Source organism: Gallinula chloropus, assembly GCF_964237585.1.
Source record: "Gallinula chloropus genome assembly, chromosome: 4".
Classification (NCBI taxonomy): Eukaryota; Metazoa; Chordata; class Aves; order Gruiformes; family Rallidae; genus Gallinula; species Gallinula chloropus.
Genome location: NC_140088.1, coordinates 7,557,250 through 7,813,525, shown reverse-complemented (window position 1 = coordinate 7,813,525; position 256,276 = coordinate 7,557,250). Strand labels below are relative to the sequence as shown.

Sequence of the window (256,276 nt, the reverse complement as noted above, 5' to 3'; positions counted from 1 at the left end):
TTCCCCACATGCATTTTCACTGCCGTGCGTCTGAAGCAGACCATGCAGTTCCACAGTGCTAGAAATCAAGCGGGTTATAATTTGCCTTTGATTCACAGGCAGTTCTGTGACAAAGATTGAGGGCTGCCTTTCCTTAAGACTAAGAAATGGAGCCATTAAATGATCCTTTGTCTAATGATGGTGGAAAATATCAACATCCGCAGACCAAGCCAAGTACAAGCATGGAGGGTAAGGAGTCCATGCCTGGATCTGCTTTTTTTCTGTGAATCAGAGCTGGAACAGACAAGAAATAGCCTGAGGGTGGGGTTTTATAATCAGCATACACCAGCGTGTGTGCCATCCCTGAGAGGTGGCGGCGGGTGTGGACATGAGCAATCCCATGGGCGTACAGTTAAATCAGGGCATTGATCCAGCTGAAAATTAATCTTGCAACAAATTATCTGAGTCAGCTTCGTAATCCAGCCAAGCCAAGTACTAGTGGCACAGGACCACCACTTGCCACAGTAGGATGTAGGTGGGACTAAGCCGATCAGGAAACTACACCTTGAGAAATGCTACTGGTGCAGCCTGTAGATAAGAGAAAGCTTTCTGAGCTCTCTGCTGCTTAGGAGTGTGCTTTGGAATTCAGAAATGGAAATTACCTCTTGGAAATTGTTCTTAATACAGCTGCAGAAAGAGGCCTTTGGATATGCATTTTGTAAATAATTAAAAAGATGTTCTTTAAACAATTTTCATGTACATGGTCTGTTTCTGTCTTGATACTTACTTCTGGAGTCAAGAGAAGTACAAATATTTTTCAAGATACTCAGCAGGTGTACATGACCTCTATCTAAACACCAACCTTGTCATGCCAAAGGGGTACAGAAAGAGTCACCCAGGAAACGGATTTCGAGGGCGGGGGGGTCACCTGCATGCATTGGCACCCTCTTCTGTGCAAAGTCTGGGTTCAGTACCACGCTACAACTCCACCTAGAAAACACTATGTCTTTCTGGAATTAGCTTTTGAAAGAAATTATGTATTATTTAGTGGTAATACATTTTTTAAGACCAAAGAATCCAAGTCAAAGAGGTGAGAAAAGGCTTCACAAGTAATAAAGAGGTAATTTGCTCTTCAGGAGACACAAAGTAGTCCAGCTGGCTGCCATGAACCCAGCAGAATGACCGTCTCAGGAGAAAAATAAGGTTATATGGCTTTCCAGTGGGACTCGGAGCAGTTTGGTGGTATTGGGGATACCATGGAGGTACATATGCCAAAACAGCAGTGGTGCTGTGGCTCTAAAGGTGCTCTCTACCAAATGATACCAACACTGCTGCACAGCAACGCTATCCATGGTAATAATATTTCATCCTGCCCTGCTCCATCAACCTATCCCAGCTCCATGCCTTGCCCTACTTTCATCCCCATGCTCCTCCCCGCTGGCAGAGCAATGCTTGCCACACGCTCTTTCTGCTTTAGCAGCTGAGAGACAGATCATACATGCCATAGGGACATCCTAGCTAGTAGGTGGGAAAAGAGCACTCCCTCTGCTCTTTTGTCAAGACTCACATTCATAAGGCTGCTGTGAGGCTGTAGGATCATCTTCAGGTTCCTTGTCTTGCCTCACTTAGACAGTTTCCATCTTGTACACTCTCCTCTATGTCTACATAACAATAACAAACCAGGTCAATGAACTCAATGCAACCCAGCCAGAGTGAAATTACACGTAAATTAGGCAATCTGGCATCACTTTGGTACTGGCACGTTCCTTCTCTCCTTCTCCACACACCTCACTGTCTACATCAACGCTGGTCCTCAGCAGGCTCTTGACTCCAGTCAACCCGTCTCCCCAGCAGAAAAATGACACAGGATAAAGGCGGCTTTTGTTTTGACGGCTGAGTTGCAGTGACTCTGATAAGGAGTGGGCCTGGCTCAAAGGAGCACAAAGGAAAGTCATGGGGCTCTCAACATCATCAGAAATTATTCTCTCTACCAACAGTATCTCTCACTTTTGCCCCAGGACATGCACTGACTCAGCTATTCATTTCTTTTTGTGTCATTTTTCCTCCCTTTTCCCCCCTCATTTTTTTTACTTTCTTTTCAGCTACTGTTGTTTTTGTCTCATTTTTAGCTACTAAGCTCTGGAGGCAAGAGCTTTATTCTCTTTATTCTGAGTCTACAGAGCCGAGAGTAGAAAGAGGGACCGATTCTGAGCCCAATAGGGTTGAAAAGCTCGGCGCAATTGTAACACACACGTCTTCGGGTTTTTTTAATCCTGCAAAGGCTCACAATGTCAGTAGATGGTGCTATGTGCACATTTTTAAGAACACTGCTTGCTCGAGGTTTACCCAACCAAAAACGTTTCCTTTGTGTTTTGAGTGTGATAACCCTCGAAACCTAGAAGGCACGCACTTTAAGAAACATTTGCCTTTTACCAGAGAATCATTGCAGAGGCCTAAAGACTTTCCACTCCTTGGCATCATGTCATATAGTACTACCTGTACCATGGGACAGATCTGCATGCTTGAGTGGGTGCAAGGCTTTGATATATGCAGGTGCTGTACTTCTGACATTTCATTATGTATATTTAAAAGTGTGAGGAACCATTCTTTGTGCCCTTTTCTCTTTTGAGAAGTCTCTCGAATTCCCTCACTAAACCTAATTACTCTTAGCTTCCTTCAAACAACCTCATGCACTGTTCATATGGAGCTCACATACAACATCTTGCAGACAAACTGTGGTCATCCAGACCAGCTTTCCTGTATCTCAGCACCAGATTGGTTCTTCCTGTCGTTTCATCTTTGAGATGAAAATATTTTATTCCTTTGCATACTTAAATTTTCCCTACTGCTGCTAAATGAAACTGTATTAAGGAACCATATGATTAAAGCTATATTGCAAGCCTCTTTTTTTTTTTGTGGGAGAGCAGAAAATTACATTTTAAAAAGAGGAATCAATATTTACCCTTTTATTTCTGTGGAAAGCTAGAGCTTTTAAGTGTAATGTTTTCAGAAGACTAAGGCTGAAGGAGAAAAAGGCTTCAAAATCTTATTATAAAGCCAATCTCAAAAGCTCAGTTAGCAACAGAGGCTTTTTACCTGTTACAGAGATAGATCTTTTTATGGCAAAAAAAAATGGCTATCAAGTTGATCATATTCCTTGAGGAACACAAAGAGGATGTGAGCTACAGGATCAGAAGAACAGAGAAGGAAAAAAAAAGTATAATATTCTAGAGAGGAAAGCAAGATACAGCTTAATACACTATGTGCCTTGTAACTTCTACCAGCCCTGAAGAACAATAATTTCCATTAAAAAAAGAAGATAATCAGTTTCTCAGTGTGGAATAGACTTCTGTGAATTCCAAAGCATAATGGGGCCATATGCAAATAATAAGGATGTGTGGGTTTCTGTTCAGACTGCAGGGATCCTGAAAAGGCTCACTCTGCAGTTTTAAAAATCCTGGCCTCCTTGTGCCAGATGCTGACTATACGTATGCATATACATTGTAATGCAATTCAGCACACTTCTTCCCTAGGAAAGAATCACACCTTTTTCTTTTTGCCTTTTAAAAATTAATTTACATGGCATTATAGACACATTTTGTCTTTGTCTGCCATGAATGATTTCATGCCCCTATATAGCTACACCGATGCCGGCAGTTGAACTATCTAAAGCCTCATTTTTCAACAATGCCTTGAACTAATTCCAACAGGCTGTAAGGGGAGGAATACATTATCCAGTAAACAGGGTTAAAAATCACTTATGCTCAGCTCTGAACCTCGTGAAGGTTTTTTTCTTCTTTGGGTCGCATGCTGTTGTCAACCTAATTGTCATATTTCTATAACAGATTGTAGACGGTGATTGCTCGACACAAATTCTTTATCACAAATGGGTGCACAAAGAGACTACATCTCCTGTAGTTCCTATAGGATTGTCTAAGAAAGAGCCTATAAAAAAGCTCTCTCCTTCCATGGCACACAGGGATGGAGAGAAATGTTTCGGCTGCCTACTCTGGATGTAAAGCCATTGAACTCATCTTTTTTCCTAAACTCTAGTCCCTTCTCTCCTTTTTAAAACCAGATGAAACATGGAGCACATCAGAAAATATTGCAAGGGAATCCTTTTTTCTTACTTTTCTCAATTCTTAATATGTCTTTCTTTAAGAGAAAGAATGTTTGGCCTTACCTTTGCTCCAGACCAAGGGTTTTTCTTGCACCGAGTACTGGTACAAGGTTTTGGGGTTTTAATTATTGTGACAGAATTTATTACTATAACAGAAACAGAAAAACTTTGTTGACATCATAGCTGAAACCAGGGAGATTCTTTCCCCACGTCACTTCTCAGGTTTTTACATTTAGAGCTGCCTGGTTTAATCCCTGGGTTGTGGAGGGCAACAGGAATGCTTTGGGTTATCAGCCTCACAGTAAAGTCTTAACTCTATGAATCAATAACTGCAATGGTTAAAACATTATGGGAGGCTTCTCCAAAGCAGTTTTGTTACTCTTTTCACGTCACATGTTGGTATCTCTGAGGTGAAAATACCAGAGAGCCATTTACAGTAGTGCTTTCATCAGGGCTAGCACTGATGTTTCTTGTCAGGTCTAGGGAATAGTAAAATAGATTCAGAAAAAAAAAAAAAAACCCAAACCAGGATAAATAAGGCCTTGTTGATGAAAGTGTGACCAAGGAGGATAAAAAGCAGATTTGCTAACACTGACCTCATACACGTCATTCCTCAAAGGCCAGCTCTGCCCCAGCAGGACAGCACCAGGCGGGACAGACAAAGCAGCTCTTGTCATGTCTTGTCACTGGTACAATAATGGGTATCAGGAAGGACTGCACAATGCTGCTTATTTTGTCAGAACAGACTGAATGACACTTTCTGCCTAACTCAGTAGACACCTATTGTTGGCGACTGTTAGTCATTATTCTTTGTCTCTTGCTCCCTGTTATCTTACTTCCTTTTCTCCTAATACTTTTTTGTTTGCTTTGCAATTACTGTTCCCTCTTTTTTTAATATTTAGCGTTTTCCCTTCCTAACCTGTCATTCATTCCCCTTTCTACCTGTCTCTTCCTTCCTCTTTGTTAGACCATGCCATTCTGTGCCCCGTTTTCCTTTGGTCTTGCCTGAGGGCAACTATCTGTTGTTTCCAGCTCATCACAAAATGACATCTCTCCCCTCTCTCCCAAGCCTTCACATGCCCTCTGCAACCAGTCCCCACTTAATCCATTTTTGTCTCTCTCCTTACTCTCAGTCTTAATTTCAGTCTTCTGTTCTCCTACTGACCTTCTCACTGGCTTCTTGCTCACTTGAATTTTATTGTTGGCCTCTTTCACAGCTGGCAGGTAGACACACTCAGATTCTGAGTTCTTCCCTGAAAACCTGAGCTGTCTCCTAGCACATCCTATGAAAGCCAGTAATATTATCTCATCACTTGTAGTATGAGACAATGTGATGACCACTAATCTGGTCTGCTTGAGGCAACATTCACAAGCTTGCCAAACAGTAAGTCCTTGGTCTTCCTCCATGAATCGGGTGATCCTTACCAGACTAGCATCCTAAAACGTTTCTGACCAGAGGTGGGGGATCTTATTCAAAATGATCAAAGACAAGCCAAGAAAAAAACCCTCCATATTATTTCTGATATATGTTTGCCAGAGAAAAAGCTGAGTTTGACAGATGCCATCAGCCAGCATTAAAACAACAATCAATGAAAGCATTATTTAATAGCCAAGGGCAGCTCTTCAAACATGATAATGTCTGACTCAAAACCAAAGCTGCTTCCACCTCCAGGTGAACCTGTTGTGACACTCGTATTTCAGCGCAGCTGCATGGGAGCAGCCACCCTAGGACACATCCTATATTTCACTCAGTCCCAAATGACTGCTTTCCCAGTGGTCCAACCAAAAAAAAAAACCCCAAACCAATGTACACACCATGCTTCCAGACAGGCCATCTCCATGTAGTTCATCACACCATCTCTCTGGATCTGCAGATGCTGAATGTGCAACACCAGGACAGCTGCCGGAGGGGAAGCCATGACTCCCCCTGAGCCCCTACTCTCTCAGCTGTCCCAACACTCCCTCAGTGCAGCTCCAGGGCAGCCAGATGAGGGAGCAGATCCAACAGACCTGCATTTTGTGAAGGAGCAGTTTCCAGCCAGCTCACTTGAACCAGCCGGATAGGAACATAGGGAGACTAGTGCCTCGCTTTTCAGCAGCAGTGCAGTTTTAGATCGACTTAAACCACTCAGGAAGCCTTTTGGGGCATTACTAATGGATATTTCAACCTGAATTTTGGCAAAGATGAGCCCACAGGTGCATTACAGTAAAGGATCCTGCTGTGAAAACCCAGTGGGCACACCAGGAAAAATTGATGTGCTTCCTGCGGTGGCTTTCTTAGAGTAGCGTGGTGTTTCTCACTGAGGCACGGGACATCCATCGGGCAAGTGCAGCTGGGATAGTTTGCATCGCCCCAGAGGTCTGCACAAAGCATGCCTGACTACAGATAACAAAAGCACTTGTCCATCACCTTCTAGCCAGCACAATGTTATGATGTTGACCAGGCCAGGCTGTAATCTAAAATGAAGGCTAATGGAATAGCATTTGGATCCCCATTAGCGCTTTATTGAGTTGCAATAGTCCCACAGTCAAGGCAAAGATAATATGATACTGTGAGAGCTTATATCTCTGTAAGCAGAAATTAGAACTGCACTTTTGTATTTGAGAGCAAACAAGCCTTCTGTTGCAATGCAGGGAACTGAAGAGAGCTACTTGTAACGTTTGTGAGCAGGTCCAGTATCAGCTCTTCAGAGAAGACCTGAATACTGTTATGGGGTCAGGTCCTCAGAGAGGAACTGAGCAGTGTTATAGATGCTTCTTGTCCCAGCTGGTCAATGCATCGTGGAGGGAAGAAGGGACAGCAACTGTGGCATGTAGAGCCAGATCCTGCTGATACACAGAATAATGTGAGCACCAAAGATTTTTCTATCAGGGCAGTGTTTGGCTCCATGCAAAAAGCAGGAGCTTCAGCATCTTTTCCATTGCTGCTGAGTTCCCAGGCCTCCCTGTTAGCTCCCTGTCCCTCTGGCAGACACTGTACAAGTTCACAGAGAAATACATACCAGGAGCGGAGCAGGGAGCTGTGCCTCAGGACTGGTAAGGCATCCTCATCTAGGCCAGGGGAATAAAAGGAATTAATCAGACCCTCCTCTGGAGCAGGTTCCTTGCACTTTTGTGCACTTGGGCTGTTAAAGAGAGCCTTGGCACTGTGAGTATAAGGAGCTGCAAAATGAAACTACAGAAGTGGTGCAGATCCTTAATAATCTTCATTTCTGAGAATTATTTCAGGGAGATTACCCACACGAGCAAGCCAGACAGGAACGCACCTGCAGCCGCTCGGCTCTTCTGCTAGTGCAAATCAATGGGTTTGCATTAAAGTCAATGGAGCCTTGCTGCTTACAGGGAGGCAGGATCATTATGTACAATTTATTGGCCCTAGTCATTTGATAATGCTCTACAACAGGAAATCTTTTACCTCTGCTTCTTTTGTAAAACACAAAGGACCCACACAGTTTCGGATCATTATATTTTCTTCTAGTCCCACCCTCTCAAAAAAAATATATATATTCCTTTTGGTATTTCTGACTTGAGGGGGTCAGCTATGACTAAGTGGCTGAACAAAACCTTCAGATTTACCAGACCTGCAGTGCAGCTCATTTCCCACCATTTAAGGCAATGCTATTCTTGGAATTTGCACTTTGAAATCTCCCCACCCCGAGAATCAGTGCTTTAAGGACAAAGGTAGTCACCAGTGTGAATCCCAACAGTAAGTGCACTACATGAAAGTTTTAGGTGAAGCTTTGCCTTTCATATCTCATAGAAACAAAGAGTTATTTTCTGTGTTTCTTATCGTGCATCTCCATATAATCACTCAAGTACAGCACTGAGGACCAGGGAATTCCAGAAACTTGTCCTGTCAATGGACTCCCCCTCTAGTCTGGGCTGACTTTTCTTAGTTCTGGCCTTCATGTAATCCTGTCACCCAGCCACACAGTCACAAAATCAGCTCTGAGCTACCAACAGCTAAGACTTTTGCTTAATTGTGACTACTTTCTGTTAGTATGCCCATTAATTTCTGCTCCACAACACACCTGAGCGTGTTCTAGGGGTGCAATACTGCACCGAATCCTGCAAGCACCACAGAATGGAGACAGGCCAAGTCAGTGCCTGTGGGACAAGCTGATGGGAAAGAAGAGCTGGTGATTCTGTAGGTGATGCTCTTCCCTCCACAGCAAATCTAACTCAGTCTCCTAAAGGTACACGTGGCTATCGCTTCCACATGAATCATAAAAATGTTTGGGCTGCTTAAGATGTGATTGTGTGCGACGTAATCTGAGCTAAAGCAAATAAGAGCAAGTAAGGTTCCATCCAGCTCAGCATGGCTCTTGGTTAAATCTACCCATGTTCAGCCCAAGTCCCCTGCTAGCATTCTAGCAATTACTCTACACGGCCCCTCTGAGCCACGTGCGTTTCACGTTTGGTTCTGAATCACATCAACACGTATTTTAAGGCTGTGCCACCTCACATCTTAGTGCTGAAGCACCACCAGCTCTTGATTCATATTGGGCAACAAGGCAACCATATAGGGCTCTACAGTCAGAGAACAGCATGCCCCATAGGGGAAAGTTTGTCTAAACGATGCTTACAGAATTTGTGAATGCCACCCACAATAAAGCTGCTTCATTGTTTTCTTATTTCCCCTCTTTTCTACATTTATAATTATTAAAGGAATACCAGACTTTCTTCTGATTCTTACTGGTTTTATTTTGAATGAAGAAGCAAATACTTGGGGCTAATTTAGTAACAACAGAAGTGAGATACTAATCTCTTCCTAGTAGTTTTAAGATATATTCCAGAAAGGGAATAAGTCAACAAGGCAGCTGCCAATGCATGAACATCTGAGCTGAATAACAATCAGGATTTTGTGACGCATTTGGGAAGGAAATGTAATAAAAGATAAAGAGGGATATAGAAGTGGGATAAAAATATCCACTGATCATTGATAAATTATGCTAGACTTGTTTGATATATTTATTTGACAAAATGATTGCCTCTTCTTTACAGAGACAGACACTAGACCTAATCTTGCTGGACTTCCTGAATATATTTTGTATAACATTAATTAAAATTAAAATCGGGACTAACATCTGAACTGTAAAGTATATATGAAACTGACTGAAAGAGTTTTCTGTCAGGAGAAAGGGAAATTAATAATGGTGTTTCCTAGATTCGCTCTGGGATCAGTCTTATTTAATCTTCTCATTCATGACCTTGGCACAAAAAACAGGAAGAAAATGAGCTAATGAAATCTGCTGACAGCCCAAAACTGGAAGGTACTGCTGATACAGAGGAGGAATGGAGTGTCATGCAGGAAGACCCTCATGACCTTGAGGACTGCAGTAACAGAAATAGGATGGAATTTCATAGCGAATAATACAAAGTGATGATCTTAGTGGCCAAAACAAATTTCTACAAGCATGAGAAGAGAGCACTGGAGGAGAAAGAAGTAGATGTATCAATTACATGATATACATCAGACTTTAGTGGAAGAAGGCATAGGATCCTGCAGAGGAAGGAATGTATTAGTATCTTCATGACATGTAGTGATGTCTGACCTGGTCAAACATGTTCAGGAAAGATAGATTCAAACTGCACCAGGTACCAAGAGGTCCTTCTAGGACAATTAAAGGGATGAAGAAGGCTATCTTACTGGGAAGGTCTTTCTGTGAACAGATAATAGAAGAGAATATAACACCAGGGGATAAAAAAGGGAAAGGGAAGGCCATTCAAAGTAAGAACAATATAGGTAAGAAATAAAATGCCCAAGAATATATGTAGGCTGGAATTAAAATAAGGCCTCAAAACATCAAAGCAGGATTCTGGAACATCATCTCCATCGTAGCAGTGGAAAGAAAAAAAAGGAACTAATTTTAATGTGAGCTTGCTAAACTTGAGGGAAAATATGGGGACAGGGGGAGCTGTGTGGCACGATAGTTGGCAATAGGAGGTGGTTGGAATGAAAGCCCCATTGGGTGGCATCAGGTTCTCCATTCCCTGCCAGCCAGATTTTTACAGAAAAATGATGTGCAAACTTCCCCATGCGCGGCATGGGATTCCTGACCTGCACCACATCTGCTTACTGCAGGTTTGGTGATCAGACTCGCAACATTTCAGGCGGGCTGGGACATCATATGGGCCACAATATGGGTCAGGGAAGTTTGTGTTCCTTCAGCAATGGCAGCCCTGTGCTTCAGCAATGTACGAGACCAAATAATCCCCACGTGGGACAGAGTGAACAAAATAGATTTGACCTGTTCAGAGAGTCTGCTCTGAAAGCCCTGGGCTACGTGGGTACTACTGTGGGTTACTACTACATGGGTAGCCGTGTACTTGCAGCAGGAGTTGATTTTTGTAAAAGTAGCTTAGAGGAATGCCTCTCACCTTCCAGACTGCGAGCATGTGGAAATATTTCTTGGCATCTCATCATTGGAGCTTAGGCAAAAAAAAACCCACGTTCACCTCTCATCAAAGATGGCAATCTAGAGATGATTTCTGGAGTAAGTAAATTAAACACACAGTGATGTTATGGCATAAAAATAAATTAGGAATTCTTCTGACAACTGAATGTGATACTTAAAAAACCTACTGGGCTTATTAAGGAGAAGTACTAAACAGACAAATAACGTAAGGTTTGTGTTCAATGTGGAGATGTTCTGGTTTAATCTCTAAGAGTCAAACCTATGGACTGCAAAGTGATGATACATCATCTCCACGATGATACAGACATCACCGTGTCTGATTTCTAGATGTCTGCTCCTTCATCAGTAACTAGTGAGTGGAGTCCACAGACCTGGTCAGGGCACTAACCTGGGAATTAGAACTACATCTAGTCAAGAGAGAGGTGAATTCAGGCCTTTTGTGTTAAAAAAAAAGAAGGGGACTCACCCATTTTCTCAGTGCTGAACCCAGCATCGCTACTCACGTTTGAAGTACCCTCACCGCATTGGGAGGCTGGGACAGGAGAGCCCAGCTTCTGCCTTACAGATGCACCTTGATGTCCCTGTTGTTTTCTGAACTAAAGCTCACAAAAAAGGAGGTGGGCTTTGTGCACGTACAGAACACAAGTAGGCAGCACATGGATGCTGATCCGAAAAGGTTTTAATAAATGTCAACGGCCACACGGTAAGCCAACAGGATTTATAATTGCCTGTCATGCATTTAAAAGTGAGTGCTGTTAGATTGAATTAACAACACACGTTTAAAACAACCTTTTGGTTAAAAGGATTGTGGCTGCATTTCTTGTATATATTGAGACCCATCACGTTTCAGTCTGGACTAGAGTATCTTTGTGCTCTAGAGCTACAACTCTGCTCTGAAACACATGTAATGCTGGTAAAACACCTGCCTTCATCTATTGAACACCTGGAGCATTTCCCTGCTGCCATTTTATCACTCCATACCATTCCAATGATTGCAGACCACTAACGAACTTGTAATAAGCATTTCTAACTTTCCCTAATTTTAGTGGAGCTATCCCTGGTTATGCCTGGGTTACATCAATCCCAACAACAAAAAAAACAACCCAACTTCATGTAACTTAGCACATGTCTGCCCCGGTTCAATTCCAAATACTCTGAGGTGAGCTATTTTGCCTATTATTCTTGTTTCCTAACCAGCCTGTCATAAACTCATTATTTACTTCTCTGCTCAAAACACTACTAGGTACAATTCACCTGAATGTTAACAGCTGGAGCTAGACAAGGAGTCTGTCTCATGAGAAACTAAGGGAACAAAGCAAACCCCACAGTCTCCAGAAGTGCTGGCCCATGGCTACTGAAAGCTCTGGGATGTGCTGTAAGTGGAGCATGCTTGCCTACACCCTCAGGAATACTACAGCGTGGCAGGACTCCCAGTCTCGGAAGTGCTTGTAGTCAGCACTTCAGAATCTGAGGAATTTAGTTAATTCATAATCACTGATCTTCATGGGGGAAGGGTGGCCAAAATGCTGCTAAAAGGAGCAAAGAGAGGAAGCAAGGGCTGGAGGCAGGCGTTGCACGTGCCTGGTGAGTGCAACTCCAGGTTTCACCGCAAGTTAAACTTTCAAATGCCTTTATGAGCCTTGTGCAGAGCTGTCAGCGGCTGAGGTTTGATGGAGTGAATGTCACCGCTGCTGTATATACACAGAGGAGCCAGACCACTAAAGAACATGCAGTTTAAAGTACATACGTGACAAGAAGTTGAGGTGCAAGCACTCACAGGGCCTTGCACAGTTTGGCCTGAGATTTGCCAGAATTCCTCGCTGCCAACCACAGACCCAAACGTCTGATGCTGCTGATCTGTGTTAAATGTACTGTGGACGTACGTACCTGCTGTGCAGAGAACATCCAGTTCTCCCTGGAAGGGCAGGATTTACTGTACAAGATGTATGAAGTACAGTAGCCTGGCGTCGCCTGGGAAGGCCCGGAGCAGCGCGCAGGAGCGCAGTGCCAGGCCGCCAACACAACGTAAGCTCAGCTTCTCCATAGAAAACCTGCATAGCAGAACTACCAAGACTGAGGCGATTCTCAGAAACATCTGAAACATTTCAGCCACCATGCCTTCCTAAATGAGAAAACAAACAAAAAACCAAACCAACACTTCCCCTGCCCCCCCAAAAAAACCCACCCCAAAAAACCCAAGCCTTATCAAAACAAGCAAGAAGTGTAGATTCCTAAATTCCTTGCATGGTGAGGCAGGGTTAAGCAGCAGTAGAGAAGAGGGGGAGCATTCAGCCCAGCTTCTGCAGGAATCTCCTCCTCATCCCACACGTGTCTACATTGTCTTCGATATGTTGTCAAACAGCACCCTCAGATGGCCCTACTTCATATATCTCTTCATCACAGACTTTTCTGTTTGAGACCAGGAAAAGGAAATAAATCCTCACTGCACTGCTGATCAGCACTTGAGACTGCAGAGAAAAGCTTGAGATGATGAATTGAGAGCTTAATACAAGGCTTTAGAAAAGGAAGCAGATTAAAACTCTTAAATGACATGTTATTAATACAACTTCTGATCATACAAAGGGCTACTTCTTGCCTTATTTAAAAAAAAAAAAAAAACCAACTTTATTTTCTGAACATGTAAAGTTGGTCATGTGGCCTGTAATCCTTGTGGCAGTTTTCTATACTTTTTGTAATACAGAGATTTTCTTGATTTGCCTGTGAAGTCTTGACCAATGAGCCATGCAATTAACTTTCAGGTTTCTGTGTTGATACACAGTTTATTTCATGCTATTTCTACAGCTTTGGTTTTCAACATACCATAAATTTATGAATCGCTAGCAATCTCCCCACGCTGTAAGTACTTAACCACTTTTGTGGAAGTCAACAGCTGAATCCAGATGCTTTAATGATGGGGGAAAAAAAAAGGACAGTTCAGGCTTCTAGCACTGAGGAAAACATAAAATAACCAAATACAGCGATTTCCCATCTAAACGGTGGAGTCTGGACTTCAGAGTTAGGTCCTGTGGACTCAAACATCTCAAGAGATTATTTCAAACTCTTTGCCACTTCAGTAAACTGCAGCCAAGTTTACTCTTTGAACATGTTCAGTTTCTTCATGAGATTGCGTATTTTTAACAAGAGAAATGGGCAAATGAATCAAAAGTGGGTTGTTGGGGGTTTTTGTTTGTTTGCTGTATGTTTATGATAAAGGTTAAAGCACACTGCTAATATGAGGGAACAGGACCACCAGAGAATGGGAGCTAGTAGGGAGGGATGAGATGACGATGAGAGGAGGTGAAACTGAGGTAACGGAGATAAATGGGTTAGAGGGTGAGCCATTTCGGCATGTAAGCCAGAGCAGGGGAATGCTTTGGAGGAGAAGGGACAGAGAAAGCAAGTCAAACAGAATGGAAAGGCTCAATTTTGTCTTTTTCCTCTCTAGGGAAACAAAGAGACATCAGGACGCTTACACCTGTTCAAAGGGAACAAGCTGTTACTGTCTATGAAAGTGACAAATTCTGACCTGGTAGTATTTTTTCATCCCTTTTGCATACAGGGTGACTTGTAACTTCACTACCATTCAATGCATTTAACAGCAGCGATAACAGCTACTATGCCAGCACAACACCCTTTCCATGCACTCTTTTGCACTGTGCCCAACAGATGGGAAAGCAAGCCTGATAATCTATTGGGGAATTGCTATAACGTTTGAGTGAACTGGTTGCTTCTATAACCTTCACCTGAATTTTCAGCCCCATAAAAGACGTTGGAGAACTACATTTCCACTAGTTACAAATCATTGTTTTAAAAACATGTGAAAACATTGAAACGTTCGTAACAGGTATAAATATCCTATTCTATATTTATCTGGAGAGCTCCAAGTTTGTAACAATGGAAGATTATCTTAGACTAATAACATAAAGTAGCCAGAATGTTCATCTCTCTCAAACGCTGGTGCAAGGTTGATGAGATGGTCTATGATTATTTCAGGATTAAGCACAACAATAATAATCTCATTCCCACTGAGTGCTCCTAAAATACTCCCAGCAAACCCATTCATCCCTTTTCTTGTCATCTCACCCCTGTAAAAAGAAATAACTCCATAAAACTAGGTCAAGCAAACAGTTTCTTCTTTCCTGTAGTAACTGTATATTTTATATACATAAAACCTCCTTCCTCTGGTAGCAGTTGAATCCAGTCCATTTTAGACTGAAACATGAAGCAGTGTGGGAAAAGAACACCAAAACCAGGTAACTGACAAAACAGAAAGAACAGCCCTTCATGGACAACTTACAGCATAAAAAACCCAAACCTTTTAGCAGACAAAAATAGTTACTAATTTTATTCCCTAAAATTTACCTTTTTGTAATTAAAAGCATAAATATAAATATAGCTCAAAAGCATAAATAAACAAAAAAAGCTTTTATCTATAGCTCAGAAGCTTGTGCATGTTCATATTAATAAAGTTAAATGTGACTTAAAAAAATCCTATGTTCTTCTGCATTAACCACTGAATGCAATCCAGACACTATTTTAAGAAGAAACTGAGAGGATCTGTATTTGCACACAACGCAAGATGCTGATGCAAAGAGAAATAACTCTTCTCATCTTCCCACAGTTTGCTGTTACAGCGGAAGGACTGGTTAACACCATTTCTGGGAAGAAAAAAAAAATAAGAGGAGAAAAAAGAAGATGTAAAAGCAGGAAATCCCAGGTTCCTTAACTACCTAGACAAAATTTAAAGCACAAACACAAAAGTATATTTTTACATTTCCTGGATATTAATTAGTAAATCTTTGGGGAAAACCTTATCCTCACAGTTTTCCAAAGAAAACAGCTGTTAAAGTAAAGACCCTGAATTAGTATTGGTGTTAAATATATTTTTATGTGTCATTATTACTTCGTGGACAGGGTAAGTGCAGACAGACAGAGCCACGTGCTTCTTGCGTCTGGTGCGTACAAAGCTGTTACTGGAAACGCCTCAAGTTTGTATTTTGCTATTAGCAGCAGCAGCAGGAGCACCAGAAGTCCTGGTGTTCTTGGAGAGGCCTTGAGCTGACTTTGGAAGCAGGGTGGAGCAGCAACTCAAGATTCCTGAAAAACAAAAGACTCGGAGTAGACACAGCCTGGTGATGTCCCCACGCTTTGCGTCTGCTGCGACAGCCACAACAGCTGAAAATGGTTATGATGCAGCACGTCATTGTGGTGCTGTGCTTTGGCCATAGGCTGCTGGGTGCTATGAGCAGGATTCCTTCTTCCTTTGGGTAATCACCACAAAAATAAAATCCATGGCTGGGACAGCTGAGTCTACCCTGTAAGAAAAGCTGCAGTTGCTGTCTGCCTGCTCAGAATGAAAAAGGAAGTGAAATGCTTTAGACATTGATGCTGTAGTAGCCTCTCTGCATCCCAGGGTTGGAAACATATCCAGCAGTGCAAGAAAAGGAAAGCAAACCGCTCTGATCCAAATGCTCTGATGCTTCTTCAACCCTGTGGTGAAGATGTTTGGTCAGGTGTTCGGGCAGGAGCTCCACTTGACTTTTAAGAGCGTCAATATCCTCCTTGCAGAACCGAGACCCAGCTATAGAATTCAAACTGATTTCAATTATTACTAGTTTTGTTGGAGAGGACTTTTAAATGTTGTTTATGCTGTGTTGTGAGTGTGATAACCAGCAATGCCGGACTGCAGGCAGTTAAAACTGCAACGGAGTTCAATAGTAACGAGACCAAAGCAACTACCAGAATTATCGAAAGGTTAGATAGCTAAATATAGCTGGTCCAGAAGACACTTCCAACAATCACACCTGTCAAAGTAAATCTGTAAAACTGGCTAGAACCAAAGCCAGGTGTTTTTGTCAGAATAGGTTAAAAATAAATAAATATATAAACCCCTGATTGTCCCTGTGACACTGCTAGCTATTTCACTCGGCCTTACCAGCCAACGAGGCGCTCAGCCAGCTTGTCAAACCTTTATCTGAGAAAAATTAAGACATTCTTTTCTGTTTCCATGAATTTCCTGGGTTGGGCTGTCGCACACAAACTGGAAGGGGCTGACGCTCTCATCAGCACAAACCCCGCAGTCAGAGGCAACGTGCTCGGTGGCCAGGCAGGCTAATGCCGTGCATTTGTTTCCTCCGGGCATTCTACAAGATGCCTTTCTACCTTAGTCACGCAGAATAAATATTGTTTAGGAACTCTGGTTACTTGGAAGGAGAGTTCTGGGAACTGATTTTTCGGAGTGCGGATGCGGAGAACTAACGCAGCGCGACAAAGGGAAACTCACCAACGCAGAGGAATAAAAACCTCCAGGTGACAGATTCTGCGTCACTGGAGTCTACGAAGGGCTAAAATTATGCTGTTGCTTCTTAAAAGAATTTATGCAGGCAAAGAGTTCTGTGGACCGGGAAGCGTTTGTCACGCTAAAATAACAGGGCTAGGGCTCTAAAATATGACCATAAATTATATTTTGCACTTGCAGCTGCCTAGTTAAGAACTACACCAGTTCATCCTCACTCCCGGTGTAACAGCTTAATTATAGTATCTGGTGCAGTCAAAAAAAAAATCCACGTTTTTAAGGGATTGTTCAAACGCAGCGTGGGTGCATCACCTATGTGACAACGCTAACCAAGAGCCCCGTTGTAGCGTGGCTTCATCTAGGCAGGAGCAAAACCAATTCCACCAGTGTAGAGCTGCACCTTCCCACTTCACTGCTTAAAAGCCTTGAGACAGTGGAGTCTGGAATCCCCATGTCCTGGCAGAGCAGAGGGGGAATGTAAGCTCTGTCTTCACAGCTGCAAGCTCACGCTGAAATCACAAGGAAACAAATCTTCTGCTATCAGGACCCTTTTCCCCCCCGCCCCGTGCACACCCCCACCCCTTTCTAAACCTTCCTCTGCTTCTCCACGCCTTGTTTGCTACACGCACATTCAATTTTCTGTTGAAACAGCTAAAATGGAAGAAAAGCTTAGCTCTCACATCAGCCTCAGGAGAAGGTCAGGGATGAAAGCGGTGCTGCCACTAAGAGGAAGCAGATACAAATAAGGCTCTCTAAACCCCTTCTCAAAATCGCATCTCTTCTCCATCCCCTCACACACACACCCCCCCTCCAGACAATGTATACCCTGCAGCTGTGCTCACCAGAGAGTAACTGATGCTTTTAACTTTCTGCATAATAGAAAAGCTTTTGAGGAGCATAATATTACAGCGCCTAGTTTTTCTAAACCAAATCCCTGCAATCACAAACAAGAGAGGGGGGGGAAATAGATACTAAAAGGTACAAGTGGAGATTGTCTGCAAAGCTTTACAGAAGATGGTGGGCAGATGGTGGGGATTTGCAGTGACACAGCTGTTTTTAAAAATAAAGAGGTGGAAGAGGAGAAGGCATGATTACAGCTACACACACATTCCTAAGCCTGTTCACACAGGAATAAAAAATTAAGCTAACGGTGGGAAATTGAAGCTGGTGTGGTTTTTTATTGTCTGAATTGACATTTAGAAACTTTTTTTAAAAAAACAAACAAAACAATTAGTGGCACCTTCAAGTTTCTCTTCCAATCAGTAGCCACGATGTAACGCTGGTAACAGAAATGTTAACCCATGAGATACTGACAAGACCACCTCAGAATTAGTCGGTGCCTCCAAACAGCACGTTTTCGCTGTAAGCCTTCCAATGTAAGAAGACAATTCTACCATATCACCAAATTAAAAACTTACGTTACCTGTTTGAATTCCCTGTGAAAGGCTTCTAATTTTTCACTGTTGTATTTTTTCAGGTATTATCAGTAGGCAGCAGAGACAAGCAGTGGGAGGAATGGCAAGATGTAACAGGGTGGGGGGGGTTACATAGATTTAACAGCATGGGGATGAGGGAGGGAAATGCCCACACTCAATAGGGTATCAAGCACTGGCTATGAATACAGTAGGCACAGAACATTTTTTTTAACTAAGTAGTACTTTGTATAAGAAAACTCAATTGCATAAGAGCCCTTTGACACATTTTGAACGTATATTCTCACATACGTGCCCTGCAGCTTGTGAGGCAAACACTAAAAAAAGATTGTTAATCCACAGCGTAAAAGCCTGTCTTCTCCAGAGAGCCCACTGAAGCTGCTCCTTGACAGCTTTGTTTACAAAATCAGCTCCAATTAATAGCAAAGCTATTCCTACATCCAAAAAAATTCTCCATTAACGAGGAACACCGCTGATACCACAGGGATAACCTTTTGATCGTTCTTCACAGAGTCACCTTTTCCACACCTCACTTTCTTTCTAGGCACACTTTTCTCTACCTTTTTAAAAAATGCCCAAGTTTTTAAACAAAAAAAAAAAAAGAGAAAAATTCATTTTCTGAACTGTGACCCAACACAAGGAGAAAAATAAAAGGTTATCCAGCACCAACCCAATAAAAACTTCTTTATACCTGTCTCCAGAGTCACAGCCAGGCATTGAACTGAAGGGGCTGCAGGTGAAACCTGTTGCAAAAACACAGGTATCTATCCATGCACTTACTCTGCTTTCCAACCTTCCAGAGCATCTGGGCTGCTCCCAACACAAAGGCAACTGCAAAGCCATTGGCATAGGTGCCGCCTAGCACACAAACATACTCCACAGCTGAAGAGGTTTAAATTAATTTTATTTATACCAGGTTTTCAAAATCAGAAATATTTTCAAAGAAATTCAATACTTATATAGACAGGTGCTACATTGATGATCTTTCATCCGCCATTTAGTGCCGTGTTCTCACTCTACAATCGTTAACTCACCACCACAAACTAAAGGGAACTCACAGAAGTTTGTAAGAAATAGGCAGACACGAAAATTTGGTTTATACTGGAATTGGCATAAGAGTAAAGCTCATTAGGAGATGGTGGCAATTGCTGTTTTCCATCACTTGTTTGGAGGGAACGGTACAGCAGGAACACTCTTCCACTTAGGGGTAACACTTCAGGTTTTAACTGAAAATACTCAAAATTCATTTCATGATAGGACTGGGAGGGATTCTTGCACCACAGTCCATATACAATTTTATCCCTGCGTTTCTAAAAACCACCACAAGCATAAAGCTCACCTACTCTCGCTTGTCTTGGGCTGATTTCCCTTCTTGGAGAAATCAACCCCATACACCTATACCCCTTCCAGGATTTACCAAATCAAAGAACTGCTGGTTTTGAAGTCTTTTTTTTTTTTTTTTAGAAGAAAAATGCCATTTCTGCACAAGCTCCTCTCATGAAAATTTTATTTAACACTTCTTTAATCAATAAAATAACTGAAGCCAAGATACCCAAAAGTCACATCTACATGGATACACAGAAGATATTCAACTTGAGAGGATTTTCCTCCACTCCTCCATCACAATGAGGCCCTCACCATTTTGCATAATGACAGAAAACAACAGCTGACAAACCATTTTGGAACAGATGCCAGCTGTCTCTCATTTGTTTTATAATTCAAACAGTAACAGTTCTGTAGCACTTTATTGTGGGGTTGGGGTTGGTTTTTTTTCTTTCTTAAAGCAAGCCATCTGAATTGGACCTCACATCAGTTCCTCAGCCGTTTCAAGAACGAGCTGAAGGCAAGCTGATCCTTTTAGATCCAAAACTAGTTTTGGTAGGAATCTTACATAAATACAGTTTGTGCTTCAATTTTACATCTACTTGGACTGAGTGAATACACACCTAAGCTAGCTTAAAATAAAAAGGAAAAAAAAAAAAGGTAACCTTTAATACTCAACTTAGAAGCCACAGACATCTTTCCAGACTGTTTGCAGCAGAGACAAAACAATAAATTTAAACACAGTACTGCTTTAAAAAAGTTCACTGTCTAAAACGAAATTCCAATGTTTTATTAAGATTTAACATTTTCAGTTTTGGCTTTTTCTAAAGAAACCATTTATACCTTGTGAAAATCAGTTAAAAGATCGTTGCGTTATACTTGTACTGAACTCAAGTCAAACATAAAGCACAAAGCAGATCTTTACATTAAACTGGGCTTCGCACACAATGTGAATAATCAGAAATCAGGAGACTATTTTGAGGAATAAAAAGGGTTTTGTTGTTTGTTTTTTTTTTTAAAATCTAGACAACATGCATACCATCAAGTTACTTCTCAACCTTAAAAGGTACCTGAAAGGAGAGTTTTGCAGAACAAAACCAAGACTCATCAATACACTTAGTAAGTCAGTGGTCATCATGCCTTTTTAGTTCAATTTCTAGTAAAGCTTAGTCTACGTAGAACAGCTAACACGATGAGGTGTGCAAGTCGTAGGGATAGCCAGAAGCCTGAAACAAAAGTCTTAAAGTTCTACAGGACGAGAGAGCCTAAACACAGTACCACGAGGTGACTTCAGAACTATTTCAAAATAGTAAAAATTTAAAAAAGAAAAAGGAAAAAGGAAAAAAGAAATATGATTTGCTTCCTCGTTGAAAAAAAGAAAAAGGCTATGGACTGCACGGGAAGGGCCCGTATTTCAACGCTCCACAGTTCTACTCTACCCACTTTTTTTAAAACAAGGTAATGATAAAGAGCATTCCTTCTAGCAGCATGTACAGCTCAGCCGCGAGCGGCTGCCCAACAGCGCTCGCTCCTTTACGCATACCAGGAGAATCATGTCCAGTTTTGCCATTTGTGGATAACGATGACAAGATACAAAAGCATGTGTTTGCCATAAATAGCTCTGGCTAACGGAGGATTGCTCAGAGAGAGCAGATCAAATTCTCTATAAGGAGAGCATTATTTGGCTCCCGGCCAAAACATGTCCCCGACCAAGCCTGGGTAGTGGCAAAACACTTTCCAGTTCTATTTACATAGAAGCTAACAAAGTAGAACAGTTCATTTAGGCTACTTCTTGTACCGAGTCTGTCTTAACTGCAACACTCAAGAAACAAAAAAAAAAAGAAAGAATCGTATCCATAACTGCATTATCATGTAACTTTGTCATTACACACCATCTTACCCAAAAAGGCGGCGAGCCGTTAGGATTCCGTGCCAGGTTTTACTCTCACATGTAGAACTTTAAGAACATTCAGGTACGAAACACGCTGCGTGGTTAATCACTTCATCATTCTACATCTCTGACATGAGTGTTTCGTGGAACTAATGGTCTCTAGCAGTGGTAGCTTCTTTACTTGAACAGTAAACTCAGATCGGGTCCTTTATCAAATGATCAGAACAGAGCCACAGAGTATTGTAAAGCAGAGCCTAAATCATGATTAGGAATGAAAGACTTGCATTATTTAAGATGAGATTAATGATTGTTTATCTTTACAATACTTTCCACAGAAGTTAAGTTATTTGAAATATGCTTAAATTAAACATACTTAAAAACTGTATTTTCCAATGAAAACAAGGCAACGTTCTGTAATAAGCCACAAGTTTTATTGCAGCGTGGCCAGTTTTTTGATCTCAAAAAAAAAAAACCAAAAAAAAAAAAACAATGTTCCATTTAAGGCTCTTTTTAATACAGAAACTGCCACCACGACTGATGTTTTACAAAACTTTAGTGTTTCAAGACTCACATGGTAAACAGATAACTTCTACTCCTGTTCAGTAGTGTACATTCAATGGAAAACAAAAGGCATCGTAACAGCTACTTCATTTATAAAGATATGCATGTAACAGGAATGAAACTGAGGTACTACAATAATTTGATGACACAGTTACAGCAACTTAATTGGCATTCCTTTAGGGGGAGGGGGGCGGGTCAAACATATTACAAAAAAGTGCTTTAAATGCATAGTGTTGTGTGCTGCCATGTCACAAAAATAGGCTTGTCAAGGCAGGTGAGGTGTATGAATGCACAAGAGCCTCATGGAACTGCAATCAAGTGCAACTGCAAGTAATACTGTATAGAGTCTACCATCCGACCAGTGGACAATACTTTCAAGGCATTCAATTAGCTTACCCTTCGCTGTCTGCTAGACTATTCACATTGACTATCACATTCATTGTACGTGTCGCAAGGAATGCCTGCAACGTCAGTTTTGGCTAAGAGGGTGACGTGAAAGCATTCCTTGGACCCTACATAAAACTACCGGCATTAAACAGTCTAATGGCAATCGCTGGTAGACTGCTTAACAACGACATCTCCTTCAGGGGCATGAGGGAAGGGACTTATTTTGTTTTTTGAGGAGGGAAGGGGATGGGGAGACTAATACTATTCCAATTGAACGAGCTGCAGAAATGGAAGCTCCTTAGATCCAGATGGCACTTGTCTGTCTTTTTATAAGGGTTTTCCTTCAAGTGAAACTACCACGTTGCCTCCCAATTTCTCTCCAAGTGTTGAACGGTCCTTAATATCATCCAAACCATTTACTTGCCACTCATGTTTAATACCTGAAAGACAGACGGACAACAACGTACTTGTGAGAACCTCAACATCTAAAGGGCATTGCAGTTAATGAGCGAAGCGTATTTTTAGGTCTGTACCTGTAAATTTCTTTTTAATGGCATCTTTAGAGCTTGCGTAGATCATCTTGCTTTTTAAAGGTGCGCTTTCAGGAGCCCTTTAAAGGAAAGGAGAAAACCACAACAGAACAGTTACTCAGCCATCCAAGCCTCAACTCCAGAATACCCAATTTTAACAGGGAGCTTTGCTTTTACACACCAGAATATAAATACCAGGTCTTCTTTCTTAGATTCCTTTGTCTCATACGTGGCATCGTACAAAGCGTATCGGCAATCATTCAAAGGTAGCAACTTCACAAAGGCTGTGTAGGGGTCCTCCACAGTGTCTCCAATGTCACCGACCAGTATCTGCTTTGCCTCCTCTACAATTATTTGTTTTTTGTCATCACTTAAGCAGAAGAGAACAGCTTTCTTTCTTTTCTTAATCTCTTCTGGGGTCGAAGATTTCCTTACTTTCATGTCATTAAAAACCTTTATGACTTCATCGTTCACTGTTACTCCAGAAGCCTGTAAAATGAGATCGAAGGAATAATTGAAACAGCAAAAATTAACGCTCGCTAAAAAAGATGACAGACCACGGTGCTAGGTAAAGAAGCCTGCCTGCCCTCCTAAGAATAAAGATACTATGCTCAGCCTGAACATGCTAGAATTTAGTAATCTTTGCAGGATTGGAGCAGAAGATATAAAGGAGGTATAAAATCTGTACTCTTTTCTTGCAGATCTCAGCATCTTCAGCCACGATTCTGGGTAACAGTTCTATACAACCATGCAAGTCAAGCAGTTTTATACAACTAGGCAACAACTCAGGCTGTTTTCCATTACCTTATCATGCATTTGGCTTATTGGGGGGGGGGGGGAAGGAGGAGAGTGGGGGGTGGGAACTGAACACAGGAGAGGAGTTTGTAGTTTTGGGGTGGGTTACTTTTTTAGTGGAACAAACGCTCCAGCAGCAGTTCACATCCAGCACTGTCATGACTCTGGTTTTGTGGGGTGATGTAAGGCTCTACAAGCAGCAGAAATGCTTTCTGCATTGTGTCAGCTTCAACGCCGCGCTTTAAAAACTCCTGAATTTTACTTGGTGCTGCTGCACGAGTATTGTCTGACTGCCCTTCCTCCGTACAAAAATACCAGCCACAATCAATGCCTGCAGCTCCCCGTCAGGCTCGCACGCAGTTCAAAACCCCAGCTTAGGACAGCGAGAAAACAAAACGGCCGTCAAGACAAACCGGGAGCTCACGGCAGGGGGAAAATAATTAAGCAAAGCCCGCTGCGAGGGAGCTAAGCCCATCCGCAGAGCCCTCGCCCCCGGTCCAACAATTACCTCCGGCGCGGCGGGCGCTGCCAGCGCAGGCTGCCTGGGGAAGGCAGGTGCACGGCTCGCTGAGAGCCGCCGGCTTTGTCCCCGAGGGAGCCCGCCTGCCCCCTTTCCCGGCTTTGTTCGCGGGGACGGCGTTCGCCTCCAGGGAACGGGCGTCCCGCAGCCCCGCGTCCTCCAGCCCCGCTCTCGGCCACCCTCGCTCCGGCCCCAGCGGCACCGGCGCTTCCAGCCGATCGCTCCCCCCCGCGCCGGCCGAGGACACTCCTCGGGCCCGCACCCCGCGCGGCAAGAGCGGCTACACCCCCGGGGGGGGAACCCGCCCGGAGCCCCTCTCCCGGGCCCGACCGGCGGCGCTCGACCCCCGCCCCTCACGCACCCGCACGCCCGGCCGATGCCGCAGGGAGCGCTGCGCTGCGCCGCGCCGCCCGGCCGGTCCCAACCGCCGGCCCCCGGCCTCGCCGCAGCCGCCGCGGCCCGCCCCGCCACCCGCTCCTGCCCCGCGGCCGCTCCCACCACCCCTTCCCCCCGCACCCGGCTAAAATTAGACTAAAATGGCCGCCAGAGGCCGCGGGGCCGAGCCGTGCCGCGTCGGGCCTGCTCGGCTCGGCCCAGCGCCCCGCCGCCGCTACCCCTGCCGCCGCGGGCCGCCCTCCGCCGCCGCCCTCCCCCGTCCGGCAATGCCGTGCCGCCCTTACCATGGCACCGGGTCCCGGGGCGGCGGTGGCTGCCTGCGGTGCGAGGCTGCTGCACGCAGGAGAGCGCTGCGCTGCGCTGGGGGCGAGGCGGGCGGGGACTCGGGCCGGGCGGGGGATGAGCCGCGGCGGCCGGGGAGGGCCGGTCACATGGGCCGCGCCGCCACCACGTGCCGCCGGGCCGGGCCGCGCCGGGCCGCCCCCCGCAGGGCAGGGCCGAGCCGGGCCGGGCCTGCGGGGCCCGGCGGCCTTCTAGCGGCTTTCCCGCCGCTGGGGCGCTGCTGCCCCTGAGGCGCGGCCGCTGCCCCGTGGGTGCGGCTGGCAGCGCCTGGGCGGCCGCCTCGGCCTCGTTGCCCCCGGCGTCCACCCTTGGCCGTTGAGGGGTGATGCGGCCCCTCGTCCTGGCGTGGAGCGCAAGCAGCCAGCAGTCGCGTCGGGGCTGCACGGCTCCTGGAGCCAGTTGCAGCCGCTCCCTGCCCTGCCCAGCATATCCTGCCCGGGGCCGCCGCTTTGCCCAGGCGCTGCCTGCTGCTCCAGAGTAACAATTCTGGCATCGCCCCCCAACTTACACTGCGCGGCCAGCCTGCCTGCTTCCCTCTGCACACACCCCACAAGCCGGTGTCGAGCGCGTTTTACAGTTGCTGTGTGCCATTGCTCCTCGGTACTCCCTTGAACAGGAGCCGTGCCGCTGCCACGGTCGCGTTGGTCTTTGTAGGGAGCGGCTGGGGGCAGCCTGGCTCGGAGGCGGCACCTTCTGTGGTTTTGAAAAAGCTGCTCAGATGATGGGGCAGGACACAAAAGGCGCAGCACTAAAAGGTGACTTCCAGGAAAACCAGAAAGGATCACTCTCCCGAGTGTTCTGCTTGACCCAATGTGAACCTGACAGGCCCCATCCAAGTGGACAAGAGGATTGTCAGAGCTCTCTGCTCTCCGAACTGGCCTGTCCAAAAGCCGAGAGCTCCTAAACAAGCCAGATCTCAAACAGCAGTACATGTGAGCACCCAGCCTGCATTGTGGTCAGTCAGATGTCCCTCTCCAAAACACCTGAATTGCTAATGGTACTTCGGTGGAACCCAGAAAACTAGTGTTTCTCAGCATGCATGTATGGCTATACATACATACACACACACACATATATATATATACACACACCACCATGCTGACCAGATGAGTCACTATGTTTCCAAGTCTCCTTTTCAAGTTATATCCCGCCCTCTCTGTATGCAGAATCTGAGACCAAATTCCATTCTGCAGTATTCAAAATTGGCCTTGAAATCACTGGACTGTGTTACCCCTCCAGCTCCTTACATCCACGCATTCAGGAATCCCCACCACACTCAGCTAAAAACAGCAGCAAGTGTATTAGCCTCAACTTTTTTTTTCCCAGCTGATGCTTGTTCACTTACTGCCTGTTCAGTGCCAGGAGTGTGGGGCCTGGGCTTCATTCCTTCTGTGCGAATTTGCCCTTAGGGTCAGCCATTGCCCAACTCAGTTTTCAAATATGATACATGCTGCTTTTTGATCAAACAAGGTGAAAAAATGTTATGGGATATAATAGCACAAATCCTAAACTGGGTAACTCTCTGGATGTGGTCTTGTGGTTGGCTTAAACATAAGTCTGTGGGACAGCCCCGTTTCTGGGCATGTGCTGCTCTTGCACAGCTTCATGGACTAAGGTGGACTTAGGAGGTTTTAGATTGTCATAGGATGGTTTAATGTATCCCAAAACAGTCTTCATGACACTGCAGCCTGTCATGGCACACTGTGGGTGACATGTGCCCTTCTCGGTGTCCTCAGCAGAGCTCTGTGTCCTTGGAGCCATACACAACATTGAGAGGCCACTGTGGCAAACATCAACGTGGGGGCTCCTCTGCCTTTGGAAGCAGTGTGTGCAGTGCATCCTCCAGTGACCACACGCTTGTTCAGTACCGTGAAACTGCTGGGTGTGAGTGCCCGGATCTCATACCCTTCACAGTTGCTCTCTCCCATGTGGAGTCCATGTGGAGCCTCCGCAACTCCAGATCCCAAGCCCCTAAGACAAAATAGTGGAGAGTTACCATCTCCAGAGCTGCAGGGCCAGCCAGATGCTCCAGGGATGAGAACTCCAGAGCTGCGTGACTCACGCTCCATCTTTACTACCATGGAAACTGAATCATGAAGCGGAAGTGCTTGTTGTTCTCTGCCTCACAAGGTGCATACCTGAGGCATCCAGGCACACAGGGCTGCTGCTGCACACAGGGCTGCTGCTGTACATCACTGGTACCTGGCAGTTGTCAGAATATGGAAGAAGCATGGGCTGAAGGAGGGTGATGACTTTTGATGACTTTGTAGAACTCTCTGACAAAGAATGAGTTCACCAGTAGAAGTCTCTTGAGTTCACCAGATCCAGAGAGCTTTGTCGCAGGTCACAGGCAAACAGAAAGGGGCTTCTTGTTTTCAATAAAAATGAATAATGGACTCCCAGTGAGTGCAAGCCATTGGAGAAAGAACTTTTGATAGAGCCCTGTGGTGGCCTTGGAAACCACAGAAATGGCCAGTATCCAGCCACAAGCTGTAATGACCAAGCAAATCTTATTGCTAGAGCACACTCGGACAAAGCTGGTCCCCCAGCTTGGCATCTCTCTGCACTCAGGGAAGAGAGTTTCTTTACCCTTGTGCCACAAAAGACCTGCATCCCACCCAGCACCACCGAAATAGCCCTGTGATTCAGAGAACCCAGCAGCAGCAGCAGCACTAAAAGCTTTGCGAATGACACCCTATGCGGAGCACATGCCTCTGAGGGAGCCCTCCAAGCCTCCCCTCACCCTCCGCAGATGGAAGAAATGACTCACTGTGAGGCAGAAGGCACTGTTTGTTTTGATTCAACTCCTGGATGCTCATTAGTGTGAAGTGATTATAATGGGCTAAGTTACCTTATACACTGGAGCTCCCTGAAATCTTTGTGCGTCCCATGCATCCTCTCTGCTTCTCTCTCAGCGTCACTAAACTCAATGTTGCCATTTCATTTTCTGCCTGGCCTCCTCGGGCATCCTCTCTCTCCCTTGGGCTAGTCCTTGTCCCAGCGACTTTTCAGCTTGCTAGTTTATTTGAGTTAAATCTGGCAGAAGCATAGAGGTCAGAAAAGTAATTAAGGTCCTTAATTAAGTAATTAAGCTTCATAAAATAATTCGAGGGAGAAGAAAGCGGGGCTGCATGTCTGCCAGTTTAACTCAGGAACTTGTTGGTTTCTGCTGGGAGATACCCGATCTCTTACAGCGCAGCATCGGTGCCTCAGGAAGGGGACTGCGGAGGGAAAGCGGAGGTGTACTCTGGAACACCAGAACCTCCTAATACCATTCAGTTAAAAAAATCAACCAGTCGAGAGGAAGAAAGCCACAGGGAACTGCATTTGAGGAGGTCTGATGCTCAGCGCGCTCTCCCCCCCGGCTCTGCTGCGCACCTCTGGGAAACAAACCTCCGCTTCCCCTCTAAGGATTCTGCGTTCCCGGCGGGACCGCACAGAGTGCTGGATACAGCCCAGCCTCTTCTACCGTGAGGGAGCACTGGAGAACGCCCCAGCGAGAGGCAAGCACCGAGTGTGTCTTCCCTTCCACCGCGGATACGTCGCTTTAAAACAAAAAACCCCGCGTGGTGCAAGGGGTTTGACTGCGGGCGGTGGCTCCTGGCGTGACTCCGCCAGCCCCGCCGTGCCTGCCAAGGCTGCCGGAGCCCGCAGCGAGGGGCAGGGGTGCCCAGCGAGCCCCGCTGTCTGTCCGACCCGGAGGCGGATTTCCCACGAAGGGAAGCTCCGGCTCCCCCGTCCTTGGCCGGGTCGCTTCTTGCCGTCCTGAGCCGCCTCCTCCGCCGCCGTGGTCCCCGGGGCTCGGAGCTACCGGCCAGCGCCTTGGCCGGGGCCGAGGAGGAGCGGGGTGCCGGCCGCCGGGCCCCGAGGCGCCGGGCCGCGCCCGCTGGCCCCGGCCCACTGCGGCCACGGGAGGGAGCGGGGCCCGTTGCGTCACCCCGCCCGTCACCCCGTCCTCCCGTGCCAGGGCATTCCTCCGGCTGAGTCATGGCCCGGCCTGGCCCGGGGCTGCTGCCCGCCCGCCAGCTGCCACCCCGGCGTGGGAGGGCCACCCGCCTGCCCCGCGCCTTCCCCAGCCGGCACCCGGGGCGCCGGGAGTCCTCCCCTCGGCCCCCTTGCTGCCGCGGGGAGATGGGGCTGTCAGAGGAGGCCGAGTCTTGCTCAGGCTGCTCCGGCAGCTCGAGTGCTGAGGCGCTCGGCTCGGGCGAGACGGCCCCTCGCCCTGCCAAGCGGAGCCGCTTTGCTGACCCTGCACCGATGCGGCTGGGGGGGCTGTGGTGGTGGTGGGAGGGAGCAACCCAAACAACCCAAACTCTTTTCCTTTGGCTTTGTTTCTTCTTTTTTTATTCTACCTTGGAAAGCTCTTCAGCAGCCCGCATTCCTTGGCCGGCTTCACCCTACGGCCGCCCGCCAGGAGAGCAGGCAGGGAGGGAGGGAGGCAGCAGCAGCTCAAGCCCGGCACGGCCAGCACAGATGCTGGAGGAGCAGCATCCCCGTGCTTCTCGGGGCAGGCTGGAAGTCCCATGTACCCCGTCGTCCCCCGCATCCCCCCCCACCCCGCCGTGACTCTCAGCACCGCGGTGGTAAGTCACACGTGCCGGTGAATCAGGGCCGCGGGCCTGTCATTGCTCAGTGGACAACAAAGGGGAGGTTTAATTAAAACGCTCTGCCTTGTAATGACATCATTTTAGAGGCGGCACTTAAAGCACAACAAAAAAGGAAATAAAAGTTCCCCCCTCGGAGAGAAACGTGGACACTAATGGCAGAAGAATGGCTGAATGGAGCCAAAAAAATCCCCCTGAAGTCTTAAAATGCCAGGAAACTTTGCTCAGCCTTACTAATAAAACCAGAGGACATAAATGACTTAAGTCATCGGCACACATTCGACATCCACAAAGGTTTGTTTGCACAGTTATAGCACTAGAAAAAGTAACTGCTCTTTACCCTGCTGGCCTTCATAAACTCCCGTGGGCCCTGCAAAATGCATTTTCCCCATGAGCAGTTTCTTCCCAAGTCTCTCTTCTTGCTTCCCAGCTCAGGTAAACTTACAGCGTAACCTTAGGTAAGGAAGGATTTGGAAGACCAGCTGCTGACTATACCACTTACTCAATTTATTCACTTTTTTCTTCTTTAAAGACAACTTTCCTTTCCATGGTAAAGACAGTATTCCCCCCCCCCCCCCTTTTCTACCTGTAGCATTTTAATTCCAAGGTCTCAAAGCTCTTCATTAAAATAACTAACAAAGTATCTCTGCCTGACGAGTGTTATTTCTCCTGTTGGATGGGTTGCCTGGGGTCATCCAGGAAGGCTGTGGTAAACCAAGGGGCAGGGCAGGGAGCCTTGGATTCCCATCCCTGCTTTAAACCTCAGACCATCCCTCCTCCTAAGGAAGGAAGTGTAGGTCAGGCAGAACAATTATTTTCTTGAAACCTCTGTTGTTTCAAGCAAACAGCAAAGTCTGACTTCCCTTCTCAATAAGCATCCTCTGACAAGACCAGGGCTGAAGAGTTTGATGTCCATAGAGTTTACCTCCAGCTACCAATGTGTCAGAGGGACGCGTAGATCTGTACATACAGTGAAGCAGAACCCTGCTTGTATAGAAGGCAGGGGTGCAGTATGCTAAATCCAGTCTAAAGAGTGGAAATGTAAGAAGCAGCATCATTTTCTGGGCAGCGCAGTAGCCGCTGTGCATCTCAGAATAACACTTACTGTGGTGAAATGGCAAGAAGGAGCCAAAGTGACCTTTAGAAAGCCAGGAGTATATAGCTGACCTATATGATGGGTCAGGGGATTAGGGGGAAAGCTGCCAGAGTTCTTTGGAAGGATAGGCTGTGACACTCAACAGAATTTGAATTAGAATAATTAAATAAAAGTCCAGGAATGTTCTTCAAGCAGACAAAAAGCCATGGCACAATTTGCTAGATGTATCAGTCACCTGGAAAAAGCCTCTTCTGCATAATCCATTCCCTTTGTGTTCTTGTTTCACATACGTAACTTCTTCCTGTAAAATGAGCTAATGGCAGCATCCCCTAAAAGGGAAAATCTCTCACCCTAAAAGCATGCCAGCTGTGAGACCAGTAGGAGGAAAAAACCAAAACATTTTCTGGTACTGCCAGCTTGTTTTCAGCTGAAGAGCATCACTTCTAGTTTGAAATGATGTTATTCTGCCTATCTGTGCCTCCAGCAGAGGAGCTGCTGCTGAGAGGAGGGTAACGCATGGGAAATCACACCCAGGAGCTCCTATTTAAGCACTAAGTGCCTTTCCCCCAGCCCAGGGCAAACACTCACAGCCTCTGCAGCATTCGGTGATGGCTCCTTTTTCTCCTGTGTCTTATAAATGCAGTGACAGGCCTCGTGCTGGCAGTGACCCAGCACTGCTTCTCTCTCTCTCCAGGGTCAGGAAGACAAATTCTCTTGCACCAGGAGGTCTGTAGACTCACCGCAGCAGGGAAGCAGAATTACTTTGTTTCTTTTAAAAATCAGATGGGAGGTGAAAACAATTGTCAAGCAGTTGGTTCTTCACTTGCTCGGGGTGTGTAAAATGTAGTACATAAATACTCACATAAAGGAGGAGTAAGGGCAACAGCAGTGTCACATCTACAGCCTTCCTACCGGTGGCTTCATCTTGTGCAGGTTTCTGAAAACCCACTCAGAGAGCCGCGACTCCTCTCGGCGCGGGACAGTTGGAAGGGGTGATCCCTTCAACGGCTCCAGCCTGGGTCACAGAGGGACGATTGCCAAAAGCCGGGATGCGGCCGGACGTCTCAGCAGATGACACGGTTTAAGCTGGTGCACCTCCAGGAAAAGGTGCCAATGATTTCAGAAAGCTCTTCCCCTTCTAGATAGATGCGTGCAGACCCGCCTGACGCCAGGGGCTGGCTGGCACATAAGGAATGTAACTATCCGACTTTGTTATGCTTTCTTCTTTACAGAAAAGCCTGAAAAATCTGAGCCCCAGAGACAGCCATGGGTCCTGGTGGAACATGAATCCTTGTTTTGCTGTGGCTGGGCAAGTGCAGAGCAGCACCGTACACAGATTGCACACAGATTTTGGGAACTCATCCCAAGTCTTGCAGCCTTGGCCTGGTTCTGCTACTGACCTTCATCGCTCACTGCTTCCCTTCCTACTGGGGTTATGTCATCGTGTTGGAATAAGGTCCTTGGAAAACGGGCTGTTTCTAATCAGGATCAACACTTCTAAGACATTGTAGGTCTGATTTAAGGAGACCTCTTTGCACTATAAAAAAGAATCACTGGGAAAGGATCAAGTGATTCCTCCAGGAGATGGAGGAAGCCATCACAAAAGTATCAAGATGGGGGGAGATTAATTCACACAGCATGTTTAGGTTGGAAGCTGCAGAAGCCAGACAAAAAGGAGGACAGCTTCAAGACTGCTACATTTGCTCCAGACAGACCCAGGACTCGGTTTGCAGCATTGCATCCAAATGGAAGGAAATTCCACTGTTTGATGAAGGCAGAACCCAAGGACTCATCCTTAGAACCCTCCTAGAAGCAAAGCTAGAGAGCCTCGGAAGCAAAAGATGCACAGACTGAACCTATTCGGTCACTGCAAAGCCCCCTCACTTAAAGAGTTGGCCTTGCATTTTGAAACGTTCTTTTTCAGACAGCAACCTAAAAATAAAACCTTAGCTAAGCCCAACATGCTAAATACATGAGTTGAGATCACCTGCTGCTGGTTCAGGGTGGGCTTTAGGATGACTGGGGCAGAGGAGTATTTATAACTGCTGCTGGATCGTGGGACCTGTCGGTCAGCACGAAAGTGTCCTCTGGTGACAACAGCGCTCACGTAGCGCTGCCAGGGCTGCAGAGGCCGGCATGTGACTCCCGGCGGTGGGATCTGGGCAGGAATTCTCCGAAAGGCAGCTCTGAAAGCCCTGACCCTCACAGGCAAATCCCCAGCCCGGCCCAGCGTCACATGCAGAATTGCCACCCAAAAACCACAAATGTTTTCAGCATCCTGGCTCTCATTTCTGCCATTTCAAGCGCATGACACAGCAGCCAAGCCACAGCGCGGCCGGTCTCTCTTTGTGAAGTAATGTCCTCTGGGAGGTGCTTGGGGAAGAAATATGTGAAAGCACCTAGACTATTATATATGATCTTATAGGAAGTGTTAATCTAGGAAATAGCTGCATAAAGCCTCAATAAATTGGGAAGCTAAGAATAGCAAATTGGCAAAACTCAAGCTGGAGTGTATATTACCCCGGCGGAGCGGGAATAGCCTCTGCGAGGCAGCTTTGTTGCGGGGGAGATGGTAGAGCAAGCGTCTTCAGTTCTTCCCGCGGCACTATTAAATCAGGCTGGACATGGCACCAGGATCACACTGCGCTGCGGGATGATGCGAGCCCAGCGTGACGCGGTGCGAGCCCAGCGCGACGCGGTGCGAGCCCAGTGTGACACAGTGCAAGCCCAGCCTTGCTCCCTGGCTCAGATAAAACCCCTTTTGCTGTTCTCTGAAACCAATGTAGGAAAGGAAAAGCGAATGACTGTAGAAAAGAATAAGTGAAAGCTGATCTCCCGTGGGCAGCGGCCAGTGCTTCGGGGAGCATGCTGGCACGTAACATCCTCGTAGGAAACTTGGCCCAATCAAACATTTCTATCGTCAAAAGCGAGTGACCTGAACAGCTGGATATGCTCTGCGAGCAGCGGGCAGGCCTGGGTGCTTGCTGCCTTCCCCCCCTCCCCTCCTTGCTTTCTGGCAAAGGATGAGGGACTCTCACCTGGGGCCAAACCCCTCCAGCCCCAGCCAGCTGCCTCCCACCATACCCACGGCCTCTCGCAAGGCTACAGCTGATAACACTCCTGTGTCTGAAAGCCCAGAAAGCTGCTGGTTTTTTTTCCTTCTTTCATAGCTAAAAAATTTTAAAGATGGATTTGCACCTTAAAAAAAAAAAAAAAAATTAAAGTTAGTTTTAGTGATTTTCCAGAAAAGCCATGGAACAAACCCAGGAGACTGATACATTACGGTAAGGAAACAAACCCCAGGTCAGCCTCGGGGCACTTTCTTAAGAAAATATGTGCCCCAAAATGGGGAAACTTCCTTATTCTGGGAGCTGGAGATTCTCCAAGAGGGTTGGTGTACAGGCCTGATACTGGACATAGATACAACACAGCACAAAAATGTTTTAACAGAGCAGCGCTTAAGGAAGCACCAAATTGAGGGAAATAGGCTGCTGCGGAAGGGTGGGAGGAAGAATACACCACCAGTTGGTCCAGTGGGAGCAGGATGAGAAACCCAGCTGCCTTACAGCAAGCTGGGTAATAAATAAAGCCCACGGAGCACCTCTTCAGAACTGCACCAAGTCTCTGGTGTGAAGGTGGCTCAAGGTGGCACCTGAGCAGCGCAGGGGAGGGATCTCCTGGAGTTAACAGCAGTCGAGCTGAATGCTGCACAGAAAGCTGCCTGCAGTCATCTGGGTGCTGGCGACTCTTTTTGGAGTGAGAAGGCTCTTGCAGAGTAGAACTAGTGCTTGGTAACCTCAAGAAGTGTCAGCTGAAATTGTTGCAGCCAGTTATGAGAACGATCCATGTCAGTGGCAATGCCGTCAGTTAGATATTACGTGTTTGAATACAGATAGAAGACAGAGGCTCGTGGCGGGACAAGGGTTAATTCAGTGGTTACACTGGTAATTTGAAAACCATAAAACACACACGTAATCTCTTCAATCCTAAAGTAGGAGATTACCACCAGTCTGGTAACAATGTGATGTTGGTCAGGCCTCTGGTGTGGGCTGGTATCCCCAAGGAGCTGCTCCCTGCACCCGTCCCCGCAGAATCCCTGCTTCTGGATGGTGAAAGCTGAAGAAGGCTGGTTGGGGGGCAGATGGCAGCTGCTGACTGCATCAAGTTGGGCTGCTCAGGGTCTGTCAGCCTCTGCCTCTCCAGAGTTAGACATGCAAGTTCAGGTTAGGGTTTGGCTACTTCTTGCTAAACACCCGTATTTGCTAAGATAATGCAGATCTCTTCCTTGACTATTACTACTAGCATTTGTCTTCTTGCTCCTCTGATGCTTAAAACGTCACCGTCCATACAAGAGCCACCCAACACTGAGTGCAGGGAGTGGTGGCTCTGGCCCAAACCCATCACAACAAGGAGTGCTGGCTCACATGTCACAGGGTCTGCCTGCCCAAAGCAGTTTGAGCTTTCCAGCATCCGTAAAGGTTCCCAGGAGTTAAAACTTCCATCAGGTGAATCTGACACTAGATAGACCAGTTGAGGCCATCTTAATGCAGGTGAAGGGACCTGGCACAACAACTTAGCTGATACCTCAGTATGAACAGCCAGAATCAGCCTGACTGCATCTACCACCCAAGGCAACATCCTGCATTTGAACAGGCCTTCTCCTCCTGACCTGGTCCTGGCTTGGGTAGGAAGGGCAACTTTCAGTAACAGCAGCCACTGTAGGGATTTGTCTCTGGTGGCCAGGAGCTGAGCAAGTTGCCTTTGAGCTTTCCTAGAAGAAAGAGTCCTTTGGGTTGGAGCCCAGTTCCTCCAAAGGAACTGGCCCCACAGTTATGGAAGAGTTGTATACAAAAAGCATTGGAAGAAATTGCCTGGGGGGGTTTGCAGTGATTACTCAGTAATTCCTGACATGAATTGAAGGGGCACAATTTGCACAGATGGAAAAGCAGCTGGTACAGCGGTCTCTGGCTACCAGCCAGGGCTAACATATATCAGAGCTACCAAGAAGGGAGAGGATCTGCTATTGGATCACTGTCATCAGAACGCTGCTCGGAGGACAGACACTGGACTTGGAGCTGAAAAAAGGCTACAGCCCATTTTACTAAAGAGCCTGCTATGGCCTCCGAATCGGAGATGAAGCCCTTGGCCCTGCTGCTTTCTGCCCCTTTGTGACACTGTGGCTTGGAGCCCCCTGCAGATGGTGCACTGGCCACAGTAAGACATGGGTTTGCTCTGAGGGGAGCACCGCCAAGGATAGGTCAGTCCCTAAGACAAGGTGGGAGACACAACGCAGTTCCCCTCTTTCCCAAGGGGTGTGCATGTGGGAATTAAGCAGCCATGAAAACACACCTGGACACAACTCAGCAGAAAGCAGCTGGAGTTTGGAAGCTGCAGTGGAGGCAGCCCCACGGGCAGCCTGCAGCCAGGCACAGGGGGCTCAGTTCTCGCCCTGTGAGGACCTCCAAGGCCAAGCGCAGTCAGATCCGCATTGCACACGCAGCGTGTACAAACACTTGGAGCAGAGCTGCTCGAAGGAGGAGTGGTCACTCACCCAAATTCCACCCTCAGCCCATTTAAGGAAGGCCTTTGACTTGCAGACTTGGTGACGAATTGACAGGTGAGCTCACCCCAGGAAGACCAGCACCACCCTCACAGGCGGAGGTTTGGGTCAAGCTGCTGCTGCCTACTCTACCCAAACTCAGAATTCCAGTTGTGTTGCTGAGGGGAAGCTATTGAGGGAAACAGCCTTGGAGAAAGGGTGATGGGAATGAACAGCTGGGAGGAGGTTGGGGACAGTAACGATTTAAATTGCATCTGCCACAGATGGACTTGGTCAGCTCTCTGTGCCTCCCTCCCCCCCCCAAAAGCATATTCACATGGGAGCTATTCATGTGAACAAGAACTTGCACAACTGTTTGTGCAACCTGCTAGTCAGGATGTTCACATCCTCTGGGGACCAGACAGGTGCAGGGAGATCAAGTCCAACCTACACCCCGCAAACAAGTCTCCTGCTGCTCCTGTTCCTTACAGAGTTCAGTGTTTGGTGGGGCGGGAACAAGAAATAGTCTGTGATCTGGGCTGGACAGACATGTCAGCTCTGAACAAAGAAAAGCTCACACAGAAATGCTGAAGCATTAACAAGCACATCAAAACTATACCTCCCACTCACCTCACTCCTAGACTTTAAAAAAGCAATTAAAAATTTACACACTTCAAACTGATTTGTCTCCTCTCTATGGCCACCAGTTCCCCACCCTCTTCCCAGGCTCAACTTCACTCCCAAATTCTCCACCTCCTCCCCAGCCGTGGCACAGGGGGATGGGCAATGGGGGTTGTGGTCAGTTCATCACACTATGTCTCTCCTTCCTCCTCAGGGGTGGGACTCTTCACACACTACCCCTGCTCCTCCTACAGGAGACAGTCATCCACCAACTTCCCCAACACCAGTCCTTCCAACAGGCTGCAGTTCCTCACGACCTGCTCCCATGTGGGTCCCCCACAGGGCCACAAGTCCCCAAGCAAACCTGCTCGTGTGGAGCCCTCTCTCCACAGGCTGCAGGTCCTGTCAGGAGCCTGCTCCAGTGCAACTTTCCCAGGGGGGCACAGCCTCCTTCCAGTGCATCCACCTGCCCCAGCATGGGGTCCTCCATGGGCTGCAGGGAAATCTCTGCTTCCCATCATCCTCCATGGGCTGCAGGGGGAAATCCTGCCTCACCCTGGGCTTCTCCAGGGGCTGCAGGGGAATCTCTGCTCTAGTACCTGGAGCACCTCCTGCCCTGCTTTCTGCACTGACCTGTGTGGCTGCAGCGTTGCTCCTCTCACTCCTCTCTCCAGCTGCAATTGCTGTTGGTCTTGCACAGGTTTTTCCCCCTTCTTAACTCTGTTATCTTCTTGGAGCTGGCTGGCATTGGCTGTATCAGGCACGGAGGGAAGCTTCTAGAGCTTCCCACAGAATCCATCCCCGCAGACCCCCCCCTACCAAAACCTTGCCTCGCAAACCCAATACAACCACTGGGAGCCCAGGTGTCACACAGGCTGAAGCTGCTGGTGACACTGGTTGGGGTCCTCACAGTGAAACCGAATTCTGTGGTGCTCTCTGCAGGAACCTGGCCTGGTGAGCCAATGGGGACAGGGGTGTAGTGGGTGTAACTCGAAAAGGAAATGCCAGAAGCTGGGAATACTTTGAAAAATGTGTCTCTTTATTTGTACACTTCCGAAGTTGTACGTAGAAACTTATAGCACAGTCCTGTAAATTTACTCATTGCTAGAAGAACTGCCAGGGACAGGGGAAGAGATTTATTGATTGATCATCAAGTTAGAGGGGAATAAAACAAACAAACAAAAAAAACCCCACCGGAAAAAATGTTAAAAGTTATGGAACTTTTCTTTTTTTGTTGTTTTTTTTTTTTTAATCCCCGGTACAAATTTTATAAATACAAAACAAATTCACAAATTACTTTGAATGCTAAATAAATATCTACTTAATAAACTCAGACTGAATACCTCCAGCCAGCACTGGTACAGTACTTAAAAAGATATGCAGTTGTACTCATTCATGTGTAGTGTTGAGAAGATATGCTCAAACAAGTTTTAAACACACGCACAGTTTCTTCAAACTGTGCTACAGCAGAAGATTTTATCTGAGTTGCTAAAGCCCTCAATACCACAGCTCCTACAAAATCTTGAGGATGAAACAAGGTCATTTGGTGCAGGAAAAAAAAAAATACCCAACAATGTACTTCTGGAAGATATTTGGACACATGAATGTATTAAAAATGTACAAAACCTCTGTAAACCAGTACTGTACCCAGTACATCTATCAAAATTATTAGACACTGAATAAAACTGTAGCAAAGGTAATCTTTCCTACGTTCTCCTGAGTGCTTAATATTACATTGAGAATATAGTGCAGGCCACACTTCAAGGTGGTTAAACAGTTGTTATTGCTTTATACAGGTATGACGACTGCGTGATTTAACATTTTCATTTGACTGAACATTAGATATTCCCTCAAAAGAATCCTTTGGAAGGCAGAGGTTAGATTCGTGACTTCTTCGCCGGAGGAGCGGCGTGGTCCACATTACCAGATGGGATGGGAAGTCCAAGCTTTTGAGCCTGAATGTGGAAGAAAGCCTGAAGTCTCGTTCCGGCTTTTGCTTCGCTCGTGTTACGAGGGTTGTATTCAAAGCAGTTCGAAAACATCAGCTCGATGTCTTCAATGAATTCAGCTGGTAGATAAAAAGGAAATCAGTTAATTGAGCGCGTCTCGAGTCATCAGAGCGCCGTAGGATAAAGCAGGAGGACACCACTGAAGCCGTAGTGATTCCGCACCACGCTGCAACTCGAGAGAGTGTCTTTACACACGTGTCAAGGTCTACCAAAGTGCCACATAAACATCCTTACATTTCCCTGATGATCAATAAAGGAAATATGAACCAAGCAGGAACCACAGCACCTTTTCTACATGTTTCATCAGCGTCACTCCCTGACATCAAAGGCTTGAGGTATTACCAGCTGTTTCTCAGCTGCTCATCTCTAATCTAGATGTACATGGTGTGTTTTGGGAGTAAGAGAGCTACATTCAACAAATCTTATTTAAAAAGAAAAGCTACTAAATGCTCTTAAAAACAAAACAAAACCAAACCCCCCAACACAATTTCAGCTTTCTAATCCTCTGAGGCAGCTCTATTTTATGACAAGAATTTATTTTAAAGACAGAGAACAGGGTTCATTACCTCTTTTCAGTAAGCAATACTTACATGCTAACTTATATTCACATTTATTCACTTTTTCACGGATAATATTTAAGGCAATAGGTTTTTTGATGATGTCATAGTAGTCTGGTACCTTGAAAGAAAAAAAAAAAAAAAGATTCCTAAATAAACAAGTGGAATTTTACAATTCTACCTATGTAAAATATGAAGCAAATCTTGCATTAGCAGAGTGCATTTTGGTTTTGTTTTTAAATAAACAGAGAAGACCCGGGCAACCACCTCCATGTCCTGAACTGAGTTATTAGTTTTCAGGTATTGCTTTTCCATTTTTTGTACCATTACAGGGGCAGACCACAACAAATGTCAGCCAGCAATTTAATGAATAAATCTAATCCTAAATACCCTGTGAACAACTGCAAGAAAATTGCCTGAGCAGATCAGCGTTGCGGTGTTCCGGGCGTTCCCATCTGTCAAGCGCAAAAATTACTTTCAAATCTGTAAAACTTCATTTTCCTGCCAAGTATTGCAACATTAAAAGCTCCTTAATCATGAGTGATGGCCAGTTTTACTTCACTAACACTCACCGTCCTGCAAGAGAAAAAGTCCTGAGGTTCTGTTTAGTTGGGCAGAAGAGAAGGCAGTGGGCCTTTCTGTAGCAAGACAAACGGCTGCTGGGAACAGTGTTTGTGTGATGAAAGGGAGTTGAGGAAGATCGCCTCGCCCTTGGGGGTACTGATCATTTGGGATCACAGGTTTGAACTCCAGGTAAGCACAGGGCTCAGTGTGACTGTCTCAGAGTGGGGAGTGGGGCATGGAGTGGTGGTGGTGTGACAGGAAAAGACATCTGAGCCAAATTTGACCTCCCCACCCCCAAACAGATACCCACATGCTCCATTGTGTATGTTATAAACCCAAGTTCTCAGTTATGACCTGTAATTTTACTATATCAAGTGCAACCTGCAAAGAACCTAGAGAAAGAATTAGAGAAACAGAATCAGATGGGCACATTTTTCATTCCTTTCCCTTTAGGAGTGCTGTTTACCTAAGAATGGAGAAGGAAGGGGATGTTCTCCTTGTGGCTTGCTGCACATGGCTCATTCAGGGTGTTCTTTACATTGGTTTAAAGGCAACAAGATGTTCAAAGCAAAACTTACATCACGACAAAGAAAACTTGTGTCACTCCCTTACTGACATTCCCTTACTGACTGATTCCAGCAAACCAGAACACACTGAGTTCTAGCAGTTTCAGGATCTCAGTTAAGTCGATTTCTCCATCCCTCCCTTAAGAAACTTCCTTGCGTTCACCAGACTCTTGCTCTTTCCAGTGTAGTGCCTGTACTGTAGGAGGCAGACACTGACTGGCCCGGCGCTCTGACTCTGGATTCAGAGTTTCAAGCTTTCACTGAACTGCCATCTCAGTGTTAATTTTAGCACAGTGCTTAAGCACCGAGCTGCAGACCCTGCAAGGGTGTCGGTGCAGAGCTGCTCCCGGAAGCCTGGCGAGCCCCAGCCCGTTGCTAGGGCAGGACAGCTCCGGCTCCGCTGGACCGGTGACAGGCCAGTGCGGCCTGCAGAGCAGCAGAGGTGCTTTGGGAGCTTTCACTGTCACACACACCTCTACAGCAGCACTTCTTCTGGGTACCTACTTTACCATCAAGTGCCTTAAAACCTAAACAAGAGAGAAACTAAGAACTAAGCTGAAAAAAGAATAAATTGCCTTTTTACCACACTGTAGTTAACATGAGGATGAAGCTGCTCCTACACTATTCCTTTTTTGCAGGTCTGTTCTCAAAAATACCTTTGCATGAACTGAAGATTAATTACCTCACTAATTAATAACCACGAGCTTACCTTTAGCAGTCCTGTCCTCTATTTGTAGGGGTTTTGGTATATTTTTTTAATCTCCAAATCAAGTCATTTCCCAATTTTAAATGGCTGATTTAAAATTTAAAACATTTAAAATTTTCCCAATAATGCCTCAGTTGGAAAACTTATTTCCAGCACCAAATATCTGAAATGTGAGAGTGCTCCTGAACCCCATCGCTCTGCTGTATCCTCCAGTTTGGGCAATGCTATAAAACCCCAAGTTTTACCAGCAGCAAACAGGATTCTCAACAGTTACCCTCAGCTGGAGCAGTTACCTGGATTTTGGAAACCAGTTTCATGAAAGGCCAGCTGTCATCATGTCGTACCAGTTCCACTACGAGCTGTTCAAAAGCTGAGAGTTCATGGACTCCCCCTTGACGTCCTGAACTTCTCCTGTTCAGTGAGGTTTGAGGAGATGATTCTGGAAAAAAGAAAGAAAATCAAACCAAAACAATAACCCAACAGATAAAAAATAAAAACCTGATAAGAAAATTTAAAAACATTAAAGAAAATTAAGAGAGTGAAGCACCATTATTCTTGGTTACTAGAACTGTAGTTTCAGGGCACAAGTCCTGTAGCTTGGCTTCAGGTATTAGCTATACTACAGCCTTATGATTAGCCACTAAATGTCTCTCTTGCCGTACAAAATGCTAACTACCAGGACTTAGCTGGGTTCCTCCTCCATCCTCCTTCATCCCATTAATTTTGGAAAGGCTTTTTTTTCCACCCATTTCAATTTTAAAACAATTTGTTAAACACTTAAAGAAAAGCCCCATTAGGGAAAAACAGAATAAGCCGCCTGCTCATAACTTTTTACTTCCACAAAACCTCTATTCAGAGTGGTTTTATCTGCTTTCAAGAGTAGTCAGCAGGGTGGTCAGAGGATAAGCCCCAAAACTCCCAATGGTGAAGGGCAGAACTGGTGCAGAATACAAGGCTGCCACACTGGAGAGCAAGCTCTTTTGCACTCTCCAGCCTCACACTGGGCCCTTTTTGTTTTTAAAAGGTTATTGTAGCTTTCCAAGTATTTCCCTAGCATCAAATACTTGGTTATTAGCTTAACAATCAAGGACACTGTTAGCCCTACACTAGACAGACGACGTTTTTCTGCCGATAGCAGTTTCTTGTTCTCCAAGCATATTCCCAATTTCACTACCTTGCCTACATCTGTGTTCCTCACCGTTTAACTCTTTAATAAAACAAAACCACAAAAGCTATAAGCAAACATTTGCATGGGTTAAGGCATAACCATCACTTTCTCATTTTCTATCCACTTAATAGCAACTGCTCCACATTGTGACAAACACGACATTTCAAGTACGAATATGGTAAGTCTCCTTGGCAAATGAAGTATTTGTTCTTTAGATGCCTGAAATATTTTGCAAGCTTCACTTCTGTCACTGCAAAAGGAGGGAACTGTCTCAATGGAAGTGGTAAAAATGCCTTCAACCACCACTTCTTGCCCTACCACACAAATATTTCAGCAAGGAACAGAAGTGTGGGTTTTGTTCTGGAGAAACACATTTCTCTAACCTGTGGATTGTCGTTTCCTGCCTCTTCTCTTGGGTTCAGCAACAGGAAGAGAAAGCTTTGAGGCAGAAACTGGATACTTCCGAAGCCGTTCGCTCGAGTCTGGGGTCTCAACAATTCTAAATCCCAGAGAATTGGAGGGGCTGTTTTCCAGCGTGCTGTCAGCACCCTTCCTTCCCCTTCGTCTTCTTCGAGGACTGAGCAATTCCACAAATACATCTGCTTCTAATGAATTTTGGCTCTGACGAGTGGTCCGGCTGTTAAGTCTTAAAGAAGGCTTTGTCTCTGGTGGAGGGACTGGTTTGAGCTTTCTTAGACCCCTCCTGGTAACTTTAGATGAAGCTTCAGCTTGCTTAGGTGTGCTCTGCTGGCTCCGAGAAGCGTATCTTGCCTGACGGCTGTTCCGACTTGAGAATGGATTGTTGAGTTTGGCTGCTCTCATTTTTAATGGGAACTTGACCTGGGGTCTTCCTTGCCTTGATGGGCTACAAAAAGTGAAAAATTCTATTTATTCATCCCAAAAATCCATTCCTTTTTTCCCCCCTCAGTTTTCTAATTCAGCCTTTAAAAACTCCAGCCAGTCAAGGTTGGACTGGTAACCAGCTGGCTTTCAAGCTGATGCAGCCATCTGATTACCATTATCATAAATACTGCACTGAAGTCTCTTAATTAAACATTACATGGAGCACTTACTTTAAAGAAACACTCAGAATTCTGATCATCCTTGCAGCTTGTGCAATAGGGATGTGTTAACTGGAGCACCAGCTATCCGTTTCTGTAAATCACTCGCTTATTTCTCGCAGCAACTGTAACTACTTGGATTTCTGGACAATATTATCACCTACATAAATACACTGCACTTCTAAAACACCCAGTATAAAAGTTGTGATCTAGTCAGGGTTTACAACTAATTCTCAAGACTGTCCTTCCATTACAGGAGAGAAGGAAGAGCCCAGAGATAAATTTACTGATGTGAGTTCTCTCCAACTATTGAATCCTACATTTCAGAGCCACAAATAGTTATGCTTCAGTCAGTTCAAAAGACTATACTGAAAAGAAGAAAAATACTCCAAGATCTGGAAAGTTCCCATCAACTTTTGGCACTCCTGGCACGTGCAATGAATCCATCTCTTTATTAAAATAACCATGTTGGAGTTAGCTGTTTTGGGGTTTCTTTGGTGGTTTAGTTCTGATTTGGGAAGGGGGCGGGGGGAGGCGGGTGTGTTCTACATGGGGTGGTTTTGTTTGGGTGGTTCTTGGGGTTTTGTGTTTTAAACAGCTACTGCAGAAGTCATCACACCCTCCTTATGTCACATGGCCTCTAACAGACGACCTTGTCTTCCCTACTGTTCCAATACTGTATGCAACTAGTCCCCCAAAATTCAGATCTGGACAAAAACCAACTTCAGGTTTCCTCCAGAAAATCTTTACTATTTAAAACAGTCTCCATTTTATATTCAAATTGTAGCTGTACAGAACTGCAACTTTGATGGCCATCTTTCACCCATACATCCAAGGCTGGGATTTTCAACTTGAAAAGTAAGCATATGGTCCAAGAGACCTAACTCTTCTTAATATTAAACCCATCAGTAAGAGCTACAGTCATGACTAGCTGCAAATTTTAAAATAAAGGTATTTTTCAGACTGGATTTTCAAGAAATGTGCTTATGTGAACGATGATTCCACCTAATAATCACGATGGTATTTCAGTAGGAGACCACAATAACAGATGTCTGTTTACCTTATCTCTTCTTCCTCTTGAGACTCATCCTCCTCATCTTGCTCTTCTTCATAATGCTCTTCCTCACTTTGTCCCATTTCATCATAGTTTGCTTCTTCTTCCCCTTCTCCTAGTTGCTCAGCAGTCTCTTCATCGCTTTCCACAGAAGGTCTCTGTCTGGAGGAGAGGCGTCTAGAGCGCTGCTTTGGTCGGCACTCAGGACAAAACCAGTCTCCTTCAGGAATGACCTAGAAACAAGAGGAAAAGACAACCCCAAAAGCAAGCATTGGTAATATGCAATAAAGTTGTAAGAACCAGTCAAGTTTTGTGTGAAAAGGAAGCACTTATTTTTCCTCAGATACCTTCAGCTTGGGCCTGATACAGTAAGTATGGTAGCCTCGATCACAGCCATCACACAGCACCATGCTTTCCGCATCGCCTTTCTTCCGACACACTTTGCAGCGAGCATTGAGGATGGACTTTGACCAGATGACACTTCGATCCAAGGTAGACAGGTGAAGGAAGACTTGGGACAAGCTGGTAGAAGAAAGAAGTGACTCTCTCCAGCGATCCAATACTGTTTTGTAGGATCTTCCACCATCACTGGCATCTTCCATTAAGGAAGCAGATTGAATAATTAAAAAAAAAAAAAAAGAAAAAAAGAAAAAGCAGAATGACCAAACTGAAGTTTTCAAACATCCAGGTTAGTCTAGACTATGAGGTAAGGCTCTGACTTTCAAACACATAGCAGTAGCAAACTGGCTAATATAACCTTTGTCTTATCCCTTCAATACCTGGATATATACTCTTCTGTTTACGAGCTGCTGAAGCCCTAAGAATTGGCTCTCAATACCAATCAACTTTGAACTTGCACACACATAGGACACGAGTGAGACATAAAAGTCTCACCTGGAAACCTAACAACCTGGTTCAATTTATAAATTAAAAAATAAGATTACTTAAGATAAAAGAAACTCATAATTCACCTTTTTTTGTATGCACATTTTAAAATCCTCAAGTATTTACATTTAAAGAAAGTACCTAGCCTGAAGCTCTTCTCACTGGCACTTCCCCATGCCCCAGTAGAGTCTAGGAGACAACATTTTTAGTCCCCTGCCCACCCCACTTTATTCCTTCTCAGCATTTCGCTTTCACACCTATGCAGTTAACTAGACTGGGAGACTGGTCCAGTCAAAATGTAACTGTTTTCTTGGTAATTTTATAAGCAATGTAACCCACGTGAATCTGTGGTGCACTCCTAGTGGTAAACCAAGCAAGACCCGGTATCCTAATTAAGTTAGAAGTAATAGCGAGGGGGTGGTACCAAATGGGAAGGAGCAGCTGGGAATTACAGAAGCAAATGGGCTGTTTGAGGATCTGGAGAAACAAGAAGGTATAAATTACACTCTGCCCTGCTGCTGCGCAGAGAGGGAATTTCATTATGAATGCTGAAAGCTGTTTCTTGCATTTTAAAGCAAGAAGGTTTAAGAAGAAGAGACAACCTAGCAGTGCTTTTGATTATACAAGTGTCCACAGATTTCCCCTCTAAAAGTGACGGTCTGGTTATTACTGTGACATCTCTGGCAGATTAATGATGTGCCCCAGTACAAAACACCACCTTGCCTGCTGCACCAGTCACAGCGGGCACAGGAACGGGGCCTGCAATCCACCTGCCTGCCAAATGATTTCTTCTCAGGAATAGGAAGAGAAAATAACTAATAAGAAATAAAACGAAAGGACAAAAGTGAGCCTAATTGCTCTCCTGGCAAAGCCTTTATGCCATCTCATCAACTGACTGCCAGGATTTGCCTAATCTTGCATACATTTGCATTAGCAGCAAGCAGCACAGGAGAAGTGATGGGAGAAGGCAGAGGATAAACAGGCAGCACAGCTACACAGAGCAGTGCCACTCCTGAACGACACCTACAAATCCCCATTTCCTAAAATTTCTTATTGCCCTGCCCTTAGGTTTCCCATCTCAAGTTCAGTCTTATTCAGGATAGCAAGGTCCTTGTCACAGCGCTGCAGTATCTCTCTCAAAGTATTCCTTTTAAATTCAGTAAGAAGAAAGCTAAACCAGCTTGGCAGGACACCAGAATCTAAGTGAAGCGAGACCCACCTTCAGTTCTCAGCTCTGCTGAAGATTTCTACTGCAACTCTGGCAAAGACACTTTATCTTAAGTCTGGGTATAATTTGGCAAGCTCTTCTTTTGCTGACAATGGCAGCTGGGGCACTGTTACTTTGTTTTGGTGGTTGCTTCTCCCCCGGACTGGCTCCCCGGTGTAGTTCACCTCACAACATGACACGTACTCGCGCTGCAAAATGGCAGCTGCGACAGCGCGACAGAAATGCCTAACCACGGCCTGCTTCAGCGCGGCCTGCTGCTGAAAGGAACAGGCCCGAACGACACCCGCTGTTTCAGATCCCAATTTGTAAAATAAGAATAACACTTTTTTTTCTTCCATCCATCATCTTAACTCGTTTATATTGTTAACTTGGCGGGAGAAATGGCCTCTTCCTTTGTGTCTGAGCAGCTCTACATTGCACAGTGGGATACCCCTCTGCCAGCTAAGCCCTCCAAGCCTCGCTACAATGCAAATGAACTTGTTTGACAGATCCCTGCACTCATCTATCAATAGCTAATTGAGTTCAGGGAAGGGTTTTCCATTTTAGTATTTCCAGAAAGGATATGCACTTGCACAATGCTGCAAAGTTTCAAAAAAAAAAAAAAAATACTTGGGGGCATTAAAAGAAAAGGTGGGGGGAGGGGAGAGGACAAGGAAAGGATTATGAGAACATGTAGATTTGTGTCCCAAAGTGACAGAAAGAAAATACAGTTATTTCTGGTCACAGAAAACTTAAAACCACCCCAAACCCCAAAATCTTTCAGCTGTATTTGTTTTACTACTACCATGTTCAAACCTTTGGTTTCAGTACTGCAGTTCCTCCAATGTAAGGAGCTGACTACAATGTTAAAGTAAAAAGCCAAAACACACAAACCCACAAACCAAGAATAAAAACCCAAACTCCACCCCAAATAAACAAACAAAACAACCACCCCACCCCAAAACCCCAATAAATTTGGTAAAATATTAAATACTTTCTAATTGGTAGTAATACAAGTAACATTTAAAATTTACCATCTCTCTGACTAGTCTGGTGTTCCACTCTCTTCCTCTTTCTATCCCCCCAGTGGTTCCTTTCATCATCTTCTGCATTACCTAACATTAAATTCATGAAGTTATTTCAAATACTTTTTTGAAGCATGGTGGATTTTTTAATTAATTTTTGTAATCCATACTTATTTAGTCTAAAGACATAACTAGTACCATGGTTCCCAACATGTGCACATGGAAAAAGGTAGGCAGGGAAGGGTGAGAGAATAACGTGCACAGAGGAACTCCCACTACAAACAAGCAGCTGAAAGCTGCTAAACCTAATCCTCCCTTACCTTTCTGTCCGTCTCCGGTACAGGTGGCTATAGAAGCAGCTTACTGACCACACCACTGGTCTATGCCACCACTAAGCTCTTCACATCTCAAAAATATAGCCAGTTTCTGGGCACTGTCCTCAAGGGCCAAGAGAACCAGCTCATCTGTTCATGTGAAATGGCATACTTAAGGCACTTTTGCACAGGAGTGTCCTTGAGTATTAAAATTACTGAATTATTCTCCCAGGAACAAGGAGCCATAATAAAACTCATCTGCTCCAAATGCAAGGTACCTTCTTTGCTTGCCTTCTCTGAAAGCAAAAGTTCATCATCAGAAAGAAAATCCCACTTCCACCTTCGCTGCCTCTGCTCAGGAAACTCCACAGGGAAGTAACAAAAGTAGGGGAACAAAGCACATGCATGTACTAATCCTGTGCCAGTTCACAGCTAGAAGTTGTCTGATGCTCTTATGAAGAGGACAATTATAAGCAGGACAAGAAACAACTTTGGGAGGAGAGAAAACAAAAGTAACTGAAATCTAGGAAGAACGGAATGGAACAAAGACAAGCAAAAAGGAGTGAAAAAAGCTGTATTTCTACCCCCACCTGCCCCAAAGAAGTGCATGGCACAAGTTAAAGGAGGAAAACTGTTCACAATATTAATCACAAAAGTGCTCCCATGCATTAGAATCCAACCTTTTGTATGAAAATCTGAAGGATGCTTAGTGACAGAAGTCCTGCACTTGTGCAGAAGACAGGGTGTTTTCATGCCTGCCTCACTGAACACCAGGGCAACCAAATTACTTCTTCATTTCATACCACAATTTTCACATCTATGCAAAAGTGATGATGAGACCTACTTCTCCACTTTAAAGTATCTTGAAATGCAAGAAAGAATAATTTATACTAAAAAAGAAGAAAAATCCACAATGAAAATTGTTTCTAGCTCTCCCCTGTCAAACATATTTTTTATCTGAGAAGTAGCACTTCAAAGTTTCCAGAAAAAGCTCTATTTAAAAAAAAAAAAAAATCAAAACAAAACCCAGCTTTTTACAACTTCAATTTTTGCAGGAAAAACATGTACTGCAAGCTGCACCTCCCACTTTCTGTGATTCTCCCTAAACATTACCTTGGGCTGGACCGAAGGAAGAAAAAACAAATTTTCATAGCTAATGTATAATGAAAGGATTATAACGAAAGGATTTCTGAAATGCAATTCCTAATTAAGAAATGCATACAATTCAAGTCATGTTACATTTAATCACCAGGCAGCAGAAGATTAGCGGCCATCCAGCAGCTCTGTGAGGCAGAGGGTGCTGTTCCTGGGGTTTCTAGATCTCCTTTTGCATTGCTATCTTCTCTATCAGTCTTTTCTTGCTCTTCCACTTGAATATTTGGTATGCACCTCAACTCTAAACTTATCAGAATCACCAGCGAGGCTCTTGGCAGCCTGATAGAGGCTCGGAACAAAAACGGAGCAGAGAGGAGCAGCTGGTCCTTTTATTGCTGTGCCGGGTCCCTTTGTCTGCTCTGCACCCTGGAGGCCACCGGGATAGACTTGCCAGTGACTGCAGCGAATTTCACTGCGCTGTCTTTAGTGCTAGAGGCTGCAAACAGAGAGAAAACTAAAAATTGTGAAGTATGGCTCCACTTCCTAATAGGAACAGAGAAAAGTGGAGGGGGGGGGTGGGTCGGAGAGGGAAAAGAAACTCCGCAGTGAAGCAGCAGTTGAGACAATGATGGAGACAAAGCACCTCCAGTTTGGTTTAAAGCAGAAATGCAAGGGTACTCTTTTTACTGAAAGCATTTCCCTGTACTGCTACCAAACTAGAACTCCCAGCACTTACAAAAACCCTGCAAACCAAAACCCAGTAATTACAAACTGAAAACTCATTTCTACGGTCAAGAGTACTGCAGGCCGCTATCTAGAGGGCTGATGGAAGAGGGCATCACACAAGGTAGTTCCCAAGCAGGCAGCAGTGTCCAGTTTGTATTACAAGGTTTAGTAACACTACTAATGTCTCATCTCATCGTCAGCTCAAGTAGAGAACTGCTCTTTGCCTGTTAGACCTTTGCAGGTTGCAAACAAAGAAACAGAACCTCCTGTGGCAGCACGCAAAGACATTGTTTCCAGCTGGGCAGCTTAAGCTGAATATAAGACTACACAAACTTTACACTCTTGTTTTTTCAAACATATCTGAAACACTAAAGAGTTATATCCAGAAAGGGCTGTGTCCAGAACTGCTGCTTGACCTCTGAAGTGCCTAAGTTTGCCAGATGCCCTCCAAAAGCACAGATCTCCTTGACAGCTTGCAGTTGCACCTACTGTTCACATTCCCTTTCATGTAACTGCCTATCAGTCAGAAAATTCACCAGCAAAGAGGTGTACTTTAAGCTCGCCTTCCTACAGAGCCACTCAAAGCTGCAGCTCTTCCAAGAGCTCTCTAGTGACTAAACTGAAATCTTGTCTTCATTCAGGCTCCTCTCAGGCTAAAAGTGACCCATTACGCAACCAAAAACATGAGACACTTGGCACCAAAGGTAAATCAAGGAAGAGGGAACCTGACACTGTTGCTTAATGGTTAGGGCAGTAAGCCAGAGCAGATGAGACTTGCAATCCTTCCTGCTCCCTCAGCTATGTAGGTTATTCTATACAATACTGTAATCTTACAGCAGTACTATTTTTTAGAGCAGAAGAGATGCACAGGCACAGTATGCTAAGTGAACACAGGAGATTTAAGATGTGCAAATCATGTAAGATTGCTTCCTCTGTTTGGTTTGTCCAACACTCTGAAGTACCTAAAGGAAAACAGGATTCCCAAGTAAAACAAGAAGTCCCACATCATCCAAAGGGTCAGGTGAAAACATGAACAATTGTTAGATTATGGCAGAGTTGGGACCACTAAAAAAAACCCAAACAAACAAACCCCCAAAAGATGCAGGAGGATTGCTAAAAATAATCTCTTCAATACTTCAAGGACACTTTTCCTCTAACTCAGGATGCCCGATCTGTGGCCATAACCTACTACCAGCCACACTTCTCCCTTAAGGGCACACTGTGGTAAACTTAGAGCTGTCAGCAAGATGCTGTTGCCAACATACTCTCAGGGAGAGTTTGGAAATGGGAGACATATATGGAACAATGCAATTACAGCCTGCATATGCAGAGGGAATATGCCAGACACTAGATCTACTGTCAGCTAACTGTCCTATACGCACGTCCTGAGTCTAGACATACAGCAGGAAATAAGCCGTATCCTGCCGAGCTTGGAAAGGGCAGGTGTGCTCGAGCTGACCAAACACTTGGCCAACTAAAGCTTTTAAACTGCTGTGGTTTCAACTACCCCTGTGCTCTCCCTCCCCCCTTTCATCTCAACCACTTGTTGCATTTCCCTCTTCTAGAGGTCATCACACTGATAACGAAAGCTGGTGAAAGGGAACCCACACCTGCACCTCAGAGTCTCTGGCACAAATTTGGCTCCAACTCATCTTCAGTGGGAGCTGATACCCAGACTTCATGCAGGAGCAGCCAAGGTGCAGAACCAGTTTTAGGTCAGGTGTGCCATGGGGCATTAACAGCTAGGCTCAATGCACCAAAACCTGCATTGCCGTCTTAAGCTACTGCAGCAAAATCCGCCAGATCCTAAGGATTTGGTATGCAGCCATTATCAGAGGAGGCATCAGTTTGTGCTCTGGAGAGCTCCTGGTACATCCTGTGATGATAAACCATGCGGGACTCTTGTGGGTGAGAAGTAAAGCAGTCCAGCCAAGCACAGGGCACAGCTTGTACCCAGTGCAGCACCTTTAAGGGAAGCCTGGTTGACACAGCTGTCTCAGGAAGGATGAGCCACTGTTACACACTTCACCAAGACAAACCTCAGTTTTGAATCTGGATCCTAAGGAATCCAGACTGAAGACAATCACTGGAAAACAAAGATCCCTCCTCTCGCCCCTAGAGCACATCAGAGGAATCCAAGGAAAGAGCATGTGTTGAAGTCAAGCTATAAATGTGCTTTGGTTTAGATTTTTCTTGCAACCTTTAAAACCAAGTTTTACAGCATAAACTCAAAACTTGAGGATCTGAACATCTGTGATGTACATCCTTACTACATGTTATTGTAAATATTCCATTATTACTGAACAAGGTGATCCAGATAGATCACGCCTATACTGTTTTCACAGAAACAGTATAAAAAGGAGCATACAATTTTACAACCTGAAAAACACACAGAAGAAACTCATGGTGCACTTGCATGACACATTGCCCTCAACAGTAATGCTGAATACTCCTCCAGAAAGCTCATTCATTTCTGCCTAAGGGTACAATTTGTCTCCCAATGCACAGTATAATTGCAAGGCCACGTAAACAAGGTCACTGAAATGATCCAGGTGACAGAAACACATATTTCAGAGTAAAATCTGAAATCTGTTAATTATTATTGTGTGTAAGTCGGGACATGTAGAACAATAGGAAAAATATGATTTCCTCATGATTTATGGCCTTGTAAATTGACAACCTAACATCTAATTTTGGAGTGGTACACAGCAACAGGTTTTCCCTAACAAGTCCCTCTAAACTATCCAGATGTAGAAAAAGCAGTCAGTGTGATTAAGGTGGGGCTGAACTTCATTTGGTGGTGGTGTTCTTCGGGGGTGGTGATGGTGGGGGTGTGTTTGATACAAAATCTTACACAAAAGTCAAGCCACAGTTCCAATTCTGGAGGCTTACCAAGAGGTGCTTTGAGAAACCTGCGCTCAATTCCTTGCTCTATCTGAAGCAGCGCAGATGCCAAGCAGTGGACCACATTGCTGACCGGCTGGGGAGTACTGGTACTTGTTGATGCAGCACTTGGAGCTTCAGTTTTTATCCCAACGAGTCTAGAATAAAAACCATATTAAATTACAGTTCAAGAACAACGAAACCATACTTTGAATTTAACAAAAGAGGTATTTGTACAGTTCTGCATCCACACTAGACTTTAATTTTCGCTTCATTTACATACATGGACTAGAGAAATGGACAGGTACTGCACAAGTGAGACGAGTTATCCTAGTTCTTGAGTTTGCATAATAGAGTTAATCTAGATAAATCATCTCTAGGAAAATGAGTTTCCTAAACTTCAAGAAATGTGGATGAAAAGTTTCAGCAGAATTATAAAAACTTGCAGAATATTTGCTGCATAGTCTGTTAGCTAGTTTTGACAGACTTTGTTAATAGTCACAATAATTATCTGGTGAAAGCACTTCCAGTGGTGAGATGCAGCCTTTTAGAATACTTCCATCTGCAGAATTTCAACTGCATATATCCCCAGAATTAATCATATTGTTGAAAAGAAAATAAATTAAATAAAGCCAGAAAGTAAATTCAGAATGTTAAATCAAGGTCTGCTAACTTTTATGTTCTTATCATGGGAGGATTTTTCTGAAATACTAGCTCTTCATGTAAGGGAGGGGAAAAAAGGGGAGGTTTTCACAAAACCAGCTGCCTTTGACCAAAGACTAAGCAATCATTTTGAGGTGTAGTTAATCTTCCTGAACCACAAACAGTATGTGCTAGAAGACCAACTCACACTAACAGAAATAAAACTCAATTTTTACTTGGGGTTTGTAAAAAAAAAAAACCCCAACAAAACAAAACAAAAAACCAACACCTAAAACCACCCTAATTAAGACTGTCTGGATTCTGCTTTATTCTGGTGAATGAGCAATGCTTTTGGTTGTCCCTGTTCTTTTTTTCACACTTAAAAGCCGTTCATTATATTTTGCAGTCACACACATTTCAAGAGCCTGAAAGCAAACAGAAAAAAAAAAGCTGCACAGTTATTTACATTTCACTAGTCAAACTCCAAGGTTTTAATGAGATGTCACTTGCTCCGAGGTGGATAAAAATCCTACCATCAAAAGCCAGCTGTCACATGATTTCAGAATCCCACAGTCGCTGCTTTAATATGCAAGACTTTATTAGGCTGGGCTTTATTCAGAAACTTTGACAGAGTCAGTATCAAATAGAAAAAAATGAAGCAACAAGCTTCTGCAGTTGAATTGAGAGTGGCAGTGGACTGAGTGCCCAAAGTAACTGGAGACAGATAAACTTTAGCTTCTTAATTAAAACACTGCAATATTTCTATGTTGTGGTTTTCAGGAAACAAATGCCTAAATTGTATCATGAATATAAAGAAGGATGACCCTATTCATCATATTTTTAGAAATCTTCACAACTTCTACAGTTTCTACATAGTTTGATTTACAACAAACCCCAATATAGACTAGTCTCAGGCTTGTCTCAAACCAACACACCTTTGCAGTTGCAACACTATAGGATTTGAAGTTTCCTGTCTCTTACTACATTGCAGCTTGCTCTATAGAAGCATCTGTCTTGCTGCAGAGCTCAAGGTTAATCCAGATCATGGCCTGCTGCCCTGATGGCTCTTAGTGTGTGACTCAGGAAGAAGAAGACAGGACAGTTCAAGCAGCAGTTTGTTACTGTTACTGTTTTCCCTTTTAAAAGCCCCTGCTCTTTCCACAGTGTTAGGCTGGGTTGTTTGGGGGTTGGGTGGGGTTTTGTTTGTTTGTTTTGCTTCATTTGTGGGGTTGGTTTTTTTCTTCTGGAAAGCAAAATGGAAATTGGCAGATCAAGTTTTCTCTGCATTTTAAATTATTTTAAAATCAAGTAGTATACTCCTTATTTGATAATTAATGCTCACTTTAAGCAGTGTAGTGTCTGAGTAGTAGAAGATATAAAAATTGGTGTCTGTGTCTTTTATGGTAATAGAAAAGTGTCATTTAGAAAAACATATACCAACATAGAAATCTGACATTTTACAACCCAGATCTTAAACCATTCCAAAGAACTGGAGGGTAAAAACAATAAAAACACAGCACTGCCATAAAACTCACAGGGAAAAGCCATTATTTAAACTGTAGCTCTTACCTGTCTTTCACAATAAACTTATCTTGATCATCAGTTTCCATTTCTTCAGGTTCTTCATTCACAGTTTTAATTAGACCATTTTCTTTGTTTTCATCATTCAGCAATTCATACCGCCCATGTTCTAAGGCTGCTCTCCAAGACTGTCTGTCTGCAACCTAAAGCAAACATACAAACTTGGAAGTTTCTAAAGAATCAAAGGCCATAAAGTTTTAGCACCAATTACTGCCTACACTTAATTTAATTATGCTTTCAGTAAAACCCATGGCAGCAAGAATTCTCATTGAAGTTACAGACTCAACGGCACCACCACTGTGCTCCTAGGTATTCTACAGTTCACAGGTACCTTAATAGCCCCCAATGTTCCCTGGTAGATCCTGTCTTCAATGTCCAAAAGAAAGTCTCTAAGTCTCAGTTCAAGCTGCTTCTCTGCAGATAGGTGAGATCCATCATGGGCATTCTGCATCCTGCCCCGTCCAGAAGGAGGTCTGAAGTCACTTTGAGGTTTGTCTGTAAGAACACCAAGTAAATTTGCATTAGTGGACTTTGCTCCTTAAAGTAGCTGCTGGTGCAGGGAACAAGTGTAATACAGGCCTAACAAACTGAACATGTATGTTCAGAACTCCTTTCCTGTAGGGATGGCTGTCAATACCAACACCTCCATGCTACCTAAAGCATGTGATCCAGCCAGAGTGTACTTTTAAGGGAAGACCTATGGATTGGCACAGGATTAGACTTTTTTTGGTCAACTTAGAAGTCATTCTTCTGTCTTGAAAGTCTTTGCTGAGTAGTAGATATCCAGGAACAACTCTACTATCAATGCAAAGAGGAAAAAAAAACCCATAAAACCCCCACAAACCACCCAGAAAAAGAATAAAAATCACATTTCTAATGTTTTTCATATATGATGATCCTTACTTTCCAGGAGAATTATTTAGTTCTTTCCCGCATGGACTTTAATTGCTCCAACATTTAAAACAAGCACGTGTAACTGACAATCACAAAAACTAAGAGAACAAGATATAATCCACTTAAAAACCCCTACCATTCAAGTGAACAGATAAAAGGCTAAGACAATGAAGGCACAGACTAGTCTGTGTCTGTTAAGGGGTAGTGGAGGGAGGGAGGAAAAAGCTGATGATGGGCTGTCAAACAAAGCCCTCTTCATAAAGAGGACTGAAAATTCATGTAAACACTCAAAAGCCACAAGTAAGAGCTAAAACTATACCCAGATCCTAAATTAGCACTTGCAAATCTGCATAGGCAGCAAACATTTCTGTTCACAGGATTACCTTAAATGGAGTGCAGTGATAAGGTGGTAAACATAAGAATTCAGAGGCATTTAATCAAAAATTATCATAAAGCTGTCACTAAGGGAGTACAGGTTGAATGTCTAAGATGCTCTCAATTGTGGAAACAATTCCCTGCACCTGAAAGTATGCAAATATTCTCAAAATGTATACTTGTACACACTGATGTCTGGATCTGGGAAACTTTCCTTTAAACCAAAAAGGACAAGAAAAAAAAACAAAGTATTTTTTCTTGAGCAGAACCAAAACAGCAGCAACTGTTTGATACTGAATGGACACTGGAATAAAGCCAAGTAACAGTATATACTCCATGCTCTCAAGTGGCAATTGGAAAAGGGAGAAGGGCAATCTACAGAGCAAGAGAATCACAGAGAAGTTCTTGCTTGTCCTGAACATCATTTGATTAAAGGCAATAGACCAACAGCTGGAGTCCACTGCAGTAAAGCTCCCTCCAAAGTACAGATGGCCACTTATCATGCAGAGGAGACAGAACTGATATTGAACCATTGCATCTGAATTTTCTTGATCTCTGATGAAGGTCAAAGATGCTTTCTGTTTTATTTAAATGAGTATCATTCTACAACTCTAACACAGAAGAAAAAAAAAAAATCTATGACTTAGGGGCAGAAAGCAACACCCAATATACAGATAAAAGAGCAGCAGTTAGGAAAATAAGGAAATACACACAAACGTACTGGAAAATGTTGGAAATTTTCCCACCAAAACCTACAAGCATAGTCATAAGGCCTCCAAATAAAGCTTAATTCCTACGTAGAAACTCTGTGCTGTGCTAGTTTCCACCAAAAGAAGTGACAGACCAGTTATGGATTTAGCAGGATCTGACACATTCGAGGCATGTTCTGGCATACACAGTCCAGTGAAGTCAGACTCAGCTCTGCTATGAATAATTCTCCCTTGTCCCAGTACAGGTAACTCCAAATCCTCACACTAATTTACCACAGTTAAAACAAAATGCACTTTATTAAACGTTACTCTAGGAAGTCTCTTTTTGGTAACATCCTCTACCTACCAACATGCCACAAACAAACCAGTTGCAGGCTTGTGTATGCAGAATTTTATCAGTGAGTGGCAAGTGCCAATCAATGGCAAACTACCTGGCTAGGAGAAAAAGGAAAGCACTCTAAAATTCTAGGTCTAGGATGGTTTTAGTTACAGTCCTACTTTTGAAATCCAGAAAAACAATACTGCTCTGAAGATGTGTTTCCCATCCCATAATGAACCTCTGCTGAAAGGAGGGGGGAAAAAAAGGGAAAAACAAAAAGAGACAAGTACAATCACAGAATCCACTGCACTGATGTTAACCCATGTAACAGCCAACACTGCTATGCTATGTTACTTCCTCCTACGTCCCTGCAACATGCTATCATTCCCCTGTTCACAACAGGCCAGTAAAGGCTTTTTGAATGACTCCTGTCTCCTTTCATCATACTGGAAACGAGGACATCAGAGGTCCTATACTTAAAGATATTAATCTTTATTGCCCAGTTAATCTTCGCCCAAAGCTCAAAAAACTTTCAAAAGATGATTCAATGCCAATCCCATTATCCCATTTTATTAAGATGTGAGATAGCAGAAAAAATATTTTTCTTTTTTTTTTTTTTAGCAGAAACCACCAGAAAGATTCATCAGGAAGGAGGTTAAACAAAAAAGGCTAGAAACCAAACTTGCTTCCCATAGAATGAAGAACTGGTTAAGAATAATTGTTATTTCTTAGGAGTTACATTACAATGAAAATCAGAGGTTTCCAGAATATTATATAGAAATTACAACTGCAGAAGCAAATTAAGATCAGGGACCTTCCACTTACCTGGAATATGGAATTTTTCCACAGAAAAACTGCTTAGTTGTTCATATATTCTGTTCTTCTCTTGTAAAAGAGTTTCTTTTAAGGCACTCTCCCTATGTCCTCGGGAATTGAGAGCCTCTAGGAGTTGGTCCAGTTGTTCCCGAGAATTGTAAAAGCACCAACGGTTTGGTTTATATACTGGCCTTGGCACTTCTACGACAACACTGGTGTGTGAATCTTGGTCAATATTGGAGGTAGATTCAGAGGATTTCAAAGACTCTCCAGTTTTACTGAATACCTGAGGTTCATTTGTGCAAGACTGTAGGCTATTCTGAAAGGAAGAGGTTCGAGGCAACAGCATGTCTTCGGTGAGACCCGAATAGTCCTCTTCTATAAACAACCCAGGAACGGAGGGGAAAATCCAGTAGCGCCGGTACAGACGGTCACGACCTAAAGGGGTGATATTTGTGCAGGCTGTTGCGTTCTGAATCTTTTCTAACAGTTCCTTCTCTTTCTTTTGTTGCTCCTGTTTTAAAGCTTCTTCATCTTCAGCAGTAAGAGGTTCACTCTTCTCACAAGCGGTCTCTTCTTGCCTCGTAAATTCTTTGTATCCATTTTGCCCTCTCCTTCCTAAAAGTTAAAGGAAGAACAATGATCACCGCACACTTGGAAATTCGTCCTTCAACCAAAATCTCAAGTAAAGGGTGGGTTTTGGTTCTGTCCCTTTCTGATTATTTAAACTTACCCTGTCAAGGACTATCATCTCACTCAAACACCACCAGTTTTATTAAAAATTCAAGGGATTAACCACCTTCCCTTGATAAAGAGGAAGCCATCTTGAGGGTACTCTCACTTTTCAGAACCTAGACACAGTGTCACTTACTGACATGGTCATATTTAACACCATAAAACTCCCACATTTTAAGAAAAGTATGCTATAAAGCTCTAGCCATTTCATTACTGAATAGAAGCTATGTTTTAGACTTAATTTATCATTTATCACACTCAAAATGAGTTACTTAATCTCCCCAGAGACCTTAAACAAAACCAGAATCCCTACAAAGCTTTTCTTGCAAACTCAGTTACGTTCATTTATACTTTTCTTTAATAAAAAAAAAAAAACAAAGAAAAAGAAATATGCTACTATTTTTCCCCTCAACTTGGACCAGCTGAAAATAGTTGTTTACCAAACATCCTAGTTTATCAAAGAATAGGTCCTGATAGTCCTCTAGAACAGTGAAAGACGCTGTCAGCACTCAATTTCTACCAACTTTCAGTGTGACCTTCTGTTTCTCCAATTGTATGAATGAAGTAACACTGGTTTGCCCTCCAGTCTCAAACACAGGCACTCAAGGAACTTGAAATTCTGTTTAAGACCTCATATTTTCACCATCATGAAGCTGTAGCAAACACGCAAACTGTTATTACTGAACAACTCGCAATTTCTCTCCCAGGTACTGCTAGAAACGTGACCTCAAAGCTTTCATGGGAGAGAGACAGAGATGAGCTGGAAGCCCAGACCCATCAGCAATTCATCCTCCTGTGGTTGTGTCTATGTTTAGTTACAAGTACCAAACCGTGCCATTTACTGCACCACAGCTCCTACTGGCACACTGCTGAGGAATTTAAATCTGGGGATACATCTGGTTGCATTATTGTCCAGACAGCAGGCTGCTCCATTACTGAAGGCAAACTAAACAAAACCACTTGATACAACATCATCTTTTAATAATACCTGTTGTTTTTGCAGCTTCCCAGCAGAGTCAAAACCACGCCCATGCCCTGTTAAATGAGACTCCTACAACTCACCCATTGTCAGTGCACTACTCCTAATTGTAAAATAGCTTGTCAGGCAGCAGCCAGGGGTGTTTTAGACAACAGAGGAATCCAAACAGCAAGTATTGAAGACAAGAAGACACAGAAGAGAGAAAGAATGTACAGATGACCAGTAGAACTACATCAGGCCAGCTCAAGGCACTTCATAGCTCATTATGATCATACTTGGGTGTTTTGGTTGGGTTTTTTTTTTTAACCTTCTTATTTTCCATTAAGAATTTACAGGGACGATTGATAGCTTATGAAGATATACGGTAAAACCAGAGCACTTCCCAGAGGTAGGGGGGTGTGTGTGTGTGTGTGTGTGTGTCTACATCTCATAAATGAAAATACACCATTACCTCTGCCTCGTTTTTTGTTTGGTCCCAGCTCTTCTTCATCCTCTGTCACTATGTCCATGTCTTGCTCTTTACGTTCAGCTTCTTTACTCTCTGTACTAGTATCAAGGTCTTCCCGTTCCTCCTCCCTGACGCAACACAACAAGCAAAAGGTGACTAACCAACCAACCAACCACAGGTCAAAAGCCAAATGGGATGAAAAATCCCAACAAACCCAGTGACAGCATATGGCATCTTCAACACAAAGAGTATTTTCTTTTCAGAAGTACTTAAGCTAGCCAAAGACCTGCAATACTTTTCAACAGTAAAGTTTAAGCGACAGAACATACTAAAACTCAGAAGAAATCCACTGAACTGTGAACGGGAACTTCCGTATTAAAGACTTAACACCTACCCTTGGGAATTCAGGCTGTCATTTGAAAAGCATTATTATAATCAGATGCTTTTTGGAGACATCTTAGTGTAGTTCTGCTGGCCTGAATGATTTTTTTTCATGACTAAAAAAGTGTTTCCTCATCAAAGTGTATACTGTTTTATAAAATGTTTATTACACATTTTTCCCCTCCTACATGCTATCATTACAGGGTAACTTTTTTTTTCCAAATTACAGCTTAAAAAAAAACATATGATAAATCTGTCTTGGGCCCATGCTCACCTTTTCCAAGCAGACTTATTTAACTAACTCCCTTCCTCAAGCAGGTAAAGATATAGTGTTGTATATACACTGCTTTTATTTTTCTGGACTCCTATACAGCTGCATGTGCATGAATCTTACCACCTGAAACCATACAGTTTTATTAATAGAACAAAAAGCCTTGGTCTTATGGAAATCACTTGGGATAGCACAGCATTTTTTTTTAAAGAAGTGCTATTTAAATTTGTTCATAAACTGTTTTCTGAGGACAGTATTATTTAAGTCAGATCAGACCAATTCCTCAAGTTAGAAAATTAACTACAATGAAGATATTCATAGATATGAAATCAATGAAAGACAAAGTAACGTTAAAAAATAATTAGATTATGCAGGTTACTCTTGTCAGTAGGTAAAACTGGCAAGCTTTCAATAAAACTATGAGCATAATAAGAGATCTGAAAAAAATAATGTTCATAAAGGAACAAAAATAAAATCAACATTAAGGGCTACATGGTAAAATTAAAAATGTAACTTTATATATGACCAAGTCACTGAAAACTACACAGGTAAGATCTGGCCATCTAAAATGGTGAGAAGTGCTACACCATATGTATCACAGTAATACCATGTATCATACCCAACAGATACTTCTACAGCAGGATTTCTTTGCTCCTCTTCCTTCAGCTTCTCTTGTTTCTCTTTCATTTTTAACTCTTGTTCTTTTAACCTGTCTTCTTTCCTCTTGCGTATCCTAATAGTGGGAAGAATATAGAAAAAATAATCCATTGTATGACCTGGCCACATTCTTTCTGTTATACTCCAGGATCATCTAAAAATACTAGTAACATGGGAAAGCACAATAAAGTTTCACTCCTGTCTAGGATCTCAAGAAACCAGCGTAAGCCACAACACACTACTACTGTTTCTCATATGCCTTTTACAATTGAGGAATTAAGCTAGTTTGTGGCAACAAAATTTAGCTTTCCATATTCTAGCTTTACCTTGCTGCTGCTGCCTCTCGCTCCTTGCGATGCTGTTCTGCCTTTAGTTCCCTGAACTCCTGTTTTGCCTGCCTTAACACGTCAACGGAGTCCTCAATGAAATCTCGAGTGGAGACGAGAGTCAGGAGCTTCCCACAGAGGGCGTGAAGGATCTTCATCTTTTCTCCTAATAAAATGCAGACTGATGTTAGTATTTCGTTATGTAACTGATGAATAAGCCTCACTCTTACACTCTCCAGACTGAAGACTAGTTTTCACTCAAGAAAAAGTGAACAGTCAAAGATCTGTAGTGCATCAGCTGCACTTGCAAAGAGGCCTTTCTCGAAATACCTGCTTTGCTCGGAGATGCAAGCCTTTGTTTTTAATTGAATAGCTTTTAGACCTGAAAGAAAAACTAAAATGCAGTATTATTTTAAAAGTTAAGATAAAGGAACAGTATACAGTGATTTTTTTTTCTTCCATTCCCAAGTAACAAAAGACCCAAACCAGAACAGCAATAAAAAGCAGGGGCCGAATTAAACGCTTGTCCTGGAGAGCCCCACTTCTGCAAGTAAAACTAATTTTTAATATTTTTTTTTTTTAAGGGGATTTAAAAAAAGCTATGTAGAGGTAGTGAGACTGCCTAGTTCTGCAGTCTCTCATCTGGTGGAACCTGCTTTCAGGTGCCAGAGCACAGGGGGCGGGTGTTTGTCCAGGTGACCTCCAGAGGTCCTTCCCCACCTCAGTTATTCTACAGTACAGTAAAATTTAATCATTATTGATCTGAGGCAGTTACAACACAAATCACTTGGTAAGCAATCTAATAATCTCTAACACTTATTGTCTTTTATTACCTGGCAACAAATCATACACTGAGGTACTTGAAAGTTTCTTCAAAAGACCAGGATTACTCAATCTCAGCTCCATGCAAGCATCATCAGTAGCATCAAACCCTCCTCGTTTCTGGTAGCGGTATTTTGCATTGGCTGATGTTACATCAGCACCTGATGCCAGAATGTGAAGTCTGAGAATCTCAGACAGAGTGCAGCTATCAAGATCCAAATTTTTCAAATTGCAGCCTACAGTTAAGAAGAATAAACAGTTATTTTATACAGACATTTAAACGTATACAAATATTAAAAAAGTGTGCTTTAAAATACACATGAAAATAAGTAACAAAACAAGAAGTGAAACCCACACATACCCTGATGTAACTGGGGCCATGCAGCTGCCAAAGTTGCAACTGCAGACAGTGCAGATTTTGTGGGGTCTGCATCTTCATCCAAAGCCTCTGTTAAATCTTTAAGGAAATAAACACTTTATTCTAGTGCAAATTAAAACGTGTACTGTGGAGGGGAGGAAAGCAAGCCATTTTTTAAAGGTGCAAAGCAAAACCAGGGCCAATATTTACAAAAGCATCAATGTATTCACAACTCCAACATCCAAATTAACGTTTACATTATCTTTAAATGCAACTAAAGATCCAACTACAAGCTAAGGACATGCACCACATGCTATATGCCCTTCTCCTTACATATAAGCTGTTAAAAGCAACCACAATGCACAAAGCATGCACAATGGCAACATAAAAGGCAGAAAAAAGCCCAAATCCATAAACACATGAAAACAAAAATAAACAACAACACAAGAACACCTGTATTCTGTTCCCTCCAACAAGCTGTTACTTCCTGTCATCATTTTGTTCTTAAAACAGACCATCCAAACCAATCAGACATTTTGATTCTGGTTATCACCATACACTACATACTTTTAATCTGCAGCTGCTCTGCACAAACACAATTACTAAGGCATTACAAAAACCCCCAATATTTCATCAAAACAAGCATCTGCACCTGAGGAGCATCACACTTCAGCAAACTGGCCAGGACAGCAGGACAGTGAAATGGGGGAAAACAGCAAGATTCCCATTTCCTTGACAAGCTTCCTTAGCTCTTACAGACATTTCTCCAGAGGGTTGGCAGAATTTTTTCACTTTATTCAAGTCCAAATTATTAAGCAGTTACAAAGTCACCAAGTCAACAGAAAGCCACAAATCCAAAACTAAGATTACATAAAAAGCAAATCCACAACTGAGCCCTGTATGATGACTGAGGTTGCTTTAAAACTGTCACTCAGACACTGTAAATTAACCTCTGCACCTTCCCTCTCACTGTATCTGTGTAACAGGGTTTGAGAAAGTACTGTCCACACCAAAACTCCACACCCATGGCGTTTTCTGTTGCAGAAACACTGCCTATACACAATTTAAGTGAGCAAACATGCTGACCAGTACTAATTTGGCTAGTCATGATCACAAAGCCAGGAAAATGCATTTCTTTTACAGGAAAGATGATGTCTAAATGAGTGACAAGAAATGAAAGTTCAAATGCAAATGAAAGAGAACCGATTAGGTACCCAGATCACAGCTCTGCTCAACTAGAAACAGAGTGTCAGATTTTTGCAGTTGCCAGCCCCATATAATCAAATTAAGATATAAAAGTTATATTCTTTTTCTGATCGGTCCTATGAATAATTAAAAAAAGAAAATCTAATCAATTATTCTATGACTACCTGATAACTGAATCCTTGTTTTTATTGCCCAAGCAATGCTCTCAGTAATTAAAAGATACAGTTTAATTGTTAAATTCAACAGTAATTAAAACACAGGCCAGATTTGTTAACACTAGCAAATCTGTGACTTTATTCAATTACCAAGAGCAGCCTCTATTGCTGAAGGTATTGCCTATGTTTTATTTAAGGCCATTTTCTAGACTGGGCCTAAATCTTAAGCATAAGAATATAGATAAGTCTTCAAGGGAGGAATTGAAGGAACCCTCACATCTGCCTTACTAGGGAACCACAGGATTCACTTGACATCAAGCAAGGACTGCTCTTACATTCCTATATACCTCTAATGAAATAAAGATTAGAGGGAAGGATCAAAGCTTCTTCAACTAGTCACCAAATTTGGCCCTCCATAAACACAGGACGACATAAATCTCTAACAAAGCCTGCACTCCTCCTGATAGGTGTTTAGCATACACCACATGCCTCTGAAAACATGGGCAGAGTGACTGTGAGATGCTTTAGACAGACATGTTAGTATCTAGAAGTTGTGGATGTATACTTCTGAGTCTTGAAGTACAATGAATATTGAATTCTCCATTATCATTGTGCCAGGGAGCTTTAGCTTTTAATCTAGTTAGATCAAGCTGTTTGGGTTTGTTTTGGTTTCTTTTTAAATTAAATATATATAATTTAATTGCTAGAGATAAAGATCTTTGACAAGATTTAGGAAAATGCTTTGTTTCCTGACCCTCAGGAGAAACTTGTAACAGTGCCTAAGGAAGAGGAGGAAGGTGAAGACAAGCTTTTCCTTACCTCCAAAGCATACGCAGTGCTGTTAAAAGTTGCTTGGCTGGATACAATCGTAGGAACAATGAGCTTGTTTTTTCTCTATTTCCCCCCCGTCCCCACCATCACATGCCCAGTTTAAAGCTTCAATTTCAGATAAAAGAGAAAAAACAAGTCCATTTGCATACAATATCCATGCATAATAAAAGGTTAAATACAGGAATGCCATAAATCATGCAGTTTAAAACTTAATTCCAGTGAAATTTCAGTTTTTCAGCAGTAAAATTAAGGATCTGACCTTTGGTCTCAGCATCAGCTATTTGATCTTTGGCCACTTCCTCTTCCTCTTCGGCCATTGCCTGAAAGATGGCAGTCAGGAAGAAAAACAGCAATTCACATAGTGGGCCTTCAGTGTCATTTCCTACAAGAGCTTCCTCTAAAACTTCTGTGAATAAAGTTTAAGAAGCGTCACTTTTGCCGCAAGGTTGGAAAATGATTATGTACTGAAGAATTAAAACATTTTTTTTTCCCCTTCAGGTATGGTAATCAAATTACTTTCCATAATTTACTGCAAATATTCCTAAAGTGATGCTGCCCAAGAGTGCTGCCCAAACAATGTTATTTTCTTAACACAGAACAGCAAGAGTAAAGTACAACACGATAATAATTAGATTAACAGCTTCCACATCATCATTAATTTTTATTTTATCAACACTACAGAAGTTGACTATGAAGAGAAAATTGGACTGATTTGCACATGTAAGCACTGACATACAAAAGCTGCACAGAAAATTTTCTAGCATTGGTAATTTGTGTGCACTGGTATTATGCTCAGTAGAAGGGACACCACAAAATCAGGGCACCTTGCCACATAAACGACAACTTGCCTAAAGTCACTCCTTCAGGAAATTCATCTTGAAGATCAAAAAGTTCCCCAAAAGCATATAAAAACTCCAAAACCATCAGAGCATCACCAAAGATCTCAGGAGGAAGTCTCGTCTTCACTGGCATTGGAACGGGAAGTTCCTGCAATCCAAATGGGACAACTTAATATTGTATTTGGTTTCTGCAGCTTGCACAAGTGATTAAAACCAATCAGTGTATGATTTTAATAACAGATCTGTTTGGTTTCTCTACATTTGACTAAAAATAGCTGCGCAAGACAATTATCACAGCAACATCTGCAGTAGCACTAACTTCAAAAACCAAAGAGCATGCAACTTGAACAGAAAATCCTCTGAGATAAAAGTTTATTCATGTTCATTAAGCTGAATGATTTTGTATCTTTGTTTGAAGGAACCCAAACCAAATACAAGTTAACAACACTGGCTGTCAAGATTTTTTCTTTTAACCTGCATTATTTCACAAGAGTGTTGAATTTAATATTGTTGGAACTGTTCAGACAAGCAAAACCAAATATATTCTTAAATGTTTACTCATCATTACAAAGACAAGCAAACAAAACCCCAAAACATTCACATAAAAACACACCCATCTAATACTAGGCTGTGGAAGATCATGCCTAATGACTGAGCAGTCTGGTATTTGTTTTGTGTTCCTACAGCAGTTATGGTAGCTGATGACATTTTAAAGGGAGCTGGTGAAATCATAAAACAAGCCCACTTGGTGGAGAGACACCACCTCCAAATCACCCATGACAGTGTCTAACACTGACTTTGACTTTCAAATTAATATATTGATATAACTCTTCAAGGCTTGTCTTCACTTAATGTTTCTCAGCAGAGTCAAACAATTTCCAGAAAGAGGGCTCCTCTCCAGAAAAGTGGTAGGTCACAAATATTTCTAAGAAGAATGCTGAATCCTATATGCTTTGAAAGCTACATAGTAAGGTATTTCATACATCTCAGAAGGGAATTTTTTAAAAAGCTGTGGGTAGATCATTCTTCTTGCTTCCTCATCTAAACTCCGCTTTATTCATATTCTGGTCAATTTCCACTGTAATGATAGTACTTTCCCAGCCCTCACATTTCGTTTTCCAATTGAAACCAGCAGCACTGTTTTAAATAGTTTTGACAATTTTCTTCCCTTTCTTCAGTTTCTTCTTTTCTACACACAGCTTGCTTTTCACTCTTATCATTAAGGGGTTATACAGCTCTCCTCACAAATACATTCAATTCTCATATTCCTCCCAACCAGTGCTACCACTTCAGTTAATTTAACACACTGTATCTACTTGTCCTCCTTGTGTTGCCTGTATATCTCACACTCTCGTCCTCCTGTTTCTGAGGATTTTGCCTCCTTTTGCTATCTCCTGCCAAAATTAATCCTAACAGAATATATAGAAGTGTATAATACTAGACAATCTTCCATCATGTACAGCCACATTATATTATTGTTTAAAACATTAAGTTGGGAGGTAAATCCTTGTTACTTTCTGTAAGTTCCCTGGAAGATGCTCATTAAGCATGAATACTGCTAGAATTTAAAGCAAAAGAATGCCACAGGGAAATATTGCATGACTAAGTCACAAGCCCTTGCATTCAGATCAGATCTAGATCTACCTCTGCATTAAGGAATCTAGCTTGGGGACCCTGAAAAGTACAAGCTCAAGCTACTCCAAATTCCATCGTACCTTAAGATCATCACACTCCATATCTTCTCTAGGTTTACTCCACTGTTTCAGGTATTCCACATATTTTCTTTTTTCTTCACGCAGCTTCTCTCTTTCCTGAAAGACAGTGTCACAATTGTACATAAAACGTGGTCAGACTGTGACAGTTTCTAGAACTGAACCACTTACAATTTCAGTCACACTGAAAAATAAAACTAAACCATATTTAATTAAAAATATATTTTTATACAAGAATATATTGGCAAAATATTGACTTCTACACAGTGGTGATACTTTGTCAGATTAAGCAGGGGGTTTCCTCGGGGGTTTGTTTGGCTTTTAAGTGGAAGTAGCTGAGGAAAAACACATCTAAAGAGAAGAGTATTTATGAGAGTTGACACACAAAAGATAGACCATCAAAATAGATAGGCTGTGGTAACATGCAGTGGAATAAGTAGTTTCTTCATATTCAAAGTGACAAAAAGTTATTTAGCAATTTCCATCCAAAGAAAAACCACAAGGAAACCCACAACTATTTAATGTACTGATGCAGTACTGTGTCTTTATAAAACTTAAATAGAAGACAACCATCAAATCAATACCATCATGCATTATTTGTACGAAAACCCACCAAACCACCACACTACTTCAGGAGTAAATTCAAAGTGAACTTAAATTATAATATAGACCATGTTATCCTGAAAGCCAAGCCCATAATCATTTAACTGCCTGTTCTTCTAAAGTGCATTTCTATAATCTAAAACAGTTAATGGAAACTAACTTGAATCAGATAGCAACTAAGAAATGAGTAAACTTGAAAGCCATTGTACTGGCTCTATATGAAAGATATACTGCAAATGCATTACTTTTTCCTTTTCTATTTTGAGTCTCTCTTTCTCTTCTTTCTTCTTCATCCTTTCTTCTTCCACAATCTTCTTTAATTCTTCCCTCTTTTTTTCCTTATCTTCTTTCTCCTTTTTCTTTGCTTCTATAGCATTTGCTTTCTCTCGTTTTAATTTAGCTTTTTCAAAAGCTATGAAGGCAAAGAGAAGCTAAAGTTATTTTTTTCTTTTGTAAAACATTCATTTTCTTTAACTGTGCTAAACACACTGATTTTTTTTATATATTACCAAATGAAAACTATATTGTTACGAAGACTGAATTATTTCTATGCCAACCAGAAATTCAGTCACTTGAAAGATCTTTAGAGAATCTCAATTATAAGCCTAATTATTATACATGCTTTACAAGGTTGTCACCAATGTAATAAAGTCAAATTTCTTCGGGTTTATGACTATACAGAAGTTTATTACTTGTTTATTGGTTTCTATCAAGTGACATATAAGGATGAGAACCAATTCCAACTGCATACAATTACAGCTATTTAGTAATGACTGCTTAATAAAAAGGTGTCACAACTAGGTCTGGCATATCTCCATGAAACATTTGTGATAGTAAAAGCCTTTAAATAAGTGATTTTTAAATATTTAACCATTACTTAGTTACTGAAAAGTCAATACTCTTGAAACCTACTTATGATTTCTGTGGCATCTGTACAAGTTTTAGTTCTGTTATACAGTTTAAGTTGAACTTTAATTGGTAATAAATGTTATTGCCTGAGGAGATCCAGATTTCTCTTAAGCTGTCATCAGAACAAATTTCTACTGTCTGTGGACAGGCAGTATCTGACACCCCACACATAGGCTAACAAATAAAAGGGGGTCAGAGGCTTACCATTGTTACAGAACAAACAAGAAAGCTAGAATCACACATGAAGAAAATGACAGACACCCTGTCTTCATTGCCAAGTGGATGGCACTCAAAGATTTTGATTACATTTTCCCATAAAATTCTGAAAATGGGCTAATTACTTTAGAGACAGCTACTACACACTGCTGTCAGCAGTAGCTCTCACCCAGTAGAAGCACTGAAGCTGATCTTCTACAATCTTCTACATACCAAGAAGGTTTATTTTTCAAGGTACTTGGTGGTATTTTGCTACCTTTTTGCATCATTAGTAATGTACTATAGCAGCTCTTAGTAGCATTCATAAAGTCTCTTATATTTGCCATTCCAACTAAACATTATTATATTATTTACCAGTCAAATATTTAAATTAATATTCAGTTATATCTGAAAGGCTACTTTGAAGCTTATTATGTGGATGGGATCAGACTTGTCAGACAACCAGTATAACATGTTGCCAGGTTCAAATTAAAGAATTGCATCTTTTTAAAAAGCAAAAAAATATAATCCCCAGCAAACAAGTAAGTTTATAATCATGGGTCAACAACGATCACACAGAACAAGTGTGACACCACAGGGTTGGGTTTTATTATTATTATTACTTTATTATTATTACTTCTTTGTTGAGGACAAAACGATGAAGAGTGCAAAGAACAAAAAGCATTTGCAAAGTCTGAGTATCAACATGCTGTGACAGCTTTCTACTGAAGTGGCAGAAAACAGAAAAAATATGAATATGTTTGTCTCCATGTTATACAACTTATTTTCAAGATTGACTGCTCTTTCATTGTTTGAAGCTATCTGTTTCAAAGGCATTGGGTTTTAGGGTGCATGGGATAACACAAAGATAAAATTAAGCCAGAATGTGTCTTTATTAGCCTTCCAGAAGCTGTAGTTAATGCCACACAAAAAAGGAAGCAGCCGTGATGTTAATCTGTAATTATTCCCATCATGTAAAAAATAGATACTAGTTTTGCAAAGATGTGGACACACAAGTTCCTGTTAAACCCACCTATGAAGAAAAGGCCCTGAGCAGCCTCAACTTTGCAATTCTTTAAGCAGGTGTTGGACTAGGCAATTTCCAGGCATCCCTGACATCCTAAACCATTCTATGATAATGGAAAGGGGAGGTAGAAACCAGAAGTTCATTGAAATATTTCCACAGATGAAAGCCTTTCCTTAGGAAGGACATCAGTGCTTACATCCAAACATCTCCTTGTCTGAGCTTTGTCTCACCAAGAAGACACACCAGTTTACCTAGTTAAACCTATACCAAGGTATGCAGGTCATCCCCTCACTTCATTTGAAATCAATTTTAAATGGATCAGAAACAGGTCAAAACTAAGCCAAACTAACTAAATGAGTCTGAAATAAAAGTCAATCCTACGTGACTTGTGCTGTTTTAATTAAAAAAAAGTAAACATACTGTAAGTGATCTTGCAGAACACTTAGACATACCTTAAATATCTATGCACAGACATTTGCAGAAAGTGAAGATTTCCTTAAAGATTACTTCTTTCAAATTGTGAGGCAGTTCTGTATTTAAGATTTTTACTCATAAACCAGATTGATTTCTGTTAACTGTGCAGCCTGATTTGTGTTAAACCTTCAGGTTTTGATATACCTCCAGCTGGTAAAACCTACACGTGACTTCAGAGTCCAAAATATCTGCAAAAATTTATTTTGCTCTGTATTTATCCGAGATAGCAATCACCACAGCTGGGCCACAAGCTTCCTACACTTCCCCAGTTTAGTAAAATAAAAATTAATAACTCAGGAAACAACTATTCCAACCACTAAAAGGAGCATTTTGCAATAGTGCTGTGGCAGTGCAATCATATTACATTTTCTCTTCAAAAGGTACAACCCCAAAAATACTTTAATTATGGTCTGCTCTTAGACCTGCAAAAACAGGTTCTACTAGTCATAGGACTAAACCTCAACTTACCCATGGCTTGCATATCTTCTTTTTGCTTCTGGAACTTTGTCTTTTCCCTTGCTACTTTACTTTTTCTTCCTTGGGTATTTGGTTTCGCAGTAATCTCGTCCTCCTGATAAGACAGTTCAGAGGGGGAGTAGAGAAAAAGAACATAACATCTACAGCAAAAATGACCAGCAACAGGTATTCCCAATTTTTCAACAGTTCTAAAACAAGAATAAAAGAGGCTATAAGAGTTTCCCACAAACATACTAAGTACTCAGAGCTCCTGCCTAATAGCTGGGGGGAAGAGAGAGGAAAGAAAGTCCCAAAACCTTTTCTTCCAGTTTGGTTGTTTTCTTTTTTAAATAAAGTAGTTTAAGAGCACTGAACTTTGCTGTGTCTAAATACAGACAAATGACATAACTGTATCCAAGGACAAGTAACATAATTGTATTTAGGAGTACAACTTAAAGTTTTCTAGCAAATTATTTATTAAACATTTCCAGAAGGGACAAGTACTCTATGGGCCTTCACACCACACTGAAAAGCTAGTTTCTTGGTGGGATCACAGAAATAAGATAAAAATGAGAAGATAACAGAGTATGGTCCCTTTTGCCATCTTAACTATGAAGAGATCCATTTCAATAGCAGTTACGTAATATATCCCAACTTATCAAAGCATGCCAACCTTGCATTCCAACTGATCTGAAAGTTCAGAGAAGATGGGAGAACTTCAAAGAATACACAATTATGTCTTCATCTGGAATTAAAAATGTTAATACTTACAAGACTACTAGACATTTTTTTTGGAGGTCTCCCTCGCCTCCTGCTTGCAGGACTGAAGATAAATGTGGGTGGGTCATCCGGAAAGAAGTAGGAGAAGTTTTGTTCAGCTAGATTGTATTTTGCAATTGAAGTTGCCTTAATAAGAAAGATGAAAATTCATTGTGAAATTCTTACCTTGTCATAAATCTAAATTTAAATGAATCAGTAATTCACAAAAAAAAAGACAAAGTCACTAGATTCACAACTAGTTAGCTTAGGATAAGAAATAAAACACTGAAATGGTGTAACTGTAGTGTTAGTCCATCAAGTGAATAATAAAGCAAGAAGCACAGATCTGAAAATAGAATGTGGTCTCATTTAGTGGAAACAGTCTTCCTAGTAAGTTACTGAAATGCATCAAGAATGACTTTTGACAGAGTAAGCCAGAAAATTAATTTACTGAAGAACCACATAATTCTCTATCGTACATAAAAATTTCTGGAGGAGGAAAAAAAATTTATTACTTCTTTCACTCCAAATCAGAGATGTTCACACAACTGCCAAAATGCAAGGCAATCAGCAAGGGAACAAGGAGACTCCAAACAAAGCCCCAACAAAGAGAAGACGACAAACACACACATATACAGCATATACCAATTTTCCTGAGGCACCAGAAAGCACTCCTAACAGATCACTAGACACAGCACACTGTACCACATCAAGGACAACTTGATTGCTAACAAGGCCAAGGCAGGAGTTGGTTTATCCCTTTCAGTTCTATTTTCTCATATTTCCATTTCTTTAAGGCAGACAGACTTTAAAGTTACAAAAACTTATTCAGAAATTAGTTGGGGTTTATTTTCCGTAACTTTCAGAGGCAAGACTCATTGGGGCTCTCATCCCTCAGAGCTTTCCTGTGCAGAACGAGCAGTTACGCAGCTGCATGAGGATTCTTCTTAAGCATATACAAAAAAAATGCAAGATAATCAACAAACATGCTACTTTCTAAAAACAGGATGAAGATAAGAAGGATTTCAGGGTCAGGGCTGCAATATGCAGTGAAAGAGTCCAGGATCTCATGCAGCACAGCAAGCAAAGCAAAGCAAATTACTGTCTCATTGGTAAGTGTGGGAAAAGCTGCTCAATTCCGTGAGCACAAGGAAACAGAAATTGTCAGAGTGCTCCTGCACAGATTAAGATGTGAGCTTTAGTCTGAATTTGGACTATGTATCACACCATATATCTCTCCACATAAAGCAACAAAAATACGCATCTTAACATCTTCAACATCTAAGGCCTCATCAAAAGCCCATTCCAGCCACCTGGATTTTCCAGTACTTCTCTCTTACTGAAGAGCTGGAGACTGAAGTCAGTCTATAACAGAATACTGTCCAGCTAAAAGGACTGCAGCAGAATAATGTTACTTTACTTCATCAAAATGGAAATAATTTTATTATTTAGAAATACCACCATACTTTGAAGAATGAAAACAATTACATGTTAGACTAATCAAAATACATTATGTTTTAATAAATAAGATTTGTCTAGGTAAAAGCTCTCAATTTTTATTTTGGGGGCTTTTCCAAACAAGTTGCTGAAGAAGAAATCAGAGAATTCTGCTTCATGTACAAAGAGCATGCCAGTTTGCTTCAAAGAAAAAAGTTAAAAACTTGTTTTTACAGAATAAGTTCCAAAATAAATGGATGAATAAAGCAAAAAATCAACACAAACTCTATCCTAGCCAAAACCAGGGCAACTTACAAAGCTAAACTTGCAGTTTAAAAAAGCAGCTCTAAGCAGCTAGCAGAGAAGATCCCCCAAAATTATTCCTTCTTGTTTACCTTAGTTTTAATGACTCCATCATGTGGTTCACAGTGTTGTTTCAGAAAAAGTTTAAGTTTATCGCGAGAAAAGAGATGTTTCCTCCGGCTGTATCAGGAAAGAAAGGCAACATTATCAACTAACATCTTTAATTATTGTTTAAGTACAGCTGACAAAATGTGCAAGAACACATCTAACAGATCTTGATCTACCTTCTTCCTCATTTTCTTAATTATAAATTACACACTAGTGTAACTAGAAGCCTTTTTTTTTTTACAACTGTAATAAAATTTCCTTATGAACAAAACCAAACCCATGTGATAACTTAAACCAGTTATTTTTTACATCTGTGTTTTTTGTTTTGAACACCCTGCTACGTCCTCTTTCACACACAGAGACAAACCTCACAGTCTACAGCTCCCCTGCTAAATACTCTGAATGTTCCTTTCTATCACAGTAGTTTTTAAAATACCCAAATAAAACTGAAGTCTGGCTGTTTTAGAAGAGGGTGAAAACAAACAAGCAAACAAGGACAACAGCAAGGCAGCATTCATCTCTCAAACGGGGAAGTAAGGCACAGAAGGCTCAAGCCAACAAGTGAGGGGGTGAATTCACACCCTGCTTGGTCAGGCTGTGACATTCCTTGCTAGAGGACAGTGGGTGCTCCAGATGTTTGCTGGCATCCCAGGGAACCCGCACTACTTCATGGGAGGGGAAAAAAAACGACTACACAGGAGTAGTTAATGAAAATATAACCTCGGTTCATACTGGAACTAAATGACTTTATAAATTGGCTACTTTAGAAAAAAGCTTTCAGTGACTTCAAGTTTTGATATATAACCTATTAAAAAATTGTTTTAACTAAATTCAAGACAAAATCATGTTATTTAAGAAAAATCTCTTCGCAGTTTTCTATTTTAAAGCAGACTGGGTGCTCCAGCATTTCAAACCAGTAATACTACCACCACACAAAAAGACTTCACAGTGCCAATAGCTCATCAATATTAGAGAACTGGGTTCTCAAACTTCTTTTTGCCTACTCCATCAGTCAGAACAGCAGGCACAGGTATCAGAAGAAACAGTAGCTCTCATCTGTGTGCCAACAAAAGCACAGAGACTCTTAAGGAGTTTGCACCTGTGTTAATACTAGTAAAGCTTGGAGCCCTTGCTACAGAAGGCCTGTGAAATGCAGCATTTTGCTCCAAGTGCCTCTAATTCACAGTTCTAACATAATATTTCAAAATATCATTTTATATCAAAAAAACTTATAGTGAATTACACAACTGATAATAAAGTACAATTTTAACTCCGATATACTAATTTTTACCTTAGTTGAGATGCTTTAACAATAACAGTTTCATATAGGTCTTTTTTAATAGGTTGGACTTTGTATTTGAACAAAGAAGGATCAATTATGGCTTTCTTCTCCCTAAAAAAAATATTAAAACATTAAACACGATCATAAAACTTCAGTCTTATATTTTACACATCTAATATATTTATATACATAGACAATGAACCTCTTCAAAATACCCAGCCATACTTAATACAGGGTTTAACTTCTATTGGTACCAAAGAGGACCTTTTCACTTCTGCCAGCTTTTCTGACACTAGGTTTAGATCTGCATCAAAGCCAGTTTCTGTAAGGGATAGGAAAAGGGATCAGAGATGTTGGTTTTCTTATTGAGGAGATGGGCAATGAGAAGGGAAGGATGAACAAAGAGGGGCATAAGTAATGATACATCCCTATCCCTAAGGAAATTGCCTCCTTAATACTCTCATTAACTGTTTTCTTAGACCTCTTCCTAGGAGGATAACCACACAGGTCTTGAACTACCCAAATTCCCTCCTTTACAAAACAAAGAGAGGAGTTTTGTCATAGTCAATATGTAGTGTTTGTATTTATGGATAGAGTTGAACTACTAAGATTTTCTTTATATAATGTATTTTGCTATTAAACAGCAATAACTTTTTCTAGTGTGGTAATTTGTAACAAAAAAGTCCTTTTGCTCTATCAAGAAGAATTCAACTGCTATTTCATCAGTAAGGGAAGGTGAAAAAGTTGTGTGGATTAACTAGGAGATTTATAGCTATGCATATCATCATTGGTAGTCCTTCCAGCATTTACTTGAAGATAGTGTCTGTGACAAAACAAAAGAAATCAATATACCACTTGCCATTCTTTACCCCTACAAAGGGCACACACAAGATGTGGTGAACTGTACTGTGCCAAACTGCTGAATATGAAATTTGCTCCAATTCTTATTTGTCTGCACTAACTCTGTGAAACAGAAGTCCAAAGAAATGCAACATTCAGATGCCTAACAATACATACAGTAATTCATTCACATGAAGCATAAAAGGAACAGTACTTATCCACAGTTAGTGTCACTTTAGATGAGAATAATTTGCAAACTTCTGGAGAAAAATAATTTACAATGATTAAATGAATAACAGTTAAAATAAATGAGGGTACAAAAAAAGATTCAGGCTTGGAAACAGCAACACGTCTACTACACTGTCTGCCCTGCATGCTGCTATCCAAGTTAAAATCTCAAGTTGAGTCACTCAGATCAATGCCAACTGAAGAAAAATAATAAAAAAACCCACCCAGCTAGTCATATTAGCAAAACAGAGATAAACTGTATAAACAAAGCAATTCAGGATACCCAGTGGCAAGATTTTAACATTTCTGTCTGTAATTCTGTTAGAAGAAGCTTCGTACTTTGGTCAGAGCATGACTTGGTCTTCCATGATGATCTTCAGTGTCCAGCCAGGAAAGCTTAAGTAACAGAGGCTGTCACTAGGAATTTCTGGATTATATCCAATGCAAGCTAGTTCCCTCTCCATACAACCCTGTGTTCCCAGTACTTGAGTCTAACAAGGTGGAGGAAGACTCAAACAGGTAACGTTCAGACACAAAATAAAAGACAGGGTGCCAATGCTGTACCAAAAGTATATTTATTTATGAATTTTTAATAGCCTCACAGCTCTGATACTATCTGTAACTGAAAGCAGGGCCCAAAAATAGTCAAGTGGTTAACTCTTGTATTGCTAATCTTTACTTTTTATTTTCAGTATATCTTGTCTCACCTTCAGTGGATCATATATAATAGTCTCAACCTAATTTCCAAACACAGTTTTTTCTGCTTAGTTACTGAGTTTCCAATTATTATTTTAAGAAATTAACATATTCCTGAAATCCTCCACCATAAAGTCAAACTGAATTTTGCTTGGTGCACAAAAAGGAAGAAACTACACATAGAAAGCTTTAAGAGTTACATAGATTATCTAGTAGCTTTAACAAAAACATCATATTTTGGGGTTTTGTTATCTTTTACTTTATAAAGCATTATGTAACACACAAGATTTATCAAAGATTCAGACCAATTTCACAGCAGAGGGGCCCACAGGACAGCTCTGGCAGACCACCAGATCCAGAGGAAAGAGTAACAGAACACCTTGTAACTTAGTAGGTGAAAACTGGAACTGACACACCCATATTGTACCAGTTTCTATCCCACTCAAATAAACCTGCCTAGCACCTGGCACTGTCTTGCATTTTTTGAATGAGGTTCCTCTGAACCACTGACAGATAATAATCTCATCAGCCTTTCAATTACTTTGGCACAGTGACCACATGACCTGGATATAAATTTCTGCTTACAGCCCTGCTGTATTATATTCAGGCAGTGTGGTTTTAAGGTAGCTTTACCAAGAAACTCCTGAGACCTTGTCCTTCTGAGTTAACATAGTCACATCCTGGACAAGGTATCTGGTCTGAGTCTTGCTGGAGGTACCTATACCTTGCAGTATTAACAGAACTAGAAAAATTGCACAAAAAAATGGTGAGGGTTAAAGGATCGGGAACACTGATGAACACAAATGATTGCTGCCCTCCTTTTCCAAAAAGGGGCAGTGGCATTTCTTGCTGTCTCTAAGTTCAGGAATGGGAAAAGCTCCCTTGAAGAATTCTTGGTAATAACACAACCATTTCTGGTGTCCTCATGCTCCAATGCAAGCCTTACACAGATGTCATCTGTCAGCATATTGATCCTGATAGAAAGCCAGCCTCTGCACACCATTGCTGTTGCCAAGATACTTTATACCAAGCAATTACAGCTGTGGATTTGGAACTGCAGATGTTTTCCAGACTTGACTAAAACTTCAACATGGAAATAGATTAACCTGAAGACCAAAACCAGCATCCTGCTTATAAGGGTCGATGGACAAGACAACAGCAATATGCAATAAAATTCTGACTCTGAAACTTTTGATGAAGATTTTAAGCCACCTTCGATCCAGCACTTCTGTGTTTCCTTACAATGCAACAGTGGACTGAGACCTATCACCATTATTACCAGATTCAAGAGATGAAGGGTTGAGGGAGAAAGGAAAAAGAATTAAAGATGAGCAAAGATCTGTACTTCAGAAGACATTGTATAGTTTTAGTGACAAGCTATGACTGCACTTTTTGAAGGCCTGTTCCTAATTTCTTTTCCAAGTAGAGGCAGAAAACTAAGTTGAAGGTGGTAACTAGGTTGAAAGTGGTAAAGAGTCTGGATGGTAAGGTTCCACTGGTATTAGTTCCAAAAAATGCTGCTACCTCTGCTTGCATCCGAAATTAAAGATGATTATTCAATTTGAAGAGAAGTAACACCCAAATTTACTGCCACAAACCAGCCAGCAATCCAAAAAGAATTTTTTCTTCTAGTATTTGTGATGTGGTCAATGATTCACACTACCCATAGGCCTAGCAGGAAGAATGCCATGAATATAGTTGCATCTAGTATCTCTCATATTTGATGGTGCGAGCCCCTCAATCTCCAGTTTGCTGCTGAATGCTAAAGCAAAGACAGGAATTCAACCTTACCCCTAAGTCCAGTAGTTTAAGGTATGATTGCTGCTATTCTATGATGACCACTATCCTACAATGCCAGAGGGTCCCAGGGCATAGCATCAACACTTTAAGACCTAAGAAGCTTGCTACCTTTTGCTTTGCAGCCCCAGCCTCACAAGGCAGCCTTGTTTTCCCAAGGGAGTGCAGGAGTGATAGCGTCCTGGCCTCTTTCTCCCTGTACAACCTCAGCTTTTACTGCACAACACAATAAAAAAAAAAAAAGGTCAACAGGACCACTTGTACAGAATGCAGGGCTATTTCTGCCCCATGCAGACAGAAGCAGGGTCAGAGAAAGGTTGGGATCTCTAATGACATCTATTTTCAGTTAAGATTCTCTAGCCTTACAGATTCTTTAGGAAAAATATTTGCAGATGGCCCATCAATCTGTGCTGTGCTCCCCTCCCCCTCTCTCACAAACACACCGAGCATCTGCTGTACCATTGTTTAACGGCACTGCAGCTTTGCATGAACTGGCTCTCTCAACCTGGGTATGTGTGTGCAGGCAGAGGCAGAACAACTTGACACTGGCAAGCAACATCCAGACACTTCACACCCAAGTCTCCCCACAAACAGCAGAATACAGTCCCTGAAGGATCAGGGTTGCAAAATAACCTCATTTGGCTCAGTGAGATTTCTCGTTGTATGAGTGAGGGTATAACAAGTATTAGATACCTACATGCAAAACCTGACACCACTACTCTACTTCCAGACAGGTTTTACTGATACAGCAAATAGTAATTCCCAAGTTTGCATATGCCCAGAAACTAACTGGAGTGCTTTTACATTCTCGGATTTGTTAGAAAAAGACTCACTTAAAACTTCCAGTAAGCATTTTAAAGTCATAACAGGTGTGCAATTTAAGCTTGTAGCAGAAGTGTTAGTTAGGGATATGCCACAGAACAGTGTTTCAAAAGTTTGTATATTCTCACAAGATTTCTCTTTTAAGAGATGATTTTCCCTCCCTTTTCTGTGTTGCCAAAATAAGTAATCAGCTGAGGAGAACCACAGGCTGACTGGGAGTGTAAGAGTCAGTCTTACTACCAGCTCTGCATGCATGAAAGTGACAGCAATATAAAGGGATCAATCCCACAGTCAGCTCAGTGCACGCCTGCATTATTCCAAGAATAACCTCCTTTCAAATGCCATATGCCTTGTGGAGCACAGAAAACACATTTATTTTCTCAAAGATACAGGACCTCTTCATGAACAACCTGGGCACTACCTTTAAGACACAGCAGAGAGTTAAAATAATTCTTTATCCTACCCTATTTTCTTAGCCAAGTGAGGTGCTCTACCCTAACTCTTCAAGGTATGTCAGGACATTCACGTGACATCTCAAAATCAATGACAGGTCATGTAAAGACTGTGCCTTGCTAGATACAAGACTGGGGCCCACTCTGAACACCCTTGTCTTTCATCAACATTGTGCTTACAAAGCGCAGAAATCTTTGTTTTCATTACACTGCTAGGGTTAGCTGCACATATAAAGCTCCATTACTGGTCAGTAAAGGGACATTCCAAATTAAACACCACAACTACAGCCAAGAAGTTCTCCTATGCAGTGTTATTAAGCTAGTCCAGCCTATAAGCAGTTCCTTAAGACAGGACACACACTGTTGCACTACACCTAAAGTCATAATCAAATCCATCCAATACAATGGTATACTTTTACATGGACACACACAAGGAGGAAAGCTTTGGACATTTTAATGTTTTGGACAAACCCATTCTGTCTCTAGAAAGACTCTTCTGAGTTCTAGTAAGAGCGTGTCCTCTTATTGTAAGGCAACCTCAACTCTGAGCCCCATGTTGGAAATAATACATCACGCTAAGTAGTGCCAGAGTGTAGAAACGCAGAACATGACTGCATTCTCCAAGCTATAGCAGCACAGAGAGGACTACTGATAGGCATACATGGCTTTTCCACCACGTCCCAACAGAAACACTGTCATCCCAAGTAGATTAACCATTATTATTCTGCAGGTACTCCATTTCTCATAACACACCTTTGTTTCCCTGGTGGATTACACATAGCATAACTGGCACCTGTGAGCATTCAGCTCGTCACCTTCAGCTGGCTGAACACTTATAACTCATACAGATCAAATGATTTGTTTCGGTCAGACCCTACCCCATCTGCTGCAGTCTCGTTTCCTCCCAGCCCAAATGATACTGTAAAAGTATCGTTTACCCATTTTGTGCAGAGCTGTTGTGCGTTTCTGAGTCATCACTGTCGCTGATGACAATTGTGTCTCCGTCAGCGCTGCTGGTGTGGCCGTTCGACATTCCATTGTGATGGGCTGGAGCTATGACTTCCAAAATCTTACACTGCAACCTGAAATAACACACAGACATTAATCACCTCAAAGTGTTTCACCAGTGCCGAGGAGTCTAAAGTTGTAGTAGATGTTGTTTTAACAGTACATGTATAACAGAATGTTGTATTGTCGAGTAAATAAGTAAATACCCAAGAGCCTTGCACTGGAATACTAGGTAAAAATATTAATTTCATAAGTTATATCTAATAAATGAACAAATTCATCTGCTTATACAACTATCAGCTTCACTGGTCAAAAAAAAATCAAGTCACTAGTAGAATCTGGTAGAATTACTTGTGGTTGTGAATTGTTTTTCAGTTCTCATTTAAGTAAGTGAAAAGTTGATTTAATGTGTTACCCAAACTAGACAGCAAACCTCTTGCATTTATTTTGATAGCAGTTTAAGAAAAGCAAAAGATCCCAAAGTATTTTTACTTATAAGAGATCATCTTCTACTGTTGATGACCTAAATAAACAAGGCTGAAATGATTATTATGCATCTAATCTTAATAATGGCCCATTTATCTGCTGACACATATTAAGGCTCCATCTGGCATGCACACAATTGACAAAACAAGTCTATCCCTTTGCCATCCTGAATGCTAGTTACAAAAGACAGAATTAACTACATATTAAAAGTATAATTAATCAACACTTCATGCTGGGTAACTGTATTATAGCTGATTCTTAACCACCAACTTTTGCCCTTTTCTAGAATTCCATGGTTAATATATTATTTTTTTTTTAGTTTTATCTCCTAAAGCCTCGTCTGCTTCATGAAAATTAACTATTGCAGTCAATGGAATCTGTCACATAGTACCACTCAAAGCTCAAAGAGCACATAATAATTCCCTGGGCACCAAACACTGTCACTTGAAATGAATAAAATGGCGAATACAGGAAGCACAGGGTTTGAATTAGTGTGACATCATGCTCAAACAAAAAACACCCAACAAATCTATGACAGACAAATTCTAAGTGTTCTTCTATCTGAACTGAATACTGGCAAAAATAATGTCAAAATACTTTTAAGCACTTCTTTCTGAAAAGAGACAGTGCTATCCAAAATCTGCACACAGGGGTGGGGGGAGAAAAAAGACATAGGAGGCAGAGGGAGAAAAGTTGAAAACATTAAAATGTCCTATGTGGTATTCACTTGTGAATTTAGTTAGGACCAGTAACACAGCTAGCACCTATGGCTGTCCTCCCCCTGCCTCTCTCCAACAGGCAGAGCTCTCCAGGATGCTCCAACAGGACATGTTATTAAAAAAAAAAAAAAAAGAAAAACCCCAGACTATTAACATCTTTACATGTTGTTAAAGACAAACAGTATGACTGATGGTTAATTATCCACATGCAGAGGCAGCCTGAGTCGGCTGGACTCGCGACCGCAGGCACGCTGCCACTCCGATGCAGCCAGCCCCATTTCCTAAGCTGCCTGGTTAAGGGCCGGAAAACACATTTTCCTGGTGCGTGGAGCCCAAGGTAATTAACTCTGCAAATCTAAGGAGACTCCATGTAAAGAGCCAAGAGGACCCAAGTATGTAGTGGAGACAGAGCCTAGTGGCTGTTGACAAAGTAAGTCCGTGTCCAGTGAGGCTAAAGAGGTCTGGCCAAGCATTAAACCCCATCTGAGCCTGAAGAGGAAAGTCTATCATTACAGTATCTTGGTTTTCCCACATTCTGACCTCCACAGCCTCCCCTTCCTATTACAAAATATGGAGCTGACTGCATGGCTGAACTGTGCTAGTCTTTTAAGCAGAGATCACCTTCTGAAAAAAGGTAGAATAGTTTCTGTTTCAGGTTATAAAGTGTATTTCCTAGGGAGTTCAACTCGATTTTAAAAAACACTTTTAAATTAATTTCAAATGGCAAATAACCAAAACCGCCAATGCTTCAGGCTGCTTTTCCCCAACTCGTTTGCGGTTTGAAGACCACCAGAGGGAGCACACATACACCAAATCTGCAATCAGAGCAAACAGCCACATGAAAGCTAAATCCCAACCTACGCTTCCCAATGCCATGAAAGGACAAAGGGACTAAAACATACACGCACAGGAATCAATACCCCTGGACAAAATAAATAAATAAATAAACGTCTAGTCACCGAGTATTTTACTAACACTTAATTTACCTGCTTATCCAATGGACAGCCCTGTAATTTACAGGGTATCACATCTTCTGCAAGAATGAAAATTATATATTCTCTACACTTGATTCAGTAAATCACCAAATCCCCAATACAGCTGCCTTCCCCCTCCCCCCTTTATTATTAAACAGTGAGAATGACTAATGAAATAAGCTATCACAGAAAGCAACTGATTCTCCATCCTCTATGCTTTCATTCAAATAATTACCAGAAATCTTTGGGGAAGGAATCAAGTGAAACACACATTACCTGGCTCAATAAAAGCATAATCCAATGAAATTTAATACTTACTGATAGACCAGGGATTAAATAAAGTGATGCAACCATGCCTTCTGGCATTAAAGAAATAATAATCTACAAATGAAGACTTTGTTTTTTAGCCTTACTACAGTCAAGTCATGTCTTGTAGCAGCCAATTCCCTGAGCTAAGAGGCAAAAACACTGCTTGTAGTGTAAGTAAAGGTCTGCTCTTCTCAACAACCTAATCATTCCCTGAGCTCACTTAATACTACTTTTATATCACAACTATTACTTTTATATCGTACAGCACACAAACCAGCAGAGCTGAAAGCTGAAGCAAGACAAACCAAGCATACTACTTGCAGCACTTTATAAAAATGGTACTTCAAGTTCTTTAGAGAGCTTATGACAATGTCAAACCACACTCACTCACTACTTCCCATAACATAAGAGCTTGAGGCACCTCAATCTAAAAAGACAGCGGCATTAAAGTAAATCAATATGTACTCCAATATCCCACTCAGTCAGGAGGCACTTTCTTCAAATAGTAATAAATATTGTGAAAAAACTTACAGGGTCACTAAATGAACCCCAAAAGTATCAGATTAATTGGAAGTAGAGCCATCATGAACTTCTATACACAGTCCTATCAACTGCGGCTCAGACACTGACAGCAAAAAGCTAGAAAAGTGAAATCCTGCAAAAGGATTACCCCATACTTGAATTTTTGTGTACCTCTTCTGCACTACAGGCTATCAACAACAGGGTACAGGTCCTCCAGCCTGTCCCAAGGATGGTCTTTACACTCACAGCTTTTTTTGTTTCCTAAGCTCAGAAGCCAAGCTCTTTAAGGTCCTCTCCAGTCATGGAAAAGGTTCCAAGAAGTGCTCAGCCTATATGATTAAGGTTTTTTATGAAGAAAGAAAAAAACACCACAGGAGCTCAAAAGCTTTAAACACAAAGACAGGGGAGGTACCACCAATTTTATTAATTTTTTTTTTTTTAATACCAGGGCATGTATCATTCTCTCTTAAATGAAAAACAACTGAGATCTTTCAGGGAATTCCATGAATTTTGGGTAAGGCTGGTCAGCTGCACAGGTGAAAGCGCAATACTGACTCCAGAACCTAACTGCAAGGGAGGCTGACTAAAGACTGTGGCACAAGACAGAGTTTCTCTGGAAACCCAATTCTTTCACTCTCTCCCTTGAAGAATGATTCCAGGCTATGCTTTCAAGAGCAGAAAACTAAGTCAGGACTTATCCGTGTCACTCTCAGAAGAGCAGTAAGGCAGCAGCAGACTGAAGGTGTGTACAAAAGTAAACTGTGCCTGCAGCCTCAGGCTGCTGCTCCATGACATGCAGAGATGGCTTAACAGTTCAACACTACCAAAAGGTGAAAAGTCTTCCCTTGCCTTTCCTCCTTCCAGCCACATACTTGGTGCAGTGCTTGGATTTTTTAGCTCTGGCCCCCAGTGTCATCTATTGACTGCTATTAAATTGAATTATCTAGCCAAAAAAAACCCCAAAACAACATTAACCCAATCTGAAGAGCTGGGTAAGTTACTATCAGGTACTTCAATTTGCTCACTAAGGAATCTGATGAGAGCTAAAGCACATGCAACAGGCAAAAGCTGTAAGACCCCTCTCATTTAAGAGGCCCTGAGACACTAATTTCTTGAGTAGCTCAGTAATTTCAGTAGTTCATCCTTCCTAACTGAAAAAAATCGCACCTAGGCAAATGAACACTGCCTCACAGGGAACCCACACACCTAACAAGGTAGCTGAGCAAGACAGGTACATGGTTCACACACACCAGTAGTCCAAGGTGAGAGTTATTCAGGAAAACACAGAGCAAAGGGTAAGTACAACTGACTTGCCACATTTGTCTCTCACTCTGCTTAGCAACTGTAAGGCACATAAACAAGTTACAGGTCAAGCAGGTATCCCCATCTACCTCTGCTGAAGCAGTAGAGCACCACAATATGAAAAGGAGCAACAGATGCTGTACTCTACTATGTAATGGGCCACAAAGAGCCATTGCAGGATATCAAGCAGAAACCTTAACCCTGCAATTATCATCACTTTCATTTATGATGAGAAGCTCTTCCCAAAAGCCAAGTAGCCCTTTACATCCAACCAAGGTTGGAGTTAGAAGCTGTGAGAGACCACTTCTCACCACCCCTAAGCTGAATGATCTGCACAACAGCGCTTGGTCTGGCCAGTGCTAGCTACAGTGATAGAAAACATAGTCTGGCACTCCACTATGTCTTCAAGTCAGAAAACAACATCCCCTGAAGGCTTGGGTGAGTTATAAACATGTCTCCAAACGCTTTACAATAAGCAGACAAAAACCATCCCTTGTATGCAGAAGGCTGTTTCAAACGGGGCAGTGGGGGATTATTGCAATACTTTCAGGCCAACTTTTAACATCAAGAGAACAATGATCTGCGAGTCTGAAGCAAAAGGAAATCAACTTTTTAAATCAGACACTCAAATGAAAGCCAAGTCTTTCAAATGCCAAAAGTAAAAGTACACCTTTCCTAATAGTATGCAAAGTTAGCTGAATACAGAAAACCCCACAAGTAATGCAAGAAGCTACAGAGAAAATACAAAAACACAAAATACCAAAGAATTACCAAAAAGCTATAGCCTCCTCCTGTTTTGTCACTTTTGTCAGATAAGTGCAGTTAACTCGTATGCTTGTCCGAGCAGTTCTCATACACTTGAAAGTAATTAGAGAGACAAAAGCAAGACAAGATCTGAGGGAATAAGTGACATCTTTTACTAAGCTAACTGGTACAGTTTAATGCACACACAGAACAACAGCACACAACAAGGAGGCAAGTTTTTTGCACATAGTGGCTTCCTGAATACAGTAAGAGCTGCTGTTTTCCAGTTTCAGCATCTTCATTTGTCAAGTTATAGGTAAGGATGCATGCTTCAAAGAAGCTGGTAAGCAGCATGTTTGTGATTAGGACAAGTGAATCCTGCATCAGCTGTCTCCTGCAGAATTAGGACAGCAGTAGCCAACAGCACCACCAGTCCATGAATTGTTTTCATTGCCCAGCCAGAATTCTGTTCACAGCGTTGTACTTATTATAAAAAACACCCACGTCACCACAAAAATCATAAATCAAACCCCTCAGCTTTAAATTTAGAGTTCTAGAAGTAGAGAGTATGCACAGAAATAAGAACTAACAGAGACTGTAGTTGTAACAGCTGTTCAACAATCTATAAGAAAAGAGTTGCAGGTTCTACCCCAGGTATCATCATCTGATAGCCTCCATTAGTTAAACATGTATTTGCATTTGTTGAGTAACAAATATATTTATTTATATCCCAAAGGACCCAAGGGCAGTGGAACATGAATTCCTTACACATGATTTTTACAGGCCAGGAGCTGACTGATCCTTAAACAGCAATGCTGGAAGAATGCAAACTGTACTTGCTCTATGTATAGGTTAGCTGCTCTTCAGTACTGTCAGCTATGCTGTTTCACAAGCACCACACTGACTTTGCTACTGGAATTCAAATTCACCTCTTGAAATAAAGAAACTTTCTATGTATGCAGGAACTTATGCTTAAACCTTATCACTACAAAAACACACTCTGATCCTGTAGACATTAGCTCCAGTGCCTCTGCATCCAGATGGCTTTAAAGCCCACATGTCAAACAGGAGTATTTGTTGGTGGACTAGAAAATAATAAATTCACTGTAACTCATTAAAGTTTAACCATGGAAGATACTTTGCCTTAACTACTTACTGGTCTTATACCAACATATGCTACTTCTCAGAAGACACATATATGCATATATGTATACAGTTATATTTCTTAAAAAAGCAAACAGGTAACACCTTGTTGCCAGTTTGAATTAAGGTGCTGGAAAATTAGCTGTAATCTTATCTCTCAGAAGGACTAAGTTCCACCATTCCAGCTGCCTATCAGCCAGGCACAGTCATGGCTAGCAACATGCCACTTGTGCCCCAGTTAAGACTTACAGAGATGAAAACAGCATGCAAATCTTTTAATTGGCCTAATGCAGTGGTTAATCCACTATGAACAGTCCTAAAGCACTGGGACAGCAGCCAAACAATTGATGAGTTAAAAAAAGAAGTTTCACTTACGGACAAGATTGCTCCATGATTATCTGTTTCCTACAGCTCGGCAATAGTCAACATCAGATCATTCAGAGCAGAGAAAGGATGCTAACTTATACCTAATGCACAATCAGATGCACTACTCTTCTTACTAGAGAACTTATTCTACTACTTCTGCAAATAGGTTCATTTTAAAAACACTTCCTTCTCTTAAAGCATCCTGGTGTTGCCTGCTCACAGACATTAGGCAAGTATTCTTTTGCAGTGGTGTCATCTAGTGGTCAAATTCAATGAAAAAAATACTCCGGTTTTATGTCACATCTTGTACATTTTCTTCCTTCTTATACAGTACCTTTAAGCAAACTATTTTAGTCTGCAGGTAGACTTTTTAATTAAGTACCACATTACTTGTTGAACAAGTAGTTGCCCCAAATGCTCCATGGCAAAGGGAAGGCAAAGTCACATCAGCTATTTTTACTGCTGGGGGAGGGAAAGCTGAAGAGAATAGTAGAATTGTCCAACCTAAAACCTCAGATCTCTTCACTGCTCAAGTCAGACTCTAATCTTACAGATTAATTAACTAATTATCGCACTGCTGACTTGTATACACTATTAAAGACAGCCATTATTTCTTGTGATAGCATTCGGTCTCAGAGCACTGATGATAAATCACAACTGATTGTTTACACATGCTTTAAGTCTAATCTTTCCTCTGACAAATAACAACTGTGAGTTACAGAGCTGTAGGTTTTATTTGGTCTGAAGCATTCACCGGGGCTGTTTCAGGTAGGCCTTTCAGCTTTCAGGTAACTGACCTCAGTAGCAAAGATGCTGAAAGTCAATTTCACAAATTTCAAGTACCAATAATAGAACACAGTACTAAGCAACAACTGGACGGGTTACTGACAATGATTATGATACCAGTCTTAAGTTTTCATCTCCACAATCTCAATACAGGAAGCAATTCCAGTGATGTGGTCAGCATTTTTTCTCTGCTTCAATAAAGTGTGAGCTAAAACATTAGCTTAGCTGACCACAATTAGCATGAAATATTCCTCTATTTCCATCCTCAACAAAATCTCAAATAATTTCTATGCCTTTTTCAATAAATTACCGCCCATAAACAGCAATTTGACATTCTAAATAGCAGTAGTGTCAGCTGTTTTCAATTCCTTGACAACTCTGACAAACTTAAACTTGAGATTAAGTTTTCTGTCTATATTCTATGATGTTTCTGACTGATACTTCAAATAATAATTGTGTCTTTTATGAATGCAGTATGAGGAAAACATTGTTACACAATGCCTTACAGTTCTTTAACTGGGAATCCAAGCACCTCAGGTTTTAAAGCATAGCATGGCTGCCACTTCGAAAAAAAGTCATTCCCAGTTTGGCCAGAAAAGCTGGACACATACAAAGGAGGCTGACCGTTTTTAATCAATCTGTCATCTGAAAGAGCTGAAGAACAAGCAGAATTATGTCCTTGTTGCTTCCACTACATTACCAAATCACACGCATCGTTTTCAGATACTCCTGAACAAGCCACATCATAGGACTGGGGGGCTTCCTTTCTGGTTGGTAAGGGCTGTTAAGACACCAGATACAGCAAAACAACAGGAAGACTGTATCTCCCAAACCCTCCAAGACCTCACCAGACCTCAGCAACAAGGCAGAAGCATCCAAATTCAAACTGAGCAGCACAACATAAGACCAGAAGAAGCAATAGGACAGCAGATTCTGGAACAACCAGAACACATGGATTGAATACAGAAAACACCAGTGGCAAAAAAACCTTTTGCTGAGCGTCTGCACAAAGCACTTGTCCTCTTACTCTTTCTAGATCACCTGTCCATTGCTAACAGTACTACAAACTACTTCATATGCTCAAAATGAACACATTTACATTGAGTCAAACACTAACCATTCCAGTGTTTGACCTTCCTCCCATTTACTTTCTTAAATACCTAGAGACCTGCATCAAGGCAATCTATCCTACAAGAGTATTACATGTGCAAAGTCAGGAGCTATAAAGCATCAGTGTTTACATTGCTTGAGCAGCCCTGGTTATACATCCATTGCGTTACAGGCTTCACGTTAAATGATGCGCAGAGCTCAGATGATGAACGATCCAGCTGACATTACATGTGCAAAGAGCTCCATACATAAATCCAGTGCAACATCACCAAATTCTGTCAGTCTCATAGGGTGCTCTAACACTCTAGATGGGCTGTGGCCATTTTTGCTAGAAAAAGGTCACAAAAATGTAGCTACATAGGTCAAACACCAACTTTGAAAAGGTATTTTTTCTAAAAGTAATGGAAAGACAAGAAGGTTCTTCTTGGGGGGGAAAAAGTTTTCTCTTCTAAAGTTAGCGTTCTTTTTGCTGTTGGTTTGGAAACTGACAGTATCTTCAAAGATTGAAAACAAACACATTTAATTGAGCAAATGAAAATCAACAGCTGAACCACACAGTTCATAATATTCAGGTTTCAAATTAAAAAATAAAGAGGGGAAAAAGCCCCTTATTTTCTAAGCAAAGTAACTGTAATAATAGTGGTAACTTGGGTCAAGTCATTAGACCAGTATCAAAATGAGGAAGATAGAAACAAAACTCTGGACATAGGTTTTCTGCACAGAAAGCAGCAATTGTATTAAAGTCATTCTTGTCCTGGCTTTGCAGACTGGGACTTCGCTGGCTGAAATGAACACAGCAGGGAAAAGACGGAAAGCTCCTCTGTTACACATGATGCATGTGCTCATACAGATCTCCTTACAACTTGCATCCTACAGCAGAACAACAGATCTTTCTTCCTAGTGTAGTACTGAATTTGCTTTAAATAAGCTCTGGATCAGCCACTAACAAATTTGATATACAATAACTACCTTTTCCAATGACTGTTTTGAACCAGCTCACTCCTATTACCTAACATACATCAGATTATGTACCAAGAACTCAGGCTACCTACAGAAGCTGGTATGTTGTGCCACATCTACTCTGCAGTGCAAGCTGGCACCTTCCTCCTGAACAAAGCAAAATAAAACAACCCCACAAACCACCACCAACAAAAAACCCAGCAACAGCTAAACCCACAACAGCTTTAGCACACATTCTGCAGGTACTTCCAAGCTGTCGATATTTATGTCTTTCCCATTCCAAAACTCAGGTGAAACTGAAAACTCATTGAGACAAGCCATAGACCTTTTCTAGTCCTCTCCTAGAAGCTGCTGTAAAGAAAGACTCAAGCCAGCTATGCATTGTAAAGCAATGTACTTATACTATAGGTGATGTACCAATTATATACAAAATAAAAAGCATCTGAAGCTCAAAGTTCTGCCAAGTTTTTAATCAGTCTAAGATAACAATAAAAATAATATATACATCAGTATAAACACTGAGATACATATATGTAAGTCTAACACAAACTCTGGGGTGGGAGGAATCCATCACACCAAATCCCAGGTAATGACCCATTACAAACATTTTACAATTAATTCCTGATTCTTCTCCCTGAACAGTCACAAATTTCACCTCTATCTGCAATGCAAAAATCCAGCTTTTATTGTTTCTTTAAGCTTTGCAATAGTTGTGGTATTCTGGGTACAGAAATACCATGTGATGAATTACATTCCAGATGATTCATCAAAACTTTCACATGATTTTTAATGAGAAACTAGGAAAAGCTCTGAATTAGATCTCATTCTACAAACAACCCACCTTACTCACACCAGGGGACTGACATTTCTTTGCAAATCCAACACTTGGACCAAAAAACCTGCCATGTCAAGACTGGAAGGAGCTGTCCTGCCTCCACAGCTCCTTATAAACTAAGGAAAGGGAAACCAAGCCCAGTAATACAATCCTACTCTTAATTAAAGCAGGGAGGAGCAGTAACAGGATCGCTAGCTTAAGAATCACACCTCAGTTTGGTTGTGTTTGATGGAGTCTATTACCCTGAAATTTGGTTTAAATATAGCCCACACTAAAAGTGCTCACACCAAACAAAAACATGTATTTTTAAATATACTTACCTTGCACCATTATTTCTAACTACTTCCACTGTTTCACCAGTGAAATACCGATCCTTGACATAAGCAAAGATTTCATCACAGATCTCGTGAAGTCGGGAGCGATGGGTAAGGGTGGCCAAGTAGAGAACTGGAATGATGAGTGCCTCTGGAAAACTTTGGAGATTATGCCTGGCTTTCTTCTCCGATTCCAGTGCTTCCTGATATGTGAGTCCTGGTTTACCTGTGACAGCACAGCTCCACACAAGGCTGTTGCACAGAATTGTACGTTCAAAAAAATCACTGAAAAGAAAGGCAGGGAGGGGGGGGGGGAAAAACAAAGTGGTTGAGTTCAAACATTTTCAATTTGCTCATAATTAATACAGCAGCAAATTTATTTTAAAAGCCTGAAATGCAAAGGCAGCTCTACTCCTGTACAGGTTGTAGATAAATCAAGGGTTATTTACCACTTTTTAGCCGTGGCATGGGAAGTCACTATTGTAAAACCAAAATCACCTCTCACTACAGACTGCATGAAAGCATCAAGACCTAGCAATCTGTAAACAAACATCCATGTTTAAGAAGCCTTATGCATAAGAATAGTCACACTGCATTTAATAGGTGTTCAATCCTCTTCACATCCCCCACATTTCCACAAATATTTGCAAGAGGAGGGTCTAAAACCATACAAACATGAGATATCCTTAAGATCACAGAAACATGTTGAAACTTGAGTAAGTTTCAGATTTTGAGTGCCCTAGCTCACAAATGAAAAAATGGGAGAGGTAAAAAAATAATGTCAAGTAGTTCTCTAAATAGTTTTTATTCCTTCACTGTTTGCATTGCTCTTAGAAAAAGCATTAAACTATTTTTTTCCTACAGATTCTTCTCCTCCCTTGTTCCATTAGCAAATACTGATTCTCCTTCCCTGTATTTCCAATGAACGCTAAAATTACATTGTTTTATTGCTTGCTTACTGGTTATTATATTGGAATCAAGAAGAGCTTTCATTAGTCAGTATCTGCCAATACTTGACAGGCATCAGAAAAACAGCAGTCTGTAAAAACACTTTCTAGATTAAGCAGATGACTTAGCTATTCACAAAACCATGTTAAAACATACCATAGACTGGACCAGTGATCAGTCAGCAGAGAAATCTTTCAATACACCCCATTTCAGACAATGATTTTTTTAATTTGCTTTCCTTAATAGTCCAGCATTGGTAAGTGTGCAATACAAGACAAACTGAGCTTTGTTTTGCCTATGTTGAACTATGTTCAACACAGTTATTTCAAGGCAGACGGTACTTTCAGAACACCGCACGTTGCACAAGAAACCTATACTGAAGTTTCATTCCTTCAAAAACACACTGTGCAGTGTTCTCATTTTTAAAAGGATGGAGCTGTTCAAATCATTTGCAGTAACGGGGTTAGAAAACCGGACAGTTCACACTTTGTGTTTCTCCTTGCAAGCCCGCTGCCAATCCAAGGCGGCAAACGTGCGCCAGTTCTGACGGATGCAGCCGACAGCGTCCGCTGCAGACGGGCAGATGAACCACAACATTTTATAAATGAAAATGGGAACTCCAGATTGAGGACAATGGAGGGTCCTGGCTCAGATAATCCTTTCTGTATGAGCACAGGATTCCTCTGAGTGAAAGATGCTGTAGGAAGAACATTCAGCTAGAAGAAGGGGAAAAGGACAGAAGAGGAAAAGATATATTATCTGAACACTACTCAGATTTTTTTATTGTTTGTGTGTATTCCATACATTTGACAGTATGCAGGTCTAATATTTCTAAGTAGTAAGGAGAAATTTGGGTTTGCTTCCTCTAAACAAGAAAAGGAGAAGAACAAAGAAGAGAGAACAAGAAAAAAATATTCTTCAATATATGAAGAAAGGATGGCTGTCAGTCATTCTTCATGCATAGGACAATACACTCTTTTTTTTTTTGCTTTTAACCATGGTGAATCAGTATCTTCACAGAATAAAATAGTTAAACACTTCAAACCACAGGTTAGATAAAAATATCTTTCTTAAGCTAATGGAATACATAAGACATGATTACTTCAGGTCTCTTCCCAAGAGAATACTTCTGTATTAGATTCACAATAATTTTCAGTAGTCTTACTGACTTCAATGGATAAAGAAACATTTACTCATCTTCATGCAGCTGTGTGTCTATCTATGTTTGTGTCTCACTTACCAAAGAGGTTCTTCGCAATTATCTTTAGTTAGTAAAGAAAAAAAAAACACACCCTGAGTTAACAAAACATGTCCCAGAATATAATTTAATTTTTTTAAATTATTAAAGTAAAAGGAGAAGAAACAAAAAGAAAAATAAGAGCAGAGAGGGAGAGACCAAGGTTGACGCTGACAGTGTCCCTTTAAGAGCTGCTGTTATTCTTTGTGAGGGGACACCGGACAGTCATGCTATTTAAAGCAACAGCATTGAACTTAGATGAAAAAAAAAACCACCAAAAAACCCACCAAAACTAAAAAAAAAAATCCAATAAATGCCCCCTATACATTTTTAATCCATGATTATTACAAGTGAAAAATTCTAAGATTACTTTAACTGAAATATATTTGAGGAAAACATTTTTCCATTTGCATACATGAGTATTTTGTGTATCTAGTTTCATTGTTGCTCATTTCCTCTTTTGTTTTGGGTGGATTTTTTTCCCCTGTGAACTTACAGGGAAGAAAAAAAAATTTTGAAAAAAAATTACATTCAGTTTTGAAAGCATTATTTGTCTTTACCTAGTCATTACACGTAGCACATCAAAACCATCTGTGGCTTAGTCTGTTAACACAGTTTTATTGCCGTGTTTTAACGATCTCACCTTAACTTGCTTTGAGAGAGGGAGAAAAAAGAAAATCCCAATAGTATAGAAGTGGATCTTATTTGCAGCACTTTTCTGTCCCTTTCTCTTGCCACTGCCTGTCACACAAAGATTTAGAAAGAGCAGATAACAACAGCTACCTAACTGAGAGAACAGTAGCAGCAGCAATACCCTTTCTCTTAAGGGGTAATAATGCACTTGACTGTATTCTACATTCAACTTAATTTCACAACAACAAGCATATCTACTGCTATGTCACACTGGCAACCTTATCTGTATCTTTATCTAAGGTATTATGGTCTTTGGGGCTTCCTCACTGCTTCAAGATCTCTGTAACGCTTGACAACGTGGAGAAGGAAGTTCATACAAAACACGTACACAAAGCTCACTTGTGTATGGTCCCATCTGCCTGCGAGAACTCAAAGGGGACTAAAAAGTCCACATCAAGCTCAACTACTCGAGGAGCAGAGACTAAAAACTGACTTGCCTTGTATTAGTAATTAATGCCAACATCTCAGCTGGGTGTCCTTTCCCATTTACATTTTGCTAACTTTGCACACAAGGTAAGCTAAAGATCAAAATTACCAGAAAAATCACTGAGCAGTAGTTTGACACTGCCACCACTTAGTATTTTTCAGGAAGCAGTTTGTTAGCTGAAGCTGGAAATAATTTATTTGCAGTTTCTGTGCTGACTGCACTTGAAACAGATATAAAAACTCAATCTAGGAATGACAAATTCCTTATGCTTGAACCAACCAAGCATTCCCCCTAACTGTAAGAACTACTGTATTTCAAGAACCTGTTTGTTTCAAGCCATTTATTTTCATTCATCTTCTTAGCATATACTAGAAAAAAGTTGGGGGTGTTGTTCGTTGGGTTGGTTTGTTGTTTTTTTTTAACAGAACAATTACATATTGCAGAATGTCAAATGCAAGAAAGTAATGTTAAAGAAGTTATACTTTTGAGAAGGGAAAAAGCATGAAAAACGTATCAATGGAATGGCTAATTTGTAATAACACTTTTAATCCCAAAGCCCATGAGCCTCTAATATGTAATCTAGATAGGCTGTGGAATCAGGGTCTTCACAGAAGACTAAATCTGCCACTCTGCATCACAAAAGCTATCTTTTTGCCTGTCTCCAGAAGCAGTCAATAATATTACAAAATAATGCACAAAACAAGCAAAATAAACTGAGAAAGAGACATTTAGTCCTTAAGATTTACAGGTTAGTTTGCATTAAGGAATACATTTCAAGTTTGAGTTTCCCTGCAACAAAACAGAAAAAAACCACCTAATTTAACTGAGGACACTGTAAAAAGCCTTTTAAACAAACTGATCTCTTTTTGACTATAACCAAGAATTCCACCAGTGAATCTATAAAAAAAAAAGTTTCAGTCATTTTTAAAGATGCAAAACTGCTCTTTCCCCCCCCACCCCCACCCCCCATGCTTTAGCATCAGGAACATTCCTACTACTGTTTCTATGCTACTCACCATTTTCTTTTTCAGACTGATTCCACCAATAAGCCTTCCCATACTTTAGCAGTGGCTTTCATCACACATCTGTATCAGCTATCAACCTTCACAGGCAAGGTGTCAGAGACTGGTGGCAACATCCCACTGGTTTAATATGTTTCTCATGCATCTTCTGCATTCCTGTACCTGCTTTGCAAACTACTGCTGTGGCTCCAGAGACTCTTTTGTTGGTCTGTCCCACCAAGCAGGACCACAACCAAGCATCAAGAACATCAGCTCCCCTCCACTCCTGCTACTGATACATACAGTTGAGCACTGCCACCTCACTGCAACTCCTATGAAATGGTTACAAAAGTATGCAATGGTATCTCAGATTGAAAAGGAAACACTTTCTTCATGGGAAAGCCACTTTACAAAACACCAGTCTTGCCAAATTCCCCTCACATAGTCATTTCTTACATAGAGAAGCACAATTCAAATGTATGATTTGTACCCATCTCTACTAGAGCTGCCACGGGCATGAAAGAAGCTTTTCAACACTAAGTTTATGATCTATAATAAAATTAAAATCAAATAAACAATCCCCTACCCCCCCCCCCCAAAAAAAAAAAAAGCAATTCATTTAAGATTTAACAGTTTGTAGTAATTAGAAGTAGTCACTTAGTTGCAGAAAGGAGTGAATTTGTGTTACCATACATATCTGGACAGCGCCCTTGATCTAGTCAGACTATAATTTTTAAATTCTCCCCTCAACAAAATTCAAGTTGTTAATGCAAAATTCGATTCAGAGAAGCCTGACTTAGATAATGGTTTTCTTTCATGAAACAGCTAATACAGTTGTGTTTTTTTAAAAGTGGGCCCTCCCTATTAATCCAATTGCCCTTGCTAAGGCAAAGAAATTGGAAATGCTGTTTTTCAGAAGACATCAGCCATTTGAAGCATCACTTTGCAACCAGCAGAGACAAGGATCAACATCTTTAAAACTTGCTGATGCTTTTTCCACTGAAAGATGACCCTAGGTCCTCCAGCAGATTCTGCCACGAACAACTATTGTCAAATCATATGTATTCATCTGTGCCAGGAAAGCTTGCTAAGTAAAAATAATTTTTTTTCAATCCAAAGCAACACCTTTTCCCAAACTAACAAAAAAAGACAGAATTAAAAAACCCAACCCACTAACAAAACCAAAACACCACACACAATCACTCCCCACCGCCCCCATCCACGAGACACAAGCATAGCAGAGTTTTCCCAAATACCGGGTTCTAAGTCCTGACCTCTGAGCTAACCACCTACTGACATTTCTAGGGATCGCCTGTGTGAACACAACTCTAAATTTATCCCTTAATTTGTGAACTTTGGTTAAATATGGAATTTGGTCTTTCATACTTTCTCTTAGTGACAACATCCTTGCTGTGTAAATAAGCCCGTCAGGGTACTTAAAATAATCACCAAACCCTCTGAGAGCAGAAGATGCTTTAAAAGGATACTTCTCATGCTGAAATTTTAGCAAAACTACACGTACCTGAAGCGTATTTCAGCGCCAGGTTGACAAATACACAAGAATCACCTAATTATGTGATAGTGGTAACTCTAACCCAAAAAGCAGCTTCCAAAATTGGAAGCTGATTGGGGGGGGGAGCTTAATTCCTACAGAAACAGGATGTTGTCAGCTCTTGCTTGCTATACGCCCAGCAACGAAAACACTCCACTACAAAACTTCCAACATTATATTCAACCCTCCACTCCACAAACACACCTCCCCACCCCGAGTATATCGTGCTGGAAACAGCAAAGGCATTACCCTCCAAAGTTACCTAATCCAGCTTCTTTAAAATTTTATTAGGTGAAGTGTATTTGAGTAAGAAAAACAAGTCTAAACACGAAAAAGATTTAGGTGTGCTCTAATTTCACATGCTGCAAATGAGAAGTATTTCAGATTTAATCTCATTAGTCTGCACGTCTTTACAAAAAAGAAAAAAAAAAAAGATTATTTGGATGCAGGGGCCTTTTTGTGGGCGGGGGTGGTGCTGGATCAGACTGGGAGGTGAGAAGACACATTTATCAGCTCTTGAAAACGTCTGGCTAATTACTTTCTGGCCATTGTTCTTACAAGTGATAAAGTCAGCGGCAGCAAGTTCGGGACTACCCGTGCAGCGCGCTTGCGGCGGTTAACGACAATTTCACCATTTCCATTGGTCTCCCTAGGCACGGGGAGGATTTAGGGGGGAAAAAAAGGAATTAAGAAAAAAAAAAAAAAGGAGGAAAGGAGGCAAAGAGAGATCCTGAGGGGATCCTGAGGGGACAGGTGTGCCCCGCTCGGTCTCAGGCCGGGTCTGACCTCCGGCGGTGCCCGGCCGGGAAGGGAGGGCTCCGGCTTGCGAGCCCCGCCGGACAGGTGCAGCGACCCCCGCTCTCGGGCCGCGCTCCCCCCGCGGCCGGGCGGCAGGGCCAGCCAGCCATTTCCAACCGGGTCAGCCGGCGGCTCCCCGCGGAGGCGGGGCGAGCGCGGCCCAGGGCGGCGCGGCGGCTCTGACACCCCGGCCCGGAGAGGGCCGACAACAAGGGGTTAACGGCGGCGGGAGCCGGACGGGGAAGCCCAGACGGGCCGAGCCCACCGGGCTCCGCACGGCGCCCCGCGCCCGGCCGTTATCACAACAATAGGGTGCCGGCACACGCGGGGCGGCCGGCCCCGTTGCCCCGGCTGAAAGCGGGCCCGGAGCGGCCCCTTCCGCGGGGCGGCCTAGCGCCGTCCGCCGCCGACACGCGGCTGCTGGCGGGGGTGTAGGGGAAGGGGAAAGAGCGGGCCCGGCAGACGCTCTTTACCGCCCGCCGCCTCCCACAGGCGCAACTTTCACTTCCCCGGCGGGGGCAGGGGGGACAGGAGCGAGGGCGACACCGCGGAAGGAGCGGTGCGGGGGCGGTGAGGCAAGCGCCGGCTCCCCTCCTTCCCCGCGAGGGGAGGGGGCCGCGGGATACCCCTTGCCGAGGAGGGGCAGGGATTCCCCCTGCCCCGGGCGAGAGATCCGCCCTCTCCCCCCCCACGCCCCTCGGGAGGGCATGGGCCCGGCGCCAGCCGCGCCCCCCCTCACACCCCCCACCCCCCCCACTTCGCCCCGGCAGGGCACCCCGCGGCGCTGCCGGGGAATCCCCTCCCTTCCCCGCCCGCCCAGGTGTCAGCCGTTCGGGGGATTAAACCGCTCCTTGCCTGCCGCCGCCAAGGGACGAAGGGGGCAGCAGGACGGACATGGAGACAAACAGCGAAACACGGGGGTTGTCTCTTACTCGTAGTCCCTGAAGATCTCGTTAGTGACCCTGCAGTAGAAAACGCGCTCGTCCGGCCGAAGGTCGGCGGGGGGCTTCTCCCTCACGAAGGGCTTTCGGTGCAGCAGCGGCATCGCCCCGCTCCGCGCTCTCTTCCTGCCCCAGGACTCGCTTCGAGGGGGAAGGAAAAGAAAATAAAAAGCACAGAGGGACTGAGCGAGTGCGGGCAGCGGCGCCCTCCGGCCCGGGGAGGAGGGAGCGAGTCCGGCGTGTCCCTCCCCCCGGGGGAGCCGGAGGAGCGGGAGAAGGCGGCGGCGGCGGCACGGCGGCCTTTTGTGTGCCTGACACGCCGCTGCCTGCCTGGAACTGCGCGCGGAACGAGCGGCGGAACCTTCCTCCCGCCTCCGCCTCCCTCTGCCTCACAATGGGGCCGTGACGCCGAGCGGCGGGCGGAGGCGGCGCCCCCCGCCCCAGCCGCGCAACGTGCTCGGCTCGGGGATACCCCGGCAGCCGCCGCCGCCGCGCTTTGTCTCCTCCGGCTCCCCTGCCCCGGGGTCACCCCCTTCCCCCGCCTCTGACCCACGCACAGCCGGGCCGGACACCAACTTCCACTTCCACTCCCCGCCCGCCGCCCCCTCCTCCCCGCAAAGCGAACACCCAGGAGGGGCAGCGCCGACCACTATCTCCCTCCTTCCCTTCCTGCCGGTACGCTCCCTAATGGGGCTTCTCCCCTACCAGCCCCGCGCTTCACCCCGGCCCGGCCGCCGCTGGGCTCCGCCGCCCTGGGACAGCGCGGCCGCAGAGCCGGGGGCTGCCGGCCCTCCGGCCTGCCGCAGCGGGGGGGAAGCTCCGGGGGTCTCCCGCCCTTCCTGCCCACCTGGTGCGGCCGCAGGCTGCCCTCGCTGCTCGGCTGGCGTGAAGCGCGGTCCCCCGCGCCGCGTTTCTCCCCTGTCCTCTGCCCCCCCCCAACCCCCGGCTCCTGGGAAGTTTTTGATCTACTTCTTCAAGCCCTCAATCAGGAAGAGCTGCGGGGAGGAGCCTTCCCCTTCTCTCCCCTACATCTTTATTGGCCGCTCGGTGCCTTCCAGCGTGTGTCACACAGGAAGACAAGCGAGCTACATTATTAATTAATGGCTGAGAGGGCGCATCCTCCATTTTTGAATTATCAGCCGGAGATCTCCGGTGCGGCGGGGGTGGGCCCAGGCCGGCTGACCGCGGCGGGAGGGCGTGGGGGGGGGGAAGGTGGCTCTTTCCGTGCGGGGCGGTGCGGTACGTTACGGCACGGCGGGGCGGCCGAGCCTGCGGCGTGCGGCGCTACCCGCCCGCGCGTCCTGCCACCGGCATTCCCGGCGCCGGCAAGCCGCGGCGCAGCTGGGAGCCCACCGGCTGCTGGGAGCCGCAGGGATCCGCTGTCCTCAGTACCTGCCCTGCGAGCAGGGCGGGCGGGTCTCCGGCAGGGCTGCCTCCCTCCCTTCGGCCCATCCACAGCGGGTTCGGCGTTTGACAGGGCGATTCCGGAGACGTTTCTCTGCCGGTTAGAGCCCCCAAGCCAAGGAGTGTGCCGCTATCAGAGCGCACAGGGGCATGCGGGCGTATTGTGCTGAAAGTGAGATTACATAAATGTAAGATCAACATAAGAGTTGTACGTGGGCCCCTTAAACACTCCCTGCTTTTCCTCCACTGAAAATGACCCTGCGTGGTTTTACAAGGGTATTTTTTTTCATCACTTCTCCTTTTTTTTTGTTTGTTTGTTTGTTTGGGTTTGTTGGGGTTGAGTTGTTTCTTTTGTTACACACTAATGCATTTACAGCGCCATGGGTAATTAAAACTGGGGTGTTAATTCGTGTTCCTGAGAGTGCCTGCCAGCTTGGAGACTCAAAACCAGAGAAAGCCCACATGGGTTTCAGCAGATGATGGCAAGGTCCAGCACGGATGTGGAGAGTCTACAGAAGCTCCATATCGAGGTGAATAATACCTGAAGGCTGATATCAAAACAGTTTAAATCTAGAACTTCAGAAGTTGTTCCTGCAAATAAAGGTCCCATGCTGTTTCCTGCACCTGTGCGTGAGTTGTTTTCTTTACCTCTGCAAGTAAAGGCAATGGTCGGCGTTGCTGCAGCATGCGTGACTAAAACCTGAAAGAATGCTCACATCCAACCCGTGAATTACTTTGTTTAAAGCGTGATAGGGCTTTAATCAGAAGCAGTGAGAAATGCTGCTTCTTCTGGTTAAGTTTTACAAAATGTTACGCTGGAGCTACAGAACAGGTTAACTCCTGAGTCCCACCAGTTTATTTCCATTTGCCAGTTGGCTTCACTTTCAGTTTTTAATTCCTTTCCAGCAAAGGACACGAATGCAACGTGAGTTAACGCACTTCTATCTAACCTCTGGCAACTTTTAGCTCGTTTTGCATCAAAACTGTGCAGTATGCCATAGTTATGACATTTGGTGTTGCCAGCTCGTGTGATTACAGTGAGATTTTGCAACACTTCGCTTTGTTTTAAGCTCTCGCTCTTCAGCAGATGTGATTAAATTCAAACTTCAGCCTTCCGCAAAAATAATTACATTTCTAAACCCCAATTCTCAGAGAAAAGCTTGAATATGCAAACCAAAAGGCTCACAAATTAAAAGGGGAGTAAAAGCTTTGAGTTTCAAATTTCTGTAAATATCATCAGTTTTAAGCCAGTATCACAGTGTTTGGGAACTCGGCTGATTTTTCCATGCTCAGATTGTCAGCACAGCATTATTTTAGCACTAGTTGGTACCCATGAAAAATGCATGAGTTGATAGAACTGTGACATCAAAAGCAATTTCCCTTTCCCTTTTTGCTCTCTCTTGCCCTCTTTCTCTTTTCTTCTCACCTTTTCCTCCTCCTCTTGTTCTTCCCCCCTCATTACTCCCTCAGTGGTTTTCCACAGAACACATCCTCACCAGTAATAGGGGTTGCACTACATTTTCACATTCTTAGGATACAGAGGAGCAGTTCATTTAGTTTTCACCTCTGAATCCAGCTCTGTTCTTTAAAATCCATGAATCCAGGCTCTAATTGTGCTCCCAATAAGGTCAGCGGGATCTACAACAATTTCTTGTGACACCAGCTAATGTCTTCTAAGTGGTTGTTGAAGGTTTAGTGGAAATTAGTTCTGAGGAAAAGATTACTTTTCTTCCCTGGGAACATTTATTGTAGTTTTACACTGTGTTTCATTTTTTGCAATAATTTGTTGTTTGGGGGGGGGTTGGGGTTTTTTTTAAACTCATCACTGAAAAGTATAGTTTTGATTCAAGATATAAGAATGGGATTATTGATGACATTCAATAGGGTCGTTGATGTGGATTTTGCCACAAAGCAGCAAAAGAGAAGCCACTTTCTTTTTAAAGGAGGGCTTGTACATTGACAGCCATACTAAACAGAGTTCCCTAGCCAGGGAGGCTGTGTTCTCATTCATGGAATGTTACAAAGAATTGTAATGGGAACATAAAATCTTATAAAACACTTGGTCTCTATGCTTTACAAGGGTAGAACAATTTCCTAGGGACAGTGTTGGCCCAGGCACGGGACAGCCCCCCAGCTGCTCCTTCAAAGCTCCCCACAATTTGCAAATGTTTTATTGCTTTTCACTTGCTCCCTTCTTTATCCCAGATTTCTTTCCTTCTATTTCTTCCTGTCTATAAACTACCAAGAATGATTGATTAAAAAAAAAAAACCCAAACAACTCCAAAATATCCCAAATCCCCAGAGAAGCTGTGGCTGCCCCCTCCCTGGCAGTGCTCAAGGCCAGCTTGGATGGGGCTTTGGGCACCCTGGGCTAGTGGAGGGTGTCCCTGCCCATGGCAAGGGGGTTGGAACTAGATGGTCTTTGAGGTCCCTTCCAACCCAAACTGTTCAGTGATTCTATGGTATATTCAGGTATTCCAAAATATCTATTCAGCTTTACTGAATAATTACACATGACTAGTGTCTTTCCAGAACAAGGAGACCACACAGAATTATTTTGCTAGAATGTTGTCACTTTCAATTCACATCTAACTTTATATTTGAATAGCTAATGTTTAACTAAATCATATATTTGGAATCACAGAAAAGCAAAAAATTTTACTCAGTTTTACCTGTATTATCATGCAAACAGGAGGGTTGGGTTTTTTTTCTTTTTCTGTAGAGTGTGTTTAGACACTTGCTTCCTTGTGTTTTTCATTAATTTTTTCCCTCAAAGTTGCCACTTTGTTCTCTCAGGGTTTCAGGGTTTGGCTGAAGTCAGAGAAAAAAATAAAACGTTGGATTTCTTCATAAAGAACTTCTTTGGACTTTGAATGGCATGCTGGCTTCTCACCTCTAATTTTTGTAAAAAATGTGTGGTTGAAAAGCTAAATGTGAAAAATGAAGTTATTTGTCTAAGTAACAGATTGCTAATGAGTTGTTCAGTCAAATGACATGATATCAATAATCTCTAGCTTTGACTCAGTTGACAGGAGCAGGTCAAAAAGAAGTATAAGATATATATAAGCATTTAGTCATTTTCATGCACTGAATAAATTTGGGGGGGGGTGGATAGGCTCATCCCTTTTCTTCCTAAATGCCTTTTTCAAAATCCTCCCTTTCTGTGATGCCAACAAACTGTAGGTACTTTTTTTAAAGCTTACAGCACCCAGCAAAACCCAGGTTATTTATCCCATGATGTTATTTTACAACTTACCGATATAGTTTTTTCACCTTTTGCCCTTTCGCTGCCACCTTGCTGAGCCAATTTACCCTTTTGATCATATACCTTTATTTAGACTTTAAACTATGTGAGCAAAGACAATGTGCTGCTTTTATCAATTCACTCCAGCTGTGGGTAACAGCAACATTTGGTCTATTGTCTTTTACTGGCTATAAAGCACCATGCTCAGTTTTTAATAACATGCTCACTTATAAATAACATACTTGAGTAAAAAAAAAAAAGGAAGAGATGCACAGAAGACTCTTCACAGTGCATTTCATTTTTCTTTCATTCTAGCTCAGTTGTATTTCAACATGCTTTTAAAGCAGTTCTGTAATCACCAGGACAGGAGGAGGTTCCTTATTCTGCAGCTGCTGAATGCGCTCAATGCTTCTTGCTTTCACATGAGTCACAAAGAAAGGTGAACAATCAATCCCTATGGCCAGTGAATTTTTGGTGTCACATTTTTTGGTAGTTTCTTAAGAGTCTTAACCCAGGCATGCCACGGTTGCAAATGCAGACACAGTCGTTGGGTCTGCTGCTGCCAGGGAGGGCAGTAAGTCATGACCAGTGTCTGCTTCGCCCATTGCTCCGGTTAACCACCACCCAGTACAGCAGAGCCCATCCCTTAACACAGCCCTCGGGGAGCACTGAGGTGGTTCTTACATCATCAGAGTCATTCTACAGGAAGGTATTCCATCTTCTTTTATTTTTCACAGTTTAACAATCACTGGATTTAGACATACAGTTTTCACTGCTTTTACCAGATACTGCCTGCTTAATTTCCATGCAACTCCAACAACTGAGATGTTCCTTTAAAGTTTACTTTAATCATACTCTATTTTTTCCCTTCTCAAAAAGGGCTATTAAAGGTATTTAAGCTGATAACCTTATACTAGTGGGGAGGAACTCTGACCTCATCTATTTCGCAGCCATGACCATGTATGATTGGCCTCTAACCTGATTACAAAACAATAAAATGATGTTGTGAAACCACTATTCATTTCCTAATAGTGTCTCTGAAACCAGCTTAAATTCTGAGAGGATTGGTACTGCATTTTCTTAGTTACTGTTGCAGTGCACAGGATACAAGGGCATTGACACTACTGTAATTTTCTGGCATTCTGAATTTCTTGCTGCTAACCAACGTTTACAATGAATGATGGCTGATGAATGATGGGGTGGATTTGCTATCTTTTGCTACACAGGCACATTGTCACTACTGGAGTGATGTGGGGCATTTTAGACTAGATATAAATATCCTGCATCAACCTGCTTGAAACCTCCAATCAATAAGATACTCCTAATGCAGCTGAATTTTAAGTTTGAGAACTCTCAAACTGCGTAATACTAACCTACCACTTACTAAGTTTGCATTCGTCTTATTTGAATCACTTGTATTCAACGCCTCTTTGTCCCATCAATGAGTAGAACCAATAATTTCAAGGTTGTTACTTTATGGTTTTGTTATATGAATATATAATCCCATCTTCTTTCTTTTTTTTTTTCCCCAGTAATGCTGAGATTAGACAAACCTGCTTGCATATTGAGAGAGATCCCATGCAGTGCAGTTTCTGTGGCAGAGAACATGAAAAGAAGTTGGCCCAGCATCTCAGCTGGCTTATATTTAGCCAAAGATTGCAGTGATGAGCCAATCTGAAATGCAATTCTGCTCAAATGCACACCATGTTGGATTTTCACAGTCATTCGTTCAACAAATGTCATGACTCATGACTGTGATAACTATTCTGACACCCATTTAATATGGCCCCCACCTTATTTTCCTCTCTCCTGCTACTCATCTCTCATAGAGGCTTCTGGAAGGATGAGGCCAAGAGACTCACTATCTAGGCACTGGTAGATGAACCCAGTAGCTGCTGTAGCCTCAGCTTGACTAGACAGGGACTCTGGATGTCTCCCCACTTGACCAAACACAGGCAAGTCATGGTGCACATGGGTGGAACAGCCCCACCATGGCACTTCTGCACATGCTCAGACCCTGGCCACCACTTCATCCCAGGCTGGAGTAAAGCAAAAGCCTGCCCTGGGTACAAAATAAACTACAGCTTTGATTTCATGCTTTTGCAGGAGACTGCTTTTCCATAACTGCTTGCATTGACAGGGTGCTGGCAGAGCGATCCAACCTTGGTGTGCTAATTCCTGAAGCTGGAGAGGACCCTGCTGTACTACATCACGGCCATAGAATATAATATTCCTTAGGGGGAAGCTATACTCAGGGGACATCCCTCGAAAGGAGAGTTCCTGAGGTACAGCCTACATGTTGATTCTCCTTCCTCCCACAGATCCAGGGACAGGTGTGTATTCGGTGAACACTACTGTCCCGTGATGTTGGTGCCTCACACCCAAAAGTGAAATTCTGTCAGTGACACTGACAGCATTTCTACGTTTCTTAAAAGCCAGGTGCTTGTAAACACATTTGGTTTATGCAAAGCATGCTTGTAGAGCAGCACTAAAGGAAAGACAACTTAAAAGTTAGTAAATCCAGTGCGTGCTTTGCTCTTGCTGGCTTTGGAAGACTTAGGACAGCTGGAGAATTAGTAGTAGTAGGATTGTTACCGTATGGTTGATAAGCATTCATAGCAAAGCATAAAATGTAGACTGTTTTGTTATCGGTAACAATTCAGCAAAACTGATGGAATGAAATTGTTAAAGATTCAGTAACGTGTGAATTAAAAACTGCAAATTGTTCCAGTTGCACTTTCCACTCATCCAAGTTCCTAAATAAAACGCAAAAGCAAGACTGCAAATTACAATCCTAAAACCATCTTACACATGGAAGTTACAGCGCCTGAGGCATCATTCGGAACAACCCTGCAGCATGGGCATAGGTGTAATGTTGTAAAAATGCTTATATCCACATAATTTAATGTTTAATAGAAACACTTTCTAGTCATGCATTTTATTGTTATGCACCTCTAAATATACCCATGATTAAGTTTGAATTGGTATAAATATCTCAGGCTAAAATGCTTTTTAAAAGTTTGCACCCTAGTTAATCTAATTACAGAATGTCATTAAAAATTGGATGTAACACTTAAAACAGCATATTGACCATCCCATTGTCCCCCAGAAATCAGAAAGTTACTTTTAACTGCAAGCTGCCTTTAGGGCAAAACAAAAGGTCACCTACAGCTCTGCCTGGTCCCCAGTGGATTAGGTTAGACCCCTCCTTTAAAAAAAAGCTTTCAGTTATACTCAGTACCCCTGACTCATCTGAGGTCCAGTGTCAGAAATGCAGCTAATAATGAGAAAAAGGAGAAAGTATGCAAGATGGTTCTTTTATGCCTTACCTCGGTAAGTACCCCCCACTAAAGCCAGTACCAAGGAGAAAAGTTTAAAAGGTCAGATCAGGCTTAAAAATGCTCATGCCTTCCCATCACTGCCCTGAACTATCTCGATTTTTGTTTTCTTGTCTGTGAGTGGGTGTGTTGTGCCTCTGTGACAAAACTAAAGTTCAGTGAGAGAATTTCCTGCTTCTCAGATAGGTTTTTAACCATGCAAGGCATACGCACGACCTCAATTCTCCATATCTTGCTTGTTGTGCAACGGAGGGTTTAGCAGCAAAAGGAGTTACGACCTCAGTATTATCTAATACTTGTGCATATTGTATGCACACATGCTTGGATAAAAATGTTTAACAGCTGACATAAGCTGAAATAAACCACTTTTTATTCCCCCCCCAATAATATTTAATTCACACAGTCTGAAGGAATCTCCTGGCAGGAGGACAATTTGTCGTAAAAACTGAGGAGGAAAGGGAAAGGTATGCCAGGAAATGCAGCTCAGGCCTGTGCTGATGGCTGGATACTCAATGAGCTCCACAACAGCCTGTGACTACAGCCCATCCCTGACGCCACCAGCTATGAAATCTTCTTCATGTCCACCTACAATCTCGTTACAAAAAAACCCTGCCACTTTCCAAATGACTTTGCAGAAGCAAATAGAAGCCGTGTTCTTCCGGCTGGCAAAGTTCAGTCCAACTGTATGAACGTGTACATGCTGCTGAGACGTTTTACTCGCTGCTATTTATATCTTAATTTGATGCTGGTGCTGCCACTCCAGCGGGCACTGTCGGTGAGATTTGGACAGAGTTTGGTGCTGATGCTGGGACCTGGATGAGGGATGAGGAGCCCCAAGCCATTTTGTGATGAGCGTGGAGGAGGCCTGAGTCTCTTCTACTCCAGCCGGTTTTTAACAGCCAGGGCACCACGGCGGTGTTCCCATGTGTGCCCCCAGGCTTCCCCGGGGAAGGGCTGTTTGTCTGGCTGTTTTCACACCCCTCCACGCCTGCCTAAAGCACGAGATGGGAACATCCATCTACCACGGGGCCTCGAGTCCCTCTAGCCCGCAGCACAGCGGGCGTCTGGGCGGCAGGGAGGAGGCGAGCCGGGCAGGGCAAGTCGCTGCCTGAGCCTCTCCGTCCACAGGACGCCAGACCAGCCCGTCAACCCTCCCGCGGGCGCTGCGGGCCGGGGCCGGGCCTGAAGCCGGAGTCTGGGCCCGGGCCGGAGGCAGGCGGCCCGGGCGGGGCGCCCCCTGGCGGCGACGGGAGGGGGCGAGGGTCCCGGCGGTGGGTGGTGCCCCGCAGACCCGCGGCGGGGTCTCGGCGCGGTGCCCTTACGGCGAAGCCCCTCGCAGGCCGCCCGTGCCGGGGCAGCCCCGCGGCGGGCGGAGCGTCTGCGCCCTCGCCCGTAGATAAGGGGGCTGGTTAAAGCTTAACCCGAGCAGGCTGGGGCGGCGGCGGCGGGAGGAGGAGGTGTTTTAGGGAAAGCCCTCGCGGTTTGACTAACCCTTCTCCCAGGTGGGCGTGCGGGAGGCTGAAAGTCACAGTGCCCAGGCGGGCTGCCCGAGGGGGTGAGGCCGCCGTGGGTAGGCCCTGCAGTCTGTCACCTTGACCACGCCACCGTTGTGTGTCTCCCAGAGGAGGCTTGGGAATTGTGGCAACCGCTGAGGCTGGCACCAGCAGCCCGCCATGAAGTAGGGCCCCCTGCCCAAGGGAGGCCCCCTGCACTCTCCACACTTCAGGCCTTTGCCAAAACCGGGTAGGAAGTGTCCTTTGGCTCCAAGCCGTGCAGAAGCTTTGGAGCATGTGGGCTATGGGCACCGGGTTTGGCTGTCCCTGTAGTCAACGGCGAAGAAGCAGCACTGGGTTTGGTGCCATGAGCTGTTTCGGCCTCACGCTCCAGCCGGATGATGTCCAGCACTCAGCATTGGTGTGCGGTGCATATAAAACCTCGCAGAAGTGAAGAGGTCCTGCTGCAGAGAGCTGTAAAGTGTAATCAGTTCCAGTGGGGGTCAAACGACAAAATGTTGCTGGGAATAATTTGGACTTTGTTTCTTCAGTTAAACCAGAATTGATCTATATAGCTAGTCTTTCATATGTCCACGGTGTGTAGACCTTGTGCATGTGACCATCCTTTTTTGTAGATTTCTCTCCCTTTATTTTGTAAACTACCAATTTGTAGGGATTCGGGGAAGGATAATAAGCCCCAGAACATTGTTACTGTTTCTTAGGGAATGCAGGATGGAACTTTGCGGACACCCTTTTTTTTTATCACAGTCTACTCCTGAATCCTACCTAGTCTTACAGATACTGAGAGCTTTGCATGCAGACCAGACCGTGAACTATTTTAACTAGAGTTATTTTGGCATTGATTTGGCTCCTGCCCTGTCAGTTCTCAGGTGGACACACTGAGAAACAAGATGTTAATGCAGTGTTAGCACATTAACACAGGGGTCTTAAAGGTAGTCAGTTAAGTGGGCATAAGAAGTGTTCTAGATGAGCCAGGGCAAGCTTTGTGCACAGACTAGTTTTAGCATTAGTTGGAATTAAGTCCTTTTCATCTGGAGTTCATCTGTGTAGGAACTCTGCTTAATTCTGTATCAGACAACTGATGCCTGTCCCACCAAAGGGAGATTTGCCTTGAAGTATCAGAAATGCGTGACATAGTATGCTTTCCTCCTATAGTAGTAGTAGTAAAGCTAAAAATTCAGCACTATCAGCTGACTTACACACTGTTTTCGTTACGCCTCAATTTAATTTATTAATTTCTTTGACAGTCAATAGCCATGTATTTGAAGACATAAGTATTTTCCCCTACATGAGTATGTTCTAAATCCTTTGCAAAGGGCCTGTGGGAGGAAAAGCTCGTTAGTGTGCTTGAACTCTTAAATAAATTAAATGTAGAGTGAGCAGTAAGATGAAAAAGTATCCAGGAGGAGGGAATGCAACCCCTGTAAGTTCAACCATACTAAAATTGCTCTTTAGTTCTTTATGAAACCCGCTTATTTTTTCCTGATAAAAATAATATGGATGAATACAGTCTGCAATTTTTCTGAAGGGGTAAGTGAATACACACGGAAACCCTTTGTGGGCAGATCTTCAAAGATTCAGCAGTGTTCAGTATGTCAAAACACTTGAGCAGCTGTAAGATCAGAACCCAAAGGCTGGTTCTGAAAGGATGCACCACCTGGGAAAGCGATTAAGTCACAGTGAAAAATGCTTAAATGGCTCCTATTGTAGTTGCTATTTAAATAATCCTATTTGAACTTAAACCATTGTACTAAAAAAAAAAAATAGTAATCAAGTCTTGCAGGTTACTTGCACTTGTGCAACTGGAAAACAAATTCTATCAGTCGAACCAGGTCCTTGGCTCTGCTCCAGTTGTTCAAAACAGGTCTAGAGCCAGCTTAACTGCCCCAGCCATAACTATTTTCACTCCTCCAGGAACAGCTCTGCAGGGCACAGACCCACAGAGGCAGCTGACGCTTCCCAACTTCTGAACTCTGACACCCAGAACACAGGCAAAGAAACAAATGGCACAGGCAGCCTGTACCTGCTCTGCGGTGCCTCTCTGCCTCAGGAACGCTCCCCTTGGGCCAGGAGCAGCTGATTAATTCTTTAAATAACAAAACAAACCCCAAGATAGTTAAACAAAATGTTCACTGCACCTTTCCTTTTTTTTTTTTTTTCTTTCTTTTTTAATTCTACATCTTTGGAGATGGGAAAGGATCAGCAATGCAAAACTATTATTTTTTAATGTCAACTGATAGAGTTCAGGCATGTTTGCTTTTCCTTGGTCCCCAGTGAATCATCCAAGGTATCATTTTAGAGTTCCTGTTGCTTGTTTTATACAAACATACTCTCAGGCTTCTGTCTGGTGAGGAAGTAATGAGAATTTGTGGAGTAATAAAGAAGAGTCAACGTTTTACAATGTTGAAAACTGTTAATAATCAACATCAAAAGGCTTTTAATCTGTTGACAGTCATACACTTGATTTATACAGCTGGCTGCCCTACTGCCTCTTCTTTCAGGCTAACTGAGGGTGCTCTGGTCTACGTGTCTTTTATGGGGATAACTCTGGAAGCATTGAGGTAGCAGCTATCCAAGGCAATGGAATGAATCAGAGGGCCCAAGCAAGTAGCCCAGGCAATACGTGGCTGATGTGAATGAATTAAGAGCAAAGGCACTGCCTCCAGGAGCAAAAAAACCCCCAAACAACCCCAAAACAAAACAGAACAAAAAGCCAGCCCTCTGTCTAGCAGCTGCCTAGAGCAAGGGGATGGAAATTTTGATTTGTGTTCCTGTTGCCTAGAGTCATGTAAAACCTTTGCCCTTTTACAGCTCGCTACAAAGCCTGGGGCTGCCTGGGTATTGCCCTGTGAGAGAAGGAAGAAGAAAGGGGAGAGAGAGAGCCCTACGGGGCACAGAATGGGCCTGAGGGCCAAGCACGGTGTTTGGGAACAAGAAATTACACACTGTCTGTTTATTTACAAAGACTTTCGAGGAAGGGCTAGGGCTGGCACTACCCCTTTGTCCTCCTGATAGATGCAGTAATTCAAAGATTCCAATAATAACTTCTAAAGCCAGGAAGAAAACGTTATTTTCCCCTTTTATGACAATCAGATGTTTAGTGGGAGGAACACTCAATGTGCATCTAAGAGATAGGTGATGCCAGTTAGGAGGAAAAGAGGACTTCACACCCTCTAACTAGTTAGGCTGCCAGTACAGTAAGCAGCCTAAACAGTGCAGAGATAAGTTCATAGTCACTTCAAGTGTAGTAGGTAACATAAAAAAACCCTTATCTAGAGACACCATAAACTTTCAGGGCCTGCTTAGCAGAATGAGATGGAGGTTAAGGTTCTCCAGATGGGAGCTAGTCTCTTTCCAGGCTTGACCGAGCAGGGAGCAGAACAAGGTCACCTGGGAAAGATGCCGATTTCAGCCCGTTTAAAGCTGCTTCACTGGCATAAGTGATTATCACCTCCTTTCCTCTGTTTCTGCAGGTGCATGAAACCTTGTCTCAGGGAAGGATTTTCATCAGTACCAGATTTTTGGAAGGCCAGGCAGTGGTAGAGCGATGAAAACATGACATCCAGAAAATTAGAAGGCAAGATAGATACCTGTTGGAAAGTACTCTTTTCATCATTTCAGCACTCACCTTCTAATTTGCTCGATCTCCTTATCGCTTTGCATGAACTTTGTCTCCTGAAAAGATAAGAAAAAGATTATGCACCAAATGATTGAGCTAACTCCTTGCTCTGACACTCTGCAAGGAAAGTGGTATGTAAATGTTATTTGTACAAGGTGAATTTCACCTTGCTTTTTACTGCCCTATTTAAAAAAAAATCTAAGATTTGTAACCTTTCTGTTAATGTTGCCCTTTCCAGCTTGTTGTTTTGTTGTTGTTTTGGGTTTTTTTTAATGGCTTTGAACATATTACAGTTTCCTATCATCAGGACAAATAAATTGCTAATATTACTTTAGACACATCCTTATCAATTAGAAACACAGCTCAGCATTGGGCTGTCATATCCAGTTTTAGAGCAGCACTGTGCATCGAAAGTTTACTCTGATGTTATAAAAATTGAGGGGGGTGTGTGAAGAAGTCAAAGTTCCTTGGGATATTTATAGTATTTATGAATATTTTTAAGTACCTTGAGATGGTGGATGACATTGGGTACTCTGTCATGAGTGGTTTTCTTATTCACAGCATGTAATGTGTATTATGCTACATTTCAAGCTAGTCCCACATTAAACTTTGTATTAAAATAAAGACACTGCCTGAATTACTGTATTAATTCCATTTGTATTCTGTTAATGCCACACTCTATTTTAGATATATATATATAAAATATCTCTTAAGAGGGGGTTTTTAGCCATCAATTTGATAGTATAACTCACGATGGACTTCAGTATGTTATGTTTAAATCTCCAACACAGGTATCGATGGCACACATTGAATGTAATTACCCTGGGGTAGAAAATGGACTACTTATAGTAGGATTAATGTTTGAATGGCTTGGGCAAAGAGGCTCATGGAGTGAGATTCCTGCTCTTCCAAGTGCTGTCCCCTTTCTCTGGAGGAGGATGTACCTCCTCTCACCTCTACTACACAACCTCTCCCCAGGAACGCATTTTGTTCCCTCAGGTTACGTGGTTGTAGATCGTGTCCCCCAGGAAACAGGGAGGTGGCTACCAGATCCTGCCTCAGCTTAGAGGAGAGAGGGGGACTTGGAGGATCACTGAAATGTCAGAAGGGCTGGGCTACCAGTTCTGGGATCTGAACAAGCTCCCACTATTTCAGAAGGATCCCAGATGTCTAGATAACAGTTGGCAATGTACTGGAAAGACAGAGTGAGGAATTATTGCCCTGTAAGTGGTAAGATCCACTCACAACACAGCAAGCCTTCCTAGAATAGCACCAGACTGCATTTTAACAGAAACTGCCACATTTAACCAGATTAAATGTTTCATTCACAATTCTCCAGGCTCGAAAGCTCCACTCCCTTGGAAACGATGGTGGCTTCTCACACTGCACGTGTGAGGCTCTTAGCACTGCTTACAAGAGTTTTTACCTTCTTTCAAATAAGAGGCTTCTGTCCTCTATCCCCCAGTCCCACTTACTGTCTCTGGTCTTGCCTTTGCTTCCAGCCTTGATCCCTTCCAACTGCTGCTCTTAATCATCCAGTCATAAGCATTCCTTGTAACATGTATGTTCAGCTGCCAACTTGCTTTTCTTCTAGAATGGCTGTGGTTATTGATTATTTAAAGTTCTACTGTAACTGGCAAGTAATGAGGGATTTCACAGCTGTTTAAAAAACATCCAGGAACATAAAGTTGGAACTTCAGGGGCATGCAGATAAAAATATTTATGGTCATTGTTAAATAGGTTTAAAAGTAGGTCATTCTTTTATTTCTTCTCTTTCCTCTGCCATTTAACATCATGTGTGAGGATTTTCCTTTAGTAAGTTGCGTAGCTGCCTTAATCAGCACTTCTTCCCTGTCTCATAAAATACAAAGAAACTGGATTGGGAGCTTCTTGCAATTCTCAGTGGAGGCTTCTAGTCCAAACTTCATCTTAAACACTGTTGGTATGCTCCTCGCTGGGAAGAAGTAGTTCTGCTGATTTCTGAGTTGTTTCCCCTGCCCCCCGCCTCTTGTTTTGTCCTTGGTTTTTTAATACTTTTATGCAGAACTAAGCAGATAAGTCTCTGTGTGGTGTGCCTCAACACGCTACTTGAGTCACTCAGGCTTTATTGAAGGGCTGAATTGACACCCATCTTGGTTTACTGCTCTATTTGTAGCTGCTGGGTCCTGCCTACCACAGTCGTTCCACAGCTTCATAACTCAACAACCTGTCCCTTTTCCTGTCAACACAGCGTTTCTCTAAAAACATTGTTGACCAAAGAAATACCTGCAGAGATGATGACACTGATACTGCATGTGCAGCTTTCTAAAAAAGTCATTCATCTGGTGAGGGGATGAGAATTTGGGGAGTTCTGAGCTATAAACACAAAGATGTATATAGTACATACATGGCTTGCTTGGAGACAAAGCCAGCACTCAGGAGACTTCAGCACATACAGAGAAATATAAACGGGAGATGTTTAGTTCTGTCCTTGTGAATTATGTACCAGACACAAACTGGGGATTCTGAGGATTATTTTTGAAAAGTTGAGAGTTTGAGTCCAACACCACTCCTAAATACCCTAAGTGAAGCAGGGACTGAAAGAAGAGATGTCAGGTTCTGATGGCAAAGGAAATCTATATTGCTGCTGGCCTACAGTTCTCAGTTATTGCCTTCAATTATTCTTAAACTGTATCATATTAAGCACGGCTTGTTCAGGTGTTTCTCAAGTGCAACAAGTGTTTTGTTTCAGCAAAGTGTAAGGGTCACCCAAAGAGTGACTCCTGGCAAGTAATCATTCAGCATGGAAATGTAGAGTTTGTTCAGAGGAAACTATTTTTAAGACATGTCATCACTGACAGAACAGACTTTGGTTGGTATAAGCTAGTTATTAATGTCTTTCTGATGCTGGGCACGGTATAGGTCTGAATGTGATTAAGCTAGCAGGAATTCTGCCGCTCTGGTGACAATGACGTTGAGTCCTGAGCTGGAAAATAAAAACATCTTAGCAAGAGGGCAGCTATTCTGAATAACTCAGCTCAAATATTAGACAATTTCAGAGTAAAAAGGAAAGAGCAGACCTTAGCACGAGTGATTAAAAAGAACTACAGTTGTTAAGATCTAATTATTATGCAAAGATGGAGAAGCTTCAAAAATCCCTAATGTTGCAGCTTAACGTTACCAGCATTCTGAGTACCTTGTTTCCAAGTGATGGCATGATTAACATCTAACTATGAAGGGAGCTCAGATTCCTTGTAACACTGCTTTAGCTGTTAGCAGCACCTTCAGCCCTAGCAGAATTCCCTAAACCTAGTTTTCAGGGTATTAGCACAGGAATAATTTGTTTCTCAACTGTTACTTTGAAACATATTGATTTTTCAGCCTACACATGTTTTCACTTGTTTGTGATCTTATCTTAGTCAAATTTCAGAGCCACACAATTCACCGCTAAGATAAAGAATGCAAAATTATCCACCCAGTTTGGCTGCAGACAAACAGATGCAACTCGACACAAACAAAGGGAGTTGTATCCAAGCGTTATTTGCCTGTGTTCTTAATATTTCAATACTTTGTGGAAGAAAGCAAGTTGGGTAACAGGCTGTTTTGACTTCATATCCAGTATACTTTCAGGTTTCTCTAGCCTCCAAAGCCAAGAATCTAGTCTAAAGATGCCACAAAGTTTCAGCATGCTTAAGGCAAGGCAGTGCCTTGCTTTTTATCAATCTTTGTTGCCATACTTTGGAATAAAATGAAAGTTTTGCTGTAGATAAAAAGAAAAGCATGTCTGAGACGTTACCTAAACCTTCTACGCCTATTCCATACGTGATTTATGCTTGGAAGGAGGAACCTTGGGGTTGGAACTGGTTAGATTTGCCTTTTCTGCTGAAACAAGGTCTGAGCTTGAAGCGTTTCATTGGAAGCACTCTGCTTGGGCGAACTTTCAGCAATCAATCAGAGCTGAAGCCAAGCTCCTGAAAACAGGACACTGCATGGGGCGCGTCTCTGGTCTCCTACCTGCTAGCAAATGGTCTCCAAATCCTCCATCTCGATACCAGCTGACACAACTTCCTCAAAGAGTCATGGGTGACTTTTCCAGGAACAGTTGAAGCCCTGCAAGTGTGGACATTGGCACATGATACCGCGTAGGAAACGGGGACAGCTTTGTAGAGCTCTTGAATGCTCTGGGTTCTTAAACTGGTGGCTTGAAAGCCAGCCTCCCACAGCCCCAGAAACCTCCTCCTGAGCGCTACCAAGCCTGAACCTCAGCCCTGCAAAGGACTGTGCTTTCCAGCTAAGTAAACCCCTTCTCGATTCCTTGCCTTCCAGCACGGTTTCATTCTGGTGTGACTTGTTTGTCCCAATGAGTACCAGGGGGAGACAGGACCCGACTTTTCAAACCATTTTTGTTTGTCCCCAGCAGGACTTGACACTTCTTGCCCGTGTTACGCAAGGCTGTCCCACCCTACGAGTGACAGCACTGTTTGGCAAGATCTACCACCACCTTTCTTTACAGACAGGTCCACTCTTTCAACCCTGACTGAAGGGGAAGTGTTTGCCAGTTTGTGTGTGTTCTATTTTAATTTCCTCTGCCCAGATCTGGAGAGTGCCTGCCTATAAATACCTGCTTACCGGGTGCTTGGGGAACCACTGTTTTCTCCAGGGAGTAGATTGTGTTTTCAAGTCATATCTTGCCATGGAAACAGGTAATGAAGGATCTGAATTGGATTTTTCTGCATCTCAGTCATTCAGTCAGCCAGGTGGCAAACCCTCATTACAAAATAAAGGCTGGGGTCCAAAATGTTTGTTACAGCAAAAGCAGAATCAAAGGGCTCGTGGTTTTTAACAGAGATAAGGAATCTTTTCCAAATCAAAGTAAGTAGTGCAGTGGTACCTACCAACACAGAAATTTTCAAGTCTTACCATAAAATGTTTTCCAGTCAATTCTGAATATGTGTTTTATGAGTTAAAACCAGCATATCAAAACAGAGATCAAAATGTGACTGAGTTCTGGTTCAGTCTGCAACCGAATCTCAGGTTCATAGAATAAATTTCAAGGTGTTATTCAAAGTGATGGAGTTTGTATTTTAAAGTGAGCTTAACCTTCCCCAGATTTTATACAAAATCATTTGGAAATGCGTGCTATTGCAGTTTTTATTACACCTTAATCTGTTAGAGCATTCAACCCCCCCCCCCCCCCCAAAAAAAAAAACCTATTGGAAATTAACAGCTATGATCCTACAAATATCACCATTAACTTTAATAAAATTACCAGCATGCTATTAGGAACTGCTAAACACCAAGATTTAATAAATAAAAGCTATCTTAAAAGTCTTTGCTGAACCAGTACAAATACAAAAGCATTAACAATAGAATTATTCTGATTTTTCAGGATGCTGTTGGAATTATAATGAATTTCTGAATATATGGATCAACCAAAACAACCAGTAAAAAAAAAAAACCCAAAACCATCAGGTTTTGGGAAAGGCCAGACCTTTCTTTGACAATATGACACTCTGAAATGCCTACAACCCCTGCAATGGATGTAAAAAATTTGCCATGGAACATCTTTCTGTGCTCTTGATCAGAACAAGAGACAAAGAGTATTCCCAAAAAATTCACCATGTGTTTGACAGCCCTTGGTAAAGACTGAAGAAAGACTTTAGAAATCTGAGTTTATCCAAGCAGAGCACACAGTTTCTATCAGCTTTAGTAAACCTGTAGTAAGTCTCATCCTATTAATTTAAAGGTTATTTAAGAAAAATATAGTGGTTTACAGTACTGTCACTCCCAGCTAGGAACTACTAACTGCTTGATGCTGTTAATGTATGTCAGCTAACTGGAAAGTGGTGTGGAGATCAGAGAGAATGTCAGTAGAGAACTAATTTTCTCTTCTTTTGCTTTTCTTACCCCTTTTCCCTCTTGTGTGTGAAAGAGGAGTGGTGGCGTTTTGTTCCTTACCCTCATTACTCCACAGAATGATCATTTTGTGTCTGATCATCGTTCAGCCCAGTTTGTACTTCACTCACAATGCTGGCCCAATAAAAGGGGTGGTAGGAGCGTTATGCCAGAAGGTGAGGGGGGGAAATAAAGCTATGGAAGGACTATCTAAGGGAAAATGTTTGAAAGTCAAAGGGAGGACACATGTTTGACTTCACAAAGGAAAAGGCTCGTTTCTGTTGCAACGTTGGTTACACAATCACATAAGGTTTTATTTTTAAAAGCAAGTAAAAAAATTATAGTGCATCAGCTCCTCAACTGGTGTAAATCAACATGGTTTTATTGACTTTGATGGAGCTATGTCGATTTATACCAGATGAGGATTTGGCCCACTGTATGGAGATATTTTTATTTCTCTTCTCACTCTATCAGTTAAGGGAAGGGTAATAATCAGCAAGCTGGAAGCAATTATGTGTGTGTGAGGAGGGGGTAGTTTCATAATAGCTAACTTGATATTATTTCCTGTAAAATGCATCAGGAGAATAGAAGCCTGGAGCCTGCTGACCGGTTTGGTTTGTAAAGACATATTTGTCCAGATCTGTTTATAATAATCTGTCAAAGGATGGGCAGGCTCAGCTCAAGCACTTGCCTGCCCCTGTCACCAGAGGTGGCAGTCCTGGTGCTGACCCCCGGGGCACCGAGCTGGTGAGGAAAGACACAGGCAAAATGTGGCTCTCCCCTTGCAGCCACGTCCATCTGGAGGGATTCTACCAAAACCAGTAGAAATACTCTCTATTTACAACCGTGTGCCTAAAAGCACAATTTGGCAGGGTTTGCAACCGAGCATTTATAAGCTGTTTCTGGCAGCAAATAAGAATGGGGGAGGGGGAGATTATTCATTGCAGATGCTTTGTAAGATTAACAGAGGCTTTCTGGTGACAATAAAGTCTAGTAACATAGTCACTTTTGGAAAAGGCTTTTTTAAAATGTGATTTGAGGGGGGTTTCTGTCATCCTTTAATTCTTGGAGCATTTCACGGTGGTGAACAGTGCTAACTGAGACCTCAAGTGAAATGATCCAAACTCTTCTCTTCGCCCTGGAGAGGACGATGAATCCCGACCGGCGAAACCAAGTGGGCTGAAGCAACTGCCAGGAAGCTAAGGTTTCTCAGACATCATTTTGGATAAATGTGCTTGATAAGGTTCAGTTTTAATTATTGTTAAGCTGCCACACGCTGACAAGGGAGCTGAAGACAAACTAGGGACCACTAAACTAAATGGAGAGACTTCTCAAATTATGTTTAAGTTATAATGCAGATTACGCTACAATACCAACATTAATGCTTAAGTATTCCAATCAGCTCTTGCAGTGTAGCTCACTCATCTGTTATCTTTTCTCTCAGGGATGATTTAAACATATTTTTGTAATGTTTTTAACTGACAAATATCATTAAAATGACTTCACGCCCTGTTAGAACGGGCGCGTGCTAACGGTGCTTCTATCCCTGTAGCTTGTACCCATCGGGCCACCTCTTTCTGAGCTGATCTACAGTTAAATTAATCCCCAAAATGGCATGTAGGTGAACCCTTAAGCATTAGCAGACAACTCATAAGAGACGGGGGAATAGGTGATTCAGAAATCATTCTGCAGAGATGCAGAAATGCAGTTCTTGCCCTGACTACGGAGAGCCTCGTGGAGCTGCACAGCCCTTCTTCCCCACACCAGCCCTAACCCAGCCCTCCCTACTGTCTTTCCCTGGGAAAGTTCAGGTAGCCTATTTAATCACACTCTTGTCTTCGATTTGAGGAAAGAGTGAGTTTACTTCTTTTGGATTATATAAATAGCTCAAATACAACCTCCTTAAAACCAACAGGAGACAAGGCAGCGAGGCAGGTGACAGCATTCTGACATTGAATTTAAATCCACTTTCCCATGGTGAATAGGTGACTTCAGGTATAAGCCACTAGGTTTCTGCTCTGTGTGTCATTACAATGCATCTTTCACTGGTTTTGTTACTCAGCTTTTCAGCTACTGACAGAAATTCATGGGGTGTTTTTTCCCAATAAGTTTCAAGTGGGTATGCTGTTTTGCACTGGGAAAGGCAACTGCAGGGTCATTCTTGTCTTTCCTAGTGAGAACACAGAAATGAAAAACAAGTGCAGTATTTTAATCAGCCCTAACTCTTGATTGACTTAATTTTACAGTGATGGGATTGTATAAAAGAATTAAATTTTTTAAATAGATACATGCACCCAGGTCCTTTTTACAGTTTAATATATTGCACAAAATGTAACTGCTTACAGACAGTATTCTTAGGATCAATACTGCAAAAATCAATTCACACCAAGAATAATTTTACAAGGATGAGAAAACTTTGACCATGACACACCAGTGAAATGAAGGTAGGCTCTTTTCACTATTTTCTGCTCAGGTTTTAGAACTTTATGGAAAAAAAAAGCCAAATGATGAAAATATCGTTTTCAAATCTGGTGTGCGCTGTGAAGATGATGTCCCAGCTAATTTTGATGTGGACAGACATGATGACTGAAATCTGGAACTCAGAAAAGATTAAATCCTAAACCATAACCCTGTTTTCATAGAAACGTATTAAGAAAACAAAATAGAATGACATATCTAAACCAAAGCATTTCTAAGTAAGGCCCCTGACAGATTTTTCCATGAGGTGTACGTAGGCAGTTTGAGATGTGCTATGACAGTATCTGAGATTGTTGTGTTTTAGTATTGCTCAGCTTTCAGGGTAAGGATGGTCCAAAGCCGGAAGATAAATTTCAGGGACAAGCTGAGCAGTGGCTGGAAAGAAGGTTTATATTACAGTAACTACCAGTTCATACGTGTCAGGTAATATTTAACTTGAGAAAACACTGGACAAGGTCATCATTAAACCAAGTGAAGCTCAAATGTGTGATTGAGTTTGGTGTCAAGCCACATTAGAGGATGGGGTATTATGCCAGTCTCTGCTCCAGTATGTACTGCTGGACTTAGTGCTTAGCAGAACTCCAGGCTGGCAGCACAAGTTCTCACAGGCAGCATCTGGGAATGCCATCCATCCCTGTTTGCTCTTGGTCAGGGACCAAGATAATCCTGTCTCCAGACACAACTGAAGTCTGCTGAGAGGTCTCCAAAAGGGCCTCTCATGGTCCTGCAGGAACCAGCACTCATCTCCTGCTGCTTTATTCACTCACTGTGACCCAGGCACAGGAGGGAAGGGACCCCCCTACCTGCTGGCCAGGCAGGACTAGTGTAACAACTGACAAACTGACACAAGTTCCCTTCCAAGTGCTCCAGACTGGTCTGAGAAGAAATATTCATCATAACTACTGTCTAAAACAGAGCTCAGTTATTCTGAGCTATATATTTAAAGTTCTGGAAGCCTCCTAAGGTTTTTTTGTGGGTTGTTTTTTTGTTGGTGGTTTTTTGGTTTTGGTTTTGTTTTTTTTTTCCCTACCCATGTAGCTAATCAGTTTACCAGGTAGAAATAAATCTTTGTAAGCAAGAGGCACCCACCTCTTTTTGATCATCAGGTTCCCATAGATGTTATGAAGACTGGCAGAAATAGGGCTGGAAGGGGTCTCTGGAGGTCATCTAATCCATCCTAAGGTGGGTTGAAACAGCAAAGAGCCAATTTCTGGAATATATTCACTCACATTATCCACTTCCAGCGTGCAGGCTGTGTCTGACTCCACTACAAGGTTTTACAAAAAGAATTAGTGTGGGACTTACAGCTCCCTGGGGAAGAAATGGGAACAGGAGTGGAAGTAACAGATCAACTTCTAAAATGCTGTTGCTCAGCTTGGCCTCAGATTGGGCATCAGTTTAGAAGAACTGTTAATTAAAAAAAAAATTAATTTGATTACTCAGGGTAGTCCTGAAATTTAAGAAGCTGGTGTCAAGGCCCACAGAGCCTGAGACCAGCTACAGTCTAATTAGTAGGCTGGAATTTTTTAATTACTACAGAGAAGAGTATTGGGGGAAAACTGTCATGATTCAGAATTCAGAAACCACATCCTCCCTGTTTTCTAGCCATCCCACTCAGCCTCTGAGAGGGAGTGTTGAGAGTGTAGTAAGTGGAGGCACAGATAACCACATCCCCAATCTGCTGTCATCCTCAGAGAGCAGAATTTCCGATGTACCTTCTGGTTAACAAAGAGAAGTGATGAAAACAAAGAGGGTGTAAGTAACCTCACTTGTTAACAGGTACCTTCACAATAATCTTCACAATAATTACTCACAGTTTGCCTTTTGCCTACAGGTAAAATTTCCATTGGCTTTTTAACAAATTTCTGCCATGTGCCCACTTAGAAAATTCAAGGTGAATCAGCTGTAGGCATGAAGACAATGTGACTTAAGACATCTTGAGCCCAACGTGGATTACAGAATCACAGGATCACAAGGTTGGCAGAGACCTTTGAAGATCATCGAGTCCAACCATTCCCATCCTAAGCTAAACCATATCCCTAAGTACCTCATCTACCCTTTTTTTGAACACATCCAGGGAAGGTGACTCAACCCCCTCCCTGGGCAGCCTGTTCCAGGCCCTGACAACTCTTTCAGTAAACAATTTTTTTCTAATATCCAATCTAACCCTGCCCTGGCACAGCTTCATGCCATTGCCCCTTGTTCTATCTCCTGTCACCTGGCTGAAGAGACCACCACCCACCTCTCTACAACCTCCCTTCAGGTAGTTGTAGGTGGTGATAAGGTCTCCCCTCAGCCTCCTCCTCTCCAGGCTTAAGCAGAGGGAGGGCTGAGGTGTGGTGCCCATCCTGTTCTGCTCTGGAGTGGGAAGGGTAGCAAGCTGGTTGTGTTAACACATTAAACTGCCTAGTTAGGTTTGGCAGAGGGTGCCTGTCCCAGTTTTTGGTTTGTTATAAGCAGACCCTGCGAAATGGCATCAAACTGAAGCAATGGAAACGACCGTCTTGGGACTGAATGTGTTTTAAGGGCTGTGACAGACGGGCTCTGCAGCAATCTTTAATGCTTTACCTCCCCCATGCCTGGTGCACCCCTCTCCCAGGGTTGTCTGCCCCAGGAAGCAGATGCTGATGAGGTTTTGCCTCTGAGTCTGGCCTGGGGACCGTGCGGGCTGAGGCAGCAAGTCCCTGCTTTGGCCACGGCTGGCTCAGAGGCGATGGCCCTTGGCAGTGAGGTGGAAGAGATGGGTGGTAGGCAACTTGTAGCTGTCACTGCTAAACCTGACAGAGTCCAAGCATGATGCCCTACCTTCAGCTGATTTGCCAAAACCTCCTGTAGCAGCTCATGCTTCTTCACATGCATAATAATGCACACGTGAAGTGAAATTTTCACGCACAGTGAAAATTTTTTTGCTTAAAGCAAAGCATAAGAGAGTGCTGGAGCAGTGCAGGCAGAAAGTAGAATGGCTCTAAAAAGCCTTTCACAGCTTTGATCTGAAGCTTTCTGGGTTCCAGAAAACCCATTCCACCCTGCCAGCAGCCATCCCCACAGGAACAGGAACATCGGTCCTGTCTCCTCCATCCTGCATCTGGGCATACCTGCCAAGCTCTGTGCATCTCTGTGTCTGGCACCTATGCAAATTAAGCAATCTGTATCTAATTCGTATGCAGTCACAAATACAGCTTCTGAAATAAACCCTGGCTTTAGGGGTCATTAAAAGTGTCAGGCTGAGCCTGGGCTTTGCAGGGAGAGCTCCTTCGAGCACCCAGGGGCTGAGCATAGGGAAATGGGAAGGATCCTTGCTAGCCAGCCTGGAAAGAACCAATTTTTACAGAAAGCACAGGTAACAGATGAGGACCAACGAACACAGCAGCAGCAAGACAGATCTTGAAAGAGGGCTTTCTCTGTGGAAGGAGAAGTGCTAGCTGCTGTCCCACGCTGCATCCACCTTAGGTACTGCCAGTCTCCGAAGCCCTCTCTCGGCAGAACCCTCCTCCTGACAACCAGCTCCTTGGGCCCTCTTCCCCCTAATCCACCTTCCCAGTGCCTCCAAGCTGCCCTGGGAATGGGGAGTGCCCAAGGGAGGGAGGGATGTCTGCCAGCTGTGCATCTCCCCAGCTCCCCCCCCCAATGCAGAAACCACAGCCCACACCAGCCTCCTTGCCTGCAGCATTTTTCCTTAATTCTTTCAGAACAAGTCTTGCTGCTCCCAATTTCTCCTGCTTTTCCCTCTGCCTTGCCCCTCTCCCACCTCATGGGGAGGCTGGCTGGGAACCAGCATCCAGGTGAACCAGTTTGGGCAGAAAGCAATCCCAGTTGGTTGACCTCCGTACTCCAATTCCACTTAGTGAGGTGAGGGGTAATGGGACAGCCTGTGTGCATTTCTGAAAACACTACAGGAAGAGTAAAGGTGGGAACATGTTTGGGCGAGGTGGGGTGGTTCTGCAAGGCAGGGGAGAGAAAACTGTCTGGGCCACGCAAGAAGCAAAGTGGGAAGCTGTGGGGAGAGGTCCTGACTTAGCAAACCCCACGGCTGCAGCAGCAGAGGCTTAGGCTCGCCAGGGCTGCAGTGGTGGGAAGGGCTCAGCAGGGTTTATCCCCAGGCTCAGGTTGTCACTGGGGCTGTAGGCTTTATCTCTTCTCTCTGAGGCACTGAGCAGCGTGTTCTTGCTTTCCCCACCAGACAACCACCAGTATTTGCTGCTCTGGGGATGCTGAGAAGTTCACACCTTGTTTCTCCTGGGCTGTGATCACAGCAGCGGGGTGAGCCCGTTCCCATGGGATGGAAATACTTGCTTTGGAGCCCAAGCAGCTCTGCCAGTTAATCTGGGCTGTGAGCACGGATGGCACCTGCACACAGAGGATGCTTGCCTGCTCTCCTCTCCGTGAGGGTCCTTCACCACCATTAAGGCCTTCATGGGAAGGGGGAGGGGGGGGGAATGTTTCTGTCCAGCTGTGTGTCTTTCCCACTCCCCTCACTTCTTGCAGCCACTTGCAGGAAGGACAAAAGAACAGTCCCATCACTGTAGTCACAAGACAGCAGAAACCCATAAATCCGTATCACTGCAAGGCCAGGAGCTCTGGGTTGAACGGTCTGCTGCTAAGTCTCAGTAAAAATACCTCTTTCTAGCTACTAAATAAAACCTCATCCCTGATATTTGTGAAAGCTAAACCATATGTACAGTTATGATGAAATGTGGGTGCTGCAACTAACTTCTGTTAATTCTGAGCACGAATATCAAGGCAAACCGATGAGTGGCAAAGGAGAAAAAAATAGTAAAACACGTAAGAACATCCTTGTGTTACCAGAGAGTTTCAGGGTGGCACCAACTGCTCTGAATGCAAAGCCTGGGCAAAATAGCTGACCAGGGGAAAGCCCCACACCAGACAAAACCAAGCACAAACCCGAAAGACAGATAGAAGAAGGGAGAGCGGCTCGGAGAAGAAGGTCTGCAGGGTTGGATTGCATGTCATACATACACTGTGAAAGAGGATCCCTTTGAAAGCAACTGGGAAATTTCACAGAAACCATCTTGCTGTCTACGTTTAGCAAAGACAAATCTAATTGTCATGCAGTGCTCAGTCATGCTGTTCCCGTGAGCAAAACCCTCTCAGAACTGAACAAGAAGTCATTTTAAGGTTCGTCTTCCCTGCAGGAAAGCCTGAGGAGGACAGGAAGGAAAGAAGGAAGGAAGGAAGGAAAAGAAGTAGCCTGAAGAGGTGCTTTCAGCCTTCTAGACCTTAGCTGGTAGAAGAAGCCCTGAGATAACTGCTAACCAGCATAGCTGGCTATTCTGCAAGGTAAAGCATTATTTATTTAGTTTAATCAGAGCAAGCAAAATAACACAGATCCAGCAGCACTTCAAAGGTGGCTTAAAGCCATTTTTGTACTTTCTCCCTCAGCCCACACCTTTGGCTGTCGCTCAGGATCTGAGTATCTGTGCAGAAAGAGGTTTAAAGATTCATCTTCAGAAGCCTCAGTGCTCTGAGTTAAAGGTGGAGAGCCAGATACTCAGCTGTCAAGAAGTGAAGGAAATTCACTGAAGTCTTGCACGTGTGGAGTTAACACCAGCAGGCATCAAACCAGCACGCTCCTCGCTCTTATCTAATGATTTCCGTACTCAGCACCATCTGATAGGTCATGGCAGCTCTTGTAAGAGGAAGATGCTTCAATTGTGCAGACTTTATGCTGCACAGAGATACCCCCACTCACTCAGTTACCTGATGGGAAGGGACGAGTGCCCTGTAGCAGCCTCTGTGCTGCTGCCAGACTTTTGGTACCTGGTCTTGCTTGTCTCCCGTTCCTATGTGTTGCTTCCAAGGCACTGGATCCAGGGCAGCAGTGCAGCATGCCTCAGTGTGGAGGCACACCAGTGAACAAGACAAGGCACAGAGCAGAACACAGGCTGAAAACCTCTGCTTAGGTGTGAGCTGAGGCTCCTCTCCAAGCTGGCACTCACGGGGGAGCAGTAAGGAAGGGCCCGAGGAGTGGGAGCTAGGAAATAGCTCTTCAGAGAGGCAGGATGCAGCAGAGCCCACAGTGGCCAGGGACAGGCCAAGAGGTAGGATCAAGCCTGTGGATAAGGAGAACTGAGAAGGTAAGAGCCAGGACACTGCGGCAGCAGCAGGAGGTGGCCCAAAAGCAGGAGCTGGAAGGCGAAGATGCCATACTCAGAGCCTGTGTGAACAAAAACTAGTAGCTGGATCTGAAAGGCAGCTCCCCAGCTATGTCCCACCTCTGTGTGCACGCAAGTGACGCAGCAGAGGCAGCGCTAGGAGCTGGTGTAACACTGCCACAGCTAAATGTCAGCAGTAGCCTAAAGAGGGAACTTCACTCTGAAAAATGCTTAGCTGTGAAATGCATAGGCAAAACTGATGTCTGCTTCTATTAGTACCAAACCAGCAGTTTGACCTGAATAGCAATTTCTGTTTGGCGTTGAAAGACAAACAGGAATAAGGTCCAAAATATGAGTCATTAAAAAATAAAAAAAGCCCAACAACATGTACTGTACTCCACAATCAGCCCCTGCCTGAACGAGGGCCAAAAGCTCTACATATTTTGCAGTCTTCTCTTCCCCAGCAAATCATAGTGCAGCTTCAGAACTTTTGGCTGACACCTTGATGACACTGTAACAGAGTCGGTCTGTGAAGCACAGATTTTAACTAGGCAGTGGAGGTCCTTACTAATTCCAGTAAGCCCATTAGAATTACAGCCCCGTGGTATTGCAACACCACATGTTGTACTTAACACGTGCGCTAGTTTTGCTTATAAAACCCTTGCATGCTTACTGTGACCCCACTCACTGCCTGGCTCTGCTTTGGGGTTGGTTTTTTTTTTTTGCTGATGGATGGGGTTATTGCCCTGGCAGGAACGGAGGTCTGACAACAACCTACTGGTCATCAGTCCAGGCTTTCTAAAACGCCCAAGTGGGAAAGGATCAGGGAGAACTTCCAAGATGCTGCTGTGCAGACTTCTGAGGCATCCCTACTAGGCATACCTAGCATACTAGTTCAAATAACTGTTTCTCCTAATGGTCACAGTTCTTGACTGAAAGGTACTTGCTATTCAAAATGCTTTTAAAATTGCCAAGAAGGTGTAGGGGTAGATGCACGTCCTCAGCTTGCACACCTTACACAGGACTGGAAGAAAACAACACAGGCATCTATTACCTCTGGGACCCAATACTGCTCCTCAGCATCCAGCCCAGTTAGTTGGCAAGTGCTTTTGCAAGATCACGCTTAGTTTCATTTTAAGCCACTAAGCCTCGTGGTCTGTTAGCTTTCCATTTAACTTCCTAGTAAAATTGTTCATTTTTCCTTTGTTTGTTTCTTTGTTCAAGCAGTTGGGAGCAGGCGGCTACGCCCAAATTCTTCTTCTCATTGCACCAGTGCCCTTGCAACGTTTATCTCTGTGTCAGCTCGGTGCCTGTACCCGGGTGCCTTCAACGTTTTGCCAGGAAGCTGTCAGTGGCGTTCCCCTCCCCTCCTCCCTCCATGGTAAACTGTGTACCATTTGTCTTCTTACTGTCATTTTAAAAATAGAGGTTATTTATTTTAACAGCTACGTGTGTATTTTCATGCTCAGAGTTGTTTAGTGCCCAGATACACTGGCCACAAAAAGCGCGCCCGCCACCCCTACGGCAGCCTGTGTGCGTGCCATTACCTCATTCACACAGTCACAATAACACTGCAGAATTCAATGCCCCATCTGGGACATAGGAAACATTATTTCCTCTCTTCTACCTTTGTCCATGTACAGAGTAGACTCTGGAGTATAAGCAGACTCTCCTTCCACGGGTGGATATATATACACACCTACACAATGCTCACGCAGACAATTGGGGCCTGATTCCTGGTGGCAACTCTGGTAAAATATCCCACTTCAAATTTTGGCTTGAAATCTCCTGCCAGCTTCACCCATCCTCACCATCTCCAGCCCAGGCTGACAGTTTTGGCTGGCTGCCTTCCACGCCCCAGCAAACCTGGGGAAGGCCTGTTGGGCAGAGGCAGATCTCCCCTGTCCCCCACCTGCCCTGTGGCCTTTGGCAGGGCTCAGGGCAAGTGGTGCAAATTCCAGCCCCCCCCTCCCTCAGCTGTCTTCTCATGGGAAGAAACAGATGAGGAAGAGCCCAGGACTCTGCTGCACCCTGTGATGACAAATGAAAGCCACATTCCTCTTTTGTCTGTCCCATCAAGTGGAAGAAGAGGAACCTCCTGTGAAGAGGGAATCCAGAACCTCCTGAGATAAGGTCTACAGGTAAAGAAATGCCACAGCTGCAGGAGGGATGGGGATGTCATGCAGCAGAAAAACAAAGCGGGGCAGTGGGTGTGGGTGGGGAATACAAAATACTTGCAATAGGGACCTTCTGGGTTTGCATTTTTAAGTTCTATTTGTTGGCATTCCTGAAAGAGTGGTGGGGAATGACTCCAGCACATCTTCACATTAGGGGACCTGTGTTAAAAGCTACAAAGGACTCTGGAAGTGACCATCTCCCAGCCTTCAAGCATACTGCTACCTTGTTCCTGTCGGAGAAGACCCATCCCTAGGGCCACACAAACATTATGTTTTTGAAATGCAGCAAGTTGCATTGAGTTGCACCAATTAAAACAAGTAAATCAAGTGTAAGCATAAAGTTCCATCTCTCTTCCTACCTCAAAACCCTGTGCCACATCGATCTGCTCTCAAGCAAGGAGTGAAGTTCAGGCATTGCCAGAAAGAGCATTTAACGTGCATTTGTTGGCCAAGCAACATTGCCACCTCCTCTGCTTATTTCCCAGAGGGCTTGGGACAGCCCAAGAGCGAATTCTGAGACACTGTTTGTTAAAATACTGGCAAGGAGCAGTGGTACTGTGCATGTGGAGGTCCTGCTTCATGGAGGTGGGGGAGCCAGAGCCTGTGTCTGTTGTGATGCCTTGGAAATGAGATGGAGCTGGTTCTGCCCGTTGCTCTGGAGTTCCTACCAAGGATTCCTGGAGCGTGCAAACCAGCCCCTTAAAAATGCTTCTCTCATTACTCCAGTCAGCACTGACCCTTAGAAGTTGCTCAGCTGAAGTTACTGGCTACGTTTGCCACTGGAGACAACGCTCAGTCAGAGCTTTTGTGTGCCTCCTGCTGTGCTGCTGGCCAGTCCTGGTACCTGGAGCAGGGACAGAGAAGGTGGCTGAAGAGACAGGGGAAAACTAATAGAGAGAGAGAAGGACGTGAGGAGTGAAGGAGATGGATTTGGTTTTTTTCAAGCTTCTGCTACCATCAAGTTTTCCCAAGCATGAGTCATTAGACCCCTGCAGCACTGCTACTGGGAACAAGTACACGTGGCTTTGGGAGCCAGGCTGCCTGCACCACAGAGTCACAGAAGGGCAGGGGTTGGATGGACCTCTGGAGATCATCTAGTCCAAGCTCCCTACCAGAGCAGAATCACCTCAAGGAGCTTGCGCAGGATTATGTACAGACAGGTTTTGAGTTATCTCCAGAGGAGACTCTACAGCCTCTCCAGGCATCCTGTGCCAGTCACGGTGAAGTGAGCATTTGGTTTTGGTTTGTTTTTAAAAACACTATCTTGTGAAAAAAATCTTTGTGATGTTTTCTCTCCGCAAAGTTTATCACCCTTACTGCTTGACAGTTTTTGCCCTATTACACTGCATCTTAACAGTCTTCTTTGGCTTATGGATTCTTGATGGATTTAAATTTCAGACAGTTCATTTGGCAGCAGCCAGAGTACTACAGGGAGACTTACGCTGCTAGGGAAGAGCAGAGCTGCTTCCCCTGTGTGCCAGAAACTGGTGATAACAACCACTGCAGATGCACAGCTCCCTCAGCTTAATTTGTTCTCATCCAGGCCTACAAATGTGAAATTTTGTGATTTATGAGTTCTCATGACCACAGTGTTCCTGTGTCATAGCTGGGTGAGAGCTCAGTCAGGTCACAGGCAGAGCTGTGCCTGGCAGGAAGATGCTGCACACAGGCTGCACAGCCCAAGAGCTGCTGGGGACAGTGAGCAGCTCAGGGGCTTGCAACAGCCACATGCTGTCTGATGTACCTGTCACCAAGCTGTCCTGCATTCAAGACCAAAAATCTGGGTACCACTGGGGGTTTGTCTCTCCTCCCTCCCTCCCAACACCAGTGGCCATCTAACAGTGGGAGACTGTAAAACCCAAGGGCACTAGGAAATGATTATTTATGCACTTTCAGCACTGTGGTGTGGTTAAGTGAAGAAAAGGGCCAGACAGTTTGTCTCACAGGGATCCCACTATTTTCTTTGCCTCAGGGCTTTTCAATAAGGTCACTTTACAAACAAAGGCTTGGCTGTTTAGCACTTTATATGCAGAAAATCTCAAAGCAATTGATACTCAACGAAATCACAACCTTGCTCTGATTTGGGATTTGTTATTCTTGTTTTCCCTGAGGACACTGAGGCAGAGAAATGTTCAGTCATTTGCCAAGTAACTTGCAATACAGCAGCAGAACTGATAACAAGGATATAATAATAAGCAAAACCTGAGTTGAGGCAAAATGCTGTCCCTCTGGAGAATTTCAGCCGATGCCTGAGGCCTTCAGAGCATCTGCAGGGAGGACCAATTTGCCCACTTCCACACAGGGCTTTGCAAACGTCCTCAGACCTTACAATTGCTACCCTCGTGTGTGTGAACCTGTAACAGGACTAAAAGGGGCCAGATAACAGAAGTTCAAGTGGGAAAAGGGACAAATACAATGAACACCTTCTTTCACACAGCAGTTGTTCCTAGCCCTTCAGCAGACGAGGTAAGCAGCACCTAACATCCCTAAGAATGGCTCTCAGAAGCCAAGAGGTGTCTAAGGTGACAGAGGAGTTGTATTTCTGAGCAAAACCAAACTGAATTACCAACACTTCAAGCACGCAAGGGTGCAGGTTTAAATCAAGAATGTGTTAAGGGTAGGAGAGGAAGACCGAAGCTTCAGCAGCTTGAACTCACCTCGTTTCTCCTGATGTCTAAAAAAGACAGGAGGAGCTTCCCTGTTGCACCCTCTGCTGCATATGAGCTCCAGATGCGTGCATGCTATTTCCAGAGTCAGAGGATACAGATGGCATTAAATATGCTGGTGATCTGCTCCAGTCTATTGAAATTTTTTTAATCTGAGATCAACACCCAAAAAAAATATTTGAAGACTCAGCATGAAGAGAGGAAACAACTGGAAGGAAAGATACAGTTCCTGTATTGCCAGAACAAGGTGTAGAACGTGTATTATACCCAGTATCATGAGCCTGAAGTCTTGACAATTGATTCAGGAGATCTTGCAGGACCTCTGGAAGAAATGAGCAATATTCTGATATGGTGTCTTCTCCTCACACGGTAGTAGGGTTAAGAAGTAGCTTTTTAAGGCCCAATTTTCTTTTTACAGCAGCCTATTTATACACTTCAAATTCAGTCAGAGCTTCCACTGTACTGTACTGATTACTCTAGTGTTCATTTCCTCATTCTGAATTGCACATGCATTTCTTTTCTCTTTGTTTACTCTCTCCTTTTTAGATCTATTAGCCTTGCATTACCTCCACCCCGTGGCTTAGCCTCTCTGAGGCTCCTTTTCTCAGGGCATTTGTCTCATTGACTACTAAGTAATCAACAGCTCAGTTACTGTACTTTAATAAAATAAACATTTTAGGAGAAGCTTTCCATCTTTTTAATTTTCAAATGCATGAAGAATAGACTTAACACAGTACTTGGGCAGTGGTTCAGCATCACTCAAGTCAAAAGATCCTCCTCCACTCGAAAAAGACCACGAAAAATAAGATTTCTTAAAACTCCCTGTCCTTCCTAGAGTACCATTTACTTACTACGACATCAAGTGCCAAATGCCCACTGCTCCTTCTTGCTTGCAGCATGTGTTACCCAGTTCACTGACCCATAAACCATCTGAAGACTGAAGCCCAATTTGAAGGTTTCCCATTTGCACCAGACGTCCAGCTGTACAGCAAACCTTTAGACACTAACAGTGCTTCTAAATTCACAATGCACAGTCCAAAACTCCTGAAGTTAGTATTTTTGCACTTGGATTGCTAATGTCTGCTAAAAACTGAAACATCCTTCAGCTGACTAAAAGCTTCACATCCTTAGAACGTAAAATCTAAATATAAATGTGGTGGGCGTATGTGGATCTCTCCTCTCTGAGGAGGCTCTGTTACGAATTTCCAATGTTTTACGCCACCACCAAGCCCCCGCTAAGCCCTGACACCTGTTCAGAATTTTCAGCTTTTTAACCCCTTGTTACACTTCCTACCATCCCCAGCAGAAGTGGAAGAGAGCTCTGTCCTCCCGAGCTCGCTGCATTAAGTCTCAAGGGCTCTTTCGGTGTTTCACGTTAACAGCCACCTCAAGAACAACAAGCTAAATGGAAGGATTTGCTTCTGGCAACTGGTGCCAGTAGATGCTCTGGTTATCAAGCAGACCCTGAAGTGAAAACCTACAAGTTCCATAGGAGGAACACTAAAGATAATAGTGTTAATAATAAATACAACTGCTGGTAATAATAAATGGTCTATACCAAAACAAACCTACAGACTCTCGAGGTCCCTTCCAACCCCTATGATTCTATGATTAATGCACTGCAGCTTTTAAGTAACGTTATGCTAAATGCATTCTTATCATTCACATCAAGGATTATTTGCTATTCTCAGGTTTGATGTATTTAGCAAACATTAGCAGTGCACAATCCCAGTGAACAAAAATCTTTTTAGCATCAGTACATAGCCACTCTTTCCAACATTTCTGTAAAAATTAAACCAGAAGGATATTTCCTAGTTAAAAGTCAATATACTCTGATGAGACAGAATGCCTCCAGCAGAAAAACCTGTTTTGAAAGACTCATTTTCATTAGAAATCACAGATATCACTCAGATTAATCACAGTAAGAACTATGACCTGATTTATTCACACAAATCAATCCAAACTCATTTTAGACCCAAACTATATGCTATTACAGGGATACTAGTACATTTTTTCCAGGTACTAGAGAATCCTGTATAAATGTATTTGTTCAAGTGCGTCTCTGTCAACATCCTTTTCCATATACACATCATAGTTTAGCTGCATCTCTTCGACCCACTGGCTGAGCTGTATATCCATCTGAAACAACAGAAACAGATCCTTAAATTAACACAAGATTGAGAAATGTACCAGGAGTTTCAAGGTCAGTACAACAGTGAGAAGGCAAGACACTCTTAAGAGAGATCAGTCATTCTGAGTTATGTAGCAACAATAAATTCATTTCTGGAAATGCCACTTAAACAGGAGACAATAAAGATAACTTTTTAAATGATCTCTGTCAGTAGTCTGGGTGTTTTGCTAGCACGTTACAACTGCTTCTCTGTATGCTTTTGTGTAAGCCTCCAGCATCCTGATTCAGGGGCAACATTCTGATGGAAGTGTTGGGGGAGCAGCGACCTGTACCACGGGGGAATCACAGGTGCTTTCTTGTTGTGCAGCCTGGGAGTACTGTATGAAGGCTACAAAGGGCTTCTCAGCCGCTGTGTTACTACTGCCTGCTCCAAGAAAAGGTCAAGTAACACCACTGCTGCTCCTGGGGCTGAGGTTCTGTTTCACCCAGCAGCACACAGGCAACAAGTGATCCAGTTTCTCTAAAGCAGGCTACCGTGGTGAGCAAGTCGCTGTATAATTCACCTGGTCACGTATGATCGGTGTATTGTTTCCTAACTAAAGCCAGCCCACGTAATTTGTCTCAGCATCACAGACCTAACAACTGTAATCTACCAATGACCCCTGGCAGAGTGGCCAGGGAGTAGAGGTCAGGCCATGGGCAGTGGTTACTGCTCAGGGAGCAGCACCAGCACAGGGTGTTCAACTTCTCTGAACGTTGTGCTGGCGTCACGTTTGTTTCCAACTGCAATTTAAAGCTGTGTCACTGATCCAAGATGCCTGATGGTAATCACCTGGCTAGTTGGGAGACCACATCTCCCCCTAATCTGTATTTCAAACAGCTCATACAGGCATACAATGAGTAATTTTCTATGCTGACAGCAAGTCACAAAACAGAGTATCCTCACATACAGGTCCTTCTTTAACATGGCCCTTTCAAAAAAAGTTTGCTGTGTTTCAAGGCAATGTGCAAATGCAGAGCTAAGTAGAGAAAACATTTCAAGGCTCTGCCTCTAGAAGTTTACAAATGGATCTGTACTTCTGAGGTTCTACCCCTATACCTGGAAGAAGTCTGATGGAAGTGGGTATCACAAAACTAACTCACATCATAATATGGCTTTGCTAACTTTTTTTGTTGGTTAATGTGTTGGGTTTTTTTAACCTCAGAACAAAGGTGTTGTTAATAATGCCCACGATAATACAAGGATTCACGCAGCCTACTGATAGAGGATGGGATTTCCATTTTACAAGGGGGGGCAATCAAAGTACAGGAAGATGTGTTGGTGGTCAACCTGGAAACAGAATCCAGAGTTCTATGTCTTTTAATCTACTCACAAAATTACATGTCCTTCCTCAGGGCAGCACAGGCAAGCAGCTAACCCCAACTACAGAACTGACACTTTCATAGGAAGCAGCAAACTGAATTGCCCAAGAGCAGCTGAGGGAACTTACCTGGAGCTTTGAGAGCGATTCCTTTAGGCTTGGCACCGTCACTAAGAAGGACCCTCTTTTCCTGACATTACAAGCAATAAATTCCCAAGCTCTGAAACGTATTTAAAAGCAGGTCACCAATTTTTAGGAAAAAAACACACACTTGATGTAAAATGAACCTAACACTTTCACAGTTTAGTGGCCAGAGGTAGACTAAGCTTAAAGATTTGCTACACTTATTAATACCTAACCAAGTATCTGTGTACGACCAAAATCTATCATATTAAACCCAGAGGGAATATCAGGTCTTACGATGTTAGATTTTGTAACTTTTTAACTCTGATACATACATGCATTTCATTTTGTACTGTCAACACCTTTGCTTTGGGTTAGGATTTAACACTGACATTTGGTCCCTTTAAACCTTTAGTTTTGAAGAAAAGCCAGTCTCTGAGTGCACTGTTTTATTAAGCTTAACAACAAGCTGCGCTTTACATACGTACTTTGAAGTCGTGACAAAATCCTTGAGACATTAGCAATATTTAAATATAGCCCCCAGCACTCCTTTTTTTTCAGATTCTGCAAGTCAGATCATTTCTCACAGCACAGCAATCCAGTCTAGAAAGAATTTAATTTCCAGCATTCTTCAAATGTCATTTGTCTTCATGGTACTAATGCAACATTAAACCACTACCCCCCAGTTCTTGAAGAATCAAGTTAATTCTCAGTCATGTGCCTGGAAACCAATCTCCTGGCAATCTGAAACACTCACTACCCTTCACCCATCCACTCCGTGCCTCTCTGGTGACGTTACTGCCTGCTATCAGGGACAGCAGGACCAGCCTCAGATGAAGCTGCTAGTGAATGATGGTGGTCACACAAGCACCCTCTCTTTTGGACTGCCTGTTCTAAAGGCACAGTAACTTTGGATGGCAAAGTTATTTCCATTTTAAACCAATACTGCTGGATTAGCAAAAGCTCATCTGTGTCTTGTATCTGGAAGAGAAGAGCCTTAGCCACACGTTTGCTACTAGATCTTTATGACAACATGTTAGAAATGTCATTAATGACCACATTTTGCAGTGCATCTACAGTAAAGCCCTGGCATCCACAAGTCAGCAACCCATTTTCTCTCTGAAGATTAAGCTTTATGCTGGTAAGAGGAATTTCACATCCTTTAACAGCAAGATACTACTTTTATAGATCAGTGCAAGGTTTCAGGACAAGGTTTGGGCAGGCGAAGCAGCACTGTTTAGTGGGTTTAACAACAAACAACTGCCATAACACCTTAGCAGGTAAGTATAACAATTAAGTGTAGGCAGTTTAAAACAATTTCCTTATGTAATTTATGTATGTGACTTCAAAAAGCACAACCTTAAGGTTTTCCATAACTCACGAGGTTACATGCACTGCCAAAGAAATAGATTACTTGTTTGGACACATAGCTTACCTGGCCTGTTCCTGTCTGTCAAGAAAATATTCAAAGACATTATTCATGACAACAACATCAGCCTTCTGAAGAAGTGAAGCCTGAGTACAGATGTCTGCATGAACCACCTGAAGGAGAAAAATTTCACAAGGCATAAATTAATTTAAGAGACAAATACAGCCTTCAAGTAGCCATGAAGCCTGTCAACCTAATACAGACTGCACCTGCTACCACCATTCTGAACCAGTCACAAAAATGGGTATTTCACTAGCTTCATAGTAGATAACTCAAAATAACCAGAGTAAGCTTGAAAAACTGGAAAAACAAACAAACAAAACAAACAAAAAACCCCAAACCCCACCCCAATTTCCCTCCTCTGATTACAATACTTGATTCATGACATTAAGTGGAATAAACTACACCTGACATTTGGTCTACCACACTGTGTACCCTAAAAGAGGAGTTAACATATGTGATGGCTGGTACATTTCACTTACCTATATTTTATCACAAAAACTCACTGATTTCAGGAAAATAGCTAAACTAGCTAAAGCTTTTTTGAGGCTACTAAAAAGCATCTCGCAGGCTCAGTGGATTGCTAAAGGATTACAGCTAGAAAAGACTCCAGACCCAGGTTTGACAGCTGCGTTATCATGACATATATTGGGACTGGGAATACTGGAAAGGCAGGATGCTCAGGGGCACTGGAGGACAGCAAGTGCTTTACCTTAGTAAACAACTGCCTCTCCCATCAGCATAGGAGCTGGTGTGATTTCAACTACCTTCACCTACCAAAAAGGATATTAGCACATCACATCGTTTTCAAACAGGAGAGATTATAGTGACAGGAGAACATGGATGCTCATTAACACTCTGACAAGATGTGTTTGATTTCCTCTTAAATGTGGAGAAACACATCACATCCTAAATCTGAGGAGAAACATAAACTGGAACACCTTTTGAAGGGATAAGGGAGAGAAAGCCAATCTGAGTATTACTTGCATTCCACACATTTTTTCAAAGTGCATCCCTGTATGTTGAAAATGGACAGAAAGTCTGGATAAGTTCTTTTCTTTCCATGTGACCTGTTACTGGGTTGTGCTGAGGATACACTAACCTGATGGATTCAACACTTCCCATTTCGTCAAATCCTTCCAAAATCAGATGGTTGTAAAAAGGAATTCTTAGTGCTGACAGGAAAGCTGAATGTTAGAATAGAAGAATAAAAACACCCACCTGTTGGAAAACATTTTACCCATAGTCTACCAATACTTTTTGGGAGGGTAAATGATGTATTCCTCCTCATAACAAACACATAAAGAACAGAATGCTGTTCTGGCTGACAGGGGAACAGTTAACTACCACCCCTACAACTTTTAAGTGTTCAAGTGTGGAAAACATGCTGAGCTGCCACAGTTTTCAGCTCTGGTTCATGCTCTCAGAATGCATTACAACAACTGCAGTTATAGCTAAATGTTTCAGCATCAGTAATAACAGAAACAAACCCCCACCATTCACAAAATTCAGGTATCACAGCATTTCATCTCTGGGTTCAAATCTGGGTTCATTTCACACAGGTTCTTTGCAAGTGCTCTGACTCCATAAAACAAACAGCTTTATCTCCTTAAGCACATGACCATGCCAGGCTGGTCACCACTGCTCACAGTGGGTGGAAGGGAAGCAACTGTGTTCTTGTACCTTACTGGCAGGTTAATGTTTGAAGGCTCTATCTTACTGAGAAATGGGGACAGTTTAGTTGTTAGAATGACTAGTCAAATTTCTGCTTTTGCCTCTAGTGTGTGGACATCTGAACTATTTATCCACTGGATAGAGCTTTTAAAAACAATTAAGATGGGCAGTTTCAAGCATTCAGGCAGGAGAGAAAGACGATGGACCACTGTCCTGGTTTTGGTCAGGATGGAGTTAATTTCATTTGTAACAGCAGATGAATGCTGTGTTTGGGAGTTAAAATGGGAGTAGTGCTGATAACACCCTGATGTTTCTAGTTGCTGTCAGACAGTCAAGGACTTTCTCAGCTCTTCATGAGAAAGGAGGGGCGAAGCCAGGACAGGTGACCCAACTGACCAAAGAGAGTATTCCACGCCAGTTACGTCCTGCCCAGGATATCGGGGGGCTGACGGGAGGAAGGCCTGGGGCGGCTCCGGGACGCGCGGTTCTTGGGGGACGGTCGGGTTCTGGGACGGCTCTGGGTGGCACAGCCTGAGTTGTGTGGTTTGGTGAGAAACTGCATTGTGTATCAACAGCTTCATATATTGTTGCTCTAAAGTCCTGTTAGCATTGTTACATTGTATCTTTCTGTTATCTTAGTACTTATCCCAACCCAGGGGCCTCTTAATTTCTTGATTTTGGGGTTATTTGCCCCTTCCTCTTCCTTTTCCCTTCCCTTACCTCTTACCCCACCCCCTTCCCTTTTCCCTACTCTTTTCCTTTAAGGAGCAGGCAGCTGCGTGGATCTTGGCCCTCAGCCGGGGTGAAACCACGACAACCACTCAGGCCACCATCAGCAGTCCTACATACAGCAGGTCCTGGTTGTCAACTCATGTCCTCTGCACAAGGCCACTGCTAGCTGTACATTACAATTAAAGACCCCAAACTGGGTTGGTAGAAATATTATGGACACAGGCTTGACTGCTGCCCTGGCACACAGGCCACAATCTCCTGCAGTGGGCAGGACAGACAGGTAAGGGTAAGACATGCCTCAGCTAAGATCTGCCAGAGCTCACGTATCCGAATGCAGATCTATCGAGGCTGTAAGTGGGATTTGGATGACTATTTCTGGGGTAAAGGACACACTTTACTCTCTTTTTTAAAGGGGCAAAAATAACAAAACCACAGAACTTCTGTATAAACCCCCCCTACCTGAGCAGCATTCCTTTAAACCAAACACAAGTGACTGGAGGACTGTTCAATCAGTGCATTTCTTGCAGCAAAAGAAGTCATGATTAGCACTAAATTTTCTTAATGCCCTACTAACAGCTAATTTAATATTTTAAGCCTGGATTCAGAAAGATGCTTAAACTGCTGGGAAACTCTGAACATGTGTTGATGTTTCCTTGCCTTGAGGAACACCTTACAATTAAGTCTGCTTTTAGAGAGCAGGTGACTGCGCTGTCTAAAATGACCTAAGCACCTCATTCTTCCTCAACACGTCCTCATTCCTGCTGGGGAATGTGGGACCACATAAGCATGCATGGCTGCATCATGAACAAGACCCAGATATTGCTCCAGCCAAAACTTGGCTGTTCTGATGGGTTATTTTTCAGCTGGACCAGTTCCCTGACCCACTTGGCTGTGTACTGGCACAACTGAGGAGGCATCTGATTTTAGAACTGCCCTGTTGCCCAATGGAATACACATCAAGTCTTTCATGATTACAGGCAATTTCTAAATTGAGGTCTCAAGTGTCCCAAGATCTGCTCAACTGTTTGCTTTCCTCCCAGGATCTAAGTGTTTGCTCCAATGGCAAAAGATGCTGAGCAACTTCCAGTGTGCTTTAACAAACCCAATGTTGACCGAAGAAGCACAAGCTTTCAGAGATTCAATCACTGAAGATATCATCCCACCCTGCTGTCCTTTGGGAACATACTCTAATAAAGATTTAGAATATGCTGAAAAAAACCAATTGTTATTTAAAAAGAGTCTCTTGAAAGTTTTTCAAATTGCTGTAATAAATTATTATTAGCAACTGGATTCTCACTGTTTTTCAAGCTGGTGTGTATTTCTACAGAGAATTCACTTAGGGGTGAAATAAAAATCTAAGATTGAAATGTTCAAAGCAGTGTGATAACAGGAGTCACATGACTAAATCAGCATCTAATGAGACCCAAATAGCTAAGTCCTCAGGCACTGCTTTGAAAATGTACTACCTTCTTATCTTTATACCCTGAAATGAATACTTCAGCAGAAATACAAGGTGTGAAGGAAAAGCAAAAAGGTTTATAATAAAGAATATTCAAGGCTGAAAAGCAGGCATACAGACCTCCAGTTCCACTGAGTTAACCTGACAGAGCTCCTGACTGCACTTTCAGTCGCATCACAATGAAGTGTTATGAACACAAAACATCAGCAAAAAAACAAAGGTCATGGATAAACTAATAGCAACTGGGTCTGAATTGGGCAACCCAATGATACTGCTTACCTTGTGTTAAGTATTTTATGCTTATTATTTCTTTCCAGTTTAAAACTGGTTATTTTAAATCCCAAGAAGTCACTAGACCCAGCAGTTGGTGTGACTCCACTGGAAAGCACATGCATACAACACAGGATTAAAATTTGTATTCTACCCAGCACATTCTACCTACTAACTTTTGCTGGTAATAAAATAATTTATATTCCCCAGAAAGAAAAGGAAAAAAAATCTCAATGAAATAGTAGTAGTAATTTCCTTAATGTGACTAGGGAAATGGTTCCCATAACGATATCAATGGGCTTGAAACACATTTTTTTTGGAAGGAACACACGTACTGACATTCCAAGAAAGGAAATACCAATAGCCCTAAGCCCTTTAGGTGTTCTTAGATACGAATTTGCAAATCCTACAAACATCCTTCTGCTAACGTTAAAGAAACACAGACATTTAGCTTGACAGAAGCTTTTTATACTCGGATTCACAGGAGTTAGCTGCAATAATGTCATTAATTCCACTGGGAGAAACAGCCCAGACATATATCTGGGGGTTGGAACTTGATGATCTTTAAGGTCCCTTCCAACCCTAACCATTCTATGATTCTATAATCTGATTTGTCTGAGCCAGTAGGTAAGTCTATTCAGGAAAAAAGCTGACACACATTATCATATTTTGATAATTTCCCTCCTCTTTTCTGCTGTGAGATTTTTTTTCCCCCTAATGCAAAGCCTTTGTTTAGGATCAAACCAAGCAAAGACAGAAACTTACTGTCAGAATGCCTAGGATACCTAGCACTCAGTGGTTAAAAACACATACACTGAACTGTATGTTCAGTTACCTTTATTCTGTCAATGAACTGGTACTTTGCAATCATCATCTCTTGCAACTGGCAGAAGTCTGCATTCATTTCTACTCCAAACAGTTGAGCTGCTGAGCTATAAAGATAACCCTACATTAGGAAAAGGAAATTTAGTAACTGGTGCCTTTAAAATGTTCAAAAAGTTCAGTTAATATGGAAAAAATAAAACACAGGTTAAGATTAAGAAAGCATTTTAGAAAAGCAAGTTGAGAAATCGCTTTCAGTGGATGTGACATGTTTTTCAGAGCTAAGCCCCTGATTTGGCAATTCCCACTTTAGTCACACAAATTTTACTTTGAGATCCAAAATGACACGTAAAAGTAGTAAAAAAACCCCTCTGACTTCAACTCAATTGCACAACAGATGAAAAATAGTCTAAGGAGGAAAAAGTAGTAGAAACCACGTGTACAAAAGTGGTGTGAAAGGAAAAAGACTCTGCATGTTTTTGTTCCTTGGGAGAATAGAAGAAGAAAGTAGCAACACAGAAAAACAAACAAACCATGAGACATGCACAATGGAGGGCAATGTACCAGTAACATAATGGCATATTTTGGTACAGAATCTTAGTCAGCACATCTAAGTGCTGTATTACTGCCATTTTTAGGTGCTTCACACAGGTACATATGGAAAAAAGATAAATTATGCCTTATTACAAGCCAAAAAATATGAAGATACTGCTTGAAGTGCCATTTTCTCTGCTGAACATAATAATTACACTTTGCCAACAATGGCAAAGACAAACAAACAATGCTAAAGATACAGAATAGCTGGGATATCTATGTCCTGCAATCAAATTATTACAGTTTTCTGAAACCATTCAAGTCAGAGAGCACAAAAGCAAGCTGTGAAGTCACCCCTCCTCCAATACAAGCCCAGAACATGATTAAAACGGAGAACTCTTCTAAAAACGTTTCCCCTGCTTTATCTTGAGACTATCTTCTACTATAACAATACAAGCTTTTAAGTACTTCAAAACAAATTCAGGCTAGCAGTAGCATTACCATTTAAGGACCCAATGCTGCAAATATTTACAAATGGGAGTAACTTTCCTCGTTTGAGTAGTCCCAAAATTAGATTATTCAGATGAGTAAAATTACACGCTCAAGTGTTTCCAAGACTGAGCCCTAAACCAGCCATTGACTTTTGTAAGAAAGTTGTAATGTGTGTTTTGCATTGCTGTTGGCCATATGTTGCACCAGCCATGCCAAAAGCAATCAAAATTGCACTCAAGTTTCTCAATGAAGTATTTTATGTGCATTTTAAAACGCAGAGCAGGACAATATGTTTTTCGACACAAATTCATATCAAAGTCTTCCTTTGTATAATTTAACAGTTTGTCAGCTTCGTAAAGGAATTTAACATAGCTAAACTATATATAGACATGGTCAAGACATAGAGGACAAACTTACTTAGGAAGGAGAGACAGAGCAGGAACTAGCAAAAGAGCAGCGTGTGTGACAGCAATATGCTACTCTGTTGGACAACAGACTTTTCCCCTGCATAAGCAAAATCATTTGTACTCCCTTTTGTGGGGAGCAGAATGAGAGATGGTATCACTGGTAAACAACACCTCACGCTGTCACTCCTGTTCAGAGTCAGATCAGAGGTGCCTCTCAGAATTACCCATCCAAGATGGAGTAACGAGGGTAGGCAGGCAGAGAAGAGGGGAAAATGTTTGTCACAGTAATAAAATATGAATTCCTGTGCTGGAAGTTACCGCAAATAGCACTGCACCAAGCCTGGAGCCAACGTCAACCACTACCTTTCCTGTCAGGTCAGGCAGTACATGTTGATAAAGAAACTTCAGTTCCATGAGGGAAAAGGAATGCGAAATAAACTCTGGGAAATAAGAACAGAACAAAGGTGTTGGGTGGGCAGTACTAACTGCTGTGTTAGTAACCAATGAAATATTAATCTGATGAGTTATCATTACTGAAAGCTTGCATGGTCTCCTGTCTGAACTAGTGCTGGGGACCCTGGAAAACCAGGGTTTGCAGATCGGAGGTAGCTGGCTAAGCGGTCTGTCCCCAGCCTGGGGATTCCTTCCCTTACATGGACAGTTTTGAAATCCTTCATGAAACTGAATTACGTTCTTCTGCACAATGACATACATTGAAGAATATAAACCAAAGCAACTTGTAATTGTTTAAGTGAGAAAGGAAACATGGTACCTAAAGCTCAACACGATTCACGCCAATCTTTTTATGGGCAGAGGTATTGATAGCCTGAATTTCAACTCCACGGTTTTAAAGAATGGAATGTTCTCCATATAAACCCTTCCTCCCTCACTGCCTGTGCTATCCTGGAGACAGCACTGATATGTACCACACCACACACAAGCTTTAAGACAGATGGTGCTTTCGACTGCTTTTCAGCACGTGAGAGGAGACCGAGGCTACTGCGTGGACTCCTACAGGGTTGTCCTCCTCTTGCATCTTCCTTTTCAGTGGAACATAGCCCTGCCTCTTCCCTGCCCCCTTTTTGTGGGCAACTAGTGTCACCCACACACTGCAAATTAATTTGACTTACGTGGTTAGGAGTCTCCTTCCATTGGTTATGGGAAATAAGTCTGGCCTGTGTATTCCACCAGTCTGGGTAAAGTCCTCCATCAGCTGGATGTTGTGTTGTCCAGCTGAGTCACTGCACAAACCAGTTTAGTTAAAACTGAATTTGTTGCTCAGTTCCCAAAAGAGCACTTACCTAAAGATGCAGTCTTGTATGAGCCACACACTGTGCAGTAGCTCCTACTCATCTTCCCCTCCTCACACAATGAATCAACAAACTCATCATCATAAAGGAATGCATCAACATGAATCATGGGCAATGGATTCTGGTGTATCTGAGAAGAGGAACAAAATCTAAGAAAGGCAGAACCACGTCTCTTAATTTCACTTAAACTGCTGCACAGTTAATTGTCCCATCATCCTACCTTTCCCGAAATCCCAGAGATCCAAGTTTTTCCCTGCTCAAAAAGTTACAAATGAAAATTAAACCACAGAAATTCCCCATGTAAAATGGATCATTAAAATCCACTGAAATAACCAGGACGTGGAAACTGATGAGGGAAAGCAAGCTGGTTTCCACAGCTGAGTAGGAGACCTGCTGCCTGCTGTCAATTTTGTCAGCTCAGTGCTGGCTCGGCTATAGAGCAGGATAAAAGGAGCTTTTTCCTCTTCCACTTTAATAAAGAGAATAGAACTTAAATTTAGGACAAAGGGTGATTTTGCTTCTCAACTGTCTGAATATTTTCATCTTCATGCCTTATGCCTCAATCTAGAAACACCACTGATTAACACAAGTGTCAATCAAAAGCACACTAGTTGGGATGCTTGCCTTCTCATCATTTCAAGGGGTATAATCTTCATCCTCCCACTCCTCTTTCTTCCGGCTTGCTGCATGTGGCCAATCCACTTTTCATGTTCAAGAGCCACACACCATTTCTCTGGGAAGCACATTAATTTTCCACCTATACTGACAGCTCAAGCAGAAAAGGTGCTCTCCTCTCCCACAGGACTCACAGCCCACCTCTTTCTGAGCCATCAGAATCTGAAAAGAGCTGGAAATCATCTCTGGGCTGCCCACATTATGGCAACAGTGGAACACTGGCTCTGTATTTCTGCTCTAAGGGGGCTGTTAAGAGTCTATTATGGAGCTAGCTGTAAAGAATCACTGTGACAGGTGCCATACCACACAGAACGAAAGCTATGCCAAGTAACTTATCATCAAAGCATTAAGAACTTTCTTGGGGTCACGGGGACATGCAGCAATAGACCTGAAAACCAAACATATTACCTACACCTCAGTCCAGTGCTCCTTCTCTATGACACACTGCTACTAAAACTGAAACCAGCAGTTCCCAAATAAATTCAGCAAGAGAGGACCATGACACTTAGCTTACTTTCTGAATAGCCTGGTGTTCTGAACTAAGCATTGCCTCGATGGGTAAACAGTCCCGCAGATCTTCAGCGATGTTCTTGAGCACCACATCGTTGTTACTCACCACAAGCTCATCAAAGTCACCTACAAATCAAGACACACACACACAGAGGAAAAAAAACCCAATCCTGAGCAATCATACGCAGATCATGTGGACAGTTGCAAGACATAAACACCACCAGATGGGTTAGGTTTTTATTTGAAATGCATTTTTTCAGCCTTTGTTAGCTTTCCCAGCCAATGACAGATTTGGATTGTAATAACTTTGCCACTTAAAATAAATGTGGCGCTTTCCTGAAATCTCAAATTATTTTCATATTTATAAACTTATAACTCACATATGATGGTCTGAGCTGCCACCAAAGTGATACTGTTTCAGCTTAAGATATAAAAACATCAAAGATGTTTTTGAACTATTGGAAAAATTACAAAACTCATAGTTGCCTGAATGCAGGCGCTTTTTTTTTTAATACAAGTTTCTTTTTATATATACCATCTTTCTAATAAAGTGGTTACAAAGAATCAGGCATAATGCACAGTTCAACAGTTCAACTCACAACACATTTTACGCAACTTCAACTACCAAAATATTTCAAATGTGCAAGAAAATAGGAATGGATGTAAACCGGTATGTTTTTGCTAAAGCCACGCTGTAAATTCCTGCTATTTTTCCAGGACAAGTGCTGTGTTACTTTAACACCTTTGATTTTTATTTTTTTAAAGATATCTAGAAAAAAAATCGAGTGGGAACCTTGGTAAGACACCAACCCTTTCTTCTTTCACAGCTCCATCGATAATAAGTGTGACTACTTCTCCAACCTATTCTTTTGAAAAGATTGTTAACGCTGGAGACTCCTGAGCAATCTATTCCAGTGCTTGACTACACTGACCATTAGAAAGGAATTCTTTTCTTAGTAGCTGATCTAGATTTCTTCTGCCACAATTCAAACTCAGAGCACTCTGTCACACTCACAATGGATATGGAAAAGTTTGTTGCTCACCTGTATATAGCAACTTTTTACTTCTTTAAAGATTTATGTATCTCACTGGTCTTCTTTTCTAGAAGAAACAAGAGCCACTTATGCAGCCCTTTCCTGCATTCCTTCCAGGAGTCTGATCGCTCTCATAGCTCCCCTTTGGACCTTCTGGGCTCTCTCATCCTTTATGACCCCCAGTACTGAGAACTAGGCACAGTACTCCAGCTAAAGGTTTATTTGCACTAACCAGACTTTTCACATCTCACAGCCAACATCCTGCTTACACCCCCCAGTTTCATGCTAGCCCTCTTCCCAGAGCATGATGTTTCTAAGTGACATTCAGCATGAGATCTGCTGTACACCAGTGCTCTGTTCCTTTTCTGGTAGGTTTTCCTCAGGAGGAGGACTAAATTAAATTCTTTTTTGTCTGAACATCTCGTTGCTCTGAGAGCACTGAGCTGGTTCTAAACAAAAGCACATCTCAGCTCAAAACTATGTACCTGCAAAAGAAACTGAAAACCCACACAACAAAAATCAGCCACAAACCTAATCCTGAAAAATACACCAAACTCATCATAAGAAACAGAGAGCAGCTGAACTTTTAACTATTAAATGCTTCTGAAATTCCTTTTGCTTAAGCACAGTAGTGAGAACAGTGTGATTAAAGAAACCCTCAATCTTTAGTGCCAGATGCTCTCTTCCTAGAGTGTAAATCTAAATGGTTCTTTCGACATGTCCCAAAACTAACTCCAACAGATAATATCCTGTAGTAAACAACAGAAACTTTAAATCATCTGGATTCCCTTAACATATATTTGGTTTATTATTTGTTAAATGTATAACAGGAATGCTCCACGGCCCTGATGGGCTGAATACCACTGAGTAGTTGGTATATGACAGGAAGACAATTTGCTGCTCCAAAGAGCTCACAGTTAAGTTCTCCAGAACCTCAGCTCCTAAAGAGATGCAGCCTTTGCACCAAGGAACACAGGAGGGATACAGGCAGCAGCTGCAACAACATGAACCACAACACAACAGGTGCAATGCAGCAGCTCCAGCTCGTCAGCATTTTAATGTGAAACCTCTAATGAGCACCCATCTCCTGCTAACCTCATGATCCATTCAACAACTTGCAGATTTATGATGAACATCCCAGCAGCAGCAGTGTGTGATTTTTCTGATCAGCTCGGGGAATATTTCTATGGATGTGACACAACACAGAACGAAACCCAGAAGATTATAGGAAGGTGAACAGTTTCAACTGTTGCTTAACTGAGACTGTCAGCACGACAACAGGCCCTCAAGAGTGCAAAGGAGACAGGGTTTGCAGAGGTGTGTAACATCTAAGAAAGCATGAAGGAGAAAAATCATGCTAGAGACAGAATGAGAGAGTCGAAAGCTGATATTAGCAGCTGTACAGACCAGTGCCTGCGGGCAATAAGCCCCTACATCTGGCATATGCTTTAAAACAATACTATTACTATGCAAGAGAGCTCATCCAGCTGTTACACTGCCTGTTAAGAGTATCATATTCATATATAGCGTTTAATGAAATGCAGGAAGTGTTCAGAGACCACCAGGCCAGCCACATCATGCTGCAAATGCACAACTTGAGCTCCCTTTCTCCCAGAGCTGGTGTGTCAATGGGATCTGCTCCCTCGTGGCCTGGGTGACCTTCTCTGGCCAACATGAGCAGAGGACAGCTCTCTCAGCTATTCAGTGTCCCAGCTCTACAGTAGAGAAATGGGCACTTTCAGAGGGAGATAGGTAGCACATTTGTCTTCCTGAAATCCAGAGTACCCCCCCCCCCTCCCTGCCTGGACTCCCATTTGTCCAATACTTGTCACGATGCTGACCATCTTACGTGGGGCCCTCCAAGATGTTCTTACGAAACAAAGTACAACAAAAAAAGAGCTTTTGTGCTTTCTATGGAACAAGTCCTAAGGAAAATCTGAAAAATACATGATGAATGGAAATGCTCCTTCCTGACCACCAGTTAATACTGCAGAACACAAGCACTCAGGAGTAAAATGCCCAACACAGCAGCTTCAGCAGAAGTTGTGCATGCAGCGTTCTGTGCTCGTCTTGTAGTCTGCAACTGAACCCAGATGTGGAGAGTCCCTTCAATCCTGCCAAAGCAAGAAACAGCAATGGCTACCACAATAACTCATCTGCTTTCACAGTATGTAAATATCTATCGATTGCCATCACATACAGAACCCAGGTGCCAAATATGAAAACAGGCATTTCTGCCTCAGACTGGTGCAGTTTTATCAGCTCCACCCTTGTGTTTAACAAACTATTTCCTCTTAGGAATCTCAGCATCACCTTACAAGGGATCTTCAAAGAAGTAACAAAAAAAGGAACCTTGGTTGTGATACCATTTTAGTGCCTGTTGTGTATGTGAAATGAAGAGTGGGCAAGCCGACCCCTGTGTTCACTGAGCAGACAACCAACCAGGAAAGAACCGTACGGTTCACGAAATACTGCGAGATGAATCATAATCATTTGTTTATGGAGGAAGTCTGAGTGCACAGTGTTTGTATTTTACTTCAAAAACCGGTTCCACTGGATCTAGTCAACATGCATTCATAAAATTTAATTAACACATTGCAAAAAGCCCAATTAACACCCTGGTGCTGCTCAGCCTTTCTACAGAAAAATGTAACACTAAGAAAACATCACAAAGCCTCACACTGCAAAGAGAGCACCGCTACACCAACATCTAAACATCCTGGCACTGCGAAATACATGATTGAAGACCAGCAATATATGATTTCTAGTGACAATCCAGAAGATTACGTGTCACATGGAAAGAAGAGGATTTAGCAAAGGCAGCTGTGACAGCAAGCACCTTACTGTTTTCTAGATACACGTTAAGACTCACAGAAGTAAAAAGCAAATATTATCTTCCATGGTACTTAATATGAGATTAATTGAATCATTCAATGTGTTTTAATGATACTGAACAAATAGGTCAGACCCATATCTCTAAAACATTACTATCTCCTTTTTTGGTTAAATGATTTGAGAAACAATTTGTGACCTCAACATACCAATTTCTTCTAAATGCTATTTCTATCTCTAAGCATGCTTAGCTATGGGTAGAAACTAATCAGCTTTCCCCAAGAGGAATATAACCAAAGCTTATTTTATTAGCTAAGTGGTTTACATTCATAAATTGAAAGAAGATTCAAAGTTAAATGTTAAACTAGGTAAGTCACATAGCTATTTTACAATCACTGGTTTTCCCCACCATTATTAACGTTCAGTGACTAACAACTGAGAAGTACTTGGTATTCTTGAGACCTCTCTTGCAGGGGTATCATTTGTCACAACAAAGGGAATTAATATCAATTCCCAAAGTTGGTGATTCATCAAATTACAGGTAACATCCCATTTTAGTTTACCAAACAAGACAGTAATGGAGAAGATTTTTGGAATGGCATAATTTTAACAAAGAAATACGTTCCTGTTAATGTGGCTCTACAACGCTATTTTGATCTCTCCTGGAAGGATATTTTACTTGGATAAATCACATCTACCAATTTGGATATGATTTAATTTTCACACACACGCATTACACACTGTCCTTGTTACACTGCAGAAAGCCATGCTTTCATCCTTTTAGAGACTCAAGCTGCTTTAGCTCTACCTGCAGTGACAATACTTCTCAAAGAACACACTAAAGACCATTCCTGTAAAAGAGTAATTTTTTCTTACACAGTTTCCTATTCTTATCTTAGGAAGATCATCATCTGATAATTTTACTGATCAGGTCTGGGAACATAATGATGCCTACATCACAAAGCATGTAACAGAAAAAGATGGACAAACTTGGTCTGTTCCTAAGAGCATGACGAGAAGTTTCTTCTCCATACACAGAACACTGTAATAAAGCAGCATGTCCACCATGGTCTGGTTAATTTGATTTGGGGATGCCCCTCCCTCACTGGACTTACAGTGCTGACTGCCCTCAACTTTCAAGATGCAGGACTACATTCCTACACCAATCTCTTAAAAAGATGGTCCTAGTACAAGTGAATCCATAAGAAAAAGTTAATTTGTACTTCTTTTTAGCCTTAACTTAGAGGACTTTCCAACTGCTTATTATTCAACAGTTGCTTTGAGTAATACATCGCTCTATGAACAACTGGCAATTCAGACTAGTACATCACTTTGAAATCTTAGCTTTACATTTAACTTTCTAATTAAATGCACAGGATAGAGAAGTTTGTAAGATTGTTTTATTTTACTCTTACACAACTGAAAAAAAATTAAAAGGGACAATTAGAACAGTCAGGTTTAGCCCTGCTGAGAAAAAACCTATTTTTTAAAATCTATCTCAGACCCCATAACAGTACATGAAAAACCACAAAGGGTCTTTCTATCATCTTAGCTGTGCTTCACTGATGTGAATCTAGAGCTGGACTTTCGTACTTTGCATTAAAGCTTGAAGTACAGCAAGTGTTCAGTAGTTGCCAGTAAGTGGAGTGGTTTGGTGACTCAAAAGTTGAAATTAGGATTCTGTGTTTACTTCTTCTGATTCCTGTATCTCTGTTCACAAGTGACAGCTCCATTAATTCTGCTTTCCCTGCTTATCCTCTCCAGCACCCGTTCTTACCAAATGCAACCTCTGCTGCTACTGAAAATTCTCAGGAGTTTGGGCAGTGGAGGAGTCAGAGGGAATATGACCACGCACACATTTATGCAGAAGCTATATATCAAATGCCAAGACCCAGCTGAGGGGGGATCTTCAGGAGGGTTTCCCCAAGTGGTATGAATTAGCTCTTGGGCTTCACCCAAGTTTCCTTAGCCAGAAGTTCTGGAACATGGTTATTGCAGAAGGATATTAAAACATTAATCATCCTATTATAAAAAAGTTCAGCTAAGACACCAAAGGTTCCTGTTATTCTTTCCAACTCTTATTATTTCATTTTCTTTGAGATCTAAAGCTAATTCAAAAGAAAAGCTGGAATGCAAGTCACCGTGAAATGACGTACATTTCACTGCAGTGTGTGGGAAGAGCTGGCTGATTGCGAAACAGCAAAGCAGTGTTGCTAAGCAGCTGCCTTAAAACTGCAATGTCTCCTTCCATCATACGTAAAGATCTGGAATTTCTAAAATTTGCAATACCCAAAAAAAAAAAAAAAAAAAAAAAGGGAAGGGCATGACTGGTTATTTTATTCTGCACTCATACAAAGAAGAAAATGAATAGCATCCTGCATACACTCAACACTCCAGTACTTACTAAGGAAGGTTACTCAGAAATTATTACATTACAGGGAGAACCTGTTCCATGTTCTCTCAGTTCCACATAGGTAAAACTCTTTACTTTAGATCATTTGCTTTACTAGAGTTTGGCTCTTCCACGGAAAGGTTTCTCAGTAACACTCTATGAATACAGAGAACACCATCTGAGTTAAATTAATACACGAGGGTATCTTTGCTGCAACGCTAATCTTAAAGGGCAACAACGGCTTTATGCAAAGCTTTACTCTCAGGCTGCGTGTAGACTTCACTTGAGAGAAAGGCATGAGGGAGGGAAAAAGCCTGACTGTAGCTAGGGCTGGAATCCTGCCCGGTCCTCCTCAGCTGGAAGTAAAACTATACGCTCAACATCTTGACAGAAACAGGCATAGGATGGTGGTAGGTGGGGGGGGAAACCCACACACCCCAAGAAAACAACTTGCATGTGAGGATGCCACTTTTGTTTCCATTTATCCTATCCTTGTTGGCTTACACTTTTTTTCATTCAGAATATTATCCCTCCCATCCCTACAACATTTCTTTTCTTTTGTGCACGAGAGGTTTCTTTCTTTCCTACGTCTGTACTGCCAGAGATTAGGCTTTTGTTTCTGTGTGGTGCAGAGATCTGGTAACCTTTTAGTGTCTCCCAGAAAATCCCACATTCCCTAGCTGTATTCGGGGTACAGCAGTGGAATCCTCAGTACCAGCCCCCCACTACCCTCTCTCCAACCAGTATTAATTACTACAGCACTACACAGGTGTTACAATGGCCACAATACAACTACTAAAACACAAGAATTTGGGGGGGGAGGTAAAAGTTCCTGTCAATGTACAGCCACAGAAGCAGCTCAGAGAAACAATAAAAGAAGGGTCATCAAGAGTGTTGTGTTGGGGACACCACCCAAAATATCTGCAACTCCAGGGAAACTGCAAAAAGGGTAAAGGAATGTGACCTGCTGGACAAATCCCTCTGCTTGCTTACTGTTCAATGCTGCCGGAAAAAGCCAGTAAGGGAGAGATCTCTCTTTTCCTCCAGTCCCTCAGCATGAAGAAAACTGAGGTATACCAGGACAGAGTGGATAAACATGAGGAGGTTAATGGCCTAATGAGTCAATGAAACACATTTTAACTGATTAACAATGAAAAAGTCTTACAACAGGCCACAAAGCTTTCTAATTCTCTCTCTTGTACCATACACCTACACGTACCTATGCAGGTATACATAAAATTCCTATGGCAGAGGTAAAACATGATCACAGAATCAAAATGGAGTACATGTTTCCTAACTTAAACAGTTTAACGTTTTCAAGTTTCACCAGTAAGCTGAGAAAGCTGTATATGCACACCACACAAACTAGCACAGTGTAGTAGGAGCTGCAATGATTTACGTTAAGGGAACAAACAATGTGAGTGACTGTGTATGAAATTCAATGAGGGTTTTGAATTGGATGGAAGCACACTGGATGGAGGAAAACCACTTCTGAGACAATTACTTCCAGTAACCTGGACACCATACAGCAAGCAGAGCACGTTGCTGCATCCAGACAAGGCCTCAAAAAGGGGTGAAATATTGCTTAGAACAGATTGTTCTACCATTGCAGACATATACATGTCTGTGTATGCATATGCAGACACACACACACACACACCAACATTTAGTTACAATAAACACTAACAACATCCATCAAACTTCAGCCCTGGAGTCCCACCTCTGCTCTAACTGTGCAGGCTGACATGCAGATGCTCAGAAACATCTGGCAATGTCTTTCCTAGGAAAGAACAGGACGAGGTGGGAGGGCTGCATGCCCACCCGAGGAGGGTAGCTGCTGCCTTCCCAGCTGGTTTCCTTCCCTAATGCCCACAGAGGGCCCCACTCAGCAAGGGAAGGATCCTTCCCACCCCTCTCCATCTGAGTGGCCACAGGAGCAGCAAACCACAGGGCAACACTGAGTTTGCAGTTCAAAGTACTGGGACAGCTGGACAACTTCCAGGTGTCGTAGCTGCTCTCTTTGCAGCAGTCCCCATGTGTCTGCCTATGAAGATGTTTCCAACCAAAAGCAGAGGTGCTAGAACAGAAGACCTGAAGAAGAACCCTAGCACAACAGGGCCTGACTTGGGGAAGTAACATATCATTGTAACAGGTTTTTTTCCCACCCAAGGCAGGATCACCGGGGAGCGAGTTTACTGTCCCAATAAGCAATGCTTAATAAACAAGACACACATTTATGGGCTGCTTGAGACTGGATCAAAGGATCTGGGGGGGCGTTCAAGAGTTTTATCTGTGACAGCAAGATGCAAATACACCCGCAGATTAAGCAGTGTTTAGTCGGTTTACTCAGCATGGCACTACGTGCCTACAGCTTTGGTGCACTGCCTATACCCAGCCTTTCCGTGTCACCTTTTCATTGCTGCAAATTAACAGCTTGTGTGCTGACCCACATTTCCTTTCTTCGGCTGTCACGAGATGCCTGACGGCTGCACGTTGATGTTACACCGAGACACACACGAGACAGCAGACAGCTCGGTTAACTGAAGATGGCATCAAGCGGGCAAAGCAGCGTTTGCCGATCAGCTCAAACCGCTATTTCCAGGCTGCTGGAAAGCTGCTGCGAACACGTGCGGAGCTGGGCAAGGCTAACGTCTGAACACCTCTGGATGTGCCGGGGCGGAGCACCCCCGTTTGACCCCGGACGTTTCAGCCGGCTTTGGAGAGGTTCCCGCCCCGGCTGCCCCTCCCTCCCGGCTGCCGGGAGCGCCCATCTCTGCGGCACCGCCGGCAGACGCGACCAGCGCCTGTCCCACGGCGCTCACAGCCCAGAGATGCCGGCCGGCTGACGGCGGCGGGGCAGTGCCGAGGAGCTGCTTCAGGCACAGCAAACTCTGCTGAAGGGTCGGGCGAGGGCGGGCGGCGTCAGGCGGGCTGCCCGCGCCGGCTCCTGGGCTCCGCAGGCGATGCAACCCGCGCGCGGTCCCCCCTCGTCCCGGGCAGCCGCCGGGTCGCAGCGCACCAAGGGAGTGGTGCCGGGGGCTGCCGGCCGCTACCCGCCTCGGCGGCCCTTGCGTGTCTGGCAGAGCCGAACGCCGCCCCGAGGAGCGGGGGGCGCCCCAGACTGCTCGCGGCTCCCTTCGGCGCCCGGCGGGCACGCGCTCACCGCGCGCGCGGCCCCCGCTCCCCCGCCCTGGCTACCGCACTGCCGCTCTCGCCTCGCCTCGCCTCGCCGGCGGGGTCCGCAAGCCGGCCGCTGGGCTGGCACCGGGAGGAACGGCCGCTCGCTGCCAGCACCATAAGGGGACGGCGGCAGCCAGGCCGCGGCGCCGGCAGTGGCTCGGCGCGGCGGGACACGGCTCAGGCCCGCTACACCCGCCGGGCCTCCCTCCGCGGTCGGGGCCCCGCGGCAGCCGGAGCGGAGCGGGCCGGGCCGCGCTTACTGTTGTTGCGCATCCAGTGCAGCAGGCGGGGCAGGTCGGCAGCGCACGTGCCCCGCACGGCGGCCAGCACCGCGCGCCGCGCCGCCTCCAGATCCATCGCGCCGCGTCGCCGCTGGGGGTCGCTGTCGGCAGCGTCTGACGACGAAGAGAGGAGGGGCGGGCCGCGCCTGCGCGGAATGCCGGCCGCCGGCACGTGCCCCGGGCGCGGTATCATTCCCCCCCCCGCCCCAAGCGCGCTGCCCTCATCTACGGGCTAGTGCGCATGCGGGCGGGCTGTAGGGTGCCTTGCACGCATGCGCCGTCTGGCCCTTCACGCCCTCGCCCCGCGCCTGCTCAGGCTGCTAGGTCTGACGTTGGCACTGCGCTGGGTTACGCCTCCGTGCGAGTCTGCCGGGAAGCCCGGCCCTTTCCCCGCCTGCGCCCGCGCCGCCCGCCCTTAAGTTGGTGCGGCGGAGCTCCTCGCTGGGCCCTGCCGGGTGTGGACGGGCCGCCTTGCTGGGGCCACCTTAAGGGGGCAGCGGGAGCGCGCGCTCCGGAAGCGGAAGCGAGCTGGGGCCGCGGGGTGAGGGCAAGTGGTGACGTTTCCCTGGTCGGTGGGCAGCGGCGGCCGGCGGGGTCTCGCTGTCGCCAGCGGCGGTTGCGGAGCGCCGGGCGGCCTCGCCGCGGCGGGCTGGGCTGGGCTCCGCCCGCGGGCCCCGTGCCCTGCTCCCGGTGAGTGCTCGGGCTGTGGGTGCGAAGCGGCACCGCTGCCGGCGGCGCTTTCTCGGGACGGGACGGAGGGAGGGAGGACCCTCGGCCCGACCGCCGCGGTGCTGGGGAGGGCGGGGAGGGCGGGCGGGCACCCGCGCGCTGCCGGCCCTGCGGAACGAGCGCTGGGCCTGCCCCGCGGCAGCCGAAGCGCGGGGTGGCGGCCGAGCCGGGCTGGAGCCTCCGGTCTGCCGAACCGCTGCTTGGCTACGCCGCCTGGTCTCCGAGGGAGCGGAGGCCTGGGGCATCTGGGCGAACCCCGCTGTCCGCCTTACCGGGGCGGGACTACCCCGGCCCGTTGGCTGCGGCCAGCCCTGAGCGCACAGGGGGAAAGGCAGGAGCCGGGCCCGTAGCTCAGGCTGTGCTTCTGCCGCCTTCCACAAAGGCGTGGGCTTCAGGCCGTAAGCGGGATAGCCGCTCCTTGCTGTGGCTCTGGGGTGCCTTCCTGTCCGTCTGTGAGGTAACTTTAGAAGGTGGAGACCAGTAAGCCGGGGTTGAGTATTGCTGCACTATCTCAAGCTGTTTCTACCTGTGAATCAGCTTTTTTTTTTCCTTTAACGCTGTAGTATTAGACCTTAGGCAGGTCTTCAGCCATATATGTTTGTGTTCAGTGTAAATTTATTGTGCAGGCTCTAAGTGGGCATCCCTTTTGCTTGTGATCTTTTAAACAGCTGCTATTTGTTAAGCGTATTACCTTTTAACTTCCATGCATTCAAGAGTGCTGCTAGACAAGTTTTTGTTAGAGGCCTCTACTAGATGCACAACCAGCCTGTCTCTTCAGGGTTGATTCACTGCTGTTTTGCTACGGCTTAAACACCTATTTCTTTCTGCCCTTTATTCTTGAAATAGCTACTTTTTCATCAGCAAGTGAAGAGGCCTTGGGACTCTGTGCATTGGAATGATGGGAGCTCATTGCAGAGGTGCCTGGACTGCTGCTGAAGGCAGCTTGGACTGCGCAGAGCTCACGGCCTTGCTCAGCACAAGGCTGCTTGATACAGCCTGGCTTGTTTATGATGGGGCCTTGCCAAATTTAAACCTGTTTAGTGCATTTTGCGGGGTGCTGCATCAAAGCTAAAAAGCTTTTCCAGAACTATAGATGCTCTGGACACAGCATATAAGCATTCTGCAGTGAAGTCACAGCTAATGCTTTTCTGGGTACCTGCCAAGCCAAGTTGGCTACCTGCATATGGTGTCTTTTTGTAGTGTGGCTCACAGCTTGGACTGTATATGAAAAGTTGTATTTATTCATTTCAGTCCTTGGCATCTCATAGTAATTCTGATGGCTTATACATCCTTAATGTGCTAGAGAAAGCAGCTAATACTCAAATGCTTATGTTCATCTCCGTAGCATAGTATTTATATTATTATTGTAAGGCTGGTGAAATAAACTTTTGGAGTTCTGCAGTGGAGATATTTGTGCATTAGGACATAATTTTCAGTATTTAAAGATTCTTAGAACTCTGGAAACTGATTTTAAATACCAAATGTTCACCTGGCTGTTGTATGTTTGTCATCCTGTCAAATTTCTTAGCTCGTATACCCAAGGGTTCTTAAGTTTTGTCCATGGCTGCAGTGGTAGCCCCTGAAGCCTTCCTGAGATGCCTTGCTATCACAATTTTTCTTGCATTAATGTGATTTTCATGGGAAACGAGCTTGGAAAATGTCAACATCTGTTTTGCTGGTAATTTTTAGTTCATACTGATGGTAATGCTGTTTCAGGCATGCTCTGCAGGAGTGTGACTTGTGTGCTTTGTAAGGAAAACTTGGGAGCTTTCATGCTTCGGATATCATGTAGAAGTCTCCTTCCAGCAAAGTAATGTAATGGACATCCATCCTGGCTGGTGAACTGGTCTGCAAATGTTTTGCAGGAAGCATAGACTATTTTTTTATGGAATAGTAGGGTGGCATGGTAATGTATATCACTTTGGAATTGCCTGTGCATACGATGTACACAAAATCTGAAAGGTATGAAGGTGTTTGCATCATCTGCTATACCTGAGGCCTATACTTAAACTGAACTTATTTTTCCTACATCTTCTGAAACTTCTGGAGACTTTTGTGTTGAGGACTCTATTGGAGCAGTGGGACTGACCAGTTGCTTTGCTGTGGGGTTTTAACCTGACGAGTGTGATGATATTAACACTTGGATAAAGCAGCTGGGAGGTTTTTATCTATTTAGGAAGACATCTTTAAGCTTGTTTACAAACACAATATAAGCCTGGCTTTTGGGGGCCTGTGTAGCTACTACATCTCAGTGTGTATATAATGAGTTTCCTTCTGTTACCTAGGTTGGAGCCTTCTCAAATCAGAGTGTAACTAATGATGTATACTTCCTTTTACTAAATGGACCTGCCTTTCTTTGTTTTCTTTCCTATCCATTTTGGGGGGGAATAGTCCTGAAAATATGGAAAACTTTGAGCTAATTTGATCACAGAAGCCTGGGAACTCTGCTTTCATCTCTGAAAGAAGGACCTCAAATGTGAGGTTCTGAATTGAGCTATCATAAGGGAGAAGCTTCAGCTGGGTTTGAGAAAACATCTGTGAGATGAGAAGTTAAACAAGGGAAATCTGAAGTGTTGCATGTCAGCAGTAGCTGTGGTGCTGTAGGATTTATTGTCTTTAGACAAATTTTGGTTTGCCCTTTTCCAGAACTGCAGATTGTTGCTTCCTCCATGTGTTCGCCTGACCATCCTGCCACCTCATATAGCAGGTGGTGTGGTTATAACATGTCCACCAAACTGTGCATGTCCTTCAGAAATTAACTTGTCATGCTTTCTCTTAAGTGGTGGTGTACTTTAGGCTTATATGTAAGCTTTATATCTGTAGTGAACAAAAGAAGAGCCTTGTTTTCCAATAAAGCTGATAAAATACAGTGTGAGGTTTGCTTATTGAAATGTTATGTCTGTAGGGCTAAGCTAAATCAAACTGAATTTCCCACCTAAGGCAGGCAAAACAGAGCAATAATGTTTCATTTTGTTAGCAAAATATTTTGCTTCTGATCATACAGTCTTTGCAGGATGCAGAGCTGCTAAGCTGTTCTTGATTTTGTTCTGTCATGCAGCATGTTGCTGATAAGAAGATAAAAAGCAGTTAGCATTCTCTCTGGAAGCCTGTTTGGACTGTTCTTCATGGTGAATTCAGTGCACAAGTATTGCATGCAGTGACATGCTTCTGAACTGTAGTGTGGCACCTCTGTTTTTAAGTAGGCCATTAGAATAGCCTAAAATTAACTTCAGGACAATATTAGCTAAAAATATATTTAAAAAGTAAGACTTGTATGCTTTCTAGAATGCGAAGCAGATTTCTTAACCCCAAAGATACCAGACTAAATTTGTGAAGGCATAACTTCATCTAGTTTTAAATTTTACTTCCAATTGTTTTTTTCCAGATTCTTCTGAGTTGTACTTGAAGCTGCCAAAATGGTTCTGGCAGATCTTGGAAGGAAAATAACGTCAGCATTACGCTCACTGAGCAATGCTACGATCATCAATGAAGAGGTATGTAGTGTGTGTGTGTGATGGCACTGACATGGGAAAGCAAAGCTCTGAGAGGTTCTAAAAGGTGATGAGAAGCTTGAAGTAGGTTGATATTAATCCCAAGGCTTTTTTCTCCCTTCAAGTACAATTTCTAGCTAGAGGTTTTAATCCCATGATAGTACTATTGAAACTTAGAGGCAGGTTTAAATGTGTATAATTGATCATTTTGGGTACAGTGGGTCCCGTGGTCAAAGGGTCCTTGAGTTTGATGGCTGTACTTAGGGGGAGATCAGTGTTCTGAGGAGGTGAAGGCTGAAGGAGGTGATACATGCCTAGATTTGGGTGGGAGATGAGCTGTGAGACTAAGTAGAGTGCTCAGATTTTTGTGATTGTGCATGCTAGACCTTGGAGAGGTACTAAACTGCTATAAGCTGAAGTGTGGAGGAACAAACTGCTTTCAATATAAACTTTGGAATGGGAAGATTGTTACGTTGCTGCTGTTATAGTCCAGCCATACCATGTGGTGGTCTGGAACTCTTTTCACCTGACATGATCTCTATTTTTTAATTAAGTATTTGAAATTGTAAGTAAGTGTTTTCTGTTTAATAGACGGAAAAACAAGGAGGAAGACTAACTGATGTTGTGGCTTAGAAGTGCCTCTGAATAAATAAATTGCTGGAAACCCTTTTCAGATAGGTAAACAGGTGGATTAAAGTAACTAAAAAGTAAGCTTATCAAGTGTGGTAGGGTAGAGGAACGATTTTAACAAATGTTCAGCTGGAAGATGGCAAATGCTTAACTGAAAATGTAGCCCAATTATTTTTTAGCAGTAGAAACTTGTCCTGCGAGAGCTCAAACTGTGTCAATGAGGCCATTTATGCAGGTGTTACTTTCAAAAAATATCTCTGAGAAGTCCTAGAACTACTACACTGTGGTCCTGAGTCACCTGCTTACCTAAAAGGTAACAGCAGCCTGTCCATCTTGAGCTTGAGGAAAACTTTTAATTACAGACATTGTGCTAAGAGATTTGTTTGTGGCTTTGTTACAGCTGTGTCTAAGGAGTACCCCTAGGAAAATTTAGGAAGCCTTGCTACCATATGAGCTGCTGTTGTCCTTCATGCAGCAGGAAGTGTTCTGTGTTACTCTTAGGGTGTGCATGTTACAAATTGAGGACCCTTCTTTTCCAGTATTCTGCTTTCAAGTTTAAATCCTATTTGGATAGGAACAAATGGATAGACTTTCTTTGTAGCAGGCTGCATGTGTTTGATTTGTAAAAGCCTTGGTTACATCATAATTGCACTTTCACATTTGTATTTGGAATGAGTACTGGCTTAGTACTGTGTATCATAAACCCGTTTTTCTTTTATACTCCAAAGGTTTTAAATGCTATGCTCAAAGAAGTATGTACAGCATTACTGGAAGCTGATGTTAATATTAAACTTGTGAAGCAACTCAGAGAAAATGTCAAGTAAGTGAAGTAATCAAAATGCACTTAAAATCTGATGTTTGTAAAACTTATAATTTGAGGTTGCAGAAGAATAATAATTAACTTGTAACTTCATATGATTTTCTTAGATGTACCCAGTTTACCTTAACAGGAAAATAAGCTTGAACTAAATTTCTTGCTGGTCCCATCAAAAGAGTCAAGATCAAGTTTAGTTGATTGTTACAAGCTCGTTTCAGGGAACTGTTGCTCTGACCAGTTTTTGAGTGGTTTAAAGAACAAGTTCTTTGTCAGCTCCTAGACACCTCATCTTCACGTGTTCTGTGCTGGATATATATAGACCTGTGTTTATGACTAGCACTGTTTCCTTGGCTATTTTCAGATAGGTAATTCAAGTAGATGCAAGTATTTTAGAAACCTGGGTTTGTCCTGCATACAAAAGTAATATTTACAATGCATGCCTCTTAAATGTCCTGTATGAAAACTCAAGGTGTGTCAAGAGTGCAGTTCTGGTTGCAAAGACTACTTTTGTTACTAAGTGAAAGTGATGCTTTAAGTTATACTAGTGCTTCATGGTTTTCTTCAACTCAGGTCTGCAATTGATCTTGAAGAAATGGCATCTGGCCTTAACAAAAGAAAAATGATTCAGCATGCTGTCTTTAAGGAGCTTGTTAAGGTAGGACTTCAAAGCTGTATCGTGTCACTTCTCTTGTACAGCCTGGGATGTGCAAGCAGTACACTGGCAAGCTAAGCGTTGAGGTGTTTCTGTGGCACTTAGTTATGTCTTCTGTTACAAGGTTATTTACTGCTGCAAACACTAGTGTTCTTGTTGAAGCTACTTCTGGGCATTTCTCAGACTACCTTCAGTTTATGCTTCAAGTTCATTTATTCTTACTCTTCAGTTGACATTTAAAGACAAAATGAGGCTAAAGTACTATTAGCTTCTGGACTGCCTCTGGTTGTCCCAGAAACACATGCCTTTGCTATCCTAATGAAGATTGGTTCAAACTAATTATAAACCTTTGAAAAAGTGTTAAGTAACAGCTCAGCAGTTCGTGGCAAGATCTCTCTTTAATCTGCCTGCTTGGTCAGATCAGCAGCTGGGTATCAGCACTGTCCTTTCCTAAGTTAACAGTGCAGTCTTCTGTTCTTCTGTAGTCTGTGCCCACTTGTATGATGGCTCTGAAATATATGTACCTTCAATTAATTGGAGGAGTGAAGCAGAAAACCTAAAAGGTCTTCTGTACTCTAGGATTCTCACCAGAAGATATTTATCTTTGGCAGTCGTGATGGGATGGAGGTCTTGTTTCTTTGATTGTTATACTTGTGCCATGTGTACAGGCCACCCTGACTCTGGTGCTTGGTATTAGAAAGAAATTAACACTGTCACAGACTTATGATGTGTAACATTATCTCAGGGGAGAGTTTGCACATGCTGGTGCTGTTAACTGTAAATTGACAAGCATCTAACATGAATCAAGAGTAGACTATGCAAAAATTGGTCTGCTCCATTGAATATAAAACCAGGCACCCTGCGTGACTGACACTGTTCTGTGCTTCTGAAATTCAGTTCTGTGTTCTAGACTACGTTTTGTTCTTCAGCTTGTAGATCCTGGAGTCAAAGCATGGACACCTACCAAAGGAAAACAGAATATTATAATGTTTGTTGGGTTGCAAGGAAGTGGTAAAACAACAACCTGTTCAAAGGTAACTTGCTCTGAATCTGTTGGGTTTTTTCCTTGGCGGAGGTGGGGTGGGGTCATTGGACTCCCTTTGTGGGATTTACTTGGGATCTGTCCTCTTTCTATTAGTAGGGCTGTACTAACTGATTAAAACTTAGATACATTTTGCAGAGGTGTTTGAGATGAATGCCCAGAATAATAGTCTTTGGGGGCAGTTTATGACTTACAGGACTTTGTTCAAGATTTTTTTTTAAAGCTGAACTCTTGATGAAACAATACCATGTATGGATAACAGATTCTTTCTGTTCCCCTGTTTCTGGGTTTGAGGCTAGGCCTGTGAGTGGAATCTATCTCACTCCATTACCTGTTCAGGTGAACCAGTGGAAATTAGCCTCTGCTAGGTATCTCAGTTAAGTAGCTCCAAATTCATTGAGGAAACTTGGATTCATATTTTGAAGACTAAAAAAAGAATGCTCTGAATCAATGCTTAACCTGTTTTTGAGAGGAAAAATTATCCTATGAAAAAGATTGACACATCTTTATTGCCTTTTTAGTCATCTGCTTCTGAGACTCACACATAGGCTATTACCAAATAGATCACTGCTCTTGTTGCATAAGACTTTCCTAGTGCTTCTGCAGGCAGACTAGATTTTGGAAGTATCTTTGGTTAATCAAATGTTCTGTGAATGTACATTGTACCAGTGGAGCTGATTTACAAGAATCCTCCCAAGGAAGGAAGGATCCCCTTTATTGCTTTAAAATGTGTTGTTGCAGTAGAAATATGTATGTTCCCCTGCAAGTTCAGAAACAGAGCTGTAGAAGTTGTAGCAATTTCAGTAGCTAACATTGAAGTACTTACTGCTTCGGGTAGTTTCTAAAAGGTAGCCCTATCTGCAGTACTAACAGTGAGCAGGATCCAAGAGTTAGTAAAAGGGGAACTGGAATGATTTGTAGTCATTCCTAGCTCAGAAAACTGAAATCATAAGCAGTCAGGCAGCTTTTTTATCTTGCCATTAATAATAATTGATTTAACAGGCTTTTTGAAGTAACAGAGATGCTAACGTGTGATACTAGTACAGTGTTACTGAGTGGTCTCAGTTATAGGAAGGCTGTCTTGACTTTGGGCCTGTGCAGGTGATTTGGCACCTTGTAAACTGTTGTACAGTGCCACACTTTCTAGTGGGATTTCAGTGTAACTGCTTGTTCTGCATTTCTTTCCACAGTTAGCATACTTCTATCAGAGGAAAGGTTGGAAGACGTGTTTAATATGTGCAGACACATACAGAGCAGGTAACACAGCCTTTAATGATCTGGTTCTTTATCTCTGATATACACAGATGTTTTTAATAGTCCCTTGACTATACCTGTCTTACAGGTGCTTTTGACCAGTTAAAGCAGAATGCCACAAAAGCAAGAATTCCCTTTTATGGAAGGTAAGCATCTTTAAGATTCAGTTAGGAGAAGGATTCAGCTCCTGTGATGTATTGTTCTGGACTAAATATCTCACCGAGCCTCATTCAATACTGCCTAATTAGTTAGATTTTATAATAATGTTTGCTCTGATCAGGTGAAAACACTGCTTAGTTCAGTATACTGTGTGCAGTAATAGCAGGCAGGGATAATGTAAGAAGAGATCAGGTGTCCAGGGACAATTCCCTAGAATGTTCTCTCAACTTCTGCTGGTTTATAGGCCTTTATCAGATGCCTTCAGATTTTCAGGAAGGATCGTTACAGATCAGGATATGATTTTTGGACCCTTTGTTTTTATTGTCAAGTAGGAGTAGTGGTGGGTCTAAAATAGCTTTTATAAGTAGTCAATTACTTCCCCTAAGCTTCATTGGAGGTACTGTCTAGGTGCTCAGTTAAATCATCTTTCAGAGAAGAGCAAGTTAGTAGAACTTAGTGTGGTGTTCATCAAGTTAGGCTATCCTTTGTGCTTCAGTTCACTGAATAGTAAGGGCAAATGTCTTGGGTGTTTTGTAATCAATTTTTCCTTGATGTAATGAAATCCAGGTAGGTTTACACTTAAACTTTCATTACTTAACTGTAAACTTGAATTAGTTTATATGGGAACAAAGAATTGCATATGTATTGATGTTTCTCTTTGTGATCAGTTACACAGAAATGGATCCTGTAATTATTGCCTCAGAAGGTGTTGAGAAGTTTAAGAACGAGAACTTTGAAATAATCATTGTTGATACAAGTGGACGTCACAAGCAGGAAGACTCCTTGTTTGAAGAGATGTTACAAGTTGCTAATGCCATAGTGAGTAGTTTCAAGAAATATGATAACTTGCCTCCTAATGTTATGTGTGGATTTTACTCCTCTGGAATGTGACAGATATGAATAAACAAGTGCTGGATATTCTGTTAGTTTTAATTCCCCTATCTGTAGTTCAAGAATGCCTGTGCCTAACTAGACTACTGCTCCTCCTTTAACTTTTCAAGATCTTTCCATTGAGAAACTAGATAAAGGAACTGGTCTGATCTGATGTATGTCTACTAAATTTCACTAATTGTAGTAGTTTAGCTACACCTACTAAGTCCTCTGTGATTGTTGAGAATAATTGCCCTGAAACAGAAGGTTATTGGATAACTGTCAACAGTTTTGATGTGTAAATGAAGCTGGTGCCTCTTGCATGGGTTTAAAGAGTTTAGCTCTTCATTTGACTTTGTGGTCTTGCATGACAATATGACATGTCCTACAGAACTCCTGCTAGTGGCCAACTTGTTTTCAGAGGAATGGATGTCTTAAGGCTCTCACTGTGAAACAGAATGGAAGATGTTGCTCGCTGTTGATTGTTTGTAAGATATTAATTATATTATTGGCTCAGATAGTGGCTAAAATCATTCAAAACAGAAATAACTGTAAACCTATTAATTGTGTTGTAGATAAGACTTTCACACAGTAATACAGCATCAGAGTTTCCAAATAGTCCTTGGGCAATATTGTTCATAAAACTGTTGCCCTCTTGTTTTAAACAGCACAGCCCTTATGTACTGTGGCTGCAGCAAGTTCTGATACGGAACATGATGCACAAATGCTATTTAAGAAACCAGAAAACTGTTATTTTTTTATCTCTTTCCTCCTAGCAACCAGATAACATTGTTTATGTGATGGATGCTTCCATTGGCCAAGCTTGTGAAGCTCAAGCTAAAGCTTTCAAAGATAAAGTAGATGTAGCTTCTGTTATCGTTACGAAGCTCGATGGACATGCAAAAGGAGGTGGAGCTCTCAGCGCGTAAGTACTGTGATGCGGCCACCTGTTGACCGCTGTTATAAATGGGCAGCCACAAAGTGTCTGCTGGTCTCACACCCGTCCTGTGAAAGTGTCACTGGCACTGCACAATAGGAGATGTTGGTAACAGGGATGTTCTCACCCTGCTTCAAGCAGATACAAGTTTGAATTTAATAGATGACTTACATGAGAAGCAAGACTTCCCAGGAAACGCCCAAGACTTGTTTTTCCAAAAGGGGAAAACTCTTAAGTAGCCATATCTAATGGTCTTAGTACTGCAATGCAAACAAAACTTCTGGATTGGCAGTGGCCACCAACTTGGTAAAAAAAAATTAGTCTGCAGTCATACTTTCCCAGATTCCATTCTTGTTGGACTTCCTGTGTGCTCTATCTTGACAGACGTTATTGACTAGAAAATGTGACGTTTTATCTTCAGCCTTACAGGATGGAATGTCAGACCAATCTCCAACAGTGTCTCAGTGACACAGCTTGAATGGAGCAGAGATGATTTGTCAAAGCAATCCAAGTTAACTGGCACCAACGTACTAAATCACTGTCTGGCTTTTGACACTGAGTGTTAGAGTTCTTAAACTGCCATATGTGTTTTGCTGTTATATATAGTGTAGTGGAGGAAAACTGAAGAGCAAAATGCAAACACCAGAAGCTTGTTTCAGTTGTCATGTGCTTATGTGTTAAACCTGCTGTGTTTGTGCTATGCTGTCTGTAGACTGGAAGCTGAGTTCATCTAAAAGCTAGTGCCAATGACTGGTAAAAAGGTTCTGATTTTCTTGTCTAGGGTTTTTTCTCCTGTGTTGAAAATGAGACTGATTACTCTTTCTTCAGGGTACATTCTACAGACAGCAGTGTCTGTCCCATCTGATGTCCTCATATTAAGATAGAAAGGACATAATTTATATTTTTTCTTCACTCTCAAATTTCTTAAACTCAGCAATGAAAATAAGCGTTTTCTATTTTGTTGTTTTTGAAAGCAGATTTTTGTATTCTACCAAGGACAGCTGCTCCCAGCTCATCTTAGATGCCGAGTGTTTTTGCATTAATAGTTTGAGGATTAAGTAAGATACTTCAGAGAGGATGCATTATGTTGGTGATATACTATGATGTTAGCAGTTGGTACAAAAGATGTGTGGTTGTGGATTGGCCATTTCATAAAATATATTTTACTGCAGAGTTGCTGCCACGAAGAGTCCTATTATTTTTATTGGAACTGGTGAACACATAGATGACTTTGAACCCTTTAAAACGCAGCCTTTCATCAGCAAACTTCTTGGTATGTACTACATACAACTGTACTTCAGACACTTAAAATTGCATAATTGAAAGTCAAAGCATAATCATAGAATCATGGAATTGTAGGGGTTGGAAGGGACCTCGAGATACTGCTCATGCTAACTTCAGATGTGGTTTTCTTTCAGGTATGGGTGATATTGAAGGATTGATAGATAAAGTAAATGAGTTAAAGTTGGATGATAATGAAGCACTCATAGAAAAGCTCAAACATGGTAAGTCATTTGGGAAGCCTGAATAGTGGGTGTATAACCATGATTTAATCATGTCAGATTCTGAGATGTAGACCACTGAGTTAATTTGTTATCTGTTGAGCCAGTGTGCACAGTGAAGAATGGTTATTCTTTCTCTAGTAAAAGTGACAGGCAAGCAAATGATGGCTTTTTGAGTGGTAAGTCTGCCAGGCTAGAACTGTCTAAAACTGCAGAATAACAAACTTAACTACTAAGTGTGTGCCATCTGAAATGATTTAGCCATGTTAATACTAAAGATGCTTACTTGTCTATCTATGCAGCATAACATTTACCTTGTAAATACAAAGAATAATAATTGAGAAAGGACACTGAGATCAAAATGGTAGTGTGACTTCTGTTTTTTGTTGTTGTACTTCAGGTCAATTTACGTTAAGAGATATGTATGAACAATTCCAAAACATCATGAAAATGGGACCGTTCAGTCAGATCTTGGTTAGTAATCCTGAAAATTTTATCAGCTTTTCATTTGTATGTAATAAACCTCTGCTGTAAATTCAGAGATCTTAATTGAAAACTTGTTTTTCAAGAAAGTTTAATTTGCCTACTGCAATACACAATTGCTGAACTGAGACTTGCTGAAGTTAGCTTTGCCTACTCTGATGCAGCTTTTGTTTTGATTGTATTTTTTTCTTAAAACAAGGGTATGATCCCTGGTTTTGGAACTGACTTCATGAGTAAAGGCAATGAACAGGAATCAATGGCAAGGCTAAAGAAACTGATGACTATAATGGACAGTATGAATGATCAAGGTAAACTTCACCCACTATTTCTTTTCTGCATTGTTGACAAAGTTAGGTTTTTTGAAAACAAGCTGGACATAAGGCAACATCTACAGTGACAGGGAGTGACTTGGAGCATTTATTCTTAGAAATAGCGGAGTACCTATATGTCTCAAACCTTTTGAATAAGTCTAAATATTTAGAGAGATATTTTAACCGCTGCCTGCTGCTGCCGTAGAATAGGTGGGATTTTGAAGCAGTCTGAAAATTAATCTATCTGTTTTTCCTCAAGGAACTGTGCAGCTTAATTTGCAAGTATAGTGTTAATTTAAAGTTAGTCATATTTAATCTGTCACTGCTGTCTTTTCCTACCACCCTCAAATTTACTTGGTGATGTAGTCTAGTCTCTGGAATTCATGGTGTATTTCTAACCCACCCATAACTTTTGCAAGAGAAGTACACTCTTACCCTTGTGCTGAAACCATTCATGTGGCTGAAGACCAACTATGCTGAGAGCACAGTTTATTCAGAGGACTCTTTCTGTCGTGGTGACTAACATGAACACAGCAGCTTTTCAGCACCATTCCCTAGCATATATCTCCTAGTAAAATTCTGCATTGTCACTTCTAAAACTATTTTTTCTCTGTCTCAAAACTAAATTCTCAACAATAATGAGAAGAAACTTGGTGCCAGCTGTAGCAGATTTTAATGTCAGTAACTGAATGGTTTTTTTGTCTTTCCCTCACTGTAATTGCAGAACTTGACAGTACAGATGGTGCCAAAGTCTTCAGTAAGCAGCCAGGAAGAATCCAAAGAGTAGCAAGAGGTTCTGGTGTTTCTACCAGAGATGTTCAGGAGCTATTGACCCAGTACACTAAGTTTGCACAGATGGTGAAAAAGATGGGAGGCATCAAAGGGCTTTTCAAAGGTAAAAAAAAATCCAACACCTCAAATACAAAGTTGGCTGGGATGTCACTTGATGTGTGAGCACAGAGAAAGTGTAAAAATGGTGATGAGATGTTGGGAGAAAAAGCCAGTTGTAGTTTTGTAGTTTTCATGATGTTTGAAAGCTCTATTTAATTGGTAAGAGCTGTGCTGTTCTCCATGGCAGGAATGTGTAACTTGCCAGGGGAAGCTACTGAATTTTTGGTTTTATCAATGGAGAGTTCATTACTACTGCAATACTGACACTTGCTGACATAGTGTTCTGTGGGGCAAAGGGTCTCTTGACCCTTAAATTCTTTGAAGTGGCTGGTTTAGTAACTTTTTTGTATTTGAATCTAGTAATAGGTAAAATCCTGACTTATTTTATTTGTATCCATACATCTTGTCACTTTTTACAACTGCCTCTCATTTTTTTTAGGTGGTGATATGTCAAAGAATGTAAACCCATCTCAGTTAGCCAAATTGAACCAACAGATGGCAAAGATGATGGATCCAAGAGTTCTTCATCATATGGGTATGTGTTGGCTTTTTACAGCTTCAAGAGGGAACTAACAATTGCTGTTGAGCATGTGAAATATAAAGTGAGGAAGGTGATCTGAGAATGTGTGTTATGTATCAGTATCAAGTATTTCTAGGTTTTATAACAAGATTCAGAATGATAGAATATCCTGAAGTTGGAAGGGACCCACAAGGGTCATGGAGTCCAGCTCTTGGCTCCACCCTGGGCCAGCCAGGTCTGAGCAGGTGACTGAGCGCATCATCCAGATGCTTCTTGAACCCAGCCAAGCTCAGGACCGTGACCACTCCCCTGGGGAGCCTGTTCCAGTTCCCAACCACCCTCTCAGTAAAGAACCTTTTCCTAACAACTAAACCTCCCCTGTTGCAGCTTCACACTGTTCAGCACACACATGTGGTTTCAATAATGAGGGCTCAGAAGCAATAGAGCTGTGCTGCAGAGTTGATTAATGTGGCCCTGTCCTCGCTTCTTTCTGCAGGTGGCATGGCAGGATTGCAGTCCATGATGAGACAATTTCAACAAGGTGCTGCTGGGAATATGAAAGGCATGATGGGATTCAATAATATGTGAAGAAGCCTTAATAAAAATGGACTTGGTTGACTCTTCATTGCAATTTCAGTGAAGGAATTTGCTTTCTTCCTTTCTACAGTGATAGGGGAGTAGTCTTTGGAAATGCAGGCTTCTGAGTTTCTACATCTAACTTCTGAAAACTATTTTTGCTTAAATTAGTTCCTCTCCACTAATACCTGATGGCACAAAGTAAATCAATTTAATAAAACAAAAATCATGATGTAAAATTTTAATATTTAGAGACACTTTTTAATTGTTTACATCAAATGGCAGCCATTATATTTGTAAACAACCCTGATCTTTGGTTATAGTAACATAAAAATGTCACAAATATACTGTAAAATAAAATTTAAGTGGTTATAAACAAAGGATGGGCCTATTTCTTCAGTTCTTTTGTAATGGTCATTAATCAGCAAGTAGTAAGATTTCCTCAGTTGGATTTGTTTCTTATAACTAACTCATGTTTTGCATAAATAGTGTAAGACTTAACTCAGTGTCCAAAGTGTGCTGTTGCTGCTCAGGTATTCTCCTTGGAGCATTTTTAGAAGGTGTATGTGCTGTGTACAAAACTCTTTCTCCAGATTTTTTTTATTCTTCCCCTATACATAAAGAATTGAAGTGACTAAAACCAGAGTTACAGATACTGAGCTATACTGGAGATACTCTTCATGCCAGGCTGCCAATTAGGTCGTCATCTTGTTACAGAGATGGTTTCTGCTACATACTAGATGGAATTCTGTGCTGGTACTGAACTTAACTGTATCTTTTTATTTTATCTGACAGACCATATTGCCACAACTCAGTTGCAGTCTGATTTAAAATTCCTATAGCATTTCTTCTTTCAGTATCTGTTTGCTATCTTGGTCTGAAATGGGTGGCATCTACAGGCATGCTTCAGAAACTAGGTAGACCATAAAAGCTTAATTCCAACAGACACCTTGGCCAATATGGTAAAATCTTACTACCTTTCCTTAAGATAGAAGGTGAATGTTAAGAATTCAATATACTGCAGAGTGCTTGAGTTATAGATGGACACCTCATCTTTCTTGCTTAGATAAGATAAAAATCAAATGTAAGTGAGTGTGGCCTGCTATCAGCCAGTTCTTTGAGAAGGTACCAGCTAATGCAGCTGATAGAGTAGCTTATATAGGTAGTAGTGCTCTTGTGCTAATAAAATAAGTTGTGATGCAGGTTAGTTTATAATGGGGAAGCATCTTTGTGATTAATGGTCTGTGTATTCAGTGTTGAAGGATGCTGAAAAGTTTTCGGGTGTGCCATTCACCTCCAGGACTGCACCTTATGCACAGTGGTAATCAGTAAAAGCAGCAGTTAAGTTGGATCTTAGTACTGTAAATGTAACAGAAGGAGTCCTTGTGTATCACTAGCTCGTGGGGGAGCTGCCCTCAGATACTTTGTGGGGTATATTTACTAAAACTATCTTTTTATCTATTTTCTGTTCTTGAGAAGTGCAAGCCAGTGTAATATAAAAACCCATGCAGCAAAGAGTAGCAAATAAAACTTGGTTTGGAATGCTGTTGGTAGGGGAGAGTGGACAGTTAAGTTGAATGCTTTTGATGGAAATCAAACGTGAATAGGCATATTGAGGATGAACAGTAAAGCACTGTGCTGCTAGACAAGCTCAGTCACAGACTGTCAAGTTACCAACAATTAACTCTATTTTCAATTCATTGGTACATTTAGTTTTAGTCTTTAGTTCACCATTTCCAAACTACTACCAGTGCTACCAGACAGGAAGAGCTGTCAGTAGCTTTCTGTTGGCAGAAGCAAGGGCAGGTTCAGGAAGTGTTTCCTTTAAACCAAGTGTCAGTTATGTTTCTAAGGTAGATGCTGGAATAAACAAATGGCAATATATTGCTTGTACCTTAATATGCCAGAGTCTATTTAGAATAATTATCTGAAGAGCTCAAGTTTAAAAGAAAAACGATAAAATTACAATACATAGATTGGTGCTGGAGGCACTGAAGATTGAGTGCAACTGTATAGGAGCACCTATAAAATTTTTATGACTCTATAGAATGATTTTAGGGAGCATGTGTGATTACTTTTGTTTTGTTTGTGGAACCTGCAGAGCACAATGTATAGAAGGAAACCCTGCAGTTGCAGGAGGTCAGAAGCTATCATGTTCTAGGGTTTTTAATTTGGTATTCTGAAATGAGACTGAATGGCATCAAGCTAGGAGAGACCATGTAAAACAGTCAGCAAGCCTCAGGAGTAACAACTGCCCCAGCACCGTTTTCTTGTATTAGGCTTTTACTTGTATTCCACAGGATCTTGCCATGTTCTGCAGAAAAGTTACTGCTGGCATACAAGAAGCCTGAAAAGTGAGGAGGGGAAACAAACTTCATCGGGAATACTTGGAGGACTGAGGCCTGTCTTCCTCTCACCTTACTGAAAGCTGTTGCAGCTACTTGGACAAGTTTGCCAGCTGTTTTGGTGTCTGGACACATGGCTAAATGAAGTTCCTCCAGAACCTGCAGTAGGGAAGGCAGAGTTTAGGTAATTAGGTAATTGTAGCACCCGTGGAAGGCCACTAGAAGGAGCCAGCCGACAAGAGTAATGTACGAAATTAGGCTCAGCTCTTCATTTCTCTTTTAGATGTGCACTCCTGTTTCAAAATCTGTGACACTCTGCAGTCACTCTTTTCTTGGTTACAGGATGTTAATAAGCTTTGACATCCAGCACTAATGCAGAAATAAGTATCTTCCCTTTTTTGGAAGCTGGTGGTTCTGTAAAACTGGAAGCCATTCACCAGCTGTGGAATAATTGTGTATTGTTGTTGCATGCTTTATCAATTTGCTGCCTTTTTAAGGAAAATCCTACCTGTAAGGCTAGAATGACAGGTGTCAGGTTTTTTTCTAATCCTTTGAGAACAAGGAAGACCTTGGGAGTTCAAATTCGAATATCCTCTTATTGCAGCTAAGGTGAAGGATGCATGCAGTTCATGGCAACTTATTCTTAAGCCTCTCTGCTGAGTGACCTACCAATAGGAAATAGTTGTGAGGGTCAATATATAGCTGTGTGCTAGGAGCTGGACAATTAATTATGAGCACACACAAATAGCCATAAAAAAAACAGGCATGGGTTTAAGTTTCCCGCTTTCCTCAGGATTTTTGATACTGACACTTAAGCAAGTTGAACAGATTGAGCAAGTTGCTAATTGTTCCAGAAGGTGAAAGATTAATATTGCTGTACAGCTATAATTGCAGTAGAGACAAAGGAGAGTTAACTTGGCTGCTCGGTAACTGAATGCTGTTTAAAAGCTGCTCCCCTATTTCAACCAGTCCTTACTAAACACACTGTGGACTCTACTAAGGGGAAAAGCTATTTATGTGCCTTTACTGTAAGTGGTTTGTTTGCATTTTTAAATAATACATCTTTTTTTAACATAGTGCAGGACTGAGCATCTGCTTTTTATCTAAAATAGTAGTATGATCTTTTGTGAATGTCTTTCTGTAATCATACATTCCATAGTCCCCACTTCATAAGGGGAACAGTTTCTGCCTTGTACTGGATTTACAATTATGCCAGTATGTCTATACTCTCCCTAGAACTCTGTCATGGGCTCTGGATAATGCTTTGGTATGACTAAAAGTTTCTGAAGAGCCCATCTGTGCTACACACTAATTCTCTGGTAGCCATTTCTAATGACACAGGGTTGAAGGGTGGTTCTTGCTGTCATGAATCTAAGTGCAGGTTACAATCTTTTAAAAAGCCCCAGAAAAAGGGTGTTTCAAATGCTTCTACCTTCACCTGTCTTCCAAAGTAGTTGGCGCTGGCAGTAAGGGTTCCAGCAGTTGGGCAAACAGGTGATCTGGGAAATGCTTTTCCCTATCCCATGGCCATGAACAGGACCGGGCTGCCTTTGGTTTGCACTTCTGTGCTTTAGACAGTGAATTGCCTCAGCTAAGACCATGTGCAGCAAGCTGCAGTCTTTCGGGAGAGTGATGTATAAATACTGTAAGTAACTTCCTAGGAAGAGGTGGTGTGTTTACCCCGCGCCACGAAGTGTTTCCCTCTTTGCGCAGGGGGTACGTTTCACTCCCTCTGCAGGTATGGCTGTAGCTGCCAGCCGGGCCGCTTCTGCTCCCTTCCCTCCCTCCCAGTCTCTGCTTGCTGCCGGGCGGCGGAGAGATGAGAAATTACAGAGGCCGGTAGCTGCTCCCGGATGCAGCGCAGCCGGCCCCGGCGGGGCACCCCACCCCTTCGGCGCAGAGAACGACCGGGCGGCGGCCCAGCAGGCCGCGGCCGGCTCCAAGCACCGCCCCGGCGGGCGGTGTGACGGGCGGTGCCGCCCGCCTGCTCGTCTCCCTGGGCCGCGGCGGGCCCATTGCCGCCCTCCCCCGGCGCCGCGGCGGGCGGGAGGATGGAGCAGGGGCTGTCCGCCATCACCCTCTACTGCGCGCCCGCCGCCGGCCCCGCGGCTGCCGCCTGCGCCATGGAGCCTGAGCAGGTGAGCGGGGCCGGCGGAGCGGCCTTTATCCACCTCCCTCCCTCCCGGCAGCGGGGTCCGGGAGCAGACCGCTTCCGGAGGAGGGCGAGGCCCCTCGGGCCGCGGCGGGGCGGGTGGCGGCGCTGGGGTCCGGCCGGGGCGTGGGTGGCGGCCACAGCCAGATCCTCGCGGGCAACGTGTGGGAGCGGGGGAAGTCCCCGGCGTTGGCCACGGCGGGGTCGGGGAGGACGTCAGTCTGTCCTTCCAGTGCTCTGTAATTACAGCGACCACGGCGGGCTCGCGTGTCTCGGGTGTCTCCTGTTCACCGGCGGATAATGCCTCTTACAAAGAGCCTGATGAATATTACATGGAGACAGGTTTCCGCTTCCCTCCGAGCTGTCAAGTCCGCGAAGGCATCGGAGCTGGTCAGGGACACGGGCTCTTCGTTAGCCTGGAGCCCGGCGAGCGCGCTGTCCTGCCCCTTCCACAGAGGCCCCTCGCCGCGGCCCCGCACTGCACCTCACCTCCGCCGGTCGACGGCCTTCCTCCGCGGGTGTCTCTTCCTGCAGTCCTCCTGACTCTTAATCTGTTGTCTACTGTTTCATAAAGACTCGAGGTTGAAACACAAGGGTGGAAAATCAAGTAATATGAAAAAAAAATCCCAAGCCCATGCCCCTAGAAATCCCTAGCCAGAAAAATGAGATCAGTAAGGCAGGCAAGATAGGTAACGACAAGTATTTCTACCCATGCCATTACCAGCCTTCTAGTAACTAGAACTGTCAGGTTGAGCAGATCTGTACAAACTGAATTACTCATCTTTCTGAGGGGCAGTGGACATGACTGGCTTTGGCATTTTGGGTTATGAGCTCTCAGGAAGATACCCAAGTGACAGATTAAAAGATGCCAAAGTGAACAGCCGTCTTCCCCTATTTTTCCTTTCCTTCCTCTCCTTGCAACTTTATGCTGTTGCATCACCTAATGTTTGTTGTGTGAGCCCTCCTGGCTCACCTGCAGGTGTCCTGGCACTCCTCATCCTTAATTGTAGTTTGTTTATTTTGCCATTTTGGTTGTAGGACTGAAATGCTGTTGTGCTGGGTATTGCACCGATGCTGTCAAAATGTGCTTTGCCAGCTCTATTTCTGGCCAAAGGGTGAGATAAGAGAGCAAGTGTTAAAAAGAGTAAACAAGGAGCAGAAGATCCAGGTGCAGACTTCCTGATGGGAAAGGTTTGTGTGGTGCCATAAAGACGAGAAAAATTCTAAGAGGGCTTCTAAAATAATAAGGAAGTGGCTTTGCCGTTTCGCTGAATACCTCAAGAGCGTTAGCCAGTGTGGCGAAAGGGCAAGGGTGACTGGCCTCTCTCTCTGATAGTCACTGGATTAGAAGCCAAAGTAAATACTTTCATGGCATGAGGTTGAGCCAAGTGCTGAGTCTTTCAAGAACCCATGTAGCGCATTGGAGAGGGATGAGCAGGGGACTAGAAGAATGATCTTGAATTGGAAAAGAAGATAATGTCTGTGAAAGAAGATCAAAAGTGTAAAGCCTGAAACAGGAGTTTTGTAACACTTGAGCTATGAAGTAGATCTAGCTGACAGTTCTAGATAAGATCTCATTGCCGTAGTTCTGGAGAGCTAAATAAAATTTACCAATGCTGAACTTTCTGCTTACAGCAGGGAGAGTTGGCTTATATTGACATTGTGCATGTAAAAATTGAAAGGACAAATGCTATAGTGATGCATTGAGGTTTGTGACTAGGTAGTGAACAAAGCAACAGCTGATATTTATTATTTTATTTAATAATTTAGGACTCTAAAGTTAGTAATTTAGACCAGATGACTTAAGGAAAAACAGATTCATCGTTCCTTGATGAATCCTTACTGTCTTGAACTACTGCATTTGTCTGAAACTTTGTACCAGTAGCAGTTGTGTGGAGCTGCTTACTGTAGGTACTGTTAGTGGAGATGGGTGTGCAGGGCATTAAAGCCTGCTTTTAAAACTGTTAATAGTAACTGCACTTTTTTTTAAAGTTAAAATATTTGAAGCATTTGAGTGAAACAAGCCAAAATCAGATGAAGAGACCGTGGCTTTAGAAGAACTCCAGGGAGGGGCTCATGTTGCTTGCTGTTATTAATCACAGTAATATTTGTGATGCTGAGTTGCAAGAAATAGTGCTCTTAGCACTGTGACTAAATGTGAAAAATGGCATCATTGTACCGTGCCAGTAGAAGAGCCTGAAATGTTCATAAAAGGCCGATTCTGTGGTGCTCTCTGCTCCAAAAAAAAAGCATAACTGAGTCGCAGCAAGTGGTGCCCGCTTTTCTAGTGTCAGCAAGGAGTGCTCCCTCTGCTTAGGTTGCTTCACTGTTCTCAGCATTCGTATCTTTTGTGGCTTTGTGGTTCTGTTCCTGCTCTGTTCCCAGGACTGATGCGCAGCAGAGAGAGTTGTGCTGGACCCCAGACAGTCAGTTTTGTCTTTCTACGTGACAATGTAATTCTGCATGGAAATGTAATGCCGTCTCAGCTGAATGACCCCACTGGAAACTTTCCCCTTCGTTCTGCTCTGCTCCTGTGGGAAAACACCCGAAATGCTAGGGGAAGCTGAAATGACTTGCAGTTTTGAGAAGCAAATGGTACAGGGGCTGGGAGAGATGATGGATGTGTGCACTCCCTCTCTGTGGAGCTCGGCATGTGATCTTTACCTTCCTTCCCTCTATGGGCACAACAGATACCTGTGCCTGCAATAACAGAAACTGTTCTGCTCCCTATGGCCCCCTTCCACCCCCCTCTACCGTGCCCACTGCCTTTCCCTGCTAACCGAGCCTGTTTGCGTTGTAAAGCTGATTTATGTAATCTGGCATGCAAGGCAGGAATGGTGATGCTGTGCTGGCAACGATTAAGAGGGGTCTTACAACTGTGTGATAAATATGTAGGTATTATTAATAATAACAACTTTGATTTGAGACATGCAGAGGCTTTTAAAGGTTCCACAGACAACAAACTGACAAACTGAAAGGGCCCATTTGATACAACCTGAATTCTGTGCACATGTACACGTGTCTCATTCCTTACGTTACAGCTTTAACTTACATAAGCTCATGCATTTTTAAAAACCTGTGTGGTCCATTAAAAAGCACGTGGCTGGCGTTTCCCAACTTCCCTGCTCTTCCCTGCGTGGCAGAAGCCTTTTCCAAACGGTTGTATGCATTGTGTGCAGTGACATCTAAGAGCTCTGCCAAGGCGAAGGCTCTGGTTTGACAGGTACAACACAGACCACCTAGAATTCTCTAGCCGCAGGAGTTACTAGCCTAAAGAATTACAGACTGGCCTTTGAACTTGGGAGTATATTTTTTTTAGGTGGTGGCGACCCAAAGACAGTATTCAGCTGCTGGAAGAACAAAGCCAGGCGCTGTACTTCTCTTCTTTCACCTGTCCTTAGCCATGAAACCAAGGGGTGTTCTTTTAACGTGGTCCCTCTTACTCATCGTTGCTGATGAAAGCCCACGGAGGCAGATTCATCGATGCATCTTTTTAAAGCTTGAGCCTGGCTGTGTAGTTACCTGTCATCCTCTTTTCTCTTCTGGTGGAGGTGCCTGTCTGAGCTTGCAAAGAGACGGCTACGGCCTCAGAACTACTTGATTAAGTTCACTAGCGATTCACTCTGAAACCAACACCACTTTCAAATATTAACTCTTACGTGCTTATCAGATTAGGTAAAGAAAAGTGTGATGCCACTTCAAGTGTGCCACTAAAAAACTCCTGTGTAACACGGTGCTCTTTTGCCACCTGCCTATGCTGAAGTGAAGGCACTTACCTCTGTTACTTTTAGTGAAGAAATTGGGTTTTACATGTCTGCAAACATGTTACCTACAGCCAAGCTCTTGCAAATGTCCAGTGTATACGCCAATCAGTCTAAAATACTTTAAATATCTCATTTTTTAAAACTTTTTTAAGGGCAAACTTTTCCAGTTCCCAAAGCATGCACTTGAGATACTGATTTTTTTGTGTGTGTTTGTTTCTTTACAGCAGCTTGCAAATGGAGATAAGGGCTTTGAGAATGTGGAGCTGGGTGTCATAGGAAAGAAAAAGAAAATTCCAAGGAGGGTTATTCATTTTGCAAGTGGAGAAACGATGGAGGAATATAGCACAGATGAAGAGGAAGATGAACAAGAGAAAAAGGACCTGTTGCCACCTGTAGATCCTGTAGGTATTTTACTTGATAAATTGCTACTTCTGGTTAACTGGGTAACTACCCACATTTCATGCTTTAATTTTTGTGTCACAAATCTGATTTAGTATTAAAGGTTTCCTTGATTTGATTGATTCTAAGGACCGAGAAGTCTGTGAGAAGTATTCCTGAGAAGTTTTGTCCTGAACTCCTCCTCCACTGAAGTGGCCCTATTAATTAGAAATGGGTTTAATTTCTTCACAGTTCTAGGCTGTCCTCTCTAGCGTTTCCCCCTCTGACAGTTGCTTGGTGTCTTCCTGATTCGTGCCATTGTTTAAAAGAAAAAAAGTGCAGGGAAGGCATCTGCTTCCTTATGTTTTGGTGACAGTGCAGATTTGAACCTGCAATTTAGCAGTACCATACCAGCAATTTGATATAATTAAAAGAGTACAGATGGGAAAGAAACAGATGACTTGCAGAAATAAAGGAAAACTGGTGTGATACATGAAAAGCAGGTTATGAGGGACCTGCCTAGTCCACATATGTCAAGTTCATCTGTGTCATAAGATGTTAAGATGTTGCTTGATCTGTGAATGGAGTTTACATTTATTGGTCCAAATTCAAGGGGAGTTTGACAATTAAAGCTGTCTCCCATAGTGCAGACTGTAGCTGCTAAAATACGTTTTCCTTTTTCTCACTGATTCCATCTGTAGTTAGAGGTAAAATGAAGTACTCATCTACTTTATTCCTTGGGTGTGCCTGACAGCCTCTTTTGTAGTGGTAGTGTCTTTCCAAAGCTGACAGGCACGCATGCATGCCAGTAGCAGCTCCTGGCCCTCTGGCAGTCAGTCCCAAAGAACACATCCGTCTCTTCCTCACTCCACACATTGCCAGTTTTATGACACCCCTGGGAACTGGTGTCCCAGCCACCTCTTTTCCCCTCCCCCCTACTACAGGCCACACTCCATTAAAGGGGGTCCTCACGTGCTGGAGTGTGGCCAGGAGCTGTTGCTTCACGCAGCAGCTAATCCTGCCTGGCTGCACAGCGGGGGCAGGTGCTGGTGTAGGGCTGCTTGTTCCCCTGCTTCTGATAAAAGTCTCTGCATGCCTAGAAAATGGTGCTGTGTTTTCTCCTTGATGTTGCTGTTGAAATGACTTCTGCATCATCATTTGGGAATCTGTGATTAAGGAATGTTGTGATTGAAGCTCTCTACTTACTGCACAGTAGCAGGCCCTGTGTTTGTTTACGTGTGTATCCTTCCTGGGAGAGCAGGGCTTTGTTAGAGGGACTGCAGTGAAGACTTTGCCTTTCTGCACATTGTCTTCTGAAGAAGTGGTGAAGCATGAGGCTGGCCAGAGAAGTAGTAGATTCCCCGTCCCTGGAGGTGTTCAAGGCCAGGTTGGATGGGGCCCTGGGCAGCCTTGTGTAGATCCAGGCCTAGAGGTTGGTGTCCCTGCCTGTGGCAGGGGGGTTGGAGCTCTATGATCCTTGGGGTCCCTTCCAACCCAGACCATTCTATGATTCTATGAGGGGGTTGCTGCAGTGACACTGTGGGAATTCAGCTTGGTTTGGGGGGTTCCTAGGGATTCACAGGTGAAGCTGCTGCATTTCATCTTGCATGGATTGATGGCACTACACTCTCTTTCTTGTGTACAAGGAAGAGTAACAGCCTTAGAGCAGGTAGGATATCATCAGTATAAAACCACATGTGAAGTTTATAGATTGAAAAGAAACTCACTATACTTAGGAACCATGAGTAGGTGTTAGGCTGCCTTCCTGGGTGTAGGTTTGGGTTGTGTTTTTTTTTCTTCTGTAAGGATCTCCTCAAAGAAAAGCAAGACCTATGAAACTTGCCGAGTACTATGGTAATATTCAGAGTCAGATCTGTTCCCCACTGTGTGCAGGCTGTGTCAGATATCCGCAGATGGAGATGAAGAGATTTATTTTTTTTCCCAACTGTAATTAGCAGAGGACCAGATCTATGTAGAGATAATGTAATTGTTTGTGCCATTTCCTCTCAGTAGAAGAGTTCCACTGTGGTGTAGCAAAGGAAGGCTCGAGAGCCTCGATGCACATGTTGTGAGATGTGCACATTGCTGTCCACACAGACTAAAGAGCTCTCAAACATGCACAATAGCCAGGAATTCTGTGTGATCGTTCTCCTGCTTTCCCAATACAGATTTTCTTCTGAAAACCAAAAACTGTATTGTGTGGTGCAGTTAAGAATGCATTATTCTCCTTTTATAGTTTATGAAATCTTAATTTTTATTATGCTGTTTAATAAAAGGACCCTCCAAACCAGAACAGTTTATTGTGGAGCACAGTATGCCTTATTATGCATTGCTTTTTACCTTGACAGAATAAACTTGATTAGACCAAGGGTTGCCATTAAGTGAAGTTTACCTTATCTGCTGCATGCTTCGTGTAGCCCAGCTGAGCCAGTCAATTGAAGAAATGTTAGTCCAAGCTGAGCTTTGATGTTTTAGCCAACAGCTGCCTTAAAAATGTTTTTATTGTAGGATTTCTATAAAAGCAATTAAATAGTCAGTTTGCTGAGACCAGCACGTCTAAAACTTGTTATCTCAGTTGGGATACGAAAAAGTATGTTGCAAGTAATAGCTGTTTCTGGTCCAATTTATTTTTAGAAAAAGCACATTTAATATTTTGAATAGAAACTTTGCATCATGAAATTTCGAGGCTCAGCTGGTATTGGCATCCTGGCAGCTTCCGAATGAGTTTGAGGCAAACAAGTACTTTGCCGTGTTGTAGGGAAACATCTTCAGTAACTACCGTTGTTTCAGAGCTGAGCAGACAGTTGCAATGTCTTTCTTACTAAGCAGAGTAACATGTATATACCCTGGTAACACGACAACCAAAGCAGTCAGCGTGATGGACTGCTGCCACTCATAACAAAGCAAATTCTCAGTAAGAACTGGGCCTTTTGCTTTAAAACAACAGTTCTGATACTTACACAGGTCAGCATTCAGTTCATTAACAGTCTTGGACTGGACTGCCCCTTCTGTTGGGTTTTGATTTGGCTTTTGGATGGTTGTTTCTTTTAAGAGAACACAGGGTATGCTTAATAAATTTTCCTCTGGAATTTTTTTAGATAATAGCATTCAGTATTATCCAAGTGTTCTCTTTAAATGCTTTAATTTTACATTAATCTTCTGTCTTGAAATTTAGAAGCTTAAACTTTGTATATGAATCACCTTTTGCTTCTGTCCACAGAAACGTTACGGCAACTGAATTTCTCTAACCTGTTCTAAAAGATAATCTTTTGTTTATCCCCAGAGGGCTGCTCACTATAAACTCTTTGTTGGATCAGTAGGCAGAAGGTGGAGCGTGGCTCTTCACAGAGCAGCTGTAAGCAGTATAACTGCTGGTGATAACCTTAGAATTCATCCTGAGAACATCTCTGCAACCAAGAAGAGATTTAATTTTATTAACCTGATTAGAAAGATTGAAACACGTTCTTACAGCAAGATTATCTTGATATCCTGTAGTTAAAAGGAGCTTAAGTTCAGCTAGCAGAAAGGCCTTTCTTGAGGACTGCCAAACTCTAATTTTCTTTTAAGAATTTGGGGATGAGGGAGAAAAATAGTCAGTGGCCAAATAATATCTACACATAATATGGTAGAAATATTTTGATGGAGTATGGTATGTGTAGCGTGCACTGAAGGACCTATTATAGTGGTGACCACTCAGTAAACCAATTTAAAATGTGTTTTGGCCCAGTAAACAATGGAAAAGTATCTATTAACTCTCAAGTATTAACTCTGAAATACATGATTTGTTTTTTCTTAAATCAGGAAATTATTCTTATTTGCCATTTTATCTAAAAAACCAAAACCACAAGAAACCTATGTTCTTTGGGAAATTCAAGTGTTATTAGGGACTGAGACCTGGCAAAAAGAAATGCGGGTGTGGATTGTTTGTGTGGAGGAACATGGTGCACTCAGAAGTTCAGGGGAGCACGTGTGTGTTCCCTTCAGCAGCCCCGTACTAGGAAGCAAAATCCACCCTCCTGGGTGGATCCACTGTGTTTGCTCCTACTTGGGTTCAAATCATACATTAAGGTTCTTTGTCATTTAAAAAACTGTAACCAATGTCATAACCATTATGTTTTCCATTTTAAACAACAAAATATGGTCAGGACAGCTGAATAGTGTAATGAAGCATTGCAGAAACATATACTGAAGAGACTAGATGGTAGGAGAAGAGGGGATGGGCGAAGCCTTGCTTGGTGGGGTGAAGAAGCATCTGGATGGGCTTGGGACGCATTTTGTCAGAAAGCAGAGGTGAAGTTACCTTCAAAGTGCTCCCAACATTCCAAACTGTGTGTTAATTGTGGTGGGGACACAGTAGAAATAGGCAGAACCTCCATGTCTGCCGAACCTGCGACGTTCCGCGCGTTTGTGTTACCACAGGAGTACGTGGTGGAAGTTCAGCTTCTCTTTACATCTTTAAATGTTGGGAGGGGGGGGCAGCTCTTACAGCTCCTTGCTCAGGGCTGCTCAGCAGGCCCTTGTTTGTCCTGCCCGCTGTGTGAATGCTTTTCCACCCCGCCGCCTCGTTAGGAAGGATTGTAGCGAGCCGCGCCCGCGCCATTACGTGCACCTGCGGCAGCAGCCTTTCCAGCCCTCCTCCAGGACGGCCGCGACCGAGCCCGCTCCGCAGTGGTTGCCGCCAGCCCGCCTGCCAACCGAGCACGCAATCAAGGCGCTGGAGGCGCTTTTGTTGCAGGCAGGGTTAGCAGCTGGTTTTGCTTACACTTTTACCTTGGCAGGACATTTTCCATACCCGCTGCCAAAAAATATCAGGCATCTGGGTTTTTTTTCAGCCTGCCCAACTCGAGTTTCTGGCCTGACAGGCGATTTCTTGCCGCACTCATTTGTAGGGCCTGTGCTTAGAAGGATGTGAAGGCCGGTAGCTTGGGTAGCATGCTGAGGCGATCCCAGCTAGTCTCTGTAGCTGTATTGCAATAATTGTGATTGTCCCGTACAGATATCTGTTAAATCAGATCGCAAAAAATGTTTACTATCAATCAAATGGCTGTTTAGCAGCAAGTTGTAAATGCTCAGTTACGTACCTGAGCAGAGCGAACGGGTTTTATTTAATACAAGGAGACATTATAACTTAGACTTTCCACAAGGAAAGTACCCCTACAGCCACCTTTACTGGGGGGAAATGCCGAACAGCGAGCTTGCCTGAATTCAACAGGCTGTTAACTATAAACATGTTTTAGTTCCCTGTGAAATCTGAGTTCACCTTTCCACAGAAGGCCTACGGCCCTTTCCTTGTCGGAACCTGCTTTTCCCCTTCTCCTTTTGTTACATGGTTTGCTGTTAATTTTATTTTGTCTTCACAATGAGGGGCTACTTGGTTAACCCACTTCTCATCTCGGCCTGACAGGATTCTGAACGTTACAAAAAGGTCTTCTGTTTACAGGAGCACCTTGGGACCAGGCTGGATGTTTGTTATTTCCCAAGTCTGGGAGTGGAAGAAGCAGTGAAACAAGTGTTCCCAGGTGTAAACAGCAGTTATCTTTTTATAGCTTACAGTGGTACCTTGTTTCACGTATGTCTGGTCTAGACTTATTTTAAACCAAAAATATTTTGGTAGCTGGCAAACAGGCAGCATTGCAGATCTGCCTGCTCAATCTGTTTGAGCTTCTGCATGTATCACATGCACTGTGAACACACAGCTATACGTACTCATACTGCTCTTGTTCTTGCAGACAACGCTCACGTGGGGCCCCTACTTGTGGTTTCACATGCTGCGAGTTGCCACGTCAACCTTATCAGGTATTGTTTTATTTAATTCTTTGGTAACCCGGTAGGAAAACATCGAAAGCTGGTTTGACAGGCTGTGAATCATCTTTGTGAGCTACTGGCCATTGTTTCAAAGTATGAATGAACCTGTATTTTAATCTGTGGGGATGTACGATCTTGCCTTAGGCTCCTTTTTTATTTTTTTTAATCTTTTAGTCATTGCATTGGAAGGGACCTTTAAAGGTCTTCTCTTGCGTGGAAGAACAAACAGAAAATTGCCTTTTGCTGAACACTTTTCCCCCCCCTGCCCTTTTTCTTCATGTGGCAATAGGGTGGTGTTGGCAAGGGAGTGTATCACTTTCCATTAGGTTTTCTATGAAACCATTTTATGTTGTGTTACCTGAAAACAATGCTGTCTGGAGTGACTAAATTGAGAGGTTTTATGAAGAAGACAACTAGAAATGACCCCAAGAACACATCCAGTCGTGTGCTTTATGACAGACTTTTGACATTACAAAATAAACACAAACCTGTTGTCAAGAGTCTTAAGCTCACTGCACAGAAGTTTATTTGACCTGTGGGCCTCATAAAACGAAGATTTAAAAATGCTTGTCCTAGTCTGCATTCTTCCTAGGGTGTGAAGTATCTTTATTTAAGTATTTTTGGGGGTTCTGAATAAATACCGTGGAGTTTGTGCCATTGTACACCTAATACTGAGTATTGTAAAAAAACCCACTGGCAGTCTACTCAACCTGCCCTTACTTCTAGTGACACTTTTTCTCTAACATACTGTGTAATTCTATTCCTTGTCACACTTGCTCTTCATACAGAGAGGCTACAGGTCTGCAGTTTGATGTGTGGTATCTTTGATGATTTGCTTGCCTTTTCTCAAGGGCCGGTGCTGTGGCCGTCGTGTCACCGAGACCGGCTGACACAAGCTGCCCTGTTCCATACCTGTTCTAGCAGAGTAGCCCCACATGTAGCCTCCAGCTTGGAAGTGGAGACAGCTGAAACCTCAATATTTTATTAACGCCTTAGTAGGCAACACAGAACCTTGTTAAAACTGCCACTGACTTGAAATATGGATACATCAGTAGGTGACTCTCTAGTCTGCTGAAGTGCCATCAGACTGTAGTGCCAGTACAGTTGGTAGCTGTGTATTTTTGTCTAACCTCAGTTTTCAGCTGAAAAGTTCAGTTAAACCTTTTTCCTTTTAAGTGATCCCCTAGCAGAACAAACCTAGACCCAGAGGTGAAAGTAGTAGAATTCAAACAAACGCTACCACCATCAAGATTTTAATTGATTTCTGTGCTGCTCATTTTTGATGTTAAAGAACAATTATTTATATATTGAGTTAATAATGGCTTGTACATAGATCAGCCTCACAGATTCTGGGTTTGTCTTCTGAGTGAGGTAGGACTATGGAAAACCATTCAGGAAAGGTGGTGATAACTTCTGAAAGAAAACTGTGCTTAAGAATTTTCTTCTAGATACTAATCATATGTAAACCTCTCTTTTGTTAAGTGTGTGACTTCCTTGGGGAAAAGATTGCATCTGTTCTAGGGATAAGCACACCAAAGTACCAATATGCCATCGATGAGTATTACAGAATGAAGAGAGAGGTATGTGTGTGAGGGAGGGCTCTTGCCCTCTTTCTCTCCCATCTTGCCTACCCTGGTATTTTAAGAAATTAAATTTATAATCCAGCATTAAAATGAAGTTTTGGAACCCCTGTTTCAGCTTACCTTCAGTTTTCATTTGTTGCATGGTGGCTGCTTGGTTACCTGTCAGCCTTTTCTCACCAGTCTCAGATCCTGACCAGCGCTCTCTTTGCTCCTCTTGTATAATGAGCTTTCCAGTCAGCAGAGTGAGAGTTGGATGGGGCAGTCACTGGGCTTGGCAAAGAGACCACTGCTAGAAATACACTCTCCAACTCGTAAAACTTGTTCAGTGAAGTGTCATGAGTAACTTGGACACAAGGTTCCTGTGCCTTATTAACCAGAACTGGAAATGACGGATAGGCAGCTGGTGCTTCATGCAAAAAAATCTTAATAATCTTCATTTGGAAGAGACAGAAAACCTACTTAAAGCTTTGCAGCTTTTTATTTTTGATAGCTCTTTAAGAGCTGGACCTAGGACTTCTGTTGGCTAAGAACTGCTGATCTAGATGTGGGACATTCTCCCTGTTTCTTTAATGCAGTTCAATCCTTCAGTTTTGGCAATTTAGTTGTTTTCCTCTTCCCAGGAATACTGTGATCAACTAGTGACCATGTTCTAGTAGAACAAACATCCTTGCCTTGTGATAGGAACTAGTATGTTCTTATGGAAAGACCTGAAGTGAAAAATGTAGGTAAGTGGTAAGAGTAGCTTACAAGTGTGGTTATCTGTTTCTAGGAGGAAGAGGAGGAACAGGAAAACAAGATGTCAGAAGCAGCAGAAAGACAGCACCAGGAACAACAGAACAAACCCCAAGCTGAAGCTCCTGTCCAGACAGACCAGCCTGAAGCAACAGCATGCACTTCCTTCGTGAATGTAAACTTTGAAAATGAGGAGGAGTGCCAGTCTGCTGGGGAAAACAAACAGGACGTAGTTCCTGTCCCTCCTTAAGTGTAAAGCTCTGTGTAATGTAGGAAAGAGGAATTGTCAGGTGTCACAATCTGGCTGTAAGAAGCAGGAAAAACAGGATTACAGTAGTTTGGTGAATTACAAATTCTAACTTTCTTATTGATCAGGAGAGAGCTGGGCGCTGCCCATTCAGGCTGTCTGCCTAATAAAGGCTGAGGCGTTCTGCCAAATTGGCACTTCAGTTAAATGAAAATTGCACTACAAACATTTCCTCTGAAATTGAATGTGTGAGCTAATTCCTGTGTAAAGCAATTAAAAATGTCTTTTCTTTGAATTGCTGTCTCTCTAACACCTGTGGATTGCAGATGCAGTGCTGTTTCCTACTTCTGAACACCTACTTCTGATTTGCACCTTGGTTGCAACTCAGCTCTCTATGAATAGATTAATAGGAACCAATACCCTGTAACTCACAAGTCATTGTAATAGCGTCTGATTTCCCCTATTTATTGTCACTGTTGTGTGCATGTGTTTCTGTTGTTGTTGTTTAACACGAGATAATGCTAATTAGATTTAAGGGGCCACTGGCTTCTTTTTTTTTTTTAATTATTAAAAACCCCAAACTATAAAGGAGGCTGTAAACACCCTTAAGAACTTACTAACGAGCACTCTGGGCAACCTGATGGTGCTCAGCTGCTCCATTCAGTGCTGTAGCAAAGTACAGACCTGCCACTGGGGTCAGAAGTTCTCACTCCCAAGCCTGAGAAACAGGAGACCCATCAGATCCAGTGCTTCTTTATGTGCCCTGAGTGGAGGAAAACAGCTGAGAACTGCTCTAGTTACCACATGAAACATCACTTCTGTCCTCCAGGCTTGAGTGAAATTTGCATTGGATCTTGCAATATGTCCCTGGCTTTGGTCCTGCTACCAGCTAACTAAGGAGCCTAAGGGGAACATCAGAGGCCAGGGGACTTGGTTTTTAGTTTCCAGAGTTAGGTGTTGAAGAAAACCCTCTATTTGAAGTTGTGTTCCACAGAGCACAAATTCCTTCTCCCCTCATGTGCCAGTGCTACAGAAACTCTTCTGAGGAGGATGCAGTTGTCAGCTCTGTTCTTTGCCTGGCTTTGAAGGGCAAGACAGAGGGTGCTGACAGCTGTGTGAAATCATTCCTTAGCCCTGAACAATCTCCAGATTGGTTCAACACCTGGGGAATACAGAGGAAAAGAGCTCCTTGGGAGTTCTTACAGCTTCAAAGACACAAAGCCTCACATCACTCATGAGTAAAACCTTTGCAGCAGAAGGATGCTTTGCTTTTCTGCCAAGAAATCAATGTCAGTTGTGTTGTTTGGGTTTTGTTTGGGTTTTCCCCCCTCTTCTTACTACCTGTTGTGTAAGAAATGCTCTCACTGCCTGGGGTTTAAACTTCTTTGTATAAAATACTGTATTACTTACTGTGCCTTAACTTAATCCTTCCTTCAGTTTCTTGCAAACTGTATGAAACTGGTTACTTTCATAATGGTTTTAATTTTTCTGTAAATGTATTAATTCGTTATTTTATATTTAATATAATTTTTCAACTGGAAGCTGGCTATGGTTTTTCCTTTAAAAGGGAGTGTGTGGTCTCTGAAGCTCTGCCTGCACACAGGGGAGCATGTGCCCCATCACTGTTTGCTGTGGAGTCACACATCCTGGTGGAATACTGAAATTCCAGGTACCACCCCTCCCTTACAATCCCACACAGCGCTTGTTCACATACTCCATGTTCATGTACTCACCACCACCTCAAGCTAATAAACACTGCAGGACTGCAACCACCTCCAGCCTGGAGCTACTGTAATTTTACCTGGAAGTTGAAACATTTCTACAGCTTTGTTAGTCAGTTTTACTGCTTTAACTACTGCTGTCCCACACCTGTGTAATTAAATTATAATCAATAATCAAGTACTTGCACAGGAGGTGAAGTCAGTGAAAGCCTGATGGTTGGATTAGTTTTAAGTAGACGTAAAGCCCCAGTGCAGTTTTATTTCTGTTAGTAAACCTCCCAAGAAGTAGGGAACTACTCAGATTGGTTCAATGCTTACCCTTTCCAATAGGATAAATTCTCATTCTAGAATAGGATATTCCAGTAAGAACAGGGCTCCGTACTCAGGGAAAGTGTCCAAAAATATTTATTTAAAAAAAAGATAATTTTTAACTCTTCAACACTTTTTTGGTGTCAGAAATCAGTTCTGCCATTCATGTAGGTACCACATTTTATATCGGATGGGGGGGGGGGAGGGAAGTGAGGGGAAGAGGCATGGATTCAGCTAATGAACGTTTCCAGCTTCCAACAGCTGGTGCATCAGATCCGAGATCTCTCTGTGGATACAGTCTGCTGCTGTTCAAAGTCACGTATCATCAACATCCGCAGCGCTGTCACTATCACTTGCCACAAGGACCTCTCTGTTCTCGTATGTCCAGAACCCATTCAGATCGATGAGAATGCTGGTAACAGTGTCCCCTTGGCTGCTATTGATTAAGTCTTGAAGGGAGATTTTGTAAGGATCCTTGGGCTTCACCATATCAAAGATTTCATCCTATGAAAGGAAAGTCAAAATTGTGAGGGGGGGAAAAAAAAGCCACATTAATGTGCAGAATAATGGTCACTTTATACCACTTTATACCATAAATGGAAAGATCTTTGGGTAACTAGTACCACCCACACCAATTTACAGAAAAAAACCCACAAAACCTGTCAAGTCCCAAACAATTTAAGATACAAAGCACAATTAACTGGCTACAGAGAGCAACAGTGTGCTCAGCTCCCACATCTCCAGGAAGAATGTGCTTTTCTTGGTGGGCTTCAGCCTCAAAGGCACAACGTAGAATCACAGAATCACAGGGGTTGGAAGGGACCTCCAGAGATTGGGTCGAACCCCCCTGCCAAAGTAGCTCCCCAGTTCATATTGCACAGGGCGGCGTCCAGATGGGGCTGGAATATCTCCAGGGAAGGAGACTCCACACCCCCTGGGCAGCCTGTCCCAGGGCTCCCTCACCTGGGAAAAGTTCTTCCTGGTGTTGGTGTGGAACTTCCTGTGCTCCAACTTGCAGCCATTGCCCGTTGTCCTGTCTCCACAGACCACTGAAAAGGGGCTGGCCATTTCCCCTGCATCCCATACTTAAGATATTTATAAACATGAATAAGGTCCCCCCTTAGTCTTCTTTTCTCCAGGCTGAACAGTCCCAGCTCACTCAGCCTTTCCTCATAGGGGAGATGCTCCAGGCCCTTAATCATCTTTGTAGCTCTTCTCTGGACTCTCTCCAGGAGATCCCTGTCTTTTTTATCCCAGGGAGCCCAGAACTGGAAACAATACTCCAGGTGGGGCCTGACCAGGGCAGAGTAGAGGGGAAGGATCACCTCCTGTGACCTACTGGCCACACTCCTCCTGATGCCCCCCAGGATCCCATTGGCCCTGTTAGCCCCCAGGGCACACTGCTGGCTCATGGCCAACCTGTCATCAACCAGGACCCCCAGGTCCTTCTCCACAGAGCTCTTCTCCAGCAGGTCATCCCCCAGCCTGTACTGATACAAGCAGTTATTCCTTCCCAGGTGCCAGACTCTCCACTTGCTTTTGTTGAATCTCATCTGGTTTCTCCTTGCCCAACTCTCCAGCCTGTCCAGGTCTCTCTGGATGGCAGCGCAGTGTCCTGCGTGTCAGCCACCCCGCCCAGCTTTGTATCATCAGCACTTGCTGAGGGTGGATGCTGTTCCCTCATCAAGGTCGTCAATGAAGATATTAAACAGGACTGGACCCAACACTGAGCCCTGGGGAACACCACTAGTCACAGGTCTCCAGTCAGATTCTGCTCCACTGGTCACCACCCTCTGAGCCCGGTCTGACAGCCAATTCTCAACCCACCTCACTGTCCACTCATCTATCCCGTGATCTCTCAGCTTTGCTGTCAGGATGTCATGGGAGACAGTATCACAACTCTGTTTGCTTATATGAGCTATGTTTTAGAGAAGCATTTGTACCTTTTTTTATTAAGTACTAACACTGCTAAATGTGAAGTGGCAATAATGAAGAGAGCTTTACAGACAGGTTGGTTTTTTTAGTTACTCACACCCCCCCACCCCCAAGAGATGATCCTGAATCACAAAATGCACCTACCAACTTCCTTCTCCCCCTCTACTCTGCCCTGGTGAGACCACATCTGGAATATTGTGACCAGTTCTGGGCCCCTCAGTTCAAGAAGGACATAGAACTCCTTGAAAGAGTCCAGCACAGGGCCACCTCTCCTTATGAGGAGAGGCTGAGGGAGTTGGGCCTTTAGCTTGGGAGGAGGCTGAGGGGTGACCTTATTAATGTTTGTAAATATGTAAAATGTGAGAGCCAGGAGGACAAAGCCAGGCTTTTCTCAGTGATGGCCACCAACAGGGCCAGGGACAATGGGTGCAAGCTGGAACACAGGAAGTTCCATGTGAATATAAGGAGGAACTTTTTCACTGTGAGGGTGACAGAGCACTGGAACAGACTGCCCAGAGGGGTTGTAGAGTCTCCTTCAAAGACATTCAAAACCTCCCTGGACAAGTTCCTGTGTGATTTAGTCTAGGTGATCCTGCTCTGGCAGAGTTGGACTAGATGAGTTTTTGAGGTTCTTTCCAAGTACTAATGTTCCATGATTCTGTGTTCATCAGGCATAAGGCACAGCAGCATCTATGTAATGGGCCCTTTGCCTGTTAGCAAGGAAACTACTAGAATGGTTGCATACCAGATTTCTTACAGAGCAACCACTGAACAGAAAGTCACTTTCAAACAGGTCCAGTTAGATCATCTCTACTGCTCTGCTAGTAAATATTCAACCACCTAAAAAATTATGAAATGCTTATTCAAGTATTTCACCTAGCACTCTGTTCAGTAAAACTAACCTTGACATCCTGGAAAGAAACTGGTTCTTGTCCATGGATTTTCATTTGTTCCTGAATTGCCTGGAAATAAAAGAAAAGTTAGGGACAGGTCGTGCAGTATCATACTGGTGCTGTATGAAACCCTTCCAATGCTTCTGCATCTTAAGCTGCACTGTCCCATGACAGAGCACTTGTGGGACAGCTCATGATCCATTCTCCTCCACAAGGGAGGCAGGAGCATGATAAGACACAATCAGTGACAGGCACCTTGAGGTTCACAGTAACTCAATGTAATCAGAATCCAAATTTCATTATGAGCAGTGTTTGAGCATCCTGCAAGTGGGATACCCAGGCACTTGAATGTTCTCACTCAAAGCTTAACAACCTTCACGTGCTCACAAGGTTCAGTTCTTTGACAAGGTGTAAAGTAAAGACCAGGGAAAGACAAGTTTTCTGGAAAAGACCAAGCAGTGTGGCTACTCACACTTTCAATTGCTTTGAAAATGGAACCTCTATTCTGGCTGATCAAATAATAATGTGAGGGAGACTATCCATCTATTTACCTGTTTGAGCATTTGTCCAAGAGTGGAAAGGTTTTAAGTAGGCATTGCTTGTTCTGAGCAAAACAGAATCCCTACTATTAGTTCCTTCAATATGGCACTACTTAAATAGCTGCATCACCCCAAACCTCTGCCTGCAAACAGCAACTATGAACAAAACCATTCGTTTCACTATCACAAGCTGCATCAGCAAAGCCTCTGCAGGTGCAGACCTACCCACACTCACAGGAGCAGACAAACAGAGAAACACACAATCAAGAGGAACTGTTTTGATTTCAAGGAAAATTCAGAACATTCCAAGAGTTTCAAGGAAGGACACGTTTTGGAGTATGATCAAGCACCTGCTGTCCTTCAGGAATCTTTAATAACAAACTTGGAGAGTAAGTCCATAAAAGGAGATGTGCACAAAAATGGCTATGCCACAGTAGCAGATGCAGAATTACCTTGTTAAATTGTTTTCAAATTAGAGTAATTTATTTACTATGAGAACACAAGGTGAGTCCTCTTCTGAGTGGTGGGAAAAATCTAATTACTACCTTCAACTACCTGGCAGGTAGAGCCATGCAATGAAAGGACAAGAGGCTGTGGCCACCAACTGAAGCAAGAGGCATTCCAAACGACGGGGGAGAACAGTGAGGAGAGAAAAAACTTCTCAGTCCAACCAGTCAGACACAGGAACATGTTGCCCAAAGAGGCTGCAGAGTCTCCCTCCTTGGAGATACTCAACACTGGCCTTGACAAGGCCTCGAGCAACTCAACCTAACCATGAAGCTGGCCATGCTCTGAGCAAATGGTGGGAGCAGGTGACCTCCATTGGGCCATTCCACCCTAAATTATTTGATGGTACAAAGGCACTAAAAGGAATTTAAAAAAATGCTGTAGGGTCTTTTAATTTGTTTAAAAGAAAAAAAAAAAGAGCCTTATCCTTTTTAGAAAAAGGTCTTCCAGATAAGTCTTATTTTTACAAGATGAGATGGTTGTAGTCACTGTCAAAATTCAGGTTCAACTGGGGACTAGTTAGAACGTAAAGACAACGTGGACCTAAGACTGTGTCTTGAGCAAGCCTGTATGCTTCACTTAATGAGCTGAATGCAGCATGTGCACCTTGTTTGTCACACTTGGAGCACGCAGCAAAGGGCAATTACACTGCTTGTTTTTTAAAGTTATAGTAAAGAGCCACACATAGAAAACTGAAGTGCTTGTGCCTGTGTCTGAACAGGGATCATCAAAGGGATCTGGTATGTGGAAAAAGCATCACACTCACAGCTGAGTGTGCAAACCATCCACAGCAAAAGTACTTTCACTGCATAACTTGGGTACCTATTAAAAAACCACAACACAACAGCTGCTGCAGCCCCAACCAAAGCCACCTTGAGCCAGAAGGAAAACAAAAGCCCACTTACATAGAAACCACTATTCTGAGGAAGGCTTGTAGAGGCTGTAGGTTAGTTCTAACAGCAACTAACCCCCCCCCCCCAAGTTTATTTTAAATCAATTCTGGAAGCAACAGATAGAAATACAGAACACAAAAAAAAAATAAAAGCAAGAAGCATTTTGCAACCAATATATTGAATGAAAAGTCTCACAGCCATAGAGGCCCACTGCTGCATTTCATTATTTTAATTTCTTCTACTGAATTTCAGGATTGCAGTGGAAATTAAAGCCATGAGCAATAACTGATTGGAACCACCATAAGCTATTTTAATAGGTAATCATCAGGCAATTTTAGGACAACTTCAATTTTTAAAGATGGAAAATATTTTTCCTGAACAAAATCAAAACAGTTAATTTCAACTGCAGATAAAATGTTGAAAATACCTTTTGAATTCTTTCCAAGCTTTGGAATACTTTTTTTTAATATTTTAAATCTTCTCAGAAGTAGTTACTAGCTTCCCAGTAGGCACTGGTAATTTAAAGTGATTCCCTGCAGATCTGCATGCAGGCTCTAACACTATAAACACAGAAAATGGCCTACCTGTATAAAGAGACTTACCCTAAAGAAATAATTAAGGGAAAAGACATTCAGGTATCCTTTGTTCTCTATATCAAGCAGTTTGAAAATATATTGCAGAGCTGCAGGCTCCTTTCTGTTTTCTAATGCAAGCACAAAGTCCAGGTAGGTTTTATAGTCCTAAAAGTAGATACAATCATGTTTATTACAGTCTTCTTTCTAAATTGATTTTGCAAGCAGGAACTTTATAATTGGCAGCTATTTCGTTGTAGGGGATCAGTCTATTTTCTGGAAAAAAGACAACATGAAACAGAAAATGGCTGCTACCACCAACATGAACAGAAAAGTTAGTTTTTAACAACTCCTGAGGTAGCAAATCCTGTCGTTTCAGAGGTAAAATAGGATGCCAAGCCTAAATCCAAGTTAAACATGCTATATATACTTTTAAACAATGTTTAATAGGTCTTCAGACTGAAGATACTCAACCAGTGAAGAAAAGTCATATGGAAAGTTTTCATCACCACAAATTAAATGTCCAGTGGCAGCAAGCCTACCATTATCACTGAACTATATGGCCAAGTGAAGTATATAATCCTTAAAAACAGAGCAGGTAGTTTGGCAAATCACATGGTAGAAGCATCAGTAGACATCCTAAATATGCATCACACTTGTCTCTTTCACTAGTACTGATTCTTGGTTTCCCAACCCAGGTACAGTTGTGACAAGAACAGAAATCCTTCAGCCCTGTGTATATAATAACCTTGTCTACTTTCAACACCAGAGAGTTGGTGCTGCCATTCACAGGGAGCTTGACAGGCTGGAAAAACGGGCTGATGGGAGACACATCGAGTTCAACAGAGGGACATCTGCATCCCAGGAGGAATAACCCATGCACCAGTACGTGCTGGGCACTGACTAGTGTGAAAGCAGCTTTGCACAGATGGACTTGAGTCCTGATGGGCAACAAAGTTGAACAGAAACCAGCGACACACCCTTGTGGCAAAGGCTGCTGACAGCATCCTGACCTGCGTTAGGAAGAGTTTCGCTAGCCAGTTGTGGGAGGTGATCCTTATTCCCTACTCAACGCAGATTAGACCACTTCTGAGCACTGGGTGGTCCTGTTCTGGTCTCCCCATAGCAGAGATATGGACCTGCTGGAGCAAGGCACCTAAGAGGATCCCTCGTGACATACAGCCTTCATCCCTGAGGTCCCTGCCCACGACCACCTGTACGGCACTGCGCTTGCACAGCTGAAGGAAGAGACTATGGAAATGTGTCCAGTTCTGGGCTCCCTGGGGTAAAAAAGACAGGGATCTCCTGGAGAGAGTCCAGAGAAGGGCTACAAAGATGATTAAGGGCCTGGAGCATCTCCCCTATGAGGAAAGGCTGAGTGAGCTGGGGCTGTTCAGCCTGGAGAAAAGAAGACTAAAGGGGGAACCTTATGAATGTTTATAAATATCTTAAGTATGGGATGCAGGGGGAATGGCCAGCCCCTTTTCAGTGCTCTGTGGGGACAGGACAAGGGGCAATGGCTGCAAGTTGGAGCACAGGAAGTTCCACAGCAACATGGGAAAGAACTTCTCCCCAGTGAGGGTGAGGGAGCCCTGGGACAGGCTGCCCAGGGGTGTGGAGTCTCCTTCTCTGGAGAGATTCCAGCCCCGTCTGGACGCCACCCTGTGCAATATGAGCTGGGGAGCTGCTTTGGCAGGGGGGTTGGACCCTATGATCTCTGGAGGTCCCTTCCAACCCCTGTGACTCTATGATTCTCTGAAGTGAGTTCTCAGAACTGCTTTGGATAGCCCAGCCTTTTCTCAGGATTCTTGTGTATATGCATGACTGCTCTGTGTAATGAATGTCACACAGCTTGTTGAAATGGTGTGCAAGCCAGGAGGCGCTACCCCCCTTGCAGCCAGCGCTGCAGTAAACACACCTGCTTTATAACTCAGTTGTGAAGTTAGTTTCCACAAGTCACTTAAGTAAAGCTTTCAAAATAAATACAGATTTAAGGTTTTATCTCTAATTAGTTACTTTCCATTTTTCACATCTATGTAAAGCCTGTAAAAAAAACCCACTGCTGTCTTCATGAGACACTAGTCTCAAGTGTGCCACTTGTCTTTGGTTCTTTTTAAAGAATTACAGGTAATTAAAAAGCATTTCTACACCTACACATTTTTTTCAACGTGTACTTTACATTACTGAATCTACAAGAAGTTGTCTCCTAGACTGTCTGGATTTTGCAGCACCTCTATTTATTAAAGCAAGCAGCTTGTCTTCAAGTCACTCTGCAATCACTCTGTTGCGCTGCCATTTGTGTGCACACTGATGATAAATAAGAGCTGCTTTACCTCAAGCTACTCTTTATTTTGGAGATACTGATTGTGAGACACTTCCTGCATCAATAAGCCAAAGCTTTTATATTGTGAACAAAGTGAAGAAGACAGGATTACCATTTCTCCATCATAAGTTAAGCATTCCTGAAACACACGATCCAAAAATATGTTGGTCAGAGTCCCTGTTCCATATCGGGACAGTTCTTCTTTGCTGAGCATGCCATTGTGATCTTTATCCAGGTTTAAGTACTGTCCTAGGGAGGAGATACAGAGGGCAAAACATAATATCCCTGTATCAGCAGAGAACTGTTCCAAGAGAGAAAAAAATCAGCACTTTTAAAACATGTATTTAATTTTAATTGAGAAGTTAATGCAGTTAAATGGGGCTACACAAGATCCACAGTAATATTCCTAGAGCACCATAAATGAGCACAGACCATGTGTGGGTGTGGTGGTATTCCCATAACAAGGCATTAGCAGATCTGCTCTAAGGCAACGCCTCAAAAGCAACGGCCCTGCATATCGAGATAGGAGCAGAAGACAAAGAGCACACCACACTACTTTAAACAGATCTGCTGCAAGCATGAGAAAAGAGCTAAAGATGCAAAAGCATGAAGAGAACAGTTGGAAGAGGAGGTTGCCGAGGAATCTTGTGCCTTGGGCAGCAAGCACAAAGTGACAGAGGATAAATTTGTGGTAAAAAGCAATAGCAGAGAACCAAAGCTGAAAAGCAAGTCAGGAAAATATACCAATAGGATGCTAAAGGAGTTGAAAAGACAAGCTATCAGGAGGACTTAAAGGGACAAAACCAGAGGAAAAATAACACAAAGAATGTGACTAAGTTATACAGGGCAGAGAGCAGGGGAAGGGGGAAAGCGTTCACATATAAAGGAACCTACCATAAACTCTTAATGCAGAAGGAGCAGAAAACCAATTTGTTTCCTGACTTTCTTTAGAAAGTTCTTCATCCCTTAACTAAGTGAAACATAAAGTTAGAATTCAGAAAGAGCAAATTAAAATACAGAAGCATATACTAAAGAGATCTTTACCTCCAGTAAGTCATCCAGGAAGCTGCAAGCTAAAATATCCTGTATCTTTATCTTCCCTGCAGCAAGAAAAGGAAAACACAGATTAACACTCAGCCAGCCAACACATCTATTTGACTGTTCTCATTTACGTGGTTCTACTCAAAATAGAAGCATTCCAAGCAGAAAATAATGCCCTTTCAAGAAAAAAAAAAAACTAAACAAAAAACCAAGACTTTGAATGTCAATGATAAGGCTGAACAAAACCGACCTGACGCTGGCAAAAGGGGAGTTATCCTGAAGCCTTAAAAGCCAGAAAACCAGATAAAAAGAACATCAACTCAGAATGCAAAATTAAAAAAAAACCCACAAAGAAAACATCTGCTGGAAGAACAGTCTCACCAGTGGTGTGGCATTTGTACATTTTTTGGACACTGTGGGTGTGATGCAGAGCTAAGGCAGCAGAACACACTCCTGCTGGCTCAGCCCTAACCAGTACGCGGACCCTGCGCAAAGGAACGTGCACATTTTAACTTCCCCACCCCCTCTCTCTGGGTGCAATTACCTCTGCCAGAGGCTACAGCCCACCCAGCTCTGGCATCTCCCAGGGGCACAGCTAGATCTTGACAGCACATGTGGTTAGTGACTTAAATCAAGTGTGTAGGAAAAGGTAAGCCATTGCCCAAGGGAGCTACACCTGCAGGAAAGATTAGCAGCCCTAACTTCAGACCTTTCCCAGTGCACATATTCATCAATTTAGTCACCAGAGAAGCACATGACAGTAGTATTCTTGCACATTTCCACACCTCTGTGGATTTTTTGCCAAGCAGTTCTGTGTTTTCTATTTGCCCTAAAGACTTAGAAAGTTAGCTACTGCTAGTAATACATTAGGATGAAGTAACACTTTATTTGTTAGTTTCTATGAGATACCTATCCCTTGTGGTATGACAGAGTAATCTCATTAAAATTCTTCAGCTGTAGAAGCATACTTTTAGATCCACAGTCTTCAGTGGAGATGAATCTTCAACTATAAGATTACTGAATTAAAGCTTACAGCTATGTGTTACTTTGAAACCACAACTAATTTTGGTGGAAGCCTTTTAAAATATGAAAATACTTCCACAAATTTAGAATCTTGAATACACAGACCTACCTGTTCTGAGAGGATCCAGAAAGAAGAAGAACTTTCTAACTGCTGTACAGACATAGAAAGAATAAAAAGATTTTTCTAAGCCATCCAGCTGTGGCAAAGTAGGGATGAGCTCCAAAATGTAGTTTTCTAAATCCTGTGAAATTAAGAAAGAAAAGAGCACAAGCTTTAAACACTGTTATTGTTGCACGCTTGCAATATCCTACCCTGGCTTTCAAGTATATTTGTTAAAAATACAATCCTGCAACAAATACATGGGAGTTCTCTGTATAAGAAATACACAAAGTTCTCTGTACAAGAAATCACAGACTGGTTTGGGTTGAAAGGGATCTCAATGATCCCCCTGCCACAGGCAGGGACACCCCGCATTAGCCCAGGTTGCCCAAAGCCCCATCCATCCTGGCTTTGAGCACTGCCAGGGATGGGGATGCCACAGCTTCTCTGGGCAGCCTGTGCCAGCCTCACCGCCCTCAGAGTGAGGAAATAAGCCTAGATCATGTTACATGCACACGTGATGCCATGACTGAAATGGTCTGCAAACAATGCAGAATGATAACCAAGTAGATGATGTCCAATGACAGGCCAAGGGGCAGCAGGTGCAAGCTGGAGCACAGGAGGTTCCATGTGAACATAAGAAAAAGCTGTTTCACTGTGAGGGTGATGGAGCACTGGAACAAGCTGCCCAGAGAGGTTGTGGAGTCTCCTTCTCTAGAGACATTCAAAACCCACCTGGACAAGTTCTTGTGTGACCTCATCTAGGCGATCCTGCTCTGGCAGGGGGGTCAGACTAGAAGATCTTTCGAGGTCCCTTCCAACCCCTCACATTCTGTGATATTTACATGTAAATATAAATGCATTCAGCTGTACCTTTGTCAGATACCAGTAACTCCTAGCTGGATTATCCTATTGGTGAATATGCTTTAAGAGATCTTTTTATGTAGAGTGGTAACAATAACCTTCCTATTTATAATATTAACTCCTTTTAGAACAGGAGAATAATACACTGAGGCCCGCTCTAGCAATCCTTTTTTGTAATTTCTATGCTAATGACACAAACCCTTGATATCTACAATCAAGAGAACCATCTGTATGTTAAAAACAACTAGCAACATATCTCTAGAATATATAAATTGCTGTTTATCCAAACAAATGTGCCCACCCCAAATCTAGATTATGATAAGCCTTTATGATATGAGAGTAGAAGAAAATTGCAGCGTTTTTGATGCTCTGTCATTTGACTAAAAGCAGACATTGAATTAATCAAGAGCTTACTTACTGATTCTCTGAGGTAGCCCTGCCCTGCCACATCATACAAACTGAGACCTATTCTTGTCTGATGAAGCCACACTGTAAAAGAAGAAACAGAATTACAGTGCAAGAGATCACGAGGGGGAGGTTGAGGCCTCACCAAAATGTGAGGCTATTCTAAAGGTCAGCACCTTTAGATGTTAAGCACCTCTATTTCCCATTTTTCTGAGATTTAAGCTGAGCTCTGATATGTACCAGCCCCACTAAGAAATACTGTTTTATCCCTCTGAGTTGGTAAGAGTCACTGGCAATACACAATACCCTGTGGCCAAGATGGCTTTATAGCAGTAAGATGTGAGAAACAGCTGAGCAGACACCAGATTTTATCTGGCACAGGGAACGATACAGATCTGTTCTCTTGCTGCCCTACAGACCTGTGCAGCAGCACATTCTCACTGCACTAAAACCAGCTGCTGGTCAACTGGCTGCAGCCCCTGGTGCAGCACAAGACATTGCAACTATAGCCAGGGGTCCCAACCTCACTTCTGAGTTACAGCAGGAGAATTCCAGCAGCACAAGCCCCTGTTCTTGCAATGAAAAGGCACCTTAATCAGGCCACCTACAGGACAGTGTGAAGAGGCTGCTGTTAAAGCACAGTGACAGAGATGGAGTACAGATTAGGTGTAAATACTACACACTCCATGTTAAATTTAACTGCCATTTTATGAACAAACCAATTGAGGAGTTCCTCTTACAAAATACGAGCTGTTTCATACCAACATTCAAGGTATCTGTCAAGCCAGACCCCTTATCACCCAGAGGTGACAGAGATCACACAGTGAGGCTGTTTCTTTGTTGGATGACGTTTAAAGGTGCACCTAAAGTGATTCAAAGTGATCCAAGACACTTTTACTAGGCTTGGCTTGTTTGGACAAAGCCAGCAGACTTGAACACATTTCCTCCTGAAGGAGGAAATGTAATAGAGCATTACTGGAAACACATGGTGGCTCAAGACATGCTTCATTATTCAGTTATTAACTTCACCACTCTCTCAGACCCTCCCAAAAGGGCTGTGTGCATCATTACAGAAGAAGAGGAAAGGCTGTAATCCACAGTCTGTAGGCAACCCTTCAGCTGGCAGGAGGGAGGAGAAAGGCAGAATGCTGCTTGTTCAGCACAAGTATGTGAATACATGCAGCTAACTCCTAGAACTTCAACAAATATATTGAAGTAAAACCCCAAAAGCTCATTACTGAGTTCAGCTGGGTAGAGGATATGGTCACACATGCAAGGCACAGCAGTTTAAGATGTTTTAAGCTCAGGGTGATCTGGCCTCTTCCCCGCTGCAGCACCATTCTGGTGGCTGACCAGCCCGCTGGCATGAGCTTCAGCAAAACAAGGAGAAATGTGGGACCCCACTGCCCCAAGCACAAGCAGCTGTGGAGTGGCTCCCTTCATCCTCTGTTACTCTCCCCTCCCTTCAGTGCCACATTATCTCAGCTACAGCAGAGACATGCTTCTGGGCTACCTTTACAATGCAATTCCAATGTTGAAACCTGGAAAAACCATGACCCTTATTTAACTGATCCAAGAGGGACTTGCAATCAAACACTGCAATGGGACTCAATGTTGGCCAGAGTTTGGAAGCAAGATCTGATTGAGATGGGGCATGCCAAAAGGCTTCCTGTCTCTATAATTTGGTGGCATTCTTTGGTTTTGTTTGTTTGGGTCTGTTTCTGGGGTTTTGTTGGTTTTGGGTTAGTTTTTTGCTTTTGTTTCTTTTTTAGAAAAAAGGTATCACCATAAATACACAAGACTTGAAACTTCTGGGTGAAACCAATGAAGTAACGATCTCTGACAGGATCTTCATTGGGTCCATGTGGGTAGGCCTTTTGGACAGGCACAGAGTTTTCACAGACTTCTTCACAGGTCTCCTAACCTGTAGCTTTTGGGTTTGCTGTGTGTTACAAATGGGCATATTACTCCTTTCTTACACACTCTGCATATACCTGCTCACAAGGCTTCCTGCTCAACACATCATAAGATTTTAACTTAAACAAGCACAGAGGCCATTCTCCCCCTCCTGAAGGCTCTACCAGACCTAAGAACACAGTAGCCAAGACACAAAACAACCTTCCTTTCTGCTACCCAGCCTCATCTTCTTCATTAAAATCTAATACAGACTTTAATTTAAAAAATATAATTGCATTTTTTCAGCCCAAGTAGTTATTTATAAAAAACAGCTGAAAATATAAGGCTATAGCTTGAGCACAAGAACACACTGACATGCTTGACAAGTGCAGTTGGAAAACATAGATAACAGCACTCTGTAGAGGGGAAAAGAGCAAACAACACTTCACAGTACTGCCTGAATAAAGGGAACTGGAGTGACAACATATATAATAAACAAATCAAGGATATCTCTGGCTGAGAGGAGATGTGGATTTCAGAGGCAGGGTGAACTCCCACCCCTCAGTAACCAGAGGAAAACAGCTTTAGCTAGACCTCACAGCTGCTGAAGAGAACAGCAAGTAATTAATACACCTTAAAAGAGCCTTGAAAATGAAACAGCTTTTCAGAATAAGCATTAACTGACCTTTTCTCATGACGTAATTGAAGAACTGCATGATAGATACCCTCCCATAGGGATCACTGTGGAGTAGCTTAGCAAAGATCTTAGCTGTGAAGAACTGCCTGTGAAAGAACCCAGAAAGTTACTGCTATGTATCTGACTACACAGCACTGACAGACCCAGTTACAGCATGCAAAGCTTACAGACACTTCAAAACATGGGTTAAACAATCCAGAACGTGTTCAAAGACTCTAACGTGCTACGCCCCTCAGGTGGGATCCAACTGAGTGACAACAGCAAACTCAAAAAAGCAGCTGCTTCTACTGCCCACGAGACTCTTCTGTGATGTGGGAGTTTTCAGAGCTTCAATTTCTCTTTAGTACAATATATTTTGCAGCTTCCAATCTTCTACAAGGATATGCACACAAAGGAAGTGCCAACAGGAGCATAAAGAAAGAATATTCCCTGTATGCTGCACACACTACATCTGTTAGGTAATTATTCATCAGATGGTATTAGGGAAGGCTGGGCCCTATCTCTGGAAGCAGGATCTCCTCTTCAAATACAAAATGTGCTGATTACTGTCCACTAACATCATAAAAATGCTCATGCTGATGAGAATTTCTTTTTCAGAAGATTCAGTACCCTTCTTGCAGGCATTTCTACCAAAACCCCCCTCTGAGTCATAGGGCAATACACCTTTGTGAGGATGCACAGCAACTAGTTCAAGAACTACAGGGACCCAATTTTGTTTTGCCATTAAACTATTTCCATCTGTTTTAGCAACTGAAAGTTACAGCAGGACTTGGTTTTAGCCAAAGTAAGCACACACCTGAGAAGAAAGCCTTACTTGCATTTAGGTCCAGCTTTTTCACCAACTTTCAAGAAGTTCTCATAGTTGATCATTGCTTCTTCCCCCATCATTGGTGATGTCTGATGTTTGTCCAGCAGGAACCACAGATTCTTAAAAGGCATTTATATTTGGTTAAAAATGTATTTCTCCACAGAAGTCAACATGCTTCGTACAGAGCATCAAAGAAATGCAGCAAACCCATGTTTTTCCTGCAAGGTTCTCTCAGTTAACCAGCACACCTGGTCAGTTCAACCAGAAAGCAAGCAAGCAGTATTTCCACTGCCCTATACCGGTGTTAGACATGGACACACTTCCTCACTCACTGGGATTTCTAGGGTCACAGCCCTTTTGTCTTTTCACTGCAGTAAACACAACCACCTTTGGAGGCTGAGTGATGCATAAACAGAACTTATTTCTGGACACAATCAAACTCTGCAGAAAGAGGAAGTCTGTCAGAAGCCACTACAAGACATACATAAGATATTTTCTTACCTGCAGCTCTTCATTATCCAACAGCTCTCTACTTTTTCTTTGTAGAAAGACTGCTCTAGATTCTTCTCTTAATTTCTGAAGCAAGACTTCATCTTCAGCTGGCAGCTAGAAACATTGTGGTGTTTTAATATTCTGCATGGTGGTACCATTCAAAAACTATGCAACTAGCAATGACTCTTTGACAGTCCTGACTCACACATGCAGATGAAGCTGTTTACTTGACAGAAAATTACAAACTATTTAACAGAGTGCTGTATGGCACCTGCTGCTTCTTCTTCAGGGGGTATTACTCATGTACTGTCTCAAACTATTTCAATATTGAAATATTTCTTTAAAGCAGGACATTTTTAACATGAGAGCCAGAGACATACCTCATCCTTGATTCAGTAAACACTTCCCCACAGTTGCAAGATAGGATAAAAGATACTTAATACTGTGGGTTTACTCAGGAAAGAGCAGCACATTCTATTTTGTGGTAGGCCTGACTCAGAAGCCTGAATGTATACTAGGCTTGTTTTGGTCAACAAAATAGATGGGAGAATGCTTCATCTCACAGATATGTTTCTGGACCAAGCATTTCTGCTGGATGATGCAAGGTACATCCCTGCCTTTAGTCTGCAAGACCCATGATCTACTGTTTTGATGAAGCAGCATCTCAACGTGTCTGAACAGAAACAGGAAGATGTGTATTTCTAACGCTGATCTGTCAGGATTTGGTTAAAACATGAAGTATCCCCGTAAGAGACTTCCCATGTTTAGTAAACAGCCAAGCCTACTGCCTGATGAGCAAATCATTTCACAGCCTTTGGTGAGATGCTTAGTAATTACTTGAAACTGGTGAAATCCACAACTATACAAACAAAAAAAAATGCTGAGCAATCCACAAGATTCAGATTTCAATCTACTTCAGCTCCTGAGTCTTAAGTGTGTATCTCTTTGAATAAGTATAACTGTCTTTTATAACACAGTGTGGCCTCTTGCTGAAGTTTTATCTGGATACCTCACTTACCCTGTAGTAAAATCGTGGTATGTTCGTATATGATGCATTGTCACTTTTTCTTCCTCCTTTCCAATCCATGTAATATTTTGTGAACAATTCCATTTCCTCATCTTTTAGCTCTTGTTCACTCTTTTTGGCTGATTAACAGAGAACAGAATTTTCATGTTGTGCACCGAACAGGGATTTAATGTAATAAGGATCTTGCAAAAAAGGAGTTAATGCTGAGGCTTATACACCCATTCTGTTTAGTAACACGGACGTCAGGTGAAAATGAATGGAGCAAGCACAGGCCTGTTATGAAAAGTATGTAAGATACATCAAATATCATAGAATCATAGGGGTTGGAAGGGACCTCGAGAGCTTATTGGGTCCAACCCCCCTGCCAAAGCAGCTCCCCAGCTCATATTGCACAGGGCGGCGTCCAGACGGGGCTGGAATCTCTCCAGAGATGGAGACTCCACACCCCCTGGGCAGCCTGTCCCAGGGCTCCCTCACCCTCACTGGGGAAAAGTTCTTCCCCATGGTGGTGTGGAACTTCCTGTGCTCCAACTTGCAGCCATTGCCCCTTGTCCTGTCCCCACAGACACTGAAAAGGGGCTGCCCATTCCCCCTGCATCCCATACTTAAGATATTTATAAACATGAATAAGGTCCCCCCTTAGTCTTCTTTTCTCCAGGCTGAACAGTCCCAGCTCACTCAGCCTTTCCTCACAGGGGAGATGCTCCAGGCCCTTCATCACCTTTGTAACCCTTCTCTGGACTCTCTCCAGGAGATCCCTGTCTTTTTTCATACCAGGGAGCCCAGAACTGGACACAATACTCCAGGTGGGGCCTGACCAGGGCAGAGTAGAGGGGGAGGATCACCCCCTTTGACCTGCTGGCCACACTCCTCCTGATGCCCCCCAGGATCCCATTGGCTCTACCAGAGTATTGACAAAGCACCCCTTGCAGTAACTGCACACACCTGACTCTCTGCAGGGTATGAGGCTGTAACAGATACCTGGGAGCGATGGACAGAGCAGCAGCATTCTTGTTTAACACTGGCAGCATTTTTAAAGATGACAGAATAGCATCACAGAATCACCAGGTTGGAAAAGACCTTTGAGATCATCGAGTCCAACCATACCCATCCCCTACTAAACCATATCCCTGAGCACCTCGTCTACCTGTGTTTTAAATTCACCCAGGGCTGGTGACTCCACCGCCTCCCTGGGCAGCCTGTTCCAATGCCCGGTAACCCTCTCAGGCACGAACTGTTCCACATGCCCAACCTGAACCTGCCCTGGCGCAGCTTGAGGCCACTCCCCCTCCTCCTGTCACCTGGGGAAAGAGACCAACACCCAAAGTCCTGCTCGTCGCAAGCAGCGGCGTAAATACCCCCCCCTCCACCTTCCACTCCGCAGCCTCAGGGAGCGTCGCGACAGGCCCGGAGGGGCTGTCCCAGGAGCCGAGAGACCCTCCAGCCAGCGCTGCCGCCGGGGCACGGCCGCGCCACGGGCAAACCCGCCTCCACCGCGCAGCGTCCGCACGGCTCCTCCGCGCCCCGCAGCCCCGCCCGGCTGTCGCTAGCCCCTGGGAGGAGGCCGCTTGCTTCTCCGCAGAACGAGCCCGAGGGCTGCCTGGCCGCAGGGCAAGCCGCACGCAGAGAGCTGCGGCAACGCCGGCGCTCGCCCCGCCGCGCCCGGCTCCGCAACCCCTCGCCCCGGCGGGCGCGCTCGCTCACAGGAAGGCACCTCCCCGCCCAGCCCGAGGCGGCCCCAGCGCTCCGTCCCGTCCCGCCCCGCTGCCGACGCCGGGGCACTCACGGGCGCGGCGGGCGGCCAGGCGGCCCCGCAGGCTGCGTTTCCAGTCCATGTCCCGCGCGGAGAAACGTTACCGGCCCCCCCGCCGCGCTGCGGGCCGGCCGGCCGGCTCCTTGCGCATGCGCGACGCCCTGCCCGACGCGCCAAGCTCCCAGAGCGCCGTGCCCACAACCGATATGGCGACCAACCCCACATCCGCTCTAATAGGGCGGGCGGGATCATGTGCCGGCCAGCCCGGTGAGACGCGATTGGTCGCAGGCTTAGGCGCGGGTTCCGTCGCGCTTCCGGAGCAGCGGGGAGGCGGGCGCCCTGGCCGGTGAGGGGTGGCTTCTGTTGCAAGCAGCTCCCCGCCGTGCCTCGCAGCGCCGCGGTGTCCATGGGTACCGCGCACCGAGAGAGGTAGGCCCGTCCCGGAGCATTACGGGCGCAGCCGGCACCGGGACCGTGCTTCGTTTCGCTCTGGCGGGGTAACGAGGGGAGCGGGAGAGAGAGACTTTCCCAGCAGGCAGCGCGGCGGGAGGGCTGGCCGCGGTGCGTGCTGGGAGTTGTAGTTTACGGGGGGTGTCGGGCGAGTGGTGTGAGGCCTCGTGGAAGGCCCCGGCCGGTGCTGAACCAACTCGTACGTGGGTCCCGAGCTTAACGCCTGCGGGGGGGGCGGGGTGTGTGTGTGTGTTTCGCTGTGATTGCTGCCCGCGGTGCCGCTCTGCCTCTCTGGCAGCGGCAGGAGCAGGGGTTTGCCGCTGGGGAAGGCAGCTAAATGGGAATTTGTGAGGGAGCCAAGGTAGGAATGCTGTGCTGGGACAGCCCCAGGGATCAGGGTTGGGAATCCTGACCTGGGTACCTTGCCCTCTCTGATTGCGAGCACGCAGATACAACTACGACAGGAAAGCACGAGGCAAGTCATGGTGTTGTGGTGTTGTTTTCAGGAAACCTTCTGACTCGACTTGGATGGAGGCAGGAAGAAAAAACCCCAGTGCTCCTTGCTTAGCTGCATCAGAATTGCCCGTCTGCGTACAGCATACTCAGTGCTTGTCTTCACAGTAACAGACAGAAACAAGGAGCTGCAAAGTGTCTTCTCTAGAAAGAAGATATCCTCCTTTTGGATGAATGTTCTCACAGTCTGTAGAGACTGTTTTTCTGCCTCATAAGAGGCAGAAAGGACTCAGAGGACAAGCATTTTGAAACTTAAGCGTATACAGCTTCACAGCCCTTGGACTTCTATAATAAACATCCCCATGCAAACTGCATTTTCCATTTTATAACTTCATAGTCAGTGAGCTGAGAGTAGACTGATTTATTCTTGTCATGGCACTTCTTTCTCAAATTAGTAAACAGGGGTTTCAGGATTTGCTATGGAAATGTCAGATGTTGTGGCCTGTTACAAGATGCCAGCAACTGTTTGCTGTCTCTTTCAGCATCTCCCATAGGGGAAAGGCTAGCTATTCCAGTTTTATGACATCTTCCAGCACTACATTACCAGTGGATCCCAAGGGAAGTGATGCCTTTCCTAACAAGACAAGGTCTGAAATTGAAGAAGAAAAAGGATGGGATGAGGAGACTAAAGATATATCTGAAGGGAAACCCCACTTTTCTTCCTCTGGTGGATCTCCAAAAAAACATTTAATGACTCAAGTTCTGTCAAGACATAATTTTACCAATGTACAGCCTCCAGAAAAGCCTTTGCAGGCTGAGGAATGGAACAGACTGAGGGAAAGCTTTCAGTCACCGAACATATTTGAAGAAGTGATGTTGAACAGTATGCTCAGGTGCAACAGCCCCATTGATGTGGCCAAGTCCTTGTTGAACCACGTGGCAAAGAGTAGAGGTGACATTGCCTACAATTTGTTGGTCAAATATCTGGCGTTGTGTGTCCAGCAGAGGCAGGTTTCAGAGATATGTGATGTGTATGATATAATGAAAATAAGGTTTAAGATTTTAGAAAACGGGGCTTACAATCTTTTTATCAGGGGGCTGAGTAATTCAGACCAATGGAGGATGGCCTTGACTCTTCTGGAAGAAGTGAAGAAGACTATGAGTCCCTCACGGACAAACTATGAGTGCTGCATCAAAGCAGCTGGCCGCCACCAAGAGATGAACCTCGCGTTTGAGCTTTACCATGAAATGTTGGCAAAGGATTTGGTGCCAACCTTGGATGTCCTGCAGGCCTTATTTGACTTCAGCAGGGGTATGGGAGGTGCTGAGTTACAAAAAGAGCTGTTTGGTATCCTCCTGTATCTGAGAGACAACCAGCTGTACCCTCACAGAGCATTTATGCGGAGTATAAAGCTATGGTTTGAAAGGTAAATAATAGCAAGATCCAGTTCATGAGGATGGCATTCAGATTGTTCCAATGATCAAGTCGAATAAGAGCCCTCAACATCTCATTTTGGTGGTTGCTTTTCCATGAGGGACTTACTGTCATGACAGCATCCGTTTTATTTTTACTCCCAAGTGTAAAACTTGTAACGATTTCACCTTTTCTTAAAAGATTTTACCTGTCAAATATTGTTCCTTGGTACAGAAAGTAGGAAATTGTGATGGGTTGTGGCTGTCCAAAGTACCTGACTCAGTATCTCTTTCTGGGGCTGGTACACAAGTACTACTGATACATGTAAGGGTTTTTTTCTATAATATATCAGAGTGTAGAAGTAACAAGTTGCTTGAAAATTAGATAGTTTCTCTCTTTAAATGAAGGATCCAGCAAGTTTAGTTTAGGTTAAGTGAAGACTGAGTGTTGACTTTGTATAGAGTAATAGGAGAGGAATTACCTTGGTAGGAGGCTCCTGGTTTTAGCACAGTACTGAGCAGGCCACATGGTTTGTTTTTCATAAGTACTAACGGTCAGACTCTGCAAATTGCAGCTAGTATGCTGTGCAGGCACAATGTAGTTCACCTGAGCCCACTGCATAGTTGTCATGCTGTTGTAATGTGAGCTCATCTCTGACTTTTTTTTTTTGACTATTGGCTTAAATTTACAGGTTAGTTTTCCTGAATAGAAAATAAGGGTGTGGGGATGGACTGCCACTATTAAAAGAGTTACTACTGCAGTCCCCTAGCTGTTTTCTTTCCCAGGAACAGCTAGGGAGCAGACAGAGTAGTAGGCTTCAGTAGAGATGAACTGGTTTAGTGGCTGAAAGTGTGTAGTGGGGTGCTATTTTCCCAGCAGAGAAGGACTGTGCTGTATGCAAAGGAAACTCCACGTAATAACAAGTCCTTGGCAAGGAGACTGCAGGGGCAGAGTATGTTGAAGAATCATATATTGCCTGTATATAGTGGCAAACCAGTGCTGCAAGCTGAAGCTAGACAAGCTCCCATTTGTGTCTTTAATACTGTGTTTGACTGTTAGAACAATTCATGAAAGATCATGGTAAGCTCATGTTTTGAGATGAGTGTTGGCTGTTTCCCAGCAGGAAGCAGTATTTCAGGCATGAAGAAGAAACAAAGTGCCTAATAGGAGGATGACACTAGTCAACAGAAGTTTTCCCTTCTGGCATTTTATCTGTGGACCTGTACTGTTCCAGTTGCCAGCACTGAACTTGCCTGTGCTGGTGTTGAAAATAAATAAGCAGTTTACCTGGTGTTCCCAAAAGGAAATAGAAGCTGATAACTTGTAGCACTGTCAGTCTTGCAGAAACAGTACTGACTGGGGGGTAACTTTTCCTGACAAGAGAAAGGGGTGGTACAGTAAGCACAGAAGGCAGCTCCTTCAGTGTAACCAAGTATTAGCTTTCAAAGATCATTTTTCTGAAGAGCAGGTGACTACTGAGTAAAGCAAATACAGAGATCTGAGCATGCAACAAGGAATCACAGTATTTTCTGTTGCCTTGTTGCCTGCTTACCTTGTCTGAATACTGAAGAACTCTTTTGTATCAGCATGAGAAATGGGAAAGGAGGGCAGGAGCAGGGTGATTATTCCCAAGCCCACAACATGTGCAGCCTATGATAAGAAACACAGTTGAAAAGGAGAGACATCAGCAGTTGCATGCTGTCATGAGTATTCCTGTTCTGTAACCTATTCTGTTTCAGGGCCTGTGGGCAATAAGGAATGCATCAGCATGATAGCTGCTGGTAGTGGTGATGCTGATAATGATGTGGATTCAAAAAGGTCCAATCAGCATTTCAGTATGAGAATACTTTTCTTAATTTCTCAGGATGACTTCTGCATAGAAACCTCGATTTCTGCTTTCCTATCTGGTTTCCAAGGTGTTTTAGGAATGTGTAGGGCAGCAAATTAAAAATTGTCAGCACACTCTGGTTATTTCCATAGTTCATATCATTTGGGGATGATGCAAACAGGGAAGGTTGATGGTGTTAGTTCTCTGCCTGTTGTTAAATGCTCATTCTCCATATATGAGTACTATAAGGTACTGCTAAGTTATTTATGAATCTCTGTATGGTTTCTTTGCAGGCTAGATGATTGGCCTTTTATTTCTAAATGCTAACCAAAATGGTTCTTTATTTGTAATTCAGGTACTGTTAAGTAAGATTCTCATGATTTTATCTTTCCCTGTGTACATATTAGTATACCAGGAGGGAACTGGAGAGGACACCTGACCAACATTAAAGACAGGTAAATGCAATATTATATCTTTGGTTATTCTGTCCTGAACTCTTCTTTCATAAACATGACAAGTAGCTTTCCTTTATACAACAAAATATTTTAGTCTTTGAGAATAGTAGGGACCTTTGTTGTGTACCTATGATTTCCAGTACTCTAGTTTCCAACTCTTCCTGGGCATTAAACAAGACCCAACGTGCATAGCTGGAGAGGAGTTATGTTAAGCAGAGCTAAGGCAGAAAAACAGAGAAAAATAAGAGCTGCCATTTTACTGAGTGGCTTATTTGTGTACAGGTTTAGGAATGAAAGACTTACATTTTGGTTGGCTTTATTAACAGCAATTTTTGGAATAAACAAGTTTGGGATAGCCTACTTGGATAAGTATTTGAATAAAATTATTTCAGGAAATGAAAAAATGTAAGATTTTTTTGTGTTTAAATTAAATGGCTGCTGACAGAAAAGGTCCTTAGGATTTAAAAAAAGAAAAAAAAAAGCGTTGGTTTTGCTTGGGATTTTTTTGTGGTGGGTTTTTTTTAGGTTATAATGATAAAGGACAAACCCCTTAAGGTATCTCTGAAACTCGTGTGGTGATCGTTACTAGATTGGTCTTTGCAGACAGAATGTCTTAAAACAGACAGAAGTCTCTTTTAAGTCTGTCTTGAGTTAAAAAATCCAGAAGAGCTATTTCTTCCTAAACTGAATTTGACAGTTTAGTAGGCTTATTCACAGGTTTTTTCCTGGTTTTGCATAAATACTGCCAGTTACATCAAAGATGCTGAAGTCAAGGGTATTTTTTGCTCTGGTACTGAGCTCCTAGTTTCTCTGAACTGATACTGTCTGCAAACAAACCTTGAAGTTTGGTCACCATTTTTCTTTGAGAGCTACAGAAGCTTTGGATTTCCAAGGTCAGCTATAGAAAGCTGCAGTTGGAGTTTGTGGAGCCTGCATTCAAACTACTGTAGCATGTCTGACTTCATGTTTAATATGTAGGTGCCATGATACTCCAAATCTACCTCAAAAAAGTAGTCCCTCAAAAAGCTAGTTAGGTGGTTAGTTAGATGAAAGGACAGTTATATATCTTACAGAGGTGAAAGTCTTCTGCTTGGAATTTCTTGGCATGAAATCCTAAATTGATCAGTGAGAAGTTACCAGAATTACCAGGTAATGCTAAAGGTATGGCTGGGAAAAAGCAGCGGTTAGGCTAAGCGTCCAGTCTTGCTAGATGCTGGGTTCTTCTTGTGCCTGTTTTGCCTCTTCTCCCTTTGGGAATCCACACTGAGAATTCACAAGAAGAAACTGGCTTCAGGAGCTTTGGCTGTTGATTTTTGTTTGTTTGGGTTGGGGGGGTTGAGGGGTGTAGTGGGGTTTTTTTTCCACATAATCTGAAGGTGGTAGATGCAGATGGATCCAAGTGAATTATGAAACAGATCCTTAAACTTTAGGCCTGATGATTTTGAAATAGTCTCATAACAGTTTGTTAGGCCTTTTTTTCTCTGTTGCCAAACAGTGAAGTTCCTTAATGCAGTGAGGTGTGTCTGATGGTAACTTTACAGCTGCATAAGGGGCCAGTCTCATTGCTTATATTAATATGTAGGCTAAGCCTGCAGTGGCCACAGTGGGTTGGGAAACTGGAGTGTTATTGTTTGTGTGCAGCAGTGACTGCCCATTGTTGGGATTCCACATGTAACTGGTTTTGATTCAGTAAATGCACTGTCAGCATTACAATTAATGTGGTCTTGTCTTAGGGCATGTGCACTAATGTGTGCTAGACATAATTACTGGGAGAATTTAATATTTCTGATTGCCATGGTTTCAGAAAATCAGAATGACTTGGCTGTCTCTGTGGAGATAGCCAGGGAGAATAACTTGTTCCCTGTTAACACATAAAGTTTCAGTCCTACAACTCAGTTCTGAGATTGTATTTGTGAAAATAAGATATTTGGGTGGATTTAGAAAAGAATGTTCAAGCTATGCCCAGCTGGGTGAACAGCTTCTGAAAAAAAAAACCAAGAGTGAAGCATCACCAACACATCCTGCACATAAGAGATGCTAACGTGGGAGTAAGTGGCATTGTTCATTAGCCAGGAAGAGCCAAAACCGCATTCAGACTAAGTGTTGTTTATTGCCTGCTGGAGAAGCTACTAGATTCTGCTTGTTTTATTCCTGTGGCTGGCATGTCCAGTCTGGTGATGAAGATGCAAGCTGGTTTCTCTTGTTTGATATTCATGACAGAAGTGCTTGAGAGCAGACATGACTGAGTGTGCAAGGCTTTAATCCTTTTGTTTTCCTGTTTCACTGTTATTACAGTGGAGATTGCCCAGTTTGCAACCATCGGTTGGAGGACAGTGACCTCTCTGAAGAAGAGTACAATAATCTCAGAGAAAGAATAATAAGGGATGTGATACATGGAACTGACACATTTAGAAAGACAAGTCCACAGGTAGGTCTTGCATGCTGTCAGGTTTCTTGGCTGGGAAGGTAATACACAATTAATACTCAGGTGCTTTGAAAACACTGCAAATCTTTTTTCTCTACCTTAAACATTAACAGGCCATTAGACACTGAGGTATCCTATGTACCTTTTTCAGTTCTGTTTATAAAATGGGTCTAAATCTCGACCTCTTTCATACTGTCTTTGTTCTTATATTTTCAGTCAGCTGTTAACTGATACTGAAATAATGGGGGTTTTTTTTACATTAACAATTTGTAAAGGTATGGGAATCTTTTAATCCTTCAAAACCTGTATTTTAAATATGTAATGGAACTCAGCAACTAGAACAAAATAAGACATCTAGTATTTTGAACTTGCAAAAATTAGAAGTCCTGGTGCTTCTTAAGTTCAGTACAGTATCTAAAGTGTGTATTTATGTGTGGAATCTTTGATTTTCCAGTTAGTCAGCTGTTTGCTAGAAACAATAAAGAACCAGTTGTCTTTTTGTCCAGTCAACTTTCACAACCCACCCACCAACCAACTAACCCCTCAGTTTTAAAGATACACTTTCATAAGTCCAGTGTACGTACAAGTATCAAGCATTTCAAAGGTCATTGTAAACATCTGAGGGCGCAATTCCCAGACGCTGTAAGATACTGCAGCTGTTTCTGGCTCACTTTGTGTGGAGATCAGTGATGGCACGAAGCTGAGCCCCACTAGATGGAGCCCACGACACATCTCAGGATGGTTTCCTTTTACCTTTGTGAGCATGGATGTCATTGTGCTGCAGTGGGCACCTCAGTTCTGCACCAGTTCTGAAAAATACAGAAGAGGACACCAGGTTTAGGTCCTCAGGCTTTCTGCAGACACAGACCCTGCACATGTGTAACAAGTTACAGAAGCCTGAAACAGTTAATGGGGTGCTTGTCCTACAGAGATCCTATTGTTCAGACATCTACTTTCCACACAGGTTTATTCCTCAGTTCAGGACTTTGAGTTGTTCTGGCTGTAAATTGTGCAGGGCAGTAAAATTATCCTTTAAAATGTAACAATAATTTTAAGCATTTAATGGGTACTGGTTTTCTATAGCAAAGGGATGAGTTTTTATTGCACACTGTACAAGTAACTATTCTCTAAAATAAAAATAATGGTTCAGGTTGGTTTATTAAAGAAAGCAACAACAAAACTTTTAATTCCCTAACCAGTTAACTGTCTAGTTAGTGGCATTTTGTTCCTGTTCTCCATGGTGGGTGCTGGCTTGGGAATGTCAAACTTGTCAAGCATACAGGGCTAGACTTGCAGTACCAGTTGAAGGCAGGGAGAGTTAGGAAAGGAGTAACAGGGTAACAGAGGTAACAAGAGGAACAGTAGTGGAAATGATGCTCCTTCTGTTTGAGAACTTGATTGATCAAACAAAGGCTCAATACACTGTTTTCAGTTTTGATGTCAGTAGATTTAGTTAGTCTGTGTGATAGACTTCACAGCCCTTCACAGGGAGGGTTGTTAGGCATTGGAACAGGCTGCCCAGGGAAGTGGTGGAGTCTCCATCCCTGGAGGTATTTAAGAGACAGTGAGATGTGGTGCTGAGGCTCATGCTTTAGTTGTAGTTGGCAGGTTAGTGTGATGGTTTGACTTGATGATTTAAAAGGTCCCTTCCAATCCAGACAATTCTATGATTCTTTGATAGCTGAAATCCTGTCATGTACCACCCTGGGGCCACCTGTTTGCTAGTTCCAAGTTTACTGTGTTCCAGTTCCCTGTTCTCCAGCGGTCAGTCACCAGGAGGCTGAGTGGAAATGGATCTACTGTTGGCCACAGAGCTTACAGCCTGCTCCCTTGGTGAATTTTGAGCATGAATGTCGGGGTAGTGGCAAAACAGTGTCATCATCTGTCAGAGGTTGCCAGAAATAAATTTGGGACTTTTTAGTTGCCTCTGCTGTGAAAGCAGACGTGTGGTGATGAAAATATGCTGCCTATTTTAGGTATGGCAGGCTGTGACTTCTCTTGCAGCCAGGGTTTTCCAGAGGGGGAACTAGATGAAGAGGATAGGATGTAAGCAAGCATATCAGAGGGGGGTTTCCATTTTCCAGGCAGTCACTCTTCTGTAGTAGCCGCAATTCAAGTAGAAAACGTTTTAACTTTCTATTCCTTCTTTTCTCCTACCTATTCTTCTTTAATGCATCTGTGTTTCTTGCAATAAAATTATTAGTTAGGGATACAGTTTGTGTTGTTCTGAGCTCTTGACATTTTTTTCCCCAAGTGTTTCAAATTGAAGATAATGCATTTGGAATCTTGGTGGGGTTTTTTTTTTCTTCTCTTTGTTCTACTTTTGCAACAGCATCATTGCTTTATTTGATTTTATTTAAGAATAAATATGATCAGAGTAGAAAATGAGGAGCAAGGATTTGGTTTGTGGAGGATCACCCAAATGTAGTCTGGTGTGCTGTGCTTTTAAAAAAAAAAAGTCTTTTTTTTGTAATTAATTTTAGGATAGAAAGCTCAAACAACTCAAGTCTGCACATTAGAAGAGTAGTGAATGCTTTTTACAGATGTGTTGAAAAGCTGGCTTGCACAAACTGTAAAACTGATTACACATGCTAAGAAAATACCTGTTACTCTTTAAAAATAGCCATTGATTCAGATCTTTGTGCACAACTGCTGAAAGGTCTGTTGGGATGTCATATGACGATCTAAGGTAGCAAGCTGCAACCTTGCAGGCTGCCAGGGAAAGGAAAGGATTGTAACAAGACTGCCACCTTTTGTGCCAATGTCTAGAGGATGTTTTTGGTTAGGTGCATGTTTACTCTGGCTGGGTTTAATTGAGCCTGAGGTGATATAATCGGTATCCTGAGAGGCAGAATCAACTTTTGCTGTGCTGACTTCCAAGCTCTTCTCTCAAATACACAGTTGCACTAATTTCATTCCCTTTGTGTCTGCTTCAGACCCCTGGTAAGCCTGAAAGAACTGTTGTGCAGGGGGAAAAAAGCACATGGGAGGTGTGTATGTGCTGTTAAGACAGCAGGGAGAGATGGGTTTGTGGAGATGTAGAGTGCCCACACTAGATCTGGGCTAAGTGTGTAAAGGGGTTTTGCATTTTCTTCTAGAATGTAGGAGACTGGAGGGGGAAGAGGAAATGACCCATTCATCTCAGCCTCATTTTGCAGCTGCATGAGCTCGTGCTGTTTCCAAGGAGCTTTGAAAATAAAGCTCTCTCTCCTTAATTTTTAGGTGGATGCCTTTTCTGTAATGCTTTGGTTCTTCTTCCACATGTGCATGTTTTGCAACTCCATGATTTGCCTCAAAGCCCCATGTGGCATGTGCCAGCCCTGTCCTGAACAGACTAGTTTATTATTTCCAAAACTCCTGTGTGCTCCACACTGCTTAAGAAAACTCTGTCTGACACAGCCTGCCTGGCCTGGTTTTGGCTAAGATAGAGTTTAATTCCACAAGGAGCCAGGACAAGTGAGCTGAGCAGGCCAAGGGGTATTCCATACCATGTGACACCATGGTCCCCATGGAGAGGTGCTGAGATTGCAGTTAGAATGAAAGGCACTGATGTCAAGCCTCAAGACTCCTTGTTCATGAAGATGTGCAGTCATAGGCCTGGGGAAACCTACAAAGATGAGACACAACATTTGCAGATAGAGATGAAAATCTTTTCTTTTTTGCCGCTTTGTTTTTCCCCCAGATCTCTGCTAAATATGGGCCACTGGGCAGAGCAGAATCCTGCATTGCCTTTAAGAGCCAGGTTTTCTGCTAGATCTAGTAACATCCACAAAGGTAGTGGAGAACTTGTCTGATTGGGACTCAGGATTAGCTGTGGGTTTGTTTTCAGTTGCAGTGTTTTAACCAGAGTTTGGGGGTTAGAGAGAACACTCAGATCTTGATCCACTACTCAATCTTGTAGGTCTAAGTAAGCACAGAATATAGACAGCTAATGGTTTATGGTGGGTATTGAGACAATAGTAGAGTGCCCAGAATCTGAAAGCATTGCAGCCTTTATCCTGCTTACTTTGTCCTTCTGCCTCCATGTAATTTGGGGTTGATGTTACACTCTTCTACAATGTACTAGAGGGGAAGGAACCTCTTGAAGGAAGGAGAAGGAGGGGGAGAGGAGAGACCAAATGGGAAATGGGTGGTGAGAGACAAGATGAGTTGGAATTTTTCTAAGGTTTCTCTTGTATTTTTCCTTACCCCAGAGGCTCCTGATAATGGAAGCAGACAGAAGCACAGAGAGTCTTTTGGCAGGAGAATAAAAGACATAGCTGCTTCCGTTGCAGCAAGAAACAGATCTAGATGAAAACAATATAAATTCAGTGCATATTTCTTTCCCTCAATTACCTCAGTGTTAAAGAATCTTTCCTGAAGATGGGTCGGTTCTTCTGGGGTGGTCCACAGTCTTGCTATGTGAATTGAGAAAAGGAAGGGATGACTTGGGATTTTGTTCAGGTCACTTGGTCTCCTCTGCCATCAAATAGTTATGCAGCAAAATTAGGCCACCCTGCAATGCAGGAATGCTCATTCCTTCCAATCCACTGTCTAAAACTGTTTTGTTGTCTTCTGTAGTCTTATTAAACTACTACTTCGTCACCTCTGTATTTGGAAACTCTCCTCATGTGTTGCATTCTTCGTATTGCAGTTAGCATGATCAAGTAAGAAAAATTGATTCTAATTTTGGTTTGGTTTGGTTTTTAATGCCAGTTGCTTGGTTAAAATACAGTTTCTAACCTTAACTTCTTTCCACTGTGTATAATCTAAAGATCTTGCTAAGCAAAATACAGCCATAGTTTGCTGATGCAGTGATATTTTTCTCAGATCTATGTCTTCCTTGCATTAGCTGGAACATATAAGAAGAAAAAAGATAAAAGACATTGGAAAAATTCACCAAGATTTAAGAATGGCATACTTTGATAAAGTATTTCTTTGTTTCCTGTTAGCTGATCACAAAGGCAGGCAGGACCATAAACATGAAGTCAGAACAGTAACTTTTAACTAAAGCATTAAGATAATGTGAATTATCTGAGTAGCTGGTATTTGAGGGGACTATCTTATCAGGAACCTCTTGGACACACAGTCCTTTACTTGCACCTCATGCACTCCACTAAGTAGGGTCTTGAGACATGTTTACATAATGCAGACTGCATACACTGCCATCTTTTTTTAAGTGTTCACTGTCTCTGAGTATTGCTAAGGTATTTGATAAAAACTTCTAAAGTAAAATTAGTGTGAACACATGTTATCTTAAGACAATTTGAAATGTTACCTGTTGGAACTTAGACCATTGTCGAGTGGTCCCTTACCATTTGGTCCATAACCAAAGGCCCTTCTCAGCTGAGGAGCTGGTATCCAGCTGTGGTCAAAATCAGATTATTCTGATGCTGCAGAAGCCTATGTGGAATTGGCTAATATAGGGCTTCATTATAATTTCTGATAATTAAAATAGTTTAATAAGTTATAATTTCATGTTATCTATCCAGTGCCTTATCTCTTAGGGTTTGGTTAGGTTTGTTTTAGAACATTGGCAATTTAAAGTAGATAGCTTTATTACACTGTGATGATCATCTAGGTTGATACAGTTCCTTGATTCTTTGGGGTTTTTTCCTGCCTTTTTTAATGTTATAATTAGTTCAGTGTTTTAGTAGCTTGCTGTGAAGTCTTCTGTCAGGTTTTTTCAAAATGGAGTTACTGCCACCTGTTTCTGTTTTACCTGATTTTTCATGGAATTCTTAGAACTCACCTTTAGCAAAAGGTGTGCACATTAAACTCTACCAGATTGTGTTGTTCCAGAGGGTTTGCACAGTTTTTAGTGGTTGGTTCAACCATATCATGGTGTGCAGGTGCTTGGGGCATAGGTTTATAATGCTCTGGTTTGTTCTTAGGAGTAGTAAATAGGGCTCAGATGTGTCATTGTGCCATTCAGGCCTCTAGAACAGTTGCTGTTTCCCTTGAAATTGCAAATATTAGCATCAGTGTTTGGTGGCAGTGTGATTTTTAAATTGGCATCACTAGCCTTACCACCCTGCCAGCTGTTTGTTCCCATTCCCTTTGGCCCCTGCAAGGGTGCCAGGAAACAAGTGAGCCGTGCCCCGTGGTCAGCAGGGGAGAAACCTTGAAGACAAACAATGTTTTGTTTTCTTGTGGGTGTTATTTCAGCTGGATGGGTTCAGTTAGATTTGCTTCAAACCTGGGTACTGCATGGCAAAGAAAGCAGCATGGAGGTGCATCTGGCTGTCTGATACTGACTAGCATCTTCCCACAGACCTGCTGGAGAGGAGCTCTGTGGAGAAGGACCTGGGGGTCCTGGTTGATGACAGGTTGGCCATGAGCCAGCAGTGTGCCCTGGGGGCTGAGAGAGCCAATGGGATCCTGGGGTACATCAGGAGGAGTGTGGCCAGCAGGTCAAAGGGGGTGATCCTTCCCCTCTACTGTGCCCTGGTCAGGCCCCACCTGGAGTATTGTGTCCAGTTCTGGGCTCCCTGGTATAAAAAAAGACAGGGATCTCCTGGAGAGAGTCCAGAGAAGGGCTACAAAGGTGATTAAGGGCCTGGAGCATCTCCCCTGTGAGGAAAGGCTGAGTGAGCTGGGACTGTTCAGCCTGGAGAAAAGAAGACTAAGGGGGGACCTAATTAATGTTTATCAATATCTGAAGTATGGGATGCAGGGGGAAATGGCCGGCCCCTTTTCAGTGTCTGTGGGGACAGGACAAGGGGCAATGGCTGCAATTGGAGCACAGGAAGTTCCACACCAACATGGGGAAGAACTTTTCCACAGTGAGGCTGAGGGAGCCCTGGGACAGGCTGCCCAAGGGGTGTGGAGTCTCCTTCTCTGGAGAGATTCCAGCCCTGTCTGGACGCCGCCCTGTGCAATATGAGCTGGGGAGCTGCCTTGGCAGGGGGGTTGGACCCCATGAGCTCTGGAGGTCCCTTCCAACCCCTATGATTCTGTGATTCTATATTGTGGACTGTCTGTAATTTAGTGCTGATCTGCTTCACTTGGGACACTGTCTTTTCTATTCAGTTCATGCCCTGTTGCTTTTCTGTTCTCCTCTGGGTCTTTCTGTAGTGCCTGTTACACTGTATTTAAGCACTCCAGTCAATCTTTTCCTGGTTCAGCATTCTGTTAGGTGGCTTGCCTTGGGATGAAAAGGTTCCAATACAGTTGTTTTAATTTTGAAAGCACTGTGAATTCAAAATATTTCTGCCTTTGCAAGGTTGGTTGGTTTTAAAGGAAAGCTTGATGTGGTGGCTTTCTGTACTCTTGTACATGCTGATGGTAAGTAGCCCTGCAAAGCTGAGGACAGCAGCACAAACTGCTTGTTCCTCCCCCCACGTTAGTGTGCTCAGAAAGGGAGTTTCAGAAGTGAGCTCCTTGGACTGTTGAGGTCCAGGTTTTACACTGGCCTGGTGACTGACCCTTTGCTGCCTGATGTGGGCAGGCAGGAACAAGCCCCACGGCAGCACTTGCCTGCGCTTGACGGAGGACTACACACAGGTAACACAGGGCACATCTCCACCAGGTTGTCAAGTGTGCCTGTGAGTCCCTTCCTGTTTGTGATGGTCTCTCTAAAGGGTACAGCCACAGGAGTTTGGGGGTTTTTTTGTTAGCTTTGGATTGTTTATTAGCTTTAGAAGTGTAATAATAGAGGACAAATTGTACGCAATCCAGAGTACATAGAGATACCGTACACAATACTGAGAAAAACCTTTCTGCTTATAAGGGTTTGAAGGGGATTTCCAAGCTTTGAAACTGAGGGGGAAATATTCAAACCCTTCAGGCACAGCAACAAACAGATTTAAGAGTGCTCCAACAAGGCGCCTTAGAAAAAAAAAAACCCAATTGGCTGGATTTCAGTTTGACAGCTGAATTTTATTTCTCACACTCTCGTGCTCATTCCTGCCTTGTTCTTCTGGTACCAAGAAACATTCCTGAAAACAAAGCAACTCCCATCAACTTTGTGTTTTATGAAACTGTTAAAAAGTGAAATGTTTTCACTTCTCTAAAAGCTGTTCTTACCCTGTTGAAAAACACCCTGTTTGATACTTAGGGTCATGTCACATAATGCTTAAGTGAGGTATAATACTCTTTTAATTGGAATTTGCTCTTTTCTTGTGCTTGAGTATATTGCCATTTCCTATGGAGTAGGTAAGCACTGCTTTTTCTGTGGTGCAAAGCTTAAACTATTGAGAGCTTCTGGAAACAGGGTGTTGAATACTGTAGTTTTGCACCTTTTAATTTGACTGTCTCCTCACCATTTCTGATGAGTGAGCATAAACTTTATTGTTTTGAAGCAACCTTTTCTACAGTGATTTTAATAGGGGGTTTTGGTTGGGTTTTTTCCCCTCTTCCCCACCCTCCTTGCCCCCCCCTTTTTTTTTTGTTTTTTCAAATTCCATGTGTTGGCATGCACATAGCCTGCCTTGTATTTAAAAGTCCTCTATGGATTTGTTCATGTATCTCATTTGTGAGTTATCTTGCTTTGGTTTTTGACATTCAGTTCAGTGGATGTTTTGTATTGTTGAAGAATTTGAGCAATGCCATGATTTTTCTTTCTAGTTGCCAATGTATTTCCTGATTAGACTTGAGGAGAAAAATGCTCAAGTGCTTTATCTAACCTTTCTGTGATCTGAAACTTCTTGTACCCTTAGATGTGTTATAGACATTAAAATTATTTCAAAATACTAAGTTGAATTTCTCTTACAGCTCTTATCAAAGGATGTGCTTTTTTAGCTATGTTTTCTTTGTTTTGTCTTCAATTGTAATGTTTATGTTATATTTAACATAATAAATTTGTAACTATTAATAAGGAATTCCTTCCCTCACTTTTGTTGTGCTTTTGAAGCTGTTTGTGCAGTGGTAGAGGTAGAAAAACATACTTTTCTGTTTATAAATGTATTTACAGAAGTTGAAATAGGACTTTTCTGTAAGAGTATTAATACTATTTTCAGATTTATTACTACTGCAGTTTCCAGTATGATTTGCTGTGCAAGCCAGACTTCTGAAGTTTGAGGTCACAGTTTTTTTTAATTATTTTTTGAGTGTTTTAAAATAGAGCATGCCTTTCTTTTTCAAACAATAATTCCTGTGCTTCTGTTTTTAAAAACCAGACTCAGTTTCTTGTTTTGCTGGAAGGTTGAGAAAGAAATCTCATAGAAAGCTGTTGTTTCACAGTCTGTTAAGTTAGCATGGTCAGGGCTGCCTGTGGGAAAAGGTGATCCCTGTAATCTCACCTGCTGCCAGTCTCATTCTTATTTTGTGTCCTGGGTGCATTTTCAAGCCAGGACAAGCCTCTCTGCTCTGACCTGAGCAGAGACTAAAGACTGTTAGATTGGCTCAGTTCATCCACTTCAGTCTGGTGCCAACAAATGTGTGTGCATGGGTAGAGGAGGGGGCAAGTCTAGGAATGAATGGCTGAGGGAAGGGAGGAGGTAGAAACACCTCTTTCTGTGGCAGGACCAGTACATACCATTATAAAATGATGGTGAAATAGCATATGAGTCATCCAGCTGGTGTGGAGTACTGAAAAAAATGTGCTTTTGCCGAGATATGAATGGACCTGAGCCACCCACAGGGTGGTGGTTAGACAAACAAAAAGTTTATACGTCCTTAATTCTTCACATCAAGATAAATTCTGTCGTGGATGCCTTATGGTGACTCTGACTTCCAAGCCAGTTTAGTCACTGCAGCATCCATCTGCAAAGATAACTCCTCTTCGTGGAAGGTGCAGTGAATCACTTCTAAAAGTTACGTAGCTGGCATTCCCCTGTTTTCCCAGCTAGGCAGTGAATGAAATCAGGTGGGATTTTTTTAATTCCCTTTTCTTTTGTACATGGTGTGAAACAGGATATGACTGGAGCCTCCTGGGAGCACCCTGCTGCTGCAGTCCGTGCTGCACTGCAGCTATTCCAGCTTCAGGGAGGTTTGTTCCCGGCTGCTGGGGGGGGGAAATCTTGCAGTGAGGCAGCAGCCTTCCTTATTGCCATGCTTTTCTGTGGCTCCAGAGCATTAAGAGGGTCCTGCCAAGAAGTAACACCAAATGTGTGTTTTGAAGTTTTGTCCCTTCAGTTGTCAACTACGTTGAAGTGAGTTTGAGTGGCGTTTCTGAGGCTGGGAGAATGGACTTTTCCTCAGAGATTCTGTGAGTCTGACCCAGAACGTTGAAGGCATTCATCAGAAGTGTCATGCTCAGCAGAAAGCTTCCATGCAGAGGTTCCTGTGGCAGATGCAAGGCTGTATGTAGATCACACATTGCATTCTCTGTTTGGAAAGGGAAGCCTGTGTCAATAGCTCACTTAATTTTGCCTAAACCAACCTTGAAGTCATCGTTATACTGCATTGATGATCACTATGTCTGGCTTCTCTTGATCAGCTGCACCCTACCTACAGCTGTGCTCCTCTTCATTTACTGCTTATAAAGATCTTCAATTTCTCCTTGCAGTTGGCTAGTGAGGGAAGTATCTTTGGAGATTTGCAGGTGAATCATTTCTTCATTACTGTGGCTGCAAGTAGGATCTGCATGAAACCCAGACAAATTCTGATCTTTAAAGGATCAGTATCCTTCGAATTGTACATGTTTATCTCTTACAGCCTAAGTCTGTGTATGTTTGAATAACCTTTTGTACTGCATTTGATGATGCTACTTATTCCCAGGCTTTACCCCTTTCCTTCCCTGTATCCAGAGAGAATGGGAAATAGGGTGATTCAAAACTGTCACTCAGAGGAACAGATCTGGATCTTCTTTGTAGTTCTTTATGGGTTCAGTTTTTTTTCTCAAAAAGGAGCACTCTCATGTGTTGCTGGGGAAAATATGGATGGGGAGAAGAAAATGAACAGATCCTTGGGGATTTTCAGACTGTCTAAGGCTTTTCACTGGATTTGTTGATGGTAATTAAACTTAGCCATTTGTCTTCTGCACTTACTCTGCTAGTAACTCCTCCTGTGTGGATAAGAGTCTCCTGTGGCAGAAAACCTTCCCTCTCTACTGAGTTGCACAGTACACATATAGTGAGGCAAAGCAGTTGAGCAGATTTGGAGTTTGGCAGGGAGATGCTGTCAGGCATCATTTGAGAAAGGAGCAGGAGACGTAGGCAGGAGGAGATGGCTGTGAAAGGAGGAGTGGCCAAGGGAATAACACTGGAAAGGCTGCAGCTTCTCCCCAGATCTCAAAGTAAACCCCAGAGAGCCTGGAGTTGGCTTCTGAGAAGTGCCAAGCAGGTGCCTCTCAGCAGGACCCTTCCAGCAGCTCCTGCTCCATCTACCCTGCTGGGACATGAGAGGCAGCCAAAGAGTGGGCAGAGGGGAGTGCTGATCTCCCAAACTCCTTTGCTGCTCCCCCAGCTTGTGCTGTGGTGTTCCCTTGACAAAGCACCCTTCAGGAACTGCTTTAGAACTAATGTCACTTGAAATAAAATACCACTTCAAAAATTCTCCACGAAACGTTTGCTTTTTATTGAACCAGACCCTTGAGGGTAAGATTAGTTGCACATTCTGCTTTATAAAAATGTCTCCTTGACTGCAACCATGTCACTCCAAATAACATTGGCATTTCTTGCCATTAGGAAGGTAATGCTCTATTGAATTGTTTACCATGTGTTTTCATCTGTTTCCACTTCCTTTTGTCTTGTTAATTTTCACTCATCTTTGTCTCAAAACTCTCCTGTTTTGCCTTCATTTGCTGTATTTGAGTTTTCCTTCTTTTTGTCTTTCCCACATTTCAGGCAGCCATTGTTGATAACTCATCTGATTTTGAACTGAGGGGAAGTGCACTGGGTGTCGTGAGCCCAGAAGACAGGAATCCTTGTTGTTTGGTTTTGCATTTGTTTGTCCTCCTGCTCCCTACCACTGCCTTTGCTAATGACTTCCTTTCTCTGCCTTGGTGTCCTTGCTAGATGGAAATGAGACTATTAATCTAAATAAAATACATTTGAGATTGGGACTGGGGGGCAGGGGGAAACATTGCACAAGTGCCAACAATTTAATTTTGTTTGAGATGGTAATTTTCTTGCCCAGCTTTTTTATACTTTCTCTATAATAGCATTTACTGGAGCTATGGAGAAATGAATGATCACATAAAAGAAGAGGGGTGGCCAGCAGGGACAGGGAGGGGATTGTCCCTCTCTACTTTGCCCTCCTGAGGCCCCTTCTGGAGTCCTGTATCCAGATCTGGGGTACCTGAAGGGAACACACAAACAGGAGGAGAATCAACTTTTTGAAAGGATAGACAATGGCAGGACAAGGGGGAATGGATTAAAACTAAAGGAAGGAAGGTTTAAATTAGATACTAGTGGGAAGTTTTCTACAGAGAGAGTGGTGAGGTGCTGGAACAGGCTGCCCAGAGAGATGGTGGATGCCCTGTCCCTGGAGCTGTTCAAGGCCAGGTTGGATGGGGCCCTGGGCAACCTTGTGTAGCTCCAGGCCTGGAGGTTGGTGGCCCTGCCTGTGGCAGGGGGGTTGGAGGTCTGTGATCCTTGGGCTCCCTTCCAACCCATGCCATTCTATGAGCCTATGATAAAAGGCATTGATTCAGGTGGTGGGAGACTGAGCCCTGCGTTGTCTGTGTTCTCAGCAGTGTGCTCTTCACCAGGGTTTGCTTGGAAATGATACCTGAAATTTGAACATCTGAGTGAGGCATCCTTATCTCTGTCGGTTTGTACTCTTAGTACAAGTAACCCTTCTCCTAGTATAACTTGTCAAAAGCATTTTGACTAAATCTGAAAGTTGGTGACCATTGTTACCGACTGATAGCAATGTATTTTCTGGACAAATGCATTCTTTCTTTCCTTCCTTTCTCTGAGCAGGAATTATATATGCTGCCTAGGTTTTTGTTTGGGTGCCAGGGGGGGATGTTTTTTCTTTAGACTTGTGTGTGGCTCCATGGCAGGGGGCAAGACTAGAAGGGTGCTTCTTGAATTTTGAGCAGAAGGCATGAAATTTGCAATAGTCCTGTTCATTTATAGCCTTGGACTGTGAAACCTCTGTTACCCAATAAAGAAGTGTTACTGGTTACTAGACAGGTCATTTACTAAATCAGGTCACAACCCACCAGGATGGATTAGGGTTCTTATGCCTATTAAAAACAGTCAGAAGCAGGAAGTAGAAATCTAATGCAAGTTTCTGCTAAAAGCACTAAATCTTTCCTCAAAAATCAAGGGAGCATTTCCTGAAGATTTTACTACTTTGAATTCCAGTCTCCTCCTATGAGGTCTCAAGCCTAAAGCAATCGTGGCTTTTCTTCTCTTGGAAAATCTTGAAGGATGCTGTTAGTTTGCTCAATCACTGCATTTCTGGCCTAGTAAGAAAGGTCATTGTCTTGCTAGCTTTAAAGCTCTGCATTTCTCACAGACAGAGTGCTGTGTTTCTAAATGAATGTTTAATTAAATATAGGTCTGTTATCCCAAGACTGGCATTCACAGATTTCAGAATTCTTACAGAGAAACTAAATATAATGCTTATTTAACATTTGGATATGTTAAGAGTTAGTGGTAGTGTCACAGTCTACTGGTATGTAAAGTTTCTTTGGCTATAAATAAAGTGTACAGCTTGGATTGCCATTTTGAAATTTTGGATGACTATAAAGTTTTAAAAATTCCATTGTCACCATCCACTGTAGCACTTCCAGCTCTTAAAAATTTTAATTTTTTTAATGATGTTTTAGCAAATATGCAAATAAAGATGGAAAGTGCAGTCAACAAAGGAAAAGCACAAAATTAAGGCTTTGCTTCTTTTTTTTTTTAATAAAAACTGAATGAAATCTGTTTCTGTTAAACTCACATGTTTTTCCCCCTGTTTGTTTGTTTCAGGAATTTGAAGCCTTTCAAGCATTTGTGAAAAATCGACTTCCATTTGATATTGTTATTGATGGACTCAATGTTTCCCACATAAAACCCAAAAGGATGCAGTGTGAAAATGTAAGTGCTGGTTAAATATTTATTAAGAGTTTTGTGTATGCTCAGGCTGAAGGTAAAACAATTAGTGCTGCTTATTATTTGTCCTCTTGAGAAACTGATCAGACTTTTTTGTTAGCACGTGTCACAGTGAAGTTCATAGTTCTTCAAAGACTTCAGAAACTAAAAATGATCGGTGAGAAGATGGGTCTTCTTACATATTTGACTGTGTTAGTCACAAAAATAAATCATACCTGAATTTCCCTGTGTATGCAGAGCTCATAGCTCCAACTCAGTGATTCGCAGTGTCGTTAGGACATGCCTTGTGTGACTGCGCATGTTTTCACAGTAACTGGGATTTGGGGGAGCAGGGTAGATCTACCAGGTAGAAAATTTAGTCTACTAGAGTTATGCTGGTAAGGGTTCTTCTTAAAATAACCCCTTACTTAGTCCAAACCACATCCTGTACAAATTTAAACTTTATTTCACTTCCTATTGCCTGAAGCACTTGAGTCCTGTTCTTATGAGGACAGCTCAAACTGGCTTCAGTTCTTTCCACTTGATTCTTAGAAGAAGAATCCTGTTTTTTTACCAATATCTATTTTTGAGAATTCTTGACACTCTCCTTTTAGCATTTCACTAAGAAATGGCATAAGGTTTGGGTTTGGGTTTTTTTTGTCCATCAAATATTTGCTTTAAACTAGGAATACCCAAGTAGCTGCTCAAATGTATTCCAAAGCCAGAATTTAAATTTTCGTGCTCTTGAAATTAAAACTAAGTTATAAAGGAAGTAATTTACTTCTAGTAATTACAAGAAACATATCTGTGTTCCAAGAACTACTTTAAAACCATTCTTAAGAAGCAGGATATGCTTTCATATATGTAGATGAAAGCAGCTGATCTAGGGAGGTTAGATAAACTTGCTGAAAGATGTTTGTTTGAGAGCTGTGGTGAAGTTTCATGAGATACCGGCTCATGAAGAGGGTACTTTCCTTACTATGAAAGCAGAAAAGGAAGTTTATGGGTTGTTTGGATTTGATCAGGGAGGAAGTGTTGATTATCTGAGAAGAATCCCCAGGCAGCATGTAATGGCACAGTGTTTTAAGGCTCAGAAGGACAGATCTATGCTGGCAAAGAAGAAGAGAAACAAACCTCCTTCCTCAGTCCATGCCTGTGCTAGTGTGGGAACTCTGAACAGAACCCTGAATGTTCTGCAGAAGCCAGAAGCAACAGAGGAAAGAGCCAGCCTGGTTTTGCAGGATAATTACTGATGATTTCTGATCAGAAATATTACCAGAGGGTATTTGCACACTGAGCAGCATAAATTGCCTTTGAGTTCCTCCTTAGCTTCTGGTGTATTGGAAGGACTTTTTGATCCATGATGCTAGGGAGCTCCAGGAGGACCATATGGAGGCGTCAACTTTCCATTTAGGCTGTTCCATATAGATACAGGTCAGATCTCTCTTGAAGCCCAGGTATTTACAAACTAGGAGGATTTTTAGGAAGATCTGCCTTTCCTTCCTGCACAACAGAACAATGACATGGCCTTACCCCACCTTACCTCCAGAACAAGATTCTTAGCTAAAATTTTTTTGTTCTACAAGCAATGTTGCTGTTAATTATTACTGCAAAAAGTGTTAATCACTGGAGCTCCTGCCAGATAGTCTTGTGCTGCTCCTGTTACCTGGATCTTGGTTTTGAGTCTGGAGTCGTTACATGAGATAGGATGGACATGCTCATTACTCCTGCCTTATACCTGTACTCACTGGCTGGATAGTACCTTTTGTGGCATGGGAAGTGTGAATTTGTGCTATGAGGAACAAAATAGCTCCTTCATTGCCCAAAAGAAATACTCTTGTAAACATACAAACTACTGAAGATTTTTTTTCCCTGTATTTCTCTGTTCACTGAGATATTTTTAGATTATTTTTTATGCTAGATGTCTGTATAGAATTATAGATTATAGAATTAACTGTTGACTTTGCAGGGTATTTTTTTCGAATAGAAACATTGTTTAAATGTGAGATTGTGCTGGGTGCTGGTGAATCACCTTTTATTCTTTTTATGGCTCTAAACCATAAGACCTGTTAAATGCCAGGAAAGGCCTAGGTCTTTGTTCTTTTTTTGGACACATCTGACTAGCAGCATGTATTCTTCTTTTCTTTCTTGGTTTTCTTTTTTTCAAGACTGCTAATAACAAGAGAAGAAACCCAAACAAACCCACAAAGCAGAGCAATCCTTTCTTCTGTCTTGAAACTTGTCTTCTAGATGAAGGAATGGAAGGCCACAGGAATCTCTGCATGCATTACTTTCTTGGTTACTGGCATTGCTGCCAAGTAGTCAGTCAGCTGTTGAATGCTGACCTCCCTGAATGCTGTATTCAGTCCTTTGAGGGCTGACTCTGCCACAAAACAGTCTCTTCTGGAGCCTTCTGTCCTCACACCAGAGGCAGCTGAGTGGAAAATATGGAGTGGCACGTCTGGGGTGTTCACAGCCTGCCTTATTCAACTCTTTGGTGTCCACAGGGAAACCTAGTGCAGGGCTGAGAGAGGAAATTAATACAAGAGGAGTTGGCAGCAGAGCAGGAAGGATGGACAAAAAGCTAAGAGGCTGCCGAGGTCAAGGTGGCTGGCTTAGGTCAGCAGGACTGGCCTGTTTTGAAGAAGAGGGACTCGTTAGTGACCTCTTCTGATCGACTTGAGAGATAACAGTACAGGAGCAGTATTTCCAAGGACCTTAGCTGCCAAACTTGCGTGCAGCTGTCTCCAGGTGGGAGTCAGTCTGTGCTCTTCTCAAGGGTTCATTTACTGCAGCTGGTAGACCCAGAGAGGATATTGCTTTATAAACTGTTCTGTTCTAGTGTGTAGTTACTACATGGCATCGATTGAAAGAGACAATGGGATTCTTGCTCTCCATTTATAACACACTGTAAGTGTTACTATGTGCAAATTGTTAGGTATTTTGGACCATGTCTCTTATGTGCTCTAGAGAGAACAGCAAAATAAAGGGCATTGTTAAACACAAGAAACAGCCTAAGATTTGTGACAATAATATGGTAATTTAAATGCCTTTTGGTCTTTAATTAAATGCAACAGAAAAACATTGTTACACTTTGTGATGCAGTTTTAAAACTGTAACTGTTTTGCTGAAGACTACCTCTGGTAGTAAAAATAAGAAAACATTGGTAAAATACTCCTTTCTTTCCATTAAGGCATTCTTTAGACATCCTGGGAATGGGCTGGGTTGTGTGGCCAAGGCACAAGTACCTTGAAGGATAAGAAGAGAAAGAAGGAAAAAAAAAAAAGCAGAAGTTGAAGGAATGATTTTTACTCATTTAACCCCCAAAGTGTTCTGACATTCTGGAAAACTAGATAAGTGACTTCCAGTAGCCCCAGGCAACTTGAGTTCTCACAGCCAGCACTTAGCAGATCATCATGAATATTATTGACTTGGCAGATTTACAGGAATATTCTGTGGCAATTTCTCTAGCATATGACACTGTCAGTTTGTAATTACAATCCCCTCTTTTCCAGGATGGTTTTATACTAGGTCTGTTTCCTGGTACAAATCACCATGGGGCTGCATCAGTTACTGACAAAGAGAGGAGGTGGCACAACGGTGTGAGCAAAGACTTTTGAGGGCTAGGGAATGGGGAGATCATCTGTTTTCATAGAATCACAGACTCATTTGGATTGGAAGGGACCCCAGCCCCCCTGCCATGGGCAGGGACACCCTCCACTAGACCAGGTTGCCCAGAGCCCCATCCAACCTGGCCTTGAATGCTGCCAGGGAGGGGGCAGCCCCAGCTTCTCTGGGCAGTCTGTGCCAGGGCCTTGCCACTATTATGGTGAAGAATTTTTTCCTAATATCTAATCTAAATCTACCCATGCTTAAAGGCATTACCCCTTGTCCTGTCACTACCTGTCCTTGTACAACAGCCCCTCCCCTGCTTTCCTGTAGGCCCCTTTAGGTACTGCAAGGCTGCTGTCAGGTCTCCCTGGAGCCTTCTCTTCTCCAGGCTGAACAAGCCCAACTCTCAGCCTGTCTTCATAGGAGAAGTGCTCCAGACCTCTGGTTATCTTTGTTTTGAAGGCAGCATGCACACAGTGACCGTAAAACTTTAACACTAAATATTAGCCAGCACCTCATTTCAATCCTTTGCTTCCTTACTGCAGCATTTTAAATTAGACATTAAAGTTGATTCATAATTAAAAGGTATTATAGAATGAAAATGGCTATATAATAGAAATTGCTGTATAGTCCAGACAATAGAAACAAACTCACATAAAGTCTAAAATCTTTCAGTCTTGTCTCTTCCAGTTTTTTGTGCAGTCTGCTGCTGCTTAAGCCTGTACCTGATGCATAATTGCCTTGATGAGTCAGTCAGTGTTTGTGCTGCAAACGTGGTAGTTTATAAACTGAGATATCCTTGCAGTTTAACCAAGCAAAGTTGATTCAGACTTTATATTGACACTGAGTTCATGCTTTCCTCCAGATGCATCTAATTACATAAATCTTTAACCAGCACAATGACATTTGGCACTCTGTGTCCTCTGCTGCCGTAACTCCCCATAATGCCCCCACCTTTCACCTTGTAAAGGTCAAGAGAGGGAATTTCCACATGCTCATTGTCTGGTTCTCTTATTAAACACAAACTGTTACATAATTCTTAAATGTATTTTTTCCTGTTTATCACAATTTTCTGTAGGAGTATTCCTTGGAAGTTAGGGGGAATCCAGTGCAAGCAGGATATTTAGGCTCTGGAGCATCTTGTTTTGCCTACGTGAGAAAAGTGAAAGAACTACAATAAGCTGTGCTCCAGCAACCCCTAGACTGTGAAGGGCTGGGCTAGGGGGCAAGATAGGGGTGAGGGAGCACAACCAGCAAGCACAATTTAAAGAGTACTTCACTGTTTTTATTTTACATTGATATTGGTATATTTTAAATGAGGTATGCAGCCAGCTTCTTTTTTAGCTGTACCCAGATGGTGTTAGACATAACTGAATATACATTTCAGGCGTGTGTTGGATCAAAGCTAAATCACAATTCCATTCTTCAAACATTTTGGCAGTTGGGGTCAGCTCTGCCCTAACTTTACCCTCTCTAATCTCTGTATTGAACTCAGACATCTAAAAGATTGGTAAAATAGTTCCAGATTGAGTTTCCTTAAGGCTGACAGAGCACAAAGGAATTGTTTCTGTGCTTGGCTGCTGGTTCAAAGTGGTTACTCCCAAACTTAATCAGCATTTCTATAAAAGGACTACATAAGTTCATATAATTCCCATGTAGATTGCAGTAGGTCTGTACAACAGCTGACAAAGCCAGATCCTTGCTGTTCCCCTCCCATCCCAGTCTGGTGGCAGCAGCTGGCATGCCACCCTTACCACACCTCCCGCCTGCAGCAGCAGTCAGCTCCTGCCAGCCAAGCCACCAGACCTGCCCTCCTGTCCCCCACAAGCTGCCACAAAAAGCCAGGCAGTGATTGCTGTAGCTGGGGTGCTCAGGGACAGGATGTGCCTTGCAGCTCTTTGTGGCTTCCAGCAGACCTGTGGAGTGGAGGCTGCTCTCTGAATTGAGAAAAGGGCTTTTTGGCTAAATGAGTTGAGTAGTTGCAAGTAGCATGGTAACAGTGGGTGAAGAGAGGATTGCCTTTTGGTTTTCCATATTAAATATTTTTTTAATTAAGTATTTAAAAAATAATATTTAGCAAAGCAATTCAAAATACAAAATTAATATTATCCTTTTGATTATTCTAGGGGTTCTGTAGTGGTGGTTCTGGATTCGCTGCCTACTTTAGCAGTATGGAAAAAGAGTAGCTAGAGAGAGGTTGCAGCCTTGAAGGGAAAGCTTGGGAGTGAGAAAAAGAGTTTCATCAGGATATGGGGAGAAAAACAGGATGTAGGATATTAGTCTACAGGAAAATGATGAGTAGTTTTGTTAAAGTTTTGAAAAAATCCCAAGCGTGACCACAGAATTGAAGAACCTTGATAAGTTGCACTTCATAAAATCAGCTCAGAGCCATCGCTTTGGTGTGCACTTCATTCATGTTTTCAAGGCTCGTTTTCCAAATATAAAGACAAGAATCACGACAAATAATAGCTTCAAATTAAGTTAAAAAAGGGGGGTGGGGGGGGAATCCCAAAGCAGAGCACCTGTGACCTGTTCTCCTGTGTTAGTAACCCAAATCAATTTTTTTTCTTTGAAATCTCTTGTGTCTATCAGTCTATGATGTAAAAAAAAAAAGGGGGGGGAGTATTGTAGCTTATAGGTTTAGGGTAAAATAGGAAAGAAAATTTTACTTCCTGAGTCTTGCTTAACTAAAAATTATCTCAAGGCCACAAATGGCACAAAGACATTGACATATGGAATTGACATACATGTACTAATCTGCTCAGTTTTTCATGTAGCAGTTTTTCCTGGTCTCCAAGTCTGCCCTAACTGTTCAACATGCATATGAGAGATCAACTCACCACTAGAGAGACAGTGATACATGATACAAAATGTGAGCTCTGGTGTATGAGCTGTCCTGCAAAACAACAGTTATTAATAAATCTGACCCCCAAAAAGTCAGGCATGGAAAAGAATTTTTTTTTCCTTTTTTGACTCATTTGGCAGCATTTGTGATTTGTTCAAGTGCTTTACTGTCTGCAAATGAAGCAAGAATTAAGTAGATCCATGAGTCATTCTCTGTTCAGAATCAATACATCCAACAGAGGTCTTATTTGTCGTACTGTGACAGTTCATCAATTCTTCCTCCCACCAACTCTTGTCTTACCACTCAACAAAGCAGTCAGACATGTGTTTGTTCATTTGCTCCCAGCCTTTTCCATCTCTCTCTTTTTTTTTCTGTCTTCTTATGGTTGTCCAAGTTTAAATTTCCACGATAAAGAAATATTTGCCCTATTGCTCAAGATTGCAGAGATTTCTGTCTTTGCAACATGTGTCTTGTTCTTTAGACCTGTACTTGGATTTCCTTTAAGTATTGCACAAGTCACAAAGATGAAGATTTTTGTGGTTTTTTCGCTGAAAAACACCTTCAGCCTCTACGTAACATCATCTTAGAAGAAGAAGAAGTTCAAGCATTAAGGGGTACCCATGAAACTTCACTTATTTTTAGTGTTTGAGCTGTGTGAACATTCAGCAATTAATTTCTGGTGTTCCTTGAGTATCTCAGCAGATGGACTGAGTCAAGTTCTTCTCCGAAGCCACATATAAATGACTGATATTGTTATGCTGAAATCTCCCCCCTCCCCTCCTATACTGGGGCCATCCTAAAATAGAACAGATCAAGCTAAAAAATCTGTATCACCAGATCCAGAAGAGCAAGGCTGTGAAGCTTTTCAGGTGATGCTCGTTTGCCTGTGAAACCTAGGGGAAAGGCCTGGCCTGCAAGTCTTCCTTCTCTCCTTGCAGTTCTTCTGAAACCTGACAGTTGCCATTTGTGGCTAAAAGAGAAATAAAAGGGCATTTAACACATTCAGCTTAACTGCAGGAAGCAAAGGTGTATTGGGCATCAGTGTGTCTGAGTTTCTGCAAGTGGTCATCACGCATGCTTCTACCAAGGCAACACATGTGTTGACTATGTAGGCCACAAACCCATGTCCTCTTCCCACAGGGGTGTGCTCCAACGTCCTTTGCTGCTTCTGCAGCACTGGAAGAGAAGAGTAGGAGGTAGGTAGGACTTCTTAAGAAAGGAAATACAAAGTCAGGCTGGCTACCTGTGAATAGAGGGAAACTTTCTCAAAATTTTCAACTTCCCAGCATTGTGAAATGTGGGGGACGCTGGCAGGATTCCCTCACTCCATACCTCAACAGTTGAAAGAAATATTCTTCCTTTCAGAGGATTCCAATCTGGTTTTGCATTTCCTGGTGAGAAGAATGTAGCAGCAGAAACTGAGCAGGTTAAAAAAACCTGTCAGGCATTTTGACAACTTCTTCCTTTTCCCAAAGTCAGGTACTTCCTGGTGGTGCCTCCCTCTACCGTGTTGTTGGCTATAAAACTGATTTTAAAACGTGATTAAATTGAAGATCGTGGTTTCTGTCTAGCATTTATAATTTCTACCTTTGTAGTTGACGACAGCAGCAAATCAAAAGTTAAGGGAAGTACAGGAGCACCCAAGCACTCCTTTTTTTTATGAGGGGAATTGCATCATATCTTTCGTAACAAGAATTATTCTAATCAGTAGGAATATAAGCTTGAAATTCAGCAGAGCAGAATGTAGGTGCCTTGATGATTCATGTCCCAGTGAACTTGGTAACTGTAGCAACAGGTTGTTTGTTGTATGTTGTAGAGAAGTCCTGCTAAAGTCTGTGATGAAGTCAAATGAAGCTATCCTCTCAACTGGGTGAATTTCATTCTTGCTGTTTTCACTTCTGCCTTAGAAACCACAACATGAGTTTTCTTTGAGCAGGCCTAGTGATTCACCATTCATTCATTCATGGAATTGTTATTGGTGTGACAGTAAGAGATGTGTTGGGTCCACAAATGGGAAACCTGGTCTTTAGGGAACTGAACTGCTTCTGTAGGAGTAATTCTTGTATCAGAAGTCTCCATAATAGCGAAAGACTTAGTGCTGTAAAGGTATAGGAAGCAAGTCCGTGGTCTGAGTCTAAATTACATCAAGTTAGAGTAAACTAATATGTTCACATGTGCTAATATAGAGGCTATCTCGTTCACATACCTGCCCCTTCTCTTATAGGCTGCTACAAGGACCATGCCGTAAGTGGAATCAATTTCTCAAAATTATAAGAAACCTTTCTAATCCGCTTTGCTATTAAAAATATAAGAGCATTTGTATTGTTTCAAACCAGTTGTCTAACCTGTCTAATCAAGACAGTAGTCAGAAGTGGATTTAGGAGTGCACAAGAAGAAGACAAGTTTGGAGGGATGATTCCAGCTGTCAGTCTCACGGAGTTTGGTACTGATTTAAGAACTTCTAGATGAAAATGTTGCATCCTGACTAGCAAGTTTATGACCTTTGATGGAGTTTTCTTTGACAAGTATATTTAATTCCATTCCAAACTGGTTTTTGCCTCTGGTTTTCATCCTGTGTCAGTGCATCCCACAGTTACGGAGGCTGTGATAACACACGTGCCTTTGTTTGTTTCAAACCTGTTGTCTGTTAATTTTGTACGACGGCCTCTGCTGCTTGTGGTGAGAAATTGCCAGTGGTCCCTATTTTCACTAACTTGCCATTTTACAGGCCTTCTTAAATAACCAGCATATATTCTTTTTATAAAGTCTCTAGAATAAAAAAATGGCATACAATTGTGCAAGACAGGTATCATGCAGACTTTTGTTTCTGTCATTTTTAATTTATATACCTTTCTTGATAGGGTCTTTGTTCTACCCGGGTGTGTATGATGGCAATCAGGGCTAAAGAGTAAAGCCCTCAAATGGGACTCAGGAGACCAGCTTTTTTATTTTGTAATGGTTGATCTCTGTTTGACTGTGAGCAACTCAGTGTGAAGTATCCTGGTCTTGTGGGTTATTTATATCACAAGCCAAAGTTTACTGTGGATTTTTCACTATTTTTTAAAATGCATTCTTGTTTGTTTTATAATGAAAATTACTCATAAATCTTTTTTTTTTCCCTTATTTAAGTGTAACAGATGGGATGAATATAATATTTTAAATAAAATTGAAAGTGAATTGCAGGTCAGGAAAGGTTAGGGGGGAGTTCATGCATGCTGCTGCAGCAGTCCACTGCATGGTTGATGTGTAGTGGGCTTCTGCTGTGGTTAAATTACAGCATAGCAACAGAGATAGTACAAGCAGGGAGCAGTGATTTGGCATCATCTGTCTAACTCCCCACCACTAAGGCAATCGAAACATGGTCTGGAAGAGTACAGAATGTGAAATGCCTAGAAGCCTTGCAAGCATGTCTATTAATGGGTATAATCAGACCTGATCTATCCACACAAAACCTAATTAAGCTATCATCATACATGCTGGGACTTGTAAATGATTTTGTTGCTGGTGTCATGTGAGGAACAGGAGTGATGTAGTAGGAGTGCCAGTACCAAGAGTGTAGTAAGAAAGCTATGGCTGCCTTTGCTGCTGTTCTTTGTCAGATTTGCAGGAAAAGAAAGCAACCCATGGGCTGGTTTCTGGCACAGGCAATGCTAATCTACATGCATTCTTCCTCTGTTGTATAGAATGAACTGTAGGAAATATGGGACTTCTTCTAGGAGACAAGTTATAGCAACATGACCCAAGCTGAAATAAACTGCAGAGGAGGTCCTGAGTTACAGGATCTCCTGAAAATGAGCCTTGTCCCTGCTGGGTTTCCTTATACACACATCATATTAGTGTAGCAGGTCAGTGACTTACTATGCAAAGGTCATTTTGTGTATAGTCATCCCTATCTCCATGTGTAAAGCAAGAGAACTTTCCTTGGTACTTGTGGAAACTCTCTGAACACTTTGCCCTATTTGCCTCTTAAACTGATAACATTGCTTGCATGATTTACATTATTTTAGGTTTTTTGGCTTCTTTTTTTTTATAAATGATAGAGAATGAGCTGAAAATTTAAAGCTGTATATGTATTTGCTTATTTGTAGCCATGATGCTAAAAGTTATACAGTAGAAATCTTCACTTTCCTTCCTCCAAGAAAAATGCCTACCCCATGATCTTAAAAATTAGTCACTGGAAAATGTTAGATGAAGAAATAACCTGTTGTGATATAATCCCAACCAGCAGCTGAGCACCATGCAGCCACTCACTTGCCCCTCCTCAACCCAGACCTCCCCCCCGCAAAGAGGATGGAGAGGAGCATGGAAGAGCTCATGGGTTGAGACAAAAACAGTTTAGTAGGATAACAAAAGAAGAGAATAATAATATTAATAAGATTAATAACAAAACAAGTGTTGCACAAATGCAATTGCTTACCTGTTTCCAAGGAGCATCCCCACCTACCAGTGCACTTTCCTGGTTGTATTTGGTGCATGACATTATATGATGTGGAATATCCCTTTGTCCAGTCTGGGTCAGCTGTCCTTTCTGTGCCCCCTCCCAGCTTCCTGTGTGCCTGGCAGGACGTGGGAAGCTGTAAAGTCCCAAACACTACAACCACCCAGCAACAACCAAAACCATCAGTGTGTTATGAACGGTATTCTAATACTAAATCCCAAACACAGCACTACACTGGCTACTAGAAGGAAAATTAACTCTGTTTCAGCCAAAACTAGGACATAACCTAATAGAACATAATTTTATCTTAGAGTCTTCCTTTTTGTGTGCATCTCATATTATCTGTTTTATAAATATTACTTCCCAATGAGGATCCCAAAAGTTCACATTTTAAATCACTCTGAATGCTTAATTTCTGGCATTGTACTTAGTGCCCTGTCTCATCGTTAGGAAACCTTCCACTTCTTGAGAAATTCTCTATTTCAGATCATTTACATATCTCATACTAGTCTTTACAAGTATGTACTTGTTTTTCTTTTCCACCAAGAGACAGTAGATTGTGATCCAATTTCTTCCTGATGTATTATTCACCAGGTGGTTCTTTAATGATCCAAATAGTTTCACAGTTCAAGCTGGAAAAGTACATTGAAGTTATTATGAGTCAGGTGGGTCAGAAGCTAAAGAGGTTGTCAAAATTATGTAAACATAATATACTCTACTTTCCAACCAATTTTATGAAGTATTAACTGATACTTCTGATTTCCCTAAATAATTCCTACTATTTCCAGCTGCTGCATTGCCCTGTCCTTGCAGTTTCCTGTTGTGACTCTTAAAACTGGGCCTGTGCTCCTGTCATACTGATGATAACAACTTATCTCTATGTAAATCAGGAAATATTACTGATGCTTATGTCTGTCCTCATTATTGTCCATGCTTCATCCAGTTACCTGCTCACTTCTGATTGCTGAAAAGGAAGCAGTGAGTTCGCAGTAATGTATCTTAACTGCTTGTATCAGTGCAGGCTGGGGGATGACCTGCTGGAGAGGAGCTCTGTGGAGAAGGACCTGGGGGTCCTGGTTGATGACAGGTTGGCCATGAGCCAGCAGTGTGCCCTGGGGGCTGAGACAGCCAATGGGATCCTGGGGTACATCAGGAGGAGTGTGGCCAGCAGGTCACAGGAGGTGATCGTCCCCCTCTACTCTGCCCTGGTCAGGCCCCACCTGGAGTATTGTGTCCAGTTCTGGGCTCCCTGGTATAAAAAAGACAGGGATCTCCTGGAGAGAGTCCAGAGAAGGGTTACAAAGATGATTAAGGGCCTGGAGCATCTCCACTGTGAGGAAAGGCTGAGTGAGCTGGGACTGTTCAGCCTGGAGAAAAGAAGACTAAGGGGGGACCTAATTAATGTTTATCAATATCTGAAGTATGGGATGCAGGGGAAATGGCCAGCCCCTTTTCAGTGTCTGTGGGGACAGGACAAGGGGCAATGGCTGCAAGTTGGAGCATAGGAAGTTCCACATCAACATGGGGAAGAACTTTTCCCCAGTGCGGGTGAGGGAGCCCTGGGACAGGCTGCCCAGGGGGTGTGGAGTCTCCTTCTCTGGAGAGATTCCAGCCCTGTCTGGACTCCACCCTGTGCAATATGAGCTGGGGAGCTGCTTTGGCAGGGGGGTTGGACTCAACGGTCTCTGGAGGTCCCTTCCAACCCCTGTGATTCTGTGATCTTCGGTCTCTAGTACTTTGTATCTTTTTGCCTCTTGAACTTCAAGAACTGCTGTTGAGGTGGCTGGGTGAGTGAGCTGTGTGGGTTTTGTGCCCAGCTCTCTAGCAGACATTAAAAGCCAGTTCTGTTCCACTGGTTCTGTGTTGTTCCTCCTGATTTACATAGTATACCAGTGTGGGAAGGTCAGCCTTGCTGATGCCTGCTCTTGTTTATTTGCTAACCATGTGCATCTGGGTCAGCTTACACTGTACACTAAAAAGGAAAAGAAAAGGAAGAATTATGAAGGTGGTGCTTGGTAGAGCTGTGCTTTGCTGGAATTGGAGCTTCAACATTCAGTGCAAGTTTGAGGAGAGCAGAGTGGAAGATAGGTATTCCTTGAATACTACCTATACTACCACCCAATTGATTGGAATTGCTTCCACCACAGCCCTAAGTTGCCACACTTTTGAGTAAATAAAATGAAGTAGTGGTAAGAGGGTTGCAAGCAGGTAGTCATAGAGCAGAGCCAGACAGGCTTAATGATGTTGATTTATCCTCCCTAGTAGGGGTAGTTACCTGGGGCTTGCTTAATGTTAATGTTGCTACAGTGCTTTCAGCATCTGAAGTAATTTACATGGTGTCCCTGTAAAACATTGCACTGTACTATTTAAATCCATTTATCTGTGATGGCCTTAGTCTCAATAGTTACAGGAAGTGTCTTAAACAAAAGAATTGGAGGCTTTTGACATTTTCATTTCTCATTGATATGTATATATCTTCATACTTTGCTGACTTGCAGAGTGAGAAGCTCTTAACTTTCCATTGAATGGGCATCCCCAAGTAGGCTTTCAGTAGTACAAGTGCTACAGGTTAGGGATTTCTTTTTTATCTTTCCACTTGCTCTGGTTTCCACAAGCTCATTCATTTTGCCAGCCTGGCTAAGGTAGCCAGTAGTGACAGTGAGTTTTAACCCTTAGCTAGCTGATAAATTTGGTAAACAAAATACTTCTGAAACGATCTCTCTGTCTTGCACAGTGCATGGTCTTTGTGCTCCAGGGGCATTGGGTGTTGGGTGGGTACCTACCTTCTCTCCATGGAAGTGTGTAGTCCTATACAGATACCTGGAAACTGTAATGTTGAGTTTCCCAAGCAAACTTTGCTTTAAAAAAATAGATACTTTTATTTAAAAGGGGTTGGGTGGCTCTTCCTTGGCTTCTGTTGTGTGAGCTGTTCTGATGGTCATATTTTCATATTCTCAAGCTTATTTCTTTTGACTATAGGGGCCAAAAATGACTTAGTAGACAAAGATTTTCATATAAACAGTTACTCCCAGGAGGTGGAGCATTTAGACAAATGCCAAATATCTTCTGTAATTAATTTGTCAGAGCCGACAATGTTAGGCATTTGTCAAATAGCTGCTTCTTATCTCCTGAGTTAAAGAAAAACACTTTAGATAACACAGGGGCCTGCCCAGTGTCTGGCTATTGAGTATTCAAGATTGTTATCAATAAACTTATATTAAAAGCATTGAAGTAAATTAGATCTTGTACATTGTAGATGGAGGGGCGGTTTTCAGACCTTCACTGCCTAGGCATAGATACTACCTGCAGTGTTACTAGAAGTGAAATGATACGAGTCTGCAGTGATGTACAAAGTTAATGGCTGTTAAGAAAAATAATGCAGACCTGTGTTTTCCATTCACTTGTGACACCCTCTGCATCAGATTCTTACCGTTTCTGCAGGAACAGGGTGTTACTTTACAGGGTGTGCAGCCTTGAACCAAATCACAGTTGAACCTCCACAATATGGGACCAGCAGTGCAAGGTCTGTTGGTGTATGTGAAAGTCCTCTTGAGTTTTCTTCAGCCTGGTAAATGCCAGTTATACTCTCGACAGTATTAAACAGATTCCTTCCTTGGTCCCTCCTTGCTGAAGGCTTTGGTGTGTGGTCTTGGTGCATGGTCTCAGTGCATGGTCTACGTGGGGTAGGTCGTCCTCACTCTGACCACACAGCTGCTCCTCTACCTTGGACTTTGGACTTTTTGTCCTGTTGAAGAACATTTTATATGTCATCTGTCATACTAAACAAATCTTTTCTCTTTCTGACCTTCAAAGAGAACTCACCTCTCACTTGATCAGTGCTTGTTAATGTATTTATTTGTCTCAAGAGCTGCAAAGTTGTTCTTATTGGAGCAATTGTTTTTGAAGGTAACCTTTTTATCTCTGAATAGTGATCTGTAGCAGGCAACTGGAAAATAGTACTAGTGAGAAACAGAAAAAAAAAGTGTGAAAATTGTGTTGTAATGCTGCGTGTAGTGTTTTTTTGGGTTTTTTTACTGCAAGCAGTCAGTATACTGCTGGGTTTCCTTGATTATCATGTCGTTCTACATGGATGATAATAACCCTATTGACCTGTGAGCGTAGAAAGAATTGTTATTTTGCAGTTTTTGTGGAACTATCAAGTCACCACAGAAGCACGGGTTTAGAGTGCCTTGAGCAGCATCGTGCCTGTGCCTGCTGGTGGTGTTCTCTCCAGCTGCGGTGGAACCTTTCCTTAAAGAATAAAAGTACCGCCTGGGGCTTTCTGAGCCACAGGTCGGATGCGAGGGGAAAATCACTCCGCATCAGCCTGGGTCAGTGACGCTGTGCAGGCATCTGCATAGCACAGTGGTGAGAGCTGAAGTATTGCTATCTTTTAAACTGTCAGTTTCAGTCTTACAAAGCTGATTTCAGTCCTGCACCAAGTTATTTCCTATCTATGGAAAGGATCAGTCAAGCTTGTGCTTTCATTTTCATAACATCCCCATCAGCACCGCTGCCACCACCAGCCAGAGCTCCTGCTCACATTCTGGATTTTCAGTAGTTAAATGTAATTTCTGACCCATGCTGTGAAAATCTCACGCTGGCACAGCTGCATTTAGTTCACAAATGTTCCTTTCCAGTACATAGCTTTTTTTTTAACATTCTTTCCAGAGTGAGAAATGATAAGCCAAACTCTCCTACGGTCTTAAATTGTTGTATACAGCTGCTATGATAACAGTAGGAATGTGAGAGTGCTGATGTAATAGCAAAGAACGAGAGCAAGGAATGGTATTGAGATGTGGAAATGCATAGGTAACACTTCATGTCCTTTCAGCTTTTAGATGTTTATTTTCCTACTCTCGTATAATCACTGATAGATAGAATCACCTAGCTCATCTCCTTGGTGTGGAGGGCTGATGCTGGGTAACTCTTTTTAATAATTCACAGATCTCCAGGTTTTGGAGAATAAGTGCTCAGGAGAGGTCTGGATTTTAAAAGAATAATCCATGTAATATGCCTCATATTCATGGTAAAGATTTTAGTATTTATTCTTTGCTGCAAGAAAGGAGATAAGAGGAGAGAGAAAAGTTTACAATGGTATCCGCTACAAAGAAAACTGTCTCAGAGAAGGTCAGAAAAAGAGAAATATCTTTGTCCTCTTACATGACTCCACAAAGGAGGACATTCAGAAAATTCAAATTCATGAAAGGAAACATTTTAATACCAGTCCATAATTAGAATATAAAACTTAGAGGTGCTAGGGCTGGGCTGTAGTCAATTGTCAGTTCAACATTTTGCAGTCACTACTTTGGATTTCAGTTTCACCCTTTCTTGTCCATCTTTATGCCTACCATAGAACTGCTGAGCCAACATGAGAGAGCCTGCTTACATGTTTAAACCAACATTACATTTTTTGTAAGTGATTGGGAAGGAAAATAGTGTTGTAGCTGCTTAACAAAACTTTTGGATTGAGAAACTTGAGCGGCGTTGCAGTGACTTACCGAACTCAACTTCCAGAAACGCCATTATGCAACAGAAGAATGTTTGTCCATGCAATTTTTGAATTGTAAGAGCCAGAAAAATTTGCATGTTTTTCTCTTTTGCAATTTATACTATAAAATTAAGCAATTCCCCAATGGTCCACCTCTTCTTTAGCCATCATTTCTAGATTTATTGGCATTTTTTGTTTAACAACATGCTGTACTAACTTGTCACTACCCATTTTTCTTTCTTTTGTTCATGGTTGACCTTTGTTCACCAAAAGATCATGATGAAGAAAACATTACCATTCAAAAGGAATGACATTCAGAAAGTGTGAACAAAAATGGTCAGGCTGAAAGGTTTGTCAGGTGTAAGGTCTGACAAAGTGGCTGAGGCTTTTAGAAGTGACAATTCGTTCTCAAAAGCCAGAGTCCAAAAAGCTGGTGTCTCTCCATCTGATGATCCCACCTCTGCCCCCTCATCCTTCATGTCATAGACACAATTTAAATTCTAAGTTGTGTACGTACTTCAGTCCCTGCATGCATCCCTCTGATTCTGTTCATTCTCATGGGAAATACGGTTTCACTGTCCATCACATCACTACTTGTAATGCCTTTTGGGATTGAGACAGAGCAGGATATGGCTTTAATGAGATTATATATATTGGAAAAATATCTATTTCAAACACGTTTTTCCTTACATGCCTCTGCTGAGAAGGGTAGGGACATACCTAATCCCTATCTTCATGTTGCATAGGAGAAATTTGTACCAGTCTTTCCAAACCTAAAGTTAATTTATGCAGGCTTGGTTTGTAGCGTGATGTTCTCCGAGCTGGTCACTAAAATAAAGGTGAAGAACTCCTTGTGCTTGTTTCAAATTGGAAATTTTACCTCTAGTTTATAACATAGCAGAATCTAATGTCAGAGCCTAATTGCAGACATACTACTTCTACGTTCAGAGTGGTTTGAGGGAGAATTCTGAGCAAGTTGTGAAATGAAGTAGAGTTGTAATTAAAGATATCTCTGTTACTGGCATAATTGCCAGGGTACCATTAATACAGGAAAATAACAAATTATGCTGTTGCTTCTGTACCTGACCTGAATCTGTTTATGGTCACTCTGCTTTACTCCCCACTACCCAGGATTTAAGAGGGCCAATGCTTGGATGCAGTCTGTGGAGTGGCCTCATAGTGTGTTTTGACCTGGAAGTAATACCTCTAAATTGACCCAGTGCTGCACTCAGGCCAAGTCCTGCAGTCAGTGCAAACACTGGACTGTGCAGAGACACTGGGAGTCTTAGTACACGGTCAGTTTGGACCCGGCTGCAAAAGCATCCTCAGGATGCTTAATTTACAGACAGCTTGGCTAGGTTTAGGCGTCACCTCCTCTGAGCAACTGGAGGCTACCGTGCCATCCTCAATCTATATTACATCAACTCGGGTATCTTTGCTTCTGTGGTTTGGCTTTCCTGCTTAGTCAATAATCTGCCTTTGATTAATAGAGTTGACTGTGAAGTCAAGAGCAAAAGTCTAGAAAGGAACTGCAAATTTTAATGAATTGTGATAGGGAGTTAAGACATATCTCTAGTGAACACGTCAAGAGAGTGTAAGTCAATTCTAGGTGTGGAGTCAATATAGACAGGTTAAAACATGTTAAACATTGTGTGATTGCTGTTACTGATGTGTGAAGTGCTGTCACTGCTAGAGTTTTGCATGATGATGTGTGCGTTGCATCAATCACAGTAGCCCTACGGTAACACAGGATACAGACAGTCCCAACAACCCTGTTCCTGCTGTGTTGCAGAATACACATCCCTTCCAGCACTGGAAGGGATGATTCCCAAGAGTTACCTGTCAGCAGCCTCAAGCATAAAGTAAACCAGTGACTGTTGCTGCTTTCCCTTCAAAGTAGCTATGCCCTTGCTAGTCAGGGGCAGATAATCTATAGAAGATCAGGAAACACGACGTATGTTGCCCCTGCATTTCAGTAAAGAGGACTTTGAGACTAAATTACGCTGTATCATCAGTAATAATTTAGAGAGTTACAAGAAGCAGCTTCCTTTTTTATGTTTGATGCTGTGATAATGGTATTGGATCTCCTTTGGTGAAATTACCAGGCTTAGTGAAAAAGCCCAGCCTTGCTTGCAAGCAGCACCCTTGCCTTCCCAGGGAAACTGGCCGTGCCGTGGGGAAAAAACTACACCTTCCCATCGTTTCTCTCTCTCTCTCTCCTGTGTGTGGTACTAAAGTACACAGCGATTTTGAGCTTCTTTGTTTACAGTATGTAAAAAGGCAAGTAAAAATGATATCAAATAAACGTCGTGGTGGTGGGAATTGATTCCTTGCTTCCCTTTGGAGAGAATGCTTATGCTCAGCCCCACCTGATGTTGTATTCACAGCAGCTCCATACCTGTGCTCCACCTTGGGGTTCCCTCTGCAGTTTCACAGCTACAATGTCAGATGGGAGGCCACCCTAACAACAGGTTCAAAAACAACAATAGAGCAGTTTGTTGCCCCTGTTAGCAGACACCTGATTGTAAGTGTTTTGCTTTTAAATGGCAGTTGGGGAAGCCAAATGTTTAGAAAACTCCAAACATTACTTCTTACAAACAATTTAAACTTCTGGGCTATTACTTTTTCCTGCTGTACCTGTATACAGCTGAGTCACATCTTGCTGAGTCACTGGATGGCGTGCCTCCCACCAGCCCTCTTCAGGGATTTCCCATCTGACAAGTGGAAAACCACCAGTAGTGTCCAAGGGGAAAGGCTGTCCTGCAGCAAGCTAACCTTTGAAACTGGGACACGTGGCACAGCGTGATCAGAATGGGTGGCTGGCAGCGAAGCCTTAGGAAATCTGTATCCTGCTCTGCTCATAGTTCCTTGTATGAGGTAGAGTAATCATTCTGTCTTCCTTGTGCTCCATTATTCATTTGTGTAAAATGGAGACCTAATTATGCATTTACTTCATAAGTAGTTGTGAAATTTAAAGAATGAGGATTAATCTTGAGGTGTGACAGGGATTCCCTGCTCTCCCAGCTTAACTCCTGCTTGAGCCCCATGAAATTGTGCAGAATTGTGAATGTGGGCCACTGCAAAAATACTTCCAGGGATTTATACAGAAAAGTTCCCTTCTGATGGGAAACTGTTAATAATTATTCTTACCTGAAAAGTGGTACTCTTAAGGTATAACTTGCTGAATTTTAAAATGCAAAACTACCATATAGAGTATTTTTGGCTGCCTTATTTTATGTTTGAAAAGCTCAGCCTTTTTACACGATAGGAGGAGTTCAACATCAGCATGATCCTGCAGAGTATTCTCTGTCCTCTTTTCACCCTGGCTCCTCTGTTCCCGAAGTTCCTGCCCTGCTGTGTGAGCGCCGTTGTGATTGTGCTGTTATCTGGTCAACAACATGGCCCAATAAATAGATGATATCAGCACGACAGAAGATAAAAGGTGTGTTGTGAAGGGGAAATTCCTTAAAATGGCATTGCTGCAAAACCAAAGAACAACTCATTTACATGTGGGGAAATAACTTGTCTCTCTGGGACTGTCCCAAGGAAAGGTAAATGTATACACTCAGCCAAAGCATGATACAAATGTGCTAGTTTTTCACTGGTTCACAGATTAGAGTGCAGAAATCAGAGTTAGAACATGCACACTGGGTACATACCTTTGTTTAATTAGGGATTCTTTTAATAACTAAAAAATCCCAAAGCCCATAGAAAAATTAGCGGTGTGCTTAGAAGAGTCACGTTGGGAGATGCTGGATAGATACATTTGTCAACAGCTGGTCTTCATTCTTCCATTCATCTGTGTCTAGTTTCATACTTCTTTGAGGCTGCACTCTGGCTCCATCTAAGTTGTTTGCTAACGTGCTGTGAATACAAAATCGTTTGCATTGTAAGGAAAATGTTAGGGTTTAGGAGATGCTTGAGAAAGATCTAATTAAACATACACTGGGCAGCATGGGAATAATTTAAATGTAACTGGAAAATGATGACAGGGATTGCAAGCAGAACCTATTCAGCAGGTACACATGAGTTTCTAGGAGAAGGACACAGTGATCTTCACAAACAGTTGATTAAAATGTCTGTATAGTTCAGAGAAACGAATCCTGATGTGACCTGTCAGAGGAAAAGAGAGTAAGACTGAATGCAGTGGTAGTTACCTATGTAACCCAGTAGTACTTCTAGTGCCTGGTTGCATGGCCAGTGATTACTGCAGAACAGCAGCGATCACAACTTCTTGCAATCCTGCCTCAGCCACATCTGCCATATGAATTGAAGCACTGGGTCTCATCATGCTTATTTTCCCTTCTCTGCAAAATGGCATCTTAGAATTCCATCTTTTTTTCAGAGATAATGTGGTTTTATATGCTCTGCTGACAAATTTGGAAGACACTGTTATTAACAAAAGGTCATTCTTTCACTCATTTTATAATCCTCATTCTCAGGAACATGAATAGCATAGGGAATGTGTGTTGTGTGTTTTTAGTGTTTTCCACAGACTTGTGTGTTTTTAGTGTTTTCCAAGATTATCCAAATCAGCATCTGATGTTTGCTGCCTGAATAATGTGGGAACATTCACAGGGTGCATCTAAGTAGAGCCTATTACATATAGCATATTTGCATTGCATAGTGGCAGATAGGAATTTTTAGATAACTTTTGGAAATATTATATTAATTAATTATTCATGTTTGGGGTTTTTATGTGAGAGATCACTACTCCTGTTTCTCTTTTAACAGCTTTAGGTTCAGTTTCCTCTATGACTAAAACAAGTGTTATTGTGTGTCTCACATCTTCCTTTCTTGAGAAGCACCAGCTGTGGGAGTAGACACACTTAGGAAACTCCCCACATAAGTTCCGTGGCTCCCTGTAGACCACCCCTGTTGAGCACCCAAACCTAAAATGGGATTAAATGCTCTTTAGTAAAAGTTGCATCAGGCAGAACATTTTTTTTTTAATCTTGTGAAAGCAAAAATAATGTCTATTTGCTGTGGTTGAGTTGTGAAGGTTAATCTGTGTGGTGAGTAGAGGAGGGGCAGTGTGCTGTTATGCAAGCAGGAGTTTCTAAATTTTTTTATGGTGATTCCCTTTATTTATTTAATTTTTTATTATTATTTAAGCCTGGTTTGAATTTTTTCTATTGCAAAACTGCAGCTAAGTTATACCAACCCCTCCACATTTTTTTTTCCAGAAGCACTTCACACTAGAGAACCTCATATGCTAATAGTATGTAGAACAAAATTCTGTATGACTAAGAGGTATAAAGCACCACTAGTTACAACCTTCAGACAGACTGGCTTCAGGGAGCTGGTCCAAGCCAGACAAGTTTTATATAAACTTGGGAGTAGCCCAAATTGACCCATCTGTATCTGGAAATCCAGCTGACTTTCTGCTTTCAAGAAGAGAAAGTATTTTCACTTGGAATTTTTAAGGGATTGCTGTTATTCACAGTTGATATTTCTTCACTGTTGACTTCTCTGCATTAAAACCTGTGTGAGTGTAGTGGAATGAATTCATAACTTTTCCTAAGTTTAATGAACTCAGCTTAACAAACTTAATTCTCCTTTGGTATTTGTATCAAATTATTTTGCAGGACTGGGCAAATGCTTGAGAACTGGAAAAATAGAGCTGACTGCAAAGAAATAAAACGGATGAGGCAGTTTTTGCTGCCCAGATGAGACATTCCAAAAAGAAGTGTTTTACTAATCTTGTAATTCAATAATCAAATAAATTAGGTGACACAGTTGGGAAGATACATCATTACTTAATATAGTTAGCTTGAAAGCCTGCCAGTAATACAAAAATGGTGTCTTTTGTTTGTGCCTTTCAATTCTGAGAGTTCTGAGACACGTGTCCACAGATGCAGGGCATGCAATGGAGAGAATGCCAATTGTATTTTTACTTGCTCTTTTATGATGGGCAAAAAAATTACTGCATTTGGCCTTTTCCTGTATCCACGATGTCCTGTCTGTTTTAACCAGGGAAAGATTAATTCCATGCATGCAGGGAAATAGCTGGTGTCTGGTGTGATCTCCTGGGAGTAGGAAGTCGGCTCCAGTAGGCACTGTTAGGTGCTTGTGCTTTGTATTAGCACATGAGGCCCTACAGCACCATGAAAACAGAGTCTTCAGTCCTTCAGAGGCAGTGTTGGTAGCAGCAGTTCATAGCACTTTATAGGCCAAAAATTAAAATTAATGCAGAAAATCTTCTCCTCTCAGATCCAGATTCCTGGTGTACTTAATTTGATCTACCTGCAGGTCCATTGTTGAGAGGGGCAGTCCCACTGTCCTCACCACCTCCAGCAGCGTGTGTTCCCATCAGTCATCACTTTTCATTCAGGTTTTGGCTGCAAGCTCAACCCTGTAAAAAAAAGTTTTCTCTTGTTTGGGTCAGTGAACTCTTGGTAGTTGTGACATTGTTACATCTGATGCAACAGAAGTAGTGGGGATGTGGAGTTGAGAGAGGATTGAGTGGGACCACCCCTTTCCCCTGGTATTTGCAGGTCAGTCAAACTAAATGTGTTGTAAAATTGTCCCACAAGTTAGAAGAATAATTCTTTCTAGCTCCTGAAACAGAAGATAATGATGCCAAAGAATGGTAAGGATCACAAACAGGAGGGAAAGGAGGGGCAAGAGCAAGAGAAGGAGAAAGGCAGTTGGAGGTGTTACAGGGAGAAGAGGTGCCAGGGAAGTGGCTAGATAAGCAGGAAGAAGGATTAGAGAAAAACCAGGAGACTGTATATTGATAAATAGTGACAGCAAATGCAGGTAAAAAGTAGAAAACACCTTTCCCTGGAGGTTGAGCATGCTGCCCTCAGCCTTCAAACATGATCCCTCAGTCTCAAGAAACAGTTCTTCTCGCTTTCTGGGCAGAATTGAAATGCCATTGCTTTGTAAGCAGGCTACAGTAACAACCTGGATGCTTGAAAGCCAGAACCTTTGCCCTCCATGCCTGGATGAAGTGGGTAAGGAAAGGGCCTGTCCTGAGAAGCATTTATTGCTGAACAGACACGGCCCTAAGAAGTTGGTGAAAAGTTCCTCTGAGTAGAAGCTTGCCTAGCAGTGAGTCTGCCACCTCAGGATGTTGGTTTGTAAATGGGAGGTTACTCTGGATGCGGCTTTCATAAACCCTTTGTCCTGAGGTCACAAGTTTCCCTTTACTGCTGGCTCGCTTCTTCCCCACAGGGCAGCCCAGATCACATGTAGTTCTCCGATTTCGACAACAGGTGGGGCTGGAAAACAGTATGGCTTAGGGCTCGGTCCTCCTCTCATGCCAACAAAGGCTTCGGTACTGAATCATTTCCAAAAGTAGGTATTACTTGAATCCCAATGTGATTCAGTTCCCTCAGCTGACTGTGAATTCCTGAAATCTCCATACAACTCTTCCCGAGTTCATTCATGTCATTCAAGCTGCAAGAGCTGGGAAAGGTTTATTGGCAATGCATTTTCTGTGTGTTTGGGAACAGCTTCCAACAATGACTTGGTTTGAGTTTGGGTTTTTTCTTTGTCATTAGAGAGTTAAATCAGCTTTCTTCTCAATTCATATTGTGGTTAGAAACTGTGGGCAATGAGGGCATGCTAGAAGTGCCACTACTCGAGACAGATGTGAAAGTGTTTCCTGTCGGTCTGTTTTTACAGCTGAGAAAATCTTTGGGTTTGCTTTTCTTTTCTTTTCTTTTTTTTTGTTGTTTTCCTTTTTCTGCAGCTATTTGATGCTGTCAACTGCCTGGCCAGAGGGAACGCCCGGCTGCTCGTGCTGGGCCGCAAGCACATGCTGATTAATTCTTCCAATTGGAAAAGGGAGATTATGAAGGAGATACAGAATAAGGCAGAATTCTTCTTTGCTGAAAATATGTAAGTTTAGGAAAATGGCTAAATGGAATAGATAGCAACACCTCATCTGTGTGCATATTAAATCAGTATAAACAGCTGTAGTTTTTAGTACCATGACCATCTCCAGCTCTGTGTGTGTGAGAAACATATCCCTTGCTATACATGCTTCAAAACCACTACCTATTAAAAGCAATATTATGAAGAATTTAATCACTTAGCTGTTGACATCTGTGTGGTTTATTAGGATATTTTCTAAATAATCACAGTACAAGTATACAATACAATATGAGATGTATATATTTGTCTTTACATGGGTAAATATACTTGTACAAAGATTCACAGAGTTGTGCTGTTGCATACACTGCACTTTATTATCAGTTGTGATGATTGTACTCCAAAAACATTTTGGGGGTGTCCTTATGAGTTTTGGCAGTTCTGTTCCACGTAGTGCTGTTAAGTTTGGTGGCAAAATGCTACATTGTTGTATTGTGATAGGAGAACGCTCTGTGTAGCATGCAATTAATTTTTATTGCACTCTAACTTTAGGTGCCCTGTGGCAAGCAGAAGTTCTTTATTTTAACCAGGGATCTAGAGTACTGATGGGAATTTTCAGTGCTGCTGACGAATAAATCTCAGATCAGCACTTGATTCATTTCCTGCAGCCACTGTCTGCCTTGTGAATGACGTCTGACTTTCCCATTTGTCTTGTTAAGCTCTGAAGATGATGCCTTCTTGTTATATGCCACTCTTCAATCAGGCAAGCACTGCAAGTTTGTCACTAGAGACTTCCTCCGGGATCACAAGGCTTGCCTTTCCGACAGCGGGACGCGTCACCTGTTCCGTAAGTGGCAGCGTGGACACCAGATAGCGTTTTCCCATTCCGTAGAAGGAAGGCGTATAAAGTTTTTGGTAAGTCTCCTGCTGCAGTCAGGAAGCACACAGAGCATATTCACTAAAGATGCACCATTTCACCCTCTGGAAACAAAAGGATTCTTGTCCCAGTCATAGGAACTGGATTTGTGTGCCGATGGGTCGCGCTTCCTGGAGGTTCACTGTATCCACAACGCCTGCCACAGACATGAAAACTGTCAGAAAGACAAAACATGCTGCCTGAAGGTTTAAAGTAGAAATGGGAATGCATTTTTGTGTGTCTGAATCCACTGATGTAAAATACAAGTGCCAGCATTTTAAAATTTATTTTAAACTTTGAAATACCTCACTCTCCTCTGCAGTACTGTTATAAAACACCATGCTTCTAATTGCACAGTAGAACTTCTTCCATCTTTATTATAAAGAACCAGGAAAGTGCAGGTGTTTCAGTATTCCCTGCAACAATAGCCTAACATATGGATAAAATTCCATGAAGGAAGTATTCAGCTGCAGAAATTACAGCCTTCCAAGCACAGTATTATCTTTTAGCAGAATATTATTGTCTGTTATTGTCTAGGAGACACGTATCCTTGTGAGCCATGAGCAGTACATTAACAGGAGTGCAGCTGCCTTAAGATTTTTCACATTGCATTCCATATGTTACAGTTTCTTTGTTGTCTGGTCTGTCTGCATTGTTATTGCCCACTTGGTAGATTCATTTTCTTGCTGCTCTGGTTAAAACTGTTAAATAATGCTCAGCATTACAAGCAGACCGTAGAGATACAGGCTTATAAGAACAACAGCCTTTCAATCCACGTTTCTTTTGATGGAACCAAATACTGAATGTAGGGTTACAGAGTAACACAGCTGTAGCTACACCTTGTTTCTTTATTCTGTATGAAAGGACTAGTAATCATCTCGTATTAATTGCCATAGAAGTCATTTGGATATTGACATCCCCAGTCATAGCTGTCTTCTGGTTTATTCTGGTAAAGTAAACTTCCAGGACTACACATAGAGAGTGATAGTATGTTCTGGCAACTGCAACTGCCAACCAGCAAGGTTTCTTTTGTAATTGTGTTATGTATGTTGAATTAATATACCTGTAACATACTATACCAGAAAAACTTTATTTGTTTGACTAGACACTCTTTAAAGCAGTACTGATAAACCTTTTTCTTACATCCTCCTCAGCACAGAGGGAGTCAGTTCCTCAAAGAGGTGCACTGGAATAACAAACACAAGATGTCATTAATGTCATTAAATCCTATCCGTTCAAGCTGATAAACTCCACGTCTTAATTGCCATGATTTCATTTAACTCAACAGAAAGCCAGTAATTTTACTGTTTCTAGAAACAGAATGCATTGTGTTCAAATCATTGTTTTCTGGTGGAGATTGAAGACAGAATTTTAACCATTTATAAGGACTCTTAGACAGCAAAATACCAGGAAATTATTTAGTTTTTCCTTCCATAATTTGTTTGGTCTGAGGAAATAAATGAGAGTTGTTAAGGAGGGGAACCTATGAGACTTCTAAGGTAAGTGTTGGAAGTTATAACTACCTATAACTGATACTTTAGTAATACATTGTGCAAAGTCTAAAAAAGTCTTTGTCTCTCTATCCAACAGCCTGCTCTCCGTTATGACTGCGTGGTACAGACTACAGGTGATACATGGCATATCCCCTATAAAGACACTTTTGATGAAAAATATTCATACGAAATCCCAAGAAAATGGCTCTGCCTTCAACAGAAATGATGGAGAATTGCACAAGCTGAAGCTACATTTTTTAATCACTGTTGCTGACTACAAGAACTCGGCAGTACAATTGCAGGATTAATGTGTGAGACCTATAAGTAAAGAAAATTCAGTAACTGCCTTTTGTCAAAGTAATTCCTGCAATAAATCTGTTAACATCAGTGTTGGTCCAGCAGGGATGAATTATGTCTGGTATTTCCATCTTTGCAGGCGATTTCCATACCCTCTCAATGTGTTTTGAATTAAAACTTGTTTTTCTCTCGGAATTTCAGGTTGTGGTGTTTTAATTTTTTTTTTTCTCTCAAAATTTTAATCTACTCTGAAATTTGTAAACTCCACACTTCAAAGAAATTAAGGGGGACTTCAGAACTGCCTTCAATATGGGCAGGGCTGACCTTGCAACAGCATTGCACAAATGTCCATAGCCAATAAATGGAGCAAAGGGGGCCAGATGATGTAATACCGTTTGCCAGACACAAGTAGCCCTAATACTTCCTCACACTAACTAGAATCCATTTGAGCACATAGGTTTGTTGTAGCAACGTATATTAAGATTTTGATGGGAAGAATTAGGAGACAATGAGTGGAATACTGTGGGGCTCTTTTACACCCTTTAAAAAAATTTCTGCTTCTGACAGGGTTTTGTGGCACTGGAATAGTTTGGGTATGGAAATGCATACATTTTCTAGACAAAAATTGATCATAACTAGATCATTATGATCATAATAGATCAAAACTACAAATTCTCTTAGGCAGTAGTAGGATAAAACCAAATTTTGCACAGATATATCATTTTTTATAAAACCTATCCCAAGTTATAAATAAAGCAAGAAATGTAGCCTACATTACAGGAAAAGTATTCTAAGTTATTTATTAAGTGTTCATATGGTAAACATGTTCATTTATTGCACTTCCCACTTTAATGGAAACTTTTCTCCCCAGAAAATGTGGAAATGCCACATTATTTTCAGATGAAAGATCGTGGGTTTGTCACATTTGTCTTGGACACTGAAAAATCCCCGGTTTGAAGTCTGAATCATACAGATCTTTGTGTTTTGCAGTTCTGAGCTTTTGCAGTGTCCCATGACAAGCTCCCTCAAGACTCCCAGCATTCAAGCATGTCCCCCTGCTGTTTTTTCCCCACCAGAGAGCTCTCCTGACCCGCTTTCTACTCCTGGTTTGTAAAACAGCAGGTGTCATTTCCATGCATCTGTAACCTTCAGGTACTGTGCAGAAAGCGTAGAGGAGCTGGATACCCCTGAGGTCAGAGCTCCAAGACAGAGCTGCCACTGGCCAAGCCCAAGCCCATCAGCAATGGTGGTAGCACCTCTGGGATAAGGGAGTTCAGAGGAAAAAAAAGCAAGGAGCAGTTTTTGCAGACAGAGAGCGGAGTGGAAAATGTAAGAAACGCTGCAGCCACCCCGGTCAGTGCAGAAGGCAGGGCAGGAGGTGCCTCAGGCACCAGAGTAGAGATTCCCCTGCA

At 42.9% G+C, this 256,276-nt stretch overlaps 7 protein-coding genes across 8 annotated transcripts; 3 read left to right on the top strand and 4 right to left on the bottom strand.

Annotated features, from left to right (window-relative positions):
• Positions 1–19,133: 19,133 nt before the first annotated feature.
• Positions 19,134–25,043, bottom strand: CFL2 (cofilin 2). Of its 2 annotated transcripts, none has more exons than XM_084262748.1 (4): positions 24,934–25,043; positions 23,120–23,427; positions 22,942–23,018; positions 19,134–22,848 (listed from the first exon to the last, which is right to left on the bottom strand). In XM_084262748.1, the coding sequence occupies exons 1-4, from the start codon at positions 24,934–24,936 to the stop codon at positions 22,736–22,738; spliced, it is 501 nt and encodes a 166-aa protein (XP_084118874.1). In that variant the 5' UTR covers positions 24,937–25,043; the 3' UTR covers positions 19,134–22,735. The 2 variants fall into 2 exon arrangements, with proteins under 2 accessions (XP_084118874.1, XP_084118875.1); XM_084262749.1 differs by lacking the exon at positions 24,934–25,043 and adding an exon at positions 24,615–24,654.
• Positions 25,044–37,877: 12,834 nt separating this feature from the next.
• BAZ1A (bromodomain adjacent to zinc finger domain 1A) lies at positions 37,878–99,412 on the bottom strand. The gene is made up of 26 exons (XM_084263582.1): positions 99,283–99,412; positions 91,701–91,979; positions 81,055–81,198; positions 75,291–75,392; positions 73,984–74,071; positions 72,164–72,298; positions 71,405–71,507; positions 68,577–68,743; positions 67,732–67,827; positions 66,026–66,164; positions 65,437–65,583; positions 62,989–63,084; positions 62,639–62,863; positions 61,806–61,971; positions 61,442–61,555; positions 60,174–60,298; positions 58,018–58,626; positions 55,226–55,389; positions 54,883–55,037; positions 52,681–52,829; positions 44,884–45,131; positions 44,543–44,769; positions 42,805–43,286; positions 41,547–41,692; positions 39,451–39,538; positions 37,878–38,919 (listed from the first exon to the last, which is right to left on the bottom strand). Exons 1-26 carry the CDS (start codon positions 99,393–99,395, stop codon positions 38,729–38,731), a joined length of 4,698 nt encoding a protein of 1,565 aa, XP_084119708.1. The 5' UTR covers positions 99,396–99,412; the 3' UTR covers positions 37,878–38,728.
• A 34,244-nt stretch (positions 99,413–133,656) lies between these two features.
• LOC311191489 (uncharacterized protein) lies at positions 133,657–145,724 on the bottom strand. Its single transcript, XM_084263673.1, has 7 exons — positions 145,652–145,724; positions 144,454–144,592; positions 143,471–143,592; positions 141,733–141,843; positions 136,769–136,875; positions 135,340–135,430; positions 133,657–133,857 (listed from the first exon to the last, which is right to left on the bottom strand). Exons 1-7 carry the CDS (start codon positions 145,682–145,684, stop codon positions 133,741–133,743), a joined length of 720 nt encoding a protein of 239 aa, XP_084119799.1. The 5' UTR covers positions 145,685–145,724; the 3' UTR covers positions 133,657–133,740.
• A 10,207-nt stretch (positions 145,725–155,931) lies between these two features.
• Positions 155,932–170,601, top strand: SRP54 (signal recognition particle 54). The gene is made up of 16 exons (XM_084264197.1): positions 155,932–156,056; positions 159,481–159,589; positions 160,945–161,036; positions 161,604–161,688; positions 162,615–162,719; positions 163,918–163,984; positions 164,070–164,127; positions 164,809–164,959; positions 165,787–165,935; positions 167,120–167,220; positions 167,366–167,452; positions 167,850–167,923; positions 168,132–168,240; positions 168,968–169,138; positions 169,574–169,669; positions 170,151–170,601. Exons 2-16 carry the CDS (start codon positions 159,512–159,514, stop codon positions 170,240–170,242), a joined length of 1,515 nt encoding a protein of 504 aa, XP_084120323.1. The 5' UTR covers positions 155,932–156,056; positions 159,481–159,511; the 3' UTR covers positions 170,243–170,601.
• A 3,965-nt stretch (positions 170,602–174,566) lies between these two features.
• Positions 174,567–188,777, top strand: FAM177A1 (family with sequence similarity 177 member A1). Its single transcript, XM_084263468.1, has 5 exons — positions 174,567–174,713; positions 178,716–178,892; positions 184,599–184,665; positions 186,157–186,254; positions 187,027–188,777. The coding sequence occupies exons 1-5, from the start codon at positions 174,627–174,629 to the stop codon at positions 187,237–187,239; spliced, it is 642 nt and encodes a 213-aa protein (XP_084119594.1). The 5' UTR covers positions 174,567–174,626; the 3' UTR covers positions 187,240–188,777.
• Positions 188,778–189,353: 576 nt separating this feature from the next.
• On the bottom strand, positions 189,354–207,183 carry PPP2R3C (protein phosphatase 2 regulatory subunit B''gamma). Its single transcript, XM_084263544.1, has 13 exons — positions 207,068–207,183; positions 205,273–205,400; positions 204,264–204,368; positions 203,769–203,881; positions 202,943–203,040; positions 200,375–200,445; positions 199,102–199,234; positions 197,973–198,028; positions 197,823–197,898; positions 197,041–197,177; positions 194,636–194,773; positions 192,104–192,163; positions 189,354–189,770 (listed from the first exon to the last, which is right to left on the bottom strand). The coding sequence occupies exons 1-13, from the start codon at positions 207,114–207,116 to the stop codon at positions 189,582–189,584; spliced, it is 1,353 nt and encodes a 450-aa protein (XP_084119670.1). The 5' UTR covers positions 207,117–207,183; the 3' UTR covers positions 189,354–189,581.
• A 1,186-nt stretch (positions 207,184–208,369) lies between these two features.
• Positions 208,370–255,053, top strand: PRORP (protein only RNase P catalytic subunit; the record flags this gene model as incomplete). The annotated part of the gene is made up of 7 exons (XM_084263088.1): positions 208,370–209,364; positions 211,587–211,634; positions 213,930–214,062; positions 227,850–227,957; positions 252,037–252,185; positions 252,878–253,073; positions 254,665–255,053. 7 exons carry the CDS (start codon positions 208,370–208,372, stop codon positions 254,791–254,793), a joined length of 1,758 nt encoding a protein of 585 aa, XP_084119214.1. The 3' UTR covers positions 254,794–255,053.
• Between the last annotated feature and the right edge of the window lie 1,223 nt (positions 255,054–256,276).

What these genes read in the sequence shown, in the direction of transcription:
- CFL2 (XM_084262748.1), bottom strand. An exon ending in GACCTGGTATTTATATTCTG is followed by an intron (nt 23,019 to 23,119) that starts GTGTGTAAAAGC and finishes TTTCCTTTAAAG; the next exon opens with GGCTCCTGAAAGCGCACCTT. An exon ending in CATTAAAAAGAAATTTACAG is followed by an intron (nt 22,849 to 22,941) that starts GTACAGACCTAA and finishes TCTGTCTTTCAG; the next exon opens with GTATTAAACATGAGTGGCAA.
- BAZ1A (XM_084263582.1), bottom strand. Translation starts at nt 99,395, where the DNA reads ATGCCGCTGCTGCACCGAAAGCCCTTCGTGAGGGAGAAGCCCCCCGCC. An exon ending in GTTAAAGCATCTCAACTAAG is followed by an intron (nt 74,072 to 75,290) that starts GTAAAAATTAGT and finishes TTCCTGATACAG; the next exon opens with CCGGAGGAAACATCTCTTTT. An exon ending in GGAAAAATTCCATATTCCAG is followed by an intron (nt 55,390 to 58,017) that starts GTAAGTGGAAGG and finishes GTGTTCTTACAG; the next exon opens with ACAAACCTCAAAGTGACTTC.
- LOC311191489 (XM_084263673.1), bottom strand. Translation starts at nt 145,684, where the DNA reads ATGCTTAGTTCAGAACACCAGGCTATTCAGAAA. An exon ending in AGTTCATTGACAGAATAAAG is followed by an intron (nt 136,876 to 141,732) that starts GTAACTGAACAT and finishes TTTCTCCTTCAG; the next exon opens with GTGGTTCATGCAGACATCTG. An exon ending in AATCGCTCTCAAAGCTCCAG is followed by an intron (nt 133,858 to 135,339) that starts GTAAGTTCCCTC and finishes CTGTTGTTTCAG; the next exon opens with ATGGATATACAGCTCAGCCA.
- SRP54 (XM_084264197.1), top strand. Translation starts at nt 159,512, where the DNA reads ATGGTTCTGGCAGATCTTGGAAGGAAAATAACGTCAGCATTACGCTCA. An exon ending in TACAAGTTGCTAATGCCATA is followed by an intron (nt 164,960 to 165,786) that starts GTGAGTAGTTTC and finishes CTTTCCTCCTAG; the next exon opens with CAACCAGATAACATTGTTTA. An exon ending in GGAGGTGGAGCTCTCAGCGC is followed by an intron (nt 165,936 to 167,119) that starts GTAAGTACTGTG and finishes ATTTTACTGCAG; the next exon opens with AGTTGCTGCCACGAAGAGTC.
- FAM177A1 (XM_084263468.1), top strand. Translation starts at nt 174,627, where the DNA reads ATGGAGCAGGGGCTGTCCGCCATCACCCTCTACTGCGCGCCCGCCGCC. An exon ending in TGTTGCCACCTGTAGATCCT is followed by an intron (nt 178,893 to 184,598) that starts GTAGGTATTTTA and finishes TTGTTCTTGCAG; the next exon opens with ACAACGCTCACGTGGGGCCC. An exon ending in TGCCACGTCAACCTTATCAG is followed by an intron (nt 184,666 to 186,156) that starts GTATTGTTTTAT and finishes TCTTTTGTTAAG; the next exon opens with TGTGTGACTTCCTTGGGGAA.
- PPP2R3C (XM_084263544.1), bottom strand. Translation starts at nt 207,116, where the DNA reads ATGGACTGGAAACGCAGCCTGCGGGGCCGCCTGGCCGCCCGCCGCGCC. An exon ending in TTCTGCATTAAGAGTTTATG is followed by an intron (nt 197,178 to 197,822) that starts GTAGGTTCCTTT and finishes TCTCCTCCCTAG; the next exon opens with GACAGTACTTAAACCTGGAT. An exon ending in TTTCTTTCCAGGATGTCAAG is followed by an intron (nt 189,771 to 192,103) that starts GTTAGTTTTACT and finishes TTCCTTTCATAG; the next exon opens with GATGAAATCTTTGATATGGT.